The sequence below is a fragment of the Paroedura picta genome, chromosome 5 (genome assembly GCF_049243985.1).
Source record: "Paroedura picta isolate Pp20150507F chromosome 5, Ppicta_v3.0, whole genome shotgun sequence".
NCBI classification, from domain to species: domain Eukaryota; kingdom Metazoa; phylum Chordata; class Lepidosauria; order Squamata; family Gekkonidae; genus Paroedura; species Paroedura picta.
The window spans coordinates 128,003,437-128,271,335 of NC_135373.1; the positions used below are offsets into that span (position 1 = coordinate 128,003,437).

At 50.3% G+C, this 267,899-nt stretch overlaps 26 protein-coding genes across 32 annotated transcripts; 5 read left to right on the forward strand and 21 right to left on the reverse strand.

Annotated features, from left to right (window-relative positions):
• Positions 1-1,009: 1,009 nt before the first annotated feature.
• On the reverse strand, positions 1,010-9,305 carry LOC143838736 (guanylyl cyclase-activating protein 1-like). The gene is made up of 5 exons (XM_077340534.1): positions 9,184-9,305; positions 8,086-8,472; positions 4,250-4,399; positions 2,718-2,808; positions 1,010-2,217 (listed from the first exon to the last, which is right to left on the reverse strand). The coding sequence occupies exons 2-5, from the start codon at positions 8,281-8,283 to the stop codon at positions 2,090-2,092; spliced, it is 567 nt and encodes a 188-aa protein (XP_077196649.1). The 5' UTR covers positions 8,284-8,472; positions 9,184-9,305; the 3' UTR covers positions 1,010-2,089.
• Positions 9,306-10,880: 1,575 nt separating this feature from the next.
• On the forward strand, positions 10,881-49,442 carry GOLGB1 (golgin B1). 3 transcript variants are annotated; one of them, XM_077340535.1, is made up of 24 exons: positions 10,881-11,008; positions 14,311-14,540; positions 15,123-15,225; positions 16,558-16,710; positions 18,399-18,557; positions 19,140-19,286; positions 22,299-22,421; positions 22,794-22,907; positions 24,262-24,664; positions 25,823-25,920; positions 26,862-26,961; positions 28,759-28,832; positions 30,088-30,178; positions 32,385-32,458; positions 32,977-37,691; positions 38,622-40,500; positions 42,572-42,669; positions 43,365-43,473; positions 44,255-44,389; positions 45,166-45,321; positions 46,929-47,026; positions 47,265-47,399; positions 48,016-48,121; positions 48,305-49,442. In XM_077340535.1, the coding sequence occupies exons 3-24, from the start codon at positions 15,136-15,138 to the stop codon at positions 48,437-48,439; spliced, it is 9,192 nt and encodes a 3,063-aa protein (XP_077196650.1). In that variant the 5' UTR covers positions 10,881-11,008; positions 14,311-14,540; positions 15,123-15,135; the 3' UTR covers positions 48,440-49,442. The 3 variants fall into 3 exon arrangements, with proteins under 3 accessions (XP_077196650.1, XP_077196652.1, XP_077196651.1); XM_077340537.1 differs by having other exon boundaries at positions 19,146-19,286; XM_077340536.1 differs by having other exon boundaries at positions 14,311-14,471.
• A 1,246-nt stretch (positions 49,443-50,688) lies between these two features.
• Positions 50,689-78,877, forward strand: LOC143838740 (src substrate cortactin-like). Of its 2 annotated transcripts, XM_077340540.1 has the most exons (16): positions 50,691-51,308; positions 60,547-60,630; positions 62,342-62,415; positions 64,282-64,411; positions 65,347-65,457; positions 67,019-67,073; positions 67,946-68,056; positions 69,738-69,848; positions 72,149-72,259; positions 72,716-72,771; positions 74,023-74,092; positions 74,762-74,910; positions 75,405-75,503; positions 76,385-76,739; positions 77,307-77,378; positions 78,034-78,877. In XM_077340540.1, exons 2-16 carry the CDS (start codon positions 60,547-60,549, stop codon positions 78,168-78,170), a joined length of 1,725 nt encoding a protein of 574 aa, XP_077196655.1. In that variant the 5' UTR covers positions 50,691-51,308; the 3' UTR covers positions 78,171-78,877. The 2 variants fall into 2 exon arrangements, with proteins under 2 accessions (XP_077196656.1, XP_077196655.1); XM_077340541.1 differs by lacking the exon at positions 69,738-69,848 and having other exon boundaries at positions 50,689-51,308.
• On the forward strand, positions 51,501-58,874 carry LOC143838739 (uncharacterized). The gene is made up of 2 exons (XM_077340539.1): positions 51,501-55,078; positions 58,193-58,874. The coding sequence occupies exon 1, from the start codon at positions 53,274-53,276 to the stop codon at positions 55,035-55,037; it is 1,764 nt and encodes a 587-aa protein (XP_077196654.1). The 5' UTR covers positions 51,501-53,273; the 3' UTR covers positions 55,038-55,078; positions 58,193-58,874.
• A 6,119-nt stretch (positions 78,878-84,996) lies between the features above and the next one.
• On the reverse strand, positions 84,997-85,950 carry LOC143838903 (olfactory receptor 5AP2-like). The gene has a single exon (XM_077340805.1). The coding sequence runs from the start codon at positions 85,948-85,950 to the stop codon at positions 84,997-84,999; it is 954 nt and encodes a 317-aa protein (XP_077196920.1).
• A 12,976-nt stretch (positions 85,951-98,926) lies between these two features.
• LOC143839156 (olfactory receptor-like protein DTMT) lies at positions 98,927-102,089 on the reverse strand. The gene is made up of 2 exons (XM_077340982.1): positions 101,920-102,089; positions 98,927-99,923 (listed from the first exon to the last, which is right to left on the reverse strand). The coding sequence occupies exons 1-2, from the start codon at positions 102,076-102,078 to the stop codon at positions 98,982-98,984; spliced, it is 1,101 nt and encodes a 366-aa protein (XP_077197097.1). The 5' UTR covers positions 102,079-102,089; the 3' UTR covers positions 98,927-98,981.
• A 9,310-nt stretch (positions 102,090-111,399) lies between these two features.
• LOC143839154 (olfactory receptor 5B12-like) lies at positions 111,400-112,520 on the reverse strand. The gene has a single exon (XM_077340980.1). The coding sequence runs from the start codon at positions 112,518-112,520 to the stop codon at positions 111,597-111,599; it is 924 nt and encodes a 307-aa protein (XP_077197095.1). The 3' UTR covers positions 111,400-111,596.
• A 3,380-nt stretch (positions 112,521-115,900) lies between these two features.
• Positions 115,901-116,824, reverse strand: LOC143839155 (olfactory receptor 5V1-like). Its single transcript, XM_077340981.1, has one exon. The coding sequence runs from the start codon at positions 116,822-116,824 to the stop codon at positions 115,901-115,903; it is 924 nt and encodes a 307-aa protein (XP_077197096.1).
• Positions 116,825-127,007: 10,183 nt separating this feature from the next.
• Positions 127,008-127,964, reverse strand: LOC143838904 (olfactory receptor 2D2-like). Its single transcript, XM_077340807.1, has one exon. It carries the CDS (start codon positions 127,962-127,964, stop codon positions 127,008-127,010), a length of 957 nt encoding a protein of 318 aa, XP_077196922.1.
• Positions 127,965-134,060: 6,096 nt separating this feature from the next.
• LOC143839157 (olfactory receptor 5T7-like) lies at positions 134,061-136,220 on the reverse strand. Its single transcript, XM_077340983.1, has 2 exons — positions 136,111-136,220; positions 134,061-135,296 (listed from the first exon to the last, which is right to left on the reverse strand). The coding sequence occupies exon 2, from the start codon at positions 135,285-135,287 to the stop codon at positions 134,322-134,324; it is 966 nt and encodes a 321-aa protein (XP_077197098.1). The 5' UTR covers positions 135,288-135,296; positions 136,111-136,220; the 3' UTR covers positions 134,061-134,321.
• Positions 136,221-144,421: 8,201 nt separating this feature from the next.
• On the reverse strand, positions 144,422-149,113 carry LOC143839158 (olfactory receptor 5V1-like). The gene is made up of 3 exons (XM_077340984.1): positions 149,015-149,113; positions 147,227-147,356; positions 144,422-146,066 (listed from the first exon to the last, which is right to left on the reverse strand). Exon 3 carries the CDS (start codon positions 146,055-146,057, stop codon positions 145,116-145,118), a length of 942 nt encoding a protein of 313 aa, XP_077197099.1. The 5' UTR covers positions 146,058-146,066; positions 147,227-147,356; positions 149,015-149,113; the 3' UTR covers positions 144,422-145,115.
• Positions 149,114-153,949: 4,836 nt separating this feature from the next.
• Positions 153,950-154,906, reverse strand: LOC143838905 (olfactory receptor 5AR1-like). The gene has a single exon (XM_077340808.1). It carries the CDS (start codon positions 154,904-154,906, stop codon positions 153,950-153,952), a length of 957 nt encoding a protein of 318 aa, XP_077196923.1.
• Positions 154,907-158,032: 3,126 nt separating this feature from the next.
• Positions 158,033-158,959, reverse strand: LOC143839159 (olfactory receptor 5B12-like). Its single transcript, XM_077340985.1, has one exon. It carries the CDS (start codon positions 158,957-158,959, stop codon positions 158,033-158,035), a length of 927 nt encoding a protein of 308 aa, XP_077197100.1.
• A 3,030-nt stretch (positions 158,960-161,989) lies between these two features.
• On the reverse strand, positions 161,990-166,598 carry LOC143839161 (olfactory receptor 5AR1-like). The gene is made up of 2 exons (XM_077340986.1): positions 166,507-166,598; positions 161,990-163,798 (listed from the first exon to the last, which is right to left on the reverse strand). The coding sequence occupies exon 2, from the start codon at positions 163,782-163,784 to the stop codon at positions 162,828-162,830; it is 957 nt and encodes a 318-aa protein (XP_077197101.1). The 5' UTR covers positions 163,785-163,798; positions 166,507-166,598; the 3' UTR covers positions 161,990-162,827.
• A 2,757-nt stretch (positions 166,599-169,355) lies between these two features.
• Positions 169,356-170,312, reverse strand: LOC143839162 (olfactory receptor 5V1-like). Its single transcript, XM_077340987.1, has one exon. The coding sequence runs from the start codon at positions 170,310-170,312 to the stop codon at positions 169,356-169,358; it is 957 nt and encodes a 318-aa protein (XP_077197102.1).
• A 7,424-nt stretch (positions 170,313-177,736) lies between these two features.
• On the reverse strand, positions 177,737-178,791 carry LOC143839163 (olfactory receptor 5AP2-like). The gene has a single exon (XM_077340988.1). The coding sequence runs from the start codon at positions 178,789-178,791 to the stop codon at positions 177,835-177,837; it is 957 nt and encodes a 318-aa protein (XP_077197103.1). The 3' UTR covers positions 177,737-177,834.
• A 9,629-nt stretch (positions 178,792-188,420) lies between these two features.
• LOC143839164 (olfactory receptor 8D1-like) lies at positions 188,421-190,894 on the forward strand. The gene is made up of 2 exons (XM_077340989.1): positions 188,421-188,540; positions 189,795-190,894. Exon 2 carries the CDS (start codon positions 189,813-189,815, stop codon positions 190,770-190,772), a length of 960 nt encoding a protein of 319 aa, XP_077197104.1. The 5' UTR covers positions 188,421-188,540; positions 189,795-189,812; the 3' UTR covers positions 190,773-190,894.
• A 5,374-nt stretch (positions 190,895-196,268) lies between these two features.
• LOC143839165 (olfactory receptor 5V1-like) lies at positions 196,269-199,812 on the forward strand. The gene is made up of 2 exons (XM_077340990.1): positions 196,269-196,396; positions 198,835-199,812. The coding sequence occupies exon 2, from the start codon at positions 198,853-198,855 to the stop codon at positions 199,810-199,812; it is 960 nt and encodes a 319-aa protein (XP_077197105.1). The 5' UTR covers positions 196,269-196,396; positions 198,835-198,852.
• Positions 199,813-204,840: 5,028 nt separating this feature from the next.
• LOC143838906 (olfactory receptor 5V1-like) lies at positions 204,841-205,779 on the reverse strand. The gene has a single exon (XM_077340809.1). It carries the CDS (start codon positions 205,777-205,779, stop codon positions 204,841-204,843), a length of 939 nt encoding a protein of 312 aa, XP_077196924.1.
• Positions 205,780-211,596: 5,817 nt separating this feature from the next.
• LOC143839166 (olfactory receptor 1F1-like) lies at positions 211,597-212,556 on the reverse strand. Its single transcript, XM_077340991.1, has one exon. The coding sequence runs from the start codon at positions 212,554-212,556 to the stop codon at positions 211,597-211,599; it is 960 nt and encodes a 319-aa protein (XP_077197106.1).
• A 4,354-nt stretch (positions 212,557-216,910) lies between these two features.
• LOC143839168 (olfactory receptor 5AP2-like) lies at positions 216,911-217,867 on the reverse strand. The gene has a single exon (XM_077340992.1). It carries the CDS (start codon positions 217,865-217,867, stop codon positions 216,911-216,913), a length of 957 nt encoding a protein of 318 aa, XP_077197107.1.
• Positions 217,868-223,027: 5,160 nt separating this feature from the next.
• Positions 223,028-223,987, reverse strand: LOC143839169 (olfactory receptor 5AP2-like). Its single transcript, XM_077340993.1, has one exon. It carries the CDS (start codon positions 223,985-223,987, stop codon positions 223,028-223,030), a length of 960 nt encoding a protein of 319 aa, XP_077197108.1.
• Positions 223,988-233,220: 9,233 nt separating this feature from the next.
• On the reverse strand, positions 233,221-237,861 carry LOC143839170 (olfactory receptor 5V1-like). The gene is made up of 3 exons (XM_077340994.1): positions 237,711-237,861; positions 234,460-234,624; positions 233,221-234,171 (listed from the first exon to the last, which is right to left on the reverse strand). The coding sequence occupies exon 3, from the start codon at positions 234,151-234,153 to the stop codon at positions 233,230-233,232; it is 924 nt and encodes a 307-aa protein (XP_077197109.1). The 5' UTR covers positions 234,154-234,171; positions 234,460-234,624; positions 237,711-237,861; the 3' UTR covers positions 233,221-233,229.
• An 842-nt stretch (positions 237,862-238,703) lies between these two features.
• On the reverse strand, positions 238,704-240,144 carry LOC143839171 (olfactory receptor 5V1-like). Its single transcript, XM_077340996.1, has one exon. It carries the CDS (start codon positions 240,119-240,121, stop codon positions 239,156-239,158), a length of 966 nt encoding a protein of 321 aa, XP_077197111.1. The 5' UTR covers positions 240,122-240,144; the 3' UTR covers positions 238,704-239,155.
• Positions 240,145-243,346: 3,202 nt separating this feature from the next.
• LOC143838741 (regenerating islet-derived protein 4-like) lies at positions 243,347-250,438 on the reverse strand. 4 transcript variants are annotated; one of them, XM_077340543.1, is made up of 6 exons: positions 250,266-250,438; positions 248,181-248,260; positions 247,029-247,237; positions 245,746-245,883; positions 244,991-245,108; positions 243,347-244,540 (listed from the first exon to the last, which is right to left on the reverse strand). In XM_077340543.1, exons 2-6 carry the CDS (start codon positions 248,242-248,244, stop codon positions 244,473-244,475), a joined length of 597 nt encoding a protein of 198 aa, XP_077196658.1. In that variant the 5' UTR covers positions 248,245-248,260; positions 250,266-250,438; the 3' UTR covers positions 243,347-244,472. The 4 variants fall into 4 exon arrangements, with proteins under 4 accessions (XP_077196658.1, XP_077196660.1, XP_077196659.1 ...); XM_077340545.1 differs by having other exon boundaries at positions 247,140-247,237; positions 250,266-250,343; XM_077340544.1 differs by lacking the exon at positions 250,266-250,438 and adding an exon at positions 250,089-250,249 and having other exon boundaries at positions 247,140-247,237.
• Positions 250,439-251,472: 1,034 nt separating this feature from the next.
• Positions 251,473-257,995, reverse strand: LOC143839172 (C-type lectin lectoxin-Lio2-like). Its single transcript, XM_077340997.1, has 6 exons — positions 257,910-257,995; positions 256,888-256,967; positions 256,233-256,330; positions 254,023-254,160; positions 253,338-253,449; positions 251,473-251,759 (listed from the first exon to the last, which is right to left on the reverse strand). The coding sequence occupies exons 1-6, from the start codon at positions 257,978-257,980 to the stop codon at positions 251,692-251,694; spliced, it is 567 nt and encodes a 188-aa protein (XP_077197112.1). The 5' UTR covers positions 257,981-257,995; the 3' UTR covers positions 251,473-251,691.
• Positions 257,996-267,899: the final 9,904 nt, after the last annotated feature.

Here is a 267,899-nt window from a genome sequence, read left to right on the forward strand (position 1 = left end):
TCTATTCTGCGTTCATTCAGTTTGTTTGTGGAGGCAAGCAGGGAGAAGTTAGGCAGTTAGTTAGGTCTCTCTCTCTCTCTCTCTCCTCTCCCTTTCTCTTTACAATAAAACTGTTTTATTCCTTTAAGCAGTCTGGTGCTTTGACACTCTTTGCATATTTAAACTTTGCCCATGTAAATTACAGGGGGGTGGGGAAGGCTGCTTCGGAAGGGGGCTTTATGGCACCACATTGGGGCTGAGCTCCCCCCTTTCTCAAATTCTGCCCAATCCTTGCATTCCCCTCTGCACTGGAAAGGGGCCTGAGGCAGGAAGAGGGTGGACCTCAGGAGGGTATACTGCCTGGAGTTGATCTTCCCAAGCAGCCCTTTCCTCCAGGGGAACTGATCTCTTGTCACTTGGAGGCTGGCAGCCCTATTCTCCCCAGGGAGTGGCTGGAGATTGCTCTTGCAGACTGCCCTGTTTGCTCACCATTCAGGCTGGAAACTGGTGGTTGATTGTTTTCCAGTCTCCATCTTACGGGAACAGGTTGGGCCCCGTCTTCTCAGAAGAAGATCAAGAGTCAGCTGAGAAATCCGGGCCTTGCCGGCATCCCCTGCCAAGTTTCGTGCCGCTCAGCAAGCCTGAAAGGGCAGAGGGGGTGGCCGGGTGGGGCCCGGAGATCTGTGCAACCAGCCGTTGTCATGTCTGGGTTGAGGGATTCCTGCACATTTGGGAGTGAAACCTGGACTTGGCAGGATCTGGAGTCCCACAACCCCCCCACCCCCTCCAAAGCAGACATGGTTTTTAAAAAAGAAATGTTCTAAAAGTAATTTATGTCGTGCGGAGATCAGTTTGGCAGAGAATGGCTGGAGGTCATCTGATGAGCTTTTGTGAACTTGGGCCTCCCCTCTCCCGGCCGGACATTCTGGCCGCCATGTCCCCTTGGCCAGCACCAGTGTGGTCATGAACCCAACCCTACTCCAGTCCATGCAACAGCTTCGTAAGGCTTCCAACGTTCATTTTACTCTTTTATTTTAAAAAAGGCAAGAAATAAACACAAGTGATGCTGTGAAAAGGACCTTTCTCAACCTTCTCACTGTTGAGAAACCTCTGGAAGATTCTTCGGGTTTTGGAAAAACCCACGCGTAATGTCACCAGGCCACACCTTCCTGCCACGCCCCAGGAGTCACACGTCACCAGAAGAGAAATCACTCAGGCCTGGCCCTGCACAGCCGCCGTGGGCCTCCCTGGTGGTCTCCCCTCCATAGACTAACTTGGACCGAGCGGCTGAGCTTCTGGGGTCTCACGAGATAAGGGCTGCCTGGGCCATCCAGGTTAGGGGGTCTCCTGCTTGGCCACCTGTAACGGCACCCAAAGTCTGCCTCCGGAAGCCCCAGCCTTGCCTTCCTACACGGTCATGGCAGGCTAAGGGGAGCGCACTGTCCTGGAATGTGCCCTATGAGAATCACAGAGGCTGTCTTGATCCAGACAAGGTAACGCAGACCAAGATGCACTTTGTTCCCTGGTGCACAGTGGATCTAAAAAGGATACCCGAACTTGCTCCAGTAAGTACGAATCTCAGGACAAGAATCTCAAAGCAAGGGGCAGACGAGCATAAAGGAGGTGACTCCACCAGCCCCTCTGTGCCTGGCTATCAAAGTCTAAACGCTACAGAAAAATCTCACTGTGAGCAGAGTTCACTGAATCAAGAGGGACCAGAAGGTTATCTAATGCAACCCACAGCCGTGGGGGGCGTGGGGCAGGACCAGCTATGCACCAGCCTCCCTCAAGTTTATCTAAGCGGGCCACATCACAGCGCATCGCGTGGAGGCAACCTCCAGGGCAGGCCTCGGTTGGCCGTCCAGGGGAAGAGGGGCCCAGGGCAAGGCTGCGTGCTGGACTAGATGGATCCCGCCCCAGTCTGCTCCAGCAGGGCTCTCCTGGGGTTCTCGTGCTCAGGACGAAAGTGCTGTGCAAAAAGGTGGACCGTTGAGACATACGTGAAGGGCAGGTGTGTTTTCCCCCACCAAAGCCCCCGGTCTCTCTCCTTCAGGGCCTCGCTTGTTCGCGTGGCGTCTGCTGCTGCTTCCGCAAAACCTGGCCTTTGACCTCAGACGCTGCGCCGCCGGGCGTTGATCATGGTCACGATGTGGGCCAGATCCAGACTCTTCATCATCACCTCCATAAACTCCTTGTCTTTCTTGGCCCCTTCCACAAACTCCTCCAGGGAGAGCTCACCTGGATAAAAAAATAATAATCAGTAAATGTTTGAGGAAGGAGCCTTTTCTGATTATCGGTTTGGGGACTCTGAACCGGCTTAAGTTTGTGCTGAATTTTGCCTTGGGAACCGGTTTGTGCCGATCCCCAGTGAACCAGACGGCATTCTCAGAGGGAACGACCAGTGTGGAGATACTCCATGAGCACTTAGCCCTTTCCCCCAACAGATCTCCTCTGTTCTCAGATCTGCTTTCGGACAGATGACATTTTTGAAACGGTTCTCCTCCACTTCCAGTGCGACTTGTGCTACATTTTCACGAGCACAACAACTGCAAAGAAGGGCCAAAGATGCTGCCCAGGGGGAACGGTTTGACATTTGGAGACTCGAATTCATACGCCACGAGGGGGCAAGAGAAGGACAAGAAGTGTGGCTGGCATGCAGAAGGGATGGAAGAGGCAGGCGCCACACAGACCTCCCCGCGTGGGGAGGGGCTGCAGGGGAGGGGCCGCAGGGTCCTCACCATCGCCATTCTGGTCCAGTTCATCGAAGACACGGTTGGTGAATTCCTGAGCGCTCAACTCGTGGGTGCCTCCGTTGATGGCCCGGATGGCCTGCAAGGGAAGAAGGCTCTTAAATCACTCGCTCCATGGAGAGGGCCCATCCACGTTTCCCAAGGAGCCTCACGGTGGGGAACGGCCCTCTGCAAACAGAAGCCAGCAGGCTCGACAGAACAATAAGGTAAAGGTAAAGATATCCCCTGTGCAAGCACTGGGTCATGTCTGACCCTCCAGCGTTTTCACGGCAGACTCAATACGGGGTGGTTTGCCAGTGCCTTCCCCAGTCATGACCGTTTACCCCCCAGCAGCAAGCTGGGCACTCATTTTACTGACCTCGGAAGGATGGAAGGCTGAGTCAACCTCGAGCCGGCTGCTGGGATTGAACTCCCAGCCTCATGGGCAGAGCTTCAGATTGCATGTCTGCTGCCTTACCACTCTGCACCACAAGAGGCTCTATCTACAGAACAATGGCTGTGGTCACCACTGAGCATGGCACAGGCCTGCTGGACACGTGCACAGAGGGCAGCTCCATGGAGGTTTCCTGCTAGGGTCACCACCTCCACATGGAAAAATGCCCGGAGCCTTGGAGGGAGGGTGAGAATCAGGGAAGGTGGGCTATGATTCTGGCTAGTGGCCCACCCACTCTGTGTCCCCCGGAGGCCAAAACTCAGGGCCATCACAAGGTCCACCAGCAGGGCCTGAACTCCAGGAGCCCTCCCCTTGTTGCCCCCCAAGCACCAAGGAGACCGAGCATCCCTGCTCCAAACATAAGAACATGAGAGAAGCCATGTTGGTTCAGGTCAGTCCAGCACTCTGGGTCACACAGAGGCCAAACTCCAGGGGCAGAGACAGAACTCTAGAATCGCTCCCACTGTGCCCCCCCCCCAAACACCCTCATGGCATCTGGATCCCCCTGGGCCTACCATCGTCCAGCTCTTTAGCAGACTGATATTGCTGGGAATGGAGAGGTTGAGGAATGTGGGTCATGTTAGGGATTGTGCTGCCTGCAATCTTGTGATTTTAAATCGGGATAACTGGTATTTAGATTGTATTTATCGGCAGGAGAGTATCTCGTCATGTTATGTTTTTATCTTACCGCCACGAGCTGGCTGGTCTGGGAGTTGGTGGTATACAAATTTAATAAATAGACAGACAAAACACAGAGCATTACTGCCCCAGACATATTCCTTGTGGCTCAGAGCCACTGCTGGGCCTCTGCTCCAGATGTTTCTCCAGCCCCCTCTTGCAGCTGCCTACCAGGGAGTGAACTGAGGACCTTAAGCAGAGCTCTGCCACTGGGCCACAGCCTTTCCTTGCCCCACCTTGCAAAACCGCTAGCCCTCTGGGGCAGGGCTTTCCAGGGGACCTCTGACAATCAGGCGTGCCTCTGTGCACATGCAGAGTGTAGCTCCATCCCCACCCCCCCTGCCTGGGTGCCACGAGCCCTTCGGACCCATCCCTGCCCCCTGCCGCCACCCCCGTGTCCCCGCTGCACCTTGATGATGTTGAGCAGTTCTTGCCGGTCGATGCAGCCGTTGCCGTCCTGGTCGTAGAGCTTGAAATACCAGCGGAGTTTCTGCTCCATCTTGCCCCGCAGGACCAGGCTGAGGGCGGCCACGTACTCCATGAAGTCAATGTAGCCGTCCTGGGGGGGGGGGGGCGAGAAGGCAGGCGTGGAGCCAAAGGAATCAGAAAGCCACCCCCACAAACAAGAGCCCGGCAGGCGATGGCTGGCATTGGGTCGCCAACTCCAGGAGATTTTGGGGGCGGGGCCTGGGACAGCGGGGAGGGGCCTGTGGGGGCAATGAGGCTCCAGGGCCCACCTTCCAAAGCTGTTGTTGTCTCCAGGGCAACAGAGCTCCGCCCTCCAGAGATCAGCTGTAATTGCAGGAAGAGTCCAGCTCTCGCCTCAAGGTTGGCAATCTTGCCATCAACCCAAACAGCCCCTTGTCAGGTTGCCAGCTCTGGGCTGGGGCATCTCTGGAGATGTTGGGGGTGGGCGGCGTTTGAGGAGGAAGGGACCCCAGCAGGGTCCAAGGCCATGGAGTCCACCCTCCCAGGCAGCCACTTTCTCCAGGGAGACTGCATTCTCCGGCCCAGAGATCGACTGTCAACCCAGGAGATCTCCAGGCAGCACCCAAAGGTTGGCAACCCCAGCCACCCGTGGCTCCCTGCCCCCCCCCCCCATCAGCAGCTATTTTGAAGAGGGATCCACCTGCAAACCACACAGGGATGCCGGCTACTTCATCCCCTGGAATTCCAGCTCCTTTCCAGACTGCAGGGATCAGTTCCCTGGGAGAAAAATGGCTGCTTGGGAGGGGGATCTGTCTGGCCTGGGACCCCACTGAGGTTCCGGTCCTCCCTAGGCTCGATCACCCAGTTCTCCAGGAGTTCCCCAGCCTGGATCTGGCCACCCTGCCACCCCATCCCCCACCAGTGGCCAAGGGGGACCTGGGGACTCCTCAGCCACAAGGGCCACAGTGGTGGGCTGTGCTCCAAAGAGCCACAGGTGGGATGCCAAAGCACCACGGGGTGAGCACCCCAGCTCAAAGCCACAGTCCCTCTGCTGCTCTTGTTGCCACATTAATCCTCTTTCCTGTGGGTCAAAAGCAGGACTGCGCAGTGGGGGATGGGCCGTGGGGGGAGGGTGGCCTAGTTGGTTGCCCGCCTCCCTCCCTCCGTGGCCAGCCCAGTGAGAGGCCGGCCGGAGAACCTGTGAGCAGAGCTCAGAGCGCTTTAAGCTGCAGCGAGGGACTGGCCTTCCGGGACTCAGACGCTAATCCTGCCAAGGTGGGCTGCTTATGTAATTCGGGGCATTGGTCTCCTCACGTGCAGGAGAGTGGCAGCTGGAGGGACGAAGTTCATGGCAAGTGGCAGGGTTGCCAGACTCCAGGAGAGGCCTGGAGCTCTCCAGGAATTAGCTCCAGAGAACAAAAATCAGTTCCCCTGAAATGGCGAGTTTGGAGGGGGGCTTCATGGTGCCAACCCCCCCCCCCCTGAGGTCTCTCCCCTCCCCAAAGCTTGCCTTTCCCAGTCTCCAGGAATTTCCCAGCCTAGAGTTGTAGCCCCCCTGCCTGATGAATGGCTGCTGGATTTTCTGGAAGCAGGACCAGGCAGAACATCAACCCACTGCGCCCCCCCCCCCCCAGTTCCCTGTCCTGCCAGACGGGAATCCGGAAGCCTCTGCGGCTGCTGCAATGGATTCCACGTTCCAACGCTGCATCAAGGAAGAAGGGCTGCAGTAGAGCCCACACCCACGGCCTTTGGCCCAGGGCTGCCGATCACAGGCCGGGAGCTTCCAGATGTCGGGGAGGGTGGGGTAGAGGGAGCGGAGAGACCTCGGTGCTGCATCCCACACTTCCTCATAAGGTGTCTCAGGAATCTATGACTGAGGTCCCCAGGAGCTCCCAATCAGGCACTGGGAGGGGTCCACCTGGCTTCACCCAAACCACCATGACTTAACATACCCCCTGCCCAATGTGTGCAGAGAAAGGCATGACCCTCCCATCTTGATTCCCCCCCCCCCCGGCAGCCCATGGGACTAGTCCGAGGAAGAGGGCTTGCACTCAAAAACTCCCGCCTTGAGTAAATCTTTGCTGGTCTTCAAGGTGCCTGGCTGAACTCTGGTTTTGTTTTGTTGTGCTGCTTCAGACCAACACGGCTGCCTACTTGAATCTAAAATAATGCACCTTCCAAATGAGCCATTTCCTCCAGGGGACCTGATCTCTGCAGTCTGGAGATGAGCTGTAATTCCAGGGGATCCCCAGGCCCCACCTGGAGGCTGGCATCCCTAGGGCTCACCCCCAGAATCTGATCCTGCCTCTTTATTTGGCAATCTGGGGCACCGTCCAGGGTTGCCAGCTCCTGTCTGGTTGGGAAATTCCAGGGGAGTCTGAGAAGGTGGGGGAGGCGGGGCTTCAGAGGGGGTAACGGCCGAGATCCCATCCCCTGAAACTGCCGTTTGGGGGGTGGAGCCTGGGGGGGGGAGCTGTCCATAATGCCGTAGAGCCCACCCTCCAAAGCAGCCATTTTGTTCCAGGGGGAGTGACCTCTGTAGTCTGGAAACCTGCTGTAAATCCGGGGAGAGGGGGAAATCTCCCAGGCTCCCCCTGGAGGTTGGCAACTCTAGACGCATCACAAGTTTTGCCAACTTGATCTGCTATTTTTTTAAAATGCTTTGAGTCTTGTTGGCTAAAGACGCTGCCTTTCTTTGCTCCTTTCCTTTGGCACTTGCTTGATTTCCAAAGCAGATTAAGTGGCTTCGGGATCCCTGCCCCAGCGCTCTGCTCCTGGGCCTACCTTACCCTGCAGGGAAGAGGGGACTGGGAGACACACCTGCTCATTACGCAAGGCTCTGAGTGGGAGAGGCTTTCCCAGCCAGCCCTCAACGCAGCTGGTTGCTACCGGACTTAAAGACTCACAAAAATGAAATCCGCAAGGCATTTTGCAGAAGTCAACAACACACACCTTTGTCTTCCATCTCACGCAGTAACCGGTAAGGGCCCAGGGAAGAACTGGTTTCCCTGAAGGGTGCCTTCTGCCAACGGACCGTGAATGAACTTTGGTTTGTTTGGTTTTTATTCATTCAGTTCACAGTTATATAACCCGAAAGGGCACAACTCGACAGGACGTTCTTCTGACGAAGCCACTTCGCACTGGAGGCAGAAGCCCTTTGGCCCTGGTTTAAAGTGTGCCTGCTGGAGGAGAGCACAGCCACTTGCTGGCCTCTGGCGCCGCTCCGGTTCTTTCCAGCGGAGCGCACGACAGATAGCGCACTCTTCTGGGTGTTTAACATGTTTTTACACTTGTTAAAACTGCCCTGGTGGTGGCGAGTTGATGGTATCAATGGAGCTAGACCAGGGGTAGTCAAACTGCGGCCCTCCAGATGTCCATGGACTACAATTCCCAGAAGCCCCTGCCAGCGAATGCTGGCAGGGGCTTCTGGGAATTGTAGTCCATGGACATCTGGAGGGCCGCAGTTTGACTACCCCTGAGCTAGACAATCAGACTCCCTAAACGCACAGGAAGCTGCCTTCTACTGAATCAAGGCCGGTATTGCCTGCTCAGACTGGAAGCTGCTCTCCAGGGTCTCAGGCATTGATCCTTCCCGTCCGCTCCCGCCTGGTCCTTTTAACTGGAGGGGCTGCCGGGGACTAAACCTGGGACCTCCTGCATCATAGAATCATAGAATCACAGAGTTGGAAGGGGCCATACAGGCCATCTAGTCCAACCCCCTGCTCAACGCAGGATCAGCCCTAAGCATCCTAAAGCGTCCCGCCCGAGGCCCTGCCCCTGAGCCGAAGACTTTCCCTGACAAGAGCCCGGCCTTACCTTGTTCATGTCGAAGGTGCGGAACATCTGCTCAATGTACTTGTTGGCCTCTCGATCCAGGCCCCTGAGCCCAAAGAACTGCTTGAACTCATGCTCCGTCAGCTGCCCGGAGGGACACTCCTTCATGAACTTCTTGTACCAGTGGTGGATCTCCACCGTCTGCAGGTCATCCAGGGTGCTGTTGTTGTTGCCCCCCATGCTGCGTGGCGGCGGGAGCCCTGGGCGCTCACGGTCTCCCGTGCGTAGCTCCGGTCGGACTGGGCTCCCGCGTGCTTCTGCGCCCCGGGGCCAGGCGGGCACATCCTGGGAGGGAGGGGGGGCAGCTCTGCCCCAAGCCAATTACAACGGCCTAATCTGCTCGGGAGACCAATTTAGAAGTCCTAAAGCCTGGAAGATATAAACAGCCTTCTAAGAAGAAGGGGAAAGGGTAATCCAGGAAAACACTACTATTCTGGGAGCCAGCTCAGAAAGGGCAGGAGGATTAATCGAACCCTGGCCCGTGACCTGGCCTCCATCTCAGGGGAATTCTCTCTCTTAACACGACAGTGTCCGTTATTCCCGGGAGCGTGGCTGCTGTCCCGATTTCAAGGGTGGCCACGCTCTTCGGCCAGAACCTTTGCTAATATCCGCTGTTTGGCATACATAGGGCATAAGCAGAGCAGAAGTAACCAGCCTCCATGTGGGACCTGGGGATCCCCAGAATTACAGCTCATCTCGAGACGATGGAGATCAGTCCCCCTGGAGGAAAGGGCTGCATTGGGGGGGGGGCTCCACAGCACTGTACCCTACTGAGATCCCTGTCCTCCCCAGGCCCCACACCCCTCCCCCACCTCCAGGAGTCTCCCATCCTGGATCTGTCAGCCCTACCACCTCCTCTCCTACTCGTGGCCGGGGTGGTGGGGGTAGTGGCTGGCTAGCAACCCCAGCACAAACAGTTGCCACAAGGGCCCTGGATCTCCATTTGATGCCAAAGGAAAACGGTGTCCTGCACAGTGGTTGTTTGGATCAGAATTCTGTCAGGGGGGGACAAGAATCCCATGCTGCAAACCACCCTGAGCCCTTGGGGAAGGGCAGAATAAAAGAGTTGGTTTATCGTACCTTACTTTTTACAAGCCGGAGGAGTCACAGAACAGCTGACAATCGCCTTCCCTTCTTCTCCCCACACAGGCACCCTGTAGGGTAAGTGAGGCTGAGAGCACTCTGAGAGAACTGCAACTGGCCCAATACCTGGCTGCCTGTGGAGGAGGAGTTGGGAATCAAACCCAGCTCTACGGATTAGAGGCTGCTGCTCTTAGTCACTATACCAAAGAAAGATCAGGAGAAGATCACAATCACCAAAACCTAAGAATAGAATTAGATCACCTCCGAGAGAAGAAAGTGACCATCATGCCAGCTGTCATTGGAGCCCCTGGAGCAGAGATTAGACGTCTTAAGGAACACCTGGACATGCTGGGCATGGCACAAAGATCACCCGCACCATTCCCGAAGACAGGGTAGCCTGGAACTGCAAGGATCCTGCAGAGATACATCTGCAATGCCCAAGAACTGGCTACATCTTGATGGGCAGAACTCCTTCTGCCAGTCAAATATCTGTCTGCAACAATAATCTTTAACACTTAGGTGCTCTAATATTTGAGCACAGCCCTCCTGGGTGGAGCCGGTCCGGCCTCTGCTTCCGGCCCAGGGGCCAATCAGGATGTGCACAGCAAAGCCTGTGGACTGCTCGCACCCACCCCCCACAAACCTGTCGGGGAGCACTGTGCCACTCTTGCTGCCAGTCTGCTCCTGACCGTTGCCGGGAAAGGAGGTCGGTGGGGCTGCTCCATGCTGGAAATGGAGCAGGGGTAGAACCAGAGTCCCCTCCAGCACTTCCCACCCCCAAAACACCCGCCGAAGCCTCAGTGAGCCTTTTAAAGACGGTGGAGGGAGGAGCACAGTCCCCACTAGCGCTTCATCACTGCTGCCCCGAAAACGCCCGTGGAAGCCTCAGTGAGCCTTTTTGGGGCATAGGGGGGGAGCCGCAAGCCCCAGAGTCCCTGCTGCCACCCCAAAAACGCCTGCTGGAACTTGCGGGGGCCTCATTACCCCAAAGAGGCAAAGGAGGTCTGTGGGGCTGCCGCCCAGAGGTGAGTCCCAGTCGAAGCGGTGGCATGCAGGCAGAAGTCCCACCGGTGAAGCTGCAGAAGAAAAGCCTGACTGGGGCAGCCCTTCGGCCTCGAGCGGGAGGGGAGGAACTGGGAGGCCCACTGGTGCAGCTGCAGGGGGGGGGAGCCTTCTCTCTCCCCTGCCCCCCCCTGTGATTTTTAGCAAGTGATAATAACAAAAGAACTGGAAAGGGCTTACAGGGGCTGCTGCAGTGTCAGTGTTTGAAAAGGATCTTTTAGGAGAAGCTGCAGCCACCCTGCGGCCTGTTTCAGTGGCTGGCCAGGGACAATTGGCTCTTGCCCACCTCAAAGGGTCGTTGTGGGGCCTTAAAGGCTCGTCACGTGCCCAAGGAGGCGACAGAGTGGGTATTTAAACCCTGCCCGCCCCTCAGTGCTCTCGGATTGGCTCAGGGGCCGAGAACCGCGCTTTCCCAGCTGCGGATTGGCTGCCGCCTCTAGCGACCGCCCCGCTCTCTTCTCATTGGCCCGCGCGGTTTGTTTTCGCGCGGCTCCTCCGGCGAGAACTGCCGATTGGCGGGTCCGGAGGCCCAGCGACGCGCCGACGCCCTCCTGCGTGCAACCACGGCAACGGCCCAAGCCGCGCGCGGCGGTTGGGCACCGCGCCTATCCGTCAAGGCGAAACGCGCCTTCTCATTGGCCCAGACCCGCGCGCAGGAGGCGGGAACGGGACGGGCGCCAGCCGGAAGGGGTGCGCGGGGGACTTCCGGTGCTGATGTGGCCGGAACCCGGCGAGGGAAGCTGCGCGGCGGAGCGCTGAGGTGAGTCCCGCTCGAGGCGGCGGCGCGCAGGCGGATGTCCCACCGGTGGAGCCGCAGGGGAAAAGCCTCTCTGGGGTGGTCCCGGCGGGAGGGGAGGCCCACCGGTGGAGCCCCAGGGAAAAGCCTGCCTTGGGGGGGGGCCTGGAGCCGGGGATCCCACCGGTGCAGCTGCCTGGGCAAAAGCCTCAATAATAACTTAAATCACTAAAAGCCTAGCTCAGGGGTAGTCAAAACTGCGGCCCTCCAGATGCCCATGGACTACAGTTCCCATGAGCCCCTGCCTGCTGGCAGGGGCTCATGGGAACTGTAGTCCATGGGCATCTGGAAGGCCGCAGTTGGACTACCCCCCTGAGCTAGGTGGTTTCTATGCGAGGTTGTTCCTGACGGTAAAAGCACACCCAGCTCCCCTGGTTGGAGCCTGCTGCTCTTAAGCACTGCAGGGCGCTGCCTCTCTTGTCTAGTCTGCTTTTGCAGAACTAGTGTGTGCTTGCTGTAAGTAAAAGGTTGCCTCCCCTTGATATGAGGGAGTTTCTTAAGGCAGGGGTAGTCAACCTGTGGTCCTCCAGATGTCCATGGACTACATTTCCCATGAGCCCCTGCCAGCAAGCGCTCTTGGGAATTGTAGTCCATGAACATCTGGAGGACCACAGGTTGACTAACCCCTGTCTTAAGGGACATTTGTGGCTCACCAGGTAAAGGAAGGAAGAGCTCACTTTTGTAATAATTTCAGCTGGCAATCTACTCTGATTCTAAATTCAAGTGGTCTGAAGTAGCACAGTAAAATCAGAGTCCAGCGGCAACAAAGATGTATTCAGGGCGTGAGCTTTTGTGTGCATGTCTGAGGAAGAGCGCCTGCACACGGAAGCTCACACCTTGAGTCAAGCTTTGTTGGTCTTAAGGGTGCCATTGGGATTCAAATTCTGATTCTAAATTCTATTTTATATTGAATTATCATTTCTTTAATTGGGCGGTTAAATATTTGGTAATCTTACTTTGTAAGGGAAATGGCAGGTAGGCTCCACACTCCAGTTCTGCAGGCTGGCCCTTGCATTTTGTACTCATAACTGAAAGCCAGAAAGGTGGTGAAGAAAATATTTTGAGGGAGCAGCAGATTCCCTGTGGTGAAGAGAAGATATTTTGCTGCTCAACGTTCTTGGTGGTTTATTCTCTCTCCCCCCCTCCCCCGTTCTTGTAGGGCAGTTTTGCCAATTCACCCTTCAGGAAAACTGCATGCCACCTATTAAGTGTGAGTGGCAAAATGGTTCCTACCCTGCAATATCTGCACAGAAAGATCATAGTTTGGCTAAGACTGTAAGACTTGACTTCAGGTTCCCCCAAAGTGGAGCTATAGCCAGGAGGTACGCTCATCAGTATATTCTGCCCTTCCAAGCAACAACAAAAACCTGGCCTTTGTGAGTTAGATGCTGAAATGTGTTTCAAAGTCTTCCCACCTGCACAATTCCAACTGGTAGCCACAGTTTGATGATTGACTTTGTCAGCACTTCATGTAATTTATACTTTATCTGACGACTCGAAAGCTCATGCCTTGAATTAAGCTTTGTTGGTCTTAAAGGTGCTACTGGACTCTGATTTTATTATATTTTAAACATTATACAGGAAAATTTGAGAATATCCAAGTGCTTTACATGCATTATGTTGTAATTCTAAAAGAGGCCAGTCTTATTACCTCTCACTTGGCAGACAGCGTGTTACCCATATTGGAGGTCTCTTAAATTTAGATGGGGAGCATTAGCAAATTACTTGGCGACTGAGCAAGATGCAGGTCACCGTGGGATCCTCAACAGTGTATACTCGAGTTAGGGTTAGAAACTCTTGAATAAACCAGTCTGAGGTAACTGGAAAGTTGTTTTGTTAAGAAGAATTTAAAGGCAAATTACAAACAGACACGCTAACATACAAACAAGAAATTATTAACAAAGATAATAAGGGGTGAAAAGGGAGAACATTTTTGAGTAGGCAATCTATAAGAAAATATCCATGCGCACAGCAGCAAAAGGTGCAGCGTTTCATGGGAAGAGGAGGCTGGGGCCCACATGCTTGTGGATGTGTGAGAAGAAACCCAGACAACACCCGCAGAATGGGGTTCTGTTGTGTGCCTTAAATAGCCAGACTTGTGTCTGGATGCTGAGGTTGACCTTGGTAAGAGAGCTGGTGTCACATAAAGAAATCTGGGAGGCAGGTGCTGGAGGTTCCAAATACTTGTGATTGCCCTGGGTGGACCCTTGAAGACTGTCCCAGGCAAAAGCACAGAGACCAAGTTAGGGGGGAATGCAAATATTGACCATCCTGGGATCAGAGGATGGGGAAATAGGTCCAGATGTGTTGAGTCCTGTAGGGAAGGAAGGAGGGCTTAAGGTGTGATCAGATTAATAGCATTCCTAGGTGTGCCATTGCCCTGTTTCTGGGGAGGGGAGAGAAAAGCTGCTCTAGGTTGAGTATCCCTGAGGAATCCTGGACAGCATGGCTTCGGAGGACACTTCCTGCTTGAGTGCCAAGGTCCTTGGTGAGCCTTTGGTGGAACTGACACACATTTATACATTTCCAGCACCGAGATGGGGCTGCAGCGATGATGGTGGGATGCAAGCAACACTGACAAAGCAGGAGGGTCTGACTGCTAAATAGAGGTCCAGGCCAGAGAGTAAAGCCACTGAGTTAATTCTGATTTTGCATTGGGGGTGGGAACACACATAAAGCTGCCTTCTAGTGACTCAGAATACTGGTCTGTCAAGTATTCTGACTACTCATTGTGGCAGCCGCTCTCCAGGGTCTCGGGCAGAGGCCTTTCACATCACCTACAACCGGATCCGTTTAGCTGGAGATCGAACCCGGACCTTCTGGGCACCAAGCAGAGGCTCTTTCCCAGGGAGCACCAGCCTGTTCCTTAAATAGGAGGTTTCTCAATTTGTCTCTCAGGCATTAGCTTGCTGCACAGCTCCCTTTTGTGGAGGAATTCTCTCTGATCAGAATAAACAGCCCTGGGGAAAGGGCCGTTGTCACTGTGCTGCCCCACCCTGCCTGCAGGAGCTCTTATCAGCTGTTGGACTTTTGCTGGCTGGAGTTCCTGTCAGTGCTTAAAGGAAGAGCCAGCAAAGCTTTAGCAGGTGCTTTTTATAAGCCTGGGGTGGGGGGGGGGAATGAATGAGAATGACAGTCCCTGGGGAAAAGACAATCTGGCTTCTACAGCTAAATATATTTTAAGGGTTTCCTTGGGGAGAAAGTGGGCCAGGCTTTGGTTCTGCAGCACCTCAGCTGTCTCTCTCCCCCCCCTTTTGTCTCCACAGTTGCTTGGAAATGCGGGAGAAAGCAGACCACGAGCCCCACGTCTATTTCTTCCCGGGCTTTTGGGAGCCTCTGCCTTCTTGATGTCGAGGGAAGGCAGCTTTGCAGGAGACGCCTTCAGATTTGCTTGTCTGGAATAGTTTTCATTAGCTTTCCCACTCAGGTGCGTTCACTCACCTGTGGTGGCCCAAGAAGGGAACAAATCTGAGATACGCTAACCTAAGGGCACGAGGTAAACACAAGACATATAAGAATAGTGAAAACTCTTAAATCAGCTCAGTTAATGAAAGGATTGAAGCATTTGTTTCCTTACCAGCTTAGACCCAAGTGCTAAATTTGGCTGCTTTAAGATCAATTTAATTAAGACAATCTTGAAGAGAGGGTGAATAAATAAGATTTATCAGTTCTGCCTGGAAACTTGGATGAAACAGAGGTAATATACTGGAAACAAATATCCTTGTAAAATAAGCAGTGAGGAGTTCAGACATTTCCTTCGTGTTCATTTGACAAAAATACAAAGGGCAGGATTAAGGGTTTCTTAGAGCAGGGGTAGTCAACCTGTGGTCCTCCAGATGTTCATAGACTACAATTCCCATGAGCCCCTGCCAGCAAATGCTGGCAGGGGCTCATGGGAATTGTAGTCCACGAACACCTGGAGGACCACAGGTTAACTACCCCTGTCTTAGAGCTTTGCCTAGCATCAAAGCTGGAAGGTAGAATAGAGCCAGGCGCCTTCCCAGGTCTCTCCCATTGCTGTTGTGGTTCTGCTGACCCCTCTCCCCTCCCTCAACCCCACTGCCTTGATGTCTTCCAGCTGCAGGCTCAAGATGCTGAGCCGTCTGTCAGGGCTGGCCAATACTGTCCTGCACGAGCTGTCCGGGGAAGGCGAGGATGCAGGGATCGGGGCTTTGCCTGCTGTAAGTATCTTTCTGTCCTATCTCTTTTGCACATTTCTGTCCCACCTTTCTTTCAAGGGGCTGAGAGCAGCTATACGTCCTGCCATATTTTACCCTGACTGTAGCCCTGTGAGATAGGCGAGGCAGGTGTGACCCAAGAACGACCAGTGAATGTCACTGAGAGGCAGCATGGGATAGTGGTTAAAGAGAGGCAGACTCTAATCTGGAGAACTGGGTTTGATTCCCCACTCCGCCACAGGCAGCCAGCTGGATGACCTTGAGTAGTCACAGTTCTCTCAGAGCTTTTCTTGCAGAGCAGTTCTTTTAGAGTTCTCTCAGCCCCACCTACCTCTCGATGGCGCCTTGGGACTCCTTCAGGTAGTGAAAAACTGGCTGTAGAAAACCAGCTCTTTCTCCCTCTCCCGAGGATTTGAATTCAGGTTTCTCAGGCTGAGGCTTAAATCAATGCCAGCATTTCTGCAGATGGAAGAGCTTCTGTCCAGGGCATGTGATCCCCCCCCCCACACACACACACTTGCACCCCTTCCTGTTCCTATGGCAGCCTGAAATTATGTTCCTGAGTTGTCTCCCCCCGAAAAAGGATTTCAGAGGGCATCAGAAGGGGACAGGTGGGAGCAGTTGCACCTGCGGAAATGCTGGTGTGTTTCTGAGCTAGATGCTGTGGCAGCGACATGACACTGGCTGTGCTCCCAGACGAGGTGCACCATCCAGGTTCCTGCCCCATCCTCATCTTGGTTGGGTTGAGCTTGGACTCGCTGTGGGGCAGGGGAGATCTCTGAACTGCTGATACTGAGAGCGAATGCTGAAAACCAGCATCCAGAGTGGCCTCAGAAGGCAAGGAAAGAATGCCGGTGCATCCTGGACTTCTGTCTGCCCCTGGGAGGCAGAGCACCCTCAGTCTGTCCCCAGCCCAGTATCAGGGGAGTCCCACTAACTCTGCCTTTCCATGGAGCACCTTTGTTTGAGCCGCACTCCAGCCCCAGCAAGAATCACTGCATTTAGACCACACTTAGAACGCTTAGTGGCTTCTAGCTGAATGGGAGAATCGGGTCCATGGAGGAATATTGCTGTTGAAGCAGTGCAGAATTGGTTTGCGTCGGTCAGCCTGCTGTGGCTTGTTCTCACTGGCTGGTCGCAGGAGGAAGCGGCCGTGTCAGTGTGGACCGGGTAGCTGTTCATTTGGTGGCCATCCAGCGTCGAGTTTCTTGGGCCTGTCAGGAAATTGATCTTTGCGATGGACCCGGCCTTCTGGGCAGATAGTTGTGGTGCCATGTGTTTGTTTCACGGAATTCTCTTGTGTGTGTGTGTGTGTGTGTGTGTGTGTTCCAACAGGGGCCTGAATCGGAGCCGAGCCAGCAGAATGGAGAGGAGACCCCGGAGGACGTGTTGGAACGGCTGGCCCACATGGAGACGCTGGTGGTGCAGCTGAAAGATCTGCTGCGGGAAAAGGAGGCTCACCTCCAGCAGAAGGATGCTGCCCTCCAGGTGCCTCTCCTTTGCGCTATGGGGCTGCTGGCCGGCCTGGCTAGGAAAGGTCCAGAAGGCTGTCGAGTGAAGGCCCTTCTGGGATTGAGCCCACAGCAATAGCAGCAGCTGCAGATGACTCAGACAAGTGAGCCAAGCCACACTTGGTGGGGGGAGAACAGGAAGTAGGGACCCCGGCAGCCTGCCTTAGAATCTTCCTGGTCCTAAGTATGATGGGTCAAAGCAGTGTATCGATGAGTCCTCCGTCTGTGGAATCTCGCCAGCAAGATCTTTTATTGGCTCAGATACCCCGCACTGCATCTGCACAGTTCCTTGGTGTTCCAAAGAGGGAGGGTCAGTTTTTACAGTCTCATTCGGAGGTGATCAGAGAATTTCCTGAACTCTTCATTTTAAATTTTAGGGCCTCTTTGGTAGATATGTCCAATTCTTCTCTGATTTTCACAGTTTTTCTTGGACTCTGCAGCCGGGTGGGGGCAGGGGAGAGGTCTTCCTTCAAGTTTGTTTAGTCTGTTTTGCTGCTAGCATCCTTGCCATCCGCTGTCAAATTTCTGGAACAAAATTCCACATCTTCCCCCCAAAATTGCTCTTGTGTTGTGATGCAAGGATGCAGACATAAGAAGGCTCTTTGTTGGCTGAGCTGTAACAGGGTCTCCTTAGTCTAAGCATTCTGCTCAAAAATCCCAGCCCCCAGAAAGGATGTGGTGGTCAGTTAGAAATTGCCTGTGGTCTGCCAAAGGCAAGGATCTACTGTTTGGCCCCCTGTGTCCTGTTTATCTCTCTTCTCCCCCCGATAGCTAGAACCCTTAAGTACCTAAGATATACCATGTTGGATCAGACCAGGGGCCCATCCACTCCCATGTCACAGAGAGGCCCAAGCCCAGGTGCCATCGGGAGAGCCGCCAGTGGAGCCAGGATTCCAGAAGCCCCCCCACTCTGGCCCCCCAAGCACCAAGAGGGCAGAGCATCCCTGCTGCAGATACACTTGTCACCTCTGGCCACTGAGGGACCTCCGCTCCAGATGTTTATCCAGCCCCCAGGCTTGTAGGTGCCACCACTTCCCGTGGCAGGGACTCTGGGTAAAGAAATGCTTCCCTCGACCTGCTCTAAACCGAATGCCCATGACCTTCATGGAGTGCTCACCAGTTCGTGGACTATGAGAAAGGGACTAAAAGACTTCTTTGCCTTCTCTATCCCATTACTAGCTTTGTGATCCTCAATCATGGCACCCCTCAATTTAACCTCCTGTTTCTAACCTCACAGTCCTTTGTAGCAGTTGGCTGTTGCACCCCCCTCCCCCCCCCCCCCGCAGCTTGCCCTGGTTGTCCATCCCCATAAACTTTCTGATGCGCATCTTTCGGATGAGGCAGCAGCCCCAGAGGGACGGACCAGGACCAATGGGATGAAATTAATTCAAAAGAAGAGGCTGATTCTGGGAAGGCTCAAGGGGGGGTGGCAGGTGACAGTGGGTGAGCGAGAGGGCTGTGAGTGTCCTGCATGGTGAAGGGGGTTGGACTAGATGACCCAGGAGGTCCCTCCCAACTCTCTCTCAGCTCTTCCCAGGAGAGAGATGTCCTTTCTGCAGATGCTCTGGAGGGCACGGTTCCCCTCTGAGCGAACATGTTGTGTGTTTTTGCAGCATGCTGTGTGATGCTTGAAGCTCATCCTCTTTGTAACTCTCGCTGCTGCAGGAGGAAAGGCAGGCTGCGGAAGCCAAGCTGGCCAAGCTGAAGCTGCAGGCCAAAGCCAAGGTGGCATCGCTGAACAAGCGCATTGAGGAGCTGAAGGAGCAGGGAGCTGCTGGGCCTGCCACAGGCCTGCCACAAGAGCTGCCACAGCCGCCTCCTCAGGTGAGCCTGGCGGGAAACCCTCGCCCTCTGCTGCCTCCGAATGTGGTCCAGAGTCCTGAAATCCTTGGCAGTGCCAATGAGGTTAAGAAATGGGGCATGGGTCAGATCAAGGAGCCCCCCTCCTCTTTAGCCCAGAGAGCCAGGTTTGATTCCTCACTCCTCCTCCACAGGCAGCCAGCTGGCTCACCGTGGGCTAGCCACAGTTCTCTCAGCCCCACCTTCCTCACAGGGTGTCTGTTGTGGGTGCCCAGGCACATAGGCGCTCTTCCGTAGGTGTGGGTCTCTGTTAGGTGAGGGCTTTGAAGATCGTAACCAGTGCCTGGAATTGAACTTGGAAACAGACTGGCAGCTGAAATAGCAGTTTCAGACCAGGCAGCATGTGTGGCTAGCTCCTCACAGCTGTCAAGCTACCACATTCTCGGCCATCAAGGGCAGCCCCATGTAGAACTCATTGTAGTAATCCAACCATTTACCTTGGGTGATGGCCTCAGAGTAGCTTCCCGGCAGCTGCCAATCCGTGTGGCCACTGTGACAGACCACCTTCACTCATGCTCCTGCTGCCGTTCTTCTTTACGCCATCAGCCACAGAATGACCAAGAGATGCACAAGAAGCAGGAGGAGGAAGTGGCTGCCCTGCAAAGGAAGCTTCTGGAGCAGGAGGCCCTGACTGGGAAGCTGCAGCAGCAGCTGGAGGAGGCCACGGGAAGCTTGGAAGGAGCACAGGCCCAGGTATGGGGGTGACCTTTGAAGGGGTGAGGGAGTGGGGGCAAGTTCCCTACAGAAGACTGAAGTGGCTGATTCTGGGAAGTGGCTGATTCTGGCAAGACGTACTGTTGTTCAGCAGGTAGAATTTGTTGGTTCAACCTGAGACTTGGTCAGATCTCCTCAGGACCTTCAAGGCCATTCATGGCGTGATGGAACCGCCTAACTCAGAGAATCAGAATCCTAGAGTTGGAAGGGGCCATGCAGGCCATCTAGTCCAACCCCTTGCTCAACGCAGGATCATAGAATCATAGAGTTGGAAGGGGCCATACAGGCCATCTAGTCCAACCCCCTGCTCAACGCAGGATCATAGAATCATAGAGTTGGAAGGGGCCATACAGGCCATCTAGTCCAACCCCTTGCTCAACGCAGGATCATAGAATCATAGAGTTGGAAGGGGCCATACAGGCCATCTAGTCCAACCCCCTGCTCAACGCAGGATCATAGAATCATAGAGTTGGAAGGGGCCATACAGGCCATCTAGTCCAACCCCCTGCTCAACGCAGGATCATAGAATCATAGAGTTGGAAGGGGCCATACAGGCCATCTAGTCCAACCCCTTGCTCAACGCAGGATCATAGAATCATAGAGTTGGAAGGAGCCATACAGGCCATCTAGTCCAACCCCTTGCTCAACGCAGGATCATAGAACCATAGAGTTGGAAGGGGCCATACAGGCCATCTAGTCCAACCCCCTGCTCAACGCAGGATCAGCCCTAGGCATCTTAAAGCAGGGGTCCCCAACCTGTGGGCTGCGGCCCAGTGCCGGGCCGCGGCTCCCTCTGCCCGCCCCCCCCCCCCCACAGTAAAAAACTTTCCAGCCTGCAAGCTTGCGGCCCAGGAAGCTTCTTACTGCGGGAGGGCGGGGAGAGGGAATCATGGCCGCGCCACGCACATGCGCCAGGCGTGGCCAAAATCGCGCATGCGTGACACTTTTGTGCATGCGTGAAAGTGCAGCACATGCGCGATTTCGGCCGCGAATGCGCAATGCGTGGGCGGGGCAGTTGCCCTGCCGGTCCCCAGCCTCAGAAAGGTTGGGGACCACTGTCCTAAAGCATCCAAGAAAAGTGTGTATCCAACCTTTGCTTGAAGACTGCCAGTCTTATGCCCCTCACAGAGCCATGCACTCTGTGAGTTGTAATAAGTTGGCGGTCCCCGGCCCGCATGAAGTGTGCCTGGCCTTGACCAGGGCCAGGACCTTTTCAGTCCTGGCCCCTGCCTGGTGGAAGGAGCTCCTGGGAGGGCTAAGAGCTCACACAGTTCCACGGGGCCTGCGAGGTGGAGCTCTTTCGCCAGGCGTTTGGTTGAGGCCCGGGCAAGGGACCATCGTGAGTCCCTCCACTAAAGACCAACCCTGAGAAATATGGCTGCAGTGGGGGGGGGGGATTTTGAGGTGGGGACGGGGTTATTTCTCAGTTGTTTTCGGACTGTTGCATTTTTAATGTATTCATGTTGTTAGATGCCACAAGATGGCTGGTCCAGGAGCATCTGTCTATTATTATTATTATTATTATTATTATTATTATTTAATTTTTAGACCGCCCTTCTCCCAATAGGTCTCAGGGCGGTTTACAACATAAATAGTTAAAACACAATAAAATCCCCATAAAAACCCCAATTAAAAGTTACATATAACATATCACATATCACATAACATATAGCGGCGGTGGTCACAATTCTGATCTTAGTTCAGCCTGGTGGAGAGAATAATGTTCAGAAGAGGGTGGCACCAATACAATACATCTAACCATGATCTCGGTGTTAGAGATCTCAATATTGGAGGGGATCCTCTGATGGATTAGTGGGAGAGCTGCCCTGGCCTCAACCATATGCCTGGCGGAAGAGCTCCGTCTTACAGGCCCTGCGGAAAGCTGGTAGATCCTGCAGGGCCCTTAGCTCTTCTGGGAGCTCGTTCCACCAGGTCGGGGCCAGGACTGAAAAGGCCCTGGCCCGGGTCGAGGCCAGGCGAACATCCCGTGGGCCTGGGACAACCAGTAAATTCATACCCGCAGAGCGGAGTGCCCTGCGGGGGGCATAAGCAACCAAGCGGTCCCGCAGGTAGACGGGACCCAGGCCGCGTATAGCCTTAAAGGTCAATACCAATACCTTGAATCTGATTCGGAAACAAACTGGTAACCAGTGCAGATGACGAAGCACCGGCTGAATGTGGGCCCTCAAAGGTGTTCTAGTGAGGACCCTGGCAGCCGCATTTTGGACCAGCTGTAACTTCCGAGTCAAAGACAAGGGAAGGCCCGCGTAGAGCGAGTTACAGAAGTCTAATCTGGAAGTGACCGTTGCATGGATCACTGTGGCCAGGTGTTCCGAGGACAGGTAGGGCGCTAGTAGCCGGGCTTGGCGAAGATGGAAAAATGCCGTCCGAGCTACATTGGTGACCTGAGCCTCCATAGAGAGGGAGGCATCAAATGTCTACAAATGTGATTAATAAGAAATAACGCTGTACGCTAGAAGGGCAGCGAAATTTAATCATAGAGTTGGAAGGCACCTCCAGGGGCCTGATTTGGGATCCGGCAGCTTCATGGGCATTCAAAGCGGGCACCATGTCTCCGTAAATGTTTCCCCATACCCTGCTCTAACCATCGCTCATTTTCTTTTACGGTGTGATTTTGTGAGTACAACGTGACGCATTCTGCAAATTCATGCATCTGCTTTAGGAAAGACAGCCAGTTTCCAAGGCTGCGCTGACCGTGGTCTTGCCATTGTCAAGAGATTTATCAGTAAATGTCTCGTTTTCTCTTGCCTTCCTTCAGGGAGGGCATTTATTTAAGAGAGCTGTCTTGGGTCTTCACAGGGCATCTTGCCACCTGGGATTTCATTTCTCCCCCTGAAGATACCTGGCCAGACTTTCTTTACCTGTAGGCACGACCACCAAATGTGTTATATTGTGATATGTTTAATATGTAATATGGTAAAAAAAAACAACCCAAAGTGAACATTTTGTGATCTTTGTTGTTGCTGACAGCTGAGCCTTCTGCAAGAGGTAATTCAGGAGAAAGACGCCCACCTCGAGGAGCAGGCCCGCCAGCACCAAGCAGAGCTTCACCAGCTAGCGGCCCAGTCGGATCTGGAAGCAGAAATGCAGCAGGTGGGCTAGAGGTGGCTGGGAGGGCGCTGGGTATCGGGGTGTCTTGATTGGGAAGGGGGGGATATCCCGGATTGTGTCAGGGGGATTCTATGGCCATGTTGGGCTTTTTAGGTAGTAATTACTCTCTTGACTAGAACCTGGAAAGTAATCCGTAATCACCAAAGTTACTGTAGAATGTATGCCATGTTCATTCTCTGTTTAGCTCCTGGTTTCTACACAGGCTGGAGATTCCAGGTTGTCTTCATGGGCAGACCCCTTTAAAGTGCATTGCAGCTTCGGGTGCCCAAGGGCTGAGGGAGGGATTGGTGTGGGGCCGAGGGGCCCGAGCTGTCCGTGCCTCTGAGCCGGCCTCTGGGGTTCTCTCTCTCCCAGAACCTGAGGCTGTTGCAGCGGAAGCTGGAGGAGCAAGAGGCGGCCCTGCTGGGCCGGACGCAGGTGGTGGAGTTGCTGCAGCACGAGCTGAACGGCCTGGAGGAGCAGAAGCAGGTACTTGCATGGAGGCAGAAGTGGCCAGCAGATGCCAGCCGTATGGGGGCTCCCGTCCATCCACTTCCCTGCCCCCCTCCCCCCCGTACCAGTTGCCCCATAGACTCCGGGCCAGGTGTGCTGCAGACCCACAAAAGGCAGGTGGGCTGAGTCTGCGGATGTTTGGCCCTATACTGCAGGCAAAGGCATCAGGGCTTCTGTTCTCTTCCCCCTCCCTGAGCCTGGCAGGGCATTCCTTCCTGTGCCAGCCCGCCCCTGGCCTCTTGAGAGGCTCCGCTTCTCAGCCCTCAAGATCTCCAGACCTTCATTTGCAGTGCCTCATCTGGGCTCATTGGTGAATCTCTGGGGATGCAGAGAGCTTGAAATGCTGTTTGCCCGCTGAGCAGGTTTTGAACCAACTTTTCCGCCTCTAAGCTAAAGACTCTGGTGCCTGTGAAATCTCCCAAGGAGGCCTAGACGAAGTCCTTCCGTGGGCTCCTGTTATCCTCAGTGATTCTGTCGCATGATGTTTGGTGCGAGCATTATGATATAAGCCTTCCTGGATGAGACCAAATGGTCCACCCGGTCCAGCCTCCCGTCTCGCCCAGTAGCCAGCCAGTTCCCCTGGAAGGCCAGCCCAGGGCGGAGGGGCCGAGGCTTTCCCCTGAGGCTGCCTCCAGGACGCTGCCTTATTCTGAATGAGGTCATTGGTCCGTCAAGGCCAGCGTGGTCTGTGCTGACTGACAGCAGCTTTCTGAGGTCTCAGGCAGAGAAAGGTCTTCCCCATCAGCTCCTGCTTGATCCTGTTAATCGGAGATGCTGCTTGAACTGGGGACCTTCTGCTTGCCAGGCAGAGCCTCTGCCACTAAGCCCTGGGTACTTGCCGCTAAACATAGTAATCCTTTAGTTACCATGGCTAGTAGCTGTCGATAGACCTCTCCTCCATGGCTCCTCCCTTTACCACTGCCTGTGCTTATGGCCATCACTACATCCTCTGGCAGCAAACTGCACTGTGTAAAGAAGTATCTTGTTTTGTCTGTCCTGAATCTACTACCCATCAGCTTCATAGGGTGCTCTAGAGTTCTGGTATTTTGGGAGTTAGAAAGAAGTTCTCTTGGTCAACTCTCTCCACCCTGTCCATAATTTCGTAAAGTTCTATTATGCCTTAACCATCTCTTCTAAACAGAAGTCCCTGATTCTTCAGCCTTTCATCCTAGGGAAAGGGCTGCAATCCCCCGGTCACCTTGGGTGCCCCTCCTCTGTACTTTGTCTGGCTCTGCAACTTGATGATAATGCCTTGCTCCTTTTTAGGGAGCTCATCTCACTCCAGTACGCCGTACCCCAAAAGACAGTTGCTTTTGCTGTTCTTCCTCAGGTTCTCTTGGAACAATTCCATTCTTCAGAGGCAGAGCTGGAGTCGCTGAGGAGAGCCTGTGCTTCCGAGAGGCAGCAGGCCCAGAGCTTTGTGGAAAAGTTGGAAATGGAACTAGCCGAGAGGAAGCTGGCTTGCCATGACCTGCAGGAGACGGTCCAGCAGCTCTCTCAGGAGCTGGTTCGGGCAAGCGCTGTGGAAGAAGCTCGTGAGCAGGAGAGCAGAACCTCTGTAAAGAGGCTCCTGGAGGAGCTGGAAAAGAAGAGCCAGCAAGTAGCGCAGCTCCAAAGAGCAGAGCAGGACTTGCGCTCCAGTTACGACGCCCTCCTGGCAGAGAACAGCCGGCTGCAGCAGGAGGTGGACCGGCCATTGGAGTGCTCTGCCAAGCAGGTTTCCGCTCAGCCAGGTCAGGAGGCAGGACTGTTGGGGGTCTGCGTGGGCCTCTTGGGCAGCTGGGGGGGACTTTGCAGTGCGGGCCTTGGCTTGCCTGGTCTAGGGCTGCAAGTGCAACTCGTGGCTTGGATGACCCGCCACGAGCCGCCACGAGCCGCAAGGGAGTGGCGGGCTATAAATCTAATAATAATAATAATAATAATAATAATAATAATAATAATGAGCAGCATGGTGAGATTTGCCTTTGCACTTCGGGCTCCTGTGGGGTTGGGGGCTGACCTTGGCCCTTGTTGGGGTGGGCGTCGGGAGGCCCTTCCCCTGTGGGCTTTCCATCCCGATCACGGGGGGCTTTGGGGTGCATGCAGGGCTCCCTCTCTTGTCCTCTGAGTGGGGAATCTTATTAAGGGAATTAAGATTCCTGAAGGAGGAAGGGTCTGTCAGTGGCTACCAGTTGGTGTGATTGAGGGGGACATCCTTGGAATCCCACTGTGTCAGGAGGCAAGGTCAGGGGAGCTGGCTGGCCCCTGGGTGAGACGGGAGGCTGGACTGGAGGGACTCTCCCTGGTCTGACCCAGCAGGGCTCTTCTGATGTTCTTACCAGTGGAAGGTCCTGGGGAGGGGGCAGGTTGGAAGGTTACTCATTCAGTGACAGAAAATCATTATATCCAGTCTACATTTAGACCAGCGGTCCCCAACCCCTGGTTCAGGGACCGGGACTGGTCCGTGGATCAGTCGGCACCAGGCTGCAGCTCCTCCTCATCCTCCTCCCCAGCTGCTGCCCTGTCACTCTGCTGCTTGCTCTCCAGTCAGGGGTACTGGTGGGAAAGCAAGTGGAGCAGGAGTTCAGGCGGCGGCAACGTCCATCGGCAAAAGACTACCCCCCCCCGGGGCCTCAGTAATATTGTCAAGTGTTGACCGGTCCTTGGTGATAAAAAGGTCGGGGACCGCTGCCTGAGACAATTTCTGTGCTGCTTCAGTAGCGAGGAGGCTGGCTGTCAGCTTCCCACTCCTGAGTGCGGGAAATGTGGAGCCTGAGTCTGTTGGCAGTCCCATCTCCAGGCCGGCAGAGTGCTGTGCCTGCCTTTGTTTGGCCCCGGTTCAGAAGGCAGGTCTCTGTCGTCCCCAGTGGCTCTCGGGGAGGTGAAGCTGATGGTCCCTGTTTGTGCCTTAGGGGAGCTTCCCGAAGGGCCCCCGGAGCTGGACCATTCACAGGATCAACCTGAAATGCTTGCCGTCGACACACTGGAGTTGGTCTCTACACTGGAGGAGGTCAGTGCTTCCTAAAAGTCTGCTGCCTGCTAATCCAGGACTCCCCAGCCCCTGTTCAGTCTGTGGGCACCTTTGTGATGGGGCCAGGGAAGGGGCTGGGGACCGCAGTCCTTACTCTTCCCTAAGGCCATCTTAACAGAGTTAACAGATTATATGGCACAGTAACTTGCTTCTCTGTTTCCTTGGCCTGGTGCTTGACTAGTCCCCGGAGAGAGGCGGCAGGGAAAAGAGTGTCTGCTCCCGTCTTCAGTCAAAGAGCAATGGTCGCCAAACTGCGGCTCTCCAGATGTCCATGGACTACAATTCCCATGAGCCCCTGCCAGCGCAAGCTGGCAGGGGCTCATGGGAATTGTAGTCCATGGACATCTGGAGAGCCGCAGTTTGCCATCCCTAGCATAGAGGCTGTTCCGCTGTACGGATGTTACAGGGATGAGTCCTGCTCTTTCTCAGGGCACCTCTGCCCATGGTGGAAGGACGTGTCCGTTTAGACTAGGTGAGAACACAGCCAAGATCCGTGTGTGGCTCCTTCAGTGGGAAATCCCGTTCCAGCATTTGAGGGAGGGGCTTTTGTTCTCCTTTGCATGCGGCAAGCCCTAGGGTCAGTCCCTGGCATCGTTAACTAAAAAGGTCAGGAAGGAAGCTGCCTGGAAGGCCTCCCCCTGAGATGGTGGACAGGCGAATCTGACTTGGGTAGACCCATGGCCTGACTAAGGCAGCTCCGTGTGTGAGAAGCAGGAGCAGATCAATGGAACTCCATCTCCTCCGTTGCCCCAGCCGCAGAGCACCCTTCCAGCGAGAACTGTGCTGTAGCTAAAGAGGCTGTGAAGGCATCGCTTGACGGAAGCTGTAGCTGCTGACTGATCCGTTGCAGGGCAGATGATGACCTGGCCCAGGGCCCTGTTCAGAGCTTTCTCCTAAAGTGTCCCCTTTCTCTTCCCCAGCCTCCCACCGAGCAGGAGAAAGCCTCTCCGCCAAAGAGGGAAAGCCGGCCAGAAGACGAACAACTGAAGACAGCAGTGGAGAAGCTGGAAGCCGAAAACGGTAATTCCTCTCCCTCTTTCTGGCGTCCTCTGTGTCCTTGGGGTCACATCTCTGCTCACTCTGGAGGGAGGAAATGTGATGAATTGGCCTGTATCCCACCAGCCCCACTTGCAGAACGGCCCTCAAGGAGACAGGGGGCTTTCCCCCCTCCTACTCTAGTCCGCTGAGCCTCCTGGCAATCAGTAGACATTTGGGGGGGGGTCTGCAATTGCAGAGGGGGAATAGGCAGCAGACCCCATTCCTTCTTAGGGAACAAGTAGGTGCTCTTCAGGCCATGGGACTGGGTGGGTGGAGGCTGGACATTTTGAAATAAAAAGTGACAGTGGATGTTCTTGGGAATCCATACTGTGGGCCAGATGCTTGCCTGAAATTTCCAACCCTCTGTTGAGAGAGAGAGAGGGGGGGGGGATAGGGGTAGAAAAGAGAATCCTTTAAAAAATAAATCAGAATCATCCACAGTGCAATCGGTGAACTTGCTCTGTGCTAGCAGAAGGCTGCCATCCCACGCCCGCCCAGGCAAGCTGGCCCCTGAGTGGTGGCAGCAGATCACTCCGGCTCGGTCTTTGCGTTTCCTGAGTCGGGGATCTGCCCAGTCCCTGAGAGCCTGCCTCGGCAAGGTCTTTGCCAGCCCCGACACACTCATGCAATACTTGGGCGTGTTCTTCTGCCAGGGGTAGCCCGTGTCCTAAACGTGGGCCTGCGAGGGCCATGTGGGGCTGGCTGGTTGGTTTCCGAGGGCTGCATGTTGGATTTGAAGGATGGGGGCTTCTGGCCTGTAGGGCTGTGCATGCAGGGGGTGGTGAGTAGGATGCCATTTCTGCACTGCTCCGGGCGTCCCATGAACCCTCCGGCTGGGCTCCGGCTCCTTTCTGGCCTCTCCAGACTTCTAAATCCGAATATGTTGACTCAGCGAAGTGGAACCTTCGCTATTGGGCCGGCTCATGAGGTGTGACCTGCCTCGACTCTAATAACAGCCCGAAGGCCTGACCCGGCTTGGCGTCCAAAGTCAGACCGGGCTGGGCGATCCCAATCAGGGCAGTGCTTCTCATTAGGGCCAGCCAGGTGACACTCCAGCACAGGCCAGGGGGGTTTTGCTTCCTGGGACGCTTCTTTGGCTGGGAGCTGCGGAACAAATAAGTATGAGATCCGAGGATCGTCTGGCAGCCGGGCGAGGGGTGCTGGGAGGCGGTTTGCCGTTGCCTGCCTCCACATCCTGACTCCCTCCCCCCCCCCCCAGCGTTCCTTGGAGGAACGGTCCCCCAACCCTTGGACGTCTCCCAACGAAATACTGGCCTGGGCTGGCCCTGGTGAGCTTCCGAGATCTGAGAGGATGGGGTGTAATGTGAACTCCTGCTGCAGCCTGCCACATGCTCAGATGAAGATCTGATGCTGGAATCTGGTGGCACGACAGGCTTTAAAAGGGCCGCGTTCCACAGAAAGTCCAGGTAGAAAAAGCCCCCTCTGTCTCTCTGCCCAGTGAGAGCCTTAAGTCAAAGTCTCCGATTCCTTGTCTTTCAGACTGCGAAGCGGATAGCTCGCTTCAGGACCTCGGGAGTGTCTTTGGCCATGGCCCTGGGAAACGTTTCCTTGACCGCTTCCCCTTCCCCCTGGATTCCCTCTTTTCCCACAAAGCAAATGCTTTCCCTTTCCCTCCGCTGGAGCAGAATAGTCGTTTTCCAGGATGTTGTCCTGGTGTACCGCCTCTCCCGGTTGGCGTGAAGGGCTTGTCTGGACCTCCCCTGGGCAGTGCTTCCTGCCTGGGCCTCCTTTACCGGGGCTTCCTCCTTGTCTTTCCAGAGTCCCTCCGTGCCAAACTTGCCTTGTTGGAAGATCGGCTGGAATTCGCAGGGAGCGCAGCTGAGCCAAGCCAGGTAACCTTGCGAGCAGCAAGAAGGCCGGAGAAACCAGCTTAGCCTCAAAATAGCATCTCCTGAGCTGCCCTCTTGGCCGGCCCCAGAGATCTGCTTTGCTGGGCTATTCTTAGGAGGCTTAATGTGTTTGTGTGGGTGGGGAAAGGCCTCCAGGTGCAGCTGGGAGCCTCTTTCGTGGGCTTGTGGAACTCGTCCCTCGCTCTCAGGTGACCCTGGGCCTTTGCAGATGTGCTCTGTGTGTGTGTATGTGTGTTGGGGAGGGGGGGGAAGGAGCTCCTGGGCTTGTCTGCAGCCACGCCTCTCCTAACTGGGACCCGGCTCCCTCCTGAGGGAGCAGAAATAACCTAATGCCGTTTCCATAGACAGCCTGACAGCCCTTCAACAGACCGTTTGCGTTGCTTGCAGAAGGTCTCCAGCTCCAGTTCAGGGGGAGGGTGATGGGGAGAGGCCTCTGCCCGAAACCCTGGAGAGCGGCTGCCAGTCAGAGCCTGAGAGAGGCACGGTCGGACTCAGTTTAAGGCAGCCCAGTGTGTTTGTCAAAATGCACAACACTTTTTTTGCCACGACTAGGCTGCCTAGTCATAAGAGTCAATCCTTAAAGTTCCGGTCAAGCAAATTTTTTCCTGAGACTCCATCTTTAAAGTGAAGTCTGTCCCAGTGACCCTAAGTCTGTGAATAGAGTCCAGTACTTGGAACTGAGACTCTCAGGATTCTGGGAGGAGGATCAGGCTTGCTGGTCTCTTCTAGGCAGGCAGGGCCCTGGTCGTGCACGGATGCTGCAGTGGTGCATCTCTTCTCCAACACAGAGAGTTTCCAAGTTGGTCCATGATAGAACAGCAACTTGGAGGAAAGAGGGGAACTTTGACTCCCGAGAGCTTGCACCCTGGAAATCTCGGGGGTCTGCAAGGTGCTCCTGCGCTCACATCTAGCTGTTCTCCAGCATTGGGAGGGCTAGAAACTTGCTCTTAAAAGCCCCCTCCCTCCCAAAAAAGTCTGAGATGAGACGTTCTCCCCATGGAACGAGATTGCTGGTAACTGAATGGTTGTGTGTGTTGTGCTGATGAAGTTCTCCACTATCTCCCTTCTCCACTATCTCTTCTCACTGGCAGTCTTCAAGCAGAGGTTGGATACACACTTTTCTTGGGTGCTTTAGGATGCTCTGGGCTGATCCTGCGTTGAGCAGGGGGTTGGACTAGATGGCCTGTATGGCCCCTTCCAACTCTATGATTCTGATTCTGTGATTCTTTCCTCCCAGGTCAGCTGTGCTAATGCAGACACTGAGGTATCCACTCGGCTGCTTTTGGGGGTCTCATCCAGCTTTGGCGATGGCTGTTCAGGCCCTGGGGGTAAGAGGTGCTTTGCGCTTGAGCCAAGGAGGTCGGATAGGCCTGGGAGGAGGTGCGCTGAGGGCAGGATTGGGGGGCATCGTCCCAGGGGGGATGGGGCGGGGGAGACTAAAACAAGGAATGTTAGTGCCCCCCACAGGGCCTTACACTCTGCGGGGACTAACTTGTTGGTGGTTCCCGGCCCCCAGGAGGTGCGTCTGGCCTCGACCAGGACCAGGGCCTTTTCGGCTCTGGCCCCGACCTGGTGGAATGAGCTCCCGGAAGAGCTGCGGGATTTACCAGCTTTCTGCAGGGCCTGCAAAACGGAGCTCTTCCGCCAGGCTTATGGCTGAGGCCGGCGCCACCTGGTGAGATCACGTCCCCCTCTTCGGGCCATCCCTGGTCTCCTCCCTGGGCAATGTTGCTGTGTTGGGTTGGTTGATGTGTTTATGTATTAGCATGGTTTTTATGTATCAGGGGTTTTTATCGGGGGATTTTGTAAGCTGTTACCCGCCACGAGCCTTAGGGGAGTGGTGGGCTATAAATCCAAATAATAATAATAATAATAGTGATTGTGCTGCTGATGACAGGGGGCTGAACAGGGCGTTTCCCGCCCTCGTTTCTCCCTCTTTCTGGGCTGCCTTGCATCAGAGGAGAGGGGCAGCATGATTGATATGGAGACCTTTATTAACCTGTCTTATTTCCAGGCTACGTCTTAGGCAGGGAATAACATTTCCAAGAAAAGAAAACACTTGGGCACCAGGTTGCATAATTCCTTGGGATTTGAACAGTACAAGTTCTTTCTCAAGGAATCTCCTCCTTTTTAGATAGATAGATGCAGGCGAGCTGCCGTGTCGGTCTGGAGCAGCAGAACGAAGTTGGAGTCCCAACAGGCAGCATGGCTTTGAGACCAGCACGGTTCCATTCAAGGGATAAGCTTTTGTGGGCAGGCAGAGAGCTCATGCCTTGGATAAAACTTTGTTGGTCTTAAGACGCCACTGGGCTCAGCGTTTGTTTTCGGCCCTTTTGCTGCATTAATTTGGTCCTTTTGCAGCACAGAAGAGCAGTGAGGGCCTGCAGCGTAGCCCAGCCTAGAGGAAGCCTGCCTGGAGTAAAGCAGCAGCTTTGCCTCCAGCAGCAGAGAACAGCAACAGCCAGCAAATGAAAAACCCACAACAATCTCACCAGTCCTCTGGAAAGGGTATCGAGGCCTCTCCAAAGGGTTGTGAGTTTCCTGCATTGCGCAGGGGGCTGGACTAGATGACCCCTTCCGACTCTTTGATTCTATGATTCCAAGACGACATGGTGGGGAAAAGCCCTTACCAGGGGGCCTTGCTTCAGAGGAATACCTGAAAGAGAGGACATTAGCCAGATCTCTCCCCCCCTCCCAACCTCGTAGTCTCAGTCGCTTGCTGAGGGTTGCTGATTTTTTGTTGTTGCTCCCGAGTCTTGCGCTACACCTGCTCTGTTTCCAGAAGTCGCGTGACCCTCAAGAAAAGCTCGAGGAGATCTCCAGAAAAGCTCTCCAGGCTGCCAGAGAAAGGGGGAAAGAGTCTTTCTGTTCACAGCTCAATGGCCCTGGCCCTTTTGGAGTTTGGGAAGCACATGAGCAACAGAATGACAAGAGCCAGCTTGTGTAGGAGTTCAGAGTGGCAGCCTCTAATCTGGAGAAGTGTGTTTGATTCCCCGCTCCTCCTCCTCATGCAGCCAGCTGGGTGACCTGGAGCCAGACACACATCTCCTAGGGCTGTTCTTGCAGTTCTCTCAGCCTCACCTACCTCACAGGGTGTCAGTTGTGGTGAGGGGAAGGGAAAGGTGTTTGTAAGCTTCTTTGAGACTCCGGGTAGGGAAAAGCTGGGTACAAACCCCCCCCCACCTCCTCCTTTAGTGTAATGTTATCACAGGCCCTAACATCATCCAATATACAAATTGTTACAAGAGTAAACTGCAGTAAAAATACTGAAGTAAAATTGCAATTATAAAATTATACAGTAAACTTAGCCATAAAAGGAGCAAAATGTGCTTTAAGAACTGACATGCCCAAATTGTCTCCTTAACTTAATGACAGCATAACGGAGGCAGCGCTGATGTAAGGGATGAGTTTATCTCCACCAATTCAAAACGAAATGGCTCTTCTCCTGTGGGGGGAGGGGCTGCACAGAAGTGGGGTGGGCAAGTCCTTTGCCTTCATCCCGTGCCCTGATGCCTCTTCTTTGGTTTGGGCCAGACTCTCCGGATGGGGTTGGACATCTCAAAGCGGAATGCCTGGATTCACCAGCTGTGCCCGCCACCCTGGCTGAGGTGAGCTCCCCCCTCCCTCCCTCCCTCCCTACGGGGCTTTTCTTCCCTCTGCATTTCGAGCGCGTGTGTAGATTAGTTCTTGAGGCTTCTCAGCTGTAGAGCAGATCCCTGCTGTCCTCGGGATGGGCAGGAGATGGGCAAGAGGCAGGCACAGTTTTGGAATCCGAGAAGATGCTTTGAGCTGTGTGCCATGGCGGTGTGCCCCACAAAGCCTTGCTGGGAGGGCAAGATTTGAGCCCAGGAGCACCCTAAAGGCCCACGAGAGTTCTGGGCTGTAAAGCTCCCTTTGTCAGATCTACGTAGGAACGGAGACCCTTGAGTCTCTCTCTGTCTCAGTCAGAGAGGGTGGGGCGTAGCCAAGAAGGGAGGCAGGCCGCAGAGGCAATCCGCTCTTTTTACCGCAGGGGAGCAGTGCTTAGGCCAGGGGCAGAAAGACAGCACCTGTTGAGAGAGAGAGAAGCCTCCTTTCTCCCAGTGCCCGGAGGGATAACTCCTTTCCTTTCCTTTCCTTCCTGCAGCCCAGCCCAGGAGAAAGTGCTGAAGGGCCGCCTGTGGGGGAGAACGGCCACCCTGACCTCTTTCAGTACCTCTCGGCCAAGAAGCGCCAAGATCTCTCTGTCTTGCTCCTGGAACTGCAGGAGGCGCAGGAGGAAATCGCCTATTTGAAAGGGCAGATCCCGGGCTCTGGCGGCCCAGCCGGGGCTGGAGAGGCTCCACTGACCGGGGAAGCTCTGGCAATGAGCAGAGCCGAGGAAGGGGGGCGAGGCGAAGAGGCAGGCCTCGGCCAGGGGACCTTAATGACGGCGGAGGCCCCTGCCCTGCTGGGGCTGGTCACGGAGCCAGAGAGCCCCCCTGCAGAGGGCAGCCAGCCCCCCCCAGAGCCTTCCTTGGCCTCAGCATCACATCCGCAGGAGCCGGGGAAGACATTGCTGGAGAGGGAAGCAGGGGAAGGCTATGGGGAGACCTTCGGCAAGCAGGCCGCAGAAATCGAGAGGCTGCAGCAGCTGCTGGCGGACTCCGGCGCCACCTTGGCCACTGTGACCTCCGAAAGAGACCAGCTGCTGTCCCAGCGGGAGGAGCTCTGCTGCCTGGCCGAGCTGAAGGAGCAGGTGAGGCAGCTGGAAGGGGACCTGGCCGAGGCCGAGAAGCGGCGCCTCTCCGAATACGAGAGCGGGATCTCCCAGCTCGGCCTGCTGAAGGAGCAGATCCAGAGCCTGAGGAACGAGGCCGGCTCCAAGGACGTGAAAATCGAGGGCTTGCAGAGGGACCTGGACGACACGCAGCGCCGCCTCGCAGAGCAGGACCTTTTGGCCCGCGATCTGAGGACTCGGCTGCACGAGGGGGAGCAGGCTGGGCACGCCCGGGCAGGGCGCCTGCAGGAGGCCGAGGCCGAGGCGGCTGAGCTCTCCCGCAACCTCCTCGCCAGGGACTCGGAGGCCGGCAGGCTGCGGAGCCTTCTGGAGGAGAGGTCCGCCCAAGTTGAGGGGCTGCAGCGGGCAGTGGTGGAGCGGGAGCAGCGCCTGGCGGAAGTCAGCACCAGCATGGCTGACCGGTTGGTGCAGCTGAACGAGGAGAAGTTTGTGCTGGGCCAGGAGCTGGCAGGAGCCCTCCAGAAGCAGCTTGATCAGCCTCCCCTGCAAGCGCAGGAGACGAGAGACCCGGGCGTGGACGCTGGCACAGAACCCGGGCCGTGGGCCGAAGGGGGCTTGACCTCAGCCGGCGAGGAGGAGCTGGAGGCCCTCCGGAAGGAGAACGGGCAGCTGAGAAAGAAGCTGCAGGCTGCCCTGCTCAGCAGGAAAGAGCTTCGGAGCAAGATCCGCAGGGCAGAGAGCGGAGGAGCGCAGCCGGAGGCTCCCAGAGCCTTGGAGAGGAAGGATCGTGCAGGAGGAGAGGAGCCCCCCCAGGTCAGGGCAGATGCAGGAGCAGAGGGGGAACGAGAAAGCCAAGGCCCGGTCGCCTCTCCGAGCCAGTCGCCTTCTGCCCAGCAGGCCGAGCTGCAAATCCTTTGCCAGGAAAAGGACGCTGCCGTGGCCGAGTTGCAAGCGGTGATTGCCGAGTTGAGGCAAAGGCTGCAGGAAAAGGAGGCCCTGGGAGCGGAAGGGGAGGCCCGCAAGAAGCAGCAGGCCCCGGAGGGCTGCCCGGAGGGACAGCAGAGGGCTGCCCTGGAGGAGAAGATCGTCTCCCTGGAGCAGGAGAAGGAGCAGCTGCAGAAGAAGCTCCAGGAGACGCTGGCTTCCCGCAAGGACACCCTCAAGAAGGCCCAGGAGAAAGACCGCCACCACCGGGAGCAGCTGAAGCAGCAGAAGGACGACTGCGGCCTCCTCCAGGAGCAGTTGGCGGAGCAAAGCAGGGAGAAGGAGAGGATCCAGCATCAGCTCCAGCTGCTGCAGGCCCAAGTGGAGACCCTGGAGAGCCCCTCTGTCCCTGAGCCAGCAGCTCCTCCAGAAGGCTCTCAGCAGGGGCTTGGCGGGGAGCTCCCCGCAGCCTCCGAAGTGGGAAACTCTGGTCCTGGCAGGGCTGAAGGCATTTCTGTTGAAGTACTTGAGGCCGAGCTGGAGGAGCTCCGAGCAGGGAAAGGAGAGCTGGAAGCCCAGCTCCATCGCCTGGAAGCAGAGCTCCAAAGCAAGTCGGATGCTGCTCAGCAGCTCCAGGAGGAGTCGAGGCACCTGCAGGCCGAGGCGGAGGCGGCAAAGATGGTTTCCCAGCAGGCTGAGGCCAGCATGAGGAGCCTTCGGGCAGAGCTGGAGGAGAGCCGAGCCGAGCTGGCCAGGGTGGAGGGCCTGAGGCTCCACCTGGTGAGTCTGGCAGAGCAAAAGGAACTGGAGAGAAAAGGAGAGATCGAAGCCCTGAACCTCCAGCTAGTGGAGAAAACCGGGTCCCTGCAGAGCCTTCAGGCCCAGCTGCGAGAGCACGAGGAGGCCCTCCAAGCCCTGCAAGGGCGGCTGGAGCTCCAGGCCAAGGCACAAGCCCCCCAGCCGCAAGCCGAGCCGGCGGAGACGCAGCAGAAGCCCGTGGCCGAGGACCCATCAAAGGTCCAGCTGCAGAGGAAGCTGCAGGCCGCGCTCATCTCCCGAAAGGAAGTGCTGAGAGAGAACAAGTTGCTGCAGGAGGAGTTGGCCAGCACCAGAACCGCCCTGGAGGAGGCGTCCCACCGTTTGCGGGCAGCGGAGAGCACGGCCTCTGCCCTGGAGCAGGAGAAGGGCACCCTGCGGGAGAAGCTGGAGGCAGTGGCTGAAGACCGGGAGAAGCTGATTGCCGAGGTGGACAAAGCCCTGGTGGAAAACCAGAACCTCTTGGGCTCCTGCGAGAGCCTGAAGCTGGCTCTGGAGGGGGTGACGGGTGAGAAAGCCCGCCTGGAGCAGGACCTCGAGGCGCTGCGGAGCTCCCAGGCCGAGGAGCTGTGCGAGTGGCAGGGGAAGCTCCGGGAGCTGCAGAAGGAGTACGAGACCCTCCTGCAGTCCTACGAGAACGTCAGCAACGAAGCTGAGCGGATCCGGCGGGTGGTGGAGGGCGTCCGGCAGGAGAAGCAGGAGCTCTTCCTGAGGCTGAAAGGGGCCGAGGCGGAGAAGAGGGAGGGCGAGGCGCGGCTGCAGGGGGCCGAGCAGGAGATGGAGGGCATGAGGGAGAAGATGCGCAAGTTCGCCAAGTCCAAGCAGCAGAAGATCTTGGAGCTGGAAGAGGAAAACGAGCGGCTGAGGACGGGAGAGGGAGAGCTGGGGAAGTCCCAGGGGAGCAGCCAGGCCCTGTCCAGCCAGCTGGAAGCCCTGCTTGTCGAGAAGGACTCCCTGCGCCAGGAGATCTGTGCCTTGGAGCAGAAGCTGCAGGGCCAGGCGGGAGAGACGGGGAAGAGTGATGCGTCAGGCGAGGCCACGGCAGAGGAAGAGGCAGCCCCCGAGGCCGGTCCAGCCGAAGCTCCAGAGCCTGTTGCCGGGAGCATTCCTCCTCCAGAGGAGGAGGAGGAGGACAGGGCTGGCCCTTTGCGTGAGGAAGTGGCCCGGCTCACAGAGCGGGTGACACAGCTGGAGGAGATGAGGAGGGTGGAAGGGGAGAAGCTGGGCAGAGTTTTGGCAGAGGCAGACGCCCTGACGGAGGAGAAGAAAGCCTTGGAGGAGAAGCTGGCTGCCCAAGGCCGGGAGCTGGACGCTTTGCAGGAGAAGGCCCTCCGGACGGAGCAAGCACAGCAGCAGGCGGAAGAGCGGCTGGCCGGGATGGCGGGGCTGAAGGCCGCTCTGGAGGCGGAGAAGGACGACCTGGAGGAAAGGCTCATGAACCAGCTGGCCGAACTGAACGGCAGCATCGGCAACTACCAGCAAGACGCGATGGACCTGCAGGGCCAGAACCAGCAGCTCCGGCAAGAGCTGGAGGCGCTCCGGGGCGGGTTGAGCCGGCTGGAGGACGAGCGGAGGCACCTGCTGAGGGAGAAGGCCGCCGCGGAGGCCGAGAAGAAGGAGCACGTGGAGAAGCTGAAGAGCGCCTGGAAGGGGGAGGGGGGCCGCAGAGCCCAGGCCAGAGAGCTGCAGGAGCTGCTGAAGGAGAAGCAGCAGGAGGTGAGGCAGCTGCAGAAGGACTGCATCAAAAGCCAGGAGAAGATCAGCGACTTAGAGAGGACGGTCAAGGCCCTGGACTTTGTCCACAGCGAGTCCCAGAAAGAGCTGGAGGCCGCCAAGAGGAGCTTGGCCAAGGCGGGAGACGACACCAAGAAGGCCCAGGCCGAGCTGAGCTCCTGCCGCGTCCTGCTGGACGACACCCAGAGCGAGGCCGCCCGCGTCCTGGCCGAGAGCCTGAAGGCCAAAGAGGAGCTGCACGCCCAGCTGAGGCAGCGGGAGGAGGAGCTGCAGCGGCAGCTGGAGGAAGAGAAGGGCCAGCACGCCAAGGAGGCCAGGGACGCGGAGGAGAAGCTGGAGGCCTGCCGGCGGGAGCAGGCCCTTTCGGAGGGGGCGCTGCGGGGCCTTCAGGAGGCCCTGTCCCAGAAGGACCGGGAAGCCCAGCAGCTGCAAGGCAGCCTGAACCAAGCGCTGGCCCAGCTGGCGGCCTTCAGCCGGAGCATGTCCTCCCTGCAGGACGACCGGGACCGCGTCATCGACAAGGCCCGGGAGTGGGAGAGGAAGTTCAGCGAGGCCATCGAGAAGAAGGAGCAGGAGGTGCGGGCCCAGCAGGAAGCCTGCAGCGCTTTGGAGGGCCGGCTGAGGCAGGCGGCTGCCCAGGGGGAGGAGCTGCGGAGTCAGGTCACCAGGTAAGGGGGGGGCAGCCGGGTCTGCTGGGGGTGCCAGAGGCAACTTGCTTTCCTGGGAGAGGGCCGATGGGGAGGGAGGAGGCAGTGCTCAGCTCTCATGGCCTTTCTTACACGTCCCGGTCCGGAAGGGATTTCCCTCCAGGCCAGCGGGGGCCCAGGCATCCTGGAGGCTTTTCACCTTCCTCTGAGCATCGAGGGGGTGTTCTGGGGGAATGCAGGGTCGGAGGCCAGTTTCCTGTGCTTACAGGCATTTGCATTTAGATGACCCTGGAGGTCTACCCCAGCTCTGTGTTTCTAACGTGACTCCTAGGGAGTTACACTATCGGTCTGAATAAGGACTAACAGATGGCTATACATTAAACTCCCCATCTCCCCCCTGTCCACTTTGCAGTCAGGAGGTCTTTCCTTAGGGGCGAGGGCCCTGATCTCACTAGTTCTAGGGGATCCCCTGATGGTAACTCCGAGACCTCAGCCACAGGCCTGGTGGAAGAGCCTCATCTTGCACCTGTAGGATTGGGAGGGGGCGTGGCTGAGTGGGAGAGGCGCTGCTCAGCATGCAGAAGGTCCTGGGTTCAATCCCTGTCATCTCCAGCTGGAAGGACCAGGCAGGAGGGGATGGAATCCTAGAGAAAAGGGGCAGGCAGGCTGCCTAGGCCCACCCCCTGCTCAAGGCAGGATCAGCCTCAAGCCCCCACGAAAACGGGAGCAAACCTTTTCTGCCTGAGACCCTTGACATGCCCCACCTGTCCGAGCAGACTGTGCTGGCCCGGATGGACCGACGGTCTGATTCAGGAGAAGGCATCTTCCCTCTGCCGGTCACCAGGCTCTGTCCTCCGAGGGTTCTCTGCAATGGCTGCCGTGAGCAACGTGGGGTGGGGGGTGGGCAACACGGCCGAGGGCCTGGGCTAATCCTTCTTTCCTTGCTTGCAGCCTGGAGCACAGCAAGGTGGCTGGGGAAGCCAGTTCCCAGAAGGCGCTTCAGCGACTGCAGGAAGAGGCGGAGCTGCTCAGGCAGGAGAACAGGGCCCTCACCGTCCAGCTCGAGGAAGCCCGGCAGTCGCTCAGCGACTCCCAAAATCAGCTCCGTGAGCAGCATTCGGAGCTGCAGGGCCTGAGAGGGCAGCTGGCTGAAGTGCAGGACTCCTTTGCGGAGCGCGAAGCAGAACGGGAAGAAGCGGAGAGCACGGTGAAGCAGCAAGAGGCCAGCCTCCGGGAATGCACCTTCCGCCAGGAGCAGCTGGAGGCGGACTTGCGCGCCTCCAAAGAACTGACGGATCAGCTCCACGGGGAGGTCAGCAGCCAGGAGCAGAGAATGGTCGGCCTTCTGGCAGCCAGGGAGGAAGCGGTGGCCGCAGCGCTCTCGGAGTCCCGGCAGCAGCACCAGGAGGAGCTGGAAGAGATGGAGGCCAGACTGGCCCGGGGGGAGGAGGAGTGCACGGCCTTGCAAGGCGAGAGGAGGAAAGCTCTGGAGAAGGCGGATGAGCTCTTGGAGAAGCTGAAGAGCACCCGGGAGGAAAGCCAGAAGCACAAGGCCCAGCTGGACTCCTTCTCCAGGGCCATGTCTTCCCTGCAGGACGACCGGGACCGCGTCCTGGGAGACTATCAGCAGCTGGAGCAGCGCCACGTGGCCAGCATGCTGGAGAAAGACCAGCTGATCCAGGAGGCGGCGGCCGAGAACAACGGTCTGAAGGAGGAGATCAGGGGCCTTCACGGCCGGATGGACGACCTCCACGCCGAAAACGCCAAGCTGGACGCGGAGCTGATCCGGTACCGGGAGGATCTCACCCAGCTCATCTCCATCAAGGACAGCCAGCAAAAGCAGCTCTCCAGAGCCCAGCAGGAGCGCATCGAGGCCCTGGAGCAGGAGAAGGCGGCAGCGGAGGGCCGGTGGAGGGCGGCGGAGCAGGCTGCGGAGGCCCTGCGGCAGGACAAGCCCAGGCTGGAGCAGGAGGTGAAGGCCCTGCAGGCCTCCCTTTCCCAGCTGCAGGGAGAGATGGCGGCGCTGCAGGAGAGCGGGCCCATGCTGCAGCTGCAGGCCAAGGCGGACGAGGTGCAGGAGCTGAGCGGCCAGCTCTCCCTGGCACAGCAGCAGGCAGCCGCGCTGGAGGGGGAGCTGGCCCTCGTGCGCCAGGACATGGCCCGGCAGCTGCAGGAGGCGGAGGCCAGGATGAAGGCAGAGCTGCGGAGCCTGCATCACGACGCCGGGCTCATGCGCAACGAGACCGAGACGGCCGAAGAGCGGGTGGCCGAACTGGCCAAGGACCTCCTGGAAATGGAGCAGAGCCTCCTGGCTGCCACCGAGGAGAACCAGAACTTGAAAGCCCAGCTGCAGTCCTTCGGGAAGGCCATGAGCTCCCTCCAAGACAGCTGGGACCGTTCCAACGAAGAGCTGCGTGCCGCGGAACAGAAGCACGCCGCGGACTTGGAAGAGCAGCAGTCGCTGGTGCGCAGCCTCCAAGAGGAGAAGGCGGCGCTGCAGGAGGAGCAGAGGGCTCTGGCCTCCCAGCTGGCCGCCCTCCAGGCCTCAGCCGAGGAAAAGGGCCTCCTGGGCCAGCAGCTCCAGGCCAGAGAAGCGGAGCTCCTGCGCCTGACCTCGGAGCTGGAGGGGGCCTCCAGCCAGGTGAAGTCCTTCTCCCAGGCCCTGGGCAGCCTGCAGGACGAGCGGGACCGCCTGCTGAGCGAGCTGGACAGAAGCCACAGGGAGCACGAAGGCCGGCTGCAGTTGGCTCCGGACACCTCCGTCAGCCTCACCGAAGCACAGAGTCTCAAGAAGGCCTTGTCCTCCTTGCAGAAGGACCGGGAGCAGCTGGTGAGTGGGCCATTCGTGGGGGGTCCGGAGCCCACCTGGCTCCCCCTCCCTCCCCCGATGCCTGAGAGCTGGACTGCAGGTTGTCCAAGAGCCCCGGGGGCCCTGGCCTGAGTCTGCCTTCCCTGCAGAGCCAGGGAAAGTCCAGAGGGGAGGGCAAACGAGGTGATGAGAGGGCTGGAGCACCTTCCCCTGGAGGGCAGGCCGGACACCTCAGCAAGGAGGCTTATGGGGGGGGGAGTGGGCACAGAGGCAGTTTTCTCCCTCTCCCAAAAGGCAAGGAGGGCCTCCAGGGAGGCTGATAGGCCGCAAAATCAGGACAGAGAGGAGGAAATGCTAGACACAGAAAGCAATTAATTAAGTAATAATAAGGAATCGCAATCAAACCAGAGTCCAGTCAGGCACCTTTAAGACCAACAAAGACTTATTCAGGGCGTGAGCTTTCGAGTGCAAGCACCCTTCGTCAAATATTCCAACTGTCATGATGGTCAGTTCCTAGTCTGAGGAAGGGTGCTTGCCCTCGGAAGCTCCGGCCTTGAATCAATCTTGGTTGGTCTTCAAGGTGCCTGACGGGACTCTGGTTTTATTGTGCTACTTCGGACCAACACGGCCGCCCACTTGAAACTATCCTCATAAGGAATCATTGAAATAGTTGGGATTGGGGGCTTTTTAATCATCAATTACAGCTGACCTACAACAACCCTGCGAGGGTTTCAAAGCGATGTTCTGAGGTGGTTTGCCACTGCCTGCCTCTGGGTGGCCACCCGGGATGTCCTCGGTGGTCTCCCCTCGCTGTAGTAACCGTGACCAATGCTGCTCAGCTGACAAGGCCAGCCTGCCCCCCCCCCCCAGGTCAGGGCAGTAAGAAAAACGGAATGACCTAATTTGGAAAATCAGGCCCAAATCAAAATTCTGGAAGTCTTGTGAGTACCATATGTTACAGCTGCAAGCAGGGCCTTTCAAATGATCCGCTTCAGAGGAATAAAAGTTACTCATTTCTTCAGACAGAAAAGCATGCTTCTGTCTGTCTGGTGTGAAGCCACCGATCAAACGGAGAGCAAAAGAGGCCAGGTCCCTCCCACACAGGCTCACCCGGTGCTGTCACTGTGCATTAGAGCAGTGGTCCCCAACCCCCGGTCCAGGGACCGGGCCGTGGCTCCTCCTCGTCCTCCTGCCCGGCTGCTGCCTCGGGGGCTGCCCTGCCACTCTGCCGCCAGCTCACCTTTGGTGCTCTGTGGCGGCCAGCATGGCTGGTGCTCCCCCTCAGCTTGGCATTTCACAGCTGCTCCTGGCAGCGTCCCCCAGCTGGTGGTGGGAGTTCAGGGGTGCCGTTGGGAAAGCAAGTGGAGCAAGGGCTCAGGCAGCGGCAGCGACGTCCCCCGGGAAAAGACTACCCCCCCCCCCCCGGGCCTCAGTAAAATTGTCAAGCGTTGACCGGTCCCCGGTGATAAAAAGGTTGGGGGCCACTGCCTTCGAGAGATTCTGGTTAAATGCATTTATCTGAACCATGGGATTGTCTGTGTCCTGCCTGCATGTATTTCTTGCATGAAGCTGCCTGAGACCTCGGTCAGTAGATTCGGGGGGGGGGGGTGTTTGCTGGTCTGAAGCTGCAGAACAAAGTGTGAGTCCGGGGGCACCTTGAAGACCCCTGAAGATTTCTTCAAGGCAGAAGGGTCATCAGATACAAGAAGTGTGCAGGCCCACGAAAGCTCCCACCTTGACTAAAACTTGGTTGGTCTTCAAGGGGCCTGACTGGACTCGGACTCTGCTCTATTTCTTCTGCGTTGCTGGACACATTTTTCAAAACAGGTTCTTTGCACGGCCTCATTAGAGGGCAGGTGAAGAAGACGGTGGGCCTTCTCTGCCTCCAGGTTGGGGGAGGGGTGGGGTGCCCGCTGTCCCCTAAGAGCGCTCTGGGGCTTGGTCACCCCACGGCCTCTCAGCTGGAGCAGAGCCTTTGGCTTTGAGCACGGGCCTTTGGTCGGAATTGGTAGAAGCAGTAATATATTTCCTGGGACACTTTTGTCCTTATTCAGGGTAGCACTTTTGACCCGGTGCTTCTCTTTGTCCCCAGCTGGCTGAACTGAAGAGCCTCCAGCAGCAGGCGGGGGCAGGCAGGGCCGACCTGCAGGAGCAGAAGCAGAAGCAGGACACGGAGCAGCAGCGGCTGAGGTGGGAAAGCTGCCGGCTGGGCCTGGGCCTGGGCCTGCTGCCCTGTGTGTAGGGGGGGATGGTGTGGGGGGGGATGCTTCCAGTGGAGCCATGAGGGGAGGGGGGAGGACACCATGAAGCTGTCTGACCTTGGTCAATCCAGGTCATTATTGTCTAAGACTGGCAGCAGCTCTCCAGGGTTGAAGATGGAAAAAAGTCTTTCCCATCCCCTCCTGCCTGGTCCTTTAACTGGAGATGCCGGGGATTGAACATGGGACCTTCTGCCTGCCCAGCAGAGGCTCTGCCACTGAGCCAGGGTCTCAGGCCAAGGTCTCTCCCATCCCCTCCTGCCTGGTCCTGTAACTGGAGATGCCGGGGATTGAACCTGGGACCTTCTGCCTGCCAAGCAGAGGCTCTGCCACTGAGTCAGGGTCTCAGGCCAAGATCTCTCCCATCCCCTCCTGCCTGGTCTTTTAACTGGAGCTGCTGGAGATTGAATCTGGGACCTTCTGCATGCTAAGCAGAGGATCTGCCACTGAGCCAGGGAGTCAGGTCAAGTGTGATCCTGGACTAGATGGGCTCCTGGCCTGATCCAGCAGGGTGTTTCTTGTGTTCTCAGGAAGGCTTCGGCCTCTGTTGATCCTAGGCTAACTGCTGGCCCAATCCAGCAGGGCACACCTTACATGGGCTTCTTCTGCCTTTGGGTATTTCCTCAGGGAGGAGAAGGCTGCTGGGGAGCTGGGGACCCAAGAGCAGCTGCTGAGCCATGTGAGGGGGACGAAGGCCAGCCTGCCTCCCCTGGACGAGGAGCAGCACCAAAGACAGGTAAGGGAGGGAGGAAGGCAGGGGAGAGGGGCTCCCAGCAGGGGGTGAGGGTGCAGGGGGGATGGCTGGCTGGGGAAGCTGTCACATTCCCATTGTCCCCCCCAGCCAGCCAGGAGGCATTTGATGTCCTCATCTGTCCACCTCCCACAAGACTTTGCTAACCAATCCACATGGCTGTGGATATTTTTGTAAGTGTTGCTGTTTAGCTGCAATCTCTCTCGGAACATTGTCCGTCTGCCCTGGAGTTGCCCTGTTGGGCTCCTCCTGCTGCCGTGCGGTTTGCCCCCCTGATCCGACATCACCCGGCTTGCCTGAGCACTTGGATTCTGGAAGCGAAGCAGGGCCAGCTCTGACTGGTGCTTGGATGGGAGGCCTCCAAGGAAGGCCAGGCAGGCAGGGGCAATCCACCTTGCAGCGTCTCCTGCCGGATGGCCCCGGCTAGCTCAGTCTCATGACACTAAGCAGGGCTAGCCCTGGCTGGCACTCGGATGGGAGGCCCCCAAGTGCGGCAGAGGCCAGGATTGGCAAAACCACCTCTCACTTCCCTCGAAAAACCCCTGGGGGGGGGGGCAGGAATTCAGCAGCAAGCAATAAAATGGCTAGCACCCAGAGGGGTCCCATTTTGCCACAGGGTGGGCTTTTAAAATACCCGCCCGAAGCGTTCAAGTCCCGCAGCCCACCCTTGGCACGTGACCATGCCTGGGTCCCTGTGGGGTTCTTGGGGCCTGAAAACCTAGCGGGGCCGCCTTGTGCTTCTGCGGCTGAGCCTCCTTTCCTGCAGGTCCCCCCAGAGGCCGCTTCGCAGGTGGACGTGTCCAGCCGGGAGGCAGAGAAGGACCGGCTCCAGGCCCAGCTCGGGAGCAGCCTGAAAGAGCTGCACCAGAAGGAGCAGCGGATCCAACAGCTGCACAGCAAGGTGCGCTCAGGAGGCGGGGGCTGGGGGCGGGTTGCCTGAAGCGAACGCCGTGGTGTTCCTGCAGTCAGTAGGGCACCTGGCGCCATCGCTTTCTGTCTCTTAGTCAAGACCATTCAAGCATCAAGGTGCTTCCTACAGGTAACATGAAGGGAAATAAAAACTCAACCTGGAGAACAGGTGAGAACCACAAGGGTTAGGGAAAAGGTCATTTTGGACCTTTTGCAGAGAGGTTCGCAGCAGGATTTTCCAGTACCTGGGCAGGGGGGATAGGAAATATTTGTTGACTGAGGATTCTGCCAACACAATTGTTTTTTAAATGTTATATACGACTGTGTGTTGTAAGTAACAAATATATCGACCCCTGCTGAAGATCAGGATTATCGAAACGCACTAGGTCTGTCTGAACTTGTTGGCTCTTGAGGTGTAGACACTGAGATGTTTTATGCACGCCCAATAGATACGATATTCTTTCATGGTTTTTAAACATTTTTGAGCTCTTAATACTGAATTGTTTCTCTTTTTCGATCTAAGGGTTAGGTCTACACCTGTGAAGCCCAGCATTGCTCATTTTAATCTTAAAAAAAAATTACGATGCCAAATTGTCTGCAGGGTAGCTGCGCCCCATGCACCTCAGCTCCGTATCCTAGTGGAGACCTGCCAAAGGGGTTCTGATGTAGAGGAGACTCTTTTTGGATCCTCCACCCGGGGAAGGGTCTCCCCTCTGCAGTTGGGAGCACCTAAGGTGGAGATCTCACCCCCCCCCCTACTTTCCCCAGCTCTCGCAGGTCTTTGAAGAGAAGAACACACTCACCCTCCAGCTGAGAGGAAGCAGCCGCAGCCTGCGGGAGTCGCAGCAGCGTTACAGCGACGTCCTGCTGCGTTGCGAGGCGCTGGAGAAGCAGCTGCAGCAGCAGCCTCTGGGGAAAGACCTGGTAAGGCCAGGGCGGGCAGGTTGCCGGGCTGTCCTTTCTCTTCCCCTTGGCTCCTAGAGGCCGTTCTGAGAGGAACCGGGTCTTGCTACTGATTCCTTGGTCTCTCCCGAGGTTGATCCGGGGAGGGTGGAGCCCCCAGCCCAGGACCACGGGGCTGTGTGTGCAGAGGGCCTGTCTAGTGCCCTTCTTGCGCCCAGCACAACTCTTTAAAACAATTAGATGGTTGACATCCGCAGGGTCCTCCCAAGGTTTGAAATTGGATATTAGCCGTGAGACGTTTGCAAGCTATTTCCCAAAGAAAACTTTGTCACTTCACCAGGTCTTTCCCACCAGGGTAAAGGCAGAATGTCAACTAGAGGCCCCTCGGCCATCTCCGTGGCCTCTATGGACCCCCCCAGTCTGCTCTCTTTGGCAGAAGAAGACAAGGCCCTGGCAGTGGTCCGGCCAGCCACACTCTCTCTTGACCCGTTCTCCCTTGTAGCTGGTGAAAGGCAGTGGTGGGGAGATCGGGGCCCTCTCTGGGGTATTATGAATCCGTCCCTGACTTCACAAGCATTCCTGGGGAGCCTGAGAGAGGCAGTGGTGTGGCTCTTATTGAAAAAACAAGAGCTGGGTCCCAGCATCCTGGCCAATTAACCGCCCAGTCTCACCTGGAGCGTTCCCGGGCACGGTGATTGAACAGGTAGTGGCAGGACAACTCCAGGGAATCTTGGAAGGAACTTCAGCCCCTTGACCCTTCCCCCCCCCCCCAGCCCCTGGCACTGGCCGCTCTGACAGACCATCTCCGGAGGAAGCTGGATGTAGGCAGGCTGGCGCTACTGCTCTTATTAGATCTGACAGCAGCATTTGACACCGTCAGCCTCAGACTTTTGACCCACCACCTAGAGCAGGGGTAGTCAAACTGCGGCCCTCCAGATGTCCATGGACTACAATTCCCAGGAGCCCCCTGCCAGCGAATGCTGGCAGGGGGCTCCTGGGAATTGTAGTCCATGGACATCTGGAGGGCTGCAGTTTGACTACCCCTGACCTAGAGAGACAGCCGTGAAATGGCTGGAGGGAGTCCTTTCTCCAAAACTGGGGACAGGGGGTGGCAGTGGGGGAAGGTGGAGGGCCCAGAGAAGGGCCCTCAACTGTGGGGTCCTACAGGGAGTCGTTCTTTCCCCAATGCTAATTAACATCTGTATGCGGCTCCTTGATCCGGCATTTTGGGCTGGGCTGGGCTGTCACTGGTATGTGGATGACACCCAGCTGTTTCTGTTAATGGGCAACCCCCCCGTCAGCACCATCGGACCAATTGGCCGGGTGTCTGGAGGCCGTGGTGGGCTGGCTGGAGTTGGCTGGGCCAGGGCGGGGTGCTGCCTAGCGTCCAGAGTTCAGGTGTGCTTTTGGATTCCCCTCTCCGTGGAGACCCAAATCCTCGGCCACCTGCCCTGCACCTGCTCTGGAAGTGGGTCCAGAGGGAGACGCCCATCATGGCAGGCAGGCCTTGAGGGTCTGCTCAGCCTGGGCCCAGATTCATTCTGGGGGGGGGGGGGAGGTGGGGGGGTGGCAGCTGCAGCTCTGCTTTCTCCGTGGGCCTGAGCGGTGGGAGTGTGTTCTGTCCCCAGAGAGCCCCCTCAGCAGACGCTGCTCCCGGAGCCCCGCAGGAAAGAAGGGAGCATCCCCGGGAGAGCTACACCCCAGAGCTGCAGGAGCTACAGATGAGGTGAGTGCTGGCGGGGGGCGGGGGTGGGGGGGGGTCCCCCCATTCTGCTCTTGGCAGTCTAGAAACACCCACTCGTTGCCATTGGCTGAATTGAAGCCTCAGTCTCCTTTTTCATTGGGCTGAAGAGGGGGCAGGAAGTCTGTGCTCCGCTCCCTCTGGAGGGCAGACCTGCCCCCAGAAGTGAGCCTGGTGCCCTGGACCCTCCCCCTCACGGCCTCCTTGTCCCCCCCCCCCGCAGGCTGTCGGAGGCCCGGCAGCAGGAGACCTCCACGAAGCAGGGCCTGCTGAGGCTGGAGGAGCTGCTGCGGGAGGAGCGGGAGCAGCGCCAGGCGGCCGAGGAGGCCTTTTCGGCCGCCCAAGATCACCTCCGCAGGTTCGTGCAGCAGGGAGGCCCACCTGGCCTGCAGGGCTCGTCTGTCGTCGTCCCGTTGAGACAGAGCACCGACTGCCCTGTGCAAAAGCAACACCAAAAATGCTCCTGGTGATGTTGAAGTTCTGAGGAGCCTCGTTCACACATTGGGCTTTGGGGGTCCTGGCCTGGCCAGCGCTGGCACACGAGTCCAAACGCTGTCGTCTGCCTCATGGGTAGCCCCTCCGTCCTCCCGCAGTCCAGGCATACGCTCTCCGGGTAGCAAGACCGGACAGGTGTGCCGTCTGCCCAGGTCCCAGGCCCACAGCATCCAGAATATCCGTGTGCTGGATAAATGGTTAAGGACCGTACTAGACTGGCCGCTTCGGGCTTGAATGGCCACCAAAGCGGCCGAAGTGCATAAGCCTCAACAGTCTGCGTGGTCTGGCCAAGCATGGAGTCTGAGCCAGAGTACAGAGGGAAGGGGGGGGGAAGTCCCTTTATTTGCTACTTGCCCTAAGGGGCGATTTACCCATGACCCCGCGCTGGCTCTCAGGGAAGGCAGAGTGCTGCGGATGGGCCTTGGCCAGAGGGCGGCTTCCTGAGTCGCAGGCGCTGATTCATATTTTTCTCAACACAGGTTGGAGTCAAGCAAGTGGGAGCCTTCTTTGGAAACCAGCATCGATATGCTGCCTGCCCCTGAGCATGCGCTACTGGTTGGCTCCACGGAGGGCACCTTCCGCAAGGTAAGGGCCCTCCCTGGGCAGGGTTAGGGGTGGTCTGTGGCCATCTAGGGCCTGGCATGGGGAGTCCCTGAATTTGGGAAGTGTTAGGACTCTCTAGAGCCCCCGGGGGACGGCTGAGCCGAAGCCTGTGCTCCCTGCCTGGTAACGGCTGCCTTTCTTGTGCTTTCTCCTCCTCCTCCTCAGCCCCGGCAGAGCACCGGCCCCCGGCGCCTCCTCCGCTCGCTCTTCTGCTCTCGGACACGCCTCCCCCTGCTGGCCACGGTCTACCTCCTCACGGTCCACGTGCTGCTGCTGCTCTGCTTCACGGGCCACCTGTAACGGCAGCCCACGAGAGTCGGCCCTCTCCTCGGGCTCTGCCTGCAGGGACTGGCTGGAGGAGGAAGCTCCTTTGGCTGTGGCTTGGGCCATCCAGCCCCCCACGCGAGCCGGCTGATGGTAAGGGGGCAGCTGTGGGGAGTTTCAGAGGCACCCCTCCTCCCCCACCCATGAGAGCCTGGCCCAGAGACGGCTGGCAGGAGCCTTTATCAGCATGGCCTCCTAAGGAAGAGCACTGGAGGCATTCTCTTGGCTGTGCCACCAAAGTGGAGCAAAGTTAATTTACAGTTTAGGGAAGAGTTCCCCACTTGACACACCGTGTGAATTGCAGCCTGCCGCCTAGAGCTGCCCCTGGGTGCCAGTTGGGAATTTTCGGCATGCTGGCATGCTGAGCGAACGGCCATCTCTCTAGGGCTGGCGTGTGCATTTCATGGGATACTGGAAAGGGGATCAGCTTCACCTAGTTGACCTTCACCTGGCTGGAAGGACGTTTCTTTTGCACCAGCCATTTTGGCTTCTCTGATTTTGGCCACAGGGATGGGGCAGAAGTTGCAGGTGTGTCACTTGCCGGGGAGGAGAGGAGGGTGATGATGTGGCCTCTGGCTCCAGGAGCACTGGGGGCTACGGAACCCGTTCCTTGCACTGTATGACGGTCAGGAGGAGAGGTTCTCGGAGTTCCTGCCCATGCAGGGAAGGGCCCCGTGGAGATGGGAAGGAAGGAAGGAAGGGGGAAGGGGGTGGGTCACAGTCTGTGGGAGGGGGGAGCCCTTGGGGCAGGTGAGCTGAGGAGTGTATGTGTTGGAAGGTGTGGGGCAGGGCGGGGGGAAGCGTTTGTTCCGGTTCTTCCTCTTGGGTCCCTCAGCATTGATTTGGGGCTGCCCCCTGTCTTGATCCTGCTGGGCATGGGGTCTGCAGGCTTCCTTTTCTTCCCCAAAATCCCATTTGCAGACGCCCCCCCCCCCCTTCAAAATCTTACCTTGTGCAATAAAGATTATTTTTGCGAGCATCTTGAGTGGGTGTCATCTGTGGGTCCAGTTCTGCCACCCGGGTGGGTCTTCTTCAGGCCTCGGCCTCCAGACCTCCAGTGGGACGCCCTGGTCTTGGTCCGGCCGAGGCTCTGGCCTTCTTACCACACAGCCTTTCTGCATTGTCCCTTTCGTTGCTTGCAGGCCGGACATAAAGCGGTAGAATATCGGATCGACCACTAGAGGGAGCAGAACATAGGAGAGCCCTGAAGCAACAGGAAGGCACAAGCCAGGAAACTGGAGGGGCGGGAAGCTGTCTGGGTTCAGATTTCAAGGTTGCAAGTTTGGAGCCTCTGGGGGAAGACTCAGCTCTTCTGGAAACACTTTTCTGTACACTGAAAGCTAGAACACAGTAAGAGGGAACTCTCAGGAGGGAGCCATGGGCAGTTCTGGAGGCCTCGCTTCAGAGAGGATGTGGACAGAAGGGAGATGGTTCGGAGGAGAGTGACGAGGAGGATCCAGGGAAGAAGCCCCAGGAGGAAAGGCCGAGGGACTTGGAAAGGTTCAGTCTGGAGAAGAGGAGGCTGAGAGGGGGAAGGAGGGCTCTCTTTAAGTATGTGAAAGGCTGTCCCTTGGAGGAGGGCAGGGAGAGGGTCCTCTTTGCAGCAGAGGATGGGACCTGCAGTAATGGGTTTAAACTACTTGTAGATCAGGACTGGCTGAATATCAGGGATTTTTTTCACATTCAGAGTAGTCCAGCAGTGGAATGGGCTGCCTAAGGAGGTGGGGAGCTCCCCCTCAGTGGTGGTCTTCAAGCAGCGGCTGGACAGATCCTTCTCCTGGATGCTTGAGGCTGATCCTGCACTGAGCAGGGGGTGGGACTAGATGGCCTGCATGGCCCCTTCCCACTCTAGGATTCTAGGAGTCTAGTTCAGCAGTGGAAGGGGCTGCCTGAGGAGGTGGGGAGCTCCCCCTCACTGGCCGTCTTCAAGCAGCGGCTGGACAGATCCTTCTCCTGGATGCTGGAGGCCGATCCTGCACTGAGCAGGGGGTGGGACTAGATGGCCTGCATGGCCCCTTCCCACTCTAGGATTCTTGGAGTCTAGTTCAGGAGCAGAAGGGGCTGCCTAAGGAGGTGGGGAGCTCCCCCTCACTGGCCGTCTTCAAGCAGCGGCTGGACAGATCCTTCTCCTGGATGCTGGAGGCTGATCCTGCACTGAGGAGGGGGTGGGACTAGATGGCCTGCATGGCCCCTTCCCACTCTAGGATTCTGGGAGTCTAGTTCAGCAGTGGAAGGGGCTGCCTAAGGAGGTGGGGAGCTCCCCCTCACTGGCCGTCTTCAAGCAGCGGCTGGACTGATCCTTCTCCTGGAGGCTGGAGGCTGATCGTGCACTGAGCAGGGGGTGGACTAGGTGTGGCCCCTTCCCACTCAAGGATTCTGTGAGATAGAACAGAAAGCAGTAGTACAGAAAGACCTTGACCTGAGACCCTGGCTCTGGGGCAGAGCCTCTGCTTGGCAGGCAGAAGGTCCCCGGTTCAATCCCAGGCAGCATCTCCAGTTGAAAGGACCAGGCAGGAGGGGATGGGAGAGACCTCTGCCTGAGACTGGAGAGTAGATGAGACACCTTGCTGGGCTGTGGGCCTGGTTCAGTGGAGGGCAGCTTCGTGTGTGTGTGTGTGCACGGTCAGGTGTTGTGCTGTTGGTGCATCGTTTTCCACAAGCAGCCGCCCTCTCAGCGCTTCCCTTTTTCGGCCTCGCGTGACACGGGGCTGGTTCTGCTGCAAAGCTCAGCGGAGGGCCCGGCCTGCAGGAAGTGCGGAGGTTTGGTGATGCTGAAACAGGAACCTGGGTGCAGCTCAGCTTCGCCGTTGAGACGGGGTGCGTGGAGTGAGGCTTCCTGCCCAAGGTACCAAACTCAAGCAGGAGGGGCTGGGGTGGGGGTGTGGGGAATTGGGGGGAAGGGGCTAGCTTTCTTAGGATCCTTCCTATCGAGGGCACTGGCTGCTCAGCTGGTGGGAAAAGGCAGAAGAAGAGCTTGTGGAAGGCGGCCGGAAGTGGGGCCAGCCATTGACACATTCAGCGCTGGACCGGGGGGGGGGGGGCGGGCAGAGCAAGATGGCCTGTTGGGAGGTGGCAGCCGGGTCATGGCTGCATCCAGAGGACTTCCAAAAAAGAAGTTCTGCCACTCACTGCAGGACCTCTCTGGCCCCCTCCCCCTCTGTTGGGGTGGTCTTTGCATCCGGAGCCAGGTGGGGTCAGGAGGCTGGTTGGGCCAACTTGCTCTAGGGCTGTTCTCACATTCCCAGGAGTTGCAACACGAGCTCCTCTGGCCCATTGCGGTTTGGCCCGTGTGTGGCAGTGACCCTGCGGGAGAAGCGACACTGTGGCAGCCTGCCGGTGGGGGGGGGGGGGAGGGTCACCCCACTTAGCAAAAGCCCGAAGGAATCAGGTGAGCAGAGACCCTGGGTGAGGAACGTGGCTGATATTTATTCTGTCTAGTCCTGGGCTCAGGTGCGAGGCTAACTCGGCCGCACCCTCAGCTGCATGCCCCTTGGCCACACTCCATGCTTTCTGCATACGGGTTGCCTAAGAATCTCCATCTTAAAGTCTGAAAAGTTTTAGGAGCCCCCACCAAATGCCAATCCCTGGAAATGGACCGATGCCTGAAGCTGGCCGGGACAGAATGGAGGCTCCTGGGAGCCCCCGTGGGTCGTGTCTATCCCCCCCCCCCACTCTTCTCTCGGGCCTAGAGGTGCCCTTGTGGGGTTTGCCTTGTGTCCTTTCGCCCTGACTCTGGCTTTTGAGCTCCTCAGCAGCATTCTCAATGGGAATATTTATTATTAAATTTATATCCTGCCCCTCCCGACAAAGCCGGCTTGCGGCGGCTTACAGAATAAAAGGGCAAATAGCCACATAACCATAAAGAAACAAAATCAACAATTCTCTTCCACCCTTCCCTTAACAAATTTATTTTTGTACTGTTGCATCTCCCCCCCCCCGCCCCCTGACTCTGGGGATCCCTTTTTTGAGAGTGTCTCCCCCACCTCTTGTGACCTCTTAGAGCCTCTTGTGGTGTAGGGTGGTAAGGCAGCCGACATGCTGTCTGAAGCTTTGCCCATGAGGCTGGGAGTTCAATCCCAGCAGCCGGCTCAAGGTTGACTGTGTAGACTGCCCAAATAAATTTAATCATGTATTCGAATCTATCCTGCCTTTCATCTTGGCTGAGGGTGGAAATGAGTGACATCTATCCACCTCACCTCTGTCTTCATTCCTCTGCATTCTGGGAACTGTAGTTAGCAAGCTCTCCTCACTCACGACCTAGATTCAGGTAGGAAGCTATGCAGGTCTGAAGCAACTGAGCAAAGTTTGAGCCCAGTTTGAGTCCACCTTTCAGACCAAGAAAGTTCAGTTCTGGGTAGAAGCTTTCATGTCAGGATTGTAGAATCTCTGTCATAAATTAGCCTGAGTTCCTCCATGTCAGTTATATTACTAGATGGGGCCCGGCGCCTGCTAGTCCCGGCCTTGTAGTTTGTAAGCAATAAAATAGAATAGTGATGTTATGTTAACCTTATCTTGTTATGGGCAGAAAGGGCTGTTTGTTACCTCTTTCAAGGATGGGAGTTTGGAATCCTGTTTTGGTTTCACATATGTCTTTTCTCACTCACCTCCCCCCCTTGGGAACTGTCAAGTTTTGGGCGGGAGAAATGTATTGATAAGCTGAGGCAAATCTGGCTTCTAGTCAGATTTGACTTTTCAGTCCATTGCGTGTAGTGCTAATCAATAAAACTATTTTTCTTTTGAATAAGTTTTGTTGTGAGTTTCCTGTGCGCTTGACATCAAGTCAAATCTCACAACTCCTTTCACCTGCAAAATGCAGGGCGAGGGACATACTTTTTCTGATCAGGGAGAGGGCCTGGATTGGGACCTCTCCCAGGCCGAAGGCGCTGGTGCGGGGCCGCACAGCTCGGCCATGATGCGGGCTGTCTCGGGGGCAACCCCGGGACCCGAGGAATTTTTGGAACGTCACATCACCCAGCGCAGGCGGTTGTCAAAATACGACCGCCCTACTGGGGATGAACGTTGGCCGGAGCACCTGGGACTGCCTAGCTACGCGCTGGAGCCTGTGGGTGAGACACAGGACTTGCAGTACAAGCTGGACAGGGTGACTAACTGGCTGCAGGACCTCTCGGGTCGGCTGGATCCGGAGGAGAGACGCCGAACACAACGCCTGCTAAGGGACGTGCTCGGTGGGGGTGCACACGATACCAGTGCACGGAGAGAGAGCGGTGGGCTTGCACTGCAGGAGCACGGCATGGCGGCCGCGCAAGCAACGGCAGAGGCGGCTGAGGCGCTGGCCAGAGCCCGGGCTCAGCTAGAGATCGAAGCCGAGGCGGAAGCACGCGCAAGGGCGCAGAGGGAGAGAGAAGACGAAGGCGAGGAACGAGAGGACGAAGGTGGCGCTGGCGGCGACGGTGCTGGTGGAGACGGCGCGGACGGAGGCGAGGACGCAGCAGCGGCGGCGGCGGCACGGGCGGCGGCGGATGTCGCGGGAGCCGAGGCGGCGGCAGCGGCGGCGGCGCGTGAAGCAGCGCGAGCGGCCGCGCGAGCAGCAGCAGCGGCGCAGGCAGCGGAACGAGCGAGAGTGGCGGCTGGGAGAGGGAGAGGCATTGGCCGGGGTGCAAGACCCCCGGCCCCGGCCCCAGCACCGGCGGACTGGGGCCCAGGGCGCCTACCTGCCCACCTCCGTGGAGTGGAAATGCGGAACACCTATAAGTTCAAGGCAAAGTTTTCTGGGGACCCCTCCGATTTCCCCACGTTCCTGGTGCACCTCCAAGCCTACATGATGGACATGGGGTTCACTTTCCAAGACGACGCCGAACGGGTGCGTTTCGTGGGGCAAGCCCTGGAAGGCAAAGCTGCCAAATGGTTCGTGGATTTGTACCGTTACCATCCCCAAGCCACCCGCGACTACAACCATTTTATGAGGGCCCTGCGCCAGATGTACGTGGAACCGTTTGAACGGGAGACTGCGGAGAAGAAACTCCGGGCTCACCGGCAGGGAAAGTTGTCTGTGGTTGAGTACGCCAGGGAATTTAAGGAGCTGGCTTCCTCTGTACCAGACTGGACGGAGCCCCAACGTGTGCTGGCGTTTGTAGGGGGCCTCAATCCCACTCTGGCTGACAAGTGCCTCCTCCTGGAAGACCCACTCACTGTCGAAGGGTGGGTCCAGCTGGCTGGAGAAATGGAAAACCGCTTGGAACGGGCCTCAATGGTGCAAGCCCTGGCCGGGAAAACCATGGCGAAGACTTCCACCCCGGTGAAGACCAAGCCCCGAACCAAATTGGAACCGGCGGAGCGCACTCGGCGCATGGAGAAAGGGCTGTGCTTGGGATGTGGCCAAGCCGGGCATTTCCTCGCACACTGCCCAACGAAAGCGGCATCAACCGCGAAAGCTGCGAGCAGCGCCCCATCGAAAGCCACGCCTGCCAAGAAAACCACCACCAAGAAAAGCACCAAATCTCTCCTGGTTCCAGTGGCTGCCGTGCCAGCGGTGGACGACTCGGAGGAGGGAAGCGGGCTGGAGGACGAGGATCAAGCTGAGGAGCAGTCGGGAAACGAGGACGGTCTGCTGTAAAGGCGCCCCGCCAGCAGGCCGCCAACAGGGGCAAACGCGTGGTGAGTGATTCCCCCTTGCTACTCCTACCGGCCAACCTTTCTAACCCCAAGTCGGGGAAAACGGTGGGAATCCGATGTATTGTGGACTCAGGGTGCACCCAATCCCTAGTGAGCCCGGCACTGGCCGAGACTTTGGGGGTGGGGAAAGTGGCACTGAAAGAACCCTTGCCAATCACCCAGTTAGATGGGAAATGCGCTCCCGGTGGGGAAGCCACGGCAAAGACTCGCCCCATGGACTTGGACATAAAAAAACATTGGGAGCAAATCCAACCTTTGGTGGCCCCTCACTCTGCCTTCCCATGCGTGTTGGGGTTGGATTGGCTGAGGGAACATGATCCCCTTGTGAAGTGGAAGGAAGGGACTGTGGAATTTACCTCCGCCGCTTGCGAGCAGCACACGCGGCAGCAGGGTCCTCCGAGATCCGGGGTGGTGGCTGCTTTGGGGGTGGGGGTGGACGCGCTCCCTCCTGAATACCGGGACTTTGGTGATGTGTTCGCGGAGGTGGAGTGCAACCAGCTCCCCCCCCACCGCAAAACTGACTGTGCCATCGAATTAAAGAAGGGAGAGCCTCTCCCCAAAGCCAAACTGTATTCCATGAGCCCGCGAGAGATGGCAGAGCTTAGAGAATTTTTGGATAAGAACCTAGCGAGGGGTTTTATCAGACCAGCCACATCTTCCTTGGCAGCCCCGGTCCTTTTCGTAAAAAAGAAGGACGGTTCGCTGAGGTTGTGCACCGACTACCGCGGGTTGAACGCGGTCTCCACCTGCAACGCCTACCCGCTTCCCCTGATAAAAGACTTGCTGGGCCACTTGGGGAAGGCGCGCGTTTTTTCGAAACTGGACTTAAGGGAAGCCTACTATCGAGTTCGGATCAAGAAAGGGCATGAATATTTAACAGCTTTTAATACGCCCCTGGGGCAGTTTGAATACACCGTAATGCCGTTCGGCCTCGCCGGCGCTCCGGGCGTGTTCATGAATATGATAAATGAAATTATGCATGATTTATTGTACCAAGGGGTGTTGGTTTACATTGATGATATTCTTGTGTATTCAGAGAATGTTGAGAGTCATACTAAGCTGGTCCGCGAAGTGCTCCGCCGCTTGCGGAAGCACCAGTTGTTCGCTAAATTGTCAAAATGTGAGTTCCACCGCGAGTCAGTGGAGTTCTTGGGTTTCCGGGTCTCCCAAGCTGGGATCGAAATGGACCCTGGCAAAGTGCGTGATTTGCTGGCATGGGAGCCTCCCCGCACCAGGAGGCAATTACAAAGTTTCTTAGGGTTCGCTAATTTTTACAGGACCTTCATCCCCAACTTTGCCAAGGTTGCGCTGCCCCTCACTGACTTGTTAAAAACCAAAGGGGGGAAGACGGCAAGCCGACCTGGGGCGCCTCTCTCTTGGACTCCCTCCTGTCAGGAGGCGTTTGACAAACTAAAGCTGTTATTCACGTCTGAACCGGTGTTGGCCCATGCCGACCCCTCTAAGCAATTTACTAACAGTACAAGTAGATTCCTCGGACGTAGCAATGGGGGCCGTGATCCTCCAAGAGGGGGGAGACGGGAAATTGCACCCCCTGGCCTATTTATCAAAGAAATTTTCAGCGGCAGAAAGAAATTGGGCAATTTGGGAAAAAGAGGCGGCTGCAGTGAAATTGGCCCTTTCCACGTGGCGGCATTGGCTGGAGGGGTCCACAATCCCGTTTGTAGTCTGGACAGATCATAAAAACCTTCAGGCACTCAAACAGCCCCGCTCGCTTTCAGCCAAACAAATGAGATGGGCGGAGTTTTTCGCTCGTTTCAACTTCTCCCTAAAGCATCTTCCTGGCAAACTGAATTTTTTGGCTGATGCACTATCGCGCCTGCCTCAGTACAACAGCAAACGAGACCCATTGGTAGATACCGTCTTTACTCCCGCCCAACTGGGGATGGCCGCTGTGACGCGCAGCCACACAAAGACTGTTACGCCCATCCCAGGGGGCTGGGTCCAAAAGGACTTGTCAACTGACCCAGAGTTTTGTTCCCTCCGCCCTGATTTGTCTGAGAAGGGGGGGCTCTTTTTCAAAGGCGAAAGACTCTTTGTGCCTGCCGCGGCCCGGGGGAAGGTTTTGAAGCTTTGCCACGATGCTAAAACCGCTGGACATTTTGGTTTTGTGAAAACTCTGCACCTGGTCAGGAGACAGTACTGGTGGCCATCCTTGCGCAAAGATGTGGAGAAATATGTGCAGGGGTGCCCCATTTGTATTGCTTCAAAGCCAATTGGGGGCAAGAGGAAGGGACTTTTGCAGCCGCAGCCCACCCCCTCACGTCCATGGGCTGATGTAACTATGGACTTTATTACAGACCTGCCCCCCAGCCAAGGGAACACCGTCATATGGGTTGTAGTGGATGCTTTTTCCAAACAGGCTCATTTCATCCCCTGTACGGGCGTGCCCTCAGCACCAAAGCTGGCCTCTCTTTTTATTAAACACGTGGTACGTCTGCACGGGATCCCGACACGTGTCCTGACGGATCGGGGCCCCCAGTTCGTTTCTAAGTTTTGGAGGGAGCTTCTTAAACTATTAGGTGTGGAGCAAGCCCTCACCTCGGGCTATCACCCGGAGTCAAATGGCCAGACCGAGAGGGTAAACCAAATCCTGGAGCAGTATTTGCGCTGTTTTATCAACCACCAGCAGGATGATTGGGTTTCTTTATTGCCACTTGCTGAATTCGCCTATAACAATGGGGTCCACTCTTCAACTGGGGTATCGCCCTTCAAGGTGGTGTATGGAACTGATTTAGTGTCAGCCCCCACTTGGGGACTTAGCTCCGCAGAGGTCCCCGACATAAATAAATGGGCAGCCTCCATCAGTACGGGCTGGCCAGAAATCGTTGCTAGCCTCAAGGAAGCCAAAGATGCCTATAAGGCTCAAGCTGACAAGAAGAGGGTACCTGCCCCTGATTGGAAAGTGGGTGATTTAGCCTACCTGTCTACCAAGAACTTAAGGTGCCAGCAGAAATCCAGGAAACTTGGTCCAAAGTTTGTGGGACCATTTAGAGTGGTGAAATTGATAAATGCTGTGACTGTGGAGCTAGCTCTACCAAAAACTTACAGGAATGTGCATCCGGTTTTTCATTCCAGCCTGCTGCGAAGAGCTCCAGCCCCAGACGAGTGGCACCCTCCTCCATCTATGCCTGTTCCAATTTACATCGATAAGGACACCCACTATGAAGTCAACCAAATCTTAGACTCTCGCTTGCATAAGGGTCGCCTTCAATATTTGGTCGATTGGAAGGATTTCCCCTCTGGGGATAAAGAGTGGGTTGAGGCTGGGAATGTGAAGGCACCCCGCCTTCTCCGGGCTTTCCATCGAGCATTTCCTGATTGTCCTCGCCCGGTTGATGCCGGCTAGGTGGAGGAGTGAAGTTTGTTTTAATGCGGAGGGATGTCAGGATTGTAGAATCTCTGTCATAAATTAGCCTGAGTTCCTCCATGTCAGTTATATTACTAGATGGGGCCCGGCGCCTGCTAGTCCCGGCCTTGTAGTTTGTAAGCAATAAAATAGAATAGTGATGTTATGTTAACCTTATCTTGTTATGGGCAGAAAGGGCTGTTTGTTACCTCTTTCAAGGATGGGAGTTTGGAATCCTGTTTTGGTTTCACATATGTCTTTTCTCACTCACCTCCCCCCCTTGGGAACTGTCAAGTTTTGGGCGGGAGAAATGTATTGATAAGCTGAGGCAAATCTGGCTTCTAGTCAGATTTGACTTTTCAGTCCATTGCGTGTAGTGCTAATCAATAAAACTATTTTTCTTTTGAATAAGTTTTGTTGTGAGTTTCCTGTGCGCTTGACATTTCATGTGCAGGCACACTTCTTCAGCTCCATGACCCGTAATGGAAGAGTCTAAAACGATCTAACTGCCACCTCCACCTTTAAGAGCCTCCTAGTTCCTCAAGAAAAAGAGCCTCTTGTGGCACAGGGTGGTAAGGCAGCAGACATGCAGTCTGAAAGCTCTGCCCATGAGGTTGGGAGTTCAATCCCAGCAGCCGGCTCAAGGTTGACTCAGCCTTCCCTCCTTCCGAGGTCGGTAAGATGAGTACCCAGCTTGCTGCTGGGGGGTAAACGGTCATGACTGGGGAAGGCACTGGCAAACCACCCCGTATTGAGTCTGCCATGAAAACACTGGGGGGCGTCACCCCAAGGGTCAGACATGACTCGGTGCTTGCACAGGGGATACCTTTACCCCCACTTCCCCTACTCCACTCAAAAGAGCCAGAGCCCAGGAGCGACTTAAAGACTAGCAACATTTGTGGCATGGGATTTCCGGAGTCACTGCTCACCTCTTCAGAACCAGAGGACTCCCAAAAGCTCCTCCCCGGCCCCAAATGCTGTGAGCCTGGAAGGTGCTCTCTTCTGCCGCTCTAGACTCACCATCTTGATGTCTCTCCATGGGAAGCACCATATTTAGCTGAACAAAATCGAAATCCATCGTCCTTGTGATATAAGGACAGAGGGACTCCCATTCTAGCTGTATCTGAGGAAGTGAGATTTGGTGACTCCCAAAAGCTCCTCCCCTGCCCCAAATTTTCTTACTCTTTCAGATGCTCCTGAACTCTGGCTCTTTTCTGTTGCTACGGACAGATTAGCACAATCACCCCTCTTAAAGAGGCCAACAGTGTGCAGTTTTGTCGGTGGGAATGAAGCGTCTGCGGTGTGGTTAGACGGCCTCAGCAGAAGGGAAGTGGGTGCCTGAATCCGCAGCGATCTGCAAACCGAGTGCAAAACGCTGCCCAGCTCTTTGGGCCTTGTCGTACGAGGAGGCCTTGCTAGGAAATGGGTCAGAGCATCTCTGCTGTGCACACAAGAGGGGAGCCCAAGCTTCCCTGCAGCCCCCCAAAGGCCAGCCGGACCCCCACGGGCGGCAGCCCCCCGTGAATTTGGACTCCTTGAAATGTTGCCGTTCTCCCGGAGGGCTTTTCAGGGCTCTGTTCTGCGTTAGGACCTGCCAGCTCCTCACGGGTAACTCCGGAACGGAAGGCGGCCTTAGGGGTTTGCCTTCTTCAGACGGAGAACCAGGACTGCGGGGGTCCTCCGAATGACCCCCTGATTTGAAATGTCCAGACAGGGACCTCAGCGGGATACAATTGGGGTTCCCAATTTCCAGGTGTTGGCTGGAAATCTCCTGCTATCTCCATTTCATGGAGACCTTTGGAAGGAGCACCTCCTGGCCGTCTGCCCCACCAAGGTCCCGCCCTTCCACGAACTTTGCCATCTGCAGGCGGCACCTCCCAAATATCTAGGTGTTCCCCAGCCCAGATCTTGCACTCCAGATCAGATGCCGTGCAGCCCACCCTCCGAGGCAGCCACTCCAGGACCCCCAGGTCCCCCCTGGAGGCTGGCACCTCTCCGAAGACCACGTGCCTGGGGGGAGGGCGTGTCTACTTTGTGCTAAACTTGGCTTGTCTCTCCGCCCGGCTGCTCTCGCCTGCTCTAGATGTGGAAGGCGGTGGTGGGCCACAACGTGTCCCTGAAGGTGGAGGCCGAAGGGGATGATTGGGACACAGACCCCGATTTTGTGGTGAGTTTTCTACCGCAGAGGGAGAACAGCCCTCCTGCTTCCTGGGAGGGTCCCTGGCCCATGGGCTGCTGCCGTGGGGCAGGGCAATGGGTATAACAGAAGAGAAGCCGTGCTGGATCAGGCCTAACTGCCCCTCCACTCCAACCGCCCGTGTCTCACAGGGGCCCAAGCCCAGGGGCCATCAAGTCTACGGGTGGGGCCCGTGGGAGGTGGAGCTCTTGGGGGTGGAGCCTGAGGATGGGAGGGTCAGGGGAGGTGGCAGACTGCATTGCAGCATAATGCGCTGGACTCCGCCTCCCAGAGCAGGCTGTGGGCTGTTCCCACATTCCCACCAGCCACTGGGGGAGAGAAATTGCAGACTGGTGGGATGTTTCCTGTCTCCTGCATCGGCCCTGCCCGGGAACGGACAGTTAGCGCATGCTTAAGAGAACCCTCCCTCAAGAGGAGGACAGTGGCCCCAGGGTAGAGCCTCCGCTTGGCAGGCAGGAGGTCCCCGGTCCAATCCCTGGCAGTGAGATTTCGGTGCTGCCTGTGCGGACTGGCCTTGCAGAGCTCCCCGAGCATCCTGAGATAGTTATTTGCAGCCTGATGGGCGTTAAACCTCATGGATTCAGTGATGCTTGAGAACTGTTGTTCTCCCAGTTCTTATAGGGTGAACGAGTATCGCTTTTTGCCTCTCTGGCCAAAATAAGAGCGGGGCCTTCTTTCAGTAAGAGATCATTCCAGCGCTGGAGTCCCCACTTGGCTTTGTTTGTCCGAGGCTGTAGAAAGAACTCATTTGGAAGTCTTGTGCCTGACAGAGAAGTTGCCCTCTCAGTGGGAGTCATCAGCAGAGATCTTTTGCAAGTCTCTGCGGCCACTTAGCTAAAGGAAATAATTGCTGTGCAGACTAATTGGCCTGAGCCTCCTTAATGGGATGGGGGATGATCACTCTGCCCAGGGGGAGCCCCGATGGCATGTTGGTTGCGGGCCTCATTAACGGGCATGAAGCAGCCAGGCTCAAAGCCGGTGGGTCTTAACCTCCAACAGTGAGTCACAGGGACTGCTTTAATTTTAATTGCTACCTGTGCACGAATCTTAAGGGGTATCACAGGGGTAGTCAAACTGCGGCCCTCCAGATGTCCATGGACTACAATTCCCATGAGCCCCCTGCCAGCGAATGCTGGCAGGGGGCTCTTGGGAATTGTAGTCCATGGACATCTGGAGGGCCGCAGTTTGACTACCCCTGGGGTATCATGTGAAGGGCAGAAAAGATTAAAAAACAAAACAAAACACAGATGCCCATAAAATGTAGATTTCAGCCTCCATTTGCTTTGGGAATGTGCAGGAAAGGGGGGGTGGGGTGTTGTCTAATTAATTTGATTTCACCAACAAACACCAGGTTACCTCCTTTTTAAAAGGGAACAATGGAATACCTTTTCTTTCTTGTTTAATATGTTAACGGTATAGGGAACCGTTTTCATTATCAAAGCTTGAGAAGACATTGAAGGGTTAAATCCTCTCTCAAGTTGACAACTCACTCCCTGCCTGACTGGCCCTCCCTGGGGTTGTGCTGCCAATGGAAACAGAAAGAGAGCACTCTGCCAATGAGGGCCAATCAGTTAAAATTGCGAGCAGACAGCTCACTCCCTACCTGTTTGGCTGCCAATATTCTCTTCAGTGATTTCAGTGTTGGGGGGCACATTCTCTCTCTCTCCCCCCCCCCTTGCAGAATGACATCACGGAAAAAGAGCAAAGATGGGGGGCGAAAACCATCGAAGGCTCTGGACGCCCCGAACACATTGAGTGAGTGATCCCTCTCCAGCCCCCCTCCCCTGACACGTATCCCCCAGGGTTGGTCACATCAAAATAGCCCCTTATGCTCCTGTGCTGTCATGCGCATGGCTGGCGCAAGAGCTGCCGCTGCTGAGCATTGCCTGCTCTGTGCTGCCCCCCCCCCCGGAGCTTTTGGGGAGGAAGAGCTGTCAGAGCTCTGCAGGGCTGCAAAAGGGATCTTTCCCGCCAGGGGACATGATAGCCCTCTTTAAGTATTTGAAAGGTTGTCACTTGGAGGAGGGCAGGATGCTGTTTCTGCTGGCTGCAGAGGAGAGGACACGCAGTAATGGGTTTAAACTTCAAGTACAACGATATAGGCTAGATATCAGGAAAAGGTTTTTCACAGTCAGAGTAGTTCAGCAGTGGAATAGGCTGCCTAAGGAGGTGGTGAGCTCCCCCTCACTGGCAGTCTTCAAGCAAAGGTTGGATACACACTTTTCTTGGATGCTTCAGGATGCTTAGGGCTGATCCTGCGTAGAGCAGGGGGTGGGACTAGATGGCCTGCATGGCCCCTTCCAACTCTATGGTTCTATGATTCTTCTATGAATATCTAAAATATCTAATTTCTGGAAATCCTTTTGTGAAACCACCTCTAAAACAAAAATCATTTCAGTCATTATATTGGATTCAGTGGTAAATCAAAGGTTAATCAAAACTATTCTGTTTTATATGAGACAGATGTTCCATCACACACACTTTTAATGGTCTAGTTGACATGCCCATATATAATTTATTGCAAGTACACCATAAATCACATTCCTAGTTAAAATGTTAATGAATATTTTAATCATTGTTTTATATTTTGAACTGAAATGCTCAAAAGTCCAACGTTCTAACCTTAATTTGACATTAAGTTGGTAAGATTCTAAAACCGAAGCCTGGAGACCTCACCGATTTACAAGCAGTCTCCTGACTACAGAGGTCAGCTACCATGCCTCCCCAGGGAGGACCCCACTAGGTTGCCAGCCTCCAGGCAGGGCCTGGAGAGAGATCCCCTGGTATTAGAACTGATCTCCAGGCAACAAAGATCAGTCCCCCTAGAGAAGATGCCTGCTTTAGAAGGGAGACTCGATGGCATTGTACCCCACTGAGGTCTCCTGGCTCCATCCTCCGAATCGCCAGGTATTTCCTGACCCACAGGTGGAAACCTTGACAGATGCAGAAGAAGACTCAGTTTTTACACCCTGCTTTTCACTACCTGAAGGAATCTCAGGTAGTGAGAAACAATCACCTTCCCTTCTTCTCCCCACAACAGACACCCTGTGAGGTAGGTGGTGCTGAGAGAGCTCTGAGAGAACTGTGACTGACTCAAGGTCACTGGGCTGCATGTGGAGGAGTGGGGAATGAAACCCAGTTATCCAGGTTAGAGTTTGCTGCACTTAACCACTAATTTCTGTAGACTGTGTAGACTGCCCAAATAAATTTAATTATGTATTCAAATCTATCCTGCCTTTCATCTTGGCTGAGGGTGGAAATGAGTGACATCTATCCAACTCACCTCTGTCTTCATTTCTCTACTGCCTTTCCCCCAATGCATTCTGGGAACTGTAGTTAGCAAGTTCTCCCCGCCCATGACCTAGATTCAGGCAGGAAGCTATGCAGGTCTGAAGCAATTGAGCAAAGTTTGAGCCTAGCAGGGTCACCTTCCAGACCAAGAAAGTTCAGTTCTGGGTAGAAGCTTTCATGTGCAGGCACACTTCTTCAGCTCCACGACCTGTAATGGAAGAGTCTAAAACGATCTAGCTGCCACCTCCACCTTTAAGAGCCTCCTAGTTCCTCAAGGCCAGCTGTTGTGGTCAGTCCTTAATTCCACCCCTGCCTTCCCCCTCCCTGCAGCATTCACCAGCTGAGGAGCAAAGTGTCCGAAGAACACCACGTCCTCAAGAAGAAGGAGCTGGAGTCGGGGCCCAAAGCATCCTACGGCTACGGGGGCAAGTTTGGGACTGAAAAAGACCGCATGGACAAGGTGCGGAGGGACACGGTGCTGTCAAATGTTTGTGGGTTGAGGTGTGTGTGAATACGGAGGAAGGTAACAACACCGGAAGAGCCCGGCTGAATCAGACCCAAGGCCCGCCCCATCCAGCATTCGGTTCCCACAGCAGCCATCCAAGAAGCCCTCAAACTGGTCCAGGCAGGGGGACCAGGTCTACGTCAGGGAAGATCTGGAGATTCTGGAGGCGGAGCCTGAGAAAGGCGGGGTTTGCGGGGGCGGGGACTTCAATGGAGTCCTCCCTCCTAAGAGGCCATTTTCTCCAGGACAACTGATCTCTGTTGCCTGGAGGGCCATGTGCAAATCCTCCACATCCCATCCTTGAACATAAGAGCAGCAGAAACAAGGCCAGCAGCTGTTGCACTAGTGGGGAAAACAAAAGCATTTCACCTCTGGTTATGCAATAGGTTTTTACAGAGAAAAATCACTGCCAAGTGAGCAATCCCTCTAGTTCTTCTCTGGGGAGTTCACGTGTGCCCCTTGCAGGCTGAAATGAAGAGGCCAGCCAGGACAGCAGCTGGCCCTTCTCTCTCCCTGCTTCACTAGGCGGGAAAGTCCTATAAAAATGAGGAGAAATAACAAGGATTTATTTGTAAAACAATTGAGAAGAACAGTAGACTCCATTCTCCCCCCCTTTTGTTTGTCTCCTTTTATTTATGTATTTGTTTATCTATTTATTGAACTTATATTCCGCCCTTTGTCGAGTGACTAAGTGACTTTTGTAAGTCTGCCCCCAGCTGCCTTACAGTTGACCTCTTGCAAAGCTCCTGTTGCACCCTGAAACGGACTTTAGAGAAGCTGAGCCCTGGAGGAGCTGAGCAGTTGCCTTTCGGGAGCCCTGAACACCCTCTGTGGGATCTCCTCGTTCCGCAAGGTTCAGATCCTTACGCGTGTCGTTCTTGCTTTCTCAGAGTGCACTTGGCCATGAATATGTCGCTGCGGTCGGGATGCACTCTTCTCAGACGGACGCGGCCAAGGGCTTCGGAGGGAAGTACGGGGTGCAGAAGGACAGAGCCGACAAGGTCAGTGTTGCCTCCCCCTGCCCCCCCCCCCCGGTTAAAATCTCCCTGGCAGACTCTCATACGGCACCTGATCCATTCTTCAGCCTCGTTCAAGATGATGTTGTTATCCTTTAAAGCCCTTTCTTGCTCGGGACCAGCTGTCTGAAGGACTCCCCGCTATCGTGGTTAAGAGCAGCAGCCTCTAATCTGGAGAACCGGGTTGGGCTCCCACTCCTCCTCCACAGGCAGCCTGCCCATGCAGCCAAAACCGAATCAGTTCAGCACCACTGAAGCCGTTAAAGTCCCTGGGGATTTCTCCGTTTTTGTCTTCTCTTTTCTCTGGGGGGTGCGGTGGGCGTTTGAGATAGGGGCACCAAACTTGCAGCGTGGCTGACAGAGTCTCTCCTCAAAGAGGCCCCCAAATTTCAAAAAGATTGAACGAAGGTGTCCAGTTCTAGGGTGGATCCATCCAACCTCCATTATTCCCTATTAGGAGAAGAAGTAGAGTCTCTGGTTTGCATGTAAATCCCCATCGTAGGAAATAATGGGGGTTGGATGGGGCTCCCTCTTTGGGTGCTCTTAGAATTGGACCCTTGGTCCAGTCTTTTTGCAACTTGGGGGTTCATTTGAGGAGAGGCTCCTGCAGCAACACGGCAAGTTTGGTACCTCTACCTCAACCTGCCCCCCCCCCCCGCAAGCCCAGGGAAGATGAAAAAGAGAATTCCCCCCTTCTCTTTCCCTTTAAAGTTCAAATGGGCACAAATTGACGAATCACACTAAATCACAGTTCGGAGATTTGGACACGGTTGATTCAGCCATTTGAACTTACTGGGGAATGGTGGTTCAGGCCAGCTTCAGCTGATTCAGATACTTTTTGGCCAATCTGGATCGAATAGCACATTCCTTTTGTATACATCAGGGGTAGTCAAGCTGCGGCCCTCCAGATGTCCATGGACTACAATTCCCATGAGCCCCTGCCAGCATTTGCTGACAGGGGCTCATGGGAATTGTAGTCCATGGACATCCGGAGGGCCGCAATTTGACTACCCCTGGTATACCTTGATGTGAGCCACCCTGAGCTTCCAGGGGACATACAACTTGAATTATAAATAAACAAATTATAAATAAAGTTCAGGCTTGAATTTACGGGTCCACGTTTGTGAGCTTTGTTCCTGCAGCATCTGGGAACAGCTGCCACACCCATTCTTAAACAAGTCAAGGCACAAGAACCAGCCCTCGCTCCCATAAACTGGTCCTCTCTCCTCTCCTCTCCTCTCCTCTCCTCTCCTCTCCTCTCCTCTCCTCTCCTCTCCTCTCCTCTCCTCTCCTCTCCTCTCCTCTCCTCTCCTCTCCTCTCCTCTCCTCTCCTCTCCTCTCCTCTCCTCTCCTCTCCTCTCCTCTCCTCCCCTCCCCTCCCCTCCCCTCCCCTCCCCTCCCCTCCCCTCCCCTCCCCTCCCCTCCCCTGCCCAATGTCCAATGCACTTCCTAAGCCCTCTGGAACGGGGCCCAATGAAACAGGCAGTGCCATGTACCTCGGTGGTGTCAACCAGCGATATTCACTTGCTCTGCTTTCCTTTCTCAGTCGGCACATGGCTTTGACTACAAGGGCGAAGTGGAAAAACATGCGTCACAGAAAGGTAAGTCCGGAGGGGCCATCTTGTAGTCCTTCCCCAGGAACACCTGCTTCTCTTCCCTCCACCCTGTGAAAAAGAGGGTGAAGCGTTAGCGGAGAGGCACAATTGCATGTTCCTGCCTTCCTCCATGCACCTCGAGGGAATGTGGGGAGGGAGAACGTGTGGCTCTGTGGCAGAGCCTCTGCTTAGCAGGCAAAAGGTCCCAGGTTCAATCCCAGGCAGCATCTGCAGCTGAAGGAAGCGGCTGAAGGTGATGCGCAAGACCCCTGCCTGTGACCCCAGAAAAGGGCTGCCAATGTGAGTGGACAGTCCTAACCCAGATGGCCCCAGGGCCTGGTTCAGAGTGAGGCAGGGCTGAGTATTCAGGGCACGGGCTGTAAGGCTTGGCAGCCCCTGGAGAGAAGGAGAAACGTCACAGAGACTTTGCCAGTGGTGGTCCTGGAAGAGACAAGTGCGCATGGAAAGAATGAGCCCTGAGCAGCATCGAGGAATTGGAGGGCTCTGGCTCAGCGGCAGAGCATCTTCTGGGCCTGCAAAAGCTCCCCAGATCGGTTCCCGGCACCTCCAGGCAGTGGGAGATGCGAGAGATCCCAGCCTGAGACCCCAGAGAACTGCTGCCAGTCTGAGCAGACCAGGCTGACCTTGGGTAGAAGACTGCCTCACGTGTGTTCAGGTGCCTGTGGTGTATCCTGCCACTCAGGTTCTTGGTGAAGAACAGTGTGTCTATTGCTGTGCTTCATCCAGGGTCACAGCTTCATCCGCGGTGACACTGTTAGGCCAGGCGATGGCACCGGGGTGGGCAGGAAGGTCAGCACGCAGTCTGGAGTCCTGGCTGAACAATCTGTCTGAATGCTCCTGGCACTTCTGCCTTGCAGACTACGCCGTGGGCTTTGGCGGGAAGTTCGGCGTGCAGAAGGACCGCCAGGACAAATCGGCCTTGAGCTGGGCCCACAAGGAGGAGGTGGCGCCCCACGAATCCCAGACAGGTGGGTGTCCCCTGTCCTCCGGGTGGGGGGGGGGATATGGGGTGGGTGTGTTTGGGGAGGGAGAGCCCCTCGGCTGTATGAATGTCAACACTGTATGAATGTCAACACTGTATGAATTGCCGACTTCCAACTGGGAACAAGAAGAACCATCAATTCCTCACGAGATCAAGTTGAAAATAAACAAGGAAATCTGCAGGGTGGTTTCATTTCCAAGATCGCAAGTAATTCTGAAGTATCTGAACAGAACAAGGTGTCTGGTGTAATCAAAACTAGCCAGTTGGCTGCAGAGGAGAGGACATGCAGTAATGGGTTTAAACTTCAACGATATAGGCTAGATATCAGGAAAAAAATGTTCACAGTCAGAGTAGTTCAGCAGTGAAACAGGCTGCCTAAGGAGGTGGCGAGCTCCCCCTCACTGGCAGTCTTCAAGCAAAGGTTGGATACACACTTTTCTTGGATGCTTTAGGATGCTTAGGGCTGATCCTGCATTGAGCAGGGGGTTGGACTAGATGGCCTGTGTGGCCCCTTCCCACTCTAGGATTCTATGTTTCTAAGACAGGGACCCAGGAAAAATACCCGTTTTCAGGGAAGCCTTCCTCAGTGGTTAGTTATATTGATGGCTTTATGCAGTTCAGTAATAGGTATGAATGGACCCCAATACATGTGAGCCATAAGCCTAAGTGATCCTTACCTGTTACTGAATTGTATAAAGCCCTCAAAATAACCAAGGAAATATTCACTGAGGAAGGTTTCCCTGAAAATGGGTATTTTACCAGGGACCCTGTTTTGATTACACCAGACACCTTGTTCTGTCCAAATACGTCAGAATTACTTGTGATCTTGGAAATAAAACCTCATAAAGAACACTTTGACTTTGGAAAACCTTTATTGGCCACCCTACAGATTTCTTTTGCTTCATTTCCAAGTGGGGCTTGGATAGCTCTGGGAATTACAACTGATCTCCAAGGCAGGAAGATCAGAAAATGGCTCCTGGAGAAAATGACTCCACCCTCTCCAGAAATTTCCCATCCCAGAGTTGGCCACCGTGATCCCAGGCAAAGGTTGTGTGCTTGTTTGTGGGACCTCTTTCTGCCGGCCCACAATGAAGGCCCCTCTGCTTCAGTCAATGGCTGGGGAGTATGTGAGCAGTGGCAGAAGGCTCACCTCCTCTGAACTGTCATGGCAGACAGTCCTCTGTGCCATGGATAGCTCCGTCCCCTGCACCTTTCCCCCCAAGGGCTTCACTAAGAAGCCAGGAAGGAATTGCCTTTCCCCACAGGGGATGATCCTCCTGCTCACCCCCTGCAAAGGAAGCACCAATTGGCTAGTGAAAATGTTGTGCATCCGCCCCCCCCAAAGGAAGGCCTTTCAGTGCAAAAGTGACCCCATGAAAACTCATGGAGCCCCCTCGGCCCCAATGGAATTAGAAGCAGGCCTCAGGGTCATGCAGGGGGTCGGTCAGGGAGGGAGGACGAAATGGGGTGAGGTCCCTGCTGGCAGGGAGGACGAAATGGGGTGGGGTCCCAGGAGTGCCTTTGGGCACCAGGGCTGGGCAGCATCCCCCAACAGCAAAATTTAAGCCACCATGAAATGTTGGGCCCAGATGAAGAGAGCGGAGGTGGGTGGGATGGTGAGCGCATGGCCTGGAGTCCTGAATGCTCCTGGCTCTTCCACCTTGCAGACTATGCCGTGGGCTTTGGCGGGAAGTTTGGCGTGCAGAAGGACCGCCAGGACAAATCGGCCTTGAGCTGGGCCCACAAGGAGGAGGTGGCCCCCCACCAATCCCAGACAGGTGGGTGTCCCCTGTCCTCCGGGTGGGAGGGGGAGACGGGGTGGGTGTTGTGCGTGTGGCAGGAAGCGGGGGAGGGGGGAACACCTGGCAAAAGAGAGTCAGAGCAGTGTGAACAGAGTACCTGCTTTGGATCCCAAAGGTCCCAAATTCAATCTTGCAAGGGATTTCCAACGTCCAGGTGGGTTGCAAACGGGGAAAAAACACATAGCTCAATAAATCTCAGTTTCCAGAAGAATTCCCATTGGACCTCTATTCTATTTTGAAACCATGCACTCTGGTTGAATTTTTGGTCATGTGCAATTATTACAAAGCTGAAGAAGTTTAACAACGAAACTAGGCATCACCTGGGAATGTAGTCTGATGATACGAAAGATCCTGAAGGAAAGAACTTCACTTCATGCTTCATGTTTTCCTCTAGTAGGAATAGTTCTCGTAACTCTAAGATTTATTGAGACACTAGTTTCAAAGCCCCTTTATAAAAAGGGGTTTTGAAAGGTGCGTGAGTCCGGCAGGGAGGGGACCCCCAGCAGCCGCGCTTTGCGCGACTGCCGGGGGCTCCCTGGGGCGGCGGCCTGACGCGGCGAGAGGCGCTTTGCGCCTCTCGCCACGTCAGTCCGGGAGCAACTGCGAGCCGCGCTGTGCGCGGCTCGCAGTTGCTCAGGCTGGGAATCGGAGGGACCAATCGGCAGGCGCTTCACGCCTGCCGATTGGTCCCTCCGATTGTCTGTCGTGAGGAAGGGTCTAACCCGGACCCTTCCTCATCACGGACAAAGCCCACCTCTAGGGGGCTTAACGAATTATTTAGTCCGTGGCGCCCATGGCACCACGGGCTGTTTAAAGATGGTTTCCCCTGCCCTGCTTGTAATCACCCTCCCACGTGCACTTCCATCTTACTATCTTGATTTGCAAGTCTGAAATAAACCTCCAGGCAGGGCCTGGAGATCTCCCACTATGACAATCCAACTATTACAATTCATCTCCAAATGACAGAGATCAGTTCCCCTGGAGAAAATGACTGATTTGGAGGAGGGAATCTCTGACATTATAAGACACAGAGCTCCCCTCCCTCCAAAAAACCCATCATCCCCGGCCTTCACCCCAAGATCCCTAAGAATTGAGGCCAGGATTTATCGATCTGTGGGTCTTGCCCTACGTCAGTTTGCCAAGCTTAGAAGCTGGTTAGTACATCTGACTTCCTGGTTGTTAAATTGCATGCCACTATTGGCGGGATATGAGCCTCTTGTGGCGCAGAGTGGTAAGGCAGCTGTCTGAAAGCTCTGCCCATGAGGCTGGGAGTTCCAATCCCAGCAGCCGGCTCAAGGTTGACTCAGCCTTCCATCCTTCCGAGGTCGGTAAAATGAGTCCCCAGCTTGCTGGGGGGTAAACGGTAATGACTGGGGAAGGCACTGGCAAACCACCCCGTATGGAGTCTGCCATGAAAACGCTGGAGGGCGTCACCCCAAGGGTCAGACATGACTCGGTGCTTGCACAGGGGATACCTTTACCTATTGGCGGGATATGGGAGGCGGGGTGGGAATTTGGGGAGATATTTCTTGGTCTTTTGTCCTCCATCTTGTTGTTGTCTTGTGGTTGTATGGTGTTTCACGGTTAATTGGGGGGTTGATTTTTTACTGTTTGATTGTATTTGGGCTACTGTGCCCTTTTATTCTGTAAGCTGCTTGGAGACGACGCGTAGGGACGGGTGGGGTACAAATTCAGAAAACAGACAGACAGACAGACAGACAGACAGACATCCCAGCCCAAAGCTGGCAACCATCATCTCTGGAAGACATTACATGTTGCATGTCTGCAGGATCTCTTTTCTTGATGCTTGCTGCCTGCCTGCCATCTTTGTCTCTCTGCTTCGGTAAATTGTGGGAAGGGGGTCACCAAAGCAGCAGTGGTGAAATGCTCACCTCCTTCAAAATGGCACAGGGAACAAGCTCACTCCTGGCCCGTTCCCTCCCTCCCGTGCTTCAGCGAGAAATCAGGAGGGGTCCCCATTCTGCAAGGAGAGATTACCCCCTGCTGCTCAAAGGAAGCACTGATCCTCCAGTGAAAATGCTGCACCCCTCCCGAAAAGTAGCATCTCTTAATGTGCAAAAGGAGCCCTTTGTCAATCCCATTTGATCCCAATAAAACGATGAGCAGGGTTGGCCTGCCTCGAGATCCTGCAGATGGGGGGTCAGGGGAAGATGTTGGCAGGGCCAAGGACATGGGGGGTCGCAGGAGAGTCATCATGTCCCGCTGCCTGCAGTGTGGGATGTGCTAATCTGGCTCCTGGCTCTTCCGCCTTGCAGACTACGCCGTGGGCTTTGGCGGGAAGTTCGGCGTGCAGAAGGACCGCCAGGACAAATCGGCCTTGAGCTGGGCCCACAAGGAGGAGGTGGCCCCCCACGAATCCCAGACAGGTGGGTATCCCCTGTCCTCCGGGTGGGAGGAGGATACGGGGTGGGTGTGTTTGGGGAGGGAGAGCCTCTGGAAAAAGAGTCCACGGGCTGTGTGGATATCACATCTCCTGGCTGCCAAACCCACTTCTACTTGCCTAATTTGACAAAGAATTGCAAGCATGTCTTTCTGCCGTATTGGTCAGCAAGCAATGAACTGAGGTCGTGTGAAGGGGTCCTTGTGGATCCCGTTTTGCATTCCAAAATGGAATCTACCCCTGTCTAAGCCCCTCATGCTGCTAACTTGCATTGGGCTGGCACACCGAATGCCTTTCGGCCAGCGGCTTCTTCCTGGCCTCTGCTGAGCTGAGGGCTGACTCTGAAGGGCAAACAGGGTCCTGCTATGACATTGAGCCAGTGGGCTTGCTGCTCTTGTGTCTGCGAGTTCATCCCTTAATGGCGTCCTCCTTTGCCTCTCAGATTACGCGAAGGGCTTTGGGGGCCGCTACGGGGTGCAGAAGGACCGAGTGGACCAGGTAAACATTGAGCTACGAGGTGGGGATTGCGTGGGGAGGGCATGCCCAAGAGCATCACTCCCTGTCTGTTCTGTCCCTTTGTTTTATGGGGTCTTGCAAGCCCTGGCCCTCTGGAGGACCCAGTTCGGTCCAAGGTAGAAGGCTCCCCAAGGAACTTCTTGGCAACATCCCTTCCTTGCTCGCTCTCTGAGCCGTGACACTCCTACTTGCTCAACAGTTCTGCTGCCATCTCCCATTCCTAGCACCTCTCACAGGAGGAGTGGGGCAGCAGCATGCAGGCATAGACCTGTTTCCCCTCCCTCCCTCCCTTGGAGAGGAATGGGAAGGCGACTGTAAGCCGCTTTGAGCCTCCTTCGGGTAGGGAAAAGCGGCATATAAGAACCAACTCTTCTTCTCCTTCTCCTTCTCCTTCTCCTTCTCCTCCTCCTCCTCCTCCTCCTCCTCCTTCTCCTTCTCCTTCTCCTTCTCCTTCTCCTCCTCCTCCTCCTCCTCCTCCTCCTTCTCCTTCTCCTCCTCCTCCTCCTCCTCCTCCTCCTCCTCCTCCTCCTCCTTCTTCTCCTTCTTCTTCTTGGTAAATACAACTAAGTGAGGCATGAATAAATCTTTGGTGGTCTTAAAGGTGCTACTGGACCCTGATTTTAAGTCAGGCGGGGTCTGCATCCAGAGGTACCTTTAAGACCAACCACGTTTTACTCTGGGTATAAGCTCTCGTGTGCACAGTGCCCATGAAAGCTCATGCCCAGTGTGACGGAAGAAGCCCCCTTTTGCCCTGGAAGCCCTGTTTCACGTTGCCCACCCTCTTTCCTAGTTGGTTGCCAACTCCAGGAGGGCAGCAAAAGAGTCTCACTGCGGGTAACTCACTCCCACTCCTGGTTGTAGTACAGGGCTGCCTGCGGGAGGACCAGGACTCCAACCGTCCCTTCCACTTCTGGGGCCTCGCCTCTGTGCCTCCCACAGCCCATCCTGTGACAATTCACTGCAGGGTACACTCCCCCACTCCCCCCTCCCCTCACAAGGAAAGGGGGGATATAAATGTTCTAATAAATAAATAGATAAGCAAATAAGCGCTGCACAGTTGAAGCTCGTTCTGGCTTTCCCACCCAGTTTAGGCATCCTATGAACAAAAAAGTCCAAAGGGATCAGAGTGCCTGGGCGTTGAACTGGCAGCTGCCAGGCCCAAGGCGGGGAAGGGGGGTGGGGGCTTCAGTGCCCTCCCAGCCGGGTCTCACGTCTCTTGGCTTCTCTTGGCAGAGCGCTGCCGGTTTCAATGAGATGGAAGCCCCAACGTCCTCCTACGAGAAGACCAGGCCTGTGGAGGCCGGTGAGTCTTTCCCAAAGGTTTGTGAGTCGATGTTGGGTCTCCTGGGGAATCTGCCAGCTGCAGTGCCCATGAAGGTCATGGAAGGTCATGAAGAGCGTCTTCTCAAGCTTCTGCCTGTGGAGGTGAACTGGGCGGCCGGAAAGCTGGGCCTTTGCAGTGGGGGCCCACGTCTCCCAAGAGCCCTTCCCCTGAGCAATGCCTAGGCAGGGCCTGGCGACCTGACAGAACCGCATCTGACCTCTGGATTACAGGGATCAGTTCCTGTGGACAAAAAGGCTGCTTTGGACCTCACTGAGGTCACCCCATGCCAACCCCCCTCCCCAGGCTCCAGGAATTTCCCAGCCACACAAAACGACTTCTTTTCAGACCAGCTGTTCTCACAGAGCAGTTCTCCTAGAACTTTCTCAGTCCCACCTCCCTCACAGGGTGTCTGTTGTGGGGACAGGAAAGGGAAGATAATTGTAAGATGACTTGAGCTTCAGGGGGAGAAAAGCGGAGGATAAAACCCACCTTTTCTTCTTAACGAATAAAAACCAGATAGTGGTCTGATTGCATGGGCATCTCAGCTGAGGTCCCCAACTCCTCCCTTGGCTTTGGAGGGGGGTGGGCTTCTCCCCTTCCCTTCCCTTCCCTTCCGCACAGTGATTCCTGCCCCCCCCCTTCACTCAGCTCCTGGAGGGGCCGGCAGCCTGAAGCAGCGCTTTGAGAACATGGCCCAGGCGGCTGACGAAGAGGGCAGGAAGCGTACAGAGGAGGAGCGCGTGCGCCGCCAGGCCCGGGAGCAGCGGGAGAAGCAGGTGGCCCAGGAGCAGCAGAAGGTGAGCAGGGCCTCCCTGATCCCCCACCATCTGATAAACAACCAGTGGTCCTGGGGGTCAGCCCCACCCTCCGGGCAATGCTTGTTTCCTTTAGGAAAAGCACGTTCCATGCAAAGGGCCAGAGAGTACGACATAAAGACCGAAATGCTAAGAAATAATCCATGAAAACCGTCTTTAGCCATCCTGTAGAGCAGAAATGGCTGGTCTTTTGCTCTCCAGATGTCCACGGACTACAATTCCTCTCGGCAGGGGCTCATGGGAATTGTAGTCCGTGGACATCTGGAGAGCTACAGTCTGGCGGCCCGTGCCACAGAGGTTTCATGGTGAGAGACGTTCAAAGCAATTTGCTGTTGTTTGAAGGAATGCCTCCCACTTTTCGATGCGTGTTGATCTGTGGGGAGCACCCGGATAACTCCAGCTGCCCAAACAGCAGGATCCAAGAAGGGTGAATGCGAAGGACTCCAGTGCCCAACTGGCTCTCTTTCTTCCTTAAGGCAACCCAGAAGAGCAACTTCCCAGGACAGGAGCGCTCCCGGGGGCCTCCCAAGGTATGCCCAGAAGCCAGCTCTCCGCCTGCACCAGCAGCGCACCAGGTAGGAGCAAGGTCTGCCCGACAGTCCAGGTAGTTTGTCTTGGAGGCCCCTCCCCGGACCACAGTCCTGTGTCTAGCAGAACAACCCCCTGCCTGTAGAAAGTTCAAGCCACGACACCTCTGCTCGTCCTCCAATCCTCTTCGCCATTTCCCATGGGGGTCTCCCATCAAAATGCCAACCAGGAACAGCCCCACTTAGCTTCTGGGGTCTGACTGGTCATGCCGGGGCCCCCCAAGGCAAGGCGAGAGAGGAGCAGGGGGTGGGTTGCCCTCATGGGGGGCTCCCGGGACACTCCTGGTGATGGGGGGGCTTACCAGGAGCAGCAGGTGTCATCACTTCTGGGATGTCAGGGTGACACTCTGAAATTTGGGCAAATCCTCGGTGGTAAATTTGGTTTCCATCATAGAGTGTTTTGCCAAAATACCAGAAGATCGCTCCTGACATCCCAGATGTTGATGACGTCACTTCGGGATCACATGGCTAGTGATGAGGACACATCGCTGCACATCCGATGGACCTCCCCCTTTTGGGGGTAGGTTCTCACCCCCCGTTGCCCAGTTGATCAGTGGTGGGGCCTGACAGCAGAGGACCCCCCCTACTCACACACACCCCAAGGCTTCTGGCAATCCTGCCATTGTCTGTGTGGCAACCCTGGACATCTTGGTGGCCTCCCATCCCACTACATAGCCCGGGACAACCCTGTGGAACGTTTGAGACCTGCCATGAGTGAGCCATCCGAATCAGGGCATGTCCACAGGAGCCTCCCTGAACTGAACGGAAAGGACTCTGCTTGACCCATCTTGGCTGCTCTCAGGGAGGAGTCACTTGGCTGGCCGATTTGCAGCCTTGACCCTCTTGGCTGTTCTCTCTGTGGCATTCAGGGAGCAGCAGAGGAGGAGGAGGAGAAGCCCCCCACCCTCCCCCCGCGCCACCTGGACTCAACGGAAGGCATCCCAGGCCTGCCCAAAGCCCCTCCTGCGCAGGCCCTCCTTCCTGCAGAGGCGGTGGACGAAGGCAACGATTACGAGGATGTCTCGGAGCCCCCGGCCCGCTGGGAGGAGCCGCCGGACATCAAGGAGGAGGATGGCGAGGGGGACTACGAAGAGATGCCGGGGCCCTTGGCGGAGGCCGAGGCGGAGGCCGAGCCCATCTATGACAACTCTGGCGAAATGGGCCAGGACTACGAGGAGATCCCAGACTGGAGGCCTGGCAGCTGTGGGGCAGCCCCCCCAGGAGGTGAGAGGAGGGGGAGACTGCATTGATTTGAGGGGAGCTGGAGGGAAATTCCCGTTGATCTTGGGGGTGGAGCCCGGGAAATCTGGTAGGGGAGGGACTGCAGCAGGGGTATGATGTTAAGGCAGCCATTTCCTCCAGGGGAACAGATCTCTGTAGTTTGGAGGTCGGCTTTAATTTGGGGCGCTCTCCAGCCCCTCACCTGGAGGTTAGCAAGGCTACCACCCTCACTCAGCTTCAGACTAAGCCGCCCCCATTATTTCCAAAGTGTAAATGCCAAACCAGAGAATCTCTGCAGGGGAAAGTGAAGGCAGGGGCATTTTCACAAGCCCAGCAGTACCAATGTAACCACAGGGTGCCCAGCAGAACCCAGTGCTATGGTGGCCATGCCAGCTGACCTCAAGCACAGAGTCCCAGTCCAGTGCATCAGGAGGAGGGGCGGAATCTCCCCATTTGCTACGGCCTTCCAGATGGAAGGAGAGATTGATGCAAGTTCACCGCACAGCCTGCCGGGAGCCTTGCCCGAGGGTCTATTGCTGTACCTCCCAATCTTGGCTTCTTCTCCCACAGGGAGAGCAAGACCTGCATACGAGGCGAGCGACCCCGGCTTGTCGGCGGTGGCTCTCTATGATTACCAGGGAGGTGAGTCTGTCCCCTGGCCCCCTGGCTGGTGGAGCAGGATGGGGAGGGAGGGAACTTGGAGACAGGTTTGGGGCCAGGGTTAGGTGGTTCAGTGGAGGTAAGGATATGCATTAAATGGTTGTGATCCAAAAGGCTTCTTTCCCACAGCAATGGCCCAGGAAAGAGGGAGCACCAGTTCCCACCGATTGCCAGTCCCAGCTAGGGTGCCCTCGGCCTCAGGCTACGGTTGCCAATTCTGGGTGGGCATATTCTGGAGATTTGGAGACAGAGCCTAGGAAGGACCGATTTGGGAGGGGAAGGAACTCAGCAGACCCTTCCAAAGGATCTCTTTCCTCCAGGCCCAGGGGACCCAATCCCTCCTGCCTGGAGACTGCTTGTCGTTATGGGAGATCTCCAGGTCCTCCCTGGAGGTTGTCAACTCTAGACACAAACCACAGAGTCCCCAGGGCCCTGCAAGGACTGGAACAGTGCAGGCTGCAGTGGGGAGGCGGAGATGAGGAGGGAGGGCTCTTCTCATGTGGCTTTGGGTCTGAGTGTGTGGGGTGTGGGGAGGACGTCTGTGGGGCAGGGCTCCATGGATCCTGCTGGTGCTTGAGACTCTGCTAAGGGAAGAATGGCACACTGATGCCACCCCCCCCCCGTCCAATTTTGGCAGATGGGGACGATGAGATCTCCTTCGACCCTGGCGACACCATCACGCACATCGAGCAGGTGGACGAGGGCTGGTGGCGTGGGCGCTGCCGTGGCACCGTGGGCCTCTTCCCGGCCAATTACGTGGAACTCCTGCAGTGATACCCTCTGCTTGCTGCTCCCTCCCAGCTACCCCATGGCACAGGCCCCAATCCTGCATGGGTGGGGAGGCAGGAGAGTAGGAGCACAGGGTGTAGCTTCCCTAACCCCCCTTTCACAATCGGGCTCCCGGTGTGGAGATCTATCGCTTTGCCTCCCCAGGGGTTGCAAATGGGCCCCCGGAGCCCGAAGAGGCTTCTCCGGCAGCTCCAGGCCAAGGGCAGGTTTCTGAGCTTTTGCAGTCAGTGTCCCGATCCGTCCCGCTCTTCCTCCTGGATGTCCCCACTCTGGGGCAGCTTTGCCTGGGACCCTCCCTCCTTCTCTTTGCCCATCATCTGCTCATAGGGAAGGGGGGGGCTTGCTTCTCTTGTGCACCATGATGCTCCCGGGTGTTCTGGCCATGCTGCTCCCTGAGTGTTTGGCGGAGGGGGGGGGGGAAACCGGTCACTCTTTCTTAGCCCCAACCTCGGGCCCCCCCCCAGTTGCTGTGGGAATTTAAAAAATCAATATGAACGCAAGGCCAAGGGGGAGGGGAGACAGATTATCTGGGGCCATCCATGCCAGTGCAGTATATCCGTGCCGGCAGCATTTGGGGAATTTGAATTCTGCACTCCTGAAAAGCGCCTTGGAGGTTCACCAAAGGGCCTCTTGCCTTACCTGTGTTTGCGTGTCGTTACTCAGGCCATTAAAAACTGGAGGTTTCAGCTTTACTCGAGTCGGCTCCTGTGTTTCCCGGGGTGCCTCTGACCCCTCGAGGACCCTCTGCTGCCCCTCAGCCACCCCCACCCTTGAGAGGACGAGGACGGATCCACAGCAGCAGAGGCTCTGCTAATGCCAGCCGGCAGGCCGCAATCACAGGAGGGGCACACGTGCCCGTCCATCGCCAGTCTTGATATATTTATTTCCTTCATGGTGCTTCCCCCCAGACTCAAACCCAAACAAACGCTGACCACATAAGTCCCCAAGGTTGGTCTGTTCAGGATTCAGATTCAGGGGGAGGGGTTCTGGGGGGCTCAGAAGGCGGTGTTGATTTGGTCAGCCTCAACCAAATGCCTGGCAGAAGAGATCCTGGAAGCACAGAATCAAACCATAGAAAAAGGCACAATCTGTGTATTACAGGCGATGCACAATAATTTAAAGGCATCTCATAGAATCATAGAGTTGGAAGGTACCTCCTGGGTCATCTAGTACAACCCCCTGCAGTGTGCAGGAGACTCACAACCCTATTGCTCATCCACTGACACCTGCCACCCCCTTGAGGCTTCACAGAATCAGCCTCTCCGTCAGATGGCTATCCAGCCTCTGTTTAAAAATCTCCAAAGATGGAGAACCCACCTCCTCCCGAGGAAGCCTGTTCCACTGAGAAACCGCTCTCACTGTCAGGAACGTATTCCTGATATTTGGACGGAATTTCTTTTGCATTAATTTCATCCCATTTGTTCTGGTCCGTCCCTCTGGGGACAAGAGAGAACAACTCTGCTCCATCCTCTACATGGCACTCTTTAAAATTCTTGAAGATGTTGATCAGATCCCCTCTCAGTCATTTCCTCTCTAGGCTAAACAGACCAAGCTCCCCCTACCTTTCCTCCAATGTCTTGGTCTCCAAACCCCTCACCATTTTTGTTGCCCTCCTCTGGACACGCTCCAGTTTGTCTACATCCCTCTTCAACTGGGGTGCCCAAAACTGAACACAGGACTCCAAGTGAGGCCGAACCAGAGCAGAGTAAAGCGGTACCATCACCTCCCGTGATCTGGACACGATGCTCCGTTTGATACAGCCCAAAATCCTATTTGCCTTTTTAGCCACTCAGTCACACTGCTGACTCATGTTTAAGGTTTGGTCTACTAAGACTCCTAGATCCTTTTTGCACATGCTACTGCCAAGACAAGACTCCCACATCTTATATTGGTGTATTTGGTTTTTCCTCCCTAAATGCAGAACTTTACATTTGTCCCTATTGAACTTCATTTTATTCAGTTTCGCCCACTTCTCGAGCCTATCAAGATCATCCTGTATTCTGATTCTGTCTTCTGTTCTGTATTCCTCCCAGTTTAGTATTGTCTGCAGATTTGGAAGAAAAGTTCTTCATACAGTTGTCAGCTTAGATATTCTTTATTCCAATGGATTCAGCTTTAATATTCTTAACCTTTTTGGTCCTGGCCCTGACTTGGGAGAATGAGCTCCCGAGTGAGCTGCAGACCCTGTGGGAACTGTTGCCATTCTGCGGGGCTCTTCCACCAGGCCGGGGGGCGGTGAGGAAGATTGAGCCCCCCCCCCCAAACTTTGGTGTTGAGCAACAACTTGAGTCATCTCAACCTTCCTTCCTCCCCCCTCTAGAGGTAGGGATGGTTGGGGTGATATTCTTCCATTGTGATTTCATATTTTGGGGTTTTGTGTTCTTTTATTGGTGATTTTAATGGGTCAGAAAAGCTACCAGGTTTGTGTCATCAGTGTTAGATATTGCTAATATAAATGTGTGAGAGGAAAATGAGGCTGGAATTTGGTGAGATAAACCTGAGGCAAAATAATGTTTCTCGGGAAACCCATTGTCCTAAATTAAGCATCTCCCTGGAGGGGTAGGAGGTCATTAGCCGGTCAGTCATTCCTTCCCACACATTCAGCACTATATTGTCCAGACTTCTCCTGGCTGGCATCTGTGTCATCTTGGGCCAGGCAATGCATTGCTTTATGATGGCTCAAAAAGTATTGTATATACTTTTATGGTTTTCGGTCTGCAAATTGCCTCTCATTGAGTGGAGGGGTCTGCCTGCTAACAGTCTCACATTGGGTTCCTACAGAGATAACACCCAGACAGGCAGATCTGGAAGTTAAGACTTCTGTTGTGTTTGGGATGTGGGAGCAGATCTGTACGTGGCAATCCACTCCCTGGCCCATGGCAGCTAAGCAACCTAGAGATGGAGAGAGGGGAAGATGGAACCTGGATGTTCGTATGGCATGGGATCTTGGCCAAGCTTTTCTCTCACTACTTGGCTGGAGAAGTGTATTCCTTGCTCTGCAGACCCAACACCTTCCACAGGGCCTTCTTCACATCCCGGTTGCGGAAGCTGTAGATGAGCGGATTCAGCATGGGTGTGATGATACAATACAGTGTGGAGACAGGTTTGGGGCCAGGGTTAGGTGGTTCAGTGGAGGTAAGGATATGCATTAAATGGTTGTGATCCAAAAGGCTTCTTTCCCACAGCAATGGCCCAGGAAAGAGGGAGCACCAGTTCCCACCGATTGCCAGTCCCAGCTAGGGTGCCCTCGGCCTCAGGCTACGGTTGCCAATTCTGGGTGGGCATATTCTGGAGATTTGGAGACAGAGCCTAGGAAGGACCGATTTGGGAGGGGAAGGAACTCAGCAGACCCTTCCAAAGGATCTCTTTCCTCCAGGCCCAGGGGACCCAATCCCTCCTGCCTGGAGACTGCTTGTCGTTATGGGAGATCTCCAGGTCCTCCCTGGAGGTTGTCAACTCTAGACACAAACCACAGAGTCCCCAGGGCCCTGCAAGGACTGGAACAGTGCAGGCTGCAGTGGGGAGGCGGAGATGAGGAGGGAGGGCTCTTCTCATGTGGCTTTGGGTCTGAGTGTGTGGGGTGTGGGGAGGACGTCTGTGGGGCAGGGCTCCATGGATCCTGCTGGTGCTTGAGACTCTGCTAAGGGAAGAATGGCACACTGATGCCACCCCCCCCCCGTCCAATTTTGGCAGATGGGGACGATGAGATCTCCTTCGACCCTGGCGACACCATCACGCACATCGAGCAGGTGGACGAGGGCTGGTGGCGTGGGCGCTGCCGTGGCACCGTGGGCCTCTTCCCGGCCAATTACGTGGAACTCCTGCAGTGATACCCTCTGCTTGCTGCTCCCTCCCAGCTACCCCATGGCACAGGCCCCAATCCTGCATGGGTGGGGAGGCAGGAGAGTAGGAGCACAGGGTGTAGCTTCCCTAACCCCCCTTTCACAATCGGGCTCCCGGTGTGGAGATCTATCGCTTTGCCTCCCCAGGGGTTGCAAATGGGCCCCCGGAGCCCGAAGAGGCTTCTCCGGCAGCTCCAGGCCAAGGGCAGGTTTCTGAGCTTTTGCAGTCAGTGTCCCGATCCGTCCCGCTCTTCCTCCTGGATGTCCCCACTCTGGGGCAGCTTTGCCTGGGACCCTCCCTCCTTCTCTTTGCCCATCATCTGCTCATAGGGAAGGGGGGGGCTTGCTTCTCTTGTGCACCATGATGCTCCCGGGTGTTCTGGCCATGCTGCTCCCTGAGTGTTTGGCGGAGGGGGGGGGGGAAACCGGTCACTCTTTCTTAGCCCCAACCTCGGGCCCCCCCCCAGTTGCTGTGGGAATTTAAAAAATCAATATGAACGCAAGGCCAAGGGGGAGGGGAGACAGATTATCTGGGGCCATCCATGCCAGTGCAGTATATCCGTGCCGGCAGCATTTGGGGAATTTGAATTCTGCACTCCTGAAAAGCGCCTTGGAGGTTCACCAAAGGGCCTCTTGCCTTACCTGTGTTTGCGTGTCGTTACTCAGGCCATTAAAAACTGGAGGTTTCAGCTTTACTCGAGTCGGCTCCTGTGTTTCCCGGGGTGCCTCTGACCCCTCGAGGACCCTCTGCTGCCCCTCAGCCACCCCCACCCTTGAGAGGACGAGGACGGATCCACAGCAGCAGAGGCTCTGCTAATGCCAGCCGGCAGGCCGCAATCACAGGAGGGGCACACGTGCCCGTCCATCGCCAGTCTTGATATATTTATTTCCTTCATGGTGCTTCCCCCCAGACTCAAACCCAAACAAACGCTGACCACATAAGTCCCCAAGGTTGGTCTGTTCAGGATTCAGATTCAGGGGGAGGGGTTCTGGGGGGCTCAGAAGGCGGTGTTGATTTGGTCAGCCTCAACCAAATGCCTGGCAGAAGAGATCCTGGAAGCACAGAATCAAACCATAGAAAAAGGCACAATCTGTGTATTACAGGCGATGCACAATAATTTAAAGGCATCTCATAGAATCATAGAGTTGGAAGGTACCTCCTGGGTCATCTAGTACAACCCCCTGCAGTGTGCAGGAGACTCACAACCCTATTGCTCATCCACTGACACCTGCCACCCCCTTGAGGCTTCACAGAATCAGCCTCTCCGTCAGATGGCTATCCAGCCTCTGTTTAAAAATCTCCAAAGATGGAGAACCCACCTCCTCCCGAGGAAGCCTGTTCCACTGAGAAACCGCTCTCACTGTCAGGAACGTATTCCTGATATTTGGACGGAATTTCTTTTGCATTAATTTCATCCCATTTGTTCTGGTCCGTCCCTCTGGGGACAAGAGAGAACAACTCTGCTCCATCCTCTACATGGCACTCTTTAAAATTCTTGAAGATGTTGATCAGATCCCCTCTCAGTCATTTCCTCTCTAGGCTAAACAGACCAAGCTCCCCCTACCTTTCCTCCAATGTCTTGGTCTCCAAACCCCTCACCATTTTTGTTGCCCTCCTCTGGACACGCTCCAGTTTGTCTACATCCCTCTTCAACTGGGGTGCCCAAAACTGAACACAGGACTCCAAGTGAGGCCGAACCAGAGCAGAGTAAAGCGGTACCATCACCTCCCGTGATCTGGACACGATGCTCCGTTTGATACAGCCCAAAATCCTATTTGCCTTTTTAGCCACTCAGTCACACTGCTGACTCATGTTTAAGGTTTGGTCTACTAAGACTCCTAGATCCTTTTTGCACATGCTACTGCCAAGACAAGACTCCCACATCTTATATTGGTGTATTTGGTTTTTCCTCCCTAAATGCAGAACTTTACATTTGTCCCTATTGAACTTCATTTTATTCAGTTTCGCCCACTTCTCGAGCCTATCAAGATCATCCTGTATTCTGATTCTGTCTTCTGTTCTGTATTCCTCCCAGTTTAGTATTGTCTGCAGATTTGGAAGAAAAGTTCTTCATACAGTTGTCAGCTTAGATATTCTTTATTCCAATGGATTCAGCTTTAATATTCTTAACCTTTTTGGTCCTGGCCCTGACTTGGGAGAATGAGCTCCCGAGTGAGCTGCAGACCCTGTGGGAACTGTTGCCATTCTGCGGGGCTCTTCCACCAGGCCGGGGGGCGGTGAGGAAGATTGAGCCCCCCCCCCCAAACTTTGGTGTTGAGCAACAACTTGAGTCATCTCAACCTTCCTTCCTCCCCCCTCTAGAGGTAGGGATGGTTGGGGTGATATTCTTCCATTGTGATTTCATATTTTGGGGTTTTGTGTTCTTTTATTGGTGATTTTAATGGGTCAGAAAAGCTACCAGGTTTGTGTCATCAGTGTTAGATATTGCTAATATAAATGTGTGAGAGGAAAATGAGGCTGGAATTTGGTGAGATAAACCTGAGGCAAAATAATGTTTCTCGGGAAACCCATTGTCCTAAATTAAGCATCTCCCTGGAGGGGTAGGAGGTCATTAGCCGGTCAGTCATTCCTTCCCACACATTCAGCACTATATTGTCCAGACTTCTCCTGGCTGGCATCTGTGTCATCTTGGGCCAGGCAATGCATTGCTTTATGATGGCTCAAAAAGTATTGTATATACTTTTATGGTTTTCGGTCTGCAAATTGCCTCTCATTGAGTGGAGGGGTCTGCCTGCTAACAGTCTCACATTGGGTTCCTACAGAGATAACACCCAGACAGGCAGATCTGGAAGTTAAGACTTCTGTTGTGTTTGGGATGTGGGAGCAGATCTGTACGTGGCAATCCACTCCCTGGCCCATGGCAGCTAAGCAACCTAGAGATGGAGAGAGGGGAAGATGGAACCTGGATGTTCGTATGGCATGGGATCTTGGCCAAGCTTTTCTCTCACTACTTGGCTGGAGAAGTGTATTCCTTGCTCTGCAGACCCAACACCTTCCACAGGGCCTTCTTCACATCCCGGTTGCGGAAGCTGTAGATGAGCGGATTCAGCATGGGTGTGATGATACAATACAGTGTGGAGACCAAGGTGTCGATCTCCAAGGAGTAGCCAGCACTGGGGCGGTTGTAGTTCACATTGGCCATCCCAAAGTAGATTATGACCACTATCACATGGGAAGCGCATGTGGAAAAGGCCTTGTGACGGCCCGTGTTGGAGGGAATCCGCAAGATGGCAGACAGGATGTAGATGTACGAGACTATGACAAATAGGAATGGACTCAAGCCAACAAAGGCGCTGGCTATGTGAAGGGCCATCTCATTGATGTAGGTGTCACTACAGGCAATTTTAAGGAGCGGTGGAACATCACAGAATATGTGGTCAATCTGGTTGGCCCCACAGAAAGACAAATTAGTGGTCAGGGCAGTATGAATGGCTGAGTCCAGAAAGCCCCAGAGCCATGAAAAAATGGCCAGAGGTACGCGGACCTGGCTGCTCATGAGATTGCTGTAGCGCAGGGGTTGGCAAATGGCGGCATAGCGGTCATAGGCCATGACAGCCAGCATGGCACACTCTGATCCTGCAAAGGTCATCAGGAAGAACATCTGGGCCATGCACTGGTTGTATGAAATGGTTGGCTCCCGACTCAAGAAGTTGGCCAGGATCTTGGGCACAGTGACGGAGGAGTAGCACACATCGAGGCAGGAGAGGTGGCTGAGGAAAAAGTACATGGGGCTGTGAAGGCGCGAGTCCAGCTGGATGAGGGTGATGATTGTTGTGTTCCCAATGATGGTCACCAAGTAGATTGCTAAGAAGACCAGGAACAGGAAGGTGTGGCCTTGGGAGATGCCAGAGAAGCCAAGGAAGATGAATTCCATCACCTGTGTTTGGTTTCCACCTGCCATGGGCTCCATGGTGTCCGTCTGGGAGGCAAGGACCAGGAAGGAAGATAAATTAACATGGGCAGAAGCAGGACTCATAAATCTTTGTTTCTGTAATTTCATGTAGAATTATGTTTATGGCAAAATGTTATCTTTCTCGGGACTATTTCAGCTTTTATTGAGGGAAGCATCTCTGCTTTCTTAGACGTTTTATGCCCTGAGGTTTCCCTTCACTTTCATCATGTCTGTCCTTTGTCATTCTGCATTGCTGTTTCTCCCTTCAGTGTTCAGCTTGCTTCCTGGTTGCTGTTCCCCCATTTTTTCAGAAAGTCCTTTTGTGCCATTTTCCCCTCTTATTTCACGTCCAAGCCGAAGATAATTCAAAAGTGTATAGGTTTCTCAGGGGCTTTCCGCACTCCTTCAAAATCGCACAATGGTTGCCAATTGAAAACGCTACTGATTTGCCATTATGCACAACGTCGTCGACAATCTGCCACACTTTCAGGGAAATTCCCAAAAGTGGATTCACCCTCCGGAAAGTGCTACACTCCTGCAACCAATCTGCAACACTAGCGGGAAAGTTCTGTGCATTACCATTGTTGTGGTTTCTACAAAGTCCCTCCCCCTGGCTCTCTCCTCTGATCTTCCGGCGAAGCAATCGCCATTTTTTTTCTCCGAGCGAGCGGAGATCAACACACCAGCGAGCCTCCGTTTAGAGGCTTCCCCGGCTGCAGTCCCTCCCCAGAACTGTTTAGTCACTAAGCACAAACAACAGAGAAGCCCGTTTGCTTTTTTATTTTCCCTTTATTTTTCACACTGTTTTCGGCTGATAACCGCGCCCGTGGGGGGGGAGATTTTTTTTTTCACTCGGGGGGAGCGATGAAACGGCAGCTCAAACACACCTGCCAGCTGGATGGGTCTCTCCGTTGCAACAAATCAACGCAGATTCGTTGCAACGGGTGTTTTTTTTTTTTAAACCTTTCTTAAAGGGAAAGGGGCTGTTTGGGAGCATGCTAACGACCGCCCATTGGCTGCTTGACGGCCAGGGGCGGGACGAGCTTGGCAATAGCGCTTCCTTTCTAGCGATTTCTGCCGAGACCGGAAGCCTGTGGGAAACGATAGAAACGCAACTGGATTCCACTACAAAGGCAGGTATGCATAACGACGAATTCCACTATTTAAAATGGCGATTTTTCGTTCAGCAATTTGCTACAAGGATCCCGGTGTGGAAAGCCCCTCAGATTTCCCAACTGTCCCTTTTTGTCACCCCTCAGTCACTCCCACTGTGCACATTCTGCCAGCCTCCCTTCCTCTCCTTTATCAGTGTATAAACTTGATTTTCTCCTTGCTTTAAGATTTTAATTTTTTTTTGCAAACAGCACAAGTCCAGCGATATCAGAATATCACTAGCCTCAGATTGCTGAATTTAAAAAAATATAAATTATGGGGAGGGAATAGTTTAAAAGGCACGGAGTGAAGTTTAGGTCCCTGCTGAAACTGACTTGAAAGGGGGATCAGAGAGGGCAGAAATAGCAGCATCCCAAATGTTTTTTTTTTTTAACAAAAGGATTCCAGTGCTGCACATGAACAAAATAAAGAGGGGGGTCATCAGTGCATCATGAAATGGACATGCACGGTAAAGGGAGAGGGAGAGGGAGACTGGGATGGGAAGCCTACACTTTAAAAACAATTTCCCTTTACAGCTTTAGTAAACAAAGTTGAGGGGAAGCCTAATTTTAAAATGGGGGCTGAGCCACATGGGCCGTCTGTGAACTGCTGAGCTTAAGAATAGCTTGGAGGACAGAATGCAATCTGCACAGAACAGGTTTTTAAAAAGATGACAACCAGTGCAGGTTCAAATCAGAGAATCACAAAGAGAAAAAGTACAAATTGGCAAGGGACGGGCTGAGGTTTTGTACCCTGATTTTTACTACTACTCCATCACCTGCCTTTTCTCTCCCTACAACAGACACCCTCTGAGGTTGGTGAGGTTTAGAGAGCCCTGAGAGAACAGTGACTGGCAGAAAACAGGCTGCCAAGGGAGCTGGTGAGCTCCCCTTCAGAAGAAAAAGAAGAGCTGGTTCTTATATGCCACTTTTCCCTACCCAAAGGAGGCCCAAAGCGGCTTACAGTCGCCTTCCAATTCCTGTCCCCACAACAGACACCCTGTGGGGTGGGTGAGGCTGAGAGAGCCCTGATATCACTGAAGAAGAAGAGTTGGTTCTTAGATACCGCTTTTCCCTACCCGAAGGAGTCTCAAAGCGGCTTCCAGTCGCCTTCCCTTTCCTCTCCCCACAACAGACACCCTGTGAGGGAGGGGAGGCTGAGAGCCCTGGGATTACTGAAGAAGAAGAAGAGTTGGTTCTTAGATACCCCTTTTCCCTACCCGAAGGAGTCTCAAAGCAGTTTCCAGTCGCCTTCCCTTTCCTCTCCCCACAACAGACACCCTGTGGGGTGGGTGAGGCTGAGAGAGCCCTGATATCACTGAAGAAGAAGAAGAGTTGGTTCTTAGATACCGCTTTTCCCTACCCGAAGGAGTCTCAAAGCAGCTTCCAGTCGCCTTCCCTTCCTCTCCCCACAACAGACACCCTGTGGGGTGGGTGAGGCTGAGAGAGCCCTGATATTCCTGCTCGGTCAGAACAGTTTTCTCAGTGCCGTGGAGAGCCCAAGGTCACCCAGCTGGCTGCATGTGGGGGAGTGCAGATTCGAACCCAGCTAGCCAGATTAGAAGTTGGAGCTCCTAACCTCGACACCTTACTGAAGAGGCTACAAATGTCCTACAAATGTTTTTGGATGCTTTAGGATGCTTTGGACTGATCCTGGATTGAGCAGGAGGTGGGAGCAGATGCCTGCTGTATGGCCTCTTCTATGAGCCAATCTACTAATAGCTGTCTTTATTGGGGGCAGGGGCTCGCAAAGTACTGCTTGCCATGCCTTCCTGTTTTTTCTGTTCATCTGGAACTGCCAATACCAGTGTGTGGCAAGCCAAAAGACATTCCTTGTTGTGATATTTCTGGGTCCAAATTTCCTTCTCTATTGCATAAACATGGCAGGGATCCACACACTGGGGATTCAATTCAGGAGGGTCACCATCTTGGTATGAAGTAGCAGACCAAAGTCTGAATTATAGAATCACAGAATCCTAGAGTGGGAAGGGGCCACGCAGGCCATCTAGTCCAACCCCCTGCTCAACACAGGATCAGCCCTAAGCACCCTAAAGCATCCAAGAAAAGAAGAGTTGGTCTTATATGCCGCTTTTCCCTACCCGAAGGAGGCTCAAAGCGGCTTACAGTCGCCTTCCCTTTCCTCTCCCCACAACAGACACCCTGTGGGGTGGGTGAGGCTGAGAGAGCCCTGATATTCCTGCTCGGTCAGATCAGTTTTATCAGTGCTGTGGCAAGCCCAAGGTCACCCAGGTGGCTGCATGTGGGGGAGCGCAGAATCGAACCCACCATGCCAGATTAGAAGTCCGCACTCCTCCTAACCACTACACCAAACTGGCTCCAACCTTTGCCTGAAGACTGCCAGTGTCGGAAGGGACCTCTAGGGTCATCCAGCCCCCCGCCTTGCATAATGCTGGAAACTCACAACTATCTGCCCACCCACAATGATCCCAATTCCATGCCCAAATGATGCTCCCCACACGCAAAAAAAATCCCAGAATTCTCGGCCAGTCTGACTTGGAGCAAATTCACTTCCTGACCCCAAAGTGGCAATTGGCAGTTCCTTGGATATGCAGGGAAGGGGCACAAGAGTCAAGTACCAATTACCATCTGCCTAAGTTCACAGAACCATAATTTCTGTCAGATGGTTTTCTAGCCTCTGCTTAAAAGCTTCAAGGAAGGAGAACCCTCCACCTCCTGAGGAAGCCTGTTCCACTGGTCTACACCCTTTCAAGAAGGCCACTCTTATCCCAAGCATGCAAGGGAATGAACACCCAGCCAGCTGCCTTCCACTGAATCCGACCCTCAGTCCGTCCAGGTCTCTACTGTCTGCTCAGACTGGAAGCTGCCCTCCAGGCCTCAGGCACAGAGAGGTCTCTGGTCCTATTGGCAGGAGATGGTGCTGAGGACTGAATCAGACCTTTTGCAGGCCAAGCAGGCACTCGGCCGCTGGGCTACGGCCCCTTCCTTGCATGGCACGGCTTGATAACGTGGGCAGCAGTTCCATGCTTGGTGCAGAATGGTTGATTTGGGCTGGAGAAGTTGCACTCCGGCCACTGTGGGAAACAAGCCCAGTGCTGGCCGGTTCTGGCCGGCCCCTGGTAGTCAGTTGCTGCTCACGGAGCCAGGCCTTCTGCCCTGAGCCTTGTGGAGGGATGCCCATTCATTCTGCTGCTGTGAAATGAGTCCTGAGGGCACCTTCCCCCACTCTGTGTCTTTCAGGGCATTCAAGGATCCCAAGGAACCCTGTCCCGAAAAGAAGCTTCCCCGGTTGCCGGACCCCGGCTCTTCTACTCACCTTTCTTGGGCAGCTGAGTGGGATCAGCCGGCTGCTGCTGGGCTTGCCAAGACCATCAGCCGAGGCGTCTTCTTCCGGTGGATTCTGGCAAGGAGGGAGCCAGGGGGGAGGCCAAGGGAGGGCAGACACTTGTCCGGTGGAGACTCCCTTTCCCAGCTCTCCGCTGTCCTGCTAGGCAGACCCCACTGCCCCTTGAACTGCCCCACCGAAGGCTCTCGGCCACCGGCGCTCCCACATCTCAGGCCCCAGAGCTGGGCTGCGTGCCGGCTCTCTGTGTTGTGTGAATTCTGAACCAGGAGAACGGAGGGATTCTGTTTTCAATTAAGTCTGCAAGAGACCCCTGGAGAGGGAGAGCAATCTGCAGCACCAGGAGGAATAACTCAGAAACAGTCCAGAGAAAGAGCTCTCCGCTGGGGCCTGCTGGCAGGCAAGATTGCACCTGTGCGTATCAGATGGGGCAATGGGCCAGCAACACTCGGCTCTTGGCTTTGATGCCGGCACCCAAAAGTCCAGTAGGCCGAACGGGGTGTGTGGTTGGGGGGGGGGGAATGGAATAGGAACTTACTTATAGAAACGTGTCCACTGGCAGAACACAGCAGTGCCTGAGAGCAGGTGGCAGCGCAGTGGCAGGTTTCTGGGAGAGGAAGGGGGAAGGAAGGGCGAGGAGTGTGGCGGCTGGAGGCTGCTACGGACCGGCTGACCAGGCGGAGCTGCAAACACGATAAGATATCGTGTATATCCATCTTCATTCATTGTTAAACTGTATAACAATGGTTGTTGTGACCCGCCTCGAGCCTGTCGGGAGAGGCAGGAAATAAATATAATAATAATAATAATAATAATAATAATAATAATAATAATAATAATAATAATAATAACTGTTTGTTATGGCCTTTTTTTTCCGGTAGCTATAACTGAGGATCCAAGCAAGGGCACCTTGCAGTTCTGGGCATCTTCCCCTTCCCTGATGGGTGCCTGGAGACCAGGGCCTAGTCTGCACACATAGGATAATGCACCTTCAATGTGCTCTGGCGGCTGGATTTTCCTGTGCGGAACAGGATCATCTTTCTAAAGTGCATTGAAAGTGCATTAACAATTGGGTGCAGACTAGGCCCAGGTCTGCTAAGTGTCCTGAGTCACGCAACATCCAGCCCTGATGGGCCACAACTTCCTTTTCCAAGGAGGAAGCCCCAAGGAGCTTGGCCATTCTCAACTTGATACTAATCAACCAGCGAGAATTCATAGAGTCATACTGAAGGCTGCCGTTCCTCCTGATCCTCAGCAGTAAGGAGAATGGTAGATGAAAAGGGTGGAGACTGCTGGCAGCTGAATAGGAGTGAATGTCTGTAGGTTTCCTAGAAACTCCTGTTTGGATCCCTGTGTGATCCTTGCTGACTGCAATGTCTAAAAAATTAATTCTGGATGTGTTGGATTAGATTAGAACACGTGTGGGGATGTGTTCCCAGATTAGAATCATAGAGTAGGAAGGGGCCATACAGGCCATCTAGTCCAACCCCCTGCTCAACGCAGGATCAGCCCTAAGCATCCTAAAGCATCCAAGAAAAGTGTGCATCCAACCTTTGCTTGAAGACTGCCAGTGAGGGGGAGCTCACCACCTCCTTAGGCAGCCTATTCCACTGCTGAACTACTCTGACTGTGAATTTCCCCCCCTGATATCTAGCCTATATTGTTGTACTTGTAGTATAAACCCATTACTGCGTGTCCTCTCCTCTGCAGCCAACGGAAACAGCATCCTGCCCTCCTCCAAATGACAACCTTTCAAATACTTAAAGAGGGCTATCATGTCCCCTCTCAACCTCCTTTTCTCCAGGCTGAACATTCCCAAGTCCCTCAACCTATCTTCATAGGGCTTGGTTCCTTGGCCCCAGATCATCCTCGTCGCTCTCCTCTGTACCCTTTCAATTTTATCTACGTCCTTCTTGAAGTGAGGCCTTCAGAACTGCACACAGTACTCTAGGTGTGGTCTGACCAGTGCCGTATACAATGGGACTATGACATCTTGTGATTTTGATGTGATGCCCCTGTTAATACAGCCCAAAATGGCATTTGCCTTTTTTACCGCTGCATTACACTGCCTGCTTATGTTTAGTTTACAATCCACAAGTAAGGATGGGCGATTTGGATTTGGAAACGGCCGAATCGGGGCCAATCTCGGGCGTTTCCGAGCCAGAAATGGTCCGAATCGGACCTCTGGCTCCCCCTAGCCGTCCGAATCGCCGAGATTCGGCGATTCGGCCCGCCGAATCGATTCGGCCCGAATCGATTCGGCCTGAGTCGGAGGCTTCAGGCAGCCGTTGCCTGAAGCCTCTCTGGGTGTCTTTTTTTTTTCCACTGTATTTTTTGCCGCCTAAAATGGCGGCGGGGGGAGGGGGGAGTGAGTAGCCAACCAGAATGCCTGTAGCTTTTCAGCTCAGGCATCCTGGCCACTCACAGAAGGGTTTTTATTTTTTAAATCTCCTTGCTTTGTAGCCTGCCCAGGAGGAGGCTACTTAAAGCAAGGGGCTGCTTGCTGGAGCTCACTTTGAGCTCTGGCTGGCTGGCTGGCTGGCTGTGTGCTGCTCCTAAGCTCCTGCTTGGTAGAGCAGCTGGCCTGCCTGCTGCCTTCTGGACTCCTGGACTGGTGGACCTCTCTGGACCTGGCCTGTGTGGACTGCGCTGGAGAAGACATCAATAGTTTGTTTTAGGGGTTTTTTTCTTCTGCTTTTCTATTTTTCTCTATTTTTCCCTCCCTCTTCTCCCTCTCTCGCCTCTTTTCAAAAGTTTTTTGCCTTTGGGTTTCTGTGGGTGGGGGCCTGGGGGGGTTGGGGAATTGTGTTTGCTGTTTTCATTGTGTTGTTAACTGTTTGCCGTTTTGTTTTTTGTAAAAGTATTTTGGGGTGGGGGGTGGGGCTTGTATTGTAAACTTGCATTGTTTCTGGTTGTTTTTTTAGGGGGGGGGTTGGTTGTTTTGGGTTTTTTTCTACAGGTTTCCTCAGTTGCCACCTTTGGGCTTCATGCCCTGGGTGGCAGCTGGTTATTTGATAGGTGTGTAGGTGTTTTTTGGTGGGGGGCTAGTTTTAGTTTAGTTTGTTCTTGAGTTTAGTTTAGTTTAGTTTGTTAGGTTGTGTTTGTTCTTAGGTTGGTTTAGCTTAGGGCCTTGCAGGGCCAGTTTTTGCCAGCCACCTTTGGGGGAGTGCCCTGGGTGGCTGCTGCTTGTTTGTTGGGAGCTGTTTCTTTGGTAGAGTTAGCTTGTTTGGTTAGGGCCCTGCGGGGCAAGTTTTTCTTGGTGGCCACCCTTGGGGGAGTGCCCTGGGTGGCTGCTGGTTGTTTGCAGAAGCTGTTTGGTTGGCCTAGGCTAGGCTTGGTTTGATTTGGCAGTTTGGGCCTTGCAGGGCCACTTTTGCTTGGTTGCCACCTTTGGGAGAGTGCCCTGGGTGGCTGGCAGCTGGTTGGTGTTTTGGGGATTGTTTGTTTCCTTTCTGGGGGGAATTGCTGCGTTCTTCTTGGGGTGTCCAATTAGTGACCCTTTAAATAGGCAGTAAAATCCATAGTTTTAGGAGAAATTATAAAGTGCAAATAATTTTTTAGAATAGATAGTTTCTTTCCTAAGTAGCCAGATAGGATTTTTATAAGAGAACAGTGATTTGGGTTATAGGTTAAAATTGTATTTTCTTAATAGTTAAAAACATTTAAACCAGCAGGGGCTGTGCCTTATTGAAGGCCAGCTTTCCTGGTAGAGACAGGAATTGATTTAGAGGCCAACAGGTTTAGGGGTTCTTCTTAGCAGATCAGGTGGGGGCTTGGTGCACAAATCTGCTCCAGCCTTCCTTCTAGCTAGTAACACTCAGGTAGTTTAAAACACTTTAAAAGTCTAAAAAGGTTTTTTCCCCCTAATTTTTCCCTGCTGTAGGTTAGGTAGGGCCAGTTAAACTTAGCTAGGACCAGACAGGTTCCTTTAGTTTAACAAAAAGAGAGAGAGAGAGAGAGAGAGAGAGAGAGAGAACAGGAAAACTCCATAGAAGTTAGGTCAGCTTAGGGTCTAAAAAAACTAAACAGGTAGCTGGTGGGAGGGTTTTATAAGTTTCAAGGTTTCCTTAGAAACAGGTGTTAGGGCAGTTAGTGGTAGGGCCTCAAATTTCCCTGCCTCTTAGATTACAGACAGTTAGTAGGAAAAGTTTGTCCAAGGGAACATGAGTGGGAAGAAGGAAGGTCAGGCTAGGGGTCCTGGGGGAAAGGCCCTACAGGGGTGGAGGGGAGTGAGAGGGGGAAGGAAGCATCCTTCCCCCCACCTGAGAAGAGGCCTGTCTTGGGTCGACCTTCCACCACTCCGACCTCTGGCCGGAGTGGTGCAATAAAGAGTGTCCGCAAGGGTCTCTTTATTGAGGCGGCTGCCGGGGCGCCCCCTTCTAAGGTGCGGCAGGCAGGGGTCTTTGCTGGCACTTCTGCGGGGCCTGCTGATCAGGCAGCCCCTCGTGCCGCTCCTTTTGCTAGCGAGGCATGGGGGCGTCAGGAGGAGTTGCCTGATCTCTCCCTCGGGGTGAGCCTTGGGGACATGAGTGGCTTGTCCTTCATGTCCCCAGGCATCACCTCGGGGGTGCAGAGAGCCCTGGAGGAGATGGGTGAGGGACTGGCCCGCCAGTCTACTCCCCTTTCTCCTCCAGGATCCAGCAGGCTTCAATTGACTTCAGGCATCTCATCGAGAAGTGCCGGAAGATCGTGGCGCATTTCTCTCACAGCTCGTACGACGTCTCGAGGCTGGAGAGAAAGCAGGTCCTGATGGGCGTGCCGCAGCACTGCCTTATCAGAGACGTCAGCACGCGCTGGAACTCCACCCGCGCCATGCTTGAGCGCTTGGTGGAGCAGAGGAGAGCCTTAGACGCCTTTGTCCAGGAGACGAGGATGTTTATGCCTGGGGAGTGGCTCACCCACCGAGAGTGGGAGATCATTTCTCAGACCGTGGAAGTGCTTGGGCCCTTCAAGACTTTCACGGAGATGCTCTCGTCTGACATGGTGAGTTTGGGTCTGGTCGTGCCCATGGTCCACAAGGCCCGTGTGGTGCTGGCCCCCTTCCTGGACCCGGCTCGAGGATGTGCAGACACTGTTCCAGCCGTGTACGCGCTTGCGAGGAGGCTTCTGAGAGGGCTTGAGAGCCGCTTTGAACCCCTCTGCAAGTCTGTGACATACAGGCTCGCCGCCATGTGTGATCCGCGGAGGACAGCTTAGCAGAGAGGGAGAGGAGCCTTCCTGAATGGCGCGAGCTGCTCATTCAGAGGCTTGCCTGGTGGACGTCCAAGGAGGCTGAGGTGTCAGGCCAGGCAGGGGAGGAAGGAGCCAGCACGTCCGCTGCTCCTTCCCCCCCAGCCTCTGCTGGCACATCAGCCACTGCGGGCCACCCCAGCGAGAAGGCTGAGCAGGGCAACTTCTTGCTGGGGTTCCTCCAGCCCACTCCTTCTCTTGAGGGCAGCGGGTGCCCGAGGGAGGACAGTGCGTCTGGGATGGTGAGGGCTTACCTCGGTGAGCCCCAGGAGTCCGAGAACGCCTGTCCCTTGAGATACTGGGCCAGGATGGAGGCGGTTTGCCCGGCCCTCTCCCGCCTGGCCCGTCAACGAGTGTCCAGAGCGAGCGGGTTTTTTCTCATGTGAGCAGCACCGTCTGCGAGTATCGCTCCCACCTGGCACCCGAAAGAGTCCAGCAATTGGTCTTCCTTAAGGTCAACTTGCCGGCTCTTGGCCATCCAGAACTATTCTTGGGGGAGGACTGAGGTGAGCACAGAATTGCTGTGACTGCATCCTCTCTGAGTCTGTTCTGGGTGGCGGGGATGAAAAACGCTCGCCCAAGGTAAAAATTCAGACAGGACCAGTGCCCTGGCCAATCTAAATTGCCCCCCCCCCAACCCCACACACAGAAATTCTGCAATCACCAGAGGGCCAGAGATTAAATCTGGGTCCCTCAGTCATGCCACCCATTTGGAACACTTTTCCCAGTCCCAAAGTGAGCCTTAGAGCTCAAGGTAAACCCAAGAAGTAACTGAGCATTTCTCAGTGGGTGTCCAGGAGGAGTTTGTTGTTGTGCGTGCGCCGATTTGTCTTTTTGCTGCTGCCAGGGCTGTTCTCCCAGAACAGCTCTGTCAGGGCTCTCTCAGGATGTGGCCTGAGTAGAGCAGTTGGATTAGAGGTGGTTTAAGGCGGTGGCCTGTTAGGTTGTTGGATTCCCCACCAGTGTCCACTGCGCCGTGTGTGGACTTCTGGGGGGGGGGGGGGAATGTGTCTTTTTGCTGCTGCCAGGGCTGTTCTCCCAGAACAGCTCTGTCAGGGCTCTCTCAGGATGTGGCCTGAGTAGAGCAGTTGGATTTGTGGTGTTTGAGGGCGGTGGCCTAAGCGTAGGAAGGGAAAGGTGAGTGGAAGCTGCTTTGATACACCTTTGGGTTGTGAAAAGCAAGTCTTCCTCTTGCTTTGTATTTGTTAGAGGGGGGAGGCTGGATGGGAGAGCCAGTGATGAGTCCACAGCATGGATGGAGCATCCAGATTCGCCTCTGAGCTCCTCCATTTGCTTTCTGAGGCTCTCCTGGGTTAGTGCGTAGGCGCCGTGAAGCTTTACAGCTTCACTGGGGGTTTCTGGGGGGATCTCCAGGTCTCCCCTGGAGGTTGACATCCCTGAGCCACTAGTGTTCCTAGTGGTGCAGGGATATCCCCCCCACAGGCCAGTGCAGGGCCCCCCTCTCCTCTGCAGGGGAACCCAGGTGAGAACTCAGTGGGCCGTATTGGTTCTGCAGTTCTCACCTGGAGGCTGCTTAGGCTGCCAGCCACAGGTTCCCCTGCACCTGGGATAGAGAGTCCCTTCCTGGCCTCTGTTTGGAGCCAATGCAAGTCCATGTCTCCATTGACTTGCATTGGCAAGCCTTCCCCCGCCTTCCCCGGGGGCTGGGAGGGAGGGGGTGCAAGTTGAAAAAAATGATTTCAGCAGGTAAATTGCCAATTTCCTTGTTCTGTAATCATTTTTTTCTCACGCTTTTGGGAGCCCATAGGATGGGGACCCCTTGGTCCAATCTTCATGAAACTTGCAGGGGAGCTCTGGGGGGGGGGTCTTCCCTCCATCCCCTGAAAGTTTCAGGAAGATTGCACCAGGGGGTCCCATCCTGGGGGCTCCCAAGGAACATCCCCCATAGAAGTCTATGGAGAAACATGTTGAGCCTAGAGAACCTGACGCTCCATTGTAACCAATGGAGCGGATAGGGGCACCCTCTTTGGGAGCCCGTAGCATTGGACCCCTTGGTCCAATCTTCTTGAAACGTTCAGGGGACTCAGGGAAGACCCTCCCTGAGATCCCCAAGAAGTTTCAGGGGTGAAACTTGCACCCCCTCCCTCCCAGCCCCCGGGGAAGGCGGGGGAAGGCTTTCCAATGCAAGTCAATGGAGACATTGACTTGCATTGGCCCCGAAACGTCCGAAACGATTCGGGAGGCTCCAATGCAAGTCAATGGCCTCCATTGACTTGCATTGGCCCTGAATTGGCTCGGACAGCTCCGAATCGATTCGGAGCCTTTCAATGCAAGTCAATGGCCTCCATTGACTTGCATTGGCCCCCACGAATCGATTCGGACCGGTCCGAATCGGTCCGAATCGGCTGATTCAGATCCGAAACGGTCCGAATCGGGGCCTCAATGCACAACCCTATCCACAAGTACTCCAAGGTCTCGTTTGCATCAACATTTCCTCTGAGCGAGTCCAAAGAATAAAAATATCAGCCAGAAACCTCTTGTATGGTGCAAAAGATATTTTATACAGATTTTCATTTTGAAAAATTTTGCTCTTCCCTAATTTTGTGATTGAAGGGTGACCTTGGGCAGTCACAGTTCTCTCAGAGCTCTCTCAGCCCCACCTATTTCCAGGTTGTCTGTTGAGGGGAGAGGAAAGGGATGGAGATTGGAAGCTACTTTCAGACTCCTTCAGGTTGTGAAATGTGGGGTACAAAAAACATCTCTTCATTTTCTTCTGTAGATATTTTGGGGATGGTGGTGTCCACATTCCTGATGCCCACAGGCTTAAAATGGTTGGGGACCCCCTACTCTGTTCTGTATCATGAGACATACACACACACACACTGCCCCCCCCACCCAGCACAAACTGTGAGAGACAGATACCCGGACAGGAAATGTATCTTTGGAAAACCTTCTAGTTATAACTCTTTAACTTTCTCACGGCTACATTATGAATATCTTCATTTTCCACAATTTCACCAGTCAAGCATTTAGGTTTTGTATTTGGAGAGCAAGAAATAATTTATTATTTGTTTATTTGCAGAATTTGTGTATCATCTTTCACTCAGAATATGACTATATGGAGGCCATCAGAAAATGATGCGATACACAAGACCGATGGCAGAGCCTGCTTGGTGTGGCCCTTGCCAGGAACTGGGGGAATTCCAGGCAGAGGGAGTATTCAGAGCTGACCACTGTTGGGGGGGGGGGGGAGAAAGAGGAGGAGCCAGAGACCCCTTGGCCAGGGCTGGCCGGGGCTAGGCACAAAGGGTACAAATGCTGACAGAGTCTGCCAATGTCCTCCTTTACTGTTTGTGTGACAATGTGTCAACCTTCCTTTAGCCTCCCAAGACCTTCTTCAGGGCTCCTTTCACCTCCTTGTTGCGGAGGCTGTAGATGAGGGGGTTCAGCATTGGGGTGATTATGCAGTACATGGTAGACATCACAGTGTCAATTACTAAGGAATGACCGGCGCTTGGACGATTGTAGTTAATGACTCCATTTGCAAAGTAAATGATGACAACAGTGAGGTGAGAAGCACAGGTGGAAAAAGCTCTTTGCTTACCAGTAGTGGAACGAATCTTCAAGATGGAGGACACGATGAAGCAGTAGGAGAGGACAATGACCAGGAAATCACGCCCACCCACAATAAGGCTTGCTATGTGGACTGCTAGGTCATTGACATACACATCACTGCAAGAAATTTTCATCAGTGGGGGGAGATCGCAGAGGATGTGAGGAATCTGGTTGACTCCACAAAAGAGCAAGTTGGAGCTGAGAGCTGTATGGAGAGCAGCGTCTAGGAGGCCCTCAGCCCAGGCGGCAAAGGCTAGGAGGGTGCACACCTTGGAGCTCATGAGGCGGGAGTAATGCAAAGGTCTGCAGATGGCGGCATAGCGGTCGTAGGCCATGACGGCTAGGAGTGTACTCTCTGTGCATGTGAACGTCATCAGGAAGAACATCTGGGCCAGGCACTGGTTGTAGGTGATGGTTTGTCGCTGGAGCAAGAAGTTCAGCAGGATCTTGGGGAGTGTGACGGAGGAGAAGCAAATATCTAAGCTGGAGAGGTGGCTGAGGAAGTAGTACATGGGAGTATGGAGGCTGGAATCCAGCTGAATCAGAATGAATATCATGAGGTTCCCCAATACAGTGAACAAGTAAATGACTAGGAATGGCAGGAAGAGGTAGAGGTGGATGTTTGGAATGCCAGAGAAGCCCAGGAAGACAAATTCCATCACTTGAGTCTGATTCTTGTCTCCCATTGAGAGCTCAGACCTCACCTGCAAGGAGAGAAAAATAGGTGGAGAAAACATCTTCTTGGAGTACGCGAGATCTGTCGTGTGCCTGACTGAACAGCATGAGAAGAGTTTCCTGCAGGGGGCATGAGAAGAGGCTTATTTTATTTTAGCATAGAATAAGAAGTGTCTGCTGTTCCTCTAATGTCCTCCTTTGGCGACTTCCTGCTCTTTGGAGCTCATTTCCTCCCTGATTGCCTCCAGAACAGAATGAATGAAAGAATGAACAGAACAGTTAGTTAGACTGCTAAGACTTTCTCTCCTCCCTTACTTACAAAATTCAAGCCCAAGGGCATAGAGTGCTTTTTAAGGAAAGGCTTACAACCTTTTAATTCAGCAGTTTTCTATCTATATGGACTGAGGGGAACACCTGGACATCTGCATGGCCCCTCATGCTGTCTCTGTCCTCCTCTGGGAGGGACTATAAACCGATCTCTCTGAGTGTCGCCGCCAAAACCTGATCTTTTATAGGGTTGCTTGCTTAGGGGATCCAGATTCCTAACTTCCCTTCCTGATTCCAAGGCCTGGCTTCTGTGTCTCCCACAGCCCAGCACATCAGCACTATGGAGACAAGGTGCTCTGGGGCACACCCTGGAGGAGTAGCTGCTTGCCAAGCTCCTCTCTTGACTCTGGGGCTTCCTCTTGCTGTGGGTCACTAGGTGGGTCAGAGGACCATGGCTATCTTTGAATTTATAAAAGATTTATTCAAAGAACAGTGTTTAAACGACTACCTTTAGCACAAAATGGATTTAAGCAAAAGAATCCCAAGAAATTCCATCCTTCTGCTAAAACGTACTCAGATGGTCAGAACAGAGCTGGCTCCTTACTGAAGAGGCTACAAATGTCCTACAAATGTTCTTGGATGCTTTAGGATGCTTTGGGCTGATCCTGCATTGAGCAGGGGGTGGGACTAGATGGCCTGTATGGCCCCTTCCAACTCTATGATTCTGTGATTCTGTGATTCTAGGATTCTATAATAATGTCCCCATTGCCTCGTAGCTTGGTTCTGTTCCCCAGGGGGACCACATGTCTAAGAGGGCATCCTGGAGCTTTCTGGTCAGAGCCCTCCACTTGAAGGTCCCCAGGACAAAAGACCCTCCCACTGGTCCAAAGGGATTAAAACCACCTCCTGTGTCCCACCCATGCCTGGGGGCATCATGGGAAGAAGACACTTCCCTTCTCCAGATACCTGCTCCTAGAGATGGGAAAGGCTGGGAGAAGAAGAAGAAGAGTTGGTTCTTTTATGCCGCTTTTCTCTACCTCAAGGAGTCTCAAAGCAGCTTACAGTCGCCTTCCCTTTCCTCTCCCCACAACAGACTCCCTGTGGGGTGGGTGAGGCTGAGAGAGCCCTGATATCAGCACCATGGCGAGCCCAAGGTCACCCAGCTGGTTGTATGGGGGAGTGCAGAATTGAACCTGGCATGTCAGATTAGAAGTCCGCACTCCTAACCCTTTTGCTACAGCAAGACACGTTACAAACCAGTCGTCATTCTCCATGCTGTCAGAATTAAATAAACCAATAAATATTTCTGGGCCTCTGTCCCATGGTTCACAATGATCTCTCTCCAGGAGCCAGTAGTGATAACTCTGCTAAAGAGCAAAATCCGTGTTTTGCAGAAATGACTGGGCATCCTCTTGTTCATACCATTAACAGACGGGCTGAGACCCCCAAGGGCAGCTTCATGCCCCCTCATCTAATCCAACAACTTCCCATCCCACCTATGGACTAAGAAGGTCACCTGGACGCTTGGACATCTGCATGGCCACCTCATGCTGTCTCTGTCCTCATCCATCCCATATGGGACTTCTCCTCTTTCCTCCCAAGCCCTCCTCTCTCTGTCTCCTTCCGATCCATGACCAGGGCCACCTGGTCATGGATCAGAAGGAGACACACAGCAAAAAAAAAAAGAAAAAGACACACAGCATACAAGTGATGGGTGGAAATCGCTGCCTTCCCCGAAATGTGGCCGTGTCCACCAACCTGGAAGAACGGTAAGAGGGAATGGAGGAATGCACGGAGGACAGGGCTCTCGGTGGCTCCTGGTTCCAGTTGAAATATGCTCCCTCCTGCGTCAGAACAGCCACAGTGAATTGCTGCAAAGGAATATATTAACAAAAGTGAAAACAGAAGAAAGAACATTAAGTGTTACAAAAAACTTGCATCTCAATCTCGAAGCAAACGGCTCTACCGCAGAGCTTGGATGTTGTGTCGCAATCTTGTGATAGTCATCTGGCAGAAATGCTCATTCTGTGAGTTTAGGCAGAAGATGGAGAGTGGGTGGGCAGCAAGGGATTGGCCAGGGTTCGTGTCTTGTGGCCCTTCCTGGCATTCCCACGGAATTGCTGATTACAACAACAACAAGCCTTTAATAGCATATAAAAGTACAATATAAGAAGGGAAAGTACAAAAGGATCCACTGCTAGTGAGAACAGAGGCAAAGATCATGCTTTAGACATAATACATTCACGATTTCTCGTGGCAAGATGTAAAAACTTTGCTACTGGTTCAATTATATCAGGGTTCTGGGATGTCAAAAGAAACTGAGTCTTTCGTCCATCCGAATGCAGTTGTCTTAAACACAGCAGTGAGTGAAGAGATTTGGCTCGGATCGAGGAATAAAATGGACAAGGGAAGAAAACGTCTGTAAGTGATTCTATACAGCATTGTCCACAGGGGCACAACCTAGCTGAATGCGGGATCTGTTGAAATCTCCCATATAGAACAGCAGAAGGTAGAGCATTAGTTCTAGCTAACATGAATGCTCTATGCTGTTGTGGGATGCTTAGATGGTAGAATTACGTAGCTAGGGGCTGCGAACTTGGTGAGATCCCCAAGCTCAATGGCGAGCAAACATTTCTAGCTTTACTGCTAAGTTCCTGCAGTTCTATGTCTAACAGTCTGCGTTGAATTAAATTAAATGCAGTCTTTTCAGATATCAGATACAAGGAGTCTAAAGATATCCCTATAGATTTAACTATTCCCTCAATGTGTCCTAACCAAGTAGATGACTCATGTTCAGATACCATGAGGGAAATTAGACTATTGGGGTCAGATCTAAAATGAATGCGAAGCCAGAACTTGATTGTTAACAACCATGCTCTGGTTTCCAATAGTCTTTGGCTGGTTTCTAGACATAGGACTGCGTAAGAGACACAGTTCGGGGTCCCAAGGATTTTACGAAGGAAGACAGATTGGAGACTTTCGACTGCTTGGTTAAAAGCGTTGATCCAAATAGGGATGCCATAGAGCAGTTGGGCACTTAGTTTCCCATTGAATACTTTGAGGGCTGCTGGCATGTACTGGTTACCACTGGTGTAGAAGAAATGTGTAATTGCCAGGGCACTAGTTTTTTCAGATGTGATTGCATATTTCCTCTGTGTAGCTCAATTTGCATTATGGTGAAAAAATATTCCCAGGTATTTGAAGCTTTTATCTTGTTCAATGTTGTTACCTCTTACATTCCATTAAGGAGGCTTCCAAGGCTTTCCAAAAACCACAATTTTTGACTTCTCAAAGTTCAGAGCAAGTTTGTTTACTTCACAGAAGTCCAGGAATTGAACCAGTAAGTGTTTTAAGCCAATTTGTGAATGGGACAGCACTACCACATCATCTGCGTATAAAAGCAGTGGGATGTGAAGAGAACCAATTTTTGGGCTATGGCCAGAATTGGGGGATAAGGACGGAGCAAGGTCATTTATAAAAAGGTTAAATAGGAGGGGAGCCCAAATGCATCCTTATTTTACCCCTTTGTTGATTGGTATTTCAGGAGTAAGACTCCCAAGGGGGTGAGTTTGACTTGGCAACAGGTAGAAGAATAGAGTTTCCTTACAAGATATAGGAGCCTTTTATCTATCTCCATCTTTAACAGCTTATCCCAGAGAAGATCTCTAGGGATAGAATCAAAGGCCGCCTTAAGGTCCAGAAAAGCTGCAAAGAGCTTTGGACCCTCTTTCTTACTATATTTGTTGACAAGGTGGGCAAGGATGGTGCAATGGAGGATTTCCCTTGACAGAATCTAACCTGCTCAGGGCCTAGAATCGTTTCCTTAGTCAACCACAAGGGAAGTTTGTTTGATAGGAGTTTGGCATATAGCTTCCCAAGAATAGAGAGACTGCTGATGGGTCTATAATTGGTTGGGAGCAAGGTTCACCCTTTTAAAATACTGGATCAAGGATTGCATTTGTCCATGAGTCAGGCATTAAGCCTTTGTTAATTACAGTCAAGAGAGCAGCCAAGAGAGGAGCCCACCAGTCTGGGGAGGTTTTAAGCAGCTCAGGAGGGATCACATCAGGTCCTGGTGCTTTTCTAGGCTTTAGTTGATCAATACAAGCCCTGCCTTCATCAGGCATCCCTGGGGCCCAGTCTGGGATATCTGACGGGTTGATCTCGGGGAGGCTACAGGAGCTAAAATTGCTGATTGACACTGTGGGATGGTGGGTGAATTTCCTCCAGGCCAGGCTGAATTCTGGAGATTTTTGGTGTGTGGGGATCACTTGGGCATGAAATAGGGGCCACTGTGGGTGGGCAGATAGTTTATGAGTTCCTGCATTGTGCAGAGGGTTGGACTAGATGACTCTGGAGGTCCCTTACAACTCTATGATTCTAGAATCATAGAATCATAGAATCAAAGAGTTGGAAGGAGCCATACAGGCCATCTAGTCCAACCCCCTGCTCAACGCAGGATCAGCCCTAAGCATCCAAGAAAAGTGTGTATCCAACCTTTGCTTGAAGACTGCCAGTGAGGGGGAGCTCACCACCTCCTTAGGCAGCCTATTCCACTGCTGAACTACTCTAACTGTGAAAAACCTTTTCCTGATATCTAGCCTATATCGTTGTACTTGAAGTTTAAACCCATTACTGCGTATCCTCTCCTCTGCAGCCAGCAGAAACAGCATCCTGCCCTCCTCCAAGTGACAACCTTTCAAATACGTAAAGAGGGCTATCATGTCCCCTCTCAACCTCCTTTTCTCCAGGCTGAACATTCTCAAGTCCCTCAAATTCTAAGTTTTTTGTAACACTTAAAGCTCTATCTTCTCTTTTCACTTTTGTTAATACATTGATTTGGACACTTGTGTACCTTCTTTAACGGCTCTTTCCCCCCCATTCCATGATCTAGCTCTTGCAGTATTTTACCATTGTGATTCTGACTCATGCCTCATTGTGCGGCTACCTCTAATTCCTCTTGTCCCTCCTGTGCCAGAAGCAGGAAGCCTTGTTGGGCCCTCTGCAGGTGTGGCTGAGCTAGGATAGGGAGCCAAAGGCAGCCGATGCCCCAGCAGGACAACGAGCAACTGCACCAGTGGTGTGTGGCTCAAAGAAGAAGAAGAAGAAGAAGAAGAGTTGGTTCTTATATGCCACTTTCCCTACCTGAAAGAGGCTCAAAGTGGCTTGCAGTCACCTTCCCTTTCCTCTCCCCACAACAGACACCCTGTGGGGTGGGTGAGGCTGAGAGAGCCCTGAGATTCCTGCTTGGTCAGAACAGTTTTATCAGTGCCGTGGCGAGCCACCCAAAGTCACCCAGCTGGCTGCATGTGCGGGAGCGCAGAATCGAACCCGGCATGCCAGATTAGAATCATAGAATCATGGAATTATACAGTTGGAAGGGGCCATACAGGCCATCTAGTCCAACCCCCTGCTCAATGCAGGATCAGCCCTAAGCAGTCTAAAGCATCCAAGAAAGCTGTGTATCCAGCCTTTGCTTAAAGACTGCCAGTGAGGGGGAGCTCACCACCTCCTTAGGCAGCCTATTCCACTGCTGAACTACTCTGACTGTGAAAAGTTTTTTTTCCTGATATCTAGCCTATATCGTTGTACTTGAAGTTGAAACCCATTACTGCGTGTCCTCTCCTCTGCAGCCAACGGAAACAGCATCCTGCCCTCCTCCAAGTGACAACCTTTCAAATACTTAAAGAGGGCTATCCTGTCCCCTCTCAACCTCCTTTTCTCCAGGCTGAACATTCCCAAGTCCCTCAACCTATCTTCATAGGGCTTGGTCCCTTGGCCCCAGATCATCCTCGTCGCTCTCCTCTGTACCCTTTCAATTTTATCTACGTCCTTCTTGAAGATTACACCCATGCAGAGGCTGCCCAAGGGGCCAAGGCCCTCACGGTATTCCTTCCTTCTTGTATGTGGCACAATCCTACCAGAGGGGAAAACGTGCGGCTTCCATTCCATCATTCGTAACAGTTTTAAATGGCTCAGGAAGGCTCCCCTGGAGTGGCTGGTCCTTGCCAGACAAGGGGCTTGAGAAGCCACCTCTTTTCCTGCCTGGACGTCATTGGTGGTCTCCCATCCCAGTGCTGACCCAGCCCTGCTTAACTCTTGGAAGGACCGGACAGCTTCAGGAGGCGGGCTGGGTGGGATCCGTTTTCCTGCTGAGATCCTTCCCCTCCTCACACTTTTGTCCTTCCCAAACTCCACCCAATATCTCCATGAATTGCTGAACCAGGGCTGGCAGCTTTTCCCAAAAAGTCCTCACCTTTGGGAGGCTGGAGAAGCCTTCTCCTGCTTTCTCCGGGCCACAGGATTTTCCATGGGTTGCTTCTCTTTATCTCCCTCCCTCCCTTTCCCTGCCTGTCTTTCTCCCCAAGGAGACCCAAAGCAGCTTTTACAAATGACTTTTACAAAGAACTTATATATTTCTCCCAGACTAAAATATGTCCACTGCAAAAAGAGGAGGAGGCAATAGAGTGTGTTTGGAATTTGCCATAGAACAGGGAAGAGTTGTGTGCCTGTGGGGGGGGGGGGGGTCGGGGGGAGCCCAAGAACGTTTGGGGACCCCTGGTCTAGAAGAACCTCCAGCTGGAAAAAGCGACTCACCTTTGCTCAGGGATGGAAAGTCACCAGCAGGTCAGGTCCCGTTCAGACGTAGACCGAGCAGCTTAGCTGGACACGGAGCCAGACATCGGTCCGGAAGCCGCCCTCTGCCTCCAGCAGGAAGTCTCCGGTGCCTGGGAGCTGCTGGTCTCTCTGCCGCCGCAGGTGTGGCAGGCTGATCCTGCCTGGAGGGAGGAAGGCTTTTCTTGGCCTGGGGGCCCAGGGGATGCTCCTGGAGTCACAATGACAGCGAGCTTGGAGAATTGGAACGGGTCTCATCTCAGCATTTCAGCGGGAGGGGGGGTAACTTTGCTCACCCCTGAAGGCCTTACAGAACAGGTAAACATGCCACAGACTGGTCGAGCAGCTGCCTGTCCTGTGCTCCCTCCATGCTGCATCCAGAGGGGCTTTTCTCTGCCACCCCCCCCAGGAAGTGCCCACCTCCTCTTGCTGCAGCCCAGGGCAGGGCCCACGGTCCGTGGCCGAGGAAGGCGACTGCTGGCACCAGCCACGTGTGGGACCGCTTCCCACCTGCTTGTCCTCTCTGGTCTCCCCAGTATGGAGACCCAGGTCCGGCATCACCCGTTGCCTCTTGCATTTCGGCCAGGTTCTGAGTCTTCGCTGGAGACAAAAGGGACAGTGCCCCTCAAGTGTGAAGCTTTGCCCTTCATCATCTTCATCACCATCTTCTTCATCTTCATCCTCCTCCTCCTCCTAATTCTATACTGCCCTCCAACTATGGCTCAGGATGGTGTGCAAGATACGTTAAAATGAACTATAATTAAAAACCTGCACAATACACCAACAATCAAGGCAATAAAACAAATAAAAAACTAAGTCTCAAATCAGCAGCATCGAGCACCCCAGAAATCCCCTGCCCCGCAGTCTCCAGACAAGGTTTCATTCCGGGGGGGGGCGTGTTTTGTAGGGGAGGGCCACAGATGCTACAAAGGCATGGGCCCCAACAAAAAGGTGGGTGGAAGAGCTTCGTCTTGCTGGCCTTGCGGAACTGTGTCAGCTCCGACAGGGCCCAGATCTACTCAGGAGCTCATTCCACCAACTGGGGGCCAGGACCGAAACTGTTGTGGCCCAGGTTGAGGCCAAATGTACATCCTTTACCAAGAAGTTAAAGTAAACTAAGAGCCTCACTTGGATGGACTCCTTGTCCAGGGCCTCCAGCTGCCTCCTAAGTGCTAAGTCACTTGTAGCTTTCTTTCTGGCTTTCTGGCTTGTCTGTCCGTCCGTCCGTCTTCTCCTTCTCCTTCTCCTTCTCCTTCTCCTTCTCCTTCTCCTTCTCCTTCTCCTTCTCCTTCTCCTTCTCCTTCTCCTTCTCCTTCTCCTTCTCCTTCTCCTTCTCCTTCTCCTTCTCCTTCTCCTTCTCCTTCTCCTTCTCCTTCTCCTTCTCCTTCTCCTTCTCCTCCTCCTCATCATTTCCCGCCACTCATGAGGCCTGCTTGTGGTGGGTTACAAATGTCCACTAAAAAGTCTTTGGAAATCTCCTTCAAGTCCTCAGGTTTCCAAACTTCAGGTGGCACCTGGAGATCTTCTGGGATTACCACTGTTGTCTGGTGATAGAGATCAGTTCTCCTGGAGGAAATGGCTGCTTCGGAAGGTGAACTTCATGGCATTATACCCTGCTGAGGTCCTCCGCTCCCCAAATTTTCAAACCTGGAGGTGGCTCCCCTGAATCTGAAGTGGACAAGTTGCTGGGGTCAGTAAAGGTGACTTTTTGCCCCCTCGATCCATGTCCGTCCTGGTGACTCAAAACGAGTGACCAGCGGATAGGAGGCCCCTTGGGAGAGATTGTCAACCTCTCCCTGACTTCAGGGGAGTTTCCGGAGTTGCTGAAGGAGGCAACAGTCCGTCCCTTGCTGAAAAAACCATCACTGGACCTGCAAGACCCAGCCAGCTACCACTCAATCTCCCGTCTTGTGTTTTTGGGTAAGGTAGTCGAAAGGGCCATGGTAGACCAGCTCCTGGCTTACTTGGAGGAAACTTCGGTGCTCAATCCATACCAGTCAGGCTTCCATCCTGGCCACGGGGTGGAGACAGTGTTGGTTACCTTGGTGGATGATCTCCAGTGCCAGCTGGATTGGGGCAGGTTGGTGGTACTCCTGTAACTCGATCTGTCGGCCACATTTGATGTGGTCGACCATGAGTTGCTGACCCACCACCTCGCTGGGGCCAGGATTCATGGAACAGCCCATCAATGGCTGTGTTCCTTTTTCCAGGACCGGACACAGAGGGTGGCAGTGGGGGAGACTTTATCATACCCTTATAGTCTCCTTTGCGGGGTTCCACAGGGTGTGGCACTACTCCCCATATTGTTTAACATCTTCATGTGCCCTCTAGGACATCTGGTCTGGAGTTACAGGCTGGGTTGTCATCAATATACAGATGATGGAGCGGTTTCTCAGTGGAACAGGCTTCCTCGGGAGGTGGTGGGTTCTCCATCTTTGGAGATTTTTAAGCAGAGGCTGGAGAGCCATCTGGTGGAGAGGCTGATTCTGTGAAGGCTCAAGGGGGTGGCAGGTGACAGTGGAGGAGCGATTGGGATGTGAGTGTCCTGCATAGTGCAGGGGGTTAGACTAGATGACCCAGGAGGTTCCTTCCAACTCTAGGATTCCCTGATACCCAGCTCTATCCCCTCATGGATGGCCACCTGATCTTACCCCAGATATATTTGCCAGATGTTTGGAAGCCGTGGCTGGATGGTTAGAGCAGAGCCTTCTGAAACTCAACCCTTCCAAGACGGAGGTCCTGAGGCTGAGCAGGAAAGGGGCAGGACGGGAAGCATGCCTCCCTACCTTTGTGGGGGCACAACTTAACATCTTACCCACAGCAAGGAATTTGGGGGTGATCCTGGATGCCTCCCTTATGATGGAGGCACAGATCACAGGTGAGGCACGCATGGCATTTTACAATCTTTGCCAAGCGAGGCTACTGGCCCCCAGATGTCTGGCCACAGTGATCCATGCAACAGTCACCTCTAGATTGGACTTCTGTAACTCGCTCTGCCTGGGCCAGGACAATCTGCTTTGTAGTAGATTTTATCACAGTACCAGATGCCCCAAACATTCCTCATTATTTCCTCTCCCTTTCTTCCTTGCCTACCTGTAAGTTTCCTGCTTCTCACCCTGCGTCCTTATCAGGTATTATGGCTGTAAAATGTGCGGCATTTGGTGAGTTTATGTGTTTTGTCATGTAGCTTGAAACTAGTTCTAACTATGCCTATGATGAGTACACTTGCTTAGTTTAATAAATGAAACTTTTTCCTCCAGAAAAGTTTGCTTTTATTTTTGACTCACAAAGATTCTCACACTAGAGTCCTCACTGGTTCATCTTGGAGGATCCATATCCAGCTTGTGCTGAAGCAGCTGCATTGAATCATAGAATCATAGAATCATAGAGTTGGAAGGGGCCGTACAGGCCATCTAGTCCAACCCCCTGCTCAACAGGACATTTTTTTCCTGATATCTAGCCTATATCGTTGTACTTGAAGTTTAAACCCATTACTGCGTGTCCTCTCCTCTGCAGCCAACAGAAACAGCATCCTGCCCTCCTCCAAGTGACAACCTTTCAAATACTTAAAGAGGGCTATCATGTCCCCTCTCAACCTCCTTTTCTCCAGGCTGAACATTCCCAAGTCCCTCAACCTACCTTCATAGGGCTTGGTCCCTTGGCCCCAGATCATCCTCGTCGCTCTCCTCTGTACCCTTTCAATTTTATCTACGTCCTTCTTGAAGTGAGGCCTCCAGAACTGCACACAGTACTCCAGGTGTGGTCTGACCAGAGCCGTATACAATGGGACTATGACCTCTTGTGATTTTGATGTGATGCCCCTGTTGACACAGCCCAAAATGGCATTTGCCTTTTTTACCGCTGCATCACACTGCCTGTTCATGTTTAGCTTACAATCCACAAGTACCCCAAGGTCTCGTTTGCATCAACATTTCCTCTGAGTGTGTCCAAAGAATAAAAATATCACCCAGAAACCTCTTGTATGGTGCAAAAGATATTTTATACAGAGTTTCATTTTGAAAAATTTTGCTCTTCCCTAATTTTGTGATTGAAGGGTGACCTTGGACCAGTCACAGTTCTCTCAGAGCTCTCTCAGCCCCACCTATTTCCAGGTTGTCTGTTGAGGGGAGAGGAAGGGGAAAGAGATTGGAAGCTACTTTCAGACTCCTTCAGGTTGTGAAATGTGGGGTACAAAAAACATCTCTTCATTTTCTTCTGTAGATATTTTGGGGATGGTGGTGTCCACTTTCCTGATGCCCACAGGCTTAAAAAGGTTGGGGACCCCCTACTCTGTTCTGTATCACTCATGAGACATACACACACACACACACACACACTGCCCCCCCACCCAGCACAAACTGTGAGACAGATACCCGGACAGGAAATGTATCTTTGGAAAACCTTCTAGTTATAACTCTTTAACTTTCTCATGGCTACATTATGAATATCTTCATTTCCCACAATTTCACCAGTCAAGCATTTAGGTTTTGTATTTGGAGAGCAAGAAATAATTTATTATTTGTTTATTTGCAGAATTTGTGTATCAACTTTCACTCAGAATATGACAATATGGAGGCCATCAGAAAATGATGCGATACACAAGACCGATGTCAGAGCCTGCTTGGTGTGGCCCTTGCCAGGAACTGGGGGAATTCCAGGGAGAGGGAGTATTCAGAGCTGACCACTGCTGGGGGAGAAAGAGGAGGAGCCAGAGACCCCTTGGCCGGGGCTGCCCGGGGCTGGGCACAAAGGGTACAAATGCTGACAGAGTCTGCCAATGTCCTCCTTTACTGTTTGTGTGACAATGTATTAACCTTCCTTTAACCTCCCAAGACCTTCTTCAGGGCTCCTTTCACCTCCTTGTTGCGGAGGCTGTAGATGAGGGGGTTCAGCATTGGGGTGATTATGCAGTACATGGTAGACATCACAGTGTCAATTACTAAGGAATGACCGGCGCTTGGACGATTGTAGTTAAGGACTCCGTTTCCAAAGTAAATGATGACAACAGTGAGGTGAGAAGCACAGGTGGAAAAAGCTCTTTGCTTACCAGTAGTGGAACGGATCTTCAAGATGGAGGACACGATGAAGCAGTAGGAGAGGAGTGTGACCAGGAAATCACCCCCACCCACAAAAAGGCTTGCTATGTGGACTGCTAGGTCATTGACATACACATCACTGCAAGAAATTTTCATCAGTGGGGGGAGATCACAGAGGATGTGAGGAATCTGGTTGACTCCACAAAAGAGCAAGTTGGAGCTGAGAGCTGTATGGAGAGCAGCGTCTAGAAGGCCCGCAACCCAGGCGGCAAAGGCTAGGAGGGTGCACACCTTGGAGCTCATGAGGCGGGAGTAATGCAAAGGTCTGCAGATGGCGGCATAGCGGTCGTAGGCCATGACGGCTAGGAGTGTACTCTCTGTGCATGTGAACGTCATCAGGAAGAACACCTGGGCCAGGCACTGGTTGTAGGTGATGGTTTGTCGCTGGAGCAAGAAGTTCAGCAGGATCTTGGGGAGTGTGACGGAGGAGAAGCAAATATCTAAGCTGGAGAGGTGGCTGAGGAAGTAGTACATGGGAGTATGGAGGCTGGAATCCAGCTGAATCAGAATGAATATCGTGAGGTTCCCCAATACAGTGAACAAGTAAATGACTAGGAATGGCAGGAAGAGGTAGAGGTGGATGTTTGGGATGCCGGAGAAGCCCAGGAAGACAAATTCCATCACTTGAGTCTGATTCTTGTCTCCCATTGTGAGCTCAGACCTCACCTGCAAGAAGAGAAAAATAGGTGGAGAAAACATCTTCTTGGAGTACGCAAGATCTGTCGTGTGCCTGACTGAACAGCATGAGAAGAGTTTCCTGCAGGGGGCATGAGAAGAGGTTTATTTTATTTTATTTTAGCATAGTTAGAATAAGAAGTTTCTGCTGTTCCTCTTATGTCCTCCTTTGGCGACTTCCTGCTCTTTGGAGCTCATTTCCTCCCTGATTGCCTCCAGAACAGAATGAATGAAAGAATGAACAGAACAGTTAGTTAGACTGCTAAGACTTTCTCTCCTCCCTTACTTACAAAATTCAAGCCCAAGGGCATAGAGTGCTTATTAAGGAAAGGCTTACAACCTTTTAATTCAGCAGTTCTCTATCTGGGGATACCAACCCCCAGAGGAGTCGATCCGCCTTTTCAGGGGGGTCACCAAGGCCGACCCAAAGGGGAAGGGGCTGTGGCTGCACACACTTGATTGAACAATCTCTGATACAAGCAGGTGTCAGGAGTGGAGGGTTGTACTCTGAAGAGAGCAAATGTTATTCTGATCTTCAAAAAAGGGAGGAAGGATGACCCGGGAAACTACAGACCAGTGAGTCTGACCTCTGTTGTGGGGAAGATAATGGAGCAGATATTAAAGGGAGCGATCTGCAAACATCTGGAGGGCAATTTGGTGATCCAAGGAAGTCAGCATGGATTTGTCTCCAACAGGTCCTGTCAGACCAACCTGGTTTCCTTTTTTGACCAAGTAACAGGTTTGCTGGATCGGGGAAATTCGGTTGATGTCATTTACTTGGAATTTAGCAAAGCTTTTGACAAGGTTCCCCATGATGTTCTGATGGATAAATTGAAGGACTGCAATCTGGATTTTCAGATAGTTAAGTGGATAGGGAATTGGTTAGAGAACTGCACTCAAAGAGTTGTTTTCAATGATGTTTCATCAGACTGGAGAGAGGTGAGTAGCGGGGTACCTCAGGGTTCGGTGCTCGGCCCGGTACTTTTTAACATATTTATTAATGATCTAGATGAGGGGGTGGAGGGACTACTCATCAAGTTTGCAGATGACACCAAATTGGGAGGACTGGCAAATACTCCGGAAGATAGAGACAGAGTTCAACGAGATCTGAACACAATGGAAAAATGGGCAAATGAGAACAAGATGCAATTTAATAAAGATAAGTGTAAAATTCTGCATCTGGGTAAGAGAAATGAAAAGCATGCCTACTGGATGGGGGATACGCTTCTAGGTAACACTGTGTGTGAACGAGACCTTGGGGTACTTGTGGATTGTAAACTAAACATGAGCAGGCAGTGTGATGCAGCGGTAAAAAAGGTGAATGCCATTTTGGGCTGTATCAACAGAGGCATCACATCAAAATCACAAGATGTCATAGTCCCATTGTATACGGCACTGGTCAGACCACACCTGGAGTACTGTGTGCAGTTCTGGAGGCCTCACTTCAAGAAGGACGTAGATAAAATTGAAAGGGTACAGAGGAGAGCGACGAGGATGATCTGGGGCCAAGGGACCAAGCCCTATGAAGATAGGTTGAGGGACTTGGGAATGTTCAGCCTGGAGAAAAGGAGGTTGAGAGGGGACATGATAGCCCTCTTTAAGTATTTGAAAGGTTGTCACTTGGAGGAGGGCAGGATGCTGTATCTGTGGGCTGCAGAGGAGAGGACACGCAGTAATGGGTTTAAACTACAAGTACACCGATATAGGCTAGATATCAGGATCAGCCCAGAGCATCCTAAGGCATCCAAGAAAAGTGTGTATCCAACCTTTGCTTGAAGACTGCCAGTGAGGGGGAGCTCACCACCTCCTTAGGCAGCCTATTCCACTGCTGAACTACCGCTGCATCACACTGCCTGCTCATGTTTAGTTTACAATCCACAAGTACCCCAAGGTCTCATTCACACACAGTGTTACCTAGAAGCGTATCCCCCATCCAGTAGGCATGCTTTTCATTTTTCTTACCCAGATGCAGAACTTTACACTTATCTTTATTAAATTGCATCTTGTTCTCATTTGCCCATTTTTCCATTGTGTTCAGATCTCGTTGAACTCTGTCTCTATCTTCCGGAGTATTTGCCAGTCCTCCCAATTTGGTGTCATCTGCAAACTTGATGAGTAGTCCCTCCACCCCCTCATCTAGATCATTAATAAATATGTTAAAAAGTACCGGGCCGAGCACCGAGCCCTGAGGTACCCCGCTACTCACCTCTCTCCAGTCTGATGAAACACCATTGACAACAACTCTTTGAGTGTGCAAGTTCTCTGGAAAGTTCTTTGAGCACTCTCGGGTGCATTTCATCTGGGCCAGGGGATCTGCTCCCTCTTGTGCCAAAAGCAGGAAGCCTCATTGGATCCACCCAGGTGTGGCTGACCCAGGATGGAGATCCAAATGCAGCCGAAATTCCAGCAGGAGAACTAGCAACTGCACCAGTGGCACCAAGATCAAAGGCAGCCAATGGGTGAAATAAACAATGGTGCTGAATTGAAATCCCAATATCTGGAAGAACTGCTGGCCAGAAAAAGCAACTTACTTTGTTCATGAATGACAAGCCAAGGCTGGGCTCCTCCCCCCTGCAGCTGTTCAGCTCCTGTTCCTCCTGTTCACATGCAGACCAAGCATCTTAGCCTGAAGGTGTGAGGAAGGATCCCCAAACGTGGAGCCAACCATCGGTCTGGAAGCCGCCCTCTGTCTCCAGTAGGAAGCCTTTGGTGCCTGGGAGCTGCTGGTCTCTCTGCAGCCGGAGGTGTGGCAAGCTGATTCTGCCTGGAGGGAGGAAGGCTTTTCTTGGCCTGGGGACCCGGGGGATGCTTGTGGATGGGAAGCCCAGAGGGAGGGAGGCATAATGGCAGGGAGCCCAGAGAACAGGTAACTGCGCTCATGCCCAGAAGGCCGTGCAGAATATGTAAGCATGCTGTGGACTGGCCTAGCTGCCCCCTGTCCCGAGTTCCTGTACTGTGCCATTGGGGTGGTCCCCATAAGAGGTGTGATGCAGCTTGTCTTCTGCCCTGCTGCTGAGTCCTCGTTACCAGCTGAGCTGCTAAGAAGAATTTGGAGCTGAGGTCTGATCAGGGCTGATGCCAGGGAGAGGGGCTGAGAGAGCCCTCAGATTACTGAAGGAGAATTGGTTCTTATACACCCTCTGAGAGAAGTGGGTCTGGGAGGGATTACTGAAGAAGAAGAACTATGCCAAGTGGATTAACATTGTCCCTTCTCTCTCTCCAAAGCTTTCAGAGAAAGAAACCCTGTGTCCTTTGGAAATGGGTGGGAGGGCATTTTGTCACTCCATGTATATATAGACAGGTCCTGCCAATGTCCTCCTTTACTGTTTGTGTGACAATGTGTTGACCTTCCTTTAACTTCCCAGGACCTTCCTGAGGGCTCCTTTCACCTCCTTGTTGCGGAGGCTGTAGATGAGGGGGTTCAGCATTGGGGTGATTATGCAGAACATGGTGGAGATGAGAGTATCCGTCTCCAAGGAGTAACCATTCCTTGGAGGATTATAGTTAAGGACCGCATTTCCAAAGTAAATGATGACAACGATGAGGTGAGAAGCACAGGTGGAAAAAGCTTTCCGCTTGCCGACTGTGGAACGGATCTTCAAGATGGAGGACAGGATGAAGCAGTAGGAGAGGACAGTGACCAGGAAAGCACCCCCACCCACAAAAAGGCTTGCTATACGGACCACTATCTCATTGATATGTGTATTACTGCAAGAAATTTTCATCAGTGGGGGGAGATCGCAGAAAATATGTTGAATCTGGTTGACTCCACAAAAGAGCAAGTTGGAGCTGAGAGCTGTATGGAGAGCAGCGTCTAGGAAGCCCCAGGCCCAGGTGGCAAAGGCCAGTAGGGTGCACACCTTGGTGTTCATGAGGCGGGAGTAATGCAAAGGTCTGCAGATGGCGGCATAGCGGTCGTAGGCCATGACGGCTAGGAGTGTAGTCTCTGTCCCCGTGAAAGACAACAGGAAGAACATCTGGGCCAGGCACTGGTTGTAGGTGATGGTTTGTCGCTGGAGCAAGAAGTTCAGCAGGATCTTGGGGACTGTGACGGAGGAGAAGCAAATATCTAAGCTGGAGAGGTGGCTGAGGAAGTAGTACATGGGAGTATGGAGGCTGGAATCCAGCTGAATCAGAATGAATATTGTGAGGTTCCCCAATACAGTGATCAAGTAGATGGCTAGGAATGGCAGGAAGAGGTAGAAGTGGCTGTTTGGGATGCCGGAGAAACCCAGGAAGACAAATTCCACCACTAGCGTCTCATTCCTCACTCCCATTGAGAGCTCAGAACTCACCTGCAAAGAGAGAAAAACAGGAAGTGGAGAAACATTTTCTTATTGTTGGAATATGCAAGATCTGAAGTGTGCGGGATTGAACAGACAATGGAGAATATCCTACTGGGGGTGCTACAGAATGGACCCTCTTTGGCTCTGCAAGCTCTATTTCACTTCTTGTCTGGCTGGTTGCCGCCTCCTGGAGGGACTATAAACCAATCTCTCTGAGTGTCGCCACCAAAACCTGATCTTTTATAGGGTTGCTTGCTTAGGGGATCCAGATTCCTAACTTCCCTTCCTGATTCCAAGGCCTCGCATCTGTGTCTCCCACAGCCCAGCACATCAACACTATGGAGACAAGGTGCTCTGGGGCACACCCTGGAGGAGTAGCTGCTTGCCAAGCTCCCTCCCTTGACTCTGGGGCTTCCTCTTGCTGTGGGGGAGCACTAGGTGGGTCAGAGGACCATGGCCATCTTTGAATTTATAAAAGATTTATTCAAAGAACAGTGTTTAAAAGACTACCTTTAGCACAAAATAGATTTAAGCAAAAGAATCCCAAGAAATTCCATCCTTCTGCTAAAACGTACTCTGATGGTCAGAACAGAGCTGGCTCCTTACTGAAGAGGCTACAAATGTCCTACAAATGTTCTTGGGTGCTTTAGGATGCTTTGGGCTGATGCTTCCCTTCTCCAGATACCTGCTCCTAGAGGTGGGAAAGGCTGGGAGAACCCTTTTGCTACAGCAAGACATGTTACAAACCAGTCCTCTCGTCATTCTCCATGCTGTCAGAATTAAATAAACAAGTCAATATTTCTGGGCCTCTATCCCATGGTTCACAATGATCTCTCTCCAGGAGCCAGTAGTGATAACTCTGCTAAAGAGCAAAATCTGTGTTTTGCAGAAATGACCGGGCATCCTCTTGTTCATACCATTAACAAACAGGGGCTGAGACCCCCGAGGGCAGCTTCATGCCCCCTCATCTAATCCAACAACTTTCCATCCCACCTATGGACTAAGAAGGTCACCTGGACGCTTGGACATCTGCATGGCCACCTCATGCTGTCTCTGTCCTCGTCCATCCCATCTGGGACTTCTCCTCTTTCCTCCCAAGCCCTCCTCTCTCTGTCTCCTTCCGATCCATGACCAGGGCCACCCTCTTCCCTGAGAACAGGCATGGATCTTAAGTCAGCTAAGACCCTTTTGGGTGCCCAAGTGCTTTCTTCTTAGCAATACAGTGGCACCTTTCCTTTGTCACCCCTTTGTGAAAACCCTGGCTCATGTCTGAGATGGCCCTGGCCAGAATGTCTGCTCCTTCCCTTCCCACCCTGGCCATTGCCTGCCCTCCGTCCTGCACTATCCCCAGCACACTTTGCGTGGTTCTGCTCCTTCACCCCATCATGGTTCCAGGCCGCCCTGAGTCCTCCTCATCTGCCTACTCTAGCCTGGATGTCATTGGTCCTCCAGCTCCACCACTCTCCTCACTGTGAAGAATAGCTGTTCTGCCCTTTATACCTGCTGCCCTTTATACCTAGGGCTGCCTCCCAGAATGCTGATGTGCCTCCCCCCATCCTGTACCTGTCCATTGGCAAAGGAAACAACTGCTGCAATGACACACAGCATAGGGACTTCCGGTGGAACTTCCGCTCCAGCTGGCTGGCTCCGAATCAATGGTGCTTCTTTGTGTTAGAGAATGTAGGTAAAAACTCTTTTACCTGCAAATTAGAATTCTCCAGTACAAAGGAAGGTATACCAGAAGGTATTTCATTCCAATTTAAAAGTAGGGAAGTTAAGATCAAAGACAAACAGAAAGCAAGAGACTTCCTAAAGAAACATAAAAAAGAGCTGAATTAAAATATTGGTCTGCTTGTAACAGAGCAAAACTAACTTATGTTGTGTAATAAAGATATGAATATAATAACTTGGAATGTGAATGGTTTAAATGACCCCAAAAAACGTAAAAGAGTGTTCCAATTTTTGAAAAAGTGGAATTTCCAAATAATCTCCTTACAGGAAACACATATAAAGGAATCGGTTAAAAATATTTAGTAAATAAGAATTTGGGTTTAGATTTTGTGTCAGCAATGAAAAAGGAAAAGAAAAATGGTATTGTGTTATATGTTTAGGAACAACTGAAACCACGTTGAATAAAATCTGATAAAGATGGAAGATATCTAATGTTAGAAGTGTAAATAAATGGTATCCAAACATTGGTGGTGGGGATAGGATGGAATGTGGTGGAACATTTATAAGTTGGATAAAGGAGATTTATAAAGAACAGTGGGCAAAGGTAATAGGAAATGGTGAGCTTACAGAGAAATTTAATATTCAGAAGGGAACACGGCACGGTTGCCCAATCTCACCCTTACTTTTTATCATGGCTCTAGAAGTCTTTAATCAAGACATAAGAGAAGACAAAAATATTACAGGTCTGAAAGTTAAACAACAGGTTTTTAAATTGAGGGCCTATGCAGATGATTTAATATTGATTTTGGAGGATCCTTTAGATTGTATAGATGTGGTATTAGACAAGCTTAAAGATTTTGAAGAGGTAACTGGTTTAAAAATAAACAAAATCAAATAAAAAATAATTGTGAAAAATATGGATAAGGAGAGTCAGAAAGGTTTAGAAGGGAAAACAGGATGTCAAATAGTTAAAACTTATAACTTAGGTATTAATATTGCTAGCACAAACTTGAGTCTATTCCAGGATAATTATGAGAAACTCTAGACAGAGGTCAAAAAAGATTTTAAAAAATGGGAGACTCTCAACTTATCTTTTATGGGTAGAATATCCGCCATAAAGATGAATATCTTGCCAAAAGTTTTGTATTTGTTTCAGAATATTCCAATTATTAAATCGGAGAAGCCATTCAGAAGTTGGCAGAGGGATTTGGCAAGTTTTGTTTGGAGAGGGAGAAAACCTAGAATAAAAATGAAAATTCTTTGTGATGCTAAAAAGAGGGGAGGACAGGCATTACCAAATTTAAGGATGTATTTTGATGCATGTAGTCTGGTTTGGATAAAGGAATGGATAGTTCTAAGAGAACAGAGATTATTAACATTAGAAGGTGCAGGTTTGAGGTTCGGCTGGCACGCATATTTATGGTACGAAAAAGAGAAAGCAAATAAACAATGTTTACATCATGTTATAAGATTTGCTTTATTTAAGGTTTGGAATAAGAATAAAAGAAAATTATATTCTAAAATTCCTTTATGGTTGTCACCACAGGAAGCTCTGTTCAGAGGGCAAGCAACATCAGAAACTAAATGGTTAAACTATAAGGACATAATTGAGATTTTTACCCAAGAAGGGATAATGCAGTTTAGAATGAAATCTCACAAGAAATTAGTGCAAGAATATAAATATGTAGACTGGTGGCTTTATAGACAGATAAAAGACAGATATTAAAGGGATAGGAAGCTATGGGAATTTTAAGTAGAAAAATCACAATTAGAGTTATATTTATGTAAAGATGATAATCATTTAATCAAGAAGATGTATGAATTATACATCTTCTTGATTAAATGAGGCAAGGAAGCTGGTAGCCAGAGGCGGATGTTGGATTTTCATAGGGCAAACTTTAATAAACTCATAGACATGATGAGTGTCATACCATGGACGAGAATGCTGGAAGGGAAGGGAGCATGTGAAGGGTGGGCGCTACTCAAACAGGAGCTATTGCATGCTCAATCAATGACTATCCCAGAAAGACGAAAACAGGAGCTCTAAGAAGCCTATTTGGATGAACAGAGAACTTCAAGAGGAACTAAGAAAGAAAAGGGAAATGTTCAGGAAATGGAGGGAAGGACAGAGCTCTAAAGAAGAGTACCTACAGATTACTAGGCACTGTAGATCAATCAACAGAAAGGCCAAAGCTGAGAGTGAGCTAAGATTGGCCAGGGAAGCCCATTGAAACAAGAAAAGATTTTTCAGTTATGTGAGGAGCAAACGTAAAGTAAAGGTGGCAATAGGCCCACTGTTTTGTGCAGATGGACAAACTCTAACGGAAGATGCAGAGAAAGCAGAAAGGCTTAGTGCCTATTTTACATCTGTTTTTTCCCACAGGTAAAAGTGTTTAGGCACATCTAGAGATGGCCGTAGCCAAAGGATAGTGTCTGGGTGGCAGGTTAACATGGATAGAGAGGTTGTCGAGAGGCATTTAGATGCACTGGATGAGTTCAAATCCCCTGGTCCGGATGAAATGCACCCGAGAGTACTCAAAGAACTTTCCAGAGAACTTGCACAGCCCTTGTCCATCATCTTCGGGACCTCTTTAAGGACTGGAGATGTCCCGGAGGACTGGAAGAGAGCAAACGTTATTCCGATCTTCAAAAAAGGGAGGAAGGATGACCCGGGAAACTACAGACCAGTGAGTCTGACCTCTGTTGTGGTGAAGATAATGGAGCAGATATTAAAGGGAGCGATCTGCAAACATCTGGAGGACAATTTGGTGATCCAAGGAAGTCAGCATGGATTTGTCTCCAACAGGTCCTGTCAGACCAACCTCGTTTCCTTTTTTGACCAAGTGACAGGTTTGCTGGATCGTGGAAATTCGGTTGATGTCGTTTACTTGGATTTTAGTAAAGGTTTTGATAAGGTTCCCCATGATGTTCTGATGGATAAGTTGAAGGACTGCAATCTGGATTTTCAGATAGTTAAGTGGATAGGGAATTGGTTAGAGAACCGCACTCAAAGAGTTGTTGTCAATGGTGTTTCATCAGACTGGAGAGAGGTGAGTAGCGGGGTACCTCAGGGCTCGGTGCTTGGCCCAGTACTTTTAAACATATTTATTAATGATCTAGATGAGGGGGTGGAGGGACTACTCATCAAGTTTGCAGATGACACCAAATTGGGAGGACTGGCAAATACTCCGGAAGATAGAGACAGAGTTCAACGAGAACTGAACACAATGGAAAAATGGGCAAATGAGAACAAGATGCAATTTAATAAAAATAAGTGTAAAGTTCTGCATCTGGGTCAGAAAAATGAAAAGCATGCCTACTGGATGGGGGATACGCTTCTAGGTAACACTGTGTGTGAACGGGACCTTGGGATACTTGTGGATTTTAAACTAAACATGAACAGGCAGTGTGATGCAGCGGTAAAAAGGGCAAATGCCATTTTGGGCTGTATCAACAGGGGCATCACATCAAAATCACAAGATGTCATAGTCCCATTGTATAAGGCACTGGTCAGACCACACCTGGAGTACTGTGTGCAGTTCTGGAGCCTCACTGCAAGAAGGACGTGGATAAAATTGAAAGGGTACAGAGGAGAGCGACGAAGATGATCTGGGGCCAAGGAACCAAGCCCTATGAAGATAGGTTGAGGGACTTGGGAATGTTCAGCCTAGAAAAAAGGAGGTTGAGAGGGGACATGATAGCCCTCTTTAAGTATTTGAAAGGTTGTCACTTGGAGGAGGGCAGGATGCTGTTTCTGTTGGCTGCAGAGGAGAGGACACGCAGTAATGGGTTTAAACTGCAAGCACAACGATATAGGCTAGATATCAGGAAAAAAATTTTCACAGTCAGAGTAGTTCAGCAGTGGAATAGGCTGCCTAAGGAGGTGATGAGCTCCCCCTCACTAGCAGTCTTCAAGCAAAGGTTGGATACACATTTTTCTTGGATGCTTTAGGATGCTTAGGGCTGATCCTGCGTTGAGCAGGCGGTTGGACTAGATGGCCTCTATGGCCCCTTCCAACTCTATGATTCTATGATTCTAGGTGTGTGCTTATGTGTGGGGGGAAGCCCAAGAAAGTTTGGGAACCCCTGGTCTAGATGAACCTCCAGCTGGAAAAAGCGACTCACCTTTGCTCAGGGATGGCAAGTCACCTGCAGGGGGTCAGGTCCCGTTCAGACGTAGACCGAGCAGCTTAGCTGGCCACGGAGCCAGACATCGGTCCGGAAGCCGCCCTCTGCCTCCAGCAGGAAGCCTTCAGTGCCTGGGAGCTGCTGGTCTCTCTGCCGCCGCAGGTGTGGCAGGCTGATCCTGCCTGGAGGGAGGAAGGCTTTTCTTGGCCTGGGGGCCCAGGGGAGGCTCCTGGAGGCACAATACTCCTGGAGGCACAGCGAGCTTGGAGAATTGGAACGGGCCTCATCTCAGCATTTCAGGAGGGGGGTAACTTTGCTCATCCCTGAAGGCCTTACAGAACAGGTAAACATGCCATGGACTGTTCTAGCAGCTGCCTGTCCTGTGCTCCCTCCATGCTGCATCCAGAGGGGGTTTTCTCTGCCACCCCCCCCCCAGGAAGTGCCCGCCTCCTCTTGCTGCAGCCCAGGGCAGGGCCCACGGTCCGTGGCCGAGGAAGGCGACTGCTGGCACCAGCCACGTGTAGGACCGCTTCCCACCTGCTTGTCCTCTCTGGTCTCCCCAGTATGGAGACCCAGGTCCGGCATCACCCGTTGCCTCTTGCATTTCGGCCAGGTTCTGAGTGTTCGCTGGAGACAAAAGGGACAGTGCCCCTCAAGTGTGAGGCTTTGCCCTTCATCATCTTCATCACCATCTTCTTCATCTTCATCCTCCTCCTCCTAATTCTATACTGCCCTCCAACTATGGCTCCAGATGGTGTGCAAGATAAGTTAAAATGAACTATAATTAAAAACCTGCACAATACACCAACAATCAAGGCAATAAAACAAATAAAAAACTAAGTCTCAAATCAGCAGCATCGAGCACCCCAGAAATCCCCTGCCCCGCAGTCTCCAGACAAGGTTTCATTCTGGGGGGGGCGTGTTTTGTAGGGGAGGGCCACAGATGCTACAAAGGCATGGGCCCCAACAAAAAGGTGGGTGGGAGAGCTCCGTCTTGCTGGCCTTGAGGAACTGTGTCAGCTTCGACAGGGCCCAGATCTACTCAGGAGCTCATTCCACCAACTGGGGGCCAGGACCAAAAATGTTGTGGCCCAGGTTGAGGCCAAATGTACATCCCTTACCAAGAAGTTAAAGTGAACTAAGAGCCTCACTTGGATGGACTCCTTGTCCAGGGCCTCCAGCCGCCTCCTAAGTCACTTGTAGCTTTCTTTCTGGCTTTCTCACTAGTCTGTCTGTCTGTCTGCCTGTCTGTCTGTCTGTCTTCTCCTTCTCCTTCTCCTTCTCCTTCTCATCATCATCATTTTCCGCCACTCATGAGGCCGGCTTGTGGTGGGTTACAAATGTCCACTAAAAAGTCTTTGGAAATCTCCTTCAAGTCCTCAGGTTGCCAAACTTCAGGTGGCACCTGGAGATCTCCTGGGATTACCACTGTTGTCTGGTGATAGAGATCAGTTCTCCTGGAGGAAATGGCTGCTTTGGAAAGTGAACTTCATGGCATTATACCCTGATGAGGTCCTCCGCTCCCCAAATGGATAGCCAACTGGTGGAGAGGCTGATTCTGTGAAGGCTCAAGGGGGTGGCAGGTGACATTAGATGAGCGATTGGGATGTGAGTGTCCTGCATAGTGCAGGGGGTGGGCCTAGATGACCCAGGAGGTCCTTCCAACTCTAGGATTCTCTGATACCCAGCTCTATCCCCTCATGGATGGCCACCTGGTCTTACCCCAGATACATTTGCCAGATGTTTGGAAGCCGTGGCTGGATGGTTAGAGCAGAGCCTTCTGAAACTGAGACGGAGGTCCTGTGGCTGAGCAGGAAAGGGGCAGGACAGGAAGCATGTCTCCCTACCTTTGTGGGGGCACAACTTAACATCTTATACACAGCAAGGAATTTGGGGGTGATCCTGGATGCCTCCCTTATGATGGAGGCACAGATCACAGGTGAGGCACGCATGGCATTTTACAATCTTTGCCAAGCGAGGCTACTGGCCCCCAGATGTCTGGCCACAGTGATCCATGCAACAGTCACCTCTAGATTGGACTTCTGTAACTCGCTCTGCCTGGGCCAGGACAATCTGCTTTGTAGTAGATTTTATCACAGTACCAGATGCCCCAAACATTCCTCATCATTTCCTCTCCCTTTCTTCCTTGCCTACCTGTAAGTTTCCTGCTTCTCACCCTGCGTCCTTATCAGGTATTATGGCTGTAAAATGTGCGGCATTTGGTGAGTTTATGTGTTTTGTCATGTAGCTTGAAACTAGTTCTAACTATGCCTATGATGAGTACACTTGCTTAGTTTAATAAATGAAACTTTTTCCTCCAGAAAAGTTTGCTTTTATTTTTGACTCACAAAGATTCTCACACTAGAGTCCTCACTGGTTCATCTTGGAGGATCCATATCCAGCTTGTGCTGAAGCAGCAGCATTGGATACCAGTCATGGCCTGGATCAAGTTCAAGGTTTTGGTGTTGACCTTTAAGGCTATCTGTGGCTTGGGCCCACCCTGTCTGAGGGACCGCTTTTCTGCTTATGCCCCCTGAAGAGCATTTCGCTCTGTGGGTACTAATCTGTTGGTGGTCCCTGACCCCAGAGAGATATGCCTGGTCTTGACCTGGGCCAGGGCATTTTTGGTCCTGGCCCTGACCTGGTGGAATGAGCTCCTGGGAGAACCGAGGCCCCTGATGGAGCTGGCAAAGTTCTACCGGGCCTGTAAAATTGAGCTCTTTCACCGAGTCTTGGGTTGAGGCTGGATTAGCAAGATTAATGCCCCCCTCAATTCCCACAATAATATCTAGTGCACCATTGTTAGTTGACTGCAGGAGAGGAGCTTTCCTGAATCCTTGTTCACTTCTTCAAATAGATTAGGGGGAGGGGCATGTTTGTTCCATACTGGTTTCTCCATGCAGCAGAACATGGTGAGTCATCACAGAGTTAGGACTGAGAGGCTGCTGGCAGCCTATATTAACTTGAGGCTGGGAGGCCTGCGTTGTGGACCTGCTCCTTCTACTGATGCCTTTGGACTGCTTGAATGAACCCTTGACTTAAGACATTCATTGCATTTTGTCTGTCCCTTGGCATCCTGTTTTTAAAATACTGATTCTCTCTGCCTTCCTGTGACAGCTCATCTGTGCTTCTTTCCAGCAGAGAGCTCAAACCTGAGACCAACGCAGGAGGCAAAGGAAGCAGCTGGCTTACCTCGCTTGACTAGGGATTATGGAGGGTGAGAAGAGACTAAGGATGGGACAACTTACCTGCAGCAGAGCCTTTCAGATAGGCCAGCATCTCCTGAACCCAGAAAGCAGCAGGAAAAAGGAGGACAGATAAGCTCCATGATTGGCCCTAATTGGGAGAGTGCTCTCTCCCTCTTGGTGGCACCCCCCGGAGGGTCAACCAGGTAGGAAGTGAGTTTTCTGCATACAGTTTAAACTAATTGCCCCTCATTGGGACAGTGTTATCTCCCCATCTGCATGCAATTGGAACTGATTGGCCCTCACTTCTTCTGCTTATCCCCTGCCATGAATTCCCTTGGTCCTTAAGGTGCTGCTGGACTCCTGTTCATTTCCATACTACCTTGTTGAAGAAAACCAGTTTGTATTTTGTGTTTGTCTTCTGAAGGCCAAAAGGTGATTAGAGGGTCTGCAGAGTGGCTTCGAAATTGTATTTCCTTTCTTTTGCTTACTGATAATCCACATAAATATCAGAAAGCATTTTCTGATGCTGAAGACTAATCGTAAATGGAATATGCTGCCTCAGATGGTGGTGAAGTCTCCTTCGTTGGAACTTTTAAGGAGGAAATTGAATGAGGGACTGTCAGAAGTGTGTGGTTTTTAAGCCTCCAGGAAAGTAGGGTCCTGGACTGCATGGCCCTTTGTGGTGTCTTCCTGCTCTGTGCGATTCTGATTCATAGTGAGATGCTTGGAACTGGGCATTTAACAAAGGACATGAAGTCTGGACCTCCCGAAAGGACATGAGAGTTTCCTTATTTTTTTCCATCATTTTATCCTTATGCCTTTCTAATTTTCATAGTTCTCGGGTTTCGTTTCAGTTCAGCCATTGAATAAGTATGTTCACTGGCAGTCTTCAAGCAAAGGTTGGATACACACTTTTCTTGGATGCTTTAGGATGCTTAGGGCTGATCCTGCATAGAGCAGGGGGTTGGACTAGATGGCCTGTATGGCCCCTTCCAACTCTAGGATTCTAAGATTCTATGATTCTATGGTTCTATGATTCTATGATTCTATGATTCTTACTGCTTCAGTACATCCTGCTTTAGCAGAATGGGAGAACAATTTACACCAGAGGATGCAAAACTTGCAGCCATTAGTTCTCCAAGGGGAAATAAACACTGAAAAATACCACAGGAGGTCTCCCAGTAGCTTTAATTTCTAGCAGGGTGACATGTAGACTTGCTCTGGCTTCCCAGAACTTTCTTCAGGGCCAGCTTCACGTCCTTGTTGTGGAGGCTGTAGATGAGGGGGTTCAGCATAGGGGGGATTATGCAGAACATGGTGGAGACCAGGATGTCCATCTCCAAGAAGTGCCAAGCGCTAGGTCTATTGTAGTTAAGCAGCCCGTTTCCATAGTAAACAAAGACAACCATGAGGTGAGAAGCACAGGTGGAGAAGGCTTTGCGCTTGCCGGTGGTGGAACGGATCTTCAGGATGGAGCACAAAATTAACAAGTAGGAGAGAAGAATGAAGAGGAAGGGAGCCCCGCCCACAAAAAAGCTTGTTATGAGCACCACCATTGCATTGGCGTGTGCATCACTGCAAGCAATTTTCATCAGTTGGGGGAGATTGCAAAAGATGTGAGGAATCTGGTTGACTCCACAAAAGCGCAACTTGGAGCTGAAGGCTGTATGGACAGCAGAGTCTAGGAAGCCCCAAGCCCAAGTGCCAAAGGCTAAGATGGCGCACGTCTTGGTGCTCATGAGGCGGGAGTAATGCAAAGGTCTGCAGATGGCCATGCAACGATCATAGGCCATGATGGCTAACATGGCAGCCTCTGTCCCCGTGAAAGAGACCAGGAAGAACAGCTGGGCCAGGCACTGGTTGTAGGAGATGGTTTGTTGCTGGGACAAGAAGTTCAGCAGGATCTTGGGGACTGTGACAGAGGAGAGGCAAATGTCTAAGTAGGAGAGATGGCAGAGGAAGTAGTACATGGGAGTATGGAGGCTGGCATCCAGTTGAATCAGAGTCAGTATCATGAGGTTCCCCAGCACGGTGACCAAGTAGATGACTAGGAGTGGCAGGAAGAGATAGATGCGGGTGTTTGGCATGTCAGAGAAACCCAGGAAAACAAATTCCACCACAAGTGTCTGATTCTTCTCTCCCATTGAGAGCTCAGACCTCACCTGTAAGAAGAGAGAAATGGAGGGGGGAAACACATCTTATGTACTGTGATGAGTTACAGCTCTGAGCATTGATTTGGCAGTCCTCAAATGGATGAAAACAATGATGATGATGTTGTTACAAGGAAAAATTGTTGCCCTCCAGGGATATGAGTTGTGTAATGAACACAAGGCTCTGAGAAAGGAACTGCCAGTTTGGTGTCGTGGTTAGGAGTGCGGACTTCTAATCTGGCCAGCCAGGTTCGATTCTGTGCTCCCCACATGCAGCCAGCTGGGTGACCTTGGGCTCGCCACGGCACTGATAGAGCTGTTCTGACCGGGCAATGATATCAGGGCTCTCTCAGCCTCCCCTCCCTCACAGGGTGTGTGTTGTGGGGAGAGGAAGGGACAGGTGACTGTACTTCTTCTTCGTCTTCTTCGTCTTCGTCTCTCCACCCCCACCCCAGTTTCTGCCTTCAAGACTTCCCTCTCTTTAACTCTCAACTTAACTGGAGAACAGGGGAAGTTCTAGTGAACTGGAGGGAAAGGGGGGGGGGGAGAAATATGGTCCTCATTTTTTAAAAGGGAGAAAAAGAAGCCCCCAACAACTACCCCTCAATTAGTTGAACACTGGTCCCAGGAAAGGTTTTAGAACAGATCGTGAAAAACTGTGTGAGCATTTAGACTGTTTCTGCACCAGGAATTTGCCCCGACTCACTGCTCATCTGGTGCCAGGTTCCGCTCAATGGCAGCACCAAGCCAGGGCCATCCCAGGCCAGGCTTGACTAAGGGCCTCAGTTGCCCTGGAGCAGGGGAATATGGATATATCCCCCCCATTATTTTTTTTTGCCCTGGTGAGCATTGGGGCCTATATCAAGCCTGGGCCATCCAGAAGGGAAGAGTCAAGCCATCCAGGCCCAGCATCCTGGAAGTTGACAGCAGAGCCCCTTGGGGCATTTTTTTGTTCAGGAATGTGATATTGCGTTCATTGAACAATATCAGGAAATTCCTAATCTGACTATGCTAAATACATATCTCCTCTGATGCCCCCTGGAGGATGATCTTCATATTCTGTTCAATCATGCACACTGTAGATCTAGCATATTCTAACAAGGGCTCAGAGATCTCCATTTCTCATGTCCAAAGAAGGCAGCTTTGACTCTCAAAAGTGTGTACCCTGCAACTCTTCGCACATCCCTAAGAACCTAGCTGTTCTCTTGCAGACCAACAAAGATATACTCTGAAACAGAGCTCAAGGGGAACCCAGTGACGGGAGGCTGGACTCTGAAAAACCTACATCCTGAAACTCCTGTTGGTCTCTCTCTAAGGTGCTCCTGGACTCAAATCTAGATGAGGATCGTGACAGCTTACCTCTTGCTGGTGCAGATGCTAGAAAATCCTCCTGGAAATTCTTCTTCTAGTTGACCTCAGCAAGGTCCCAAATATAGCTGTTGTGGTCAGTGAATGAATGCAGTGAACAATTTCAGCATCCAGAATGGCTTGGTGCGGGCAAAACCTATGGCCAAAACATGGCATGCCAGGTGATCTCACTGGGTGCAACATTAAGGTGGTAAGTATCACAGCCTTGGGTCATGAATTCATGTTCCTGGGGTATTCAAGAACAGAAGAGAAGCTCTGCTGGATGAGGCCAGCGTATTGTCTCACACAGAAGCCAAACAGCCAAACTTGGCTCTGGTTCAGCCTCACTTGGGAATCCTGTGTTCAATTTTGGGCACCCCTCAACTGGACGGATGTAGACAAATTGGAGCATGTCCAGACGAGGTCAACAAGGCTGGTGAGGGGTTTGGAGACCAAGATGTATGAGGAAAGGTTGGGGGAGCTCGGTCTGCTTAGCCTGGAGAGGAGACGACTGAGAGGGGATCTGAGAACCATCTTCAAGTATTTAAAAGGCTGCCAAATAGAGGATGGAGCAGAGTTGTTCTCTCTTGCCCCGGAGGGACAGACCAGAACCAATGGGATAAAATTAATTCAAAAGAAATTCCATCTAAACATCCGGAAGAAGTTCCTGACAGTTAGAGTGGTTCCTCAGTGGAACAGGCTTCCTCGGGAGGTGGAGGGTTCTCCATCGTTGGAGAGTTTTAAACAGAGGCTTGAGAGCCATCTAACTAAGAGGCTGATTCTGTGAAGGCTCAAGGGGGTGGCAGGTGACAGTGGGTGAGCGAGAGGGTTGTGAGTGTCCTGCACAGTGCAGGGGGTAGGACTAGATGACCCAGGAGGTCCCTTCCAACTCTAGGATTCTGAGATAGATTCAGGTGGGCAGCTGTATTGTGCTGGAACAGCGGGATGAAGACTGAGTCTGGGGCCACCTCAATGTCGTGGTTAAGAGTGGCGGCTTCTAATCTAGAGAGTCGAGTTGGCCTCCTCAGCCTTCCACATGCAGCCAGTTGGGTGAACTTGGGCTAGTCACAGTCCCATTAGAGCTGCTCTCACAGAGGAGTTTCTCTCAGATCTTTCTCAGCCTTCCCTCCCAAGCACCATACACCATGTATTATAAGCAAATAATAGTTTTATGCTACTGCTTATTGAAACAGTACAATAATTCACCCTGTCAGAATGGTGAAGAAAATGGCAGTTCTCCATTCATGTTTACTTTCCTGCCTAATAAAAAAGTAAGCATTTGCTGCTGGAAAGCTCCTCACCTGGGTGGGTGGATGCCTTCTCCTCCAGTTCAGCCCTGGTTCATGTTGGCAGGTGAAATCACACGACCTTTCGTTGCCCCTGCTGCTGCTGAGCCTGAAGACTCCAGTGTGGGAGAGATGGGCAGTCCCCACATGTGGGCCCTACAGTACGTCTGGAGGGTCTCTCCCCATCTTCAGCACGAAGAGCATGTCCCTGTCATCAGCTCCTACAAGACTGAGGTTGACTGGGTGTGAGAATACTTTCCTTGGGGGGCTCAGTTGGAAGCCCACAGGGGATGTAATTGCCGGAACCTCTGAGCACTGGTGGCTCACATGGGGCTTTTTAGCAGACTCAGTGGTGCCGCACAAAATAGATATTGCCTCATAGTGTCAGGGGATACACAATTAGTACCTACAGAGGTGTCCAGAACATGTGATACACTACCCTGATGGCCTTGACAAAGTGTTTTCTCAACTTTCTCCCATGAACTCTTTTTACCAGTTCAGTCTGCAGGTCCCTGTACTCCCAAGAACTGAGAGCAGTTCTCCTCTGTACCCTTTCAATTTTATCTATGTCCTTCTTGAAGTGAGGCCTCCAGAACTGCACACAGTACTCCAGGTGTGGTCTGACCAGTGCTGTATACAATGGGACTATGACATCTTGTGATTTTGTTGTGATGCCCCTGTTGATACAGCCCAAAATGGCATTCGCCTTTTTTACCGCTGCATCACACTGCCTGCTCATGTTTAGTTTACAGTCCACAAGTACCCCAAGGTCTCTTTCACACACTAGAAGCGTATCCCCCATCCAGTAGGCATGCTTTTCATTTTTCTGACCCAGATGCAGAACTTTACAAAACAATCCACAAGTACCCCAAGGTCTCGTTCACACACAGTGTTACCTAGAAGCGTATCCCCTTCCAGTAGGCATGCTTTTCATTTTTCTGACCCAGATGCAGAACTTTACACTTATCATTATTAAATTGCATCTTGTTCTCATTTGCCCATTTTTCCATTGTGTTCAGATCTCGTTGAACTCTGTCTCTATCTTCTGGAATATTTGCCAGTCCTCCCAATTTGGTGTCATCTGCAAACTTGATGAGTAGTCCCTCCACCCTCTCATCTAGATCGTTAATTAATATGTTAAAAAGTACCGGGCCGAGCACCGAGCCCTGAGGTACCCCGCTACTCACCTCCCTCCATTCTGATGAAACACCATTGACAACAACTCTTTGAGTGCAGTTCTCTAACCAATTCCCTATCCACCTAACTATCTGAAAATCCAGATTGCAGTCCTTCAACTTATTCATCAGAACATCATGGGGAACCTTATCAAAAGCTTTACTAAAATCCAAGTAAACAACATCAACCGAATTTCCACGTTCCAGCAAACCTGTTACTTGGTCAAAAAAGGAAACCAGGTTGGTCTGACAGGACCTGTTGGAGACAAATCCATGCTGATTTCCTTGGATCACCAAATTGTCCTCCAGATGTTTGCAGATCGCTCCCTTTTATATTTGCTCCATTATCTTACCAACAACAGAGGTCAGACTCACTGGTCTGTAGTTTCCTGCGTCATCTTTCCTCCCTTTTTTGAAGATCAGAATAACATTTGCTCTCTTCCAGACCTCCGGGACATCTCCAGTCCTTAAAGAGGTCCCAAAGATGATGGACAAGGGTTCTGCAAGTTCTCTGGAAAGTTCTTTGAGCGCTTTCGGGTGCATTTCAACCGGCCCAGGGGATTTGAACTCATCCAGTGCAGCTAAATGTCTCTCAACAACCTCTCTATCCATGTCACCCTGCCACCCAGACACTATCCTTTGGCTACTGCCATCTCTAGATGTGCCTAAACCCTTTGATCTGTGGGAAAAAAACAGATGTAAAATAGGCGCTAAGCCTTTCTGCTTTCTCTGCATCTTCCATTAGAGTTTGCCCATCTGCACCCAACAGTGGGGGTATTGCCTCCTTTACTTTATGTTTGCTCCTCACATTACTGAAAAATCTTTTCTTGTTACAATGGGCTTCCCTGGCCAATCTAAGCTCACTCTCATCTTTGGCCTTTCTGATGATTCACATTACTAAAACCAGTATATTGTTAGATGATATCATGATCTTAAAGAGCTAGTCAAATCCTTTAGCACCTTAGAGACTGAAATAATTTCCTGTATGAGCTTTTGAGAGTTACATGAAGATTTGATTCTCAGCTCCCCCTTCCCAGTTTTGTTACCAGTCTAATATCTACCTGTTCTCTCTACAATGCATCTCTCTCTCTAGAAGTCATTTGCAGAAACAACTCCAAGTCTACCTTCTCTTTTGATTCCTACAGTGTTAATGCCCATTCAGGCAGATCTGGAATTTAAAACTTGTCTGAAGTGAGAGACTTTTCGCAAGGAAGATGGAGAACTAGTATGTCCACTTTGTCAGAGAAAGACTACCGGGGAAAATGTAACTGGAAGAAATCCCAGCTGCAGTATCTCCCTGGATCAAAGGGAGGTTGTGAGATTACCCACTTGTTCTTCATTATGCCAGCTACAAGTAAATCACTGTGATGGATGCCTCAGTTGTTTGCTAGATTTAGCTGACTCAAGTTTAGACTACAACCTTGTTCATGCCCATGGTGAATGTTAAATTCAATGGAACCTTACCTATTATCATTCAAAGAGAACATCAACATTAAAGGATTCTTTTAGTGTTTTTTGACTTGATGGAAAATTTGGGTTTGGTGGATAAGTGGAAACAAATAAATGATACTTCAAAAGAATTTACAGTTTTCTCAGAAAGACACAGATCTTTTTCAAAGACAGACATGTTCTGGATTTCTAGTAATTTAGTTTCTAAAGAAGATATTTAAGCAAAGACTTTCTCATCTTCCTGAAAATCTGGTTATTAAAAGAATAAACTGTCATTGAAGAATGGAAAGAAAATTTAGTTATTTAAAATTAATTTAAATAGAGGACTTATATGAGAACGGTTTGTGATGCTAGTAAAACCTATATTAGTTGTCATTTTATACTTTATTTATTTTGTTTTTTATTTATTACTTGATTTCTATAACTACCCCTCAGCATAGCTGTCTTAGGGTGGTTTACAACAATTTAATAAAACAAGGCACCTCAGTAATAACAATAAAACAATTTAAAAGTTAAAAATGTTTAAATCCTTAAAAATGATTCTGTCAATTGTGGTTGATTCCGCATGGGTGGAAAAGGCAGAAAGGGTGCTCATATGGGAGCAGTGCTAATCCCCGCATCTCCATGATGCAGCTGCTGGGTCTGTCCCCTCCCAGGCCTGTTGTGGATTGAGCCCTCATTTGCCACGGCTAAGGGGACGCATAAGAATCCGCATTCCCTTAGCCCGTTGTGGGGGCCACTGCTGCTATGTTTCTCAGGGGGACAAATTTCACTGCTGGAGCATATCCCGCACTGAAATTATCTTCTCACTTTTAAAATCCTTCCCCCCCCCCTTTTCCTCTGAATTCTTATCCTTTTGTTTTAGATATTCTAATGACAATATCTCTTTCAAAATAAAGACTCTTGTCTGAGGTGTGGGAGCAGATCTGAAGGGGGCAATCCACCCTCTGGGGCATGGCAGCTAAGCAGCCTAGAGATGGAGGGAGGGGAAGTTTTATTTATTTATTAGTTTTATATTCCACCGCTCCCCAAGGACTCGTGGCGGTTGGAACCTGGATGTCCGTATGGCATGGGATATTGGTCCAGCTTATCTCTCACTGCTTGGCTGGAGAAGAGTATTCCTTGCTCTGCAGACCCAGTGCCTTCCACAGGGCCTTCTTCACCTCCTGGTTGCGAAAGCTGTAGATGAGCGGGTTCAGCATGGGTGTGATGATACAATACAGTGTGGAGACCAGGGTGTCGATCTCCAAGGAGTAGCCCGCACTGGGGCGGTTGTAGTTCACGTTGGCCATCCCAAAGTAGATTATGACCACCATCACATGGGAAGCACATGTGGAAAAGGCCTTGCGACGGCCCGTGTTGGAGCGAATCCGCAAGATGGCAGACAGGATGTAGACGTAGGAGACAACAACAAGTAGGAATGGACTGAAGCCCATGAAGATACTGGCTATGTGAAGGACCATCTCATTGACATAGGTGTCGCTACAGGCAATTTTAAGGAGTGGTGGAACATCACAGAATATGTGGTCAATCTGGTTGGCCCCACAGAAAGACAAATTAGTGGTCAGGGCAGTATGAATGGTTGAGTCCACAAAGCCCCAGAGCCATGAAAAAATGGCCAGAGGCACACGGACCTGGCTGCTCATGAGATTGCTATAGTGCAGGGGTTGGCAAATGGCGGCATAGCGGTCATAGGCCATGACAGCCAGCATGGCACACTCTGATCCTGCAAAGGTCATCAGGAAGAACATCTGGGCCATGCACTGGTTGTATGAAATTGTTGGCTCCTGACTCAAGAAGTTGGCCAGGATCTTGGGCACAGTGACGGAGGAGTAGCACACATCGAGGCAGGAGAGGTGGCTGAGGAAAAAGTACATGGGGCTGTGAAGGCGCGAGTCCAGCTGGATCAGGGTGACAATCGTTGTGTTCCCAATGATGGTCACCAAGTAGATTGCTAAGAAGACCAGGAACAGGAAGGCATGGCCCCGGGAGATGCCAGAGAAGCCAAGGAAGATGAATTCCATCACCTGTGTTTGGTTTCCACCTGCCATGGGCTCCATGGTGTCCGTCTGGGAGGCAAGGACCAGGAAGGAAGATAAATTAACATGGGCCAAAGCAGGACTCATAACGCTTTACTGAAGTGACATTCTATCTTCTAAGCTACAATGAGCCATTCCATTATTATTGATAGTGGTGATGATGATAATGTTATGGGATGATGGTTGATCATCCAAAGATCAGTGAGATTTACAGAATATTCCAATAAAAGACTATGTATTTATATCCCAATTTTTTATCCTGCTTTTCTCTGCAACGTGGAGTCTCAAAGCAACTTACAATCACTTTCCCTTCCTTTCCCCTTGTGAGGTTGGTGGGACTGAGAGCATGTTTTGCCTGGCCCAAGGTCACCCAGCCGGCTTCATATGCAGAAGGATTGGGGCATCAGACTCAGTTCTCCAGGTTAGAGTTTGCCGTTCTTAAGCACCATGGCAAAAGCCAAGAAAGCACTCAATAGCCAAGCATTATGAGCCTCTTGTGGCGCAGAGTGGTAAGGCAGCCGTCTGAAAGCTTTGCCCATAAGGCTGGGAGTTCAATCCCAGCAGCCGGCTCAAGGTTGACTCAGCCTTCCATCCTTCCGAGGTCGGTAAAATGAGTACCCAGCTTGCTGGGGGGTAAACGGTCATGACTGGGGAAGGCACTGGCAAACCACCCCGTATTGAGTCTGCCATGAAAACGCTAGAGGGCGTCACCCCAAGGGTCAGACATGACTCGGTGCTTGCACAGGGGATACCTTTACCTTTACCTTTTTAGCCAAGCATCAATCTGCAATAGGCCTGCCTTCAGCATGTCAAAACCTAAGCTTCCTACCCAGCCACAACTTACCTTTTGCTGGTGCAGCCTGGAAACTCTTCTAGTTGACCTCAGCAAGGTCCCCAATACAGCCGTGGTGGTCAGTGAATGAATTCAGTGAGCAAATTCAGCCTCCAGAATGGCTTGCTGGTGTCCAGACCTTTGGTGAATGCGAGAAAATTGCATGGCATGGCAGGTGATCTCAGTGGGTGAAACACATTTGCCCAAAAATGTGCAGTTCTGGAGGCCTCACTTCAAGAAGGACGTAGATAAAATTGAAAGGGTACAGAGGAGAGCGACGAAGATGATCTGGGGCCAAGGGACCAAGCCCTATGAAGATAGGTTGAGGGACTTGCAGTCTTCAAGCAAAGGTTGGATACACACTTTTCTTGGATGCTTTAGGATGCTTAGGGCTGATCCTGCGTTGAGCAGGAGGTTGGACTAGATGGCCTGTATGGCCCCTTCCAGCTCTATGATTCTATGATTCTAAGGAGGTGGTGAGCTCCCCCTCACTGGCAGCCTTCAAGCAAAGGTTGGACACACACTTTTCTTGGATGCTTTAGGATGCTTTGGGCTGATCCTGCGTTGAGCAGGGGGTTGGACTAGATGGCCTGCATGACCCCTTCCAACTCTATGATTCTAAAAATTTTTATACCGATTAAAAGGAAGGGGGGAGGACAAAAAGTACAAATCAGGAAAAAATAGAACTAAGATCAGACATATGAATTTCATTACAGCAAATTTTGAGCCTCCAGCCATGCAGAGCATAAACTACAGGCCATACGTCAGATTTATCCATCAGATTTAACAAGCATACTTCTTAAGAGTGAAATAAAAATTATATCCACAAGTCACCCAATAATTTTTATCTCTTTCCTGCAAAGAGTCAATAAGAGGTTTCCAATTAGGCCTAATGGAAGCTGTTGTCTTCTCTCTAATCAGTGACCTAAATTTAACCATTTCAGGCCAATCTAAATTCTTCAACAATTTAGACTGATACAAAAAAAGGGCCATGCTAATCTTCTCTGTATCATTCCTACTTTAGGGCCACAGCTAATTTCCAGCTCTTTGTTTATCAAAATAATCAGAAATGCTTCTGGTCTCATTAGTAGATCTATTTTTAAAGGTTTTTCATGTGAGCATGCATTTTGTATCCAAAATGTCTATGCTCCTGCACATCCACCATATATAGAATCATAGAATGATAGAGTTGGAGGGGATCTCCTGGGTCATCTAGTCTCCAGCCTCTGCTTAAAAATCTCCAAAGATGGAGAACCCACCACCTCCCGAGGAAGGCTGTTCTACTGAGAAACTGCTCTGTAAGGAACTTCTTCCTAATGTTTAACAGACTTTATTTTGAATTAATTTCAGTCCAAAATTCCATTTGCCTTTTTAGCCACCAAGTCACACTGCTGACTCATGTTCAACATATGGTCTACTAAGACTCCTAGATCCTTTTCACACATGCTACCGCAAGAAAAGTCTCCCCCATCTGGTACTGGTGTGGATGGTTTTTCCTACCTAAATGCAGAACTTTACATTTGTCCCTATTGAACTTCATTTTATTCAGTTTAGCCTACCAAGATCATCCTGTATTCTGTCTCTGTCTTCAGTTGTGTTTGCTACCCCTCCCAGTTTAGTATCGTCTGCAAATTTAATTAGTATCCCCTCTAATCCCTCATCCGGATCATTTCTAAATATGTTGAACAACACTGGCCCCAGGACAGATCCTTGGAGAACTTCACTTGTCACTCTTCTCCAAGAAGATGCTGAACCATTAATAAGTACCCTCTGGGTACGATTTGTCAACCAGTAAAATTTGGTAAAACCTTCCTATTAATTAATTTCCAGCATTTATTTGATGTATTTTTGTACTTTTTACCAGTTTATTTAGTGTCATATACCATCTATACATCTTTTTATTTTAAAAAAATTCTTTAAGGTCAGAAGAACCTGGTGTAAATTTAATCCCCTTAAACCACGTTCTCCCCATTGTTTCACATATATGGTATAACCAAAAGCTCCATTCTGTTATACATGCTTTACCCTCCTCTGATTTCTCTCCAGAACACACCGATCAGTGGGTGAAATATTAAGGTGGCAAGGACCACACCCAGGGGTTCTGAATCTCTGTTACTGGCATAACAATGAACAGAAGAACCGAAGAGGAGCTCTGCTGGATCAGGCCAGTGGTCGATCTTATCCAGTATAGTTTCAAACAAAAGCCAAACAGATTCAGGTGAACAGCCGGGTTGGTCTGAAGCAGCATGACCAAGTTTGAGTCCAGTGACGCCTTTAAGACCAACACAGTTCTATTCTCTTGGACCATTTTCTTGGATGCTTTAGGATGCTTTGGGCTGATCCTGCGTAGAGCAGGGGGTTGGACTAGATGGCCTGTATGGCCCCTTCCAACTCTATGATTCTGTGATTCTATGATTCTATTCACATGGTAAGCTGACTCAGGCGTGCATGCAAGGCCAAGGGACCCTGCAAGGCCAAGGGACAGGGCAGAGAGACTCTGGATCAACCCGCCAGCTTTATATGCCAGACAAGCTTGAGGGCTCTGGAACACTCTTCCTGAGTTCAATGAGTTGAGCGGTCGGAAGGTCACATTTCCCCTTATGGCTTCTAGTATAAAAATGCTGCGACTACCTTGTACATTTCTTGCCTCCATCTTTTCCCAGCCATGACTCCATGAAGCTCCCTCCTGCTGAATCAGACCCCCTTGGTCCATCCAGGGCAGTGTTATCAACTCTAGGGTTCTTCATGATCTCAAGCAGAGCTCTTTCACTCCACCTCCTACTGATTCCTCTGAAGGGCAGGTGCTGGGGATTGAACTTTGAGCCTTCTGCATACGAGCAGATCCTCTACCGCCAAACCATAGCCCCCTCTCCATGGATCTGAACATGTCAATTCACAATACATGGAACGAGTTCCATGTTCATCTCAGCCTTAATGATAGACTAGGCTGCCTAAGGAGATAGTGAACTCCCCCTCACTGGCAGTATTCAAAGAGCAGCTGGACAGATACTTATCATAGGTGCCTTAGGCTGACCCTGCATTGAGCGGGGGGGTTGGACTTGATGGCCCCTTCCAACTCTAGAGTTGATCCCTTCCAACTCTAGGATTCTACGATTCTTAAGGTGACCAGATTTTAACATTGATAAACCGGGACACCATTGACTGGGAGGGTTCTTGATTAAAATTTGGTCTATATGGAGCAACAAAAGGTTTCATAGAATGCATAGAATGCAAAAATAGTATTGTAATATATATTTAAAAATTTCAACATAAGTACAATTTGCCAGGTACCCCCAGACGTCCCTCCAAAAGTGGGACAATCTGGTTACCTTAGATGCTAGCACATGACAAATGTTTGTGTGATCTGCCATCCCTCTTTCCACTTCGGTTGCAGTTGCTATACGTGAACTTGGAGCACAGGAGAAGAGGGTCCTTCACACTCAGTGCCCACCCTGATGAAGGTTCCTCCTCGGCAGCTGGTACTTCTGCTCACATTCAGTTCCTCTGTTTCCTGCATCTCCTTCTCCCCCCTTCTCTCCATCCCTTTTCTCACCTTCACAATTCTCCATCTTTCCACTGCAGAAGAACTCATTGGTGGGCTTCCAGCTGCTTTTACTCTAGAAAGCACTATGTACATGGTTCTTGACCATTGCCTTCCTCTGCAGAGTCTTGCTTAGTGGTCTCCCACCCAATTACTGACCAAAGTTAGCTTCTAAGATCTGGCTAGATTAGAATAATAGAATCATAGAATCATAGAGTTGGAAGTGGCCATACAGGCCATCTAGTCCAGCCCCCTGCACAACACAAGATCAGCCCTAAGCATCCTAAAGCATCCAAGAAAAGTGTGTATCCAACCTTTGCTTGAAGACTGCCAGTGAGGGGGAGCTCACCACCTCCTTAGGCAGCCTATTCCACTGCTGAACTACTCTGACTGTGAAATTTTTTCCCCTAATATCTAGCCTATATCATTGTACTTGTAGTTTAAACTCATTACTACGTGTCCTTTCCTCTGCAGTCAATGGGAATAACATCCTGCCCTCCTCCAAGTGACACCCTTTCAAATACTTAAAGAGGGCTATCATGTCCCGTCTCAACCTCCTTTTCTCCAGGCTGAACATTCCCAAGTCCCTCAACCTATCTTCATAGGGCTTGGTCCCTTGGCCCCAGATCATCCTCATCGCTCTCCTCTGTACCCTTTCAATTTTATCTACATCCTTCTTGATTCAATTTTATCTACGTCCTTGATTCAATTTTATCTACATCCTTCTTGAAGTTCAATAAGTTGAGCTAAAGATTGGGCTACACCATGAGGCCTTGTCTCCAAAGCACTATGAACATGACATTATAAGCAAATAATAGTTTTATGCTACTGCTTATTGAAACATTGCAATAATTCATGCTGTCAGAATGAAGAAAACGTCAGTTCTCCATTCTTGTTTAATGTTTTGTCTAATAAAAACATAAGCATTTGCTGCTAGAAAGTTACTCACCTGGGTGGGTGGATGCCTTCTCCTCCAGTTCAGCCCTTGTTCATGCTGGCAAGTGAAATCATACAACCTTCATTGCCCGTGCTGCTGCATTGCAAGGTCAGATTGGAGATAATACTTAGCCTGAAAACTCCATTGTGGTAGAGATTGGTTGTACCCACATGTGGGCCCTACAGTTGGTCTTGATGGCCTCTCTCCATCTCCAGCATGAAGAACATGTCCCTGCCATCAGTTTGTTGATTGGGTGTGAGAATAATTTCTTTGGGGGCTTGGGGGATGAGCCTCAGTTGAAAACCCACAGGGGATGTAATTGCTGGAACTTCTGAGAACTGGTGGCTCACATGGGGCTTTTTAGCAGACTCATTGATGCCGTACAAAATAGATATTGCCTCATAGTATCAGGGGATACACAACTTGTACCCACAGAGGTGTCCAGAACATGTGATACATAGCCTACCCTGATGGCCTTTGGAAAACACAAGTGTCTTCTCAAATTTCTCCCATGAACCCTTCTTACCAGTTCAGTCTGCAAGTTCATGTACTCCCAAGAACTAAGACCAGCAAAATAGTTTATCTGGATTTCATTAAAGCTGACATTCTTATTGACAAGTTGGGTTTTTAAGGTTTTATTATGTGGCCATATCACTTGATCATTTTCTTAGAATTTGAAAATATGTTTAAAAATTAACTGTTAGCCAATTTGTGAAACCCTTCTGGAGTACAGAATTCATATCAGAGGCTCTAATGGCAATTCAAAACATTTTGTGGGTGTCTTATTATTGAAATGTTGCAACTTTCCCTGGCTTTCTAGAACCTTCCAAAAGACCCCTTTCATGCCTTTGTTCAGGAGGCTGTAAATGAGGGGGGTTGACCATAGGGGTGATTATGCAGAACATGGTGGAGACCAGAGTGTCAATCTCCTAGGAGTAACCAGTGCTTGGATGGTTGTAATTATGTACTCCATTTCCAAAGTAAATGATCATGACGATGATATGAGAAATGCAGGTGGAAAAATATTTCTGCTTGCTAGTGGTGGGGCAGATCTTCAATCTGGTGAATCTGGTCCACAGAAGTATAACTTGGAGCCAAGAGCTGAATGGATAATGGAATCTACAATAAGACCCTCTACACCCTCTACACCCTCTGACCCTCTGGTAGTCTGTCTGTGGTCTATTAATGCATATTTCTTCAGCTGCTTATTTTGAATGCAGTTATACCTTTATCGATCACACCTTGCTTTAGGATCAGATTCTGATCCATTGTTGAGCTAATCCTGTAGCTCTAATTCTCCTTTTTGGGAGAGAGTTCTACAGACATAGTTCCACTATATAGTGACTATTTTCACATTACTGTTCTAAACTGGTTATTATTTTTGGGCCCTGATAGCATTCATTTGCCTAATATGAGTCCACCTCCCAGAGTCCTCCTTCCAGAGTAGCCGTTTTCTCCAGGTATACTGATGTCTGTCATCTGGAGATCAGTCATAATCCTAGGAAATCTCCAGCCACTACTTGGATGTTCTTTAAAATAAAATGTAAAGATATCTGAACTCATACATCATAAATATAAAAATATAAATATAAAATATAAATATAAAATATAAATAAATAATAAATATATAATATATAAAATATAATATATAAAATATATAATATATAAAATATAAAAAATAAATAAATATAAAAATAAAAATATAAAAAAACATAAAAATAAAATAAATAAAATAAATATGCCTGCTAAGGTGCTACTGGAATTATACCTAGATAACGTTCATATTTCTAAAACCAGTATATAGTTAGATGATATCATGGTCTTAAAGAGCTAGTCAAATCCTGTAGCACTTTAGAGACTAAAATAATTTGCTGTATGAGCTTTAGAGAGTTTGATGAAGGGAGATTTGATTCTCGGTTCCCCCATCCTCCATTTTTGTTACCAGTCTAATATCTACCTGTTCTCTCTACAATGCATCTCTCTCTCTAGAAGTCATTTGCAGAAACAACTCCAAGTCTACCTTCTCTTTTGATTCCTACAGTGTTAATGCCCATTCAGGCAGATCTGGAAGTTAAAACTTGTCTGAGGTGAGAGACTTCTGGCAAGGAAGATGGAGAACTAGAATGTCCACTTTGTCAGAAAAACATCATAGGGGTGAAATGTCTCAGTTGTTTGCCAGATTTAGCAGATTCAAGTTTGGGCTTCAACCTTGTTCATACCCATGGTGAATTTTAAGTTCATTCAAAGAGAATATCAAAGTTCTTCCAGGAGCTCATTCCACCAGGTTGGTGCCAGGACCAAGAAGGCTCTGGCCTTGGTCGAGGCCAGGCACACCTCCTGAAGGCTAGGGACCACCAACAGGTTGATACTTATAGAGCCCTGCGGGAGCACATAAGGAGACAGGTGGTTCCTCAAAAAGGTAAAGTGAATGTTTTACCCAGAATATTATTTCTCTTTCAGACAATGTCCATTTTGATATCCGATGTATTTTTAAAACAATGGCAGAAAGGTATATGCTTTAGGATGCTTAGGGCTGATCCTGTGTTGAGCAGGGGGTTGGACTAGATGGCCTGTATGGGCCCTTCCAACTATGATTCTATGATTCTATATTTAAATATATTTGGAAGAGAAAAAATCTTGCATGAAATATAAGGTATTACAAGATGCAAAAGAAAGAGGAGGTCTGGGTGTTCTGGAGTTGAAAATCTACTTTGCTGTCTTATATGGATGAAAGAATGGATGCTGCTGAAAAGTAAAAGGTTATTTTAAGTAGAAGCACATGCCCTGAGATATGACATGGTTATTTGTGCTATGAAAAACTTAAGGTTAATGAGGGATTCAAAAATAATTGTATTAGACATATGAGCCTCTTGTGGCGCAGAGTGGTAAGCAGCAGAATTGCTGTCTGAAGCTGTCTGCCCATGACGCTGGGAGCTCAATCCGAGCAGCCAGCTCAAGGTTGACTCAGCCTTCTATCCTTCCAGTTTGGGGTAGTGGTTAGGAGTGCCGACTTCTAATCTGGCATGCCGGGTTCGATTCTGCGCTCCTCCACATGCAGCCAGCTGGGTGACCTTGGGCTCGCCACAGCACTGATAACTGTTCTGACCGGGCAGTGATATCGGGGCTCTCCGCCTCACCCACCCCACAGGGTGTCTGTTGTGAGGAGAGGAACAGGAAGGCGACTGTAAGCCACTTTGAGCCTCCTTTGGGTAGGGAAAAGCGGCATATAAGAACCAACTCTTCTTCTTCTTCTTCTGAGGTCGGTAAAATGAGTACCCAGCTTGCTGGGGGGTAAAACGGTAATGACTGGGGAAGGCACTGGAAAACCACCCTGTATTGAGTCTGCCATGAAAATGCTAGAGGGCGTCACCCCAAGGGTCAGACGTGACTCAGTGCTTGCACAGGGGATACCTTTACCTTTATATTAGACATGCAACTCTGACGGTATAGAATAAATATAAATCCAAACTGTGTCCAAAGCCAGCACTGTGGCTCTCAATACAAGAAGCATTTTATAGACATGAAATGTTAATTAAAGGTGAATGGCTAACCTATACAGATATTAGATTTCTCTCAAGGGCAGCTTAAGATGAAATCAAGAGAAGATCTAATAAGGGAAGAAAGTTTTTTTTTAATGCACACTTATTATAAAAGAATAAGATTAAAAACTGCGCTGTTCTGAAGAAATTAAGACTTTATTTGAGATGGAATTAAACATTTTATACCACCACACAATATGGTTCAGGGCAGTCTACAAATGGATTATATACAAATTATATATGTAATGAACATGTTACTGCCAACATGTAAGTGTTGGAAATGTGAAGAACATGAAGGGACATTTTACCATATTTGTTGGACTTGTGATAAAGCCAAAATTAGATACAAATTCATTCATTAATGCAGAAGATTTAAATGAGAAGATTTGTATATGTGATAACAGTAGTGAGACATCTATATGTACAGAACTGGAAAATATCACCAACAGTAGGAGACTGGTTATTGTGCATAGATGGCTTCACTTATGAGAAAACAGACAAGAACTATATTTATTGCTAACTGGAAACCCCTTATTTATTTTTTGCATGACCAGGGAAATCATGAATGGATAATTTCTGTTTCTGAGGACTAAATAGAAGAATCTTATAGAGAATAGACAAGAAGACAAGTATTACATTTGTAATTATCTTAAAGTCAGGAATCTCATAAAAATTTTGGATTAACTGGTAATAGTACACGTCCTTGTTGCTGAGAGTTATATCGATATCGTTATCTTATCGCTCTTAAAACCCTTCCTCCCTCTTTTCTTCTTTTTCTGATTTCTTATCTTATTGTTTTAAATATTCTAATAAGAATATCTTCATTTCAAAAAGACTCCTGCCTGAGGTGTAGGATCAGATTTGTATGTGGCAATCCATCCTCTGGGGCATGGCAGCTAATCAACCTAGAGGGGGAGGAAGGGGAAAATGGAACCTGGGTGTTCGTGTGGCATGGGATCTTGGCCAAGCTTTTCTCTCACTGCTTGGTTGGGGAAGTGTATTATTTGCTCTGCAGACCCAACACCTTCCACAGGGCCTTCTTCACATCCCGGTTGCGGAAGCTGTAGATGAGCGGGTTCAGCATGGGTGTGATGATACAATACAGTGTGGAGACCAGGGTGTCGATCTCCAAGGAGTAGCCCGCACTGGGGCGGTTGTAGTTCACGTTGGCCATCCCAAAGTAGATTATGACCACCATCACATGGGAAGCACATGTGGAAAAGGCCTTGCGACGGCCCGTGTTGGAGCGAATCCGCAAGATGGCAGACAGGATGTAGACGTAGGAGACAACAACAAGTACAAATGGACTCAAGCCTATGAAGATACTGGCTATGTGAAGGACCATCTCATTGACGTAGGTGTCGCTACAGGCAATTTTAAGGAGCGGTGGAACATCACAGAATATGTGGTCAATCTGGTTGGTCCCACAGAAGGATAGATTGGTAGTCAGGGCAGTATGAATGATGGAATTTAGATATCCCCAGAGCCATGAGAACACGGCCAGAGGGACACGGACCTGGATGCTCATGAGATTGGTGTAGCGCAGTGGTTGGCAAATGGCGGCATAGCGGTCATAGGCCATGACAGCCAGCATGGCACACTCTGATCCTGCAAAGGTCATCAGGAAGAACATCTGGGCCATGCACTGGTTGTATGAAATGGTTGGCTCCCGACTCAAGAAGTTGGCCAGGATCTGTGGCACAGTGACGGATGAGTAGCACATATCCAGACAAGCCAAGTGGCTGAGGAAAAAGTACATGGGGCTGTGAAGGCGCGAGTCCAGCTGGATCAGGGTGACGATCGTTGTGTTCCCAATGATGGTCACCAAGTAGATTGCTAAGAAGACCAGGAACAGGAAGGCATGGCCCTGGGAGATGCCAGAGAAGCCAAGGAAGATGAATTCCATCACCTGTGTTTGGTTTCCACCTGCCATGGGCTCCATGGTGTCTGTCTGGGAGGCAAGGATCAGGAAGGAAGATAAATTAACATGGGCCAAAGCGGGACTCATAACGCTTTTCTGAAGTGACATTCTATCTTCTCAGCTACAACGAGCCATTCCATTATTCTTGATAATGGTGATGATGATAATGTTATGGGATGATGGTTGATCATCCAAAGATCAGTGAGATTTACAGAATATTCCAATAGAAGAAGACTATGTATTTATATCCCATTTTTTTATCCTGCTTTTCTCTGCAACGTGGAGTCTCAAAGCAACTTACAATCACTTTTCCTTCCTCTCCCTTTGTGAGGTTGGTGGGACTGAGAGCATTTTTTTGCCTGGCCCAAGGTCACCCAGCCGGCTTCATATGCAGGAGGATTGGGGCATCAGACCCAGCTCTCCCGGTTAGAGTCTGCCGCTCATAAGCACCATGGCAAAAGCCAAGAAAGCACTCAATAGCCCAGATTCAAACTGCAGTAGACCTAGAATCATAGAATTGGAAGGGACCTCCTGGGTCATCGAGTCCAACCCCCGTCCTACACTGCTCTTGCATAGCTCTTAAGCACTATGTCAAAAGCCAAGGAAGTGCTCAATAGACAAGCATTGATTTGCAACAGACCCCCCCCCCCCCCCTTAATCATGTCAAAGCCTGCTAGGACTGTAACCAGCAGTGATCAAAGGGGGAAAGATAACATTGAAGGGAGCAGGTAGTAATGAAAGAGTGAAGAAAAGCAGGTACAACAACGAGTGGTCTTTCATGGGGTGGGACCAACCCAGGTGCGCTGCCAGATGGCACAGGCCAAAGAGCTACAAGGTCATATCAAGCTGACTCAGTGTGCAGATCCAGCTGATCGCCATGGGTGTTGTACCTCGGCATCCTTTGCAAACCTTCTTGACAATGCCTCTCCCCTCTTCTGGCTGGAATAGAAGCACTTGGGGATCTCGATTTCTCGTGGCTCATGAAGGCATCTTTGACCCACAGAAAGCTTGTGCCCTGAAACTCTTATTGGTCTCCAAGGTGCTCCTGCCCTTGAACCTGGCTGCTCCTTCACAGACCAACACAGCCACCCTCTGGAATGGAGCTAAAAGACAACTTTTTAAAGCTCCTACCCCGAAAATCTCTAAGGGGCTGCTAGACTCAAATCCAGACGAGAATCATGACAATTTACCTCTTGCTGGTGCAGCCTGAAAGCTCTTCATCTAGTTGACCTCAGCAAGGTCCCCAATACAGCCGTGGTGGTCAGTGAATGAATGCAGTGAGCAAATTCAGCCTCCAGAATGGCTTGGTGCTGTTCAGACCTTTGGAGAAAGCCAGTAAGTTGCATGGCATGGCAGGTGATCTCAGTGGGTGAAACACATTTGCCCAAGAATTTTTATAGCAATTAAAAGGAAGGGGGAAGGATGAAAAGCACAAATGAGGAAAAACATAGAACAAAGATCAGACATATGGATTTCATTACAGCAAATGTTGAGCCTCCAGCCAATGCAGAGCATAAACTACAGGCCATACGTCAGATTTGTCCATTTCTAACAAGCATACTTCTTAAGAGTGAAATTAAAATTATTTCCACATTTGTTTTCTTTAATCTCTAGAGCCAAAAGTCACCCAATCATTTTCATCTCTTTCCGGCAAAGAGTCAATAAGAGGTTTCCAATTAGTCTTAAAGGAAGCTGCCGTCCTCTCTCTAGCCAGTGACGTAAGTTTAGCCATTCCAGGCAATCATAAAATCTTCAACAGCCATTCTCCGTGGTCTCAAGCAGAGCTCTTTCACCTCACCTCCTACTGATTCCTCCTTAGTGGAGGTGCTGGGGATTGAACTCTGAGCCTTCTGCATACCGAGCAGATCTTCTGCCACCAAGCCACAGCCCCTCCTCCATGGATCTGAACATGTCAGTTCACAATACATGAAACAAGTTCCAGGTTCATCTCAGCCTTAATGATGGACTAGGCTCCTAAGGAGATAGTGAACTCCACCTCCCTGGCAGTATTCAAGGAGCGGCTGGGCAGATCCTTCTCCTGGATGCTGGAGGCTGATCCTGCACTGAGCAGGGGGTGGGACTGGATGGCCTTTGTGGCCTCTTCCCACGCTAGGATTCTATGGGTCTAGTTCAGCAGTGGAAGGGGCTGCCTGAGGAGGTGGGGAGCTCCCCCTCACTGGCGGTCTTCGAGCAGCGGATGGGCAGATCCTTCTTCTGGATGCTTGAGGCTGATCCTGCGTTGAGCAGGGGGTGGGACTAGATGGTCTTCCAATTCTAGGGGGTTGGACTTGATGGCCCATTCCAACTCTAGGATTCTATGATTCTAGCACATGATAAATGTTTGTGTGATCTGCCATCCCTCTTTCCACTTTGGTTGCAGTTGCTATATGTGAACTTGGAACACAGGAGAAGAGGGTCCTTCACACTCAGTGCCCACCCTGATGAAGGTTCCTCCTCGGCTACTGGTACTTCTGCTCACATTCAGTTCCTCTGGTCCTGCCTCTCCTTCTCACCCCTTCTCTCCATCCCTTTTCTCACCTTCACAATTCTCCATCTTTCCACTGCAGAAGAACTCATTGGTGGGGCTTCCAGCTGCTTTTACTCTAGAAAGCCCCCTGCATAAGCTCTGGTAAGTTGCTGTCCATTTATGGTGGCCCAAGATGGTGGTTTACAAGGCAAGTGAGCAGCAGAGATGGTTGACCACTGGCTTCCTCTGCAGAGTTTTCCTTAGTGGTCTCCCATCCAAGTATTGACCCTACTTAGCTTTCGAGATCTGGCTAGATTGGGCTACACCATGCTGCCTTCTCTCCTAAGCACCATGTACATGACATTAGAAGCAAGTAATAATTGTATACTACTGCTTATTGAAACAGTACAATAATTCAGCCTGTCATGGTGAAGAAAATGTCAGTTCTCCATTCATGTTCACTTTCCTGCCTAAAAAAAACATAAGCATTTGCTGCTGGAAAGCTCCTCACCTGGGTGGGTGGATGCCTTCTCCTCCAGGTCAGCCCTGGTTCATGTTGGCAGGTGAAATCACACGACCTTTCGTTGCCCCTGCTGCTGCTGAGCCTGAAGACCCCAGTGTGGTAGAGATGGGCAGTCCCCACATGTGGGCCCTACAGTACGTCTGGAGGGTCTCTCCCCATCTTCAGCACGAAGAGCATGTTCCTGTCATCAGCTCCTACAAGACTGAGGTTGACTGGGTGTGAGAATACTTTCCTTGGGGGCCTCAGTTGGAAGCCCACAGGGGATGTAATTGCCGGAACTTCTGAGCACTGGGGGCTCACATGGGGCTTTTTAGCAGACTCAGTGGTGCCGCACAAAATAGATATTGCCTCATAGTGTCAGGGGATACACAACCTCATGCGTTCCCAAGAACCAAGACTAGCCATAGGACCATCTTGTAGTCAGTTTGAGGTTTCTTGATGCATCTTTCTGTCTTCAGTGGCTTATCCTGAATCTCCAGATCAAATCCTGCCTTATCTATCATACCTTGATTTCAGGTCAGGTCCTGATCTATTGTTGGTCTGATCCTGCTGTCCTAAGCTTCCCTTAAAAATTGGGAGAGAGTTCTACAGAAATTGGTGCACTACAAAGAGAGCTCCCCTAAACATACCCATTTGGTGAAGGAGGTTCATGCAAAAAAGCTTCCTGATGTGATCATGCATGGGACTGCCTTATACTGAGTCAGACACCCTCCCACCCCAGGCTGTCAAAGTCCACATTACCTACTCGTATCACCTTCTACCAGGTCCTTTCAATTGGAGATGCCAGGGACTGTATATGGCACTACGGGACTATGACATCTTGTGATTTTGATGGGATGCCCCTGTTGATACAGCCCAAAATGGCATTCGCCTTTTTTTACCGCTGCATCACACTGCCTGCTCATGTTTAGTTTACAATCCACAAGTACCCCAAGGTCTCGTTCACACACAGTGCTACCTAGAAGCGTATCCCCCATCCAGTAGGCATGCTTTTCATTTTTCTGACCCAGATGCAGAACTTTACACTTATCTTTATTAAATTGCATCTTGTTCTCATTTGCCCATTATCCCATTGTGTTCAGATCTCGTTGAACTCTGTCTCTATCTTCCGGAGTATTTGCCAGTCCTCCCAATTTGGTGTCATCTGCAAACTTGATGAGTAGTCCCTCCACCCCCTCATCTAGATCATTAATAAATATGTTAAAAAGTACCGGGCCGAGCACCGAACCCTGAGGTACCCCGCTACTCACCTCTCTCCAGTCTGATGAAACACCATTGACAACAACTCTTTGAGTGCGGTTCTCTAACCAATTCCCTATCCACCTAACTATCTGAAAATCCAGATTGCACTCCTTCAATTTATCCTTCAGAACATCATGAGGAACCTTATCAAAAGCTTTGCTAAAATCCAAGTAAACGACATCAACCGAATTTCCACGATCCAGCAAACTGTCACTTGGTCAAAAGGACCTGTTGGAGACAAATCCATGCTGACTTCCTTGGATCACCAAATTGTCCTCCAGATGTTTGCAGATCGCTCCCTGTAATATCTGCTCCATTATCTTCCCCACAACAGAGGTCAGACTCACTGGTCTGACCTGAATAACGTTTGCTCTCTTCCAGTCCTCCGGGACATCTCCAGTCCTTAAAGAGGTCCCAAAGATGATGGACAAGGGTTCTGCAAGTTCTCCGGAAAGTTCTTTGAGCACTCTCGGTCCAACGGCTCCATACCCTTTGCTGCTATGGATCACATCAGGAAAACATCCTTCCTTCTGTCCCTCTTGCTACCATGAGACCAGGGCATGCTTCTTATAACTCTACTCATCCTAGCTATCTAGATTAGATAGCCTACTTAGGAACGGGCCTCAATTAAAATAAAGGACTCGTATTCCCTTGTTCAGGTGAGACCTTTGCCAGTTGTTTGGAAGCAGTGGCTGGATGGATCAGGCAGATCATCTGACATTCAGCTCCTCCAAAACGGAGGTGGCTGGGGAGACTTTGGGCTGGGGAGATGCTTTGGGCTGCCTTGAGCAGGGGTTGGACTAGATGGCCTGTGTGGCTCCTTCCAACTCTAGGATTCTGATTCTGTGACCAGGGCAGGAGCAGGAAGTGGGCCTCCCATGCCTGGATGGGGAACTATTGACACCTGCACCAACCTAATCAGTTTATCATATGGCAGAGACATGCACAGGAAGCATATAATAGTATGAAAATCATAGCCTAGAAGAGACAAGGGTATGCAGACCAACCGGGCAATTTGCTTGAATACTAATGTCTAAATCCTAAGCCCATTCGGTAACAACTGGGGAGAGTAGAAGGAGCTCTCTCATTTCTCCCTGGAAAGGATGACACTCACATTTGGGTGGCAGATGGAAATAGGTCGGTGGGCTGTAACACAATGGCATTTGGGCCCTGGTACTTAGCCCCATTTAAGCAACAGGCCTGCCCAGCTGCCAAAGGGGTTCCTCTTCTATTAGCCTTGTCCATACTTGACACGGCCATTCACACCCAATCCCTGGCCGGTTCCCAGCAGCTGTTCCCATTCATTTCTTGGATCCTTTTCTCCCTCTCCTCCCTTTTCTCATCTTCCCCACTGGTGACATTTGGCCTGCAGTGTCCTTGGAACAGGACTCACGGGTGGGGGTGGGGGCTTTGCTTACTGTATTTTGGAAAACAGAATGGCATTATAAACAAATTAAAACATTGTGTGATTGCTATTTTATTGAGGTAGACCCTTGATTGTATCAAGTTCAGCTGCCCAAGTCATCTTTTGTGCTTGGTATGTTTTACTGACTTAAGGAAATTGTGATCCTCCCACCAGCCTACTGCACAGTTCTTAAACCTGAACAAACCATGGTCCAGAAGGCTTCCTTGGAGTGGCCACTGTCAGCCAAGGGGCCATCATGTGAAGGTTGCCCAGCCTCTGGAAGAATGCTGGCCCCCAAATGGTTCTCACCTTTGCACACGGATGACAAGCCAAGGTAGGGTTTCTCCTGCTGCTCCTCCAGGTTTTCAATTCCAGTCCCTCCTGTTTGCAAGAGGGGAGCAGTTTAGCCTAAAGATTTCATGGGGACATCTCCAAGATGTGGAACCTTCACTAGGTCTCAAGAGCCTCTCTTTGCCACCAGCATGAAGTCCCTGCTGGCCTAGAGCAGCCAGAGATATTCAAAACTGATGCTGCACTTAGAAATCTATTCTTAGAATCATAGAATCATAGAATCCTAGAGTTGGAAGGGGCCACACAGGCCATCTAGTCCAACCCCCTGCTCAACGCAGGATCAGCCCAAAGCATCCTAAAGCAGGTTTAGGGTCCTCTGGGACAGTCCTGAATTAAATATCCCTGAGTGAAGAGCTCAGGCTGGAAGCTCAGAGGATTTGTCTGGATTGCGTCTCTCAGGGGAAAGAAAAGTAATTTGTACCCAGAGGCATGTATAGAAACATGCAAACACAATGAAGAAAAAATACCACAACTGCTGAAATAGAAAACACTGTTCCTAGGGTGGGGGGGGGGGGGTTGGTTTCCAAAATACAGATCAGAATCAGAATACCTTTATTGGCATACATGACCTAGTAAGAAGATTAGAGATTTAAAGGGTCACAGAGTTCATGAAATCATGAGCATAATTTAGAATAGCCAGCAATAACTTGGCTACCATCACAATAAATGCAGGGGCCTTGTTACATTAAGCAATTTTTTCTCATCCAAATAGAACAATCTAATGTTCTTCAAGTGTCCTGCCCAGTGCAGGGGGTTGGACTAGATGATGGTTTATGGTTGAGGCCAGCATCTCGATGGTAGATCAAGACCCCCTTCCAGGGCTATTTGACACTGATTTGTTATTCCTCCTCAAGATACTGGGTTGTAGTGCTGCCACCGCTTGGATTGATTGGGTTGATTGGGGGCTGTTGGGTTTTAGATGAGTTTTATTGTTCTAGGGGTTTTAAGGAGGATTTTATCCATTGTGACCCGCCACGAACCTTACGGGAGTGGAGGGATTGTTGTTGTTGTTATGTGCGAAGTCGTGTCCGACCCATCGCGACCCCATGGACAATGATCCTCCAGGCCTTCCTGTCCTCTACCATTCCCCGGAGTCCATTTAAGTTTGCACCTACTGCTTCAGTGACTCCATCCAGCCACCTCATTCTCTGTCGTCCCCTTCTTCTTTTGCCCTCGATCGCTCCCAGCATTAGGCTCTTCTCCAGGGAGTCCTTCCTTCTCATGAGGTGGACAAAATATTTGAGTTTCATCTTCAGGATCTGGCCTTCTAAAGAGCAGTCAGGGCTGATCTCCTCTAGGACTGACCGGTTTGTTCGCCTTGCAGTCCAAGGGACTCGCAAGAGTCTTCTCCAGCACCAGAGTTCAAAAGCCTCAATTCTTTGACGCTCGGCCTTCCTTATGGTCCAACTTTCGCAGCCATACATTGCAACTGGGAAGACCATAGCCTTGACTAAACGCACTTTTGTTGGCAGGGTGATGTCTCTGCTTTTTAGGATGCTGTCTAGATTTGCCATAGCTTTCCTCCCCAGGAGCAAGCGTCTTTTAATTTCTTTGCTGCAGTCCCCATCTGCAGTGATCTTGGAGCCCAGGAAAATAAAATCTGTCACTATCTCCATTTCTTCCCCTTCTATTTGCCAGGAATTGAGAGGGCGGAGGGATATAAATCCAAAAAATATAAATAAATAAATTCCCCATGAGGTCCCTTCCAACTCTATTATTCTATAATACTAAGTAACCCACCAAAGGATGACACACAGGTGAACAAACCTGAGACGTTCGAAAACTCAGAAAAAAAGAAGGGGAGCTTCAGGTGCTTCAAAGTGGGCCCAATTCGGTGCAGGCTGAATCAAAACAGTCTGCATTTTTTCCCTGCATATGTCTAATAAATAGCTATTGATGGGGACACAAGACATCTCCCACCTGCTCTAACTTATACTGTGATGATGTTTAGACTTCCACCAAATTCTGACAGCCTTCTTCAGGGCCGCGTTCACCTCTTTGTTGCGGAGGCTGTAGATGAGGGGGTTCAGCATTGGGGTGATTATGCAGTACATGGTCGAGATCAGGGTGTCCATTTCCAAGGAGTATCCAGCGCTTGGACGGTTGTAGTTTACTATCCCATTTCCAAAGTAAAGAATGACAACAATGAGGTGAGAGGCACAGGTGGAAAAAGCTTTGCGCTTGCCGGCGGTGGAACGGATCTTCAGGATGGAGGACAGGATGAAGCAGTAAGAGAGAATGGTGAAAAGGAAGGGAGCCCCAGCCACAAAAATGCTTGTTATGTGGACTACCATCTTGTTGATATACACATCATTGCAAGAAATTTTCATCAATGGGGGGACATCACAAAAGATGTGATGAATCTGGTTGATTCCACAGAAGGACAACGTAGTGCTGAGGGCTGTATGGAGAGCAGAGTCCAGGGAGCCCCAGACCCAGGTGGCAAAGGCTAGGATGGTGCACACCTTAGAGCTCATGAGGCGGGAGTAATGCAAAGGTCTACAAATGGCAGCATAGCGGTCAAAGGCCATGACGGCTAAGAGCGTAGTCTCTGTCCCTGTGAAAGTCATCAGGAAGAACATCTGGGCCAGGCACTGGTTGTAGGTGATGGTTTGTTGCTGGGACAAGAAGTTCACCAGGATCTTGGGGACTGTGACGGAGGAGATGCAAATATCTAAGCAGGAAAGGTGGCAGAGGAAGTAGTACATGGGGGTATGGAGGCTGGAATCCACTCGAATCAAGATAAATATCATGAGGTTCCCCAATACAGTGAACAAGTAGATGGCTAGGAATGGCAGGAAGAGGTAGATGTGGCTGTTTGGAAAACCAGAGAAACCCAGGAAGACAAATCCCACCACTAGCGTCTGATTCTTCTCTCCCATTGAGGGTTCAGAACCTGCAAGGAAAAATACTCAATTGAGAGAAGACATCTTGCATTAGTTGGGCATTTGGGATGCCTCCAGGAAGCCAGAATCTCACTCATATAAAAGTCTTGCAGAAGCAGTGGGATTTTTGGAATGCGACCTATTGTAGATGTGTGACTAATTCATGACTGATTTGTAGCTTTCTGATTTGTAGCTGGTACTTTTCTACATGTTATTTAAACCCCTTACTGCAGATCCTGTGCTGCCAACAGGAACAGTTCCCTGCACTCCGCCAAATCACAACCTCTCAAATACTTAAGGACAGTAATCCTGACCCCTCTCACTATCTTCTTCTCCAAGCTGAACATTCCCGAGTCCTTCTGCCTTTCCTCATAGGGCTTGGACCCCTGGCTCTGGATTATCCTCATTGCTCTGCATCACCCTCTGCCTCAGAACTCAGGTGAGATCTTGCTACTCTGATGGACTCCCCACAACACAGAGCTTTTTCCAGGATACCAGGAGATTGTATCATCTTTGTTTCTCCACCTACAGTACCAGCTCAGACTGGGTCAAAGAACCACTTCCTGACAATTTACAGGGCCTCCATCCTGCAAGACTGTCCAGCATACCAAATCTCCAAACCTCTATTTCCCTTGAGTTGGGGGGTGGGGAAGTAAAGGAGTTGACCCACCCATTATCTCTTAGCCAAACCCATTTGTATCTGAAGGAAAGTTAGCAATTAGAATAACAGAATTATAGAGTTGGAGAGGACCTTCAGGGTGATCTAGTCCAACCCCTGCACAATGCAGGAACTCACAACTACCTGCCTACCCACAGTGACCCCCATTTCATGCCCAAGTGACACCCCCCTTACAAAGGTCCAACCTGGTGTACGGGTTAAGAATGCCAAGTTTGATGTTCTGCTCACCCACATGCCGCCAGCTGGGTCCCCTTAGCACTGATAAAGCTATTCTGACCAAGCAGGAATATCAGGGCTCTCTCAGCCCCACCTCCCTCACAAGGGGTCTGTTGTGGGGAGAGGAAGGGAAGGCAATGGTAAGCCACTTTGAGACTCCTTTGGGTAGAGAAAAGCGGCATATAAGACCCAACTCTTCTTCTTCTTCTTCAGTAATTACTTTTCTGTTATTCAGAGTTGTTGTACTGTACTTATTCCTAGATTTTAATGATTCCAGTCCCTTCCCTGGGTAATGAGCCCTTGACAGGTTCGGTTTGTTTACTGTGTCCCCTTCTCCCTCTCCTTCCATTTCTCATCTTTCCCACTGTTGACATTTTCTGTTCTGCTTCCTTTACTGTGGACGGCGAAATGGTCTTACAGGCAGATGATAACAATACATTGTGGTTATGTTATTGAAGCATTGTCTAGATTGCAATCATTTCAGCTGACAAAACAGCACAACCACAATGGCTGTCCTCGGTGTGTTCAATTATCTTAGGGAAGTCATAGGTGTTTTCCCTTCCATTCTGCTGCACAGTTCTTGACGCTGAACAAACCTAACTCAGGAAGGCTCCCCTGGAGTGGACCCTGTCAACCAAGGGCCCTGAGAAACCACCTCTATTCTTGCCAGTATGTTCAGATTGCCTGGCATCTGGAAATATGCTGGCCCAGCAAGAGTCTCTTACCTTTGCATTTGGGTGACAAGTCAAGGCCAGATTCCGCCTCCTGCTCCTCCAGGCGTTCGATTCCAGTTCATCCTGTTTGAAAGAGGAGAGCAGTTTAGCCTAAAGGTTTCGTGATGTCAGCCCCAAGAAGTGGAACCTTCGCTAGATCTCGAAGGCCTCTTTTGGCCGCCAGCATGAAGTCTCTTCTGCCTTAAAGTCGCCGGAGGTCTCCAGAGCTGCTGCTGCAGAGGGCAGGACTCTTTTCTTGGGCTGAGGGTCCTTTGGGATGTGCCTGGATGGGAAGTCCTCAGGCAGTGAAGAGTAGCAACTGGAAGCTCAGGGGGTTTGTCTGGATTGTGTCTCACACTGTCAGGGGAGAGGAAGGTGATTTGTACCCAGAGGCTGGTGCAGAACATGTAAACATACATATGCAATGAGGAAAAAACACCAACCTTTGAGACGGAAAATGCTGTTTCCAGGGCCAGGGGGCCTGTTTCCAGTTTCCAAAATACGGGTCAAAGCAGTGCCCCTCCTTAAACACTGAAGTTGGTTCTCCTGGGAGCCACTTCGCACACCAGGAATGTCCTACCACGTTATCATTCTTCAGAGGAATACACATGAATCTTAACTTTTTGGTCAGTTGTCATGGTTTGCTTTGTGAGATAATATATTGGTAACATTTGAAAAACATCACATGATGGCTCTCTTTAAGTATTTGAAAGGTTGTCACTGGCAGAGAGCAAAAGTTATTCCGATCTTCAAAAAAGGGAGGAAGGATGACCCGGGAAACTACAGACCAGTTAGTCTGACCTCTGTTGTGGGGAAGATAATGGAGCAGATAGTAAAGGGAGCGATCTGCAAACATCTGGAAGACAATGTGGTGATCCAAGGAAATCAGCATGGACTTTTCTCCAACAGGTCCTGTCAGACCAACCTGGTTTCCTTTTTTGACCAAGTAACAGGTTTGCTGGATCGTGGAAATTCAGTTGATGTCATAGAATCATAGAATCATAGAATCATAGAATCATAGAGTTGGAAGGGGCCATATAGGCCATCTAGTCCAACCCCCTGCTCAACGCAGGATTAGCTCAAAGCATCCTAAAGCATCCAAGAAAAGTGTGTATCCAACCTTTGCTTGAAGACTGCCAGTGAGGGGGAGCTCACCACCTCCTTAGGCAGCCTATTCCACTGCTGAACTACTCTGACTGTGAAACTTTTTCCCTGATATCTAGCCTATATCGTTGTACTTGTAGTTTAAAGTGTGGCACTCGTAGAAAGGTATTTTTAAAGAAGACTATGCAAAACAGCTAAAAATGAGAATGACAGGCCAGCTGTTTGGCAGGCACTCTTTCCCCCCTTGTGAGGTGGTGATGTTCTTTGTTGCATGGGGAGGGGGACATGGGCAACACTCAAAACATTTTTTGACTGTACTGATACAAGCCGAATCGAAACAGTCTTGATTTTTTGAGTGCATAAGTGTACTAAATAGATATTGAGGGGGACACAAAGCATCTCCCATTTTCTCTAACTTATAGTGTGATGAAGTTTAGACTTCCTCGAATTTCCAACAACCTTCTTCATGGCACAGTTCACCTCCTTGTTGCGGAGGCTGTAGATAAGAGGGTTCAGCATTGGGGTGATTATGCAGTACATGGTGGAGATGAGATTATCAGTCCCTAAGCACTTGTTCACTAGTGCAGTTCCAAATAAAATTATGACAACGATGAGGAGAAAAGCACAGGTGGAAAAAGCTTTGCGCTTGCCAGTGGTGGAACGAATCTTCAAGATGGAAGACAGGATGAAGCAGTAGGAGAGAATGGTGAAAAGGAAGGGAGCCCCAGCCACAAAAATGCTTGATATGTGGATTGCCATTTCATTGATGTGGATATCAATTCCAACAAGTAGGGGGACATCACAAAAGATATGATGAATCTGGTTGACTCCACAAAAGGACAATGTAGTGCTGAGGGCTGTATGGAGAGCAGAGTCCAGGGAGCCCCAGACCCAGGTGGCAAAGGCTAGGATGGTGCACACCTTAGTGCTCATGATGTGGGAGTAAGGCAAATGTTTAGAAATGGCAGCATAGCGGTCATATGCCATGACGGCCAGCACTGCAGCCTCTGTCCCAGTGAAAGAGATCAGGAAGAACATCTGAGCCAGACATTGGTTGTAGGTGATGGTTTGTTGCTGGGACAAGAAGTTGAGCAGGATCTTGGGGACTGTGATGGAGAAGATGCAAATATCTAAGCAGGAGAGGTGGCTGAGGAAGTAGTACATGGGATTTTGGAGGCTGGAATCGACTTGAATCAAGATAAAGATCATGAGGTTTCCCAGTAGAGTGACCAAGTAGATGACTCGGAATGGCAGGAAGAGGTAGAGGTGGCTGTTTGGGATTCCAGAGAAACCCAGGAAGACAAATTCCATCACTTGTGTCTGATTCCTCATTCCCATTGTGAGCCCAGAACTCACCTGCAAGGAGAAAGATGCAGCTGACAGACCATTTACATGAGATGTCTATTTGGGAAGAATTCAGGTAATGAGAATCACTCTTGTATTAAAGTCTTGCAGAAGAAGTGGGATTTTTTTTGAATACTTATTGTGGAAACAGGATGGGTGACTGGTTCATAGAATCATAGACCCATAGAATCCTAGAGTGGGAAGGGGCCATAAGGGCCACCTAGTCTCACCCTGTACTCAATGTAGGATCACCTTCAAGCAGCCAGAGTAACTCTCTGTCCAGCCGCTGCTTGAAGGCCATGAGTGAGGGGGAAGCTTTTTCTGACCCATGTGGGAATGCACTGGTGATTGAGAACAGGGCAAAAGCACAGAGTGGGGGGGGGCTCTAGAAGTGCGTAGGTAGAAGGTGAGCACCAAATCGCATACCTTTCGAAAGACTAGTTGCAGTAGCCCCTCGCGGATTCCTCTTTACCACCCAGCAAGCCTTTTGATGTTGGTTTTATATATCGGTGTATTCCTTACCATAATGTGACCCCTGAGGAAGACCCCTGCGGTCAAAACGCATTTGGTCCATTCTTTGTTGGTCTATTCCATGTGCAGTTAGAAATGTGATATTTTGTTTTTTAATTATGATGACTTATGTACTTTATGTAATAAATATTTGAATTTTTTTAAAAAAAAATTTTTGCAGCTCAACCTTCGGGTTCCTAACTTACCAGGAGATTTTATCATCCTTTTTTTCCTCTACCTACACTGACCAGGTCAGACTGGGTCAAAGAACCACTTCCCGACAATTTCCAGGGTCTCCATCCTGCCTGACTGCTCCTGGAGCTGCGGAGGCGTTGTCTGAGTGGGCGGCGGTGCTGGTGCCGGCTGCCCCCGGCGGGCGCTCCAGGGTCTGCGGGGCACCAGCGAGGCATCTTGTTGGCAGGTACAGCCGCTGAGAGCTCCGCTGGCGCCGGCGCTGGGTACTCCGACGCGGCGACCGGCTATGTCCGAGGTGAGGCAGGCAATGGGGTGGTCGGCCGGCTTCGGGCGAACACAGAGGGGGGGAGGATTGGGAGGCGCTTTGCGCCTCCCGATTCATCAGTCCGGCGACAAGGGACCAATTGCGAGCCGCGCTGTGCGCGGCTCGCAATTGGTTCCTTGCCGCTGGACTGACAATCGGAGGGTCCAATTGGCAGGCGCTTTGATTGTCAGTCCGGGGGAAGGGGCCTACCGGCACCCCTCCTCATCCCGGACAGGGCCCGCCAATGGAGCCCTTACTCCTTTATTTTATCCGCTATGCGGCGATTCCTCCAGGGGTGGAGGAGTGGGCTGCGAGGGTCCGGGACACCTGGGGGGAGGTGACCGCCACCCTGCATAAGGCCAAAGATGACTTCAAGAAATGGGCGAACCGAAAGCGGCAGCCCGCTCCAGCCTACGCGGTCAGGGACAGAGTCTTAATCTCCACTAAACATCTAAAGAACTGAAGGCCGTGTAAAAAACTGAGCTATCAATACGTGGGCCCCTTTAGAGTCACTGAGGTTTTGAACGAGGTGGCCATCAAAGTGGAGCTTCCGGCCGCGTACCGGTTTTTCATGTTAGTCTGGTGGAAAAGTGCACCTGGTTTTTCTTGTTAGCCTGGTGAAAAAGGTGCCTCTGCCTGACAGGTGGCACCCCAAGTCATTGCTGCCACCCCCGGTCATGGTTGGGGATGACACCCATTACGAATTTTCGGAGATTGTGGACTCCCGCATCTCCCATAAACACCTACAGTATCTAGTGGCCTGGAAAGGTTTCCCCGACTCAGATAATGAATGGGTGGATGCCGAGGACATGGCAGCCCCCTCCCTGCTCTGCAAATTCCATTCCCGATTTCCAGATAAACTGGGACCCGCTCTGACTGCTGCGGGGGGATAGGGCGGGGAGGGGGTCTTAAGGGAAGCCGAGTGTCATGAACCCCGATTCATGCCAGTTAAGTTTCGTTACTGCCAGTTCCGTTTCTCACCAGCCTGGGAGACTCGAGGCCATAAACCTGTAAATCTGTCGTCAGGCTCCAAGCCTCCCTTCTCTTCCCAGCAGAAGTTTTCCGCTGTTGGTGTATCAGTCTCAGTATAAGTGTCCTTGCAGAAACAGCCTAGTCTCAACAACATTATAACAACTTAGATTAGATTCTTAACCATCTGGCATCCTGTGAACCAAGACACCTTTGGTACCCTTTTGCTCTCCTGCCAAAATGCCTTTGTACCCCTCTTTTATGATCAGGGCTCTATATCTGCCCTGAGTTACCCATTGTTCATTGTTATTATCAAGATCTTTGCTTTAGGAAGATCTTGGCTTGCTTTAGTGTTCTGTGGACTCTGTTTAATAAAGCTCTCTTTGGATTTTCAACTGACTGTTGGATCTCGGATGTGTCTTTATCACGGACTCTGCAGGTTTGGCTCAGCCTGGTTCCTGACAATTTGTACCCAGAGGCATGTATACTATAGAACAGTGGTCCCCAACCTTTTTATCACTGGGGACCAGTCAATGCTTGACAATTTTACTGAGGCCCAGGGGGGGTTAGTCTTCTGCCAAGGGATGTCACCACTGCCTGAGTCAATGCTCCACTTGCTTTCCCGCTGGCGCCCCTGACTTCCCGCCGCCCACTGGGGGGCGCTGCCAGCAGCTGCTGTGCAGTGCCACGCCGAGGGGGAGCCCCAGCCATGGTGGCCACCAGAGAGGTGAGCCGGCGGCAGACTGGCAGGGCATCCCCTGAGGCAGCAGCCAAGGAGGAGGAGCAGCGGCCCAGTACTGACTGATCTGCGGCCTGGTACTGGTCCCCGGACCAGGGGTTGGGGACCACTGCTATAGAACATGAAACATGCAAACACAATGAAGAAAAAATATCACAACTGTTGAAATAGAAAACACTGTTTCTAGGGTTTCCAAAATACAGATCAGAATCAGAATACCTTTATTGGCATACATGACCTAGTAAGAAGATTAGAGATTTAAAGGGTTACAGAGTTCATGAAATCATGAGTATAATATAGAATAGCCAGCAATAACTTGGCTACCATCACAATAAATGCAGGGGCCTTGTTACATTAAGCAAATGCTTCTCATCCAAATAGAACAATCTAATTTTCTTCAAGCGTCCTGCATAGTGCAGGGGGTTGGAGTAGATGATGGTTTATGGTTGAGGCCGGCACCTTGATGGTAGATCAGACCCCCCTCCAGGGCTATGTGACACTGATTTGTTATTCCTTTTCAAGATACTGGATTGTAGTGCTGCCGCTGCTTGGATGGATTGGGTTGGGTGGGGGCTATTGGATTTTAGATGGGTTTTATTGTTCTAGGGGTTTTAAGGAGGTTTTTATCGAGCCTACCTCAGGAGGTGGTGGGTTCTCCATCTTTGGACATTTTTAAACAGAAGCTAGATAGCCATCTGACGGAAAGGCTGATTCTGAGAAGGCAAAGGGGTGGCAGGTGACAGTAGATGAGCGATTGGGATGTGAATGTCCCACATAGTGCAGGGGGTTGGACTAGATGATCCACGAGACCCTTCCAATGCTATGATTCTATGATTCTATGATTGTGACCCACCACAAACCTTACAGTATTGGCGGGATATAAATCCACTAAATAAATAAATAAATAAATTCCCCATGAGGTTCCTTCCAACTCTATTATTCTATAATTCTAAGTAACCCACCAAAGGATGACACAGGTGAACAAACCTGAGACGTTCAACAAACCAGAAAAAAAGAAGGGGAGCTTCAGGTGCTTCACTTTGGATCCAATTTGGTGCAGGCTGAATCCAAACAGTCTGCATTTTTCCCCTGCATATGTCTACTAAATAACTATTGAGGGGGACACAAGACAACTCTCTCCTGCTCTAACTTACAGGGTTATGATGATTAGATTCCCCCCGAAATCTGACAGCCTTCTTCAGGGCCCCGTTCACCTCTTTGTTGCGGAGGCTGTAGATGAGGGGGTTCAGCATTGGGGTGATTATGCAGTACATGGTCGAGATCAGGGTGTCCATTTCCAAGGAGTATCCAGTGCTTGGACGGTTGTAGTTTATTATCCCATTTCCAAAGTAAAGGACGACAACAATGAGGTGAGAACCACAGGTGGAGAAAGCTTTGCGCTTGCCGGCGGTGGAACGAATCTTCAGAATGGAGCGCAGAATTAATGAGTAGGAGAGAATAATGAAAAGCAGTGGGACTCCAGCCATAAAATAGCTTGCTATTCGGACTGTCATTTCATTGACGTGGGCATCATTGCAAGCAATTCTCAACAGCGGGGGGACATCACAAAAGATGTGATGAATCTGGTTGATTCCACAAAAGGACAACGTGGTGCTGAGGGCTGTATGGAGAGCAGAGTCCAGGGAGCCCCAGACCCAGGTGGCAAAGACTAGGATGGTGCACACCTTAGAGCTCATGAGGCGGGAGTAATGCAAAGGTCTACAAATGGCGGCATAGCGGTCAAAGGCCATGACGGCTAGGAGAGTAGTCTCTGTCCCTGTGAAAGTTATCAGGAAGAACATCTGGGCCAGGCACTGGTTGTAGGTGATGGTTTGTTGCTGGGACAAGAAGTTCACCAGGATCTTGGGGACTGTGACGGAGGAGATGCAAATATCTAAGCAGGAGAGGTGGCAGAGGAAGAAGTACATGGGATTATGGAGGCTGGAATCCACTTGAATGACGATAAATATCATGAGGTTCCCCAGTAGAGTGACTAAGTAGATGGCTAGGAATGGCAGGAAGAGGTAGATGTGGCTGTTTGGAAAACCTGAGAAACCCAGGAAGACAAATCCCACCACTAGCGTCTGATTCTTCTCTCCCATTGAGGGTTCAGAACCTGCAAGGAAAAATACCCAATTGAGAGAAGACATCTTGCATGAGATGGGCATTTGGGATGCCTCCAGGAAGCCAGAATCTCACTCATATAAAAGTCTTGCAGAAGCAGTGGGATTTTTGGAATGCGACCTATTGTAGATGTGTGACTAATTCATGACTTCTTTTTTGGATTTCTCCCTCTTTCCTCAATTGAAACCATTCTCATCGGCACCCCTGATAATCTTGTCTGTGCCAAAGAGATGAGAATTCCTCTCTATCCTCCCCACGCTGTGTCTGTCTGCCGTTTTTGATGCCATTGATCTCTCCCTTGGTTGAGGAGTAAGGATTTCACAACATTCTCCTTAGTTGGTTCTCTTCCTATCTTTAAAGGTCATACACGGCTTGAACGGGGTGTGGAATGGGCCTGCTTCAGCCTTCAGATCCTGTTCTGCCCTACCCAATCTGGAGGGTTGACAACTCCTTGAGAGGATTCTCTCTCACTCCTTTCCCAATAGTGTTGACAATATTGTGATGGTAGGGGTCTGTACAGTTTAGAGCAACACTCCCGGCATCCGAAGTTATAAATTATTTATTGAAAAGAAGATGTTTACAAGCATAGTTTTAGAACCACACCTGAATGAGAAAGAGATTTCAAAAGAAACGGGATAAAATGCAATCCTCTTGCCCTTCTCACTAGACTTGCTCTACAACAGGGGTAGTCAAACTGCGGCCCACCAGATGTCCATGGACTACAATTCCCAGGAGCCCCCTGCCAGCAAATGCTGGCAGGAGCTCCTGGGAATTGTAGTCCATGGACATCTGGAGGGCTGCAGTTTGACTACCCCTGCTCTACAAGAGGTTATAAAATAGAATAATAGAGTCATAGAATCATAGAGTTGGAAGGGGCCAAACAGGCCATCTAGTCCAACCCCCTGCTCAATGCAGGATCAGCCCAAAGCATCCTGAAGCATCCAAGAAAAGTGTGTATCCAACCTTTGCTTGAAGACTTCCAGTGAGGGGGAGCTCACCACCTCCTTAGGCAGTCTATTCCACTGCTGAACTAGAATCATAGAGTTGGAAGGGGCCAAACAGGCCATCTAGTCCAACCCCCTGCTCAACGCAGGATCAGCCCAAAGCATCCTGAAGCACCCAAGAAAAGTGTGTATCCAACCTTTGCTTGAAGACTGCCAGTGAGGGGGAGCTCCCCACCTCCTTAGGCAGCCTATTCCACTGCTGAACTAGAATCATAGAGTTGGAAGGGGCCAAACAGGCCATCTAGTCCAACCCCCTGCTCAACGCAGTTTGTTTATTGTGTCCCCTTCTCCCTCTCCTTCCATTGCTCATCTTTCCCACTGTTGACATTTTCTGTTCTGCTTCCTTTACTGTGGACGGCGAAATGGTTTTACAGGCAGATGATAACAATACATTGTGTTTATGTTATTGAAGCATTGTCTAGATTGCAATCATTTCAGCTGACAAAACAGCACAACCACAATGGTTGTCCTCGGTGTGTTCAATTATCTTAGGGAAGTCATAGGTGTTTTCCCTTCCATTCTGCTGCGCAGTTCTTGACGCTGAACAAACCTAACTCAGGAAGGCTCCCCTGGAGTGGCCCCTGTCAACTAAGGGGCCTGAGAAACCACCTCTTTTCTTGCTAGTATTGTTATGTGGGCTGTCACCCCTCCATCGCAGGCTGGCACACCCGTGTTAACCCTTCCTGACATTCCTGCGCAGACCCTGGCACCAGAGAGAGAAAAGCCAGGTTAACCCTTGCAAAGCATAATGGGAGAGCAGCTAAAACCCACTTCGTGCTCAGAAGCAGGACTTGGAGTTAGGCTTCCCCCAACCTCCTTGCTGGCAAACAAAAGAGGAGTTTGTCAGCACACCTGGCAAGTACAGAGAGACAAAGGCACCCCACCCAAGACTCCCATCCAACCAGCCAAGCACATTGTCTTGCAAAGGGAACTGGCCACTCTCTTTCAAAACCAAATCTAATCCAAGATTTGGTCTTTGTCTTTTCCCTTACCACTATCCCCAGGCCCAAGCAATCATCCAGGATTTGCCAGAAATGGGCCATCCGCCCTTCTAGGTAGGAAATATTTCTTCCTATTCCCAGCGGCTAGTTTCTTTGTCTCAGCAACCCGTTTCTTTGTTGGGACCCGGCTCCAGCCATCAAACTCTTTGTCCAAGCCCTGGACCAGGTAGGATCAGCCCCCGATCACCTCAGGTAACAAATGTCCTTTAAATATTGGGCTTCCACAGCCACAAAGGGCAGTCAGTTTCCAGGCTACAGAAATTCTGTCCGGCGCTCATCTTGGTCCCTCGTCCATTGCCCCAAATTGCTTCCCTGGACCTCCGGAACTCTGCTCCACCCAGAAGACAGGTAGATATCACTCCCAATCAACCCTTAGTACAGGTTCCTCCCCTGTAAGCCTTTTCCTTGAGTTCCAGTGGCCAGGAATGTACATTTCTATGCTAGATTGTGCATGTGTCTAATTAGTGTGTTAATAAAATCATTCTCTGCCTTGGTTCTACCTCAGTGACATAATTACCCAGTAAACTGTGCAATACAAGGTCCCACGTTACGCCACGCTGTCCCTTGCTGGCTCTACTAGCTGATTCTCCACAACTAAATTGAGACACGTGTCCTTACAGACACACATTTGGCTTAACAGTATGTTCAGATTGCCTGGCATCTGGAAATATGCTGGCCCAGCAAGAGTCTCTTACCTTTGCATTTGGGTGACAAGTCAAGGCCAGATTCCGCCTCCTGCTCCTCCAGGTGTTCGATTCCAGTTCATCCTGTTTGAAAGAGGAGAGCAGTTTAGCCTAAAGGTTTTGTGATGTCAGCCCCAAGAAGTGGAACCGTCACTAGATCTCGAAGGCCTCTTTTGGCCGCCAGCATGAAGTCTCTTCTGCCTTAAAGCAGCCGGAGGTCTCCAGAACTGCTGCTGCAGAGGGCAGGACTCTTTTCTTGGGCTGAGGGTCCTTTGGGATGTGCCTGGATGGGAAGCCCTCAGGCAGTGAAGAGTAGCGACTGGAAGCTCAGGGGGTTTGTCTGGATTGTGTCTCACACTGTCAGGGGAGAGGAAGGTGATTTGTACCCAGAGGCTGGTGCAGAACATGTAAACATACATATGCAATGAGGAAAAAACACCAACCTTTGAGACGGGAAATTCTGTTTCCAGGGCCAGGGGGGAGGTTTCCAAAAGCTCTGCCCCTCTTTAAACACTGAAGTTGGTTCTCCTGGGAGCCACTTCACACACCAGGAATGTCCTACCCCGTTATCATTCTTCAGAGGAATACGCATGAATCTTAACTTTATGGTCAGTTGTCATGGTTTGCTTTCTGAGATAATATATTGGTAACATTTGAAACACATGACAGAATCATAGAATCATAGAGTTGGAAGGGGCCACACAGGCCATCTAGTCCAACCCCCTGCTCAACGCAGGATCAGCCCTAAGCATCCTAAAGCATCCAAGAAAAGTGTGTATCCAACCTTTGCTTGAAGACTGCCAGTGAGGGGGAGCTCACCACCTCCTTAGGCAGCCTATTCCACTGCTGAACTACTCTGACTGTGAATTTTTCCCCCTAATATCTAGCCTATATCGTTGTACTTGTAGTTTAAACCCATTACTGTGTGTCCTCTCCTCTGCAGCCAATGGGAACAACATCCTGCCCTCCTCCAAGTGACAACCTTTCAAATACTTAGAGGGCTATCATGTCCCCTCTCAACCTCCTTTTCTCCAGGCTGATGATGGCTCTCTTTAAGTATTTGAAAGGTTGTCACGGAGGATGATAGGGAATGGGTTCTGTTGGCAAAGGGGGGGGTGGACATGCAGGAATGGGCTTAAACTACGTGTAGCTAGATATCAGGAGCATAAACGTCATGCTCAGAATAGTTCAGTTCTGGAGTGGGGAGCTCCCCCTCACTGGTGGTCTTCAAACTGCGCCTAGACAGATCCTTCTCCTTGATGCTTGAGGCTGATCCTTCTCTGAGCAGGGGGTGGGACTAGATGGCCTCAATGGCCCCTTCCCACTCTACGATTCTAGGAGTCTAGTTCAGCCGTGGAATGGGCTGCCTAAGGAGGTGGGGAGCTCCCCCTCACTGGCCGTCTCCAAACAGATACTTCTGGATGCTTGAGGCTGATCTTGCACTGAGCAGGGGGTGGGACTGGATGGCCTCTATTGCCCCTTCCCACTCTAGGATTCTAGGAGTCTAGTTCAGTAGTGGAATGGGCTGCCTAAGGAGGTGGGGAGCTTCCCCCCACTGGCCGTCTACAAGCAGCGGCTGGACAGATCCTTCTCCTGGATGCTTGAGACTGACCCTGCACTGAGCAGGGGGTGGGACTAGATGGCCTGCATGGCCCCTTCCCACTCTGGGATTCCATGGGTCTAGTTCAGCAGTGGAAGGGGCTGCCTAAGGAGGTGGGGAGCTCCCCCTCTCTGGCGGTCTTCAAGCAGCGGCTGGACAGATCCTTCTCCTGGATGCTTTGGGCTGATCCTGCACTGAGCAGGGGGTGGGACTAGATGGCCTGCATGGCCCCTTCCCACTCTGGGATTTTATGGGTCTAGTTCAGCAGTGGAATGGGCTGCCTCAGGATGTGGGAAGCTCTCCTTCACACAAAAATTCTGCATTATAAGGAAATTAAAAGCAGGATTTGAAGCACAAGTATATATATTTAACCAGTAATATGGACAGTATAAACAGTGATGACAAAGAACTACATGGATTGCTTCTGTCTGAGTCATAGCAGACGTGGGAGGATGCCGTGCCTGAGGTTCTGGGCAGCACACCTGTCACTACTGGCTGCTCAGCAGCCATCACCTTTAAATACTCCCCAACCTATAGGCAGGCAGGAGGGAGCATTTAAAGGGAAGGAGGGAGCATTTATAAGGAGTGGGTCACCTTTAAATACTCACCAACCTTTAGGTAGGCAGGAGGGAGCATTTAAAGGGAAGGAGGGAGCATTTATAAGGAGTGGGTCACCTTTAAATACTCCCCAACCTATAGGCATCCAGGAGGGAGCATTTAAAGGGAAGGAGGGAGCATTTATAAGGAGTGGGTACTGCTGAACAGCTGATAATGACAGGTGAACTGCCCACTCCCTCCCCAAGCTGTGGTTCCAAGGAAGGGAGTAAAGGATGATTGACCTGTCACTATCAGATGTTATCCAGGGAGCTCTTTAATTGACTTCTCAATGCCTTTGCAGGAAGTACAGCCTGGAAAGGCATTGAGAAGTAATTTAAAAAGCTTCCCAAATAAGGACTGATACTGACAAGTGTGGCACTCGTAGGAAGGAATTTTTAAAGAAGACCATGCAAAACAGCTAAAAATGACAATGACAGGCCAGCTGTTTGGCAGGCACTCTTTACCCCCCTTCAGGTGGTGATGTTCTTTGTTGCATGGGGAGGGGAACATGGGCAACACTCAAAACATTTTTTGACTGAATCTGAAAAACAGAAGAGGGCTTCAGGTGCTTCACATTCAGCCTGAAGAAACAGTCTTGATTTTTTTTAGTGCATATGTCTACTAAATAGCTATTTAGGGCCAAACAAAACATCTCTCATTTGTTCTAATTTATACTGTGATGATGTTTAGACTTCCTTGAACTTCCAACAACCTTCTTCAAGGCCCCGTTCACCTCCTTGTTGCGGAGGCTGTAAATGAGAGGGTTCAGCATTGGGGTGATTATGCAGTACATGGTGGAGATGAGAGTGTCAGTCTCCAAGGAGTAACCAGCACTTGAACGGTTGTAGTTTAATATCCCATTTCCAAAGTAAAGGATGACAACGATGAGGTGAGAAGCACAGGTGGAAAAAGCTTTGCACTTGCCAGTAGTTGAACGAATCTTCAAGATGGAAGACAGGATGAAGCAGTAGGAGAGAATGGTGAAAAGGAAGGGAGCCCCACCCACAAAAATGCTTGAATAGTGGACTGCCATTTCATTGATGTGGACATCATTACAAGCAATTCCAACAAGTGGGGGGACATCACAAAAGATGTGATGAATCTGGTTGACTCCACAAAAGGACAATGTGGTGCTCAGGGCTGTATGGAGAGTGGCATTTAGGGAGCCCCAGACCCAGGTGGCAAAGGCTAGGATGGTGCACAGCTTAGAGCTCATGATGCAGGAGTAATGCAAAGGTTTACAAATGGCGGCATAGCGGTCGTAGGCCATGACAGCCAGCACTGCAGCCTCTGTCCCTGTGAAAGTCATCAGGAAGAACACCTGGGCCATGCACTGGTTGTAGGTGATGGTTTGTCGCTGGGACAAGAAGTTCACCAGGATTTTGGGGACTGTGACGGAGGAGATGCAAATATCTAAGCAGGAGAGGTGGCTGAGGAAGTAATACATGGGAGTATGGAGGCTGGAATCTAGTTGAGTCAGAATAAATATCATGAGGTTCCCCAGTAGAGTGACCAAGTAGATTGCTAGGAATGGCAGGAAGAGGTAGAGGTGGCTGTTTGGGATGCCGGAGAAACCCAGGAAGACAAATTCCATCACTTGTGTCTGATTCCTCATTCCCATTGGGAGCCCAGAACTCACCTGCAAGAAAAAAGATGCAGCTGAGAGAAGACCATTTACACGAGACGCCTATTTGGGATGAATTCAGGTAATGTGAATCTCTCTTGTATTACAGTCTTGCATAAGAAGTGAGATTTTTTTGAATACTTATTGTGGAAACAGGATGGGTGACTGGTTCATAGAATCATAGACCCATAGAATCCTAGAGTGGGAAGGGGCCATGCAGGCCATCTAGTCCCATCCCCTGCTCAGTGCAGGATCAGCCTCCAGCATCCAGGAGAAGGAACCATCCAGCTGCTGCTTGAGGACCACCAGTGAGGGGGAGCTCCCTACCTCCTTAGGCAGCCCCTTCCACTGCTGAACTAGACTCCTAGAATCCTAGAGTGGGAAGGGGCCATGGAGGCCACCTAGTCCACCCCCTGCTCAAGACAGGATCACCTTCAAGCAGGTAGAAGGTGAGCACCAAATCGCATACCTTTCGAAAGACTAGTTGCAGCAGCCCCTCACGGATTCCTCTTTACCACCCAGCAAGCCTTTTGATGTTGGTTTTATATATCCGTGTATTCCTTACCATAATGTGACCTCTGTGGAGGACCCCTGGGGTCAAAATGCGTCTGGTCCATTCTATGTTGGTCTATTCCATGTGCAGTTAGAAATGTGATGTTTTTTTAAAAATTATGATGACTTAGTGTACTTTATGTAATATATATTTGATTTTTTTTTAAATTATTTTTGCAGCTCAACCTTCGGGTTCCTATCTTACCAGGAGATTTTATCATCTTTTATTCTCTACCTACACTGACCAGGTCAGACTGGGTCAAAGAACCACTTCCCGACAATTTACAGGGTCTCCATCCTGCAAGACTGCCCAGCATACCAAATCTCCAAACCTCTATTTCCCTTGTTGTTGTTGTTTGGAGTGGGGGGGGGAGTAAAGGACTTGACCCACACATTGTCTTTTAGCTAAACCCATTTGTATTTGAAGTTAAGTGAGTAATTAGAATCATAGAATTATAGAGTGGGATCTCCGGGGTCATCTAGTCCAACCCCCTGTACAATGCAGGAAAAATCTGCCCACCCAAAGTGACCCCCCATTTCATGCCCAAGTGTCCCCCCCCCAAACAACTTTGTCCATCTTCTACATTGTTGTTGTTGTTGCAAAGTCGTCTCTGACCCATTGCGACCCCATGGACAATGATCCTCCAGGCCTTCCTGTCCTCTACCATTCCCCGGAGTCCATTTAAGTTTGCACCTACTGCTTCAGTGACTCCATCTTCTATATTACAGCCCTTCAAAAATATCACCTCTTAGTTGTCTTCACTACAGGCTAAACAGACCCAGAGAGAAGACCAGGCTAAACAGGGTCGCCTTCCTGTCCAGCATACCAAATCTCCAAACCTCTATTTTCATAGAGCAAAGCGGTACCATCACCTCCCGTGATCTGGACATGATACTCCATTTGATACAACCCAAAATCCCATTTGCCTTTTCAGCTGAGTCACACTGCTGACTCATGTTCAATGCATGGTCTACTAAGACTCCTAGATCCTTTTCGCACATGCTACTGCCAAGACAAGTCTCCCCCATCCTATATTGGTGTATTTGGTTTTTCCTACCTAAATGCAGAACTTTACATTTATCCCTTTTGGATTTCATTTTATTCAGTTTAGCCCACTTCTCGAGCCTATCAAGATCATCCTGTATTCTGTTGCTGTCTTCCGTTGTGTTTGCGACCCCTCCCAGTTTAGTATCGTCTGCAAATTTAATAAGTATCCCCTCTAATCCCTCATCCAAATCATTTATAAATATGTTGAACAACAGGACAGATCCTTAGGGTTCTCCACTTGTCTCTTTTCCAAGATGCTGAACCATTAACAAGTACCCGCTGAGTACAATCAGTCAACCAGCTTTTGACTCACCTGACAGAATTAGGATCCATTCTGCATTTTACCAACTTGTCAACAAGAATATCATGTGGAACCTTATCAAACGCTTTACTGAAATCAAGGTAAACTATGTCCACAGCATTCCCCTGATCCAGCAAGGTAGTCACTTTCTCGAAAAAAGAGATAAGGTTGGTCTGACATGACTTGTTCTTGCGAAACCCGTGCTGAGTCTTAGAAATCACAGCTCTGTTTGATTATTTGTTCCAAATTTTTGCCAGCTACAGATATCAACCAAAAAGAAAGAAAAACCTATCCCAAGCCTACCAGCAATGTTTGCAAACTTTATACAGAATAAGGAAAATAAGATAAAAGGTCTCTTCTTTCTGTGTGCTTTTATTGCAGGATCCAACCAAAACGGATTTCTAGATCTCTCCCGTTTTCAAGGTAAATTTTCCTCAGTGGTTGTTCCTCTCTCTTGTAAATGAATTGGTACCACAATACCTCCATGAAAAGAAATTATTTAAAGTATACCCCGGCCTTTGGCTCTGCAGTATAGGGATGCTAGTAATTCAACTGCAGTTGAATTTTGGTTGTATACACTACAAACTGTCTATATTTGCTTGAGCTACAGATGCCAAGCTGACTTGTCGATAGTTACCCGGATCCTCCTTTTTCCCTTTCTTGAAGATGGGGACAACATTGGCCTGCCTCTGATCATCTGGCACCTCACCTGTTCTCCAAGAAGTGTCAAAAATAATGGACAGAGGTTCAGAGATGACATCTGCAAGTTCTTTTAGAACCCTTGGATGAAGTTCATCTGGCCCAGAAGACTTTGTTTCTTTTAAAGAAACTAGGTGTTTGTGGATTGTTCCAACAGTGATCCTAGGCCACCATTCCTGTCCCCCGTGTTGTGTTACGTTTTTGCCACATTGATCACTATTTCCCTCACAAGAGAAGACCGAGGAGAAATAGGAGTTAAGCAGTTCAACCCTCCCTCCATCATCTGTTATAATTTCACTTTCTTGTCCTCGCAGTGGTCCTACGGTGTCCCTATTCTTTTTCTTGCTTGAAATATAGCTAAAGAAGCCTTTTTTGTTATGTTTAGGACTTCTTGCTAGCCTAAGGACATATTGAGCTTTAGCTTTTCTAACACTCCCCCTACAATTATTGGTTATTTGTTTATACTCATCCTTGGTAATAAGGCCTTCCTTCCATTTCCTAAATGTCTCTTTTTTTATTCCTCAAATCTTTTGACAACTGCTTATGGAGCCAACTTGGCTTCCTTAATCTCCTTCCATCTTTTCTTCTCAAGGGAATTGTTTGTGATTGAGCCTTCAGTATTTCACTTTTAAGGAACTCCCAGCCCTCTTGGTCTCCCCTGCTTTCCTTATGCAGGCCCTCAAGATGAATTCTGCAGATGATCTCTGTCTCTCCATCTGGCCCCAGTTGTCTGAGTCATCCTCAGAAGAGCCCAGAGTCAGTGATGTGGTTCTACTCTCCTTCGCTTGATTCTTACAACAACCAGGCATGGTAGGGCAGGCTGAGAGAAGATGACCAGACCGAGTTCTCCCACCAGAGTTCACGTCTGAGTATCTGGAGGCGAGGGTCCCAGATCCCACACTCACCTCTGGCTGCCACATCGCACGAGCTCTCTCACAAGGTCTTTGGCACCACCTACATCAGAGGAGACCCACCAGGAGCTTGGAGCGTCCTCCCTTCCTCGTCCTTTCCCTCCAATTACCTTCCTAGGATTTCCATTTGAATGTCTCATTGTCACCTTATTCTTTATAATACATATATTGTGTGAGCCAAGATGGTGTCCTGGTTTAAGATCTAGACTCGAATCTGAAGAACCGGATTTGATTCCCTGCTCCTCCTCCATATGTAGCCAGCTGGGTGACCTTGCGCTAGTCACAGTCTTCTTAGAGCTTTTCTTGCAGAGTAGTTCTCTCAGAGCTCTTTAAGCCCCACTTATCTCACTGGGTGTCTGTTGTGGGGAGAGGAACAGAAAAGGGTTTGTAAACTGCTTTGGGATTCCTTTGGGTAGTGAAAAGCGGGGTATATATAACAGCCCTTCTCTTTGTGCTTTTCCTCTGTCTTCCTGAGCTCTCCTCTCTGTCTCTACTCTAAATACATGACCATAAAAGGGTCCACATCAGTCATTTTATTATTATCATATGGAAGAGTTACACGCAGGATACTTTATAATTTTTATGGATGCTTTGGGCTGTCCCTGCATTACGCCAGGGGTTGGATTAGATGGCCTGTATGGCCCACTTCCAACTCTATGATTCTATGATTCTATAATATAAAATAACTAATTAGAGTGGTACAATGGGAAATCTCCCTAAATACTACTTTCGAGAATTTTAATCCACTTAGTCACAGCTGGGGAGAATACAAAGAGCTCCATCACATCTCCCTGGAAAGGAGGAGGCTCACATTCCTGTGGCACGTGGAAAACTGTTGGGCATGCTGCACCACAATGGCATTTGGGCCCTGGTACTTAGCCCCATTTAAGCAACGAGCCTGCCCAGCTGCCAAAGGCTGTTCTAGTCCTCGCCTTACGTGGCCATTCAAATCCCACCCTTGGCAAAGGAAGCCTCCGCAGATGCTCAGCACCTGTTTGCATTCATTTATTGCGTCCGCTTCTCCCTCTCCCTCTCCTGATCCTGCATTGAGCAGCGGGTTGGACTAGATGACCTGTATGGCCCCTTCCAACTCTAGGATTCTGTGATTCTGTGATCCTTCCTTTTCTCATCTTCCCTGCTGTTGACTTTCTGCCTGCAACGTCCTTGGAACAGGATTGCATGACTTTTGCTGAAGTGGCAAAAGCACAGATGGCCAGCCTTTGTTCTTGATACATTTTGTTGTCAATTCCATTCTACTGTGTAGTTCAGGGGTAGTCAAACTGCGGCCCTCCAGATGTCCATGGACTACAATTCCCAGGAGCCCCCTGCCAGCGAATGCTGGCAGGGGGCTCCTGGGAATTGTAGTTCATGGACATCTGGAGGGCCACAGTTTGACTACCCCTGGTGTAGTTTATAAGCCTGAGCAAACCACAGCTCAAGAAGGCTCTCGTCGGGGGCCACTGTCTGCCAAGGGCCTCGAAAAGTCACCTCTTCTCTTGCCACCGTGTTAAGATTACCTGTCACCTGGAAATAGGCTGGCTCCAAAACCTACTCACCTTTGCACATGGATGACAAGTTAAGGCAGGCTTCCTTCTCTTCCTATTCCTCCTCTTTCTCCTCTTTCTCCTCCTTCTCCTCCTCCTCTTCCTTCTCTTCCTACTTTTGGTTCCTTTCCATTCTGTTTGCCAGAGGGGAGCAGTTTAGACTAAAGATTTTATGGAGTGAAACCTACACCAGATCTCAGAAGCTCCTTTCCAACATCAGCATGACGTCTCTGCTGCCCTACAGCAGCTGGAATTATCCAAAACTGATGCTACGGACGGCAGAACTTTATTCCTGGGTTTAGGCTCCTTTGAGATGTTCCTGGATTGGAAACCCCCAGGAAATGAAGTGAAAAAGATGATTGCTCAGGGGATTTGTCTGGATTGCGCCTCACAATGTCAGGGGAGAGAAAAATACTTTGTCCCCAGAGGCATATGCAGAACATGTAAGCATGTGGCAGGCTGGACTAATGTATTCATCCTAGGGTTTCTCCCGCAAGCTACTCCCTCTCCTCAATCTCTGTCCTGTGCCATTTGGCTGGTCCTAGAATGAATCATAGAATCACAGAATCACAGAATCATAGAGTTGGAAGGGGCCATACAGGCCATCTAGTCCAACCCCCTGCTCAACACAGGATTAGCCCTAAACTGAGGTATATGCTGGGCTTCATCTTGCCTGCTGAACAGCTATCAACGGGAGTCTCTTTTTAAAAGTGTCCCGGAGGATGTGCCTTTCTCTCCAGCCAACCTTGCGTGGATCCAAATGGCAGCCACACAAGGAGATTGCGCATTTCCTGTGGTGTCGCTCCTGCCTTGTCAGACGTGTACCAGTGAATCTATCAGGATCCAACACTACTACAGGGACTTATTGGTATCCTAAGGCAGAACAGCTTTCCCCCTTGGAGTTCACTTTCCCCAGGGTTGTTTTTATTGGAAGGAATGGACCCTGTGAGGTCTCTTCCAATGAGTTTGCAGAATTCGGAGGGAGCAAGAGAGCCAGAAGGACAAAGAGGTCAGGGCCATCTAAGCCCCTTTTACTTTGATCTGCTCTGTTGCTGCACCTTTGACCTTGGACTGCTGTTCTTAGGGAACCCTCCTTACGGCTGACCATTCGACTCCAGAATCACAGAATCATAGAGTTGGAAGGGGCCACACAGGCCATCTAGTCCAACCCCCTGATCAGCCCAAAGCATCCTAAAGCAGTGGTCCCCAGCCCCTGGTCCGGGGACCGGTAGCGGTCCTTAGATCAGTCAGTACCGCGCCACGACTCCTCCCCGGCTGCTTCCTCGGGGCTGCCCTGCCACTCTGCCACCAGCTCAACTTTGGTGCTCTCCAGCGGCCACCATGGCTGTGCCCACCCCACCTGATCCCAGCTGGCAGCCAGCTCTTTAAGGGTCAGGGAGGATGCCTCTTCTCCCCCTGTAGGCCGTTCCCACGCAGCCGAGTCTCTGCTGCCCAGGAAGGCTCTGGGTGGGAGGGGGGCATTGAAATCACTCCCAAGCAGCTGATCCTGAGGATCAGCTGTTTGGCAGCTCTTTGCTCCCTTCCCAGGCTGTGATGAGCCTTCTGCAGCTGGAAAGGCCTGACAAGGAGGCATTTAAAGACCCCAACACGGTCCTTGGCATTGCTGAATCGAATCAATCGAAGCCAAATGAAACCTTTCCCCTCCACCACCTCTTGTTCTTCCTCTCCCTTCTTCTGGGAAGGCTTTTTGAATTCCCTGCATTCTGCAGGGGGTTAGACTAGATGACCATGGAGGTCCTTTCCAACTCTGATTCTATGATTCTCATTACCTGTTAGAGCATAAGGCTGTATTACTTTCATGGGTGCCTTCCTTTCATACGTTCTCTCAGACATTTCTTCATGGCACTATGTCACACTCACTGTCCTAATGATCTCCCCCCGCATCCTTTGAACCCACTGTTGGTAAACACGAAGAATATAGCACTGCTGAGAGAAAGGGCTCAGTGTCTGGTGATGTCTTGTGTGCTACTGAATCTGGAGAGAGAGCTGTGTTTGGCAGTCAAGGGTCTTGGGACTCTCCAGAAGTTACCCAAATGATATGATTGCATAAGCCAGGGGTAGTCAAACTGCGGCCCTCCAGATGTCCATGGACTACGGGAATTGTAGTCCATGGACATCTGGAGGGCCGCAGTTTGACCACCCCTGGCATAAGCTATTCCCACCTACTGAGACAGGCAATAAAGAAATATTGTGTGTCGTGTGCTCTTTCCTAGGGCTCTAAGTTTTCATTCCCTTTCTTTGTCTTTCTTGCTTTCTTAGTTTTTGGCATTGGCTTATCGTGTAGAACGGTCTTCATGTTCCAGTGCACAATTTAATTTGTTTCTAAACCGGTGTCTTCCTTATGACTTCAAGAAGGACCATGATAGCAAAATAGTAGTCCAGTTAGCAGCACAGTTCACATTGTCCTAAAGCTAAATAGCTTTCCAGGGAAATACAAAACACCCTAATATGAAGTGAGGGGATGTTTAGAGGTCCTCCAACTTCTGACAACCTTCTTCAGGGCCCCGTTCACCTCCTTGTTGCGGAGGCTGTAGATGAGGGGGTTCAGAATAGGGGTGATTATGCAGAACATGGTGGAGATCACAGTATCCGTCACCAAGGAGTAACCAGTGCTTGGACGGTTGTAGTTCACTAGTGCATTTCCAAAGTAAAGAACAACAACAATGAGGTGAGAAGCACAGGTGGAAAAAGCTTTATGCTTGCCGGCGGTGGAACGAATCTTCAGGATGGAGGACACGATGAAGCAGTAGGAGAGAATGGTGAAAAGGAAGGGAGCTCCACCCACAAAAATGCTTGCTATGTGGACTGCCAGCTTGTTGAGATGCAGATCACTGCAAGAAATTTTCATCAGTGGGGGGAGATCACAGTAGATGTGATGAATCTGGTTGACTCCACAAAAGGACAATCTGGTGCTGAGAGCTGTATGAAGAGTGGCATTTAGGGAGCCCCAGACCCAGGTGGCAAAGGCTAGGATGGTGCACACCTTTGAGTTCATGAGGCGGGAGTAATTCAAAGGTTTACAGATGGCGGCATAGCGGTCAAAGGCCATGACAGCCAGCAGTGCTGCCTCTGTCGCTGTGAAAGAAATCAGGAAATACATCTGGGCCAGGCACTGATTGTAGGAGACAGTTTGTTGCTGGGTCAAGAAGTTCACCAGGATCTTGGGGACTGTGACGGAGGAGAGGCTAATATCTAAGCAGGAGAGATGGCTGAGGAAGTAATACATGGGTGTATGAAGGCTGGCGTCCAGTTGAATTAAAATCAGTATCATGAGGTTGCCCAGCATGGTGACCAAGTAGATGGTTAGGAACGGCAGGAAGAGGTAGATGTGGCTGTTTGGAAGACCCGAGAAACCCAGGAAGACAAATTCCACCACTTGCGTCTGATTCCTCATTCCCATGGAGAGTCCAGAAGTCACCTGCAAGGAAAAAGACTCAACTGGGAGAAGACATCTTGCATGAGATGTGCATTTGAGATGCCCCCAAGCAACACGATTCTTGTTCATATTAAAGTCGGTCATGTGGAAGATGGTTCCTGGTTCTTGGAATATATGTTGTGATCTGCTGCGAGACAGCTGTGCTGAGAACGGCAGAATATAAACATAAACAATAAACAAACACTATTCCATATGGATCCTGGATGTGTTTCCTAGATCCTGGTTGTGATTCATGGCTTCTTTTCGAGTTTCTCTCTCCCTACTCAGCTAAAATTGCTCTCTCCAGTATCCCTGATAACCTTCTCAGTACTGAAGAGACAAGGTGTCCTCATGTCCTCCCCATCCTGGGTACCTCAGTTGCCTTGCATGCAGCTTATTCATCCCTTGCTTGATGAGCAATGGTTTCATGACCTCCTTCATCGGCTCCCCCCCATCTGTCTTTCGGCACTGGCCCCTGCCCAGTGCAATGTTCATCCTGGTGAGGTGAGGGTCATCCAGAACTTAAACCCTGCTATGTTCTACCAGGCCTATGGTTGGGCCCAGAACTAAGACCAAATAGATGGTGGCCTAAAATCCATCCGCCCAAGAAAAATCCATCCAACACCAACTAGCCCCCTGAGAAACTATTCTAATCAAAGTTCAAATGGCGTAAAACATTTTTGAAAACCAAACTTAAGGGTACACTTGATGAATGTTCTATATGTCAATTTGTACTGGTGTTATGTAAATCTGGAATGACTGCTTTTAAAACCTGCTGTTATCCATCCTGAGCCGTTTAGGGGAAAGGTGGGATGTAAAAATAAAATAGATTGATTGTAATGGCCATGCACTAATTGAATGCCATCTTTTTTATTGTAATAACGGGGTATTTATGGGGTTTTATGTGATTTTACTTTGATTTTATGTTTTATTGTGAACCGCCATGAGACCTTTTGGTGAACGGCGGTATATAAATCCAACTATAAATATAATATAAATAATTGAATAGGGGGGGTGGAATGGGTTTGCTTTGGCCTCCAGACTTTAGTCCGCTCTGTCCAATCCAAGGGGGTGACAACTCCTGGGGAGGCTCCTCTTCTGTCTCTCTCTCTTGGGTCACACGGCAACCCTTGACTTTTAATGGGATTTCCGGCTGAGAAGTTCAGAACTCCTGCCTTCCCTTCTCCAGCTTGCCTCTGTGTCTCCTGCTGCCCGGCACATGGCCACCACCGCAGAATTTATTTTCAGGTATGCCCCTTGAGGAATAGCAGCATGCCAATGGCCAACTTCCCTCCTTCCTAGGGCTTCCCTTTTCTGATAGCATTTCCAAGATTGTGGGGTGATGTCTATGTCAGGGACAGTCAACCTGTGGTCCTCCAGATGTTCATGGACTGCAATTCCCATGAGCCCCTGCCAGCAAACGCTGGCAGGGGCTCATGGGAATTGTAGTCCATGAACATCTGGAGAACCACAGGTTGACTACCCCTGGTATGTGATACAGAGAACTACTACAAGCATCCACAGTTATAATGGGGTTTTAATGGGGATTTGTGATATTGTTACCCGCCACGAGCCGCAAGGGAGTGGCGGGCTATAAATATAATAATAATAATAATAATAATAATAATAATAATAATAATAATAATAATAATAATAATAATAATAAATATTTCTTTAAACAGCATCTGGTTGAGCAAGAGATTTCAAATGAAATTGGATACATTTCAACCTTTATGCGTCTCTCACTAGACATGCCACACTAGAAATAGGACAGGTTCATATAACTTACGAAACTGTAGATATTTCCTGAGTCTCCAGTACTTTAAACTTTGTTTCCACTCCCCAGGTGAGCATATGGTCAATGGCTGCCTGCCTCAGGTGAGATCTTGTTTCTCTGATGGACTCCATGCAAAAAAGAGCTTCTTCATGGTTACCAGATCTCATCACCTCAAGTTCTCCATCCATATTGACCAGGTCAGGCTCAGTCAAAGAACCACTTCCTAACAACTTACAGGACTCTCCTTCCTGTCTATATGTCTGTTGTGAACTGCCTTGAGCTGGCCCACCAGGAGGGCAGTTTAAAAATCAGAGGTGTTCTGGCAGAGCAGTTCTTTCAAAGCTCTCTCAGCCTCACTTACCTCACAGGGAGTGGAAGAAAAAGGGGTTTGTAAGCCACTTTGGAAAGTATAAAGTGGATCACAAAAACAGGTCTTCTAGTTCTCCTCTGTTCTTTTCCTCTCCCTTCCCAATCTCTTCTCTCTGTCTCTCCTCTGAGTATATGACCTGAAAAGGGAACAAATCACTCACCTTATTGCTATTTATTTATCATATGGAAGAGTTATATGCAGGTAGAATGTAATAATAGAAAGTGGGTGACCAGGTTGGTATAATAGGTAAGCAGACTAACTGGACAATCCCCCTAAATCAGCCTTTCTCAACTTTTTTACTGTTGAGAAACCCCTGAAACATCCTTCAGGCTTCAAGAAACCCCAGAAGTGGTGGAATCGTGCAGAACATGGTTGGGAAGTGGAGCTATATACACTCTCCCCCAGGACCCCCCCTTCCCCAACCCCTCCAGGCCCGTGATTGGGCATATCAGGAGGGGTGGTGGGGTCAACATGACCATATGTGGTCATATCACCCAATCCATGTTTAAATCATTTTAAAATATATTTTAAAGAACAACTCCCACCCATTTGGGAACCCCTTCCATGGCTGTGAAGAAACCCCAGAGTTTCCTGGAACCGTGGTTGAGAAAGCCTGCTCTAAATCATCAATCCACTCGGTTGCAGCTGGGGAGAGTTCAAAGAACTCCACCACATCTCCCTTGAAAACACAACTCCCACATGTCTGTGACAGATGGAAAACAGTTTGGGGGGCTGCACCAGGATCGCCTTTGGGACAAGCAGAAACATATTCTAAGCAAATAATAGCATTGCACTACCTTGATTGCATAAATTTAAGCTGCTGAAATGGCAAAAACACGAACTGTCATCCTTTGGAATATCTGATTATCTTAGGGAAAACAGCTGTGGTCGACCTTCCATTCTACTGCACAGTTCTTAAACCAGAACAAGCCACAGGTCAGGAAGGTTCCCCTGGAGTGGCTGCTCAGTTAAGGGGCTCGAGAAGCCACCTCTTTTCCTGCCAGGGTGTTGGGAGGGGGATTGTCCGACACCTGGAAATATGCTGGCTTCAAAAAACTACTCACCTTTGCACACGGATGGCAAGTCAAGGTGAGATCCCTCCTCTTCCTCCTCCTCCTCCAGGCTTCTGGATCCTGTTCATAAGAGGGGAGCAGCTTAGCCTAAAGAGTTCAGGATGCTTCTGCATGGTTGCCCCAAGACGTGGAACCTTCACTATATCTCAAAAGCCTGTCTTAGCTGCCCTAGAGCACTCAGAGGTATACAAAAGGTTTGCCACCTGGAGGGCAGGGGTTTACGGCTCTTTGGGACGTTCCTGAAGCCCTCAGGCTGTGAAGTGAAGTGGCTGGAAGCTGAGAGGATTTCTCTGGGTTGTCAGGGGAGAGAAAGGTAATTTGTACCCAGGGGCACGTGTGGAATATGTAAACATGCTACAGGCTGGACTGGTGCTTTTGTCTTAAGTTTACTCCCCCAGTCCACTCCCTGTCCTGAATTTCTCTTCCACGCCATTGGGCTGGTCCTAGTATGAGGCATGATGTGGGTTGCATTCTGGGGTTTTGAATTCTTGTGGCCTGCTGAACTGCCGGCAGGAATTCAGACCTGCAAAGGGAATCTCTTCTAAAGAGCACATGCCTTTCCCTCCAGCCAGGGCTTCGTACCGTATTTCTTTATTATCAGTAACAATATACCGATATTAAGTATTGGTTTCGCAGATTTTTGCTTCTTCAGCTGAAAAATAAAATAGCATTTTTACTTAACATAAACTTACCCAGACAATTTTATAATATTCAATATTGTATATTAACGCAAAGCTGGCAGACTTTCCCCATGCTCAATACAGTTCACCAAAATGTGATTTAAGGGCCCCCAGTGGGAAATGCTCCCTGGTGTGCACAAGTCATCGCAGCTGCTCAGAAGGCAGCTCATTTTAAGCAAGTTCACAGATGCATCTCATCTCATTTCAAGATATGCAGCTAATTCATTGTCATGTTTGAGGCCATGAGGTGGTGAAGCTCCAATTTTTCTATGAGAGCTTTTATTACTGAAATCTACCCTGTGTGTTGGCAAAAGGGCGGAATAGAAATCTAATAAAACAAGCAAACAAACAAAAAGTCTGCATTAAGAAATCAGGACATTAACAACGGCATTTAAAACACAAATATATAGAATATAGAAAACATGGATCACTGTAGCCAAGTGGTCAGGGGACAGGTAGAGCACTAGTAGTCGGGCCTGGCGAAAATAGAAAAATGCCTGACCCGCTACTCTCTTGACCTGAGCCTCCCTAGACAGGGAGGCATCGATGGTCACCCCCAGATTCCTGGCCTGGGGCGCGATGGTAAGTTGTGCTCCTGCCAGGGTGGGTAAGCGCGCTGCCAGGTCCTGCCCTCTGCCTCCCAGCCACAGGGACCTCCGTCTTGGAGGGGTTGAGTTTCAGGTGACTCTGCTCAAACCATTCAGTCACTGCTTCCAAATATCTGGTGAATGGTTCCTGAGGGGCGTCCGGGTAGACGTCCATGAAAAGATAGAGCTGGTTATCATCAGCGTACTGGTGGCAACCCAGCTCAAACCTCCATACCAGTTGGGCCAGAGGGTGCATAAAGATGTTAAATAACATAGGGGAGAGGACTGCGCCCTGTGGTACCCCACAAGGGAGTCTGTAGGGACACGAGAACTCTTCCCCCACTGCAAACCTCTGGGTCCAGTTCTGGAGAAAGGAGCGTATCCAGCACAAGTCATGGTGAGGCGGTAGATCAGAAGGTCGTGATCCACGATGTCAAAGGCTGCTGATAGGTCCAAAAGGACCAGCACAGTCAACCCACTCTGTCCATCTGGTGACGGAGATCATCCAAAAGGGCGACCAACACCGTCTCCACCCCGTGGCCAGGACGGAAGCCCAACTAATATGGATCGAGTGCCGAAGTTTTCTCCAAGAATGGCAGGAGCTGGTCAGCCGCAGCCCTCTCCACCACCTTGACCTGGAACACCAGATGCGATACTGGGTGATAGTTGGCAGGGTCCTGCGGGTCCAGTGTAGATTTTTTTAGGAGAGGGCGAACCACTGCCCCCTTTAGCCGCTCAGGAAAGTCCCTCAAACTTAGGGAGGAGTTGATGATGTCTCTGAGCTGGCCTCCTATCCCCTGGCCACCTCCCTTGAGGAGCCAGGAGGGGCAGGAGTCAAGGGAGCAAGTGGTCGCCCTGACTGATCCCAGCAACTTGTCCACTTCAGGAAGAGAGAGCTGCCTGAAGCCATCAAACCTCACTACCAAAGGCGGCCAACAGGTCTCCAGTTCATTTGGTGTATTAATTGTGGTGGGAAAGTTGCGATGGAGTGACAAGACTTTATCTGCAAAATGGCTCACAAATGCCTCACAGCCAAATGTCCAGTATTTTGGCGCCCCGCAAGGGTGGTGAGTGATCTAACTACCCTGAATAGTTGGGCCGGGCAAGAGCTTGCGGACGCGGTTTCCATGGCAAAAAACTCTCATTTAGCCACTTTCACCGCCATCTCGTATGCTGTCATAAGCGTGCGATAAGATGCTCTTGTAACCTCATCACGAGTCTTCCGCCACACTCGCTCCAGTCGTCTCACTTCCCTTTTCTTCTCCTGGAGTCCCCAGGTATACCAGGGAGCCCATTTGAATCGAGGGCAGAGAGGACGCTTAGGGGTGATCTCATCTATAGCAGCCATCAGGTGGGACTGCCAGTCCTCCACCCAGGCCGCCAGTGAGTTGCCTGGAGGCATCGGGTCCCGCAGAGTATTCTGGAATCCAATCGGGTCCATAAGTCTTCGCGGGCGGGCAAAAATCCACCAGCCGCCCAACTGGGGAGGGGGTGGTATCCTGAGCCGAGCCCGCAGGGCATAGTGGTCTGACCATGGCACAGCCAAGGCTGCATCCAGAACCACCTCTATCCCAGCACCCAAAATCAGATCGAGTGTGTGGCCGGCGTGATGGGTAGGGCCGGTAACAAATTGCGAGAGCCCCAGTGTTGCCATGGAAGACACCAGGTCTCGGCCAAGTCCTGAAGACAGCGCTTTCGTATGAACATTGAAGTCACCCAGGATTAAAAGCCTGGGAAACTGCAGCGCCCAGGCGGCCGCTGCCTCCAGCAGGCGGGGAAGGGCATCTGGTGGCACGTTGGGCAGACGGTAGACTAGCCAGATGGCCAAGTTCTCGACCGCGCCCCATCCAATACCGAAACACTCCACTCCCCCGATTTCAGGCCCCAGGAGAGCCCTGTAGGCGAAAGCCTCCTGGACCAGGATTGCCACCCCCCCTCCCCTCTTGTAAGTCCGAGATTGGTGGAGGACTGAGTAGCCTGGGGGGGCAGATCTCTTAAGGCCACCGACTCTCCCTTCTTTACCCAGGTCTCGGTCACGCACGCAAGGTCCGCCATCGACTCTGCGAAGAAGTGCTGCAGAGTTGCAGCCTTGTTCTTAATCGACCTTGCGATGCACAAGACCAATGTCGGACCCTTTTCTCCCCCAGCCTCCACCCTCACATCTATTGGGATGGGACGGAGGTTAGAAGGGAATTGAGCGCACCCAGGGCACTGGCCGTGTCTCCACGGCTGGGCCCTAAACGAGACACCAGCACTCCCAACCCTTCTCTTGTCCAACCTCGTCCCCCAGCCATAGCACCCTTGACCCATGATTGTTGGAATCCTGGCCCCAGTTTGAGCCCCCCCCAGAGAACAACTCCCCATCCATAGCCCCACTCTCCGCTCCCCGATAGAGGATCCTATTGTACTCCTAAGCTAGCTTCCCTAGCTGCATTCCACCCACCCTAACCCTCCCGGCCCACTCTAATCTAGTCCCTCCCAACCCCACTCCCCTCACCCACCTACCCTAGCAGCTAGTGAGGTGGGTTTAGCCACCCAGTGAGATCCCACCTGAACCAGGGGTTCTCTCTGCCCAGTGGGTCAACCTCCCCAACTCAGCTGAGCCTAATTCTATCCCTCATCCTCTCCCAGTGATGATCCCCCAATCACTGCCCTGGTTGTCTTCCGGCTCCCGCAACCAGCTCTGGGACTCCAGCCGCTCTCAAGCGACTCTCCTTTACCGTGGCATCCACGCAGGGGAGCCAGGTCAGCTCCGAGGCCAGGTAGGGAGCAGGTCTTTTCACCAGTGGGCTTGTGGTTTCCTCACGCCATTTTTTCTGCCCGTTCAGCCACAATGTTGTCAGGGGGCGTGCTAGGGGGCGCGCTGAGGGACTCTCAGGAACGGCGGAGAGTGTGTGATCCACAGGAGAGGAGGGGAGCGAAGGTCTTCCACAGGAACCTCTACCCCAACGACACCCATCCCGGTTCAGCTCAACTTGCCCGGTGGCTAACACGGATGACACCCAGTGTCACGGATGACACCCAGTACATGGATGACACCCAGCTCTAACTCTAATGAGTGGCTAGCCAAACATTCCAGCCAAATTTTTGGACAGCAAAGCCGCCTGAAGCTTAATCCCCTGAAGACAGAGATCCTGTGGCTGAGAAGAAGGGACCAGAGCAAGAAACACGCTTTTCCTATCTTGATAGTTTGTCAGACATTTTTCCGTCTACGCCAGGCAAAGCTACTAGTTAGGGTTAGAGTAAGGTGACCAGATTTTAACACTGGTAAAGTGGGACAGCATTGACCGGGGGAGTTCTTGATTAAATATTTGGCCTACATGGAGAAACAAAAAGTTTTGTAGAACGGATAGAACGCAAAAATAGTTTTGTAATATATATATTTTAATTTCAACGTAAGTACAATTTGCCAGGTACCCCCAGATGTCCCTCCAAAAGTGGGACAATCTGGTCTCCTTAGGTTAGAGTTAGGATAAAATCACTAGTCCAGCCCTCAGTACGTTCAGCACTTGCCTCTGGGTACAAATTACCTTCCTCTCCCCTGACACAATCCAGACAAATCCTCAGGGCTTCCAGCCACTAAACTTCATGCCTGAGGGTTTTCAAGCCAGGCACATCCCAAAGGACCCTGAACATAAGACAAGAAATCTGCCCTCCATCAGTTTTGGATCTTGAGCTGCTCTAAGGCAGCAGAGACTTTATGCTGGTGTTGAAAAGAAGCCTTGGAGATCTAGTGTAGGTTTCACAGCATGAAATTGGTAGGCGACACTCTCCCCTTGCAAAAAGGACGAGGAGGAACCAAAAGCCTGGAAGAGGAGGAAGCCTGCCTTGACTTGCCATCCATGTTCTAAATTGAGTAGATTTTGGAGCCAGCTTATTTCCACATGCTAACCCTCTCAGTTTTGGATACCTCTGGCTTCTCTAGGGCACCAGAGGCTTCCTGCTGGTGGCAGAGAAAGGACTTTGAGGTCTGTAGTTCCACATGCCGGGGCTACCATCATGAAATCCTTAGGCTAAATTGCTCTCATCTTATTCATAGGATGAACTGGAATCAAAAGCCTGGAGGAGCAGGTGGAGGAAGAATCCTATCCTAACTTGTCATCTGTATGCAAAGGTAAGAACCTTTTTTGGTATCCACCCTTTTCCCAGGCCCCAGGAAATCCCCCTCCCAATATGCTCGAAGGAAAAGAGCCCCTTGACTGATAGCAGACACACCTGGGGAGCCTTCCTGAACTATGGTTTGTTCAGATTTAGGAATTGTGCAGTGGAATGGGACAAAGAATGACCCCTTGTGGTTTTGTCACTTTTGCAGCTTAAATTACTGCAGTCAAGATAATGCCTGAAAAAATAACAGCAATGCATTGTTATTAGTTGCTTAAAATGCATTTCTGCTATCCCAAGTAAAATAAGCAGAACAGCCCTCCAGTGAAAACTGTTACAAGGACAGGCAAAATGTCACCAGTGGGGTGGATGAGAGAAGGAATTTGAGAGAAGGAAGGAGAGGGAGGAGCAGACACAAGAAAAGAAATGCAAAGAAATGCTGGGATCCTGTCAAGGGTTCCTTTGGAAGGGATCTGACATTCCATGTCAACTATGGAAGAGGGCTAATGGGATATAAACAGGCTTTAGCCATTGCACAAACATGTTGTTCAAATGGGGCAAAATACCAGGACCCAAAAGCAATTGTGGTGCAACCTGCCCAACAGTTTTCCATCTGTCACAGGCATGTGGGAGTTGTGCTTTCCAGGGAGATGTGGTGGAGCTCTTTGAACTCTCCCCAGCTGCAATTGACTGGTTGAAAATTTAGATATTAATATTCAGGGGGATTGCCCAATCAGTTTTCCTATCTATTGTACCAATTTCGATATGTATTTTATTTTATGCTTCCTGTGTGTAACTCTTCCATATAGTAGGTATGCAGGTAGGTAGATAATCTGTGCCTTTTTAATGTCATGTATTCAGGGTAGAGATAGAGAGGAAGGTTTGGGAAGAGAGGGAAAATACAGAAGAGAAACAGACGGGCTATTTTTAATGTCCTGCTTGATACTAACTAAAGCAATCCCAAAGTGGCTTATAAACCCCTACCCCTTCCTCTCCCCACCACAGAGATCCAGCGAGGGAGGTGGAGCTGAAAGCGCTCTAAGAGAATAGCCCTGCAATAAAAGCTCTAACAGAACTGTGACAAGCACAAAGTCACCCAGCTGGTTTTGTGTAGAGGATTGGAGAATCAGATGCTGTGCTATTTTGGTAAATATTTCATTTTAAATAAATCTTTAATAACTTTGGGTGATGATAGTGGTTCTCTGAGCCACATAGGCCCCACCCACTGTCTTTGCAAAAAGAGAAAAGAGAAGCCCTTGGAAGAAAGTGAGGCTGGCAGCTATTCCCCCACAGGTGCACCCCAAAATAAATTGTGTTTCATGGCTGCCATGTGATGGGCAGCAGGAGACACAGAGGCAAGCACTCAGAGCTGAGAGGGGAAGCTGGTAGTTCTGACTCTTTCTGCAGGGAATCCACAAAAAGGTTAGTGGAGGTGGTGCTACCTGAATGAGAGAGAGGGAGAGAGGGAGGGAGGGAGGGAGAGACTGACTGACTGACTGACTGACTGACCGACTCTCCAGTAGTTGGGCAAAGCAAAATAGGGTCTGCTGGCTGAAGCAAGCCTGTTCCACCACCACCCCTTTTTCAAACATTGTATGATCATTACGATCAATCAATTTTATTTTGAAATCCCCCAGTTCCCCCAGATGGCTCAGGGTAGAAACAACAGGCTTTAGAAACAGTCACAGATTTATATAAAAACATTCAGTACAAATTTACATATAGAACATCCATAAATAAATCTATAAATTTAGTTTGTATAAATCGATTAAGCCATTTGAGCATTGATTAAAATCATTTATAAGGAACTAAACAGAGCTGGCTGGATTATTCTTGGGTGGATAGATTTTCAGGGACAGAGGACACGATCTATTTGGTCTTATTTTATTTATTTATTTATTTTATTTATTTATCATACTTATATACCGCCCTCCCCGGAGGCTCAGGAACAGCTCTGCCTTACAGATCCTCTAGATATGTTTACAGTCTTGGAGGGCACTGATATAACCATGATGAGCATTCCATGGGTCTGGGACTAGGGTCAACATACAAATTGGGAGAGAACCAACCGAGGAGAATGTCATGAATCCCTTATTCATCAAACAAGGGAGAGATCAAATGTATTAAAGGCAGTAGATGAAAGGACAGGTAGGGAAGAACGGAGGGATGGTCTTGTCTCTTTTGCGGCCAGGGAAGCCGGAGAGAGCAGTTTTAGTTTAGGGAGGGAGAAACCAGAAAAGAATTCATGGATCACTAACACTTCAGTATCTATGTGGTGTAGGAGTCCAAGAACTCCAGTTCTTAAAAATGTCTATGATACCGTTGAGATTCAAGCAGCTTGGAGACATCCGAAATGCACATCTCAAGCAATATCTCTCAGTTGCATCTTTTTCCATGCAGGTGAATTCTGAGCTCTCAATGGGAGTGAGGAATCAGACGCTAGTGGTGGAATTTGTCTTCCTGGGTTTCTCTGGTTTTCCAAACAGCCAACTCTACCTCTTCCTGTCATTCCTAGCAATCTACTTGCTCACTCTACTGGGGAACCTCATGATATTTATTCTGATTCAGCTGGATTCCAGCCTCCATACTCCCATGTATTACTTCCTCAGCCACCTCTCCTGCTTAGATATTTGCACCTCCTCCGTCACAGTCCCCAAGATCCTGGTGAACTTCTTGTTCAAACAACAAACCATCTCCTACAACCAATGCCTGACCCAGCTGTTCTTCCTGGGCTCTTTCACTGGGACAGAGGGAGCACTGCTGGGTGTCATGGCCTTTGACCGCTATGCTGCCATTTGTAAACCTTTGCATTACTCCCACCTCATGAACTCTGAGGTATGCACCATCCTCGCCTTTGCCACTTGGATCTGGGGCTTCCTAAATGCGACTCTTCATACAGTTCTTAGCACCAAGTTGTCCTTTTGTGGAGTCAACCAGATTCATCACATCTTTTGCGATGTCCCCCCACTTGTTGGAATTGCTTGTAATGATGTCCACATCAATGAAGTGGCAATCCGCATAGCAAGTTTTTTTGTGGGAGGGGTTCCCTTCCTTTTCACCATGCTCTCCTACTGCTTCATCCTGTCCTCTATCTTGAAGATTCGTTCCACCGCTGGCAAGCGCAAATCTTTTTCCACCTGTGCTTCTCACCTCATTGTTGTCATAATTTACTTTGGAAATGCAGTATTGAACTACAACCGTCCGAGTGCTGGTTACTCCTTGGAGACTGACACTCTCATCTCCACCATGTACTGCATAATCACCCCAATTGTGAACCCCCTCATCTACAGCCTCCGCAACAAGGAGGTGAACGGGGCCTTGAAGAAAGTTGTCAGAAGCCAGAGGGACTTCAGACATCACCACCACACTATAAATTAGGGCAAATGGGAGATGTTTTGTGTTTGCCTTGAAAGCTACTTAGATTTAGAACTGTGTTCTGTCCTGCTGACTGGACAATTATTTTGCTATTGTGGGTCATATTGAAGTAAAAAGTAAGGTACAGTTTCCCTAGCTGAATGAAACTCAATAAAACTGCATACTGGAATATGAAGAATGCACTATGCAATCAATCAAATTAAGAAAGTAAGAAAGTCAAAAGAATAAAAAAACAAAAACTAATAACCATAAGGAAGACGACACTGTACACTGTTTAATGCCTCTCTCAATAGGAGGAGGTGAGAACAGCTTATTATTTATTTATTTATTTATTTATTTATTTATTTATCCACCACTTCAATACAAGGGCTCATTGTGGGGAACAACAGGTATACCCATTTCATCCGGCCCAGGGGATTTGAACTCATTTGAACTCATCCAGTACAGCTAAATGCCTCTCAACAACCTCTCTATTCATGTCAACCTGCCACCCAGACACTATCCTTTGGCTACTGCCATCTATATATATGCCTAAATCCTTTGGCCTGTGCCTAAACCCTTTGGCCTGTGTTTCATCAGACTGGAGAGAGGTGAGTAGCGGGGTACCTCAGGGCTCGGTTCTCGGCCCGGTACTTTTTAACATATTTATTAATGATCTAGATGAGGGGGTGGAGGGACTACTCATCAAGTTTGCAGATGACACCAAATTGGGAGGACTGGCAAATACTCCGGAAGATAGAGACAGAGTTCAACGAGATCTGAACACAATGGGAAAATGGGCAAATGAGAACAAGATGCAATTTAATAAAAATAAGTGTAAAGTTCTGCATCTGGGTCAGAAAAATGAAAAACATGCCTACTGGATGGGGGATATGCTTCTAGGTAACACTGTGTGTGAACGAGACCTTGGGGTATTTGTGGATTGTAAACTAAACATGAGCAGGCAGTGTGATGCAGCGGTAAAAAAAGTCAAATGCCATTTTGGGCTGTATCAACAGGGGCATCACATCAAAATCACAAGATGTCATAGTCCCATTGTATATGGCTCTGGTCAGACCACACCTGGAATACTGTGTGCAGTTCTGGAGACCTCACTTCAAGAAGGACGTAAATAAAATTGAAAGGGTGCAGAGGAGAGCGACAAAGATGATCTGGGGCCAAGGGACCAAGCCCTATGAAAATAGGTTGAGGGACTTGGGAAAGTTCAGCCTGGAGAAAAGGAGGTTGAGAGGGGACATGATAGCCCTCTTTAAGTATTTGAAAGGTTGTCACTTGGAGGAGGGCAAGATGCTGTTTCTGTTGGCTGCAGAAGAGAGGACACGCAGTAATGGGTTTAAACTTCGAGTACAACAATATAGGCTATATATCAGGAAAAAACATGTCATAGTCAGAATAGTTCAGCAGTGGAATAGGCTGCCTAAGGAGGTGGTGAACTCCCCCTCACTGGCAGTCTTCAAGCAAAGGTTGGATGCACACTTTTCTTGGATGGTTTAGGATGCTTAGGGCTGATCCTGCGTAGAGCAGGGGGTTGGACTAGATGGCCTGTATGGCCCCTTCTAACTCTATGATTCTATGATTCTATGAAAAACAGATGTAAAATAGGCGCTAAGCCCTTGTGCTTTCTCTGTATCTTCTGTTAGAGTTTGTCCATCTGCACCCAACAGTGGGCCTATTGCCTCCTTTACTTTACGTTTGCTCCTCACATAACTGAAAAATCTTTTCTCGTTACAATGGGCTTCCCTTGAGCCTTTACAGAATCAGCCTCTCCATCAGATGGCTATCCAGCTTCTGCTTAAAAATTTCCAAAGATGGAGGACCCACCACCTCCCAAGGAAGCCTGTTCCACTGAGAAACTGGAATTTAGAATCAGAAATCCAATTAGAAATTGGAAGGGACCTCCATCTAGTCCAACCCCCCGCACTATGCAGGACACTCAGAACCGTATCGCTCATACTCTGTAACCTGCCACCCCCTTAAGCCTTCACAGGAGTGGGAGAAGATTCCACTACAGTGTACTGAGTCTCCTTCCACCTCCTCCTGTTTTTCCCCTTCCTCCATCTGGCAAGGCTTTTTCTGCTTCTTCTTCACCTGCCCCCGTGTAAGGGTGCATTGCTCTAATGGATGCCTGCCTTTCCCATGTTCTCTTGGACTGTCCCTCGTGACACTTTTTCACACTCACAGTGCTGTGTAATGCCGGGTCTATAAAAATAACGCCACTGCTGAATATGGAACTGCCATACATGATTGAGACCTGGGTGAGGGAGGGTGAAACAGTTGCCCTGGAAAAATGTACCCTACCTGGCTACTTGGTCCTTCAGACCAAAGGCCAGTTGTGGTATTGATCCAGAAGTCTTCCTCCATTAGTGCACTTTATGCTCCACCAACCCCATAATGATGTGTGGGCCAGGTGTGGCACACAGAGGAGAGTTTGCCAACTGGCTATGGTGCTGACTGCCTAATGTACCTGCAGGTTCCATGCTGAACCTCTTGGGGTTGGTGGCCAGATCAGTCTTGCAGTGCCTTAGGATAATTGTGCTGAGGGACTTCAAGATTCATGTGGGGAAAATGTTCCCTGCAGGTCTCAGACCTAATCTCAGCAATGGGGAACCGTATATGTAGTGCCCTGTCATTTAAATGTTAGTTCTAACTTTGTCTTTGGCATAGCAGCTTACTTTATTCTAATAAATGAAACTTATCATCAAGAAGGTTTGCTTTATTTGGAGTAAACAAACAATCTCACACCAGGTGCAAACTGTGTAGATGAGAGTCTCATGGGACTACTGCAGGGATGGTCACCCAGGATTACAGTCTCCACATGGTGATGGGCACAAGACTTGGGCTGGGGTGGGAGGACTTTACATCTCTGTGTAGCAACAGGAGCCTCAACCTCCCAGGAGCTCGCTGGGAAGACAAGGCTCCAGTTGGACAAGAAACATTGGCATGGACTGGAGGCATCGCTAATGAAGAATCTTTGAGAGGTTGTGGATTCAGATTACAGTTTTGAGCACTGCGGAGAGGAAGATTGGGCTAGTACAGAAGGTACTTGGGATCCATAAGGGCTCAGTCCAACAAGGTCTGGGGTAGTCAGTGGAGAGCAACCAGCTGAGTCAGCAAGAGGTTCCATCTGCCCCACTGGGATGTGAGAAGGCAGTGGTGACCTTTGGAGGGGAATACTGAGGAGGGACTGTGACTCCAACAAGCCTCATGAGTGGTGGACACAATTTTAATTGATTTATAATTGGATGTATATCCCACCTCTCGCGACAAGGCATCTTCTGGTGGGTAACAGAATAAAACCAACAAGATAAAATATAAAACAATACAACTTCCATTAGAAACCCCTCTAATAAACCCAATTTAAAACCATAAATGCATGTGTCACTTGCCAGGAAGGTGAACGGCAAAAGAAGTACCAAAGTGGCTGGAGGAAATAGAATCAAAGCATCTTGGAATTATAGAATCAGAGTTGAAAGGGACCATAGACACCTATGCCAACCCCAGCTCAATGCAGAATCAGTCTAAAGCATCAGGATAAGTAGAATCATAGGATGACCTCCAAAGGTAGCTGGATCAAGGTAGGTCAGTGCTGCTTGTGGAATTAGACCTCACATTAGCGTTTGACATGGTAGCTCATCAAAGCGGTACAGGGGGCTTGCAGTGGCTGGTCTCTTTTCTCCAAGGTCAGGGACAGAGGGTTGCTATTCGGGAGGAACAATTGCACCCCTGTCAACTCCGATGTGGGCTACTGGAGGTGCAATTCTCTCCCCGATACTGGTTAACATCTTCATGCTCCCTCTAGGCCAACTTGTCTGGGGCTTTGGACTTGGGTGTCTGTCATGGCCCCGCCTCCAGTTGGTGCCTCTGGACCACTGTCTGAGTTTATTCTGCCAGCTCCCTCGGAGGAAGAAGTGGAGGAGCTGGAGCAAAGCAGCAGGGTGCTGCTTAGAGAGGCAAGTCCCGATAGGGAGCCACAACCAGGTCCCAGCCAGACAAGCACCATGCCCTCTGCACCAGCATTACCTCCGCCTGCAGCAACACCCCTGAACAGCCCAGACTTATCTCCAGAGCGCAGGAGGGAATGCAGGAGGACAACGTTGGCAACATGAAGGCCAAGTGCTCGGCTTAGATGAAAGCAACAAGCTAGGTTGGGCTCAGGTGGGGCTCATTCATCGGAGGAAGGCTGAGTGCCAGGTGCAGCTACTTGGTGTGACAGCTCAGCTTGTTCTTAAGCACAGCAGAATCGCTTCCCAGTGTGGCTGCAACCTAGTGCACATGTCCACCCGTTGCCTTGACTGGTTTCCTGCTCCCCGATGCTTTGGCAAAACTCTGTTTGACTGATTCCTGGCTTGACCTTGGTAAAGATAAACGACAACTCTTTCGGTTCTCCTTTGGACTTCGTCAGCTAACAATTCCTGATGAGACCCAGACTGGACTTTTGACTACTCTCTGGTACACGCTTTGAACTTGCTGGACTCGGTAACTGTGCTTGCCCTTGCACTAACCCTGCGTGTGCCCGGCTAGGGCAGCACACTGTCACTGGTACATGGATGACACCTGGCTCTACCTCTAATGAGTGGCTAGCCAAACATTCCACCCAATTCCTGGGAACAAAACCACCTGAATCTGAATCCCCTGAAACAGAGATCCTGTGGCTGAGAAGAAGGGACCAGAGCAAGAAACACGCTTTTCCTATCTTGACAGTTTGTCAGACATTTTTCCGTCTACGCCAGGCAAAGCTACGAATTAGGGTTAGAGTAAGGTGACCAGATTTTAACACTGGTAAAGTGGGACAGCATTGACCGGGGGAGTTCTTGATTAAAAATTTGGCCTACATGGAGAAACAAAAAGTTTCGTAGAACGGATAGAACGCAAAAATAGTTTTGTAATATATATTTTTTAATTTCAACGTAAGTACAATTTGCCAGGTACCCCCAGATGTCCCTCCAAAAGTGGGACAATCTGGTCTCCTTAGGTTAGAGTTAGGATAAAAGCACTAGTCCAGCCCTCAGTATGTTCAGCACTTGCCTCTGGGTACAAATTACCTTTCTCTCCCCTGACACAGTCCAGACAAATCCTCAGGGCTTCCAGCCACTAAAGTTCTCTGCCTGAGGGCTTTCAAGCCAGGCACATCCCAAAGGACCCTGAACATAAGAAAAGAAATCTGCCCTCCATCAGTTTTGGATCTTGAGCTGCTCTAAGGCAGCAGAGACTTTATGCTGGTGTTGAAAAGAAGCCTTTGAGATCTAGTGTAGGTTTCTCAGCATGAAATTGGTAGGCTACACTCTCCCCTTGCAAAAAGGACGAGAAGGAACCAAAAGCCTGGAGGAGGAGGAAGCCTGCCTTGACTTGCCATCCATGTTCTAAATTGAGTAGATTTTGGAGCCAGCTTATTTCCACATGCTAACCCTCTCAGTTTTGGATACCTCTGGCTTCTCTAGGGCACCAGCGGCTTCATGCTGGTGGCAGAGAAAGGACTTTGAGGTCTGTAGTTCCACATGCTGGGGCTACCATCATGAAATCCTTAGGCTAAATTGCTCTCATCTTATTCATAGGATGAACTGGAATCAAAAGCCTGGAGGAGCAGGTGGAGGAAGAATTCTATCCTGACTTGTCATCTGTATGCAAAGGTAAGAACCTTTTTGGTATCCAGCCTTTTTCCCAGGCCCCAGGCAATCCCCCTCCCAATATGCTCGAAGGAAAAGAGCCCCTTGACACTCCAGGAGAGCCTTCCTGAACTATGGTTTGTTCAGATTTAGGAATTGTGCAGTGGAATGGGACAAAGAATGACCCCTTGTGGTTTTGTCACTTTTGCAGCTTAAATTACTGCAGTCAAGATAATGCCTGAAAAAATAACAGCAATGCATTGTTATTATTTGCTTAAAATGCATTTCTGCTATCCCAAGTACAATAAGCAGAGCAGCCCTCCAGTGAAAACTGTTACAAGGACAGGCAAAATGTCACCAGTGGGGTGGATGAGAGAAGGAATTTGAGAGAAGGAAGGAGAGGGAGGAGCAGACACAAGAAAAGAGATGCAAAGAGATGCAGGGATTCTGTCAAGGGTTCCTTTGGAAGGGATCTGACATTCCATGTCAACTATGGAAGAGGGCTAATGGGATATAAACAGGCTTTAGCCATTGCACAAACATGTTGTTCAAATGGGGCAAAATACCAGGACCCAAAAGCAATTGTGGTGCAACCTGCCCAACAGTTTTCCATCTGTCACAGGCATGTGGGAGTTGTGCTTTCCAGGGAGATGTGGTGGAGCTCTTTGAACTCTCCCCAGCTGCAATAGACTGATTGAAAATTTAGATATTAATATTCAGGGGGATTGCCCAATCAGTTTTCCTATCTATTGTACCAATTTGGATATGTATTTTATTTTATGCTTCCTGTGTGTAACTCTTCCATATGATGAATGAATGAATGAATGAATGAATGAATGAATGAATGAATGAATGAATGAATGAATGAATGAATAAATAAATAAATAAATAATAGATGAATTATCTGTGCCTTTTTAATGTCATGAATTCAGGGTAGAGATAGAGAGGAAGGCTTGGGAAGAGAGGGAAAATACAGAAGAGAAGCAGAAGGGCTATTTTTAATGCCCTGCTTGATACTAACCAAAGCAATCCCAAAGTGGCTTATATACCCCTTCCCCTTCCTCTCCCCACCACAGACACCCAGCGAGGGAGGCGGGCTTGAACACAATGGAAAAATGGGCAAATGAGAACATGATGCAATTTAATAAAGATAAGTGTAAAGTTCTGCATCTGGGTCAGAAAAATGAAAAGCATGCCTACTGGATGGGGGATACGCTTCTAGGTAACACTGTGTGTGAACGAGACCTTGGAGTACTTGTGGATTGTAAACTAAACATGAGCAGACAGTGTAATGCAGCGGTAAAAAAGGCGAATGCCATTTTGGGCTGTATCAACAGGGGCATCACATCAAAATCACAAGATGTCATAGTCCCATTGTATAAGGCACTGGTCAGACCACACCTGGAGTACTGTGTGCAGTTCTGGAGGCCTCACTTCAAGAAGGACGTAGATAAAATTGAATGGGTACAGAGGAGAGCGACGAAGATGATCTGGGGCCAAGGGACCAAGCCCTATGAAGATAGGTTGAGGGACTTGGGAATGTTCAGCCTGGAGAAAAGGAGGTTGAGAGAGGACATGATAGCCCTCTTTAAGTATTTGAAAGGTTGTCACTTGGAGGAGGGCAGGATGCTGTTTCTGCTGGTTGCAGAGGAGAGGACACGCAGTAATGGGTTTAAACTTCAAGTACAACGATATAGGCTAGATATCAGGAAAAAGTATTTCACAGTCAGAGTAGTTCAGCAGTGGAATAGGCTGCCTAAGGAGGTGGTGAGCTCCCCCTCACTGGCAGTCTTCAAGCAAAGGTTGGATACACACTTTTCTTGGATGCTTTAGGATGCTTAGGGCTAATCCTGCGTTGAGCAGGGGGTTGGACTAGATGGCCTCTATGGCCCCTTCCCACTCTAGGATTCTATGATTCTATAACTAAACAGAGCTGGATGGATTATTCTTGGGTGGATAGATTTTCAGGGATGGAGGACAGGATCTATTTGGTCTTATTTTGGAACAGCTCTGCCTTACAGATCCTCTAGATAAGTTTACAGTCTTGGAGGGCACGCATCTAACCATGATGAGCATTCCATGGGTCTGGGACTAGGGTCAAAATACAAATTGGGAGAGAACCAACTGAGGAGAATGTCATGAATCCCTTATTCATCAAACAAGGGAGAGATCAAATGTATTAAAGGCAGTAGATGAAAGGACAGGTAGGGAAGAACGGAGGGATGGTCTTGTCTCTTTTGCGGCCAGGGAAGCCGGAGAGAGCAGTTTTAGTTGAGTAGGGAGGGAGAAACCAGAAAAGAATTCATGGATCACTAACACTTCAGTATCTATGTGGTGTACGAGTCCAAGAACTCCAGTTCTTTAAAAAAATATCTATGATACTGTTGAGATTCAAGCAGCTTGGAGACATCCGAAATGCACATCTCAAGCAATATCTCTCAGTTGCATCTTTTTCCATGCAGGTGAATTCTGAGCTCTCAATGGGAGTGAGGAATCAGACGCTAGTGGTGGAATTTGTCTTCCTGGGTTTCTCTGGCGTTCCAAACATCCACCTCTATCTCTTCATGCCATTCCTAGTCATCTACTTGGTCACTCTACTGGGGAACCTCATGATATTTATTCTGATTCAGCTGGATTCCAGCCTCCATACTCCCATGTACTACTTCCTCAGTCACCTCTCCTGCTTAGATATTTGCATCTCCTCCGTCACAGTCCCCAAGATCCTGCTGAATTTCTTCTCCCATCAACAGACCATCTCCTACAACCAATGCCTGACCCAGCTGTTCTTCCTGGGCTCTTTCACCGGGACAGAGGCAGCACTGCTGGGTGTCATGGCCTTTGACCGCTATGCTGCCATTTGTAAACCTTTGCATTATTCCCACCTCATGAACTCTGAGGTATGCACCATCCTCGCCTTTGCCACTTGGATCTGGGGCTTCCTAAATGCGACTCTTCATACAGTTCTTAGCACCAAGTTGTCCTTTTGTGGAGTCAACCAGATTCATCACATCTTTTGCGATGTCCCCCCACTTGTTGGAATTGCTTGTAATGATGTCCACATCAATGAAATGGCAATCCGCATAGCAAGCATTTTTGTGGGTGGGTCTCCCTTCCTTTTCACCATTCTCTCCTACTGCTTCATCGTGTCCTCCATCCTGAGGATCCGTTCCTCTGCTGGCAAGCGCAAATCTTTTTCCACCTGTGCTTCTCACCTCATTGTTGTCATTCTTTACTTTGGAAATGCACTATTGAACTACAACCGTCCAAGTGCTGGTTACTCCTTGGAGACTGACACTCTCATCTCCACCATGTACTGCATAATCACCCCTATGCTGAACCCCCTCATCTACAGCCTCCGCAACAAGGAGGTGAACGGGGCCTTGAAGAAAGTTGTCAGAAGCCAGAGGGACTTCAGACATCACCACCACACTATAAATTAGGGCAAATGGGAGATGTTTTGTGTTTGCCTCGAGAGCTACTTAGATTTAGAACAATGTGTTCTGTCCAGCTGATTGGACAATTATTTTGCTATTGTGGGTCATATTGAAGTAAGAAGTAAGATACAGTTTCCCCAGCTGAATGGAACCCAATAAAACTGCATACTGGAATATGAAGAATTCACTATGCAATCGGTCAAATTAAGAAAGTAAGAAAGTCAAAAGAATAAAAAAATGAAAACTAATAACCATAAGGAAGACGACACTGCACACTGTGTAATGCCTCTCTCAATAGGAGGAGGTGAGAACAGCTTATTTTATTTATTTATATATTGATTGATTTACCCACCACTTCAATACATGGGCTCGTGGCGGGAAACAGCATGCATACCCGAATAAAACCCAATAAAATTAAAATCCACCCCTAGCAGTGAATAATTACCTGCCCTCCCCTACCCCACAGACTTCAGTCCAGTGCCTCGGAGGACACTACAGGGATATCCGATGACCTGGCTGTTTCAGGGAGGGTCCCCTGATCTAATTGCCCTGGCTTCAACCAAAGAACTGGCAGAAGACTGACATTTTGCAAGCCCTGCAGAACTTTGTTAGCTCCATCAGGGCCCTCAGCTCTCCTGGGAGTTCATTCCACCGGGGTAGGGCCAGGACTGAGAAGGCCCTGGCTCTGGCCCTGGTTCAGGCCAGGTCAACCTCCCTTGGGTTCGGGATCACCAACAATTTGCACCCACAGAATGAAGCACACTGTGGGCGGCATAAGGAGATAGTCAGTCCCATAGATATGTGGGGCTCAGACGGCTGATGCTTTTTAAAGGTTACCACCTTGAACCTTGAACCTGATCCAAATGGAAGCCAATGCAGCTGCCTCAGCACAGGCTGGATATGGGCCCTCCAAGATTTTCTTGTGAGGATCACAGTGGCTGCATTCTGCCCCAGCTGTATTTCTGGGTAAAGATATGGGGAGGCCTGAATACAGCAAGTTGCAGAAGTCCAAAATGGTTGGGTCACTGTAGCCAAGCAATTTGAGGAGAGACAGGATGTTAGTAGCCTTGCCAGGTGAAAACAGAAAAATGCAGAAAAAATTAACATCAGGGGGACCCTGTTGATCTTGCTACACTGTCCCAGCCTCAACCATAGACCTGGCAGAAGAGCTCCATTCTACAGGCCCTGTGGAATTCTAGAAGGTCCTGTGGGGCCCAAAGCTCACCTGGGAGCTCATTCCACCAGGTCAGGGTCAGGACTGAAAAAGCCCTGGCCCTGGTTGAGGCTAGGTGTGCTTCTTTGGGGCCAGGAACGACTAGTAAATTCTCACCCACAGAACGGAAAGCCCTGCAGGGGGGCATAGGGTGATAGGCAGTCTCTCATGTATGTGGGTCCCAACTTGGAAGAAGCTTAAGTGTTAGTCAGGTTTCCGGCCTAGCCATGGGGCAGAAACAGTGCTAGTTGTCCTGACAGATGTCCTCTGTCACCATTTGGACCAGGGTGGGTTGGCACTGCTCGTGTTATTAGACCTCTCAGTAGCATTCATCACAGTTGACCATGAGATTTTAGCTCATCGCATGGCCGATGCCGGGATTAGAGGGACTGCCCTTCAGTGGCTGATCTCCTTTCTCCAGGATTGTGGACGGAGTGTAGCAAGGAGAGAGTTCAACAAGCCTCTACCTGCTTGCAAGTGGAGTCCCTCAGGGAGCAATTCTCTCTACTATCCTATTCAACATCTTTATGCACCCTCCTGCTCTACTGGTGCAGAAGTTTGAGCTGGGTTGTCATTAGTATGTTGATGACACTCAGCTCTTCCTCCTGATGGATGGTTGCCCTAATTCTTGCCTAGAAGTTTTAGCCAGCTGCCTGGAAGCAGTGACGAGATGGCTCAAGCAGAGTCTTCTGAAGCCCAACCCTTCAAAGACAGAGCTCTGTGGCTGGTCAGGAAGGGTCCAAGAGAAGAAGTACGCCGACCCAACCTTGATGAAATACAGCTATCAGTGGGCTACTCCACCAGGAACCTAGGCATAATATTCAATGTCTCCCTCTCAATGGAGGCTCAGATCACAACGTTAGCGTGCCTGGCATTCTACCACCTTCACTAAGCCAAAATACTAGCGCCCTACTTTGCCCTGGAACAGCTAGCCACAGTGATCCACACAACAGTCACCTCTAGACTGGACTTCTGCAAGTCACTCTATGCAGGCCTGCCCTTAACGTTGATATGGAAACTACAGCTGGTCCAGAATGCAGTGGCCAGGGTCCTCACAGCAACACCATGAAGGTCCCCGATTTGGCCCATCCTTCAACAACTGCGCTGGCTACCAGTCAAATCCTGGATCAGGATTAAGGTTCTGGTAATCACCTTTAAGGCTATATGTGGTCTGGGCCCAGAGCTTTATGGTCCCCTACTACCAACTGCCTGGTGATTCCTGTCTCCAAGGAAGCTCTCTTGACCTCAACCAGGGCCAGAACTTTCCCCATCCTGGCCCCCAGCTGGTGGAATGGGAGCAGCTCAGGGCTCTTGCAGAGCTGGAACAATTCTGCAGGGCCTGCACAAGGGAGCTCCTCCACTAGGCATTTGGTTGAGGTCGACCTGAACCAATCGCCTCCCATTGCCCCCTCCCCCCAGCCTCCTTCCCATACAAACCACTGCCGATTCATTCAACCCACGGGGTCACCAGTATGCTATAGTATGAATTACTGTTCTCACCTTTGTTCTACTGTTCTATCATATTGTTCCATTTGTTCCTCCCTGAGCCTCCGGGGAGGGCGGTATAGAAATATAATAAATAAATAAAATAAAAAAATTTGTTATAACTCTATTGCTACTGTTTACAACTACTGAATTATCTGTACTGTTTTATGTAAACTGCCCTGAACCTCAGGGGAGGGCAATATATAAACAAACAAACAAGTAAATAATAAGGCTCTTCTAATGATCTCAACAGAGCTGAAATATTAATGCAAATGAAGTACATTCAAATGCCAGTCTTCAAACTCAGTTAAGAGTGAGGGCCTTGGTGCGATACAAACCGTGAAAGCAACCCTCTCTCCCCTATAGTTTATCCGTCATTCTATGAATGGCCAGCGTCACAGTGTGTTATTATATTATACTAGGGGCAAAGCATGGGTGGTGGTAGGGCGAGGGGACTCTCAGGGCTCCTTGTGGGCCCCCCGCCGCGGTGTCCCCAAAGCCCCCCCCCGATGCAGCTGCCTCAGCGCGGCGACAGGAGCAGGCCTGGCACATCTGGGTGGGTGATGTCCCTGCTTCGGGCGCCAGTTGTTGGGATGAAAGGACACACACGACACGGGTATCTGGAGGAAAAAGAATCTTCTTCTTCTTCTTCCTTCTTTCTCTTCCCGGGGCTTCTCCAGACCCCAGGCTTTATTCAGTACATTTTGCTTGCACCCTCTTTTCCTAGCTAGACCTCATCATACACTCTTATCACAGGCTTTGACCTCCCTGGTTGCCTGGAAGAGCACACAAGGATGTCCACATATCTTAATCCCTGCAGGCTTGAGAGTTTCACTCACGTATCCAAGACTGCCAGTATCTGTGTGTTATGTTGACTCATTCAGCGCCCATCACCTTGGATCACCACCTTGTCCTGCAGATGTTTGCAGATCGCTCCCTTTAATATCTGCTCCATTATCTTCCCCACAACAGAGGTCAGACTCACTGGTCTGTAGTTTCCCGGGTCATCCTTCCTCCCTTTTTTGAAGATCGGAATAACGTTTGCTCTCTTCCAGTCCTCCAGGACATCTCCAGTCCTTAAAGAGGTCCCAAAGATGATGGACAAGGGCTGTGCAAGTTCTCTGGAAAGTTCTTTGAGCACTCTCGGGTGCATTTCATCCAGACCAGGAGATTTGAACTCATCCAGTGCAGCTAAATGCCTCTCGACAACCTCTCTATCCATGTCAAGCTGCCACCCAGACACTATCTGTTGGCTACTGCCATCTCTACATGGGCCTAAACCTTTTGACCTGTGGGAAAAAACAGATGTAAAATAGGCACTAAGCCTTTCTGCTTTCTCTGCATCCTGCGTTAGAGTTTGTCCATCCACAACCAACAGTGGGCCTATTGCCTCCTTTACTTTACGTTTGCTCCTCACATAACTGAAAAATCTTTTCTTGTTACAGTGGGCTTCCCTGTCCAATCTTAGCTCACTCTCAGCTTTGGCCTTTCTTATAAGCAAGCATTTTAGAAGTTATATTAATTAATCCACTGTCTGCATTCATATTTTAGGGTACTTGCTTGGGTACACTCACCATCTGAGGTTAGATGCGTGACAGCCTGAAAAAGGATCTTCTCAGTTGTGATATCAAAATGATGGTATTCCATTTCCAAAAAGATTTGCTTGTTTCCCTCAATTACTTGGGCTCGCCACGGCACTGATAAAGCTGTTCTGACCGAGCAGTGATATCAGCGCTCTCACAGCCTCACCCACCCCACAGGGTGTTTGTTGTGGGGAGAGGAATGGGAAGGCGACTGTAAGCCGCTTTGAGCCTCCTTCGGGTAGGGAAAAGTGACATATAAGAACCAACTCTTCTTCTTCTTCTTCTTCTTCTTTTTCTTCTTCTTCTTCTGTACTGCTGCGAAAGTTGGACCATAAGGAAGGCCGAGCGTCAAAGAATTGAGGCTTTGGAAATCTGGTGCTGGAGAAGACTCTTGCAAGTCCCTTGGACTGCAAGGTGAACAAACCGGTCAGTCCTAGAGGAGATCGGCCCTGCCTGCTCCTTAGAAGGTCCGATCCTGAATATGAAACTGAAATACTTTGGCCACCTCATGAGAAGGAAGGACTCCCTGGAGAAGAGCCTAATGCTGGGAGCGATCGAGGGCAAAAGAAGAAGGGGACGACAGAGAATGAGGTGGCTGGATGGAGTAACTGAAGCAGTCGGTGCAAATTTAAATGGACTCCGGGGAATGGTAGAGGACAGGAAGGCCTGGAGGATCATTGTCCATGGGGTCACAATAGGTCAGACACGACATCGCACCTAACAACAACAACAAACCTAGCTTATAGAGTGGTGCTAATTAGGGTTCTTCTGGCTTCTGACAACCTTCTTCAGGGCCCCGTTCACCTCCTTGTTGCGGAGGCTGTAGATGAGGGGGTTCAGCATTGGGGTGATTATGCAAAACGTGGTAGAGATCACAGTGTCCATCTCCAAGGAGTATCCAGCACTCGGACGGTTGTAGTTCACTAGACCATTTCCAAAGTAAAGGATGACAACGATGAGGTGAGAAGCACAGGTGGAAAAAGACTTGCGCTTGCCGGCAGTGGAACGAATCCTCATGATGGAGGACAGGATGAAGCAGTAGGAGAGAATGGTGAAAAGGAAGGGAACCCCTCCTACAAAAATGCTTGATATGCGGAGTGCCATTTTATTGATGTGGGTATTATTGCAAGCAATTCTCATCAGTGGGGGGACATCGCAAAAGATGTGATGAATCTGGTTGACTCCACAAAAAGACAATCTGGTACAGAGAGCTGTATGCAGAGCAAAGTGTAGGAAGCCCCAGACCCAGGTGGCAAAGGCGAGGATGGTGCACACCTCAGAGTTCATGAGGTGGGAGTAATGCAAAGGTCTGCAGATGGCGGCATAGCGGTCAAAGGCCATGGCAGCCAGCAGTGCTGCCTCTGTTGCTGTTAAGGAGCCGACAAAGAACACCTGGGCCAGGCACTGGTTGTAGGAGATGGTTTGTCGCTGGAGCAGAAAGTTCAGCAGGATCTTGGGGACTGTGACGGAGGAGATGCAAATATCTAAGCTGGAGAGGTGGCTGAGGAAGTAATACATAGGATTTTGGAGGCTGGAATCCAGCTGAATCAGAATAAATATCATGAGGTTCCCCAGTAGAGTGACTAAGTAGATGACTAGGAATGGCAGGAAGAGGTAGAGGTGGCTGTTTGGGATGCTGGAGAAACCCAGGAAGACAAATTCCACCGCTTGCGTCTGATTCTTGTCTCCCATTGAGAGCTCAGACCTCACCTGCAAGGAAAAATATACAACTGAGAGAAGACATCTTGCATGAGATGGGCCTTTGGGATTCCTCCAGGCAGCAAGAATCTCACTCTCTCACCCTGTACAGCTAACAAGGTTGGAATCCAATGACACCATTAAGACCAACAAAGATTTATTCAAGGCATGGTCTTTTGTGTGCATTCAAAGTTCCTCGGACGTCTTCAACCAAAATGGCTCTCTCCAATATCCCTGATAAATCTCCTGGAAAAAATGTTCTCTCATATTGGGATTTCACTGGCCAAATCTGGCATATGTTTTAATAGAACTGTATCGAATCATTTATCATCCCATGATTGTCCAGGGGATTGTCCAGAGTTAACTTCCCAAATCCCAATTAACAGAGTGGTAAAACAAGGATGTAGACTGGCTCCTTTCTTATTCAGTCTTATTTTGAATGGCATCACCCCGAGCCCACATCCCAGAGTGGGCCTAAATTTGGTTCCTTCCCTATCCAACTGTTTTTCCATGCAGACAACACTGTAATGATGCCCCATTCAGGAATTGGCCTAAAACACTCCTGTACTGAATTAAATAGATCTGCTGTATGAAATAGATGGCTGTAATCCGCTAAGAGCTCTTCTCAGGATTGGTGGGGAATAAAAATCTTGTAATAGTAATAGTAATAGTAATAGTAATAGTAATAGTAATAGTAATAGTAATAGTAATAGTAATAGTAATAGTAATAGTAATAGTAATAGTAATAATAATAATAATAATAATAATAATAATAATAATAATAATAATAGATTTGCACTGAACTTCAAGAAGGCAAAAATTGTGTTTTTTGAGAACACTTGGAAGCCTCCTATGCAGAACATAAGATATAACATCACTGGACACATTAAAAGCTTCAAATACTTGGGAATATATTTCTACCACAGTGCAAATTGGGTTGCACATAGGAAATACACGGTCGGCTCTGCAAGATCAGTTCTGCTCCCTGGCAATTATAATTTTTTTTTTACACGGGGGTAATCAACTCGAAAGAAAATGCTCAACTGCTCTTTGGCATCCCAATCTGGATCAATGTGCAATTTAGCACATTGAAACAGCATGTTATTGTTATTTTATCGAGGCCCTACCAACTAGAATGGTGGTACCAAGGTCTACCATCACACTCTACACCTCCCCCTCTCGATGTGGAAGATTTGGGTTTTAGGTTCAGGAGGAGAGTTTTTTCACCACGGCTTCTGGTCTATGTGTTTTTCTATTATTATAGTGTTGGGTTTTATCGGTTTTAAACCCTTCGGGGAGGAGGGCAGGGAATAAACAGAATAATAACAACAATAATAATGGATTACATTAATTTCAACTGATGGTCATGTCCTTGCTGCATCTTAGGGCAAATAGAGGTCTCCATTTAATTCTCCTACAAATCATAGCTCCGGAAGGCTCCCCTGTCTGCTAAGGGGCTCGAGAAGCCACCTGCTGGTGCGTTGGGAGGGGGATTGCCTGGCAGGTGGAAATATGCTGGCTCGAAAAACAAAACTCCTCACCTTTGTTCATGGAAAAGTCAAGGTAGGATTCCTCCTTCTCCAGGTTTTTGGTTCCGTTTCATCTTGTTTGCAAGAGGGGAGCAGTTTACAGTTTTCATTATCGTATTGGATAGTAGAAGAAGAAGAGTTGGTTCTTAGATGCCGCTTTTCCCTACCCGAAGGAGTCTCAAAGCGGCTTCCAGTCGCCTTCCCTTTCCTCTCCCCACAACAGACACCCTGTGAGGGAGGGGAGGCTGAGGGAGCCCTGATATCACTACTCAGTCAGAACAGCTCTATCAGTGCCGTGGTGAGCCCAGCATCACCCAGCTGGCTGCATGTGGGGGAGTGCAGAATCAAACCCGGCATGCCAAATTAGAAGTCCACACTCAACCACGACACCAAACTGGCTCTCAGTAGCGCCAAGATGTGAAACCTGCACTAGAGCTCAAAAGCCTCTTTTGGCCACCAAGGTGGCGTCTCTGCTGCTTGAGAGCAGCCTGAGGAATTCAAGACTGATGGTCCTTGGAGGTCTTGGCTTGAGGGTCCTTTAGGATGTGCCTGGATGGGAAGCCCTCAGGGAGTGAAGAGTAGTGCCTGAAAGCTCAGAGGAGTTGTCTGGATTGTGTATCAGGGGAGAGAAAGGTAATTTGTACCCAGACGCCGGTGCAGAACATGTAAACATCCGGTGGGGTGAATGAGTGCTTTCATCCTATGCTTTCTCTCCAAACCTACTCCCTGTCCTGAATTCCTCTTCTGTGCCATCAGGCTGCTCCTAGCATGAGATATGATGTGGGTTGTATTCTGGGCTTCTGAATTCCTGCTGCCCACTGAACAGTTAACAGGAAGTTAGACTGGCAAAGGGAACCTCTTTTGAAGAGCATTGAAGGGCACCTGCCCCTCTCTCCAGTCACGCTTGCATAGATCCAAGATGGCAGCTGCAAGAGCAGATTGCACATTCCTTGTTGTGTCGCTCCTGCCCTGTCAGATGAACGTTAGTAAATCTATGGTGCTTCAACAATGTGAACTTACTGTGAACATAAGGCAGAATAAGGGCACTTCTGCACATTAAAAACATTAGTGTTAGGCCAACACTATGGCGTAACGCTAAAAAAAATGTGCCTCTGGGAATTCCTCACCACCTGGCTCCTCTGCCACTGTCTCATGGATCTTGCCACTCCGCACTCCTACTTTACGTGGTGGCAGAGAGGAATGAGCTACCCACACGCCTCTCTTCCACCTGTCAATCAAGACAGGCAGCCAATCACCTTTCCCCATCTTTTAAAGGGACCTTGATGCGAGCCAATTTTTTTTTCTAAATAGAAGTTCTCTATTTAATCGCGTATGTGTCTATTCATAGATGCATAGGGCTGTTTTTATGGCCCTCCCTCATGGAATCACAAGCCTTGAAGCTTTTTAAAAATGCTTTATGTCCCTATTTTTTTTTGGGGGGGGGTGAAGAGTCATGCCTTGTGTGCAAATGTGAGGGGAAGTTTTTTTTTTTGCTCTGTCATGTGGGATTTGATGGTTCTTTGGTCTGATCCAGCATTCTCTCCTTATGTGATCAACAAAGCAGAAACATTAATGCAAGCGAAGAACATTCAAACACCCCAGTTCTCAACCTCAGTTAGGAGCATGGGCCTCAGTGAGATACAAGCTGTGAAAGTACCCTCATTTCCGCTTTATTTTATAGATAATTTATGAATGGCCAGTATCTCTGTTTATTATTATATTATTCTTTTAGTTTTTTATTGCTGTAATCCACCCTGAGCCATTGGGAAAGAGCTAGCTTGGTGTAGTGGTTAAGAGGGCAGATTTCTAATCTGGCAAGGGTTTGACTCCCTGCTCCCCCACATGCTGCCAACTGGGTGAACTTGGCCTCACCACAGCACTGATAAAGCTCTTCTGACCAAGCGGTGATATCAGGGCTCTCTCAGCTTCAGCCACCTCACAGGGCGTCTCTTGAGGGAGAGGAAAGGGAAGGCGACCGTAAGCCGCTTTGAGGGTAGGGAAAAGCAGCATCTAAGAACCAACTCTGCTTCTTCCTCAGTAATCTCAGGGCTCTCTCAGCCTCCCCTCCCTCACAGGGTGGTGCTGATTAGAGATCCTGTGGCTTCCAACAATCTTCTTCAGGGCCCCATTCACCTCCTTGTTGCGGAGGCTGTAGATGAGGGGGTTCAGCATTGGGGTGATTATGCAAAATGTGGTAGAGATCAGGGTGTCCATCTCCAAGGAGTATCCAGAGCTTGGACGGTTGTAGTTTACTATCCCATTTCCAAAGTAAAGAATGACAACAATGAGGTGAGAAGCACAGGTGGAGAAAGCTTTGCGCTTGCCGGCGGTGGAATGGATCTTCAGGATCAGGGGCAGCCCAACCGGCAAGGCCAGCTCATAGGGAACCAAAAGTAAAAGGATTCAGATGTCTTTATACTAACGCCCGAAGCATGGGCAATAAAAAGGAAGAGCTGGAACTTCTCATGCTGATGGAAAAGTATGATCTAGTAGGCATCACATAAACTTGGTGGAATGATTCTCATGACTGGAATGTAATGGTGGATGGATATGAACTGTTCAGAAAAAACAGAATAGATCGAAGAGGTGGAGGAGTGGCACTGTATGTGAGGAAAAGGCTTACCTTGTAACAAAGCCCATTGTAACAAGAAAATATTTTTCAGTTATGTGAGGAGCAAACGTGAAACAAAGGAAGCAATAGGCCCACTGTTGAGTGCAGATGGACAAACTCTAAAAGGAGGATGCAGAGAAAGCAGAAAGACTCAGCACCTATTTTATATCTGTTTTGTCTGGGTGGCAGGTTGACATGGACAGAGTGGTTGTCGAGAGGCATTAAGCTGCACTGGATGAGTTCAGATCCCCTGGGCCGGATGAAATGCGCCCAAGAGTGCTCAATGAACTTTCCGGAGAACTTGCAGAACCCTTGTCCATCATCTTCAGGACCTCCTTAAGGACTGGAGATGTCCCGGAGGACTGGAAGAGAGTAAACGTTATTCTGATCTTCAAAAAAGGGAAGAAGGATGACCATGAAACTACAGACCTCTATTGTGGGGACTACTCATCAAGTTTGCAGATGAGACCAAATTGGGAGGACTGGCAAATACTCCGGAAGATAGAGACAGAGTTCAACGAGATCTGAACACAATGGAAATATGGGCAAATGAGAACAAGATGCAATTTAATAAAGATAAGTGTCCTTCCACCCCCTCATCTAGATAATTAATAAATATGTTAAAAAGTACCGGACCGAGCCCTGAGGTACTCCGCTGCTAACCTCCCTCCAGTCTGATGAAACACCATTGACAACAATTCTTTGAGTGCGGTTCTCTAACCAATTCCCTATCCACCTAACTATCTGAAAATCCAGATTGCAGTCCTTCAATTTATCCATCAGAACATCATGGGGAACCTTATCAAAAGCTTTACTAAAATCCAAGTAAACATCATCAACTGAATTTCCACGATCCAGCAAACCTGTCACTTGGTCAAAAAAGGAAACCCGGTTGGTCTAACCAGACCTGTTGGAGACAAATCTATGCTGACTTCCTTGGATCACCAAATTGTCCTCCAGATGTTTGCAGATCGCTCCCTTTAATATCTGCTCCATATCTTTGTACAAGGGGGCCTCATTGGGTCGAGCAGACAAGCTCACGGTTTGTGACAATCCCATGGCTGGATGACTACACCCTGAAAGCCAAGCTTAGGATTCCATCACCACCCCTGTTTGCAAGGTGGGCACATTTTAGTCCACTCTCAGAGATCTGACTGGATTCCTGGATGCCCTGTGCGACCCAACATCTCCTGACAGGTGGTGCTGGTAAAAGACTGGCAGTCCCATCTGACAGCTGCCGTTGACGAGATTTCTCCTAGACACCCTCTTTGCCCTCACCTCAAGTAGGCTTCCTGGTGTATGGTGGAGCTGTGGGTAAGGAAGAGGGCGGTGATAAAAATAAATCAATACAAAAAGGAATAAAATAAGCTGTTCTCATCTCCTCCTACTGAGAGAGGCATCAAACAGTGTGCAGTATGGTCTTCCTTATGGTTATGTTTCATTTTTTATTCTTTTGCCTTTATTACTTTCTTAATTTGACTGATTGCATAGCACATTCTTCAATTTCCAATATGCAGTTTATTGGGTTCCATTCAGCTAGGGAAACCATGTCTTCCTTTTTACTTCAATATGACCCACGATAGCAAAATAATAGACCTGTTAGCACCACAGAACTTATTGTTCTACACCTAAGAATCTTTCGTGGCAAATACAAAACATCTCCCATTTGCCCTAATTTATAGTGTGGTGGTGATTTTTGAAGTTCCTCTGGCTTCTGACAACTTTCTTCAAGGCCCCGTTCACCTCCTTGTTGCGGAGACTGTAGATGAGAGGGTTCAGCATTGGGGTGATTATGCAGTACATGGTGGAGATGAGAGTGTCAGTCTCTAAGGAGTAACCAGCACTCGGACGGTTGTAATTCACTAGTGCAGTTCCAAATAAAATTATGACAACAATGAGGTGAGAAGCACAGGTGGAAAAAGCTTTGCGCTTGCCAGCAGTGGAACGAATCTTCAGGATGGAGGACAGGATGAAGCAGTAGGAGAGAATGGTGAAAAGAAAGGGAGACCCGCCCATAAAAATGCTTGCTATGTGGATTACCATTTCATTGATGTGGACATCATTACAAGCAATTCCAACAAGTGGGGGGACATCGCAAAAGATGTGATGAATCTGGTTGACTCCACAAAAGGACAACTTGGTGGTAAGAACTGTATGAAGAGTTGCATTTAAGGAGCCCCAGATCCAAGTGGCAAAGGCGAGGATGGTGCATACCTCAGAGTTCATGAGGTGGGAATAATGCAAAGGTTTACAAATGGCAGCATAGCGGTCAAAGGCCATGACGGCTAGGAGCGTAGTCTCTGTCCCTGTGAAAGACATCAGGAAGAACATCTGGGCCATGCACTGGTTGTAGGTGATGGTCTGTTGATGGGAGAAGAAGTTCACCAGCATCTTGGGGACTGTGACGGAGGAGATGCAAATATCTAAGCAGGAGAGGTGGCTGAGGAAGTAATACATGGGAGTTTGGAGGCTGGAATCCAGCTGAATCAGAATAAATATCATGAGGTTCCCCAATACAGTGATCAAGTAGATTGCTAGGAATGGCAGGAAGAGGTAGAGGTGGCTGTTTGGGATGCCGGAGAAACCCAGGAAGACAAATTCCACCACTAGCGTCTGATTCCTCACTCCCATTGAGAGCTCAGAATTCACCTGCAAGGAAAAAGACTCAACTGAGAAAAGCCTGAGATGTGCATTCAAGCATGTCTCCAAGCTGCTTGAATCTCAACAGTATCATAGACATTTTTAAGAACTGGAGATCTTGGACTCCTACACCACATAGATACTGAAGTGTTAGGGATCCATGACTTCTTTTCTGGTTTCTCCCTTCCTGCTAACCATGGTTAGATCAGTACCCTCCAAGGCTATAAACATTTCTGGAGGATGTGTAAGACAGACCTGTCCCAAAATAAGACCAAAAACCATATTGGGAGGGGGATTGCATGGGGCCTTGAAAAATGCTGGATCCCAATAAAGGTTCTTACCTTTGCATACGGATGACAAGTCAGGATAGGATTCTTCCCCCACATGCTCCTCCAGGCTTTTGATTCCAGTTCATCCTATGAATAAGATGAGAGCAATTTAGCCTAAAGATTTCATGATGGTAGCCCCAGCATGTGGAACTACAGATCTCAAATCCTTTTATTTGCCACCAGCATGAAGCCTCTGGTGCCCTAGAGAAGCCAGAGGTATCCAAAACTGAGAGGGTTAGCATGTGGAAATAAGCTGGTTCCAAAATCTACTCAATTTAGAACATGGATTGCAAGTCAAGGCAGGCTTCCTCCTCCTCGTCCTCCAGGCTTTTGGTGCCTTCTCATTCTTTTTGCAAGGGGAGAGGAGTGTAGCCAAACTATTTCATGCTGAGAAATCAGCACTAGATCTCAAGTCTCTGCTGTCCTAGAGCAGCTCAAGCTCTCCAAAACTGATGCTATGGAGGGTGGGATTTTGTTCTTGGGTTGAGGGTCCTTTGGGATTTGCCTGTGTTGAAAGCCCTCAGGCAGTGAGGTTTAGTGGCTGGAAGCTCAAAGGATTTGTCCAGATTGTGTCTCACACTGTCAGAGGAGAGAAAGGTAATCTATACCCAGAGGCAGGTGCAGAACATAATGTGGTCTGGACTAGTATTTTTATCCTAACCCCAACCCTAACTAGTAGCTTTGCCTGGTGTAGATAGAAAAATGTCTGACAAACTATTAAGATAAGGAAGGCTTTGCTGGTGCCAATTTGTCACAAGTCCTTGACACTTGTGCAAGAATTTGGGTGGAATGTTTGGCTAGCCACCCATTAGAGGTAGAGCTGGGTGTCATCCATGTACTATTGACGCCCAAGCCCAAACCCCCGGACAAGGTGCCCTAGAGGGAGCATGAAGATGTTAAACAGTATCAGGGAGAGGACTGCACTCTCCAGTAGCCTGCATTGGTGTTGGCAGGCGTGTGATTGTTCCTCCACAATAGCCACCCTCTTTCCCTGACCGGCCATTGCAAGGCTGACCCCTGTACCACTTCTGTGAGCTACCACATCCTATATTGCTGTGGGGTCTACTACCATAAGCAGCACTGACCTGCCTTGATCCAGTTATCTTTCAAGGTCATCTGTCAGAGTGACCAAGGCTGTGTCCATCCCTTGGCCAGGTCAGAAGCTGGACTGGAAAGGATACAGGTTTAGAATAATATAATAGAATAAGAGTGGTAAGGGACCTCATGGGTCATCTAGTCCAATCCCCTGCACTATGCAGAACACTCACTTCCCAATCGCTCATTGACTGTAACCTGCGACCCCTTTGAACCTTCACAGAATCAACCTCTCCATCAGATGGCTTTCCAGTCATTGATTGAGCATGCAATAGCTCTTGTTTGAGTAGCGCCCACCCTTCACATGCTCCCTTCCCTTCCAGCATTCTTGTCCATGGTATGACACACATCATGTCTCTGATTTTATTAAAGTTTGCCCTACGAAAATCCAACATCCGCGTCTGGCTACAAGCTTCCTTGCCTCCCCATCTCAAAAGGAATTCTATGAGGACATGGTCACTTCCCCCTAGGGTCCCCACCTCCTTCACCTCATCCACCAACTCTTGCCTGTTGGTCTGTATTAAGTCCAATATGGCTGAACCTCTTGTGGGTTCCTCTACCATTTGATAAATGAAATTGTCAGCCAGGCAGGTCAGAAAGTTGCATGACTGAGGACGCTTCGCAGAGTTTGTTTCCCAGCACACATCTGGGAAATTGAAGTCACCCATGATGACAAAGTCCTGCCACTTGGATATTTTCCCAAGCTGGTCACAAAGTACAGCATCCACATCCTCTTGTTGGTCAGGTGGTCGGTAGCAGACACCAACCACCACAATGTTTGTTTTCCCCTCGCTTATTTTCACCCAGATGCTTTCCACCGTAGAAATATTATTATTATTATTATTATTATTATTATTATTATTATTATTATTATTATTATTATTTCGATTTATTTCCCGCCACTCCCAAATGGCTCACGGCGGGTTACAATGTCTTAAAAAACCCATTAAAACTCCCATTAAAATACTTTAAAATGTCACAACATGGCAGCACAATAATAAGATCCCCTTCCTACCCCCATTCCTAAAAAAAGGGGGGGTGGAGGAGAAGGAGGTCAATGATGTTCAAGAAGCCCGGGGGAGAGCAGTCGATGTACCCCGGCAGCCCCAGCCTCAACCTTAGACCTGGCGGAAGAGCTCCGTCTTGCAGGCCCTGCGGAACGTTAAAGGGTCCCACAGGGCCCGCAGCTCACCCGGGAGCTGATTTCACCAGGTGGGGGCCAGGAACGAAAAGGCCCTGGCCCTGGTCGAGGCTAGGCGTGCTTCCCTAGGGCCAGAAACGACCAGAAGATTCTCACTCGCAGAACACATAGCCCTGCGGAGGGCATAGGGCACTAGGCGGTCCTACTCTCCTTCACTAGAATTTCCTGACAGGCGGTCCTACTCTCCTTCACTAGAATTTCCCTTTCCTCACATACAGTGCCACTCCTCCACCTCTTTAATCTATTCTGTTTTTTTCTGAACAGTTCATATCCATCCACTATTACATTGGATTACATTGTCATGTCATCAGCATACCATATGAACCCAGAAGGCAAACAGCTACATAGATTGCTTCTGTCTGAATCATAGCAGGAGGAGCAGGAGGGGCTTGCACATCAATATATGATGGTTAATTCCCCCCACCCCTTCTGGCTCCTCCTCTCCCTCCATCTGGGAAGGCCTTTATCACTTCTTTACCTGATTCAGTATAGTGCATCACTCTTTTCCATGCTCTCCTGGACTTTCCCCCATGGCAATTTTTCACTCACAGTGCTGTTCAATGCCATGTCCATAAAAATAAGACCACCACTCTGCTTTTTCATTTTTTTTTCTTTTCTTTTTTTGGTCGAGCTGAATATGAATCTGGCATGCATGACTGAGACCTGGGTCTGGGAGGGCAACACAGCCACTCTGAAAAGTTTACCCCTCCCAGACAGAAGAAGAAAAAGAGTTGGTTCTTATAAGCTACTCATTTCATCACCCATCTTGGACAAAAATCTATTGGGAGTGGGATTTCTGATATTGATCCAGGAGTCTTCCTCCTTCAGGGCACACCCTCTCAAACAATTCCAGGGATAGAATGTGTGGGACACAGAGGAGAGTTCAGCCATCTGGCCTGTGTACCAACCACTTAATGCAGGACCTCTAGCAGTTCTGCAGGGCTGGTAAGACAGAGTTTTTCTGCTATCTGTGGCTGAGGCCAGATGTCACACCAGGAATTGCTTGTGTCTCTGTCCAGCTCTATCAGTCTGAAACCTTTACTAAAACCTTCTATATAGCCCCCTCCCAACACCCATGAAATGATGCATTGTGGACCATTTTAATATTTTATCATTTAATATTTAATTTGATACTTTAAAACTGAGATGATGCATTCTAGTTTGAATAATTTAACATTTGCTACATTTTAAATATTTTACATTTTAATATATTTTATAACTTTGTAAACTGCTCTGAGTTTTCAAAGACAGGGCAGAGTATAACTATCAAAATAAATACATGCATAAGCACAAACCTCACCCCCCCCCCACACACACACCCCATGTCCTTCACAGCTGCTGTTGATAAACCCAAAGAACAGAGCATGGATAAGGAAAGGGGCTCAGTGACTGAGGCTGTTTTCCATGCTACTTCTTCCCATGGGATAGCCATGTTAGCAGCAGAAAGAGACAAGGGATTCTTCAGAAGCTAACAAAAGCATATTATGGCATAAGCTATTCCCACTTATGTGAGGCTTGCTTTTCCCTATGGTTATTATCTTTCATTATTTTTATTTCTTAAATCTTTATGGGCTGATTATGAAGTGCATTCCTCATGTTCTCTGCAGCTAGTGAATCTGTGTCTTCTTTGCCATTTCAACAGGAAAATAATAGTCCCATTAACACATTTTTCTAAAACTAACTAGCTCTCGAGGGAAACACAAAACATCTCCCACTTGCTCTAACTTATAGTGTGATGATGTTTAGATTTCCTCCAGTTTCCAACAACCTTCTTCAGGGCCCCGTTCACCTCCTTGTTGCGGAGGCTGTAGATGAGGGGGTTCAGCATAGGGGTGATTATGCAGTACATGGTGGAGATCAGAGTGTCCATTTCCAAGGAGTAACCAGCACTTGGACGATTGTAGTTAACCATTGCATTTCCAAAGAAAAGGGTGACAACAATGAGGTGAGAAGCACAGGTGGAAAAAGCTTTGTGCTTGCCAGCAGTGGAACGAATCTTCAGGATGGAGGACAGGATGATGCAGTAGGAGAGAATAGTGAAAAGGAAGGAAACCCCACCCACAAAAAAGCTTGCTATGCGGACTGTCATTTCATTGATATGGGCATCATTGCAGGCAATTCTCAACAGCGGAGGGATATCGCAAAAGATGTGATGAATCTGGTTGACTCCACAAAAAGTCAATCTGGTGCTAAGTGCTGTATGAATAGTGGAGTTAAGGAAGCCCCAGATCCAAGGGGCAAAGGCTAGGATGGTGCACACCTTAGAGCTCATGAGGTGGGAATAATGCAAAGGTTTACAGATGGCAGCATAGCGATCGTAGGCCATGACAGCCAGCACCACAGCCTCTGTCCCAGTGAAGGAGCCCAGGAAGAACATCTGGAATAGACATTGGTTGTAGGTGATGGTCTGTCTCTGGGACAAGAAGTTCACCAGGGTCTTAGGGACTGTGACAGAGGAGATGCAAATATCCAAGCAGGAGAGGTGGCTGAGGAAGTAATACATGGGAGTATGGAGGCTGGAATCTAGCCGAATCAGAATAAATATTATGAGGTTTCCCAATAGAGTGACCAAGTAAATGGCTAGGAATACCAAGAAGAGGTAGATGTAGCTGTTTGGAATGCCGGAGAAACCCAGGAAGACAAATTCCACCACTAGCGTCTGATTCCTCACTCCCATTGAGAGCTCAGAACTCACCTGCAAGGAAAATTACACAACTGAGAGAAGACATCTTACATGAGATGTGCATTTGGGAAGCAAGAATCTGTCTCATATTAAAGTCATGTGGAAGAAGTGGGGTTCTTGCCATCCTACCCTCCATGGAACCTGGATGTGTTACTGGTTCATGACTTCACTCCTAGTTCCCTTTTTGCATTTCAGTGCTGGCCCCAGCCTGGTGGAACTGGAATCCTGGTGAGATCAAGGTCTCTAAATAGCTCTGGAGGGCCTGTAGAGCAGAGCTCTTCCAGCAGACCTCTGGCTCAGGCCAGGAAATAAGACTGATGCTAGCTTCCCTGCCTGAAAATCCTTCTGCCTAAGACAAACTCATCCAACACTGTCCAGCCCCCTGATCCATGATCTGAAGGGGAAAGACCTTGCAGGTCCTGCAGGCCCTGTGGAACTGGCTTGTCCTACAGAGCCCTTCACAAAAGCATTCCACCAGTGCCAGCCCACCGCGAACCTTCACAGAATCTATCCTCAACATCAGTGGTCCCCAACCCCCAGTCCGGTGACTGGTGCTGGTCCATGGATCAGTCGGTACTGTGGCTCCTCCTCGTCCTCCTCCCCAGCTGCTGCCTCGGGGGCTGCCCTGCCACTCGGCCACCGGCTCACCTTTGCTGCTGTCCAGCGGCATCCATGGCTGGGGCTCCCCCTCAACATGGCACTGCACAGCTGCTGCTGGCAGCGCCCTCCAGCAGGCGGCGGGAAATCAGGGGTGCCAACAGGAACGCAAGTGGAGCAGGGGCTCAGGTGGTGGTGACGTCCCTTGCCAAAAAACTTCCCTCCCTCGGACCTCAGTAAAATTGTCAAGCGTTGACTGGTCCCCGGTGATAAAAAGGTTGGGGACCACTGCTCTACATGGCAGCCTTTTAAATACTTGAAGGTCGCTATCAGATCCCCTCTCAGTCGTCTTCTCTCCAAGCTAAACAGACCAAGCTCCCCCACCTTTCCTCCCATGCCTTGGTCTCCAAACCCCTCACCATCTTTGTTGCCCTCCTCCGGACACATTCCAGTTTGTCAACATCCCTCTTCAATTGGGGGGGGGGCAAAACTGAACAAAGGACTCCAAGTGAGGCCGAACCAGAGCAGAGTAAAGCGGTACCATCACCTCCCGTAATCTGGACATGATACTCCGTTTGATACAGCCCAAAATCCTATTCGCCTTTTTAGCCACTGAGTCACACTGCTGACTCATGTTCAATGTATGATCTACTAAGACTCCTAGATCCTTTTCGCACATGCTACTGCCATCCTATATTGGTGGATATGGTTTTTCCTATCTTTTCCTGTTTTTTGGTTTGCTTTTCTTTGTGGAGTCCTCACAGGAATCTGTTCCTGGACTTCTCAGTGTTTTCCTTGTGCATAGTTTCTAGATGAATTTTGCAAATGACCCCTGTCTGTCTGGCACCTTCTGTCCCACTCATCCTCAGCAGAGTCAGTGGGGGGGGGGGTTCTGCTTTCATTTGCTTGATCCTCACAACAACCAGGTGAGGTAGGTCAGGCTGAAAGAAGATGATTCTCCCACATATTTTTGTGTCTGAGTATCTGGAGTAAGGTGATTGACCCACTTTTGGAGGATACCTGGGGGCACCTGGCAAATTGTACTTATGTTGAAATTAAAATATATATATATATATATTACAATACTATTTTTGCGTTCTATGGAACTTTTTGTTGCTCCATATAGACCAAATTTTAATCAAGACCCCCACCCCGGTCAATGGTGTCCCACTTGACCAATGTTAAGATCTGGTCACCTTAATCTGGAGGCTAGGGGCCCAGATCCCACTCCAGCCTCTAGCCATGAACCGTACTGGCTCCCTCTCTTGCACCAGTTACGCCTGGGAAGCTCAGAACTTCCTCTCTCCCTCCAGTCCTTCTCTTCCTTTTGGCTGTTTGGGATGTCCGTCCGAATCCCTTATTGCTATCTTTGGCTTCTCTTAATACATATATGATGAGAGTCATCATGAAGTACTGGGTAAAGAGCAGTGGACTCTGATCTGGAGAACCAGGTTTGGTTCCCACTCCTCCACATGCAGCCAGCTGGGTGACCTTGGGCCAGTCACTGTTCTCTCTATGCTCTCTTAGTCTCAACTACCTCACGGGGTGTCCAGGCTGCCCTGGAGTGGCCACTGTCAGTTAAGGGGCTCAAGAAGCTTTGGATGCTTTGGGATGATCCTGCGTTGAATAGGGGGTTGGACTAGATGGCCTGTATGGCCCCTTCCAACTCTATGGTTCTATGATTCTATATAAAGGATGGAGCAGAATTCTTCTCTCTTGCCCCAGAGGGACAGACCAGAATGAATGGGATGAAGTTAATTCAAAAGAAATTCCATTTAACATCCGGATGTAGTTCCTGACAGAGCGGTTTCTCAGTGGAACAGGCTTCCTCGGGAGGTGGTGGGTTCTCCATCTTTGGAAATTTTTAAACAGAGGCTAGATAGCCATCTGATGGAGAGGCTGATTCTGTGAAGGCTCAAGGGGGTGGCAGGTGACAGTGGATGAGCGAGAGGGTTGGGAGTGTCCTGCATAGTGCAGGGGGTTGGACTAGATGGGCCAAGCAGTCCCTTCCAACTATGAGTCTATGATTCTATGATTCTATAAATCACCTCTTTTCCTGCCAGCATGTTGTGAGGGGGATTGTCTGACACCTGTAAATATGCTGGCTTCAAAAAACTACTCACCTTAGGATGTGGATTGCAAGTCAAGGCAGGCTTCTTTCTCCTCCTCCTCCTCCTCCTCCAGGCTTATGGTTCCTTACTGTCCTTTTTGCTAGGGGAGTGTGTAGCCTACCAATTTCATGCTGTGAAACCTGCACTAGATCTCAAATGCTTCTTTCAAGACCAGCATGAAGTCCCTGCTGCCCCAGAGCTGCTCGAGGTATCCCAAACTGATGCTATGATGGGCAGAACTCTATTTTTGGGTTGAGGGTCCTTTGGGATGTTCCTGGATGGGAAGCTCTGAGGCAGGGAAGATTAGTGGTTGGAAGCCCAGAGGATTTCTTTGAGTCATGTCTCACAATAGGGGGGAGAAAGGTAATTTGTACCCAGAGGCCCATGCATAACATGTAAACATGTACTTTCAGCCTGCGCTTTCTCCCTCAAGCTACTCCTTATCCTGAATTTCTGTCCCGTGCTATTTGGCTGGTCCTAGTAGGAGATCCTAGAATCCTAGAATCCTAGAGTTCGAAGGGGCCATACAGGCTATCTAGTCCAACCCCCTGCTCAGTGCATGATCAGCCCAAAGCATCCTAAAGCATCCAAGAAAAGTGTGTATCCAACCTTTACTTCAAGACGGCCAGTGAGGGGGAGCTCACCACCTCCTTAGGCAGCCTATTCCACTGCTGAACTACTCTGACTGTGAAAAACTTTTTCCTGATATCTAGCCTATATCGTTGTACTTGTAGTTTAAGCCCATTAATCCTATGTGGATTGTATTGTGGGGGAGGGATTCGAAAGGGAAAAAATCATTGGACCATCCAGTTGCTGATGCCCGGGAAGGGTTTGGGTGGGAGGGGAGGCATTTAATGACCCAAATTGCGGCTGATCCAAATTGACTCAGCAGAATCCAGCCCCAGTCAGTTCTGGCTTCTGTGATTCAGCTGATGGCACTTTGTCACAATGTCCTAAAAAGCTCACTCCCCGCCACACCCTACAAACATAGCACCCATTGTTGGTCAACATGACAAATAGAGCATGGATGAGGACCGGGGCTTACTGGCAGATGCTGTATTCTGTGCTACTTCTTCCCAGCCATGTTAGCTGAAGACAAGGGTCAACCTGGGCATGAGAAGGCAAAACTGCCACCCCAAAAGATCTTGCTCCATCTGGGTTTTCGCTACTTCGCCAGTCCCGGCTCCATGGTGGGGGGGGGGGGGAGGAGTGGCGATCCTTATTCACAAGGCTTTCTCCTACAGGGCTCTCCCAGACCCCCTGATCTCAGCAGTGGAGTGTATCGGCATAAAGTGGGGATCAGTGGAAAACCTGCTTATCTGGTTGGTGTATCTGGGTTGGTTGGCCACCCTGTGTGTCACCAGAGGTCCTGTCGAATCTCCTGGAAGGGGTGACAACCTGGACCTTGCCGTACCCAAGACTTCTGATCTTGGGGGACTTCAATGTAGACACCAAGTTGCCGTCCTTGGGTTTTGGCTCGGATCTAGTGTCGGCCATGGTGATGCTAGGGCTCTCCCAATTTGTTAGGCTTCTCCCAAAGTTCTACAGGGCCTGCAAAATGCAGCTTTCCCACCAGGTCTTCAGTTGAGGCCAGGGCAATTAGATCAGGGGCCCCTCCCTGAAACAGCCAAGTCACCGGCTAACCCTGCAGGGTCCTCCGAGGCACTGGACTGAAGTCTGTGGGGTACGGGAGGGCAGGTAATTTATCACCACTAGGGGGTGGGTTTTAATTAGTTTTATTATTTTAAGGGGTTTTATTGTGGGTATGCATGTTGTTACCTGTTACAAGCCCCTGTATGGAAGTGGTGGGTATATAAATAAATAAATATAAAAATAAATAAAATAAGCTGTTATCACCTCCTCCTGCTGAGAGAGGCATTAAACAGTGTGCAGGGTGGTCTTCCCGTTGGTTATTATTTTTCATTTTTTATTCTTTGGCTTTCTTACTTACTTAATATGACTGATTGTGTAGTGCATTCTTCATGTTCCAGTATGCAGTTTTTTTGGCTTTAATTCAGCTACGGAATCTGTGTCTTCCTTTCTACTTCTATATGACCCACAATAGCAAAATAATAGTCCAGTTAGCACCACAGAACACATCAATCTAAATCTAAATATCTCTCTTAAGTATCTCTTAAGAGCCTCTTGTGGCGCAGAGTGGCAAGGCAGCAGACATGCAGTCTGAGTTCAATCCCAGCAGCCGGCTCAAGGTTGACTCAGCCTTCCATCCTTCTGAGGTTGGTAAAATGAGTACCCAGCTTGCTGCTGGGGGGTAAACGGTAATGACTGGGGAAGGCACTGGCAAACCACCCCGTATTGAGTCTGCCATGAAAACGCTGGAGGGCGTCACCCCAAGAGTCAGACATGACTCAGTGCTTGCACAGGGGATACCTTTACCTTTACCTAAGTATCTCTCGAGGCAAACACAAAACATCTCCCATTTGCCCTAATTTATAGTGTGGTGGTGATGTTTGAAGTTCCTCTGGCTTCCGACAACCTTCTTCAGGGCCCCGTTCACCTCCTTGTTGCGGAGGCTGTAGATGAGGGGGTTCAGCATAGGGCTGATTATGCAGTACATGGTGGAGATGAGAGTGTCGGTCTCCAAGGAGTAACCAGCACTCGGACGGTTGTAGTTCAATAGTGCATTTCCAAAGTAAAGAATGACAACAATGAGGTGAGAAGCACAGGTGGAGAAAGCTTTGCGCTTGCCAGCAGTGGAACGGATCCTCAGGATGGAGGACAAGATGTAATAGTAGGAGAGAATGGTGAAAAGGAAGGGAACTCCTGCCACAAAATAGCTTGCTATGCGGACTACGATTTCATTGATGTGTGCATGATTGCAAGCAATTCCAACAAGTGGGGGGACATCACAAAAGATGTGATGAATCTGGTTGACTCCACAAAAGGACAACTTGGTGCCAAGAGCTGTATGAACAGCAGAGTCTAGGAAGCCCCAGATCCAAGTGGCAAAGGCGAGGATGGTGCATACCTTAGAGCTTACGAGGCGGGAGTAATGCAAAGGTCTACAAATGGCAGCATAGCGGTCAAAGGCCATGACAGCCAGCAATGATGCTTCTGTCCCCGTGAAAGAGCCCAGGAAGAACAGCTGGGCCAGGCATTGGTTGTAGGAGATGGTTTGTTGTTGGAGCAAGAAGTTCACCAGGATCTTGGGGACTGTGACTGAGGAGATGCAAATATCTAAGCAGGAGAGATGGCTGAGGAAGTAATACATGGGAGTATGGAGGTTGGAATCCAGTTGAACCAGAGTAAATATAATGAGGTTCCCCAGCACGGTGACTAAATATATAGCTAGGAATGGCAGGAAGAGGTAGAGGTGGCTGTTTGGAAAACCACTGAATCCGAGGAAGACAAATTCCACCACTTGCGTCTGATTCCTCACTCCCATTGAGAATCCAGAATCACCTGCAAGGGAAAAGATGCAACTGAGAGAAGACATCTTGCATGAGATGTGCATTTGGGCATGTCTCCAAGCACCTTGAATCTCAACATTTTAAGAGCTGGAGGTCTTGGACTTCTTCATCACATAGATAGTGAAGTGGTAGTGATTCATGGATCTTTTCTGGTTTCTCCCTCCCTCCTCAACTGAATGGCTTTCTCTAGCATCCCTGACAATTTTCTCCGTGCCACAGAGACAAGATCACCCCTCTGTCCTCTCACATCTTGGTCCGCCTACTCCCCTTGTTACATCTGATCTCTCTGTTACTTGATGAATTCACCTTGGTTGGTTCTCTTCCTATTTGTATTTCTGCCCTGGCCCCAGATCCATCGAATGCTCATTAGGGTTAGATCAGCGACAAGATCACCCCTCTGTCCTCTCCAGTCTTGGTCCGCCTACTGCCTTTAATACTTCTGATCTCTCCCTTGCTTGAGGAATAAGGGATTCCTGACATCCTACTCAGTTGGTTCTCTTCCTGTTTGTATTTTGGCCCTAGCCCCATAACCATGGTTAGATCAGTGCCCTCCAAGACTGTACACATTTCTGGAGGACCTGTAAGACAGGCCTGTTACAAAATAAGACCAAATAGATCCTTTCCGCACCCCTTCAAAATCTATCCACCTAAGAAAAATACATCCAATTCTGTTTAGCTTCTCAGAAATGATTTTTATCGATGCTGAAATGGCTTAATCCGTTTTTACAATCTAAATTTAAAGATACACATGATGGATGTTCTATATGTAGATTAGTACGGAATGTTTTTTGTAAATCTGTATTGACTGTGTCTAAAGCCTGTAGTTTCCTACCCTGAGCTATTTGGGGAAGGGGGGGGGGATGTCAAAATAAAATTCATTGATAGATTGTAGAGATCATACACTGTTTGAAAGGGGGGGGGGTGGAGGAACAGGCCAGCTTCAGGCAGTACACCCTATTCTGCTCTGCCCAACTGCTGGAGAGGCTCTCTCTCTCTTTGCCAGGTAGCCCCACCTCCACTAACCTTTTTGTGCATTCCCTGCAGAAAGAGTCAGAACTGCCAGCTTCCCCTCTCAGCTCTGAGTCCTTGCCTCCGTCTCTCCTGCTGCCCAGCACATGGCAGCCATGAAACACAATTTATTTTGGGGTGCACCTGTGGGGGAATAGCCGCATTCCAACTGCCAGCCTCACTTTCTTCCAAGGGCTTCTCTTTTTCAATAACATTGCAAAGATTCCTCAGGAGGAGGGGGTCTATGTGGCTCAGAGAACCACTATCATCACCCAAAGTTATTAAATATTTCCTTAAAATAAAATATTTACAAACATAGCACAGCATCTGATTCTCCAATCCTCTACACAAAACCAGCTGGGTGACTTTGTGCTTGTCACAGTTCTGTTAGAGCTGTTATTGCAGGGCAATTCTGTTAGAGCTCTTTCAGCTCCACCCCCCTTGCAGGGTGTCTGTGGTGGGGAGAGGAAGGGGAAGCGGTTTATAAGCCACTTTGGGATTTCTTTGGTTAGTATCAAGCAGGGCATAAAAACACAACCCTTCTGCTTCTCTTCTGTATTTTCCCTCTCTTCCCAAGTCTTCCTCTCTGAATGCATGACATTAAAAAGCACAGATCATTCACCTTATCATTTCTTTATTTATTTGTTTGTTTATCATATAGAAGAGTAACACACAGGAAGCATACAATAAAATACATATCCAAATTGGCACAATGGATAGGAAGACTGATTGGTCAATCCCTCTGAATACTAATATCTAAATTTTCAATCTACTCAATTGCTGCTGGGAAGAGTTCAAAAAGCTCCATCATAGAATCATAGAATCATAGACTTGGAAGGGACCTCCTGGGTCATCTAGTCCAACCCCCTGCACCATGCAGGACACTCACATCCCTCTCGCTCACCCACTGTCACCTGCCACCCCCTTGATCCTTCACAGAATCAGCCTCTCAGTCAGATGGCTCTCCAGCCTCTGTTTTAAAATTTCCAAAGAAGGAGAACCCACCACCTCCCGAGGAAGCCTGTTCCACTGAGAATCTGCTCTAACTGTCAGGAACTTCTTTCAGAGGTTTAGATGGAATTTATTTTGAACTAATTTCATCCCATTCAAAAGAAATCCCATCTAAACATCACATCTCCCTGGAAAGCATGACTCCCACATGCCTGTGACAGATGGAAAACTGTTGGGCAGGTTGCACCACAATCGCATTTGGGTCCTGGTATTTTGCCCCATTTGAACAACATGTCTGTGCAATGGCTAAAGCCTGTTTATAATCCATTAGCCCTCTTCCCCCCTTCAAGGATTGCTGCCTTGCCATGGCGAAGGGCTTGCGTAGCTCAGTGAAGCTATGAGCTATACCATGTAGGGCCACCCAAGACGGACAGGTCATAGCTGAGAGCTCTGACAAAAGGTGATCCACTGGAGAAGGAAATGGCAAACCACTCCAGTATCTTTGCCATGAAAACTCTATGGACAGTTCCAATAGGCATAACGATATGACGCTGGAAGATGAGCCCCTCAGGTCGGAAGGTGTCCACTATGCTACTGGGGATGAGCAGACGGCTAGTACGAGTAGTGCCAGAATAAATGAAGCGGCTGGGCCAAAGCTGAAAGAACGCTCAGTTGTGGAGGGAACTGGCAGCAAAAAGACAGTCTGATGCTGTAAAGAAAAAGAAATGCGAGAAAGCAAAATGGCTGTCTGAGGAAGCTTTGCAAATAGCTGAGGAGGGAAGGGAAGGCAAGGGAGAAAGAGAAAGATACACCCAACTGAATGCTGAATTCCAGAGAATAGCTAGAATGAACAGTGCAAACAAATAGAAGAAATAGAATAGGGAGGACCAGAGATCTCTTCAAAAAAATTGGAGATATGAAGAGAATATTTCATGCAAAGATGGGTATGATAAAGGACCAAAATGGTAGGGACCTAACAGAAGCAGAAGAGATTTTAAAAAGGTGGCAAAATTAGACAGAAGAATTATACAAGAGCGAGCTTAACATCCCTGATAACCACGATGGGGTAGTCACTGACCTGGAGCCACACATCCTGGAATGTGAAGTCAAATGGGCCTTAGGAAGTCCAAGCAACAGTAAAGGTAGTGGAGGTGACAGCATTCCAGTTGAACTATTAAAAATCTTAAAAGACGATGCAGTAAAAGTGCTACACTCAATATGCCAGCAAATTTGGAAAACTCAACAGTGGCCACAGGATTGGAAAAGGTTAGTTTACATTCCAATCCCAAATAAGGGTAATGCCAAAGAATGTTCAAACTACTGCACCATTGTGCTCATTTCTCATGCTAGCAAAGATGCTCAAAATCCTACGAGCTAGGCTCCAGCAATATGTGGACCGAGAACTTCCAGAAGTACAGGCAGGATTTCGAAGAGGCAGAACAACTAGAGATCAAATTGCCAACATACGCTGGAACATGGAGAAAGCTAGGGAGTTCCAGAAGAACATCTACTTCTGCTTCATTGACTGTGCTAAAGCCTTTGATTGTGTGGAGCACAACAAATTGTGGCAAGTTCTTAAAGAGATGGGAATACCAGAGCATCTTATTTGTCTCTTGAGAAACTTATATGCAGGTCAAGAAGCAACAGTGAGAACTGAACATGGAATCACTGATTGGTTCAAAATTGAGAAAGGAGTTCGGCAAGGCTGTACACTGTCGCCTTGCCTATTTGTATGCGGAGCACATCATGAGAAAGGCGGGGTTAGATGAGTCACAAATTGGGATCAAGATTGCAGGGAGAAATACCAACAACCTCAGATATGCAGATGATACCACTCTAATGGCAGAAAGTGAAGAGGAACTAAAGAGCCTGTTGATGCGGGTGAAGGAGGAGAGTGCAAAAGTTGGCCTGAAACTCAACATCAAGAAAACAAAGATCATGGCATCCGGCCAATTCCTGGCAAATAGATAAGGAAGAAATGGAGGTAGTGACAGATCTTATTTTCCTGGGTTCCAAGACCACTGCAGATGGGGACTGCAGCAAAGAAATTAAAAGACGCTTGCTCCTGGGGAGGAAAGCTATGGCAAATCTAGACAGCATCCTAAAAAGCAGAGACATCACCCTGCCAACAAAAATGCGTTTAGTCAAGGCCATAGTATTCCCAGTTGCAATGTATGGCTGCGAAAGTTGGACCATAAGGAAGGCCGAGCGTCAAAGAATTGAGGCTTTTGAACTCTGGTGCTGGAGAAGACTCTTGCGAGTCCCTTGGACTGCAAGGCGAACAAACCAGTCAGTCCTAGAGGAGATCAACCCTGACTGCTCTTTAGAAGGCCAGATCCTGAAGATGAAACTCAAATACTTTGGCCACCTCATGAGAAGGAAGGACTCCCTGGAGAAGAGCCTAATGCTGGGAGCGATCGAGGGCAAAAGAAGAAGGGGACGACAGAGAATGAGGTGGCTGGATGGAGTCACTGAAGCAGTAGGTGCAAACTTAAATGGACTCCGGGGAATGGTAGAGGACAGGAGGGCCTGGAGGATCATTGTCCATGGGCTCGCGATGGGCCGGACACGACTTCGCACATAACAGCAACAGCAGCCCTCTTCCATACTTGATATGGAATGTCAGATCCCTTCCAAAGGAACTTTTGACAGAATCCCAGCATCTCTTTGCATTTCTTTTCTTGTGTCTGCTCCTCCCTCTCCTTCCTTCTCTCAAATTCCTTCTCTTATCTACCCCACTGCTTTATAGTCTGATGAGTGCTTGCCCTCGAAATCTCATGCCTTGAATAAATCTTTGTTGGTCTTAAAGGTGCTGACTTATTGTGTTACTGGTGCTCGCTTCGGCAGCACATATACTAAAATTGATTTTATTGTGTTACTTGAGACCATTTGAATCGACTCACTGGTGACATTTTGCCTACAACGTCCTTGGAACAGTTTTCACTGGAGGGCTGTTCTGCTTATTTTACTAGGGAAAGCAGAAATGCATTTTAGGCAAATAATAACATTGCATTGCTGTTATTTTTGAGGCATTATCTTGATTGAAATAATTTAAGGTGCTAAAGTGACAAAACTGCAAGGGTTTCTTTGTCCCATTCCACTGCACAATTCCTAAATCTGAACAAACCATAGTTCAGGAAGGCTCCCCTGTGTCTGCTATCAGTCAAGGGGCTCTTTTCCTTCTAGCATATTGGGAGGGGGATTACCTGGGGCCTGGGAAAATGCTGACCCCCCCCCCCAAAATGTTCTTACCTTTGCATATGGATGACAAGTCAAGGTAGGATTCTTCCTCCACCTGCTCCTCCAGGCTTTTGATTCCAGATCATCCTATCAGTAAGACAAGACCAATTTAACCTAAAATTGTTATGATGGTAGCCCCAACATGTGGAACTACAGATCTCAAAGTCCTTTGTTTGCCACCAGCATGAAGCCTCTGGTGCCCTAGAGCAGCTCGAGATTCAAAACTGAAGATATGGAGGGCAGAACTTTATTCTTGGGTTGAGGTCCTTTAGCATGTGCTTGGATTGAAAGCTCTCGGGCAGTGTAGTGTAGTAGCTGGAAGCTCAGAGGATTTGACTGGATTGCATCTCACAGTGTCAGGGGAGAGAAATGTAATTTCTACCCAGAGGCAGGTGCAAAACATACTGTGGGTTGGACTAGTGTTTTTATCCTAACCCCAACCCTAACTAGTAGCTTTGCCTGGTGTAGATGGAAAAGCGTCTGACAAATTATTAGGGAAGGCATATTTCTTGCTCTGGTCCCTTCCTTCTCAGCCACAGGATCTCCATCTTTAGGGGATTAAGCTTCAGGTGGCTTTGCTGCCCAAGAATTTGGGTGGAATCTTTGGCTAGACATTCATTAGAGTTAGAGGTGGGTGTCATCCATGTACCAGTGACACACAAGCCCAAACCCCCAAACAAGCCTGCCTACAGGGATCATGAGGATATTAAACAGTATGCACCCTCCAGTAGCCTGCATTGGAGTTGGCAGTGGTGCAATTGTTCCTCCCCGATAGCAACCCTCGATCCCTGACCTTGGATAAAGGAGACCTGTATCCCCCTTTGGTGAGCTACCACATCAAACGCTGCTATGAGGTCTAATACCACAAGCAGCACTGACCTGCTTTGATCCAGCTATCTTTTGAGCTCTTCCATCAGAGTGACCAAGGCTGTTTCCACCCCTTGGCCAAGTCATAAGATGGATTGAAATGAGTACAGAGCTGATGCTTCATCTAGATATGCCTTTAATTGATTCTCAGCTGCAGTCTCTTAAAGAGCCTTTCTCTCCAGCCAACCTTTATTTATTTATTTGAAGGGCTTAGGGTAGCTTACAACATTTCAGAAATCCAAGATGGCAGCCACATGAGGAAATGTGCACATTTCTTGTTGTTTCACTCCTGCCTTGCTTGGTTGAATGCCAGATAATCTGTAGTGTTTCAGTAATATGAACATAAGACCGGACTGCGTTCCCCCAATGTTCCCTTTCCATAGGGCTGTGTTGTTTTTTTGAAGGAGTCAGCATGCAAAGTATCTTCAAATGAGCTTGCCAAATTCAGAGGGAGCAAGAGAACCAGAAAGACAAAGCAGTCAGGGCCATCTATACCCTTTTTACTTTGATCTGCTCTGGTGCTACCCCTTTGACCTTGGACTGTTATTCTTAGTGACCTTGGACTGCTATTCTTAGGGAAATTTCCTTCTGTAAGGCTGACTATTCCATTTCCCTCTTTTTTTTCCAACTACCATAGGAGTAAGATGCGTTCTGCTCAGTCTCTACCCATCACAGCATAGCAGTATGGTCTAGAACAGCGGATCCCAGCCTTTTGGACTAGTGATCAGTGTTCCCCAAAATGTATCTTAGGGTGCACTCATGCACTAATTTTAAGTTCATTGGGTTTTTTCTCAACCTTGGACAGGTAGACCTGTTCTCTGGAGGCCAGATTAGCACTAGAAGCCAGCAGTGGGTAGACCTGCTCTCTAGAAGCCATGTCTACGAGTTAGTAGGCATGGGCAGGTAGACCTGGCCTCCAGAGACCCAGAAAGCCATGGGGGGAGGAGTTCTAGAAGGAAAAATAATGCCAAAGATTTTAATTGTTATGTAACACCTTGCAGGTTATATAAGAGCATCTGACTTTCTTGAAAGTTTTGCATCAGATCTTGGGAAGAAAGCCAATTCTAATGGCCTCAGAATGGGACAAGTGACAGTTCAATCCTAAACACAGTTACCCCGTGATTCTAATGGACAGAAGAATGTATCACTGCTTACGATGGAACAATAATATTTATTTAAACTATGAAAGGTTTTATTCTGCTTTGTGAGAATGCCAGGGTTACATATAGTAGAGAATCCTGAATGATCAAATATTAAACGTCCTGTTTCTGACACCAATTCAGGATTTTGGAAACAAAAAAATAAATTTATTATAAATAAATAATATAATTTTGGAAATGGCACAGGAATCCTACCTTGACTTGTGAGAACCTTTTTTGGGACCAGTATATTTTCAGCTGCTGCAGTTGATGGGGGTGAACTGCTCATGAGCCTCCCACCCTCCATCCAGCCACTGCAACTCCCCACCCACCAGGATTCTGGGTTCGGACATGAGGAAAGGTTCAGCTGGGTCAGCTGGGCAGTCTTGTTCCTCCCCAACAGCTACCCTCTGTGCTTGACTTTGGGGGAAGGAGTTCAGCCACTCCAAGGCTGTCCCCACATCAATGAGGCAGTGAACCAAAAGCTCAAGATCTACAGTATCAAACGCTGCCATAAGATGGAGTGGTACAAGCAGCGCTGATTTGCCCCAGTCCAGATATCATCAGAGGCTATCCATTTGAAGGACATTTTCTAAATTGTGAATATAAAAATGTTAAGCAGCCAGGAGGGAGAGAGGAGGAGGAGGAGGAGGAGGAGGAGGAGGAGGAGGAGGAGGAGGAAGAGGAAGAGGAAGAGGAAGAGGAAGAGGAAGAGGAAGAGGAAGAGGAAGAGGAAGAGGAAGAGGAAGAGGAAGAGGAAGAGGAAGAGGAAGAGGAAGAGGAAGAGGAAGAGGAAGAGGAAGAGGAAGAAGAGTTGGTTCTTACATGCCAATTTTCTCTACCCGAAGGAGTCTCATACAGGCTTACATTCACCTTCCCTTTCCTCTCCTCACAACAGTCACCCTGAGGTGGGTGAGGCTGAGAGAGCCCTGAGATTACTGCTCAGTAAGAACAGCTTTATCAGTGTTGTGGCGAGCCCAAGATCACCCAGCTGGCTGCATTTGGAGGAGCAGGGAATCAAACCCAGCTCACCAGATTAGAAGTCAGTGATCCTAATTACTACACCAAGCTAGCTTGGTTTCATGAAACTTACCTCGAAAGCCCCCCCATCTACATCTCCCAATTCCTGAACAGTGCACATCACTGTATGCTTCGGGGTGACATGGTTGCCCTCTTTCATCCTCCACATCCCTCCTTTCCTCCCCCCCCCTGCACTCAGGTTGGCTCAGAGGGATGGAAGAGGTGGCCATCATTCGCTCTATGCACATTTGAGCAACTGAACCGAAGGGAAGGAGGAGGCCGGGAGTGGCTGGGGCTGGGAGTGACTCACTGGCTCCTTTGTGGAAGTGGGTAGTTCCACTCTCCCATAGTGGAAGGAGCAGACTGAGTCTAGGGAGCTCCTCCACACATTTCCCCAGTGCTGCATCTACCAAGGAGGATAGCAGGACTGCTCTCAACCTGCATAGTGGACTGTGAGACAGGGTGAGGAAAGGAGAGAGGGTGAGGGGAGAAGATGAATGGAAGGAGGAAGCCAGACAGCCAGCAAGTTGAGAGGTTGTTCTTGGGGTCGTGCTGCTGTTGACAGTTTGCTTCCATGCACTAGAGGCGATGGAGAGGGAAGGAAGCAAAGCAGTCACACTGCAATTAAGGAGGCACGTATGGGTGAGCAGGCACAGGAGGAGGATGGCCGCCCTGCTCACTCCAGGCTGGTGGCTTTCAGAGGGCCCTGGCCAAGTAAGGGTGCTGGTGGAGGCTAGGCATGGGGACATGGGAGAGGACGCCAACTTTCCTTCCCTTCCCCTTTAGAATGACGCTGCTCCTCATTGCCGCCTCCCGCAGTCTTCCTTCCCGTCAGAATGCCACATCGTTCCTGTGATGACTTCTTTCCCTAGGGTGTGGTATAGTCCAACCAGTAGCACAGTTCATATAGTTCTAAAGCTACGTAGCTCTTGAGGGGAAGACAAAACATCTCCCACTTGCCCTAACTTATAATGTGATTCTGTTTAGACTAACTAGCTTCCGACAACCTTCTTCAGGGCCCCTTTCACCTCCTTGTTGCGGAGGCTGTAGATTAAAGGGTTCAGCATAGGGGTGATTATGCAGTACACAGTGGAGACCAAACTGGCTGTCTCCAAGGAGTATCCAGCGCTTGGATGGTTGTAGTTCACTAGTGCATTTCCAAAGTAAAGGACGACAACAATGAGGTGAGAAGCACAGGTGGAGAAAGCTTTGCGCTTGCCGGCGGTGGAACGAATCTTCAGGATGGAGCACAGAATTAAGGAGTAGGAGAGAATAATGAAAAGCAGTGGGACTCCAGCCACAAAATAGCTTGCTATGCGGACTGCCATTTCGTTGACGTGGGCATCGTTGCAAGCAATTCTCAACAGCGGGGGGACATCACAAAAGATGTGATGAATCTGGTTGACTCCACAAAAGGACAAGGTGGTGCTGAGGGCTGTATGGAGAGCAGAGTCCAGGGAGCCCCAGACCCAGGTGGCAAAGGCTAGGATGGTGCACACCTTTGAGCTCATGAGGTGGGAGTAATGCAAAGGTCTACAAATGGCGGCATAGCGGTCGTAGGCCATGACGGCCAGCACTGCAGCCTCTGTCCCTGTGAAGGAGATCAGGAAGAACATCTGGGCCAAGCACTGGTTGTAGGTGATGGTTTGTTGCTGGGACAAGAAGTTCACCAGGATCTTGGGGACTGTGACGGAAGAGATGCAAATATCTAAGCAGGAGAGGTGGCTGAGGAAGTAGTACATGGGAGTATGGAGGCTGGAATCCACTTGAATCAAGATAAATATCATGAGGTTCCCCAGTAGAGTGACCAAGTAGATGACTAGGAATGGCAGGAAGAGGTAGAGGTGGCTGTTTGGGATGCCGGAGAAACCCAGAAAGACAAATTCCACCACTAGCGTCTGATTCTTCTCTCCCATTGAGAGCTCAGACCTCACCTGCAAGAAAAAATATACAACTGAGAGAAGTCATCTTGCATGAGATGGGCCTTTGGGATTCTTCCAGGCAGCAAGAATCTCACTTATATTGAGACATGTGGAAGAAGTGGGGTTCTTGGCATCCTACCCCACATGGATATGGACATGTTACTGCTTCATGCCTTCTTTTCTGGTTTCTCCTTCCCCACTCAGCTAAAACTGCTCTCCCCAGCATCCCTGATCAGCTTTTCTCAGTGCCAAAGAGACAAGGTTGCCTCTCTGTCCTCCCCATCCCATTTAAGTCTCTACCTTGCTTGATGAAGAAGAGATTCATGACATTCCTCTTGGTTGGTTCTCTTCCTATCTGTACTGGTCAATTTTGCAGGGTTGTTATTCATGTTGTTGTTTTCTTGGTTACTCCCTGAGATCTGTCCATCACCCCTTCAATCCTTGCATTACACAGTGAGTACGGATCTGAAGAAATGTACATGAACAGAAAAGCTTATACCCAGAATAAAATTGTGTCAAAGAATCATAGAATCACAGAATCCTAGAGTTGGATGGGGCCATACAGGCCGTCTAGTCCAACCCCCTGCTCAACGCAGGATCAGCCCTAAGCATCCTAAGGCAGTCGTTGAAGGTGCCCCTGCTGGACTTTGCTTCAGACCAACAGCGCTGCCCACCTGAATGGGTCTAGAGGAGTTATTCAAATTACTTTTACTTTTTCTCTCTCTCAGAGTAACTCAGGTTGTTCTAGTGTGTTTTGCTAAATCCTCGTAACAGTGCTCTGAGTCTGTTGCAAAGATGAAGTGAAGGAGTGTAGAATTACATAACTCATGCTGACCACCTTGGAAGAAGTCAGGCCCATGAGCACCCTCAAAGCCTTCCCCACCCGGACAGCCCAGGCAAGCCCAGGCCCATCAGGTCTTGGAAATTGAGCAGGGCCTACCCTGAGTGGAATGTGGAGGTGGCCCCTACAAGGACTTGCATGGTCATCCCCCAAAGGAATACTAAGAGGCTGGAAACCACCTCCAAGCCTCCCTTGCCTGGCTGCCGGACTATCCTTGGATCTCAGGACAACATTGCACCTTGGGAAGAGCCCAGAAGCAACAATGTGGCCCTTGGCCCATCAGAACAGTCTAAGGGTATCAGGGGGTATGACATGTTGGGGCCAGGTGCAGAAGCAGCAGCGAATGGCAGGAATCTCCAACTTCACAGGGGGAAACCTGAGTGGGGGAATGTTCACTGGAGGCCGACAGATAGAATCATAGAATCATAGAATCATAGAATCATAGAGTTGGAAGGGGCCAATCGGGCCACCTAGTCCCACCCCCTGCTCAACGCAGGATCAGCCCAGAGCATCCTAAAGCATCCAAGAAAAGTGTGTATTCAGCCTTTGCTTGAAGACTGCCAGTGATACTTCTATGTGGAGTGGAGTGGAGTGGAGTGGAGGGGAGGGGAGGGGAGGGGAGGGGAGGGGAGGTATCGAATGTCATCGGCACCCTCTGTGCATTGTTTTTGCCCCTCCGGAGTTAGTATTGGCAGGTTTTTAGTTCCAGGAAGAGTTTTTTGTGCCGCAGCATCTTGTGTTATAGGGTTGTTGTTATTCTTATTTTATATTGGTTTTAGGGTTTGTACGGGGTTTTGATATTTATGTTGTAACCTGCCTCGAGCTTTCGTGGGGAGGCGGGCTAGAGATTTAATAACAACAACAACAGCAACAACAACAACAACAACAACAACAACAATAATATGTTGGGGAAATGTGTGATCACTATTTTGTGGCTATGAGAAAAATGATCAAGAGTGAACCCAAAGGCTTTATGTAGGTTAAGATATTCAAGGACCGATAACTGTATGGCATTGGAAGGTGATAGTCAAGCAAGAAAGGGCTCCCTTCTCAGGTGTGGCAGGAAGGCTGTTGCTAGGAGATGCCAGGATGGGGAGCTGAGTGGATTGGGAAGGGCGTCTGCTCAGAGGAGGCTCCTAGTTTGAGCCCTGCTGGTCTTTGGGTAAGTTATTTTTCTGGACTCGTGTACTTGCTCTCTAGTAATTATCTATGGAGCGGTGATGGATGGGATCATCCTTTGGAGGTGGTCAGTTTGATACAAAGAAGACCTCTGTTGTACATGAAGAAGTAAAAGAGTTGGGTCTTGTTGTTGTTGTTAGGTGTGAAGTCGTGTCCGACCCATCGCGACCCCAGGGACAATGATCCTCCAGGCCTTCCTGTCCTCTACCATTCCCCGGAGTCCACTTAAATTTGCACCTACTGCTTCAGAGACTCCATCCAGCCACCTCATTTTCTGTCGTCCCCTTCTTCTTTTGCCCTCGATCGCTCCCAGCATTAGGCTCTTCTCCAGGGAGTTGGGTCTTATATGCCACTTTTCTCTACCTGAAGGAGCCTCAAAGCAGCTTCCAATTGCCTTTTCTTTCCTCTCTGCACTAGGGCACCCTGTGAGGGAGGAGAGGCTGAAAGAGCCCTGAGATTACTGAAGAAGAATTGATTCTTATATGCCTCTTTTCTCTACCCAAAGGAGTCTCCAAGCGGCTTCTAATCGCCTTACCTTTCAGAGCCCTGATATTCCTGCTTCATCAGAACAGCTTTATCAGTGCTGTGGCGATCCCAGGGTCACCCAGTTGGTTGCATGTGGGGGAGCATGGAACCAAATCCAGCTCTCCAGATTAGCAGTCCACACTCCTAACCACTACACCAAGCTGGCTCTTTGTGATGAGATTATTTCAGTGGCTGTCAGTGGTAACCATTGAGTTGGAAAACTGTGCAATGGACCTCAGTAGCCATCTCTCTCTCTCTCTCTCTCTCTCTCTCTCTCTCTCTCTCTCTCTCTCTCTCTCTCTCTCTCTCTCTCCCCCTTCCTCCCTTGGCAAATGATCCCTCAACCGGTTCACTGCATCTGTTCATGTTCCTTTCTGGTGTCTGCCTCTCCTTCTTCTCCTTCCTCTCTCCTCCCTTTCCTCATCTTCCCCACTGCGGACATTTTGACCACCACGTCTTTGGAACAGGGATCTCTGGCTGGCCTCCCAAGCAAACTCTGGCCTTGTGTTGCTGTTGGTTTATGGAGGCGCTGTCTTGATTGCATCAATGCAAAATATGCAGTCTCCATCCCATTCTGCTGCAGAGTTTTAAAAATCTGAAACCATAGCAGTGTGAGGCTCACCTTTTCCTGCAGAGCAGCAAGGCTTCCCACCTAAAACTCTATGCTGCTTTATGTTGAGTCTGGCCATGGCCTTCACCAGCAGCACTTTCCGGGGTCCTGAGCAGAAAAACTACCAGCTGTAACCCTCCAAAGTGGAGATGCCAGGGACTGAACACGGGACATCCTGGATGGAAACAAAAAACGTGGCCCCTCCCCTTATGCAAAAAGTGACTTCCTTTGGTCCACCCGGAATCTACATTCCATCAACTTCATTGGCGGACGCTGAATTCTAATATTGGGGCGGGGGGAAGAGGCAGGGTTTTTTTCTGCCCAGTTTCCCCACATTACGCATCATTTTATAACCCTGAGGATGGCCCTCTTGGTCGCCTTTGTCTTCCCACTCACCCTGGATGCCTTGCCCAGGAGGAATTCCTTCTCCAGGCGGTCAGCCCTGCATGAGCCACTCCATCTGGCCAAGGAGAATCGCACGGTCTTCTGCTTCCTTTGCCACCGGGTCGCATGGCACACGTAGCTGGAAGCCACCGGGTGGGAGTGAGTGGTCTCTCTCCATCTAGAGCACCCGGAGTGAGTCTCTGTCACCAGAGCTGTGTGAGGCTGAAGTTGCCTTCATTCGCGCCGAGGGATTAGAGGATGCTGCTGGAAGGGAAAGGAGGTGGCCCCTGCGGGAAGCTCAGGGAACAGGTCCCCCTGAGGGGCTTCCACCCTCTCGTGGCTTCATGGAGCCCTGCACAGTGGATGGGGAAAAGCTTCTTTCGTGAAGATTGTACATAGCATGAGGTGGGTTTGGAAGAAGGAGAAGAGACAGAGGCTAACACTCAGCTGTTCCCACGAGCACACATTTTTAACAAAATAATTTAAATCCGTATATCTTGGGCACAAAGTCACGGCTGTGATGTTCTTGGGGAGCTCATTCCACTCCTGCCTGGGGGAATGAGCTTCCCAAGAACATCCCGGCCCTGACAGAAATTTCCAAGATCTTCGGGACCTGCAAGACAGAGCTCTTCCACCAGATCTAGGGTTCAGGCCAACCAGAATGACTAAGTGTCTGCTGGGCCTCCCTCCGCTTGGCCCCCTCCCCTCTCCCCAACCCCTCCAGCCAGTTCCCTGCTATTGGGTGAGATGTTCAAGAGAAAATAGACCCGCTGCAGGCAAGCACACATTTTTAACTTTTAAAATTAACTTTGATGACGGTTTATGTAATTTATTGTTCAAATGTCATTTATTATGTTCTTCATTGCCCCAAGACGGCCACTCTGAAAGGGGCGGTATATAAATGAAAATATATACACATACATACATACATACATGGATGCATACATACATACATACATACATACATACATACATACATACATACATACATGCATACATTTGTTACTGTGAAATGTTAAGGATGGTAGGAAATTAAAGGAAAGAACAGATTCACATCATGGGACTGTCCAATATGATGGCAGGATGGGGCCTAGCTAGTCCCAAAGTTAAAAAGTAGAGCACATGTCCTTGAGATTAATTGCCCTTCTGAGTATTTACCTATTTTTCGCATTTCTACGCTCCTCAAAGGCTTGGGGCAGCTCACAACATTGTGAAATGGCAACATGTGCTCGGATCTGAATTCTGGATGCACACCCAGAGGTGGCTCATCTGGTAGCACAGGGTGCGCCTGCTTTGGGCACCACAGTGCTGTACGGTTTGGGGCCTTCCTGCTGTGATTGCAAGACCTCATTACTTCTGCAACACGAGCAACAACAAAAAAGGAAGCTGTCATTTGCTTCCAAAGTCCCACATTGTTAAAGTGAGGCTGTGCACGGCCATTCTGGGCAACACTGTGCTCAGCAGAGCCAAGGGAGGTTGGCCAGCAGAGATGCAACGGAGTCGGACCACTTGCTCAGGACCTTCCTGAAGGCCCCCTTCACCTCCTTGTTGCGGAGGGAGTAGATGAGGGGGTTGAGCAGGGGGGCAACTATGCAGAACATGGCTGAGACCAGAGTGTCGATTTCCAGGGAACAACTTGGCATGTTGTAGTTCAGGAAGCCGTTTCCAAGGCAGAGGACGACAACGGTGAGGTGTGAGGCGCAGGTGGAGAAAGCTTTGCGCCGGCCACCTTCGGAGCGAATCCGCAGGATGGAGGCCAAGATGCAGACATAGGAGAGGACGATGAAGAGGATGGGGCACAGGCCCACAAAGAGGCTTGTGATGTGATTGGCCAGTTTGTTGACGCGTGTGTCACTGCAGGCGATCTGTAGCAGAGGCGGGACGTCACAGAAGATGTGCGGGATCTGATTGGCTCCACAGAAGGACAACCGGGAAGCCAAGCCAGCATGAACCGCCGAGTCGAGGAAGCCCCAGGCCCAAGTGGCAGAGGCTAGCTGGACACACACCCTCTTACTCATGAGGAGAGAGTAGTGCAGGGGCCTGCAGATGGCGGCGTAGCGGTCATAGGCCATGATGGCCATCAGAGCTGGCTCGCAGCCCGCAAAGCCAATCAGGAAGAACGTTTGTGCCAGGCATTGCTTGTACGAAATCGTGTTTTGTCGGCACAGGAAGTTGACGAGGATCTTGGGGATGGTCACGGTGGAGATGCAGATGTCCAAGCAGGAGAGGTGGCCGAGGAAGAAGTACATGGGGGTCTGGAGGCTGGGTTCCACAACCACCAGAATCACTATCATGAGGTTGCCCATCACAATGGCCAGGTAGGCAGCCAGAAACACGACAAAGAGGATGGCTGGGTGGCTTGGGAAGATGGAGAAGCCCAAGAAGATGAACTCGCGCACCTGGGTGTCATTGTCTGCAGCCATGGCACGGGGAGGATGCCTCTGTCAGGAGAGAAAGGGAGCTCCGTGAGAAACAGTAGGGCACAGTGGTAAGAGGCAGTGACTGGGGTTCAAATTGCTACTCTGCTATGCAGCCAAATGTTTTCCTTGGGCCACCCACTGCCAAAGGCTAGCCTGTCTCCCTCCTCTGAGCTTCCCTAATCTAATGCAGAACACTTTCTGTTTCATTTGGGGGAAGACCCGAGTTCAGATCAATCTCAATTCAGCAGGATCCACAGCGGAAAAAATAAAGTAAGTGCAGACTCAGCCCAGGATATCAGAAGGATACTGAGACTGGGATGGGCAGCCATGGAGGAGCTAGAAGAGATTCTCAAGTGCAAGGATGTGTTGTTGACCAAGATAAAGATTATTTGTGCTGCTTCATTCATGGACAATGAAGATAACTGGCTGGAAGAAACTTCATTCATTTGAAATGTGGTGTTGGGGGAGAGTTTTAAGGCTCGCCCAACAAACCAATCAGTGGGTTCCAGATCAAATCAAGCTTCTCCCTAGAAGCCAAAATCATAGAATCCTAGAATCATAGAGTTGGAAGGGGCCATACAGGCCATCTAGTCCAACCCCCTGCTCAATGCAGGATCAGCCCTAAGCATCCTAAAGCATCCAAGAAAAGTTTGTATCCAACCTTTGCTTGAAGACTGCCAGTGAGGGGGAGCTCACCACCTCCTTAGGCAGCCTATTCCACTGCTGAACTACTCTGACTGTGAAAAATGTTTTCCTGATATCTAGCATCCTGCCCTCCTCCAAATGACAATGAGAGGGGACATGATAGCCCTTTTTAAGTATTTGGAAGGTTGTCACTTGGAGGAGGGCAGGATGCTGTTTCCATTGGCTGCAAGTTCTGGGTGGGGAAATTCTTGCAGATTTTGGCATGGAGCTTGGAGAGTCTGGGAAGGGGAGGGACTGCAGGGAGTGTGATGAAACAGGTTCCACCGTCCAAAGCAGCTGCTTCCTCCAGGAGATCTCTGTGGTTGGAGATCACAAACCTGCTCTGGGAAAGCCCTGGGTCTGTTCATCACCTCTGAAGGGGGGGGGGGGGTATCAGAGAGCAACAGGTTGCGTGGTTATTTGCTTGTCACATTTCTATGCCCCCCCTCCTCAAAGGCAGCTCACAACCTTATCAAATATAATAATAATAAAAGGGACCTCAGAAAGGGATCTTGGGTGATGGGCTGGAGAATACAGGGGGGTGTGGTCCTTCAAGCCCCCCTCCCCACCCATGTTATTTAGAACATGGGGTTGAACTCATTTCTGATGAGGGCCACATCCGACAGGAATGACACTTTGTCGGGCTGGGCATGCCTGCCATTGAAAGGAACGGCAGGTCTAGGAGAGGGCGCAGGCAAACCTTCCCTTTCTTCCAGCCTGCCCTGGATGCCCATCCTCCCTCCTCCACTGCCCATTCAATGTCATCCCTGGAGCAGGATTCAGGGGTGTGATGCCCAGCAGCCCCTGCCATCTGGCAGTCAAAGGGCTGACCAGGTTCTCGTGGGTTGGAGAAGGGCCGTGGACAGGCCAGTTCCTGCCCGTGGACCATATGCTGGAATTTCACAGGTCAAAACTGGCACTTGGAATTGTGCCCAGACGAGAATGAGCAGCCAAGCCAGAGTGTCCAGCCTGGGGCCTCTGGGGACAACCTGGCTGCTGTGTTTTGTTCCAGCTGAAGTTTCTGAACAGTTTTCAGTTTTTCAAGACGGCCCAAGGTCACACCAAAACTAGGACTTCCCTGGTCCCATTCCCCTCCAGGTGAGCCATATTACGGAGGCACAGAAGCAGTGGCGACAGAGGAGCTCCACATTTAAGGCTGACGATGAAGAACTTGAAACAGACCGAGAATTCCTGTGCCTCGGCTCCTTCGTTGACCAAATTGGAGACAGCAACCAAGAAATCAGAAAGAGATGGTCATTGAGAGGGCTGGACAAGGTTTGTGACTGCAAGGAAGTGTCAAGGAAAGGGTGAGAGAGCTGGGTCTGGTCAGCCTGGAGGAGGGCAGCGGGGAATGGGACAGCTGGGCTGAACGAGGTCAAAGGGAGGCCAGCTTATTCACTGCTGCTTTTGAGATGAGGACTAGGGGCCAGGGGTTCAAACGATGGGAAAGGAGGCTTCTTGTAAATATTCAGAAGCATTTTCTGTTGGTGAGATCTTTTGTAGGCAGCGTATGCTGCCTCGGAGGGTGATGGTAAGGTTTAGGAGGAAACTGCAGGAGCACCTGTCAGGTAGTGCAACTTTTAAGTCCCCAAGAAGGTCTGAGGGGGGGGCTGGACTGGGTGGCTCTTGGGGGTCTCCTCCAGCTCTGTGTGTGATTCTGATTCTGAGCAGGTTAATTAATGCCACAGTGATTCCCGTTCACTTTCCAGCACAGTGGCCAAGGGACTTTTTGTGTAGGCACTGCTAGGTCAGGCCCTGCCAAGAAATGCATGAAGGTGAGCTGCCCCCCACCCCCCACCCCCCTGCCACCCATTTTACAAATGAACTCCATTCTCCTTGCCTGGATGGATCCTTTTGAAGCCCTTCCGCCCTACAGCCACGGTTCCTCTTGAACTATTTCCCACAATTCTGGGAACTCACCAGTCCTCGAATTACTGGCCACTCAGTCAGTCATGGAAGGATCCCTTCTCCCCCACCAGGAAATGGTGCCATCCAGCTCCAGCCCGTAACTGTAGAAATCGGCAGCTCTTTATGCGGCACCCACCTCCGCTCCCAGCTGGCACCCTGGATGTTGGTGGGGCAGAACTCAGGAGGGTCTCTGACCCCTCCGAGCTTCCAAGCCTGTCCTCAAAACCTCCCTGCTTGCCCAAGAGCGCATCGGCTGCCTGCCTGCCTCGTGCTGTGTGAGGCGACGGGGAGGAGAGGGTGGCTTGTGCAGTAAGTGGCCCCTTGAGATGCTTCGGTGCGAGGAAGTCCACGGGGAGCAAGGACGGTGGAGGGAGAGCCCAGAGGAAGGCACCCTCCCATGTGGGTGCAAGATGAGCGGCCAGCGTTTAAATACGCAAAGGAGCAGAGCACCAAGCTGCATAAAAATAATTTTATGGGGATGAGAAACAATGTTGTGTGTATCAGAAAGGAGAGAGCGGGAGTCCTAACCGTCCTCGAGGGAAAACAGGGAGGGGCTGTGCTGAGAGGAGCATGAAGGTCTCCATCAGGAATTTGGAACAAAACTGAAAGAAAGAAAGAATGCACACCAGCGTGGTCCACAGTCTCCTTCCGTTTATTGAAGCATCAAACAGAATGGATCTGTAATAATTAAGTCCAATGACATTCTTTTGTAAAAATAAAAAATCTTTACAGGGGAAATAATAATAATAGTAATAATGATAATAGTAATAATAATAATAATAGTAGTAATAACAGAAGAAGAAGCAAAGGGGGAAACTTAAAATCCAGCAACTAAGCAACATATTTTGAGAAGTGGGGGAGAGATTAGATAAAGAAAAAATATGACATTGGTGTTGGAGCTGCACATAAGTTTCTCTAACGGTGTCCAAATGTCTAACTGTGAAACAGGGCCAAGGCCTTTTTGGTCCTGGCCCCGACCTGATGGAATGAGCTCCCGGAAGAGCTGAGGCTGTTGTCAGAACGGTTCTGCAGGGCCTGCAAGAGGGAGCTTTCTCCACCTGTGCTTCTCACCTCTTTCCCAGCTGGCCTGAAGGTCTGGCCTTGAGTGTCATCTCTGTGCAGTTTGTACTCTTCTCTACCTCCAGGGGCTGCCGGTGGAGATGACAGCCGCAGTCTGGAGACTTTCTTTTGGGCTTGCCCCAGCCCCAAGGAGCAGGGGCACCCCTGCCCCACAGCCAGGGAGAGTGCGTGTGTGCAGGGTTGCTAGCCCCAAGTTGAGAAATCCCTGGAGATTTCAGGGCAGAGCCAGGGAAGGAGGCATTTGGGGAGGGAAGAACCTCTGTGGGATGTAACCTCCAAAAAGTCCAACATCAAAGGCAGCCTCTTTATTTATTTATTTATTAAATTTCTATGCTGGGTAGACCTTCCTGCCTCTGGGAACGAAGAGGGCCTGGAAGATGTCAATTAAGTTTGGTAGCCTGACTCCCTTCAGTGGGGAGGACTTTTGCTGTGCCTGTGAAATACGAAGGGGAGGCTTGTTCGAAGGGGATGAGGATGGGGTTTATTGTACATCTAGGAGGCCTAAAGCAGATAGACACACTTCAGAGAGGGGGAACCCCCATACAGGGGAATTGATCTGGGTTTTCTGATGGAAGGAGGCCGTCCGTCTCTGTGCCAATTCCTTGCCCTGAAGGGCTTGTCCTTGTGGGTTCTCCTCAGAAATGGAGCACTTTCAGTCCACCCGGAGAATCGACGGCATCCCCTAGGGAGCATACTTGCAGACGTATGCTTGCGGAATATCACAGTCGGCCACTACCCACTCCGATGGCCCTAGAAAGAAAGAAAAATGAAATTTGATTGTTGTTTCACACTGAACTGGAGCCAGGACAATGTTGGATTTCAAGCTTTTACTATTATTGTTATTATTTAATTTATTGATATCTTGAAGGCCAATAAAGTTGATTCCTGGATATAAGCAAGCTTTTAATTCCAGGTGTAAGAGGTGTCCATGCCCATGAACGCTCATGCCCCTGATCTAACTTCTTTGGTCTTCAAGGTGCCCCTGAAATCAAACTTTGATTCATATGTCTTTATCCTAAAATAATTCTGCATGAAATAATATTCAAACATTTCTGAAAATGATCTGGCCAGTCAGATCATCCAATAAATTAATCCAGATTCAGAACTGCCCTTCGCCCCCATCCCTGCATGACCCACATCTGTCAAGGTGTCCAGCTGAGTGACCCGACCACCCCCCACCTTCATAGGGACCAGCCTTACCATTGACAAGAGAAAGCTGGACGCAGAAGACCTTGTCTTTCCCTTGATACTTGGGTTCTCCAGCTGCCCATGCGGCATAATTGTACTTTGAGTGGTCAGTCCACTGCCAGAGCCCCTTCTGGTGTGGACAGGAAAGAAGTTTGGATTAGGAAAAGAAGAGTCCAGGATTCTGTGAATGGTTCCTGGGCAAGGCCATGGAAGTGGTCAATACAGCTAGGGGGCTGGGTTCAGGGCATGGATCAAATTCCATGTGCTTCTCATGTGCTTCACCAAAAACAGTGATGGGGTCTTAGTGTGACCTCCAGAATTCTTCACTGCTTTCCCAGTTTAACCAGTGTCTTAAATTGTGCTCAATGCATGCGCGTGCACACAGACATTTTTATAATTAAATTGAATAAAGGCTGGGAGTTCAATCCCAGCAGCCGGCTCAAGGTTGACTCAGCCTTCCATCCTTCCGAGGTCGGTAAAAGGAGTACCCAGCTTGCTGCTGGGGGGAAGGCACTGGCAAACCACCTTTATTTCTGTTCTTTACAGTTGCACAGCTGAAAGGTTAAACTTTTCAATAACCCCCCAAGATAATGATAGGTAGGCAGATAAAGGCCACCTTTTAAACCAATTTTCCCTAAGTTTAAAATAACCACTCTGAATTCCACGCCTTCAAATCACTGGTGCTTCACTCATGGCTCTGTCATTCTAGAAAAGCCCTTTCCCAAGAAACGGAGGAAGCCCCGGGGGGCAGGCAGGCAGGCACTCACCGTGTTATCAGCAAACAGCCCAGTCCAGAGGCAGCTCTCGTGCCCCTGGCCCTTCACCACTTCCTCCACCACGGAGACTTCACGGAGGTGAAGGATGGAGACAAGGTGGCCACTTTTGCTGTAATCCTGGCACTCGAGCTGAGAGGGAACAGCGGGGAATTGGCTCTTCTGAGCAAGAATGGCGCCCAGAGGTGGGACGGACAGAAAGCGTAAAGCGGTGCCTTGGGGGCAATTTGGCGACAGATGAGGGATCACAGGCTAAAACTTAATCCTAACCACATGGACACGATTCTGGTTGGAAGGAGGTCTGGCCCAGAAACAGAGGGGGATCCTGTTCTGAGCGGAATTGCACCCTCTCCGAATATTTTTATTTTTATTTTTATTCCACCACGGTCGAAGATCTCGCAGCGGTTTACAAAAATCCATGAAACAGGGAAATCCCATAAAAAACCATTAAGACATAATTAAAACACAATATCAAGATGGCGGATAATAAATATATAACCCACTCCCCTTCCCACCCCCACTCAGCAAGGGCCTGTAAATATAAATATAAATATAAATATAAATATAAGTATAAGTATAAGTATAAGTATAAGTATAAGTATAAATATAAATATAAATATTCTATTGCAGCTTTCTGCCTAAAGGGCCTATTATTTCTGCCTAAATAATAAATAATAAATGGTAAATGGTAAATAATAAATAAATATTTTCCTAATGCATTCTGTGATTGACCATCCCACTGGGTCTCATCCTGGCTGGCATGGGAGTGGGGTGCTCTCCTGTCTCCAGACCATGGGCCACCCCAGGACTTTGCTTTTCTTCTTGTTCCCTGCTAGGAGGTTTAATCTCTTGGAGGCCACCTGGCATATTTAGAGCAGGGCCTGGTTATCCATGTCCCACATGCTACGGGCCCTGAGCGTCCAGGGGACCCTCATGGCGCCTCCCCTCCATGGATCAGGGCCATAGCTGCTCTCCTCCCTCCTAGGGATCAAGGCCCCTTTCCTCCTTCCTTTATGCTCTCTAGGGAGACTCAGAGTGACACCCCTTTCCACGGTGGGGGCCCCTCTGCCCACAGTCTGGCTGCTCCTGCTGCAGTTCTCCTCTGCTAGGGCCCCGTGAATCCTGAAACCACTCCTGACATGGACTTCAGTGCCCATCAGGTGGCCGCATGGAGCTTTCTAGGCAAGTGAGTATCAGAAGCGGTTTGACCCTCCCTCTGCAGAGTCTTGCCTGGGGGTCTCCCAACAGTGTACCCCCCTTGCCTTCCAAGAGCTCACCGTTTGGGGCGAGACCCAGGCTGCCTCCCCTTCCCGACAGGCACAGGTAGTGGAAATGTGATCCATTGCGCTCCCACCACTGTCCACCAAAGGCCACGGAACGCCAGTTACCTCTGCCTCCAGCCATGGCGCTTTGTCAACGAAGAGCTTATAGCAATGGCCCATGCTGTACTCCCAGCCCAGGTGGCACGGAGGAGGGATGGCAGCACCTACGGGAGGAGGCAAAGGGGAGTCAGGAAGAGGCTGCCCTAGGGGGGCTCCAGTGGGGGCGGAATTGGGGGGAATGTGCAGAATGCCTAGTGGTGGGCAGGGATGGAGGGGTGAGGAGAAAGGGCCGAAGCCGGACATCAAGAGGACACAGCTTTAACATTGATGAAGGAATTGAAATTGCTCAGGAAAGAGATTGAAACGGGCAAAGGCAGCCATGAAGGAGTTAGAAACAATTATCCAAGTAAGTCAGGCCTTACGATTCCCCTACTATTATCCAGAGTGGTAACATATTCTTCTGGGCAGCCAGACATGAACCAATCAAACCTGCATTTTTCGATATCTTTGGTTCTTCCTTTGCAGACACAAGCCTTTCTCCACGTCTTTGCCCTTGAGCACCCCCTGAAACATTCTTCAAGCTTTGAGAAACCCCAGAAGTGACTCAATGGTGTAGATGTAGTTGGGAAGCAGAGCTGTGGCCACGCCCACCCAGGGCCCCTCCCCTTCTCACCCCCTCCAGGCCCATCACTGGCCATTTTGGGAGGGGGACGTGGGTAGACATGACCATAGATGGTCATATCGCCCAATAAATGTTTAACAGTTTTAAAATATATATTTTAAAATTAACTCTTGCTCATTTAGGAAAACCCTTCAGGGTCATCAAGAAACCCCAGGGTTTCACAAAACCCTGGTATAACTATGCTGTTGTTTTTAGCTGAATCCTCTGCCTTCACAGAGAGACCAGGTGCTCCTGCAATCAATTGTAATAAAACTAGTTCAAAGGACTCTGCACTCTGTTTTTTGACAACCCCTGGCTTAACAAACACCATTTGGCCCATTGATTCTCCCCCACTTTTCTTGGACTCATTCTGAATTGCTTGGTATAAACTTCTCTTGTGTCGTATGAACAGTCGCTCCAGATTCAGAGACTCTGTAGAAGCTCACCTTCCTGGAAACGGCCCATGGTCACAAAGACAAGCAAAGCCAGTCTAGAGGAGAAAAACTCCATCTTTGTTTTCTCTGTCCTGAGGAAAGGAAAGGGAGAACATTACAAGAGATGGGATGAGCACAAAAGGAAAACTTACCCTTTGGAATGACCTGACAGCTGAGGGCCCTGACGGAGCTATTACAGTTTCGAGATGGAGCTCTTCCACGAGGCGTTTGGTTGAGGCCAGGCTAGGAAGACCTGGTGCCTCCCTGTACAGTGAAGTCGAGTGAAGGGATCGAGTGAAGTCCAGCCAGCATTAGAGCTTTATTCCTTCTCTTTTAACTCCTGAGCCAATAGCAGCCTCTCAGAGAATGAGGCAAATCTCTGCTGAGAGAAGTGTGGGCTTCTGGAGCGCAATCACTTTAAAAGAGGGAGGGAAGCCTTGCAACCGGGAACCAAGAAGTCTTTGAACTGACGCCCTGGCCAATCAGGGAAGACTGCTTTGCTACGTCAGTGTTGCAGGCACGGAGCAGGAAGTTAATTCTCAAAAAGCAAAGATCTACACTTATACATTGCAGTTTTTCAAATATAGCAGGTTATAGCCACTCCTGGATATCATTGACAAAAGGGAGGATCACTCCGGATCAATCATGCATGTTGCAGCACCGAAAATCAAAATGGAGATCAAATTCAATACAGACAGGAGGGAGTGAGTAAAAGGCCTCGTGCAGACTTGACCCAGGTCTGAGAATCCCCCCCCCCTGTAGTCCCCAGAAAAAATTAAGTTCAGGTAGTTAAAAATCTGTTGAAGGTCCCTGGCCCCAAAGAGATAAAACTGGCCTTGACCAGGACCAGGGCTCTTTTGAGCCTGTCCCTTGGCCTGGCGGAATGCTCTGCCTGAAGAGATCAGGGCCCAGTGGGATCTTAAACAATGCCAGAGGGCCTGCAAAATGGAAGAAGAAGAGTTGGTTCTTATATGCCGCTTTTCCCTACCCAAAGGAGGCTCAAAGCGGCTTACAATTGCCTTCCCTTTCCTCTCCCCACCACAGACACCCCGTGAGGTAGGTGGGACTGAGCGAGGTCTGAAAAAAAACTGCTCTTTGAAAACAGCATTATCAAGGCTGTGATGAGCTCAAGATCACCTGGCTGGCTGCATGTGGAGGAGCAGGAAATCAAACCCAGCTTGCCAGATTAGAAGCCCCTGCTCTACACCATGCTGGAGGTGTTCTGCCAGGCCTATGGTTGAGGCCAGGTTTAATTAGCCCTTCCTGGCAACTAATATGTGCAATATATGTAACATTTAAAGAAATCTGTTTCTACGTAACTGAAAGAGCACACATCTGCAGATGCTAACCCTCTTTGTTGTGAGTTTTGCAGCTGGCTTGGAGCCGTATTTTAATAAATCTCGATCTGAACCTCTCCGTTCCTGTTTGTACCCAGAATTGTACTATGCTGTTCTTGGGCTGCCACCAAACTAAAATAGTTAGCATCTCTATTAACATCAGATTGCCCCCCCCCCCCCCGCTCCTGTACCACGTTGCACCCAGCATTCTGGCTTATACTTTTGGGCCCAATTTTAGGTTTTTATAAAAGATTTAACATGATTAAATGGTGTTATTATGTCTATATGCTGTCCACCACCCTGAGGTTGCTTCGGTGGAGAGAGCAGTTTACAAACTGAAATAAAGAAATTAAATAAATATATCATTTACTGCCATTCAGCTTCTTATGCATGCAACTAGCCCCTCCCAGCAATTAGCCACCCCCCTCTCTCTCCTTGCAGGTCAGGGTTGAAGAAATGTCATCTCCTTGTAACTGACGAAGTGTGCATGCACACGAAAGCTTGTGTTAAATCAAACGTAAAGGTGCCGTTGTGACTGGACGTGAACGTTGTTCTGCTGCTTCAGACCAACACGGCTCCCCACCTGCTTCTTTCATAGCGCCTGCCCCTGGGGGTGATCCAGCGTTCAGCCATATCATCCCTGACCCATGGGCTTTCTTCTGACTTGCATTCTCCGGCGGGAAACTCCACTTACAAGGAGGCAGCGGCCATAAAGTCCCCAGGAAGATGCAGAGGGAGGTCGGCTTGTGCAGCTACTCACCTTTCTGTCGGTCCAGCGGGTGGGAGTACCGGGTGTGATGTCAGCTCACCCTCCGCCTCCTGTCACGATGACCATCGTGTGGTAGATCATTTATAGGCAAGACAATGTGGTCTGTTTGTGGCTCTGTTTACACAAGGTCTCCGCTGATGTCATTCAAGAAGGAACTTTGTTGGGTCTAATAATGAGAAGAGTTCTGCTTGTACTCTGACAAGTCAAAGAGATTTGCCAGGCACACACTCAAAGTTCTTGGGGTGGGCTTAGGGTGATTGTGATTGTCAACTTTTTGGACCCACAAAGCACCAGCTCTAATACAAAGATCTTATGGTGGTCCAGCCCATGTCCATTAAATGCCTGGTGGCCATTGGTCCATCTAGCCTCTTATTGTCAGAGGAGCAAAGGTGATGGAATATTTGTATTGTTGAATGATGCCCTCACCTGACCCTAAAGAAGACTCAAGAACTTGGCCAAGTGAGCGATCTTGAGTGAGCGAGAGCACAGAGTGGAACATGCAACTGGGTGATCTGTCAGACGGGAGTTGAAATGATTTTCAAAGCTGGTGATGGCAAATAACAGTTTATTCCACTATAAACAATTCCTCAAACTTCCGAAACATCAAAACGAACACCTAGGTATTTTTTTGTTTTCAGTATCTTCGTCAGTGATGTAAGATACTCTTTAAGCTTTAATAATAGGTCCTCTTTAAATGAATTCCTATCATATATCAGAAGGATATGACCTTAATCCTATGGTAAGTTCATTCCAAAAGTTCAAGGCTACTTCTAAGAAAACTCTTCCCACCCCCCCAGCTCCCTGGCTGTCTTGAAGGGCTTCAGACTTTGAGTACCAGAGAGGTTTCTGAAGAGCCTGACAGAGAAAGTCAAACTCCAAAATCAGTGTCATTTCACCACCATATCCCTGACTAGCGTGCCTTCAGATTGCTAGAAGGAGGGATGTCATTTGGAGGTCCTGCCATGAGCCCCAAAACTCCTCACCTCCACAGGAACCTAAAAGGGGTGTCCACACTGTCTACCTGAGGCCCTCAGTCGCCTGAATCATGCCATGTTGACCTTCATGGAGCATGATGAGACCCTCTTGCCTTTTCCCAGAGCAAAGAAGAGGGACTGGAAGATCTCATGTTCCATTGCAAAAGCACGGTTTCCCTCACTGGACAGGGTTTTTGCTGTGTCTGGGAAAGAAGACTGGGAAGTTTGTTAAAGGAACAAAGTTTATTGAGGTCCAGCTCACTGGCCATCCAGGGAGCCACAGCAAACCAACGTGCAACCAACTTACAAAGAGGGGGAAGTCCAGTAAAGGAGAATTGAGAGGAGGAGGGTGTCTCTGTGCTGATTCCCCGGCCGGAAGAGCGCGTCCTTGTGGGTTCTCCTCAGATATGGAGCACTTTCAGATGGAGACTCAGCTGCATGCACTAGAGTTCATACTTGCAGATATGTGCTCGTGGAGTATCACAGTTTGCAATCACCCACCTTGAGTGCCCTAGAAAGAAAAAAGAGAAATTGGATTGTTGTCTCACACTGGAGTAAATTCCACCGGCTTTGATTTAGAATAGGGACTTTTTCAGCCTGTGGGCACCTTTGGAATTCTGTCATAGCCTGTCGAGCAAAGACTCAAAATGGCTGCTGAAGAAGGCGGAGCCAGTCACAAAATGGCTTCCGCAGCTTCCCTTCAATCACACAATGAAGACACTTGCGTTAGGTGGCAGCTTCTGCCAAAGCAATACTTTTACAAATTGCATAGCCGGTCAAATTTACTGTGGCCAGTCAGAGGCCTGGCTGGGCAAACAGGTCACCTGGCCCACCCAATTTTTACAAACAATGGGTGGGTACCAGGAAAGGGGCTGGTCAGTGTGGCGGTTTCAGAGGACACTGTCCTGGGGACCCAGAGCTAGATGGTAGCAATGCCTCTTCCATTGCCCTGGAGACAAGGAAACGGTAACAAACCCTGGGTCTCAGGTCGTGCCTGTCCTCAGAGCCTGAGGGGAATGGGGGCTGAGCTCAGAGAAAGACACACGCTCTGTCCACAGCACTAGGTTCAAACACCAACTCCTCCCATGAGAAAGCCGCCCGGGTGGCCTGTTCAGAAGGGCCACTCTTAGCCTGGGACCTTGAAGAGTTGCTTCCGGCTGGAGCAGAAAGCCCTGGACTGAACAGGACGCAGGTTCAGGTGCTTGGGAGGCTCATGGCTCACAGGTACCACACAGGCTTCATGTGCAGACGGCCCCTCGTCCAGTTCTGGGCATCCCTATCTACAACAGGCTTTCTCAGATAGGGTTTTGTGAAGCCCTGGGGTTTCTTGATGGTCCTGGAATGGGTGGGAGTTAATTCATTTTTAATATTTTTTTCTTTGAAAAATTCTTAAACTGATCAGGTGATATGGCCATTTGTGGTCATGTTGATCCGTTTCCCCCTTCCCAAAATGGCCAATGATGGGCCTGGAGGGGGTGGGGAGGGGAGGGGCCCCGGGTGGGCGTGTCCACAGCTCTGCTTCCCAACCATGTTCTGCACCATTGTGCCAATTCTGGGGTTTCCTGAAGCCTGAAGAATGTTTCAGGGGTTTCTCAACCATTCAAAAGTTGAGCAAGGCTGACCTACACCATCAAGAAGGTACAGCAGTTGCTGGGGAAGGTTGTGCTCTTGGAGAGCCTCTACCAGCTAAAACAGACAATGGTGCAATATCAGGAAGGGGGGCTGCAGCCCATGCAAGATGTTGGAAGACCAATGGCCAAGCAGCAACACCTGATTCCGTACGAGGCTGCTTGGGTGTGTTCGTTGGTTCCATTTCCAACGGAGTTGCAGCAGTCTGAGCTCACTCATTTATATGGACATATGCCAAAATAATTCCGCCACAAGGATCCCCTGGAAGTCATGTATAAACATAAGTTCAAGAGATCTTGCAATTCAGACCATCCAGGAAGTTAATCCTGATGCCCCAGCAACCGAAATATGGGATTGGAGTGAGAACCGCCCCTTCTCCCCCCTCCCTGCTTGACCCACCTCCGTCAGGGGCCCAGCTGAGTGACTCCCCCCTGCCCACCTTCATGCTGACCAGCCGTACCTTTGACGTAAATAAGACGGACACAGTAGAAATGGGCGTCATTTGAAAGGTTGAGTTCCTCAGGCCCCCAGGATGCGAAGTCACTCTCTGCACTGTCAACCCACACTGCTTCCTAAGGGCATTGGTAGGAAACAGGTTTGGGTTAGGAAAGGAAGAGTCTGCGCCCCTTAAAAAGCCACGGTTGAGGTCAACAGGGCCTGGGGGTTAGGCCTGGCGCAGGGATCAAGTCAGGTAGATGCCAGAAACAGCAAAGGGGTCCTGTCATGACCCCCAGAATTCCCCTCCGCTTTCTTATTTTAACCAGGGTCTGATCTTGTGTTCTACAGTCCGCCCACCCTGAAGTTCCTTTTTAATTAAATTGAACATTGGAGCCTAAACATTTTCGGTGGAGAGAAGTAGGTTTTTCACTGATTCTGTTTCTTTATTTCTGCATGTCTGCTCTGGGAAAGAGCTGGGCTTGTTTCTTGATTCGCTTAGTCCCACATTTGAAGCCAGCCTGGTGTTGTGGTTAAGAGAAGAGGCCTCAAATCTGGAAGGTAGGAAGGAAGGAAGGGAGGGAGGGAGGGAGGGAGGGAGGAAGGAAGGAAGGAAGGAAGGAAGGAAGGAAGGAAGGAAGGAAGGAAGGAAGGAAGGAAGGAAGGAAGGAAGGAAGGAAGGAAGGAAGGAAGGAAGAGTAGGCGCTCACCTCGATGTAGCCATACATCCCAATCCAGACTTCGTTGAGGTATTTCTCAGCCTTGATGAGCCCTTCCACTAGAGCTGCTTCATGTGCATCAGTGATGGAGATCAGGTGGCCCGTTTCACTGTAATATTGGCACTTTAGCTAGGAGACAGAAACAGAGACATTTCCTTTTGATGCATAAAGGCAAGAAGAACTGGGACATACGGAGACCACAAAGTGGTGCCTGGGGGCAGTTGAAGTCGAAACTCAGGCCCATTCCGCACAGATTCATTGTAGCAGGAGTGTGGCAAATTGTAATCGCTACTAAAATGCAGTTATGCACAACGTCGTACACAATCTGCCACACTCCTGAAACAGTCCCGCTAGAAGGGCTTCGTTGTAGCGCTTCCAGGGAAATCCCAAAAAGTGGATTCACCCTCTGGAAAGCTCTACACTCGTGCAACCAATCTGCAACAGTTTCGAAAAAGCTCTGTGCGTTACCATTGTTGCGGTTTCAGCAAAGTCCCTCCACCTGGCTCGCTCCTCTGATCATCTGGCAAAACGATCGCCATTTTTTTTCTCGGAGCGAGCGGAGAGCAACGAACCGGCGAGCCTTCATTCACCCAGTGAGGCTTCCCCGGCTGCAGTCCCTCCCCAGAGCTGTTTTAAGTCACCAAGCACCACACAGCCCCGTTTGCTGTCCCTTTATTTTCGGCCGAAAATCGCGCCCGTGCACGGGGAGGGGGGATTTTTTTTCACTCAGGGGAGCGTGGCAACGATGAAACGGCAGCTCACATGCTACCTGCCAGCTAGATGGGTCTCTCCATTGAAACGAATCAACGCAGATTCGTTGCAATGTGTGTTTTTATTTAATTTTTTAAAACCTGCCTTAAAGGGAAAGGGGCTTTTCGGGAGCATGATAACGGCCACCCATTGGCTGCTCGTTTGATTGATGGCCATGGGCGAGACAAAGCTCGGCAAATATCGCTTCCTGGATAGCGATTTTTGCCGAGACTGGAAACCCGTGGGAAACGATTGAAACGCAGCTGGATTCCACTACAAAGGCAGGTATGCATAACGACGAATTCCACTATTTTAAATTGCATTTTTTCTTTCTGTGATCAATTTGCCACATTGATCCTGCTGCAGAATGGGCCTCAATCCTGACCAAATGGGCATGGTTTTGGTTGGAAGAAACCAACGGAGGGGACTCCTTGTTGGAATTGCAACCGGAAAGTAATTTGGTGAAGTCAACCTTGCAGGGTGGTTGTTAACCTGCAAATTTGTACCTGTCTGCTCACTAGAGACACTAGATGGTCACTGCTGGGATAGCAACCAATTTTCTAGACATGCACTTTGAATTTTCCACATGACTAGGAAATTCCTTTGTTTAAGCTGAGGCCACCACCCACTTCCTGCTCTCCAGGAAGAGAAGTATCTTTGCCTTGGAAGGTAGAAGGGTTCTCCATTTAGTCTCTGAGCTCCCTCCATCGGCTCATGTGTTGGCGTGTAGACCTGCACACAAGCCAGCCAAAGGGTTTCTTCTGTGTTTCTTTGGGGAAAACTTTCTAAGTTTCTCTATATTGCTTCAATGAGGGGACTGAAGCAGATGAGCATGATATTTATTTGTGTATAATCTTTCCTAGTAAAGATTATTCCTTTTGATCCACAAAAGGTAATCAATAACTGCAAACGCTCTGCAACTCTGGAAATCTATTTTTCCTGAAGGGACTATTTGGGGCCAAGCCCAGTCCAAATAGGCCACCCTTCCCCCACACTCTTCTCCAGGACACGGCTGTCGTCTCCCTACATTTACTTACTTCTGCCCCACCTGCCTCCCAGTGGGACCCAAAGCAGTTGACATCATTCTCCTGCATGACAGGCCGAAGGTCACTGAGCAAGCCTCCTTGGCAGAACAGGGGCCAAACCCGGATCTTCCAGGCTCTACACTGAGACTCTGATCATGGCACCATCCTGGCTTGGAGCTCCTAGACTCAGGCCGTGGTCGTGGTCAGGCGCACCTTTCACCAGCTCAGCTTGTGAGCCAGCTGTGGCCTTCCGAGGGGAAAAAGGGCCGTGACACTGTGGTGGATGCCCTGGAAATATCTAGACTACTGCAATGCGTTCTAGGTTGGGCTGCCCTTGAAGACAACCTGGAAGGCCAAACTACTGCAATGCGTTCTAGGTTGGGCTGCCCTTGAAGACAGCCTGGGAGGCCAAGAAACCCCAGTTACCTCTGCCTCGTGCCAGGGCAATGCTTTCAGGAACAGTCTATAGCAGTAACCGTTGCTGTACACCCAGTATTTGTGGCATGAAAGCACATTGTCTGCACCTGTGGAAAGAGACAAGGGGTGGTCAGTTAGAAGGGGAATGGCACAACTGGAAAGCTGACAATGAAGAAGGAGGTTGGGATGGCTGTGTTGCTGGCAACCAAGATCCAGTTAATGCACACTGCAGGATTCGTTGCTCCTTTGTCAGAGCAGGAGAGCTGGGCGATGAATGTCCATAGCTGGCCGGGAGAAAGTTGATTCCTGTGAAATGTGTTCACGGGGAGGTTTGCACCAAAAAGACGAGCAAGTGGGTTCTAGATCAAGCCAAGCCTAAACTGAGGCTGTCGTACTGGGGTCACATTAGGAGAAGACCAGACTCCCCGGAAAGGTAATCCTGCTAGGAAAGGGGGAAGGCCAAACCGGAGAGAGGTCAGCTCCATCAAGTCTGCAAGACCCGAGCCAGGCTGGTCAGGCCAGGACATTCTGGAGCGCCTTCAGGTCTAGACTTGCCGTGCATCAGGAGCAATTAGGCGGCACAGCATTCTGAAGCGCTTGGGGTCAACCTCTCTAGGCTTGAATGCACAGTAGCTTCTGATTCGGAGACCCTGCAGGACCTCACCTTTGTGGAAATGGCCCGTGGCAGCAAAGGCGAGCAAAACAAGACCAGAGGAGAAAAATCCCATCTTCTTTCCTTCCGTCCTGAGAAAGGGAAAGGGAGAACGCGGCACGAGGTGAGATGAGCTCGGCAGGAAAACTTCACCCTGGGAACGGCCAGGGGCACAAGGACTGGGAGAAGTGGATCCAAATTACAGGGAAAGAGTGACGTTTAAACAGTCGAAAACGTTTCCTGAGGGTGCGGGCTGGTTGTGGGTGGAAGATGCCACCTCAGAGGGCGGCCGAGTCTCCTCTCCTGGAAGTCTCCCGGAGGAGACTGGATGAGCACCTCTCAGGAGCGTGTGGTTTTTATGTCCCCAGGAAGGAGGGGGCTGGACTGGAGGCCCCTCTGTGGTCTCTTCCAGCGCTGCGCGTGATTCTGAATTCTGACCACATCGCTATCCATTTCTGTGCTTTGTGCCTCCCATCGCTTATAAGGAAGAGTGGGACTTGCTGAGCACCAAGGTGCTGATCCAAACCCAGTCTTTCAAAGCGATCCCTTAACACAATACCCCTTTCCTCTGACCTGGGCTTTCCTCTGACCTGCATTGTATTGAAGACCGGCATGGTTTAAAGGGATGCCACCTTGGCAGGGAAATTCCCCTACCAGAGACTCTACTTACAAGGAGGCAGCTGCTATAACAGGGATTCCCAACCAACTAGGGCTCAGGGGAACCGCAGGGTTACACAAGAGTTACCCAGGGGTCATGTGGCCTTTCCCAGAGGTTTGGATGGCCTCTGGAGCCCACTTCCCCTGCTGCTCTACCGGCCTAGACGCTTTCTCCACAATGGAAAAATGGAACATGATCAATCAATCGAACAATTAGCTGGCTGGCTCTCACATATTTCGGCATTCCACCCCTTCCAGGGTCACCCAAAGCCTCAACAATATTTCAGGGGTTCCTCCAAGGTCCAAAGGTTGGCAAAGGCTACGCTGCAAAGTCCCAGGGAAGATGCAGAGGGAGGTCGGCTTGTGCAGCTACTCACCTTTCTGTCGGTCCAGCGGGTGGGAAGACCGGGTGTGATGTCAGCTCACCGCCTCCTGTCACGATGACCATTGTGGTGTCTCTTTTATAGGCAAGACAATGTGGTGTGTCTGTGGCTCTGTTTGCACAAGGTCTCCGCTGATGTCATTCAAGAAGGGACTTTGTTGGGTCTCATAATCAAGGGGTGTTTTTCTTGTATGCTGACCAGTCAAGGAGATCTGCCTGGTACACACATTGGGGTGAGCTTAAGGGGAAACTAAAATTGAACATTTCTCTACTAGTCCACCAAGTACCAACTCAAACAGAAAGATCTTATGGTGGTCCAAACCTTGTCCATTAAATGCCTGGGACGGAAGAATGGCCATTTGTCCCTGTAGCCCAGGGGTAGTCAAACTGCGGCCCTCCAGGTGTCCATGGACTACAATTCCCATGAGCCCCCCACCAGCAAATGCTGGCAGACACTCATGGGAATTGCAGTACACGGACATCTGGAGGGCCACAGTTTGACTACCCCTGATTTAGCCTCTTATTGTCAGAGTAGCAAAGGTGATGGAATATTCATGCTGCTGAATGATGGGGAGAAGTCCAAGCCCTCACCTGACCCCAAAGAAGACTCAAGGACTTGGCCAAGTCAATATCCTGAGCAAGAGGCAGTTCCGGGGCTTGAGGGTGGTGGGAAAGACCTCCGCCTGAGACCCCGGAGAGCCACTGCCAGTCTGAGCGGACGAGACTGACCTTGATCAGCCGAGAGTCTGACTCAGCAGAAGGCAGCTGCAAGCGTGTCCCTGGGTATGTGGGCACAGGCGGGAGAGTTTGTGCTGCTTATCAAAGGGAATTGTATTTATTTATCGAGGGATTTATATACCACCCCTCTTGGGCGCTCCATCCATGATACAAAATCACGAGCCATTCTGAAATGCTCTCAAGTAACTCCAACAGACAGAACCTGTCCTGACTTTAATGTCTTAGAGATAAGCGAGGGCAGAGTCACTGGAAGGGCGATGGGGTCTGTTTTCCTGGAGCCCTTGCTCTGGGAAAAGGCAAAGAAAACAGAAAGCGCCTGATACCTCTGCAGAGAAGCCTTCTGTATGCTCCACAAGTTCCAGAGCGGATCCTGGACCAGGAACAAACCTGCCTGCTTTCCAGATCTCTGCTCTGCTTACATTGATCCTGCGTTGAGCAGGGGGTTGGACTAGATGGCCTGTGTGGCCCCTTCCCACTCTAGATTCTAGGATTCTATGAAGCCACTCAGCAGCAAAGGCAGGTGACGTCAGCACCCAGGGCGGCTGCAAATCGAACAAGTGAGAACCAGAATAATTTGGCCTTTGCAAGAAACAGGGCCTGCTTGCGTCCGTCCGTGAGCAGCGTGTCGGCAGTCGGCGTGTCTCTCCAGAGACTGACCTCCCATTGTCTCGGGACAATCGCCCCAGGGAGCATGCCAAGGGCTACGCGGGGGCCTATTGTTTGGCCGAGGTTGGCAAAATGAAGGAGCAGAGACGGGTTCTCTTGTAGAAAGCTAGGAGAAAAGATAAGGCGGGTTTTTTCTGTTGCGAGGGACTTATGAGAACAATTTGAGGGAACGCAATGAAATCAGGGCCCAGGAGCACCTTATTTAAGCATTTCCAAGGGAAGAACAGAGAAAGCCTTCCCCTCAGCCCAGTCCAGACCTTGCTGCTTGCCAGCTGTTCATTCTGGGTGTGTTGGGCCCCTTTCTCGGCTCCCCATTTGCCAGTAGAGGCAACAGAGGCTGTAGCCATGCAGGTGAGAGAAGGGGACAGAAAATGGTCTTTTTACCCAAGTAGACACAAAGAGACAAAGTAGACAGGGAGACCCAAGGAGAAAGCAAGAACTGGGATTCAGCTGAGACTGCCCAGGTACTAACATCAGACTCCAGTCAGGCACCTTTAAGACCAACAAAGATTTATTCCGGGCGTGAGCTTTCGAGTGCAAGCACTCTTCGTCAGACTAAGAACTCCTTACATGACCGTGGGAATATATAGCAAAAATTAGTTCTGTTACATTACTAAACTGTGTCACACATCCAAATACAGCCAATGACAATTCTTTGCCAAAACAGCCAATCAATCCCCTTGAAATTCAGTTGTTGTTCACACAAACATGGGAGAAATAAAACTGTCTGTGAAAGTGATCAAAGGCTTCCACACCACCCTATGTTGCTTGCCCCATCTGTTCCCATGCGGGTGTGAGACATTCTTACAAGCTAATTTCCGGTAACCATCTTATCTCAAGGCCAGGCAGTAAACTCAACATATCATAACATGACCATTACTTTACAGTCACATTATCACAGTACCACAAATAAAATAAGTTGTGAGGAATATGAATACACAAGTTGAACAAGGTTAGCATGAATAGTGAGATAAAAAACCTTTGTCCCTGTTGAGTCCTGGGTATGTTGTAGATGTTTGAACATGTCGGGTTGATAGTGGGGTGAAAGTCATCGTATATCAGAAACACAACAAGCTTATGCAAGCACTGAGCTACATACTTGAATAGATGACCTACAAGGGAATATCTTGAAATTATAAGAGCCGTCATTACACTGGGGGAGTAAATGCAGACAGAGAGTCACTCTAGGTTCACTGTTGGTCCAGAGGTCTCTTTTTTGCAAGTGTTCCTTTATTGTTGGGGGCGGGGGCTCTCTTTGAGTGCTCAACATGGTGTGGTGCATTTATTTATAACACTGCACAGACCTTTTTCAAGTACCTCTCCAAGTAAGTGCAAGAGACAAAAACACGAAAACAGCAGCAGCCTACATATCACATTTATTCTTCTGAGCAGAAGAGAACACGGGAGAAACGGAGGGGTGGAAATCATGTGAAAGGTTTCATATATTGGCCTTTTTGTAAGAAGGGGCTTCAGGTTCTAGGTTGCCAACCTCCAGGCAGTGACTGGAGATCTCCAAGAATTACAACCGACCTCCAGACAACAGAGATCAGTCCCCCTGGAGGAAAGGGCTGCTGTGGAGGGGGGGGGGGGGGTTGAATGGAATCGTACCCCCAAAAGCTCTTCCCCTCCCTGAATTCTGCCTTCCCCAGTCTTTGCCTCCAAATCTCCAGACATTCCCCAAGTGAGAGGTGGCAACCCCAGTTCCTAGTCGCCCTGCCTGTTATGAACATCGACGTTCTTCTAGCTATATCGTACCACTGGAAGGTGAGATATAAGGAGGAAGCTGTTAAAAGATTAGTTATGATAATGACCCATGAAGGGACCAGAAAAGATACGTATCTCTCATTGCAGAGAAAGACTTGAGTCCTCTTTTGTCTTTCTTTAATACTCCCTTATTGTTGTCCCTAGAGATGGAGCACTCTGTCTAGGGCAGTGATGCTCTGTCTTCTTGGTGCTTGGGGGGGGAGGGGAACAATGGGAGGGCTTCTGGAGTTCTGGCCCTGCTGGTGGACCTCCTGGTGGCCCCTGGGGCTTGGCCATTGTGTGCCACAGAGTGTTGGACTGGAGGGGCCATTGGCTGTATCCAACATGGCTACTGTTATGTTTTTATTTTCATCCTTACTTCTAAGTCGGCAGGCTTCGGGTATATCTGAGACCAGCATGATATCTGCCAGGTGTGAGAAACCTCGATTTCTAAATAAGAAAACTCCTGGAATGAAAGTTTCTTTATTTAAGAAAATGAAAGTATCTACAATCGGAGGCATAGTCAGGACTGAGGTACAAAGCACAGGGCAGACAATATAGGGGTTCACTCCCCTCCCTTGGGAACTCGAACCAGGCACAGTTCAAAGGAGTCAAAACACAGAGATAACCATTTGCGAGTCAGGGAACCGGAAGGGAGGGAAGGAGGGTGAGGAGGCATAACACATAATGGCAGGAAATCGGCCTTGGGGTGACAAATCAATGGGTCTGTGTTACATCAGGCCAGGCCAGACCTGCACTCTAACAAGCAGCAGAATAAAGCAGAAAAATATCATGGCAGAAATCTGGGGATTCTGACCCCAGGCCAAAGAGACACCTCCTGGGCAGAACAATTCACAGAGCACAATAACCCAGAAGAAATCACAACTGCTATGAAGTCCCAGTGCAGAGGGAGAAGGTGGCTGGTTTGTGCAGGTTCTCACCTTTTTGTCTGTCCTGCTGCATGACTGCTTGGATGTGAAGGCCGCTCACACTCCTCTGAAACTGCCTAAAGGGCCTTGGAGCTGGGCATCATTTATAAACCGGGCAATATATTTGTGCATGTGTGAGCCCAGGCCTCCACTGACATCATTCCAAAGCAAACCTGCATGGCCCTGTAAACAGGAAGCATTTTGCCTGTCCAGGGATGATTGAAAAAGTGATGCTCAGGGCACACACCCGGAGGATCGGCGCGGTCAGGAAGAAAATAAAAATAAGGTCAGCTGGGGGGTGAACTTTTCCCTGGGGAAGCATTTCCCGGGGGGGGGGGTAGAAATCCATAAGAAGGTCATCCTGTGCTGGAGAGTGATGGAATGGGATGGGGTTGTGGTGTTTATAAGCCACTTTGGGACTCCTCTGGGCAGTGAAAAGCAGGGTATAAAACCAGAAGCAACCTTCCCTACACTTTGGTTTTATTCTTCACTGTTGTTTCTTCTTCTTTCTTTCTTCCTTCTTCCTTCTTCCTTCTTCCTTCTTCCTTCCTCCTTCCTCCTTCCTCCTTCCTCCTTCCTCCTTCTTCTTCTTCTTCTTCTTCTTCTTCTTCTTCTTCTTCTTATTATTATTATTATTATTATTATTATTATTATTATTATTATTATTATTCGATTTATTTCCACTCCCTACAGGCTTGTGGCGGGTAACAGTAGTCTTAAAATCCCCCATTAAAAAAACCCCACTAAAAGACTATAAAAATACCCAACACAGCGAAAAATACCCCTCTCCCCGACCCGAACAAGGGCATTGGGGGACGGAGGGTGATGATGACCCCTTCAAACCCCCCAGGGGGGGGGGCACGATCCTAGGCTGAGCCCGCCTCAAGCAGGTCTTGTTTTTCGAGATCTCGGCATCTTCTTTTCTTTAGAGAAATGACGGTTTCCGTCGTTAAGGCGAACAGCAAAAAGCGTGGGCTTGCCTCCTCTATAAATCATACAAAGAGAAGAGTTGAATGTGCAGCAAGGAGGCCTCCCCTAAACTCCGGGTAGCCTTGCAAACTGCGTCAGGAGAATCAGGCCCCATTGCCGGCTGGAGGAGGGTTCTAGCTGACGGGCTTTGGAAAGAGCCTTTGTTCTCTCTAATGACTGGGGGAATTAGCGGGGAGCCCAAGAAATTCCTGGCACAAGAAATCCTGCAAGACTTCTTCTGGGAAAGGGGCCGAACCCGCAGGGTTTTGGGGGAAGAGCTACTCAGGACCCTCCCATCACATCTTTTGGGGCCGCCTCATCGGCTCGGCTGGAACCGCAGAGTTGGCTCTCTGGGCCTGTTAGGGTTAATCCGCCATTTTGGGATTATTGATATTTGGTATTTCACTGTGCTGGTTTTAATGTTTTAAGGGGAATTCTGTGGGTATTTGGTATTCTGATTTTATACTGTAAGCTGCCACGAGATGACATCGTCGTGAGTATAAATCAAAGCATAAATGAATAAACCTTGCTTAGCTTCTGAGATCAGAGGAGATGAGGCCAGCCCGCGTCCCCCAAGTCCAACGCCTCATAAAATCCACACAGCAGTCACAAAACCTGCCTGCACACAACCCTTTTCTGTCCACAGGACTCAGAATTCAGTCATTGGTGAGCTCAGTCACAGTCCTTTTGTTGGGTGACCTTGGGCCAGTCACAGTTCTCTCAGGGCTCTCTCAGCCCTGCCTATTGGGCCAGTCACAGTTCTCTCGGGGCTCTCTCAGCCCCACCTACCTCACAGGGGAGAGGAAGGGAAGGCTCCCTCGGGTAGTGAGAAGCAGGGCATGAAAGCCAACTCCTCTTCTTCTTCATAGCTGCCGACTTGCTTCTGGGGTCTATAACAAGAAGAACGGCTGAAAGCCAAGGGGGCATCTTGGCCCCCAAGCTCCGTCATGCAAGGGACAAAGCAGGCTGGCTGCTGAGCCTCTTTGCTGAAAGATAAGGCGCCCTTTCCCCACTCGCTCACCTTACGGATGAATTGCCACAGGACGGCACCCTTGCCATGGGAGTCACAGACCCCCAAGGGGCAGTAAAATATCTCGGTCTCTGGACCCAAAGGGCTATACAATCTCGATATATGGACAGAGCATTGTGACCACAGACACTCTGAATTCCCATCATAAAAGATGGGCAAGCGGCCAGAAGTGCCCCGCAGGGAGGGCGCAGTGCATGGTCAGGGAAGCTGAGGTCAATAGCCAGGAAACAGTCACGAGCCAAGTCCAGTGAGGGCCAGAAGGAGGTCCGTAACGAAGAGTGCCAGGCTGAAGGGGAGTCAGGGAAAGAGGACCCACAAGGCTCATTTGAGCCAAGGGCTGCTGCTGAGGCCGTCGGGGAGCCAGCCAGCTGCTGACGGGGCTTCTGCCAGGGTGGGGGCTCCGGTTCCAGGCCGGGTTCCCCGGGCCGTTCTGGTGCTTCTGGGCCGGGGCTGAAGCTCAGGGGCTGATCCTGGTAAGACTCTCTGCTCTGCCTCAGAGCCAGGCAGGGTTGCAGCTGGCTGGGGCCTGACAGTCCCAGTTCTCTCAGAGCTCTCTCAGCTACCTCCACCCCCCCCCCACCTGGCAGGGCGTCTGTTGTGGGGAGAGGAGGGGAAAGGCGTTGTAAGCCGCTTTGAGACTCCTTCAGACAGTGAAAAGCGGGGTATAAAGACCTAGTCCTCTTCTTATTCCATGGGATGTGCAAAACAGATTGGTTCAGGGAATAAGGGGATCCAAATGGCGACACGATGGGGCAGCGCAGGAAGGGGCTTCTTCAGGGGGGTGGGCCTGGAGTCTATTGCAATCCTTTCCTTTTGCTGTTCCGTCTTGGGCCTTGGTCCTCTGCTCCAGGCCTCCTTTCTGGGGCGCCCTGCCTGAGCCAGTGCCGTTTGTGTGGCCCCCTCGTTTCTGACCTCTCCCACGCTGCCATCCACTGGCCTTGGTTGCCGTATTCGGTCTAGACTAAAAAGGGCTCTCGATGAGGCAAGCAGCTGGCTAGCCTGGGAGCTGAACAGAGGGATCGTCCTCTCAGGGCCAAGCCTCGGCATAACTAGCTGCGCTGAAGGACGAGGAGCAATCCAAGGAAGGATTGGTAAGAATAAGCTGAAGAGAATTCTGAATAGTCTTAAATTATGGGGGGAGGGGGGCTACAGCAAGTGGCCAGAGAGAATTTTACCTCCCAAAATTGAGAGCTCATAGAACAGAATCACAGAATCCTAGACTCATAGAGTTGGAAGGGGCCTCCTGGGTCCTCTAGTCCAACCCCCTGCACTGTGCAGGACACTCACAACTCACAAGTAATGGGTTTAAACTACAAGTACAACGATATAGGCTAGATATCAGGAAAAAAAATTTCACAGTAAGGAGGTGGTGAGCTCCCCCTCACTGGCAGTCTTCAAGCAAAGGTTGGATACACACTTTTCTTGGATGCTTTGGGCTGATCCTGCGTTGAGCAGGGGGTTGGACTAGATGGCCTCTATGGCCCCTTCCAACTCTATGATTCTATGATTCTAACCCTCTTGCTCACCCACTGTCACCTGCCACCCCCTTGAACTCGAGGGCATCCAGTGAGGCTGATGGGCAATAGATGCAGGAGGGACAATGCAGAAGTACAGCCTCACCCAGCATGTGATTAAACTGCGGAATTCTCTGCCAGAGAATGTGGTAACTTGATCAATTAACTGGGTGCCTAATTAACTGCTCCCTCTAATTAACTTTAAATGGCTGCTGTTCCAGAGGAAAGTTTTCCACCTCTCAAGCGCCTCATGAGATTTCTACCCAGCAGCCAGAAATTGCCCCCGGAGGAGCTCAAAACTCACAGGAGAGAGGAGCTGCTAATGGGGAAGCCAGAGCACCCCTGGGCACTGCATCTCCCAGAATGTTACTATTGTTATTTTTGCAATCCCCAAACGAGAGGCAAAGGGAGTCATTAAAAGTTTGCTGGATGCCACAGCCGTCTTTGTGCTCAGTGGTCTGAAACTCTTTTTGATAATAAGTTTCATCATCTTGTTTGTTATACTATAAATCAATGGAAGTCGGGAAAGGCAGGAAACCTCCGCCCTTCTTCTTGCTTCGGTTCATGCTAAGAAAAATTCACAGCCAGAGGGGCAGAAGGGAACCGAGGGCCTCCCCATGTTCCACTGGAAAAACGCACCTCAATCCAAAAATTGTAAGCCAGTGTTGGACCTGTTTGCCATTTTGCCCAACCCAGGAAGAGGAGGAGGAGAAGAGTTGGTTCTTAGATGCCGCTTTTCTCTACCCGAAGGAGGCTCAGAGCGACTTACATTCGCCTTCCCTTTCCTCTCCCCACAACAGACACCCTGTGAGGGAGGGGAGGCTGAGAGAACCCTGAGATTACTGAAGAAGAAGAAGAGTTGGTTCTTTTATGCCGCTTTTCTCTACCTGAAGGAGGCTCAAAGGGGCTTCTAGTCGCCTTCCCTTTCCTCTCCCCACAACAGACACCCTGTGAGGTGGGTGAGGCTGAGAGAGCCCTGAGATTACTGAAGAAGAAGAGTTGGTTCTTATATGCCGCTTTTCCCTACCCGAAGGAGGCTCAAAGTGGCTTACAGTCGCCTTCCCTTTCCTCTCCCCACAACAGACACCCTGTGAGGTGGGTGAGGCTGAGGGAGCCCTGAGATTACTGAAGAAGAAGAAGAGTTGGTTCTTAGATGCTGCTTTACTCTACCCGAAGGAGGCTCAGAGCGGCTTCTAGTCGCCTTCCCTTTCCTCTCCCCACAACAGACACCCTGTGAGGTGGGTGAGGCTGAGAGAGCCCTGAGATTACTGAAGAAGAAGAAGAGTTGGTTTTTATATGCCGCTTTTCCCTACCTGAAGGAGGCTCAAAGCGGCTTACAGTCGCCTTCCCTTTCCTCTCCCCACAACAGACACCCTGTGAGGTGGGTGAGGCTGAGGGAGCCCTGAGATTACTGAAGAAGAAGAAGAGTTGGTTTTTATATGCCGCTTTTCCCTACCTGAAGGAGGCTCAAAGCGGCTTACAGTCGCCTTCCCTTTCCTCTCCCCACAACAGACACCCTGTGAGGTGGGTGAGGCTGAGAGAGCCCTGAGATTACTGAAGAAGAGTTGGTTCTTATATGCCGTTTTTCTCTATCCAAAGAAAAGATGCGTATTCATCATAGCAAAAATAGGAACTTCCTGATTTTCAAATAGTCTCCCCCAGCATTGATTGGCTCAAATTGAGATTTCCTGCTCCTTTAAGCACATCTCCTCCCTGCTTGCCTCCAGAACAGACAATGAATACAGAACAGTTAGGTCTCTCTCTCTCTCCTCTTTCTATACAAAGTTTGTTTCTCTTCTTAATAAAACTGTTTTATTCTTTTAAGCCAGCTGTGCTTTGGCCCTCTTGGCATATTTAAACTCTGCCTGCCTCTGCGTAGCAACCCTGGACTTCTTCCTTGGGGGTCTCCCTTGATCCAAGTACTAGCCAGGGATGACCCTGCTGAGCTTCTGAGATCTGATGAGATCGGCCTAGCCTGGGCCATCTAGATCAGGCTGAGATGATTTTCCCTGGCCTGCCTCTGCACAGCAACCCTGACATTTCTTGGTAGTCTCCCATCTCAGTATTGCCAGGATAAGCCCTGCTTAACTTCTGAGATCTGATGAGACTGCAGATGGCCCAGAGATAACCGTGAGTATGGCCACGTGGAGGTCATATCCGCCCTCCGGTCTTTAACCGAGAATCACCCCCCCCCCCTCCCTGTATCGAAGTTTCTGACATTCTGTCTGAACTTTCCCCCCTCGCCTCCATCGCCAGGTTTTATGGCCCAGAGAGTCCCTCTCCCCCTTCCCTTGCTTGCTCATATTTACCCGTGTCCTTGGTCTGCCTAGCAGGTGTTGGAAATTTACTGCTGGGAACAACAGCCAGGGCAGACTGGATGTCTCCTAGGATTCGCA

Bases quoted from the DNA above. Each gene is read 5' to 3' on its own strand.
- LOC143838905 (XM_077340808.1), bottom strand. From the start codon at position 154,906: ATGGGAGAGAAGAATCAGACGCTAGTGGTGGGATTTGTCTTCCTGGGT.
- LOC143839172 (XM_077340997.1), bottom strand. From the start codon at position 257,980: ATGGTCATCGTGACAGGAGGCGGTGAGCTGACATCACACCCGGTCTTC. The intron at 256,968-257,909 runs GTGAGTAGCTGC...TCCCTTTCTCAG, and splicing joins CCCGCTGGACCGACAGAAAG to GACGGAAGGAAAGAAGATGG. The intron at 253,450-254,022 runs GTGAGCGCCTAC...CAATGCCCTTAG, and splicing joins GGATGTATGGCTACATCGAG to GAAGCAGTGTGGGTTGACAG.
- LOC143839157 (XM_077340983.1), bottom strand. From the start codon at position 135,287: ATGGAGCCCATGGCAGGTGGAAACCAAACACAGGTGATGGAATTCATC.
- LOC143839158 (XM_077340984.1), bottom strand. From the start codon at position 146,057: ATGGAGCCCATGGCAGGTGGAAACCAAACACAGGTGATGGAATTCATC.
- LOC143839159 (XM_077340985.1), bottom strand. From the start codon at position 158,959: ATGGGAATGAGGAATCAGACACAAGTGATGGAATTTGTCTTCCTGGGT.
- LOC143838740 (XM_077340540.1), top strand. From the start codon at position 60,547: ATGTGGAAGGCGGTGGTGGGCCACAACGTGTCCCTGAAGGTGGAGGCC. The intron at 60,631-62,341 runs GTGAGTTTTCTA...CCCCCCTTGCAG, and splicing joins ACACAGACCCCGATTTTGTG to AATGACATCACGGAAAAAGA. The intron at 77,379-78,033 runs GTGAGTCTGTCC...CAATTTTGGCAG, and splicing joins TCTCTATGATTACCAGGGAG to ATGGGGACGATGAGATCTCC.
- LOC143839170 (XM_077340994.1), bottom strand. From the start codon at position 234,153: ATGGGAGAGAAGAATCAGACGCTAGTGGTGGAATTTGTCTTTCTGGGT.
- LOC143839164 (XM_077340989.1), top strand. From the start codon at position 189,813: ATGGGAGTGAGGAATCAGACGCTAGTGGTGGAATTTGTCTTCCTGGGT.
- LOC143839169 (XM_077340993.1), bottom strand. From the start codon at position 223,987: ATGGGAGTGAGGAATCAGACGCAAGTGGTGGAATTTGTCTTCCTCGGA.
- LOC143838741 (XM_077340542.1), bottom strand. From the start codon at position 250,138: ATGGCTGAACGCTGGATCACCCCCAGGGGCAGGCGCTATGAAAGAAGC. The intron at 248,261-250,088 runs GTGGGGAGCCGT...TCCTTTCCTCAG, and splicing joins AGGCGCTATGAAAGAAGCAG to GACAGAGAAAACAAAGATGG. The intron at 247,238-248,180 runs GTGAGCTTCTAC...CTCCTCCCGTAG, and splicing joins CATGGGCCGTTTCCAGGAAG to GTGCTGCCATCCCTCCTCCG.
- LOC143839156 (XM_077340982.1), bottom strand. From the start codon at position 102,078: ATGTTCTTTCTTCTGTTTTCACTTTTGTTAATATATTCCTTTGCAGCA. The intron at 99,924-101,919 runs GTTGGTGGACAC...CTCTCCTTGCAG, and splicing joins CCCTCTTACCGTTCTTCCAG to GTGAGGTCTGAGCTCTCAAT.
- LOC143839165 (XM_077340990.1), top strand. From the start codon at position 198,853: ATGGGAGTGAGGAATCAGACGCTAGTGGTGGAATTTGTCTTCCTGGGT.
- LOC143839155 (XM_077340981.1), bottom strand. From the start codon at position 116,824: ATGGGAGTGAGGAATGAGACGCTAGTGGTGGAATTTGTCTTCCTGGGT.
- LOC143838739 (XM_077340539.1), top strand. From the start codon at position 53,274: ATGCAGGGCGAGGGACATACTTTTTCTGATCAGGGAGAGGGCCTGGAT.
- LOC143839154 (XM_077340980.1), bottom strand. From the start codon at position 112,520: ATGGGAGACAAGAATCAGACTCAAGTGATGGAATTTGTCTTCCTGGGC.
- LOC143839168 (XM_077340992.1), bottom strand. From the start codon at position 217,867: ATGGGAGTGAGGAATCAGACGCTAGTGGTGGAATTTGTCTTCCTGGGT.
- LOC143838736 (XM_077340534.1), bottom strand. From the start codon at position 8,283: ATGGGGGGCAACAACAACAGCACCCTGGATGACCTGCAGACGGTGGAG. The intron at 4,400-8,085 runs GTAAGGCCGGGC...CCCCCCCCCCAG, and splicing joins GCACCTTCGACATGAACAAG to GACGGCTACATTGACTTCAT. The intron at 2,218-2,717 runs GTGAGGACCCTG...TTTTTTATCCAG, and splicing joins ACTGGACCAGAATGGCGATG to GTGAGCTCTCCCTGGAGGAG.
- LOC143839161 (XM_077340986.1), bottom strand. From the start codon at position 163,784: ATGGGAGAGAAGAATCAGACGCTAGTGGTGGGATTTGTCTTCCTGGGT.
- LOC143839171 (XM_077340996.1), bottom strand. From the start codon at position 240,121: ATGGCTGCAGACAATGACACCCAGGTGCGCGAGTTCATCTTCTTGGGC.
- LOC143838904 (XM_077340807.1), bottom strand. From the start codon at position 127,964: ATGGGAGAGAAGAATCAGACACTTGTGGTGGAATTTGTTTTCCTGGGT.
- LOC143838903 (XM_077340805.1), bottom strand. From the start codon at position 85,950: ATGGCAGGTGGAAACCAAACACAGGTGATGGAATTCATCTTCCTTGGC.
- LOC143839166 (XM_077340991.1), bottom strand. From the start codon at position 212,556: ATGGGAGTGAGGAATCAGACGCTAGTGGTGGAATTTGTCTTCCTGGGT.
- GOLGB1 (XM_077340535.1), top strand. From the start codon at position 15,136: ATGCTGAGCCGTCTGTCAGGGCTGGCCAATACTGTCCTGCACGAGCTG. The intron at 25,921-26,861 runs GTCAGTGCTTCC...TCTCTTCCCCAG, and splicing joins TGGTCTCTACACTGGAGGAG to CCTCCCACCGAGCAGGAGAA. The intron at 28,833-30,087 runs GTAACCTTGCGA...CTTTCCTCCCAG, and splicing joins GCGCAGCTGAGCCAAGCCAG to GTCAGCTGTGCTAATGCAGA.
- LOC143839163 (XM_077340988.1), bottom strand. From the start codon at position 178,791: ATGGGAATGAGGAATCAGACGCAAGTGGTGGAATTTGTCTTCCTGGGT.
- LOC143838906 (XM_077340809.1), bottom strand. From the start codon at position 205,779: ATGGGAGACAAGAATCAGACGCAAGCGGTGGAATTTGTCTTCCTGGGT.
- LOC143839162 (XM_077340987.1), bottom strand. From the start codon at position 170,312: ATGGGAATGAGGAATCAGACACAAGTGATGGAATTTGTCTTCCTGGGT.